We start from the raw sequence: 284659 nt of genomic DNA, 5'->3' as shown, positions 1-284659 counted from the left end.
TGAAGATGATCATTGTGTTTAGAATAGCAAAAGTAAAGCAAACGGGCTGTTTATAAAGAAAGGAAGTGGAACTGTAAAAGCAAAACCGTACAAAAAGAAACTGATAGCCAGAGCAGCTGATAAATGTGTGTGTGGGGCTTTTTAGACTGGTTCTCTGTTTTTTCCCCCTCATATATTTTTTTTTTTTACACATTCACTGAAACGTCTCCACCACTAAAAACAGCCTTGAAATGTACCAGTATAAACGTAACAGTCGATAAAGTTGAACTCTCAAAGTTTGAGAAATATGTTATGCAGCTGTTCTATAAATAAATCTCTTCCTCTTTGTGTAAAATTTCCTCTTTTTATGGTATCTCTTCTGACAATTTGTCTTTTAAATCTGTAAATATTTAACTGAATGAGACTTTAAAGAAATCATGATTAGATGTTTTCCCCAAATCGATGTTCAGCCTTAATAAGAAACTATATGCAGTTCATCCATTTACGTATCCTTCCTCTTTCGGTTTGTGTTTGACAGTAAAGAAATAAAATTATAAAATGTTCCTGAATGTGAAAACAGATTGTGAAGAGATACTGACCTACATAATAGATTTATGATTTAGTGAAATAGAGATTACTCAGTTTGGAATTTTCTGTAAACACTTGTCTCAATACAAGCAGCATGGTTTTAAGTGAGGAGTTTTTGGTGCCTTCTATTAAATTATTACCATGTCTTCCTTCCTTTTGCGTATCCAGGTCAGAGTTCCGTTCACTAAATTAATTATGACATTAGGAATTATTATTATACACTGCTGGGAAATACTGAAAATGTAATGAAATATTAATTAATTCCAGACTGTAATATGTCTGCTGTTTCCACTTCATATTTTAGCTGATATGAGGCACTAAATTCCACTCAGCAGTGTTGATAAAGGTCTTACATTTAACCTACAGAACCTCTGAAGAGTTGTGCTTTATTGTCGTTTCTGCTGTTCTAGTCACCGGTTGTGTAATCGCTCGGCATTCCAGATGTTTAGCCTTCTGTTAATGGTTAGCTCTCCTCTGCATTGTTGAGTGATTTACTTCACCAACTCCACCTTATTGCTGAGCTGTTCTGTCACGTCTTCAACATTAAAAACGCTAGAAAACAAACTGACAGCCTTTTGAATAATTTAGTAAAAGTCACTTGATGGTTCCTGCCTCTGCAATGTTACAATTTACAGCATTTACCTGTCTTTTGTTTCAGTAAACTTAGCTTATTTTGGTTTTGTTACTGTTATCACATGGTGTCTCTGAGGACTTTTCTACTTTTTAAAATCACACTAAATACAACTAAAATGCCAAAAAAATGCAGTCACATCAACCGATAATGATAATATATCAGTTGCAGCTCTCATAATTCACAGTTTTACACTTTTCTGGGGCTCTAGTTAGGTAAATATCTTGATAAATACTCTTGTCTTACAGGCTAACTAAGGTTTATGTCACACCTGCACAGGGTCGCTATGTTCCCTCTGTGCAGTTTAGACGCAACACGTCATTAAGTATTGAGTCATTGTACGTGCTCTCTAGATTCCTCTGAAATCTGCACTTTCTGAAACACACTGGAGTTAAAGCTTGCATTGTATAGATGTTATCTGTCGCTGGGACATTACACCAGAGGCCGTCCCCGTCGACTCAAACGCCTGTTCAGAAAACTTTGGACCCAGCCACCTATCATAATCAGTCACTGAGTGTGATAATGTAGAATCAGGACAGAAGGCAGTAAACAAGACATCTGTAGATAAAAGAATACATAATTCATTGTAGGGCTTAAACATTTTATCAGTAATAAAAATATTTGTAACTTATAAATCTTTTTGCAAAATGCTAAAAAATCACTAAAAAAAGTCAAAAATGTGAACATTTGCTTGATTCATGTGATAGTAAAATGAATGTTTTTGGACTGATTTGACCAAAAATAGTTTGAAAAAGCACCAAGTCTACCAATAAATAAAGGAAACAGTCACATTAATGGATTAGGAAATTACTTTTGGCAGATATTTTTCTTTTTTGTATGTGCTTTCACCTTGACATGAAAGACTTTTTTTTAAGCAAAGGAAATTCAACTGACCATGGTTCAGTGTTGAAAGGCGCAACACTGACAGATAAATGTTGAAAAGTTCTCTTTGAATGAAACATATTTGAAACAAACAATGGAATTTTAACCAAGTTTGGATGGTGTTAGACTTTGTTATTCCAAATTTTGACACCAAGATTTTCTTTTTAATTAAAATGTATGTTAATTTCAAATATATACACTTAACAAAAATATAAATGCAACACTTTTGTTTTTGCTCCCGTTTTTTATGAGATGAACTAAAATATCTAAAACTTTTTCCACATACACAATATCACCATTTCTCTCAAATATTGTTCACAAATCTGTCTAAATCTGTGATAGTGAGCACTTCTCCTTTGCTGAGATAATCCATCCCACCTCACAGGTGTTCCATATCAAGATGCTGATTAGACACCATGATTAGTGCACAGGTGTGCCTTAGACTGCCCGCAATAAAAGGACACTCTGAAAGGTGCAGTTTTGTTTTATTTGGGGGGGGGGGGGGTCACGGGGTCACGACAGTCTAAACCCAGCTCACGTTCCCTATTAGTGGGTGAACAATCCAACGCTTGGTGAATTCTGTTTCACAACGATAGGAAGAGCCGACATCGAAGGAAAAAAGCCAGCCAGTTATCCCTATTGTAACTTTTCTGACACCTCAAACATTTATGAGACATCTTAAGATGTAACTCAGAAACAGGTGACAGTCCTGGCAAACCACAAAACTCCAAGGCAAACAGATAACAGAAACAGCAGCTCCTCTTTATCTATCACCGAGGTAACGGGAGGCTGTGAGGATAAACCTCAGTGACTTTTGCTTAGAGTTGAAACAGCAGAAAACAGAAAGAAGATGTCCAGGGTATGCACAGGTTTCCAAACTGATACAATAGTCACTTGCTAGTCCCTCATAATGGTAACCTCCTTCCCCCTCACACACAATTTACAATCACAATATGTCGAAATGCCATTTGCATATTTTATGGCGATATTCTTTTTGAACAAAAAGAGGGGAGGGGGGAGTCTGGTTACTCAGAAAACCTGTCAGTATCTGGTGTGACCACCATTTGCCTCATGCAGTGCAACACATCTCCTTCGCATAGAGTTGATCAGGTTGTCGATTGTGGCCTGTGGAATGTTTGTCCACTCCTCTTCAATGGCTGTGCGAAGTTGCTGGATATTGGCTGGAACTGGTACACGCTGTCGTATACGCCGATCCAGAGCATCCCAAACATGCTCAATGGGTGACATGTCCGATGAGTATGCTGGCCATGCAAGAACTGGGACGTTTTCAGCTTCCAACAATTGTGTACAGATCCTTGCAACATGGGGCCGTGCATTATCCTGCTGCAACATGAGGTGATGTTCTTGGATGTATGGCACAACAATGGGCTTCAGGATCTCGTCACGGTATCTCTGTGCATTCAAAATGCCATCAATAAAATGCACCTGTGTTCTTGGTCCATAACAGACGTCTGCCCATACCATAACCCCACCGCCACCATGGGCCACTCCATCCACAACATTGACATCAGAAAACTGTTCACCCACACGACGCCACACACGCTGTCTGCCATCCCTGAACAGTGTAAACCGGGATTCATCCGTGAAGAGAACACCTCTCCAATGTGCCAGACGCCATCGTTTGTGAGCATTTGCCCACTCAAGTCGGTTACGACGATGAACTGGAGTCAGGTGGAGACCCCGATGAGGACGACGAGCATGCAGATGAGCTTCCCTGAGACAGTTTCTGATAGTTTGTGCAGAAATTCTTTGGTTATGCAAACCCATTGTTTCAGCAGCTGTCCGAGTGGCTGGTCTCAGACCATCTTGGAGGTGAACATGCTGGATGTGAAGGTCCTGGGCTGGTGTGGTTACATGTGGTCTGCGGTTGTGAGGCTGGCTGGATGTACTGCCAAATTCTCTGAAACGCCTTTGGAGACGACTTATGGTAGAGAAATGAACATTCAATACACCAGCAACAGCTCTGGTTGACATTCCTGCTGTCAGCATGCCAATTGCACACTCCCTCAGATCTTGCCACATCTGTGGCATTGTGCTGTGTGATAAAACTGCATCTTTCAGAGTGTCCTTTATTGTGGGCAGTCTAAGGCACACCTGTGCACTAATCATGGTGTCTAATCAGCATCTTGATATGGCACACCTGTGAGGTGGGATGGATTAGCTCAGCAAAGGAGAAGTGCTCACTATCACAGATTTAGACAGATTTGTGAAGAATATTTGAGAGAAATGGTGATATTGTGTATGTGGAAAAAGTTTTAGATGTTTGAGTTCATCTCATAAAAAATGGGAGCAAAAACAAAAGTGTTGCGTTTATATTTTGTTGAGTGTATATTATCAGTCTCTTTAAATACAAATGATCTTAATCAGTTTTGGACCTAATCTTTGCTTGATTTATGTAACATTAAAATGAATATTTTGGCCAGAGTTTGAACAATAACAGTTTTAAATGTTCTTTGACAGCACCCGTATAGCTCAATGGGTTAAGCGGGTGAACCATGTATAGGTGCTGGTCTCCGACGCAGCATCCTGGGTTCGATTCCCGCTCACGGCCCTACTGCATGTCATCCCCCACTCTTCTCCCCCGTTTCCTGTCACACTCTCATTTAGAATGTTTTTTTTTTTTATGAAAAAAAATGTTTTTTGACTTTTTGTAGAACTACCATTAAATAGAGCAAATAACCATCATGCTAATTGATTGGGAAAATAATTTTTGGACGATATTCAGCATTTTTTCCATTATCTTTGGTGTCTTTTTCCTGATTTGAGCTTCACTTTGACATGAAAGAGCCTTTTTTTGTAAACTGTTAGTGGAGAAAAAAATGCCAAGTTAAATTAACCACGATTCAATGCTTAATAGCAACAAAATAGGGAAACTTCCAAGGGATGTAAAAATATTTTATAGGCACTGTAATATCCTGCTAACACTGAAGGATGAATGCATTTTATTTGAATTACAAAGATATTTAAATTTCAAACTTTTGTGTTGAAATTTGTGTCATTTTAAACTTGACTGACATCTAGATTTTCATTTTTTTTTCAATTTAGTTATTATATTCTTCTTAAATATTTTGATTTCTTGATATCAGCCATAAAAAACATCGACTGACTAATAATTTTAATTATTTAGTGAAATAAGGAGCTCCATCACGTCAAATATAAAGACATTTTTGTTTGAAATTATTTGCAGCAGATTTTCCCATTTTACATGTCGTGCAGTTAAAGAAGCAAAGGTTAAAAAACAGAACAAAATCCAACAATGAAGTTAGTGTTTTCAATTAGTTGCAGATGATGAAAAACATGAAAACAGTCTTATGACCCACAGCTCTGTGAAGTAGAACCAAACCTCAGCTTTTATCAGCTGCCTTCACACATACTTGAACTTTAATCATCTCAGAGTTCTGTCAAGACAAACCGGCGCTGACGGGATAAGTGGTGTTTGTGGTAAATAGATCTGGAAGCGATAAGCACCGATCCATTCGACGCGGTTAACTTCCTGCTATCTGTTCCCCCCCAGCTGGTCGGGCTGCTGCTGATTGGAGTGGCAGCATGGGGGAAGGGCTTCGGCCTGGTGTCGAGCATCCACATCATCGGAGGGGTGATCGCGGTGGGCGTCTTCCTGCTGCTCATCGCCATCGTGGGACTCATCGGAGCGATACACCACCACCAAGTCATGCTCTTCTTCGTATCCTTGGATGCAAATGTTGAAGTCTGTCCTGCAGGTGGTGCTGATGCAGGAAATTATCAGGACTTCAGACTCACTTTTTAAAGCAGGAAATGTATAAATATACAATATAATTACTCCGACAAGGAACAGCAGGGTTATGTGACGATCGGCGTGCGTCTGTCTGTTGGAAACATTACTCAAAAACAGACTTAACGGATTTAGAAGAAAATTTCTGGGAAGGTCAGAAATCACTCAGTGATGAGTTTGGCAGTGATGCAGCTTATAGTCCAGATCCATGGATTTATAAAAGATTTCTGTATCGATGCGAGATAGCAGCACGGCGTCACTGTAACCGTGACAACAAGTGAACACTACATCAGCTGCCTGCTGATGATCACATGATTGTGATCCTACTACAAAGCAACCACTGCAGACTCATCAGGACTTATCCGTCAGAAATGACACAAAGAACAACTGATTAAATTGTGATTAGATTAGAAAAGATTAGAAAGCCTTTCTTGTCCCAATTTGGGCAGTTTGATTTGCAACAGCAGTTGACAGTGAAATTCATCCTATAAAACGGTGCAGCACAACACACAGAAACATAGATATAAATAAATGTCATCAGGTGAGTTATCCTGACCTTATATGTAGGCTACAGTGCAAGGACACAAGCCTTAAGCTGATTTAGAAACCCTACAGCTGAGGGAACAAATCATCTGAGGTTTCTGTCTGATTTGGCCCTCTTAGGGAAGTATGCCTCGTTCCAGACGGCAGCAGTTGAAACTCAGCATCCAGAGAGTGATGTGGGTCGGCTAAGATGACCTTTACCCTCTGAATGGTTCTTTCTTGATAGACGTTGTCAAGCTACCGCAGACTAGTGCTAGTTAAATTTTTGTTTTTGTTTGGCAAAGCTCAACAGCTGATTTTTATTAGTGATACTAAGGTTCCTGTACCAAAAATCAGTGCAAAAGTTAGGATTGACTCAAAGGATTAATAAAACTTTTTTAAAAGCAAAATGTCAACATTACAATCCCTCAGCTTCCTTCAAAAGAACCAGTCTCTGGTTGACTTCTTTGCAGCTTGTCTTAGTTTTACTGACGTTTAGTTGAAAGCATGAATTATTGCACCATTCAATGAAGTTGTCCATCACAGGGCCTTGCCTCTCTTCCTGGTGCTGTAGGACGCTGACAATGCAGTTGTGGGGGTGTTTCTGAGTCCCATCAATTCCCACTGCCCGTTACATGTTTAGGTCATGCAGTTTGGTATTCATATACAAGATACACGTGCACAACATGACTGTGCTCAATGCGAGGTCATTCAGTTTGTGGGAACATCTGTATTAAATGGGCACATTTTATGTTACCGTGATTTCTGCCACAAATTTTTTCAAGATTTCACCGTCTGAAATCATGCAACGACTGAACAGCTTTGGCAGAGTACTGCGCCCTCGGAGTGCTTTTCTTGTTTCCCCATGTTCCCTAAACGCCTCACATTGCAGACTGCTCTAGATGCCATTAGGTGGCTCTCAGACAGGTGTGTGAGCAAAAACTACTTTGAGAAGAGTAAAATAAGGTGTTTACAGTCGGATTTGTGTACAGTTATACCGATTACTGTGGCTGGTATCTGACAATTTTCCAATAATCAATATTTTTATTGACTGATTATTGCTACTTCAGGTCTGATGCAGCCTCGTCTGTCTGTTGTCACTCTGTGGTCTCAGAAATGTCTGAAGAAGCAACACAAACCAGGAAGTTAGCTTCTCTCACAGTAGCTAATGCTACGCTAGCAGCTAGGTTAAAAAGGCAATAGTTTGAGTCGATAGTTTGTTTCATTGTTATTAAAGGACAACAAGAAAGAGCTCATTCTTATTTCCTTGCTCCTTTCTGGTGTTTCGCATGATGATTAGTTTAAATAGAACATAATGGGACATCTTTGCGAGTTGCACAGATTCTCGTAGTAATAAATGTAGTTGCACTGCTTCTAAAAAAATCCCAAAAAAAATCACTAAATGTTCACTGCTTTGTGTCTGCTGTGGTTTCTGTCATGTTGTTGCTTCTTTAACCTCGTCCTTCCAGTACATGGTGATTCTGTTCATTGTGTTCCTGTTCCAGTTTGGCATTTCTTGTTCCTGCTTGGCGATGAACCGCGGGCAGCAGGTGAGCTAACGCTGGGTTTAATTTCAACAGAATGTGTTTATATGTAAGCGTAAATATGTTATTTGCGTGTGTTTTATTTGCCCTGTTTGTTTTTCCAGGAGGTGCTGCTGAAATCTGCCTGGGGGATGCTGGACGACAAGACCAAGACAGACCTGGAGAGTCAGCTGAACTGCTGTGGGCTGCACAACGTCACCAACAGCACAGCCACTGATGTTCCCAAGTTGGATAAGAATCAGCAAAGCTGTTCTGCTGTAAGTTTTAAATATCACACTTTTCATCTTTAGTAAAGGGAAAAAAACACTGCAATAGAAAAAGCAATGCAGCTCTGCTCTTGAATTGTTGCGTAACTGAGCTGTATTTAATATCCGGTTTGTTCACTTTATATATAGCCGGCATCACAGATCAACACTGCAGTTTTTACAGGACGTTTCCAGTTGCACAATATGTCCTGCTGAATAAAACCATTTCTTTTAAGTGCAAAAAAGAGAAAGTAGGCCACTGACTTACAGTTGCTCTCAGAATAGGTTTTGGAAGCTAATACTAGCTTAGCTGACACATTCGTTGACTCACGCTGCTTTTTCTTCCTTTTTTTCCCACTTCTTTCACTCCAGCCGTGCGCAAAGCAAAAGCCGTATGATTGTGTGACCTGCGTCGAAAGGATGTTGAATCATGCGACAGAAGCTCTGAAGATCCTTGGGGGCGTCGGACTCTTCTTCAGCTTCACAGAGGTGAGCGTCCCCATCTCCAGAAACGCTGGATTTATTTGAACACCATCTCGTAAACAGGCTGTCTGCTTCTAAGGCTGAAGAAAGATCTAAGATTTCTAAGTTGTTTGGAGCGTAGGAGATGTGAGGAGAGAGAAAAGCAAAAGGTTTCTAACAAAATGAAACATCAGAGCATCAGTTTAAACAGACGTTAATTAAATGTGACGCAGCTCCATCACCTGTCAGAGAAGTGTTCAAGATGGTATGTAGTTAACGTGTATTTTACCTACATTTCAATCAGAATCAGCTTTAATGGAGAAGTATGTCCACAACATACAAGGAATTTGGTTTTGGCTGCTGGTATCACTCTAGGAAGAAGGAAGAGAGAACAATAAAATAAGTATAGAACTACTTTTTTAATATATAGATATTTACACAGCAAAATGTGACAAGAATATGTTGATGCCATACAGTTGTGGCAAGTGAAATAAATAAAGCATATCAATCATATACACACGTGTCAGTCCAGAGGGCTGCTTTATGAAGTGAGATTAGTGAGTGAACAGGTATGTTGTGTAGGGACAGACCGATTTATCAGCTGGCCAATTCAATCAGTTGATTATAGACTTTTTCAAAATAATTGTGATCGGCCAGAGTTTTGCTGATTAAATACCGATATTTTCTTAATGTCTCATGAAACAGTAAGTGCTGTTGGAGTCATGCAGAATGATGTCCTTGCAGCGTTTCAGTGTAGCTGTCTTTGTGTCGATCATGCTTTTCATTTATGTTACATTGGTAAAGTTGTGCTAACCTAGCTTAAGTTACTCCCTGTCTGTCTGTTAGCAATGACTTCGCTGTGGTCATGTTAGCCTAGCATAGCGTTAGCTTACGGCTTAAAAGCCAGTAGGTAACTGCATTAATAACGTAAATGTACAAAATATTTGAGAATACAGAACGTCCGTTCATCACTCCATCAGCTGTGTGTTGAGGCACATTTAAGGAGAAGTGATGTGAATGCAGAGAGGGTTTATTCAGTTCAAATGATTGACAAGAGCAACCGTCATGATTTCACTCTTAATTTTACTTTGTCAGAAAATACTAGAACATGACCCAGGCTGTAGCAGAAACTCACTGTGTGTGTTGTTATGGAGGACCATTAGTGTCAGACTATTTGTGATCATTTTATATTTAAAATGCAACTGTCAAAGATGACATGTTTTTACATCTGAGAAAGGCGTCTCTGATTTTTATTTTGGTTCATATGAGTCCTGACTTCATGGCAAAGAAAGTAATGGAGTAGAGAAAATGTGATTTAATGTTAAAGGGCATCAGAGGGCTGCAGAAATACTGTTTTGCCAGAAACTTCACTCGTTCTGTTGCTTCTATACCACACACATACAGCACCCTCCATAATTATTGGCACCACTGGTTAAGGTGTGTTGAAAACCTTCAAATAAATTCAGTTTTTATTGCAGAAGCATACTCTCACACTGAAAATTGTTGAAAAATGTATTATAGGAGAAGATTAGGTACTGTTTTGTTGGTAAAAGGGGGTTGTACAAAGTAATAACATCAGAGATGCTAATAATTGTAGCATACATGATTTGTTGTAAAACAATTATTTCTTAATGTGTGATTTTTTTTTTCCCCCACTGACTAAATGCACTTAAATTAAAGGTTGGATTTTCCTCTTTTTTTCAGTGTGGTCCTATATTATTTAGAAAAAAAACTGAATTTATTAGAAGCTGAAGAACGAATGTTAACCAGGGGTGCCAATAATTATGGAGGGCGCTGTAGATGGTGACTGATTCTGTGGAGCTGTATCTCCATGGTGTTCCCACGATTACAGGAGGTATCAATGAAAAATAATACCGAAAAAAGGAGATTTAGCATGTGACTATTTGGAAAAAAAAAAAAACTTTAAGCGCTTTTAATGTCCTTTTCTGACCTGTGTGAACTTTCCCTCAGATACTGGGCGTCTGGCTCGCCGTGCGCTACAGAAACCAGAAGGATCCTCGAGCGAACCCGAGTGCTTTCCTATAGTTGGGTCCCACGCCGTCGGTGCACTGGAAGCAGTTTCAACACACTGGTACACACAGAATCCTGTATAGAGGCCGATTAATACAACAGACCACCACAACAACAACACCGGATGGGCGAGCGCACAAAGCACCTGACAAACACTGAGAAAACGAAACGCACACCTTCACCTTCCGAAACACAACCTGTCCAGACGGCTCAACCCGGAACGCCCGGACACTCGTGCATGAAAGGACGACTCGCTGAAAGCCTCGATTCGAGTTCCGGGCTCTTCCCGGTTGCGGCCCCCGCTATCTCTGCATGACGCCTGCAAAACAGACCGACTCGTTGATCTCATTCCACACCAACCAAATGACTGTGCGGCAAAAAGTAAAACTCGTATGCACCTTGACATGTTTCCTCTTTAATGTAGTGCCACCGCGAATATACTCCTCCGGTCAGCGTGTCAGTGATGTAACTCGATCATGTCCAGCGAGGAACACACAAACTGGGCATGTGGTGTAAAAGTAGATTTCCAATTGTATGTGTGTTGTGTTTTGTTTTTTTCCTTTCTAGATGCCACAAATGCCAGGATTTAGGGTTTAGGATGTAGATTTTTAGCTAGTCGCTAGTCATCCGGGTTCAAATATTTATGAACTGTAACTGAGCCAGCTAACTTTTAACCGCCAACGGACTGCAGCCTCGATGTTGTACATAATCTTTAAACGCTGTAGTTTCACCTCTAGCTTGCAGACTCGCCGGCCTCCAACCTTCCCATATTTAGTATCATTCTGTGACGTCGCTTAGTTTAGACTTCAGGTCCGTTTCGTTACCTCTGATGTAACTGGAAGATATCACAAAACGTTAGTAAAAGTGCTGTTAGGGTTGAAATAATCGAGTGAATTCGGCCAGAACTGCTTCTCGTAAAGTTTGTTTTTATAGTGTTAATTGTGAGAATGAATTTCTTTTTCCTTTTTTTTTTTTTTTTTTGAAAAAAATTGTGATTCCTTTGTGGAGGTATTTCGCCTTTTTTTTCTTTTCTTGGTCATCAGTGTTAATAGCTTTGTAAAAAGAAAAAACACGTGTTAAATATTTTCGGGATTATTTAAGTTCTCTGATGCACATTTAGCAGATGTTATGTTGTAGTTTTAAGGACTTTTGCTTGATATTTGAAGTTGGTAAATAATTGCTCATTAATTGTCTTTTAAGATGTTTTTTCCTCTTTTGAACTGCTTTTAACTTAAAGGACTAACAAACTGTAATTGTCTTACTTGAACTCGTCACCTTTGCTGATATGGATTTTCCTGCTGCTGGTTCTCGTTGGTTTAAACTAAGCAGATCTTAAGCATCATTATGCCATAATATTACACCTCACTTTGAATTTGTGTGCACTTGTTATTCAAATGTACCTTGAATTTTTGAGACTTAATTTTCCAAATAAAAAAACCTCAAACTAGAAACCGTTTTCCATGAGTCACTGTTGGGGTTGAAAATCTGTCGTGTTTTTATGTAAACCTGTAAAAAAAGCAGGAAGTCTGAGGTTTTAGAAACATTTAATAGCTGGATGTTTGAGGTTTTTTTTTTTTTGCTCAGACCTGTTTCTTCAGTCAGTTTAAACACAGATCATCTCAGAAATTAAACTTATAGTCGACTTTCTGTGCTTTAAGCTTATGCTCCACACATCATGAGATAAATTCAGCTTTAAAGTGAAAGTAAACAAAGATTTGCTGCTTATTACACAAACTGAAGAGCTTTAGACTTCATATGGAGATGACCTTGGTTTATTCTGCTACTGGCCTCCATTAATATTCATCTAAAACTGCATTACTGTTCTTATTCTATTGAAGGCAGTTGTGCTCTTTTATGTTGTTGCTATGCCTTTATTGGCACAGCATTTGAACAAAATCAGCAAAAAATATAATTATTTTACAGATATTTTCCATTATCTGAATAAAATAATATTAAGGGATTGGAAAAAAATGTAAAATATTTTTTTTAAAATTTGTTTTACAGATTTCCAAAAATAACAATAAAACTATAATATTATATATTATTCTATTTACTGAGTCAAATCCACTCAACTTCAGTTTGATATTAACGCAAGTAAACAAAAATTCTGAAAATGTATACAAATTGGAGTTATCTGTTTTTGCAAATTAAACTAGTAGGATTATTCATAATGGAAAAAGTAATAAATGTGAAACAAAAATTCAAAATAAAAGCATCTTCAGCCCCATTGTAATGTTAGAAATCCATTTGTCTTACACACGTGGACAAAATTGTTGGTACCCCTCGGTTAAAGAAGGAAAAACCCACAATTCTCACTGAAATCACTTGAAACTCACAAAAGTAACAATAAATAAAAATTTATTGAAAATTGAATAATCAAAAACAGCCATTACTTTTGAATTGTTGATTAACATAATTATTTAAAAAAACAAACTAATGAAACAGGCCTGGACAAAAATGATGGTACCTCTATAAAAGATTGAAAACTATTTGACCAGAGTGACATGATTAACTCAGGTGTGTCATTTAATTGACATCACAGGTGTTTCCAAACTCATAAGCAGTCAGTCTGCCTATTTAAAGGGAGACAAGTAGTCACCCTGCTGTTTGGTGAAAAGGTGTGTACCACACTGAACATGGACAACAGAAAGCGAAGGAGAGAATTGTCCCAGGACATCCGAAAAAAAATGATAGACAAACATCTTAAAGGTAAAGGCTATAAGACCATCTCTAAACAGCTTGAAGTTCCTGTGACAACAGTGGCTCATATTATTCAGAAGTTCAACACCCACGGGACAGTAGCCAACCTCCCTGGACGTGGCCGCAAGAGGAAAATTGATGACAAATTGAAGAGACGGATCGTTGGAATTGTATCCAAAGAGCCCAGAGCAACCTCCAAAGAAATTAAAGGTGAACTCCAAGGCCAAGGTACATCAGTGTCAGATCGCACCATTCGTCGTTGTTTGAGCCAAAGTGGACTTCATGGGAGACGACCAAGGAGGACACCACTGCTGAAAAAAACTCATAAAAAAGCGAGACTGGAATTTGCAAAAATGCATGTTGACAAGCCACAAAGCTTCTGGGAGAATGTCCTTTGGACAGATGAGACCAAACTGGAGCTTTTTGGTAAGGCACATCAACTCTATGTTCATAGACTCAAAAACCAAGCATACGAAGAAAAGAACACTGTCCCTACGGTGAAACATGGAGGAGGCTCAGTAATGTTTTGGGGCTGCTTTGCTGCATCTGGCACAGGGTGTCTTGAAAGTGTGCAAGGTACGATGAAATCTGAAGACTATCAAGGCATTCTGGAGAGAAATGTGCTGCCTAGTGTCAGAAAGCTTGGTCTCAGTCGCAGGTCATGGGTCTTCCAACAGGACAACGATCCAAAACACACAGCCAAAAACACCCAAGAATGGCTGAGAGAAAAGCGTTGGACTATTCTAAAGTGGCCTTCTATGAGCCCAGATCTGAATCCCATTGAACATATGTGGAAGGAGCTGAAACATGCCATTTGGAGAAGACACCCATCAAACCTGAGACAACTGGAGCTGTTTGCTCATGAGGAGTGGGCCAAAATACCTGTTGACAGCTGCAGAACGCTCATTGACAAATACAGAAATCGTTTAATTGCAGTGATTGCCTCAAAAGGTTGTGCAACAAAATATTAAGTTATGGGTACCATCATTTTTGTCCAGCCCTATTTCATTAGTTTGTTTTTTTAAATAATTATGTTAATCAACAATTCAAAAGTGATGGCTGATTTTGATTATTTAATTTTCAATAAATTTTTATTTATTGTTACTTTTGTGAGTTTCAAGTGATTTCAGTGAGAATTGTGGGTTTTTCCTTCTTTAACTGAGGGGTACCAACAATTTTGTCCACGTGTGTATGTCATATAATAATGCATATATATTATATAATGCATGTGTATTATATAATATACATTTTTTCATTATAAAATTACGTATTAACTCTAAAATAAAAAAGTAATAAAAATAAATAAGTAAATCTAGTCAAAATTGTAAATAATGTCCACATCAAAAATCTGTACTATAAAAAGTTTATTTATTCTTTTACAATGTTTAACATTAAAATTGCACTTTTTTAAAAAATTGTGTCTAAATCAGGAATAAATTAAAATGATTTTACAGATATTCGCCACTATAAAGAAAAAGCATGATTTTCCCTGTTAAAGTAGAAATAAAGTCATGGAAAAAATATTTTATTTACATGTATACTTTAAAATCATGATACAAAAAAATCTGTCCAAAATCTTCAGCCATATCAAAAATCCATGTTATTTATAAAATGTAATTAGTTTATTTTTACAATGTGTGAACATAAAATTTCATTGTTTTTTTCTGTATTTAAATCATGATTTATTTCTTTTGTAGATTACCTATTATATGACAGAAAAATTCAAAAAAAAATTATAGTAAAACAGGCCAAAATTGTAACTAATGTTCACATGAAACACACACACACACACACACACACACACACACACACACACACACACACACACACACACACACACTGTGTATTCCTATCCTTGTGGGGACTTACCATTGACTCCCATTCATATCTAACCCCTAACCCTAACCCTAACCCAACCTTAACCCAGACGAAAACGATGCCTAACCCTAAAGAAACTTTTTTGCACTTTTATTTTTTTCAGTAACAACAACATGGCCAAGAAAACACTGTTTAAACTTTTGGGGACCGAAATAAAGTCTCCACAAATGACATTTCTTTTGGTTTTCCTATGGTTGTGGGGACATTAGAGCCTTACAACCCCTATAATTACCCACCCACACCCACACACACACATCTACACACACACACACACACACACACACACAGATAAAATTATCACCATGCATGTAAATATTGTCCATATCAATAATCATTTTCCCCTTGACAGTTTGATCAACATAAGCTTAAAAAATAAAGAAAATAATCATTCTTTTTTAACATTCGAAAATAAAAAGGCGTATTAAAGAGTGAAAAAAGGAAAACATGAAAACCCTTTAAATTGTTCAGGTTTTCCTTCTTTTATTAAAGACAGATCATAACGAGTGAAATCACAAAATAAAAGATTAATTTTATAAATGCCAATTTGTTGTTTTACAATGTTTGACCAGAAAATGCAACTACTTTTTCCAATGTTTAAATCAGCAAAAATGTAATTATTTGGCTTTCTTTTCTTTTATTATTCACTGACATTTGGCGGAAGACTTTTAGTATTTCATATCTCTTAATGGGACTGTGTTTATTGGAGTCACAGCTACTCTCTGTTTAAGATGGCTCCTCTTTTATCCCAAACTATTGACCTTTGACTGTAAGGAGACAAACAGTAGAGAAAATGACACCAAAGCCACAGTGAAAACATGCTGCATTTAGTAAAGTCCCTCCTGACTAAGAAGAAGCAGCGTCTTACTGCTCAGGAACATCCTCCGCCTTCTGGTTGACATGTCCGTGCAGAAGAAGTCATGATGATAAAGCCAAACACGCGATGATTCACCTGATTTCAGCAGAATTTTGGAACGTTGTCACATCATGAACTCGACTTGCTGCTGTTATTAAAGCAAAACGAGGCAAACAGGCTAAGATATTCCAACATTTGTGGTCATTTTTCAAATATTTTCCTCAATTTGTTCAAAAATATATAATAAATGTGAAAAAAAGCAAAATAGAAGCATCTTAAGCCTCATTGTATTACATGGGTCATTCCAGGATCGGAGGACACTTTACATCAAATTTCAAATAATCCATGTACAAAATACTAAAACATGCAGCTGTTGTGTAAGTTTATTTGTTCTGAGACCAAAACTAGAATGAAATCTTTTGCCCTAATGACCAAACTGAATCTCAAATAAAACAGTTAAAATAAAATTTAAACCTCCTTTTTGGTATTATTCTTTTCATTGAGGTATCAAATATTTTTTTAATCAAAATAAGATTTTAAATAATACTTACTACACATGGAACCTGTTAGCAAAACCTTTTTAGCTGGTAGAAGAAGAACAAAACAGTGAATCACATGAAACGCTGGAATTAACATCATCAAAGAGTTTTCCTAAAGAATGGGTAGAGCAAAGCTATGTCCTCTCTTCTGTTTTTCATATTTTTTATAACATTGTCAGCCTTAAATGTCTCACTCTACCTCATATTATCAGGATCAGACTAATTCTTTTTACTGTTTTCCATCAGTAAGTTTGTCCTCTTGGTCAGCGGTAACAGCTAGCTAAATATCTAGCTTCTACTGCTGAGAAAAAGCTAACATTAGCATGGATTAGCAACCCTGTTACTGTGATTAGAGTAGAGTTAGCAAACAACAAATAAAACATGGAATAAAAATGGTACCACTGATGTGTAAGCTGAGCTAATCAAGCCTTTGATAGTTTATTATCTATTATTGATGAATATGGAGCAGAAAATTGTAAAAGGTTTATTTTTCAAAGATTTTGAAGCCCAAATGTCCTCCACATCTGGACTGACCCATATGTATCCATATTTGTATCCATCATGTATTGTACGTCATCTTTATTTTGCTTTTATTATACGTTTATTGTGCTATTGTGTTGTTTTTCCTGCTTCTTTCATGCTTCATCTCTATCCAGCTGCTGTGGATTTCCCTGGTGGGGGAAGAATAAAGCTCATTTGATCTCATCATATCTCTGCTGCTGGATGGTAGTTCAGCGTTTAAACCACATGATGGCAGTACAGAGTGTGTGCAGCTGCCATTTCTTTTCCCACCGTCCTCTGTTATCCAGTCTGACATGGCCAAATACCTCGAGACGAGCGAAGCCTCTCCTGGCCGAGCCGCCTCCTCTGTCTTCCTCTTATCGCTCAGATTGATTGCATCCAGCTGAAGGCGGATAGCATCGACGTGGCGGCTGTAAAATCAATTCACTGTGGTAGCGGGTTCTGATTCCCTGTGATACTCCTTCAGAAGGCCATTAATCCCTTCAGCTGGGCCCGGTCCAGAGATGTGGGGGTGGGCCGAGCAGAAGGAGAGCTCAAGTACACTCTGATAGCAGAACAGAGGCGAGGAAATCATCCCCACACTTTTCATCCAAGGTTGTCCTAAACGAGGATAAACTGCCCCTCTGCCCTCGTCCTAATGGTCCATGGCAGCCTGTCGCCATGACGCTGTGAGGCCCAATCTCTGGCTTCGACCCTCAGAACATTTATGTAAGTGAAATGTGCCTGCTCAGGGTTTTGGGTCTTGAGTGTTTCCGGGGGACCAGCAGCATTTTTGTGTTTTTATTGGAAACTGCACCACATTTTGCATCTTCCTTGTCCTGTCAGCATGCTCTCCTGAGGGCCCGGCGCCAGTCCCCACCCCACCACGCTGGTCCATATGCCGGGTGTATTAGTTTGGAGAAGCTGTGGAGATTCGCACCAACAGGGGCGGCCATCTGTCCTCTTACAGATATAGAATGGGCTGGGCGAGCGCATCAAGACAGGATCTTACAACATTTGGTCCATTATATCACAGCGCTGTGGTGAATGACTTTTTCCAGGGGCTCATCCTATAGACAGCTAATTATATATAGCTCATCAGCATGGGGCCCCATAGGGCTGCATACAGACCAGTGGACACCAACTGTTTCCTGTACAAGAGCATTTCTAGTGGAGGAGGAAGGAAAGCACCGACACTGCAGACAGACAGGAAAATACTGGGAAAAGAAAGGTGAAATACACCTAAATGACAGCTTTTTAATAAAACATTTCCAATCTAGCTGCTTTCTGCAGTGTTTTGTTCATCTCAAAGCTAAATTTGGCCTCAAAAGGTGCAAATTTGACCGTTATCTAAGAAAAATCTAGTCATAAGCAGATGAAATCAACAATTACATCCAAATCCTACATTCAGAAGGGCCTAAAGTAGACCAAAAAAACTTGAAAAAAATTTGACTTCAAGCCCCCCTAGAAGTATTGCAACAAGCGGATGAAATCAATAAATGTGTCTGAGTCTGCCATTTAAAAGCACCTAAATTAACTCTGGTCGTCTGTAAAAAAGTGGGAAAACAAAGGTAAAACAGAAACACAAAAGTGCAATTTTTCAATAAAATGTTGCCAATCCAGTCATTTTCTGCAGTGATATCTGATTATTTTGTGTATGTCAAGCTAAATTTGTTTCCAGAAAGGTGCAGATTTGACTATTACCCAATAAAAATATACTGATAAGCAGATAAAATCAATAAATATGTCCAAATCCTGCTTTCAAAAGCACCTAAAGTAACTCAAGTAGACCAAAAAAAAATGGAAAAACAAAGATGAAAAACACACCAAAGTTCAGTTTTCAGTAAAATGTTGCCAACCCTGTTATTTTCTGCAGAATTTTGTGTAATTCAAAGCTAAATTTGCTTCCAAATGGCACAAATTTGACTTCAAGACCCCCAAATCTTGAAATAAGTGGATGAAATCAACAAATATGTCTGAGTCTTCCATTTGAAAGCATCTCTGATCGGCTTTTAAAAAAAAAAGGGAAAACACAGGTAAAAAAAAAAACTTCAAAGTACAGTTACAGTACAATGTTGCCAGTCCAGTTATTTTCTGCAGTATTTTGTGTAACTCAAAGCTTAAATTTGACTCCAGAAGGTCCAAGTTTGAACTCATGCCAATAAAAATCTTGTAATAAGTGGATAGATCAACAAATTTGTCCAGGATCTGCTTGACAAAGCTAGATTTGCTTCCTAAAAAGTGCAAATTTGACCTCAAGCCAGTAAAAATACAGTGATAAGCAGATGAAATCAATATGTCCGAGTCCTGTGTTCAAAAGCACCTGAAGCAATTTAAGTAGACCAAAAAACTGGGAAAACAAAGATGAAAAATACATCAAAGTACAGTTTTTCAATAAAATGTTGCCAGTCTTGTTATTTTCTGCAGCATTTTGTGTATGTCAAAGCTAAATTTGCCTCCAAAAGGTGCAAATATGTAGCCTAGCCGCGCTAGACAACCCACGGCAACGAATTTAATTCTCTGCCAGGGTGGGTCTAGTTACCCTCCATAAGGCTCGAGGTTGGATGCTCCTAAAACTGGCCGGACGAATCACCATGAAGTGTAGAGTCAGAAGGCGGGCGTAACTAACTGACGACAGAGGCACGACGATTCTGACAGAAACAACCGGAAACAACTAGCCTAGCCGCGCTAGACAACCCACGGCAACGAATTTAATTCTCTGCCAGGGTCGACAACAAAAACGACAACAGTCGTTGAGCTCCATTAGCACCGACTCTGAATAATCTTTCTGTTAACATGTCTGTAATATACTTAAGCTTCACCCATTGACTGTATAAATAAGGCTTCACCGAACTACCGTATCCTCTGATTTCTGGCGCTCTAGGAACTATGTCAGCCTATTCGTTGCGCTGATTGGTTGTATACCTACCCAGTTGCTGCAGAGTGATTTGATAGACAACCTTTTACCCCGCCTCCCTCCCTGTCGAGCGTTCCTAGACCCTTGTGTCTTCAGAGCATGGGTCTAGCGTGGCTAGGCTAGCAAATATGACCTTTATCTATTGAAAATCTAATGAAAAGCAGATGAAATCAACAAATATGTCCAGGACCTGCGTTCAAAGGACCTAAAGGAACTCTGGCAGACTGAAAAACTGTAAAAACAAAGGTGAAATATACACAAATGACAGCTTTTTAAGAAAACATTGCCAGTCTAGCTATTTTCTGCAGTGTTTTATGTATATCAAATTTGCTTCCAAATGGCACAAATTTGACTTCAAGCTCCCCCCAAAAAATGAGCAATAAGCAGATAAATTCAACAAATATATTCAGGCCTGGGCTGCACAGTGGAGTAGTGTTTAGCACTTTTGCCTTGCAGCAAGAAGATCCCTGGTTCAAATCCTGGGGTGGGCCTTTGATGCGGGGGGGCCAGCTGCCCCATACTTTTCGCTAGCTGAGCTGCTAAGCTGCCTGCCTGGCTAAATACTGGAGCTATGTCGAAAATTCATTTCTCCATCACTCACATGTATGAAATTACATATGAAAACAGACCCCAGGTTGAAAAAAAACGAAGTTCTCCTTTAAGGGCTGAACAGTCCACTCCCCCTACGCACTACGCGGTTTGGGACGGCCCTTAATATGGAGGACCCTCTGTGGGAACGCGCAAACGGAGGGGTAGTGTGTAGGGATAGTGTGTAGGAGGCGGTTTGGGATTCAGCCTATCTCAGCTTAGGGTGAAGGCAGACTTCACCTGGACAGGTAACCAGTCCATCACAGGGCCACACAGAGAGACAGACAACCAAATATCAAGCTGTGATGGCCGAGTGGTTAAGGCGTTGGACTTGAAATCCAATGGGGTTTCCCCGCGCAGGTTCGAACCCTGCTCACAGCGCATGAGTTTGACCTTTAAGGTGAAGATACTAAAAATAAAACTGCAGAAGTAACAAGTCATTTACATGTGAGAGCATATACACCCACAATCTGTTCAATCATACAGCAAAAGTTGATCACATTCAGACAGAGAAAGGAACAGTTTGACTGCTGAACTTGAAGCTCATTTCTTTGCTAAACAGCAGAAATCTACAAATCTGCCCTCTTTACAGAACAGAGAGGATTTAGTGATTTGGAGGCTGCAGACAAACAGTTTCACTTCATTTTCACTCTTTCTCTAACTGAATGTTTGTATCAGTGATAGAACAACTACTTCAAACATGATCTGATCTCTCTGATTGGAGTCCCATCCAGAGTCCAGAGGAGCAGAGTGGCGCAGTGGAAGCGTGCTGGGCCCATAACCCAGAGGTCGATGGATCGAAACCATCTTCTGCTAGACCAATATTTCCACTGCAAACTCTACACCAGGAATTTGATTGGAATAATTTCACTGGAGTTGTCTCATAAAACAAGACTCAGGAGATCAGAGCTGAATGTCTACATCATAGGATGTGACACTAAAATAGAATAAAACATGTCGACCCCAATAGAATCCCTGGTTCACGTCCTGACCTGGGGTCTTTCTGCATGGAGTTTGCATGTTCGTCCTGTACATTTACAGGTACTCTGGCTTCCTGCCACAGTCCAAAAATTTGCTGAGGTTAATTGGTTACTCTAAATCGCCCGTAGGTGTGAATGTTTGTCTGTATATGTAGCTTTGTGACAGACTGGTGACCTGTCCAGGGTGTTCCCTGCCTTCGCCCGAGTCAGCTGGGATAGAGTCCAGCCCCCCAGCGACCCTAATCAGGATTAAGCAGTGTATAGATGATGGATGGACCCCAATGGAGGCGTTTTCCACCATCCTCAGTGCCATGCCATGTCACCCTATGATCAGTGACGAGAGTTCAATATTGTAAAGTACTTTGTGTTGCTTTAACTGCATGAAAAGTGCTGTACAAATAAAGTTTGATTGATTACTCCTCTGGCTCAGGCTGGGACTCAAACCAGGGATCTTCTTGTTGCAAAGCGAAAGTGCTAAGCACTACTCCACTGTGCAGCCCCTACATTACATTAGATTTATATTATATTGGAAAAGTTGTATTGAAAGTGTGGGCCCTGGATCATTCTGCATGGAGTTTGCATGTTCTCCCTGTGCATGTGTGGGTTTTCTCCGGACACTTCGGCTTCCTCCCACAGTCCAAAAATATGCTGAGGTTAATTGGTTACTCTAAATTGCCTGTAGGTGTGAGTGTGAGTGTGATTGTTTGTCTGTATATGTAGCTCTGAGACAGACTGGCGACCTGTCCAGGGTGTCCCCTGCCTTCAGCTGGGATAGGCTCCAGCACCCCCGTGACCCTAGTGAGGATAAAGCGGTGTATAGAGAATGGATGGATGTTCAGGCCCTGTATTTTAAAGCATCTAATTTAACTTAAGGAGACTGAAAACTGTCAAACAAAGAAAAAATACACCAAAGTCTGCTACTTTCTTTCTTTCTTTTTTTTTTACAGATATAGAATGGGCTGGGCGAGCGCATCAAGACAGGATCTTACAACATTTGGTCCATTATATCACAGCGCTGTGGTGAATGACTTTTTCCAGGGGCTCGTCCTATAGACAGCTAATTATATATAGCTCATCAGCATGGGGCCCCATAGGGCTGCATACAGACCAGTGGACACCAACTGTTTCCTGTACAAGAGCATTTCTAGTGGAGGAGGAAGGAAAGCACCGACACTGCAGACAGACAGGAAAATACTGGGAAAAGAAACATTTCCAATCTAGCTGCTTTCTGCAGTGTTTTGTGCATCTCAAAGCTAAATTTGGCCTCAAAAGGTGCAAATTTGACCGTTATCCAAGAAAAATCTAGTCATAAGCAGATGAAATCAACAATTACATCCAAATCCTACTTTCAGAAGGGCACCGACACTGCAGGATGTAAAGTAAAAACTGTGAAAACAAAGATGAAAAATACATGAACGTACAGTTTTTAAGCGAAATGTTACCAATCTTGTTATTTTCTGTAGTATTTTGTGCATTTCAAAACTAAATTTACTCCCAAATGGCACAAGTTTGACTTCAAACCCCCCAAAATCTTGAAACAAGTTAATGAAATCAACAGATATGTCTGAGTCCTCCATTTAAAAGCATCCAAAGTAACTCTGGCCAGCTAAAAAATAAAATAAAATAAAATCCTGGGGAAACAAAGGTAAACACCTACCAAAGTCCAGCTTTTCAATAAAATGTTGCCAGTCCTGAAATTTCCTGCAGTGCTTTGTGTACTTCAAAGCTAAATTTGCCTCCAAATGTCTGTTGGTTTGGGACTGACTAGTCATTGATTTCTGGATAAAAAATGAATCATTACATCTGTGAGATCAGTGCAGTCAAGTAGAATTGGATAAATTGGAAACTTAAAATAGAGTGACTGATAAATGAAGTTTTGCGATACAAATTAGCATTTTTTGTTCTGACTTTTTAAAATAAATCTCCAGGTTTCAATGAAATAATGGATATTTTGACCTTTATGGATGTCAAATGCAATATTTTTTTCATATTTTATCTATTTCTGTTGTAAAATGCTAACATTTTACTGTCAGATAAATGCTATGGGGTAACTCGTGTACCCGAAAATACAGTAGTTGAATAAATGCTGATCAGCTGTTGCCATTTAGAAACAACAATTGTGTTTTTTTGCAGCTGCAGTAACACTGGAAGTTTGACTGGATGAACCTGTGTGGTTTTAATGAGTCTATATCTGGATTCTTCTCACAGCTCAGCGAGGACAAACAGGAAGGTAAATCATTCTCATCAGTGAAGAGAGACAAACAGGTCAATATGGCCTATCAATAATGAAACAGAGCAGGGATGCATGTTGTTAGCAGCAGATGGAAGCCGGTACAGGTGATGAAAGGATTTATTCCAGGCAGACGCATCCTAAATTGATATTTCATCTTTGTAAGATATCTATTTTTTTGTGCCTCCTCCTTCATGTGAATAAAAAAATCATAACAGTGTTTGGTTTTGACAGTATTAGATTTTTTTTAATTAATATTACTACTATTGTTACTAGTGGTATACTGTGTATTTACTGTAACAGCATCTAGTTGGCTAAAAAAAATGAGAAAAAAATACAAAATAGGTAAGTACAAACTATGTTAAGAGCTCCAATAGTTAGCTGAATATAGTGGATGTTTGAGAAGAAACTTAAATGAAAGCAATTGTCCATATTGTATGCTAAATTAATGGTTGAACGACTGAAAGACTTGGCTAAAAACAAGTTTGGTCTTAGCTAAAAAAATAATGGCTAATTATTCTAAATTGCACTGGAGAAACAGATTAAATATTTAGCTAAACTTAATGGCTAAACAGCTTAAAGAATTTTTAAAATGTAATATTAGCTCTTAGCAAAAGCAGGGACTGCAAAGAGCCACTGTATGTGTCTTTCTGGTGATTTCATGTCAATTTCTGTTAATTTTGTATGTGTTTATGGTCCTCTTCTATACGATTGAAACAGGCCCAACAGCTTAAATAATGGCTGTAAGAGTTAGCTAAAAGTAAAAAATAAAATGCTCAGTTAGCTCTTAGCTAAAAGCAATGGCTAATTATTTTAATTAGCATTGAAGAAATAGTTGAAGTAGTTAGCTTAGGTTTCAAATACTTAGCTAAAAATGACAGAAAAATACTACCAATAACTAAAATTATTGACTTACCAGCTTTAAGCTTTTCAAACAACAAACAAGCAGTTCAGTTAGCTCTTAGCTAAAGTAATATTGCCTAATTATCTTTAGCAGAATTGGGGAAATAGTCGAAGTGGGCAGTTTAAGCTGTACAGAGCTCAATGCTTAGCTAAAAAGGGCAAATTAACAATAAACATCTTTCAGAGTTAGCTTAAAACAACAAATAAAAAGTTCAGTCAGCTGACCAATCATTTTAAATTGTTAAATGTTTAACAGTTTAATAAGTTCGTTTAGACTGTAAACAATTAAAGTAGTTAAAAAGTAATACATAAACAGTACCAGTACGTAAAATGAATGGGTACAGAACTAAAAGAGTTCGGTAAAGGTAATGAATAAAGAGTCAGCAACTAAACTTAATTGCTAAACAACTAAAAGAGTGAGCGAAAAATAATGACTAAACAACACCAGTAGCTAAATTAATGACTGAACAACTTAAAGGGTTAGCTTAAAGTAGTGCTAAACGGTTAAATTTGCGCTTAGTTGAAGGTAATGACTGGAAAGAGCCATTGGATGTATTTTAGTGGTCATTTTATGTCTCTTGGTAGTTAATTTTTTTATATATATATTTGGGTTTTCTAATCATCAATGAGCCTTTCAGCACCATTAGCTAACACAATGTAGCATTAGAACACAGGAGTGATGGTTGCTGGAAATGTTCCTCTGTACCCCTATGGAGATATTCCATTAAAAATCAGCTGCTTCCTGCTAGATTAGTCATTTATTACATTAACAATGTACAGACTGGATTAATGATTCATTTAATGTTATCTTCATTGAAAAAAAACTGCCTTTCTTTGTAAAATAAAAACATTTCTATGTGACCCCCAACTTTTGAATGGTAGTGTAGATTACAGTAATGGCTTAAAATCTGATATATATATATGTCAGGGTAGAGACTGCGATTTGGTAGAATTGGAGTCTCTACCAGTAGAGATTTGTCAAGGCTAAGGTTAGACTTTTAAGGTTAGGGTCAGGGGTCAGGGCAGAGGTCAGATTTAAAGGTCAGGGTTAGTCAAGGTTAGGGTCAGGGGTCAGATTTAAAGTTCCATCTCTACTGGTAGGATTGGAGTTTCTACTGGTAGAGATTACAATCGCAATCTCTACTGGTAGAAACTCCAATTCTACCACATCGCAGTCTCTACCCTGACATATATACAGTGCCTTGTGAAAGTATTCGGCCCCCTTGAACTTTTCAACCTTTCGCCACATTTCAGGCTTCAAACATAAAGATATAAAATTTTAATTTTTTGTCAAGAATCAACAACAAGTGGGACACAATCGTGAAGTGGAATGAAATTTATTGGATATTTTAAACTTTTTTAACAAATAAAAAACTGAAAAGTGGGGTGTGCAATATTATTCGGCCCCTTTACTTTCAGTGCAGCAAACTCACTCCAGACGTTCAGTGAGGATCTCTGAATGATCCAATGTTGTCCTAAATGACTGATGATGATAAATAGAATCCACCTGTGTGTAATCAAGTCTCCGTATAAATGCACCTGCTCTGTGACAGTCTCAGGGTTCTGTTTAAAGTGCAGAGAGCATCATGAAGACCAAGGAACACACCAGGCAGGTCCCAGATACTGCTGTGGAGAAGTTTAAAGCCGGATTTGGATACAAAAAGATTTCCCAAGCTTTAAACATCTCAAGGAGCACTGTGCAAGCAATCATATTGAAATGGAAGGAGTATCAGACCACTGCAAATCTACCAAGACCCGGCCGTCCCTCTAAACTTTCACCTGGAACAAGGAGAAGACTGATCAGAGATGCAGCCAAGAGGCCCATGATCACTCTGGATGAACTGCAGAGATCTACAGCTGAGGTGGGAGAGTCTGTCCATAGGACAACAATCAGTCGTACACTGCACAAATCTGGCCTTCATGGAAGAGTGGCAAGAAGAAAGCCATTTCTCAAAGATATCCATAAAAAGTCTGGTTTAAAGTTTGCCACAAGCCACCTGGGAGACACACCAAACATGTGGAAGAAGGTGCTCTGGTCAGATGAAATGAAAATAGAACTTTTTGGCCACAATGTAAAACGATATGTTTGGCTAAAAGCAACACAGCTCATCACCCTGAACACACCATCCCCACTGTCAAACATGGTGGTGGCAGCCTCATGGTTTGGGCCTGCTTTTCTTCAGCAGGGACAGGGAAGATGGTTAAAATTGATGGGAAGATGAATGGAGCCAAATACAGGACCATTCTGGAAGAAAACCTGTTGGAGTCTGCAAAAGACCTGAGACTGGGACGGAGATTTATCTTCCAACAGGACAATGATCCAAAACGTAAAGTCAAATCTACAATGGAATGGTTCACAAATAAACGTATCCAGGTGTTAGAATGGCCAAGTCAAAGTCCAGACCTGAATCCAATGGAGAATCTGTGGGCAGAGCTGAAGACTGCTGTTCACAAACGCTCTCCATCCAACCTCACTGAGCTCGAGCTGTTTTGCAATTAAGAATGGGCAAGAATTTCAGTCTCTCGATGTGCAAAACTGATAGAGACATACCCCAAGCGACTTGCAGCTGTAATTGCAGCAAAAGGTGGCGCTACAAAGTATTAATGCAAGGGGGCCGAATAATATTGCACGCCCCACTTTTCAGGTTTTTATTTGTTAAAAAAGTTTAAAATATCCAATAAATTTCGTTCCACTTCACAATTGTGTCCCACTTGTTGTTGATTCTTGACAAAAAATTAAAATTTTATATCTATGTTTGAAGCCTGAAATGTGGCGAAAGGTTGAAAAGTTCAAGGGGGCCGAATACTTTCACAAGGCACTGTATATATATGTGTATGTATACACACACATATGTGTATGTGTATGTGTCAGATAGACTTTAGATCACTGAAATAGATAGCTGACTGTCCTCTAAATAGATAATACTGCTCGCCAAAAGTAATTGACAAATGGCTGAAATCTTCTGCAGTGGTGGTAGAAGCTCACCCAAAACAACCAAAACACCACGTTAACAGCACGATATAAAACAGGGTAAACAACATGCAGTTGACTCAATTTTAATGATCATATTTATAACATGGCAGGTGGTGTTGATGGTTGATGAGCAGGTACATGAGCTCATCAGAAAGGTTGTCGGGTACATCAGGTAAAAAAAAAAAGCATGTTGTGAAGCAGCACTGCAGCTGATGTGTAATACGAAGGAAAAAAGACCGGCCGAGTAAAAATGTTGAAAATGAGTTGAGAAAATCAGGTTTCCAGGCCGTTAACCATAAATGTTAGCACCTTACCCCTCACAGCATCATCATAAAAAGCCCTCCCACACAATGGAACATCACGCACACCCGTAGAATATTTTATTTATTTACGGCGCCTTGTGTTAATTTGTGTTGGAAACGTCATCTGTGTTGTGTCGTTGTTTGTGCTTTGTTTGAGAACAATGTGAACAGACTGAACTTATTACCCTGCTGTTGTGATGGTCAAAAATCAATAACGCAACAACTGGGCTACTCTCATAGCCCTCTGTTTAATAATTTTAAAACACCTGAGTGCATATTATAGCTGTGTATAGATGTATATAGACACTGATCAGGCATTACATTATAACCACTGACAGGTGAATGTTACTTTGACACGTACCACTTACCTAAGCATTGTTGCAGGCCAAGTACAGTGCTGTGAAAAAGTATTTGCCTCCTTGTCAAATTTTAATTTTTTCATATTTTCTATACTTTACTGTTTAAGATAATCAAATAAATGTGATCAGACAAAGATAACCCAAGTAAACACAAAATACAGTTTTTTAATTATTTTATTCGTTAAAGAAAAACGTGATTTGACCAGGGGACAATTACTTTTTCACATAAGGCCAGGTAGGTTTGGATAGAATTTTTCCCTTAGACATTAAATAATTTAAAAATTGCATTTTGTGTTTACTCTGGTTATCTTTGTCTAATATTTAAATTTATTTGATGGTCTTAAATAATTATGTGGGGCAAATATTCAAAAAAATCAGTTGAGAAGGGGGCAAAAACTTTTTCACGACACCCTTTCATAGAAACGGTATTTCCTGATGGCTGTGGCCTTCTTTCAGCAGAAGAATACCACTAAGGAAAAATGGTTCAGGAATGGTTTGAGGAGCACAACAACCAGTTTGAGGTGTTGACCTCAAATTGTCCAGATCTCAATCCACTCCAGCGTCTGTGGGATGTGCTGGACAAACAAGTCCAATCCATGGAGGCAACACCTTGCAACTTCCAGGACCTAAAGGTTCTGCTGCTGACGTCTTGGTGACACACCTTCAGGATCTAGTGGAGTCCATTAGATGGGCCAGCGTCATGTTCCATCCATCCATCCACTGCGTCCTCCATAATTATTGGCACCCCTGGTTAAGATGTGTTGAAAACCTTCAAATAAATTCAATTGGGTTAGGGTTATATATATATATATATATATATATATATATATATATATATATATATATATATATATACAGCTCCAGTTGTCTCAGGTTTGATGGGTGTCTTCTCCAAATGGCATGTTTCAGCTCCTTCCACATATGTTCAATGGGATTCAGATCTGGGCTCATAGAAGGCCACTTTAGAATAGTCCAACGCTTTTCTCTCAGCCATTCTTGGGTGTTTTTGGCTGTGTGTTTTGGATCGTTGTCCTGTTGGAAGACCCATGACCTGCGACTGAGACCAAGCTTTCTGACATTAGGCAGCACATTTCTCTCCAGAATGCCTTGATAGTCTTCAGATTTCATCGTACCTTGCACACTTTCAAGACACCCTGTGCCAGATGCAGCAAAGCAGCCCCAAAACATTACTGAGCCTCCTCCATGTTTCACCGTAGGGACAGTGTTCTTTTCTTCGTATGCTTGGTTTTTGAGTCTATGAACATAGAGTTGATGTGCCTTACCAAAAAGCTCCAGTTTGGTCTCATCTGTCCAAAGGACATTCTCCCAGAAGCTTTGTGGCTTGTCAACATGCATTTTTGCAAATTCCAGTCTCGCTTTTTTATGAGTTTTTTTCAGCAGTGATGTCCTCCTTGGTCGTCTCCCATGAAGTCCACTTTGGCTCAAACAACGACGAATGGTGCGATCTGACACTGATGTACCTTGGCCTTGGAGTTCACCTTTAATTTCTTTGGAGGTTGCTCTGGGCTCTTTGGATACAATTCCAACGATCCGTCTCTTCAATTTGTCATCAATTTTCCTCTTGTGGCCACGTCCAGGGAGGTTGGCTACTGTCCCGTGGGTCTTGAACTTCTGAATAATATGAGCCACTGTTGTCACAGGAACTTCAAGCTGTTTAGAGATGGTCTTATAGCCTTTACCTTTAAGATGTTTGTCTATAATTTTTTTTCAGATGTCCTGGGACAATTTTCTCCTTCGCTTTCTGTTGTCCATGTTCAGTGTGGTACACACCTTTTCACCAAACAGCAGGGTGACTACTTGTCTCCCTTTAAATAGGCAGACTGACTGATTATGAGTTTGGAAACACCTGTGATGTCAATTAAATGACACACCTGAGTTAATCATGTCACTCTGGTCAAATAGTTTTCAATCTTTTATAGAGGTACCATCATTTTTGTCCAGGTCTGTTTCATTAGTTTGTTTTTTTAAATAATTATGTTAATCAACAATTCAAAAGTAATGGCTGTTTTTGATTATTTAATTTTCAATGAATTTTTATTTATTGTTACTTTTGTGAGTTTCAAGTGATTTCAGTGAGAATTGTGGGTTTTTCCTTCTTTAACTGAGGGGTACCAACAATTTTGTCCACGTGTGTGTGTATATATATATATATCAACTTTCATTATATATTATGGCATGCCGTTTAGGAAATTATATATATATAATGAAACTTGATATATATATAATGAAACTTGATATATATATAATGAAAGTCGATATATATATAACGAAACTTGATATATATATAATGAAACTTGATATATATATATAATGAAAGTCGATATATATATAATGAAACTTGATATATATATAATGAAACTTGATATATATATAATGAAACTTGATATATATATATATATATATATATATATATATATATATCGACTTTCATTATATATATATCAACTTTCATTATATATATATCAAGTTTCATTATATATATATCGACTTTCATTATATATATATCGACTTTCATTATATATATATCAACTTTCATTATATATATATCAACTTTCATTATATATATATATCGACTTTCATTGTATATATATATATATCAACTTTCATTATATATATATCAAATCTTTTTTTCCTACCGAGCCCCGGAAGGGACATGTCCGTATGGCGAAGCGACAATGAAGGACACTCACCCGGACGAGAATTTTATTGAGTTTTATTTTGAAATCGGCCTGAAATACACAGACATTCAAGCAGTGCGATGCGCTAAGAGTCTGCCATGCAGACCAGCGATCCTGATAATGGTAAGTTTTATTTCTCCAACATCCTGCTGTTATCCTACTATGAATACGCTCGCTACAACAGTCCCACATCAGTATTATGAACGTTCCGCCAGCTAACGCGGTCCGGACACCGGATCACTGATTAGAGGTTGGCGTTGAACTATTGTTTGCCAGCCAGTTAGCCGCTGGTAAGCTAACAAGCTATGAAACAACTCCTTATAAAACCGGAGGAAAGCAGCAGCAATATTTCAGTCCAAGACCTGTATTCAGAACCTCCCACGCTGTTACACAATGACCCATTAATCATATTACTGAACTATATGGTTATCATTGAAATTTTCCTTGAAGAACCAGTGAACTCTTTGCGAACACATTTTAATTTATGTGTTGATTATGTTTCGTATCAGTAATACAAGTCTAAAAAACTGATTCAAATGATCAAGTTAACACAATGAAGTAAAGAGTACTGGTAATCTGCAGCTATTTTCATAATTTCAAGGTAAAATTCTGATGTGTGATTTTCTAGCTTTGCAGATGTGGAAATCCAATGCACTGATTTCTTATACACAGATGCTTTTGGTGTTTTTTGTTGTAAAATAAAACAAGGCATTTATCACTGTTGGAAATTATTACAGGTATTATTTGTAACACTTTCTAACATTGTATGGACAAAGCAATAAATCAGTTAATGGATAAAATCATTTGTATTACAGATGCTATCAACAGCATGTCTTGTTCATTTTATTTAGTTGTCGGCCTTGGATGATGAGGTCCAGTTACCAGGAGCACTAGTCTGCAGCTTACTGGTTCCGTCCTGCAGCTCCTCCACGCCGTCCTCCTCTCCACAGACCAAATCAAGTAAGATCTGTTTAGACTATGCAGACATCAACATGATCAGTATGTTATCTTTTGACCCATCCTAAAATCACAAAATAGAACATTTACTTTAAGTTAACTGTGTTTATGAAAATAGAAAATAATTACTGACAACTAGTACTTTTTGGTGCTTTTATGCAGGAAAAGGGAACCAGGAAGCTGCTTTGGATCCTCTGCAGTATCTGGAGAGGTCAGAGGAACGGTTCTTGGAACAGATCGGAAGACACCAAGACGTGACCTCTGCCATTCTCCAGAACATCCAGAAGATGAATGAAAACCTTGGTTGCACTGATGGGACGCATGGCGTCGGTGCTGGAGCAACTGTCCCAGAATTAAACTGCATTGTTGACTATTGGCTTTTCTAGAAAATAAATCTTTTTTAGTACTTCACCTGTTTTGTATTTTACTCATGCACTTTGGGTGAATAAACAGAAATTTGTGATGAGAGATGCAAATTTTGTCTATAATCTACAGAGACTTTATTCAGTGTTCAGTGCACACTTTTGTTACACACATTTTGACAGATAAGCAGTTGTGCTTTTCAAGCAGATTTTAGTCAGAAACATCAGTAGCATATGTTTTTTTTTACTGTTACACCAATCTAGGTAGATAAACAGCACTACTGCAGCAGATATATTATTGAAATGTGCTTCTATTATGTGTCTACATACACTGCTCACAAATCGTTATTCAACTTTTGGGTGAAATTGATGGAAAATATAAAAAGTGCATGCTGTAGTGATATATCATAAAAGTAGGGTATTTAACTAGAAACATGCAATAGTGATTTCCTCATCTCAAAAAAATTATTGAATCAAAAGCTAACAACAGTGGAGGGTATGTCACAATAAAAATGTCTCAGTTTGGACAGAACAGCAGCCTTCAGCTGAAATCCAGTGCAATTGTGTCCCACCAGTGGCGTGATCATGGATGTGTCCAGGCAGCAGCTGACCTCTGCCTCGTAATTAGCCTTAAGACCAGCTATAAAGATAAACATAGATATTATCATTATCATCAACATATGGTGCATGTGTTTAACCTTTAAGCTATGTAGGGATGCAAATGTAGTCGAAGCTAAGTAGCTAAGCTAATGCTAACACGTTCAGTGTTCAGAATCAAAACATCTCTAAAAATTACCTGTTTTCTCAAACGTAGTCGCCGTTCCCTGTGACAACCATGAAGACAGATAATCACAGAAGAGCTCATCTGAAGAGCAAATGTCCAATAAGGTTCCTGTTTTTGTTTGCCATGTCCTTCCAGGGCTCAGTAGGAAAAAGTCTGAATATATGGAATGAAACTTTGAATAGATGGAATGAAAATCTGAACATTCTATATTCCGACTTTCATTCCATATATTCCGACTTTCATTATATATATATATATCTCAACTTTCATTATATATATATATATATATATCGACTTACATTATATATATATCAAGTTTCATTATATATATATCAAGTTTCATTATATATATATATCGACTTTCATTATATATATATATATATATATCGACTTTCATTATATATATATATCAAGTTTCATTATATATATATCAAGTTTCATTATATATATATCGACTTTCATTATATATATAATTTCCTAAACGGCATGCCATATATATATATATATATATATATATATATATATATATATATATATATATGTACGCCCTCTGTCAAAAGTTTTGAGACGGGTTCTAATTTATTTGAATGAGAAAGTGTCTCAAACCTTTTAACAGGGGGTGTATATACAATAGGGTGACCATACGTCCTCTTTTGCCCGGACATGTCCTCTTTTGAGAGGCTGTCCGGCCTGTCCGGCCGGCGTTTATAAAGTCCTTCAAATGTCCGGGTTTTTGATCTTGCCTAGCTTGAGCGCGTCACAGACCAGTGGATTTATCATTCACGTTGAATGGTTCCTTTGGAAACACGCTCTGAGAGGTGGAGTTTGAGCCGAACCCTGGAACGCTCCACACTCACTCACTCACTCCTCGCAGGCTGACAGTCAGGTAGGCACACTGCGAGAGAACACTCGAACCGAAAGAAAATGCCGAAACGCAAATTCAATTCAATTCAATTCAATTTTATTTATATAGCGTCAATTACAGTCAACTCGTCTCAAGACGCTTTACAGAACCCAAATGCCTGACCCCCAGAGCAAGCCCAAAGGCGACAGTGGCAAGGAAAAACACCCTTTTAACAGGGAAGAAACCTCGAGCAGAACCCGGCTCTATATAGGGGGGACCCATCTGCCTGCTGGCCGGGCGGGTTGAGAAGGACAGAAGAGGGCAAGGGGGAGGGATGGGAGAAGAGGGAGGGGTGGGAAAGCAAGGAAAACACAACACACATTTGGATACATGCATGACAGGATATGTGACACAGACAAAGTATAAGCTAACATTGAAAACTGACTCATAATTTACTCTTATGATGTACGGCTCTGACATTAAACATACTCCATATATAGCTAGCAGTAAAATTCAAACAGTATGTAAGTTAGCATAACAGTATAGTGAAGGCAATGCAGAGTTGACTGGTGGAAAAAGGGAGTTGGAAGCAGAGGGCTGGAGGAAGGTCAGCAGCAGCATCCCACAGTGGACATGATGGAGACTGGACCAGCTGGTGGAACATCAACCGCAGATCTGACGCATCCAGCTCTGGGACCAGGGACACTCGGAGAAATAGCACAGGGGGAAACAGAGTGAATGTACTGCAATAACGGTATGCATATTAAATGTAAAGGTAGATAGAGAAGGGCTCAGTGCGTCAAGAAAAGTCCCCCAGCAGCCTAGGCCTATAGCAGCATGACTAGAGGCAGAACGAAGGGACGTCCAAGAAGGAGTCAGCTGTGCAAATGAAGACACAAGCCGAACCTCTGTGAAATGTCATTTCACTGATGAAATGTGAGAAAAGTACCCCTGTTTTCGTCCAGGTCGTGTCAAATGGGAGGCAGAATGTACAGTCTGCAAAGCTGGGACTTATGTCTCTGTAGCTAATAAGAAAAGGAAAAAGAAGGAAAAAAAGGGCTGTTGACTTGAGGCATTATTTCTATATTTTTTTCATTTGCCATTAGACACATTATTTTGAAGAATAGGCTAACTGAACATTGAAGAATAGGCTACCTCTCTTTTTTCTTATTGTTTAATATTTTGAGGCATTATTTCTATTTTTACATGATTGATAATTGGGAGGTTATTTTGAAGAATGGTACTCTACCTCACTTTTCCTAACTAAGGTGTAAGTGTCAGACTTAAGAGAGATGATTATTTCTTATTTTGTTAAACATCTGAATACATGTGTTCCTACACAACTTGAGTCAATAACTATTAAAGACGAGAGCATGCCATATTTGTATGTGACTGATTATATTGTTTAGGAGAATTGCTTTAAATTAATAAATATATTAGTGTTTTGGGCTATTTTTCTGTATATCCAGGTAGTGTTCTTTTCTGGGGAATTCAGAATATCTGTTTAACTGAGTTTGAAGCACAGAAAGCCCCCTGACCCACGGAAAACCCCTAAAAATGGGGGGGGGGGGACTGAAAATTTTTCGCTCGCGAGCTGGAAGTGTGTCCTCTTTTCAGAGAAACAGAATATGGTCACCCTAATATACAGTATGTATATATATATATATATATATATATATATGAGGAATGGTGGCATGATAGCTGATGCCTGGCACTGCATTTTAAAACAAGTGTTATGCTTAAAATAAATCCATAACAGTAACAAGCAGAGTGTGAAAAATCAATCAAGATCAATGTGACAGGGGATTTTGTGGGAAGTGTTGCTATGGTGGAGAATGCAGAGTGTGAGAAAGAGAGAGAGGCAATAAGGCAGCGAGCTTCGTCTCTGAAAACTGCAGATTACAGCAACCTCTTGACCTGAGCCTCTGATGTTTCCCTAATTACCTGGTCTCACCATCCTGAGGAACAGCGCTGAGATGGTTTCCTCCTCTTCTGTTTACAGCATCGTTTACAGCCTGAAATCCAAGATGAGGTCCGTGAAGTGCAAGTTTCAGAAGAGGGTTCAGAGCAGGTATTTTTACGATTTTTAGCTGTCTGCATTACAGAGCAGTAGCAGTGTGAGTAATAGCTGAAGGATAAAAGATCGAACTTTCAACCTCATCTCAGATTTTTCTGCTGTTAGCATCGAGCTTCAGTCCAGGAGGAGTACTGGTGGAGGAAGTATTCAGATCTTTTATTTACAGTCCCTATAAAAAACATCCACCCCCTCTACTATAATTGATTCTCAACATTGATTCATTGTCAATTGAATTAGCCTTTTTAGACATGAAATGGCATTTTTTTAAAAAAAGGCTCTTTCTTGCCAGAGTGAAGACAGATTTCTACAAAATAATGTCAATTATTTGAAAATATAAAATAAGTGATTGCATAAGTATTTACCCCACTTCAAAGTGACCCCCTCTAATTCACCACAACTGCAGCTAAATGGAGATTTTCTGAGCTCAGGCAATGCGGTTCAGTGATTGTCGTATAAAAACTCCTGTATCTGGAAGGTCCAGTCCTGGTGGATCAGTAGTCCTGGATATAACTACACCATGAGGAATAAAGGACACTCTAAGAAACTCTGTGAAAAGGTTATCGAAAAGCCTCAGTCAGGAGATAATACAAGAAAATTTCCAAATTACTGAATATCTCTTGGAGTCTAGTTAAATCCATGATGAAGAAATTAAAGGAATATGGAACATGAACAAAACTGACTAGAGCAGGACATCCTCAAAAAGGCATGTGGGAGATTTTGAAGTAGCACGGCAGTGGCAGCATCATAATGTAAATCATGGTGGTGGCAGTATTATGATGTAAAGCATGGCGGTGGCAGCATCATGATGTGAAGCATGGCGGTGGCAGCATCATGACATGAAGCATGGCGGTGGCAGCATCATTACATGAAGCATGGCGGTGGCAGCATCATGACATGAAGCATGGCAGTGGCAGTATCATGATGTAAAGCATGGCGGTGGCAGCATCATGATGTGAAGCATGGCGGTGGCAGCATCATGATGTAAACATGGCGGTGGCAGCATTATGATGTGAAGCATGGCAGTGGCAGTATCATGATGTGAAGCCTGGAGGTGCCAGCATCATGATATGAAACATGGTGGTGGCAGCATCATGATGTAAACATGGCAATGGCACTATTATGATATGAAACATGGCGGTGGCAGCATCATGATGTAAAGCATGGCGGTGGCAGCATTATGATATGTAACATGGCGGTGGCAGCATCATGATATAAAGCATGGCGGTGGCAGCATCATGATGTGAAGCATGGCGGTGGCAGCATCATGATAGGAAGCATGGTGGTGACAGCATCATGATGTAAACATGGCAATGACATCATTATGATATGAAACATGGCGGTGGCAGCATCATGATGTAAAGCATGGTGGTGGCAGCATCATGATGTGAAGCATGGCGGTGGCAGCATCATGATGTAAACATGGCGGTGGCAGCATTATGATGTGAAGCCTGGAGGTGCCAGCATCATGATGTGAAACATGGCGGTAGCAGCATCATGATGTGAAGCATGGCAGTGGGAGCATCATCATGTAAATCATGGCGGTGGCAGCATTATGATAGGAAGCATGGTGGTGGCAGAATCATGACATGAAGCATGGTGGTGGCAGCATCATGATGTAAATCATGGTGGTGGCAGTATTATGATGTAAAGCATGGCGGTGGCAGCATCATGATGTGAAGCATGGCGGTGGCAGCATCATGACATGAAGCATGGCGGTGGCAGCATCATTACATGAAGCATGGCGGTGGCAGCATCATGACATGAAGCATGGCAGTGGCAGTATCATGATGTAAAGCATGGCGGTGGCAGCATCATGATGTGAAGCATGGCGGTGGCAGCATCATGATGTAAACATGGCGGTGGCAGCATTATGATGTGAAGCATGGCAGTGGCAGTATCATGATGTGAAGCCTGGAGGTGCCAGCATCATGATATGAAACATGGTGGTGGCAGCATCATGATGTAAACATGGCAATGGCACTATTATGATATGAAACATGGCGGTGGCAGCATCATGATGTAAAGCATGGCGGTGGCAGCATTATGATATGTAACATGGCGGTGGCAGCATCATGATATAAAGCATGGCGGTGGCAGCATCATGATGTGAAGCATGGCGGTGGCAGCATCATGATAGGAAGCATGGTGGTGACAGCATCATGATGTAAACATGGCAATGACATCATTATGATATGAAACATGGCGGTGGCAGCATCATGATGTAAAGCATGGTGGTGGCAGCATCATGATGTGAAGCATGGCGGTGGCAGCATCATGATGTAAACATGGCGGTGGCAGCATTATGATGTGAAGCCTGGAGGTGCCAGCATCATGATGTGAAACATGGCGGTAGCAGCATCATGATGTGAAGCATGGCAGTGGGAGCATCATCATGTAAATCATGGCGGTGGCAGCATTATGATAGGAAGCATGGTGGTGGCAGAATCATGACATGAAGCATGGTGGTGGCAGCATCATGATGTAAAGCATGGTGGTGGCAGCATCATGATGTGAAGCATGGCGGTGGCAGCATCATGATGTGAAGCATGGCGGTGGCAGCATCATGATGTGAAACATGGCGGTGGCAGCATCATGATGTGAAGCATGGCGGTGGCAGCATCATGATGTAAAGCATGGCGGTGGCAGCATCATGATGTGAAGCATGGCGGTGGCAGCATCATGATGTAAAGCATGGCGGTGGCAGCATCATGATGTGAAGCATGGCGGTGGCAGCATCATGATGTAAAGCATGGCGGTGGCAGCATCATGATGTGAAGCATGGCGGTGGGAGCATCATCATGTAAATCATGGCGGTGGCAGCATCATGATGTGAAGCATGGCGGTGGCAGCATCATGATGTAAAGCATGGCGGTGGCAGCATTATGATGTGAAGCATGGCGGTGGCAGCATCATGATGTGAAGCATGGCGGTGGCAGCATCATGATGTGAAGCATGGCGGTGGCAGCATCATGATGTGAAGCATGGCGGTGACAGCATCATGATGTGAAGCATGGTGGTGGGAGCATCATCATGTAAATCATGGCGGTGGCAGTATTATGTTCTAAAGCATGGCGGTGGCAGCATCATGATGTAAACATGGCAATGGCACTATTATGATATGAAACATGGCGGTGGCAGCATCATGATATAAATCATGGCGGTGGCAGTATTATGTTCTAAAGCATGGCGGTGGCAGCATCATGATGTAAACATGGCAATGGCACTATTATGATATGAAACATGGCGGTGGCAGCATCATGATGTAAAGCATGGCGGTGGCAGCATTATGATGTGAAGCATGGCAGTGGCAGCATTATGATGTGAAGCATGGCGGTGGCAGCATTATGAAGTGAAGCATGGCGGTGGCAGCAAGATGTTGCCCCCACCACCACCTGTACTAAATTAAAATCTACTAAAGAAGTACCTTGAAATTGTACTTAGAGTTTTAAGTAGTTATTTTTATGGTAGCTTTGCAGAGTCCCTCTATTAACATAACTGACAGTAGAAACACTCAACAGGAAACAGTTTTTAATATAAATTCTATACATTTATGACTAATCTGGCTTCTAGCTCACAGATTTGTGCTCATCCAGGTGTCACGCTACGGTGCCCTTGAGCAAAACCCCACAGCTTTCAATCTCCGAATGTACTTTGGAAAAGGGTAAGAGACATTTAAAAAAAAAAGTTTGACATGATGGAAAATTCTTGCCTTCTTGCTGAGAGTTCGATGAGAAGACTGATAGCGCTGCCATGTTTGCACAGTCAACTGGGCTTCCCGCCAACAACCAGTCCTGCACATACATGACCCCCAGAAAACCACAAATTCCCATTTTCACACTTTTTTGGTGTTTTGCTGGAGCTAAATATTCATCAGACACCAGAGAAGCAGCAAAGACATTCAAGAGACTCAGAGCTAGGATGAATTATTAGAAAATGAGAGATTGTGGTTGTTTGGTCCCATTTCTGGTCATTTTCGTCTTTCTGTGGTTGTATTGTGTTCATATTACGCTACCCCTTGTGTATCTTTGTGGTCATTTTTGCGTCTCTTGTTTTAAATGCTTGTTTTTTATTTTTGGCAACCACTGAATGTCTCTTTATTGTCGTTTTGTTTGTCTTTTCTTTGTGTCTCTTGTGCTATTTCATGGTAATTCTGAATCTCCCTGAAGTCTTATGTCTTTGGTAATCATTTTAGTTTGGTCTTTGTGTTCATTGTGTATCTCTTTCTGAATGTTTTGTAGCAATTTTATATGTAAATCTTGGCATTTTGTGTTCATGTGTGTTATTTTTTGTGTAATTTTGGTAATTTTGTGTCTCTTTCTGGTCATCTTATGTCATTTTTTATTCATTTAGTGTTTCTATGTGGCCTCTTTGTGGTCGCTTTATGTACATCTTTCGTCCTTTTGTGTCTCTTTGTAGTCATCTCATGTTTTTTGTGATAATTTTGCATCTTTGTTTAGCCATTTTATGTAATTTTCACATCAGTTTGTCATCATTTGTGCTTGTATTATGGTATTTTGTAGCTATTTCTTGTGTTTTTGTTGTCATGTTGTGTCTTTTTGACCTCAATATACGTCTATTTGTATTCATTTTGTGTTTCTATGTGCTCATTTTGTGTCTCTTTTTGAACATTTTGTATCTCATTGTTTTCATTTTGTTCGTCCTTCTTGTCATTTTGTGTCTCTTTGTCGTCATCTCTTGTTTTTTATGATCATTATGTATCTTTTGATGTGGACACCATTTTACGTAATTTTGTCATCATTTTGTGTCCTTTTATGGTTGTATTGTGGAAATTTGTAGCCATTTTGTGTCCTTTTGTGGCCATTTTGTGTGTTTTTGACATCATTTTACATCTAATTGTATTCATTTTGTGTTTCTATGTGCTCATTTTGTGTCCATTTTTGAACATTTTGTGTCTCGTTGTGTTAAGTTTGTTCATCTCTCTCGTCCTTTTGTGTCTTTTTGTTGTCATCTCTTGTTTTATGTGATAATTTGGCATCTCTTTGTACTTGATAATGATTTTACTCCTTCCATGTTGTCATTTTGTGTCTTGCTGTGGTTGCATTGTGACATTTTAGCTATTTTGTGTCCCTTTGTGGTCATTTAATGTCTATTTGAATTCATTTTGTGTTTCTATGTGGTCATTTTGTGTCTCCTTGTAGTCTGTTTTTCATGATAATTTTGTATCTCTTTTGACGTGGTAGCCATTATACTTCTTTTTGTCATCATTTTGTGTCTTTTTGTGGTTGTAAAGTTCATTTGACTCAATGCAAAAAATAAATAAATCAATAAAAAATGGCATCAGTGTAAAATTTCACTAAAAAATAGTCTCTTTTGTGTAGTTTTGGGTCCCCAGTAACCAAAAAAGTATCAGAAATGACACAGACTGACCCTAATATTAAAATCTAGCCTATCATGTTTTCAGACCTTGAAATATTTAGATTTTCATCCTTAAACAACTTTTTGCTCTTCAAAATAAAATGTTTGGTCCAACAGTTCTCTTTATTTGTGTAGTTTTGGGCTCCAAATAACAAAAAGCAAACAACAAAAAAAACAAAAAACACACATATTTTAGACCACCACCACCATCTGAAATGACACAAGCTGGTTCTGATGTTTAAACCAGCCATATTTTGTGGTTTGCAGTGGCTTTAGGGGGCATCTTATCCTGGTTCACGCAAATTTTGGGGCAACAATTATGGAGCAGCGTAAGTTTCGTGAAGTATTTGGCATGATTTAAGGGATTTTTTTCTTTTGTTTTTACACATGCTTTTGTATTTTCTCCATATAAAGAGTTACAATTTTAACAGTGAAAAAAGTAAAATAAGTAAAATAAGTATAAAATTTGGTTCAAAATTTGCGCTAAGTAACCAAAAAAAGTACATTTTGGAGAAACACTGCCATCTGAAAAGACAAAACTGACCCTGAAATTAAAACTCAGTGTATCAGTTTAAAATTTGGTCCAATATTTCTTTTCCTTCAAGTTAGTTTTTCGGCCCCAAATAACCAAATTTTCACTTTGAAACAAGTTTGTACTCATCACTTAATGTAAAAAAACAAATGTTTGGTTCAACTACACTAGTTTTTATGTCCCAAATAACAAAAAAAGTACATTTTAGAGCAACAGCACCATCAGGAATGACAAAAACTGACCCTGAAATTAGAATTAGCCACATCCAGTGATCTATTAGGGCTTTCTTCGAATTCTAACACAGGAATGTCAGACATGTGGTTTTGGCCACCACCGGATGATTTTGTAAAAATTACAGAAAAAACACAACCTGCAAATTGTAAATTTGTAAAACTATAAATTTCAAATAATTTCTAGACCATGACAAGTTGTTTTGATCATAAAGTAAAAATACTATATGGCTCATTGCTCTTTGGTCATTTTATGTCTCATTTTTCTCATATTTTGTCAAGTTTTTGCTGTTTTTTGTCCGACTTTTGTGCATTTCCTTTTTGTCTCGCTTGTGTTTTTCTCTTATTTTTGTCTTCTGTATTTTGCTTTATTTGATGTTTTGTTGCTCATTTTTGCTGTTTTGAGACACGCTTTGGTCATTTTTTGTCTTGCTTGTGTCGTTGGTCCATTTTTTTTATTGCTTTGTAGCTTTATTGTCTAATTTTTGTCTCTTTTTGTTTGGTTTCATGTCATTTGTTTCATTTTTTAAAATCATTTTGTTTCTCAGTTTTGTCGTTTTTTTGTCTTTTTTCTAATATTTTGAAAAAAGTAACAAAGTAAAATACTATATCATTCAGTTCCAGATGCCTGTGACTAAATGTTTTGTGTCTTTGTAGACACTCTGTGATCTGGAAGTTGTAATGTGTAAATGATAAACTGAGGCTGAATGTTGTTGAAATGCAACAATTTTTTCCTAAATTTCAGGTTGTTCAAGATGTTTTGTGAAAAGACGACTCCTCATATGTGGACATGTTCACAATGCACTTTTTTGTAATAAAACAAAGACAAAATTATTTTTTTTATATGTTTCCTCAACATAGCAAACCTATAGGTTGTTATGCTCTGATTTTACAACACAACAACTTTATTAACTGCATTTATTTATTGATTTTTCTGATCACTTGACATCAGATTGGGCTGAATGTGGCCCCTGAACTAAAATGAGTTCAGCACCTCTGTTCTAACAGCCTCTCTCTGTACAAACTGGATCTGCGGGTCCGGTTCGTACTTGGCGCGCTCCCGCTGCATGTGGCCGCGGCTGCTACGTCAGCAGCGGATCAGCACCGCGGACAGCGCCGGAGCCGCTGGGAGAAACCGGGAGAGGCGCTTCTTCACCGGAGGGAGGAGGAGGAGGAGGACCGGAGGAAATAAGAATAATTTTGGAAAAACAAAACAAAGCAACAACAGCGGCTTGTTTACGCGATGACAGCCACGGAGGGTGCTTTATTTATTTATTTTTTCACCTCCCTGTTCCGGAAGTAGCTGCTGCGTCGGTTCAATCTCCACAAACCGACCATTTCGAGGAGGAGAGAGAAAAAAAAGCAGCAGGAGCAGCAGCTTCTATCTGATAATCAATGGCAGCGCTGCAGAGACGTTTGTGTTTTTCTTCTGGCTCTGACTGAAAATAAAAACGCTCCTGAGACGTTTCCGCTGATGGACATCGAGGCGCGGATCCGGAGCCTCTGTGGGGGTTTTGTGCCGCCGCCGTGTTTCCAGCCAGGCTTGTGAAAATGCAAATGATGAAGAGGATTGTGTTTTTCCGGATTCATCGTGGAGGCTTCACACAGCAGAGGAGATGAAACACACCAACATGATGATCTGACGCTCGGGACGCTCCACTGAGGGACAATAAACCAGAAAAAATAATCAGAATTAAAGCCAAACTCCGATCTTTTCGTGCTTTTTTTGGATTATGATTCTTGACAGGAGCCCCAGATGTGAATGTGCTGTGGATGGCATGTCGTTGTGCTCTTTTCTTCCCCAGCAGCAGCTCCTGGTTCGTGGCTCGGCGCTGCGCTCTCTTCCACTCGTCCACTCTCTGGCAGGCTTCGGGTAGCAGAGAAAAAAACACGAGAAGAAAAAAAACATGTAGGCTGCTCTCTGCTGCATGTGAGATTAAAAGAACAAAAAAGAAAAGGAAAACAGAAGAAGAGGAGGAAGGTGAATGTGAAATCCGGAGATGATCTGCGATGGGGTGCGGTGGTGGAAAGATGCATAGAGTTGTTTGAGTGATGAATATTGAAAGAGTCCAGCTGAAAGGGAAAATCTTTCATCCGCATTGGCTTAGACACACATGCCATCAGTGTGGCGAGAGGCGCTCATTTCTGTGGATTTCCTTTTAATAAATGTGGCAAATACGACATTAAACATGAACATATCGGGTGTATGAGGAGGGATAATCATATTTATTATAATAACAAAAACAATAAGGGGGAGAAAAGTGGACAAAAAACGTTCATTCATTTGGATTCTTTATGTAGCCAAACATGTTCAAGTATCGGATCCGCATGTTTTTCAATGAACTGAAAGTCCTGGTGTTTATGCGATCCGATTCGAGACAGTCCGGCTCAGACGCAGAGAGATCCAGGTCCGGCGGAACCATGCGCGGTCTGGGGATGGGCGGCTGCGGTTGGCCGCCTTTCGTCGACTGCCATTCCCGGGACGACGAGGAGGAGTACTACGGCAGCGACCCGCGGCCCCGGAGCCTGGCGTTCGAGGACAAGGAGCCCAAGCTGCAAGTGGGCCTGGACGCCGTGTCCCTGGCCAGCACCGCCAGCAGCCTGCGGACCCCCCAGTGCCGGATCTGCTTCCAAGGCCCCGAGCAGGTAAAAACCACGCAGCAGAACCGGAAAAGGGGCTACTAATGCTGATTGGGGATGTTGTTTGTGTCACATTTTCTTGTGCGTAAAAAGACGAGCGCTGTATGCGTAAAAATCAAACTCTTCTCCTCTTATCTGCCATTTTGATTTTTTTTGTTATACAGCAAATCACAAAGGCTCTCTGTGATTCAGTGGAGCTACTACAACCATCCTGTCCTACATTCTCTCTCTCTCTACCACCCACCTTCCCCTCCAATACCTCCTTTTGGAGAAAAACAATGTAGGATGAGGCCAAATCAGGCGGATTCTTTACATCTTTACAATCACAGCCTTAAAAAAAATCACCCAAATTGGCCTCCAGTGTGCAGCAAAGCCTCCCAGCATCACATCAGAGGCAACTATTGTCCTTTTTCCTTTCTTGTGTGTGTGTGTGAGGATGACTGCTCAGTGATCTGGTTATCTAAATAACACTGTTTTCATAACTAAAGCTAATCAGTGGTGGAAAAAAAGGCAGCAGTTCCCACACATCTGAAATCTGGCCAGCATAGCAACAAAGAAAGTTAGCCAATTAGGTCTGCAGGATGACAAACAGAGTGAGAGAGTGCCTGAATATGCATGAGTCACAATCATTTTGTACAATGTAAATCGACTGTCCTCGTGTGTCAGAACAGGATGATCAAACTATTGATCCTGAGATGATGAGCATCGCCGGGTTCGTCACGTATTTTCATTCCTGCTCTGCTGCTCCAGTCCAAACAAAACAATAAGTAGCTGCTGCTGCTGCTGCTGCTGCTGCTCGGCTTTGGTCTGCAGCCAAATGTTGGTCTCACCAGATGTGCAAGAAAACCTGCGCCGCCTGGATCAGCAGGTAGCCCTGAAGCCCGAGATAATTAGAAACACTGTAAATCCTGTAGGAGCACAGATGGATATTACCATTTAGTCACTTCTCTGAGATCGGCGTATAGTGTTATTGCAGCCCATGTGCTAATTTATGACATCTGCCTGGGAGTTTGCATTGTGAGACATAGTAAACTGGAGAGTATAAATCAGTCGGGGCGTGCTGTGGATGCTGCTAGACAGGGATCAACCCCAGGTAGCCGTCTTTGCCCACTCAGACATGTTGCCGTGATGAAAAGGTTCATGTTTTGGTGCTTTTAGGTTCTCCGGCAAGGTGACTCATCGTGGCTCTGAGCTGCCTCTTTTAGCTACAGACAAAGAGCAAAGCAAACAAAGCACCGAGGGAAAACCCTGAACTACACTTTTTACTACATCAGCAGCAGCTCCGCACGCCTTTTTCTAACATTTCTTTGCTTCCACATGCACAGAAGAGGTAACGCTTACGGTTTTGGATAAATTCTGAGGATTTTACACGTTTTCAAACCTCAGAATTTTCATATTCTCATCCTCAAAGCGTTCCATTTTTACATCTTTTGTTTTTCACATTGAGTTAAATGATAGTTCTTTGCTTTCTAACACAGCTTTAATAGAATTATTCGACTTAGTTAAATAGCAGCAGGTTGAACCCATTAAGGTAAACCAGGATAAGATGTCCTCCGACTATAATCCTCCTTCTGACCACCAGATGTGGTCAATTTGAATTTCAGGGTCATTTTGTGTTGTTTCAGATGGTGGTGTGGATCAAAATAGTGCTTTTTTGTTATTTACAACCCAAACTTTTACTAAAAAACAAGAAGTGCTGGACTAAACGTGGTACTGCTGCCCTACGACAGGCCATTTTAAACATTTTTTGTTTGTTTGTTTGTTTTTTTACATAAAATTGAGAATCGAAACTAATTTGAAGGAGAACATTCAAAAATTTCCAAGTATAAAAACGTTACATTTTTAAAATTCTGCCAAAATACTTCACAGAGGTCATGAGTGTTGGTTCAAAATAACTTCTTTTTTGGTTATTTAGGACCCAAAACTGCACTGAAAAAAGCACATTTTTGGAAACATTTCATATCAATGCCCTGAAACGGGACATTTTTGATTTTATTAAACATTGAATTAAATGATATTTAAATTAAATGATATTTCTTGGGTGTCAAACATATTTAATAGAATACAGTCTTATTCCACTTACACTTAATCCATTTTAAGACCACTAGGTATGATTTGTTCAGATTTTTGTTATTTGGGATCCAGAACTACACTGAAAAAAGCCAAATAATGGATCAGATTTTCCTGTGATGCTCTGAGACAGGACACTTTTTGTTTGTTTTTTAACATTATTTTTCTCTGGTTTCTAACAGGTTTCATAGACTATAGTCTTATTCCCACCACTTAATGAAAAGGCAGCAGGTTGAGACTATTAAAGTGTCCAGGTTAAGATGCTCCAACACCTTTATCTCCCCTCGTTTTTATTTCAGAGTCAGTTTGTATCTTTTCTGATGGTGGTTTTGCTGCAAAATTTACATTTTTTATTATTTGGGATCCAAAACTGCACTGAATGAAGAGAACCGTTGGATCACATGTACGTTTTTACAGTAAGTGAAGAGTGTAAACTCATCTAAGGGTGAAAACATGAAAATTTCAACGTCTGAAAACATGAAATTCTCCAAAATCAGCCCAAATACTTCACAGACCTTATGTCCCTCCAAGATTTTGTTCTAATAGCTCTGTCTCAGAAACAAGGAAAGACCAGTGTAGTTTTGGGTCCTAAATAACAAATATTTTTGTCTGAATTTTAAGAATTTCATGTTTTCAGACCTGAAAATGTTCAGGTTCAGGTTTAAAAACACACATTTGATCCAACAGTTCTCTTTTTTCAGTGCAATTGTGGGTCCCAAATAACAAAAATAAATAAATGGTGCAGCAGCATCACCATCAGAAATGACACAAATTTACCCTGAGGTTAAAACTAGTCGTACCTAGTGATGAGGAGGAGGATTGTAGTGTTGGAGCATCTCATCCTGCCTCAGTCTTCTGTTATTTAATTAAGTGGTGGGAATAAGAAAAGATGATGTACGAACAAAAGAAAATGCAAAAATGTCCTCTCTTTGGGCAACAGAGTAAAGTTTGGTCCAACAAATCTTGTTTTTCATTGTAGTTTTGGGTTGCAAATAACAAAAAAAAAAAAAAAAAGATTTTGGAGCAACACCAGCATCTGAACAGACAAATGTTGAACTGTGTGTGAGGAATAAGACGACAGTCTATCAGGTCTACTTTAGAAACCAAGATAAGGCTACTGCATGTAAAAATAAGAAAACAACAGCAAAGAAACCCCACAATAAATGTAAAAAACTGGATCCGTGTAAAGTTTGTCCCAATATTTCTCTTTTTTAGTGTAATTTTGGGTCCCATGTGAACAGACAGACATTGAACTAAGTGTTGGGAAGAAGAATATAGTCTATTAAATCTACTTTAGCAACCAATAAAAAGAAGGGTACTTAATGTAAAAATGAGAAAACACAAAACAAAACACCCTCAGTGAATGTAAAAATGTTCTGTCCCAGGGTGTCCATGTGAAGGTTGGTCCAACAATGCTCGTTTTTCAGAGCAGGTTGGGTGCCAAATAACAATAAAAATGAATTTTTAGAGCAACACTGCCATCTGAACAAACAGATATAAGACTGTAGTCTACTGAATTGATTACTATTATAAATTTAATTATACTACATCACATAAACACAATAAATGTAGAAATGTTCCCTCTTAGGTCTCAGCTTTGGGTCTGAAATAACAAAAAAAATTACATTTTGGAGCCAAATCACCTTCTGGAAATCCCAAATATTTTTTAAAAATGTAAATTTTGGAGCAACACCATTTGAACAGATAGATGTTTACTAAAAGATGGGAATAAGATGATAGTCTTGAAAAAACAATGTTACTTAACCTAAAAAACAACACCAAAAAAAACACAATAAAAGAATAAAGTGGCCGGTCTCAGGTAGGAGTTTTAGGTTCCAGATGACAAAACAAATAAACAAAATTCAGAGGAACAGGATCGTGAAAGGTAACTCAAATGAAGCGTATGTAGTGATCAGAAGGGGGGATCATAGTGTTGGAGCATCTTATCCCGGTTTACCTTAATGGTCTCAGCCTGCTGCTACTTAAATAAAATCAGGTATACGACTAGAATCTAATAAATCTGAATCTAATAAATCTGCTTTCAGAACCAAAGAAAAATAATGTAAAAAAAGAAAACATATGAAGAGTTCATTTGCAAAAAACAGGTAACTCCGTTTTTAGAAAACTCATTTTTTATTGTTTACTTGAGATAATAATAATAATAATAATAATAATAATAATAATAATAATAATACCACTAATAATTTATTTTTTCTCTATTTTGTCATGTATTTTTCTACTGAGTCAAATCCACTCAACTTCAGTTTGATTGATATTATCTTAAGTAAACAATAAAAAAAGTTTTCTGAAAATGTATCAAAATGGAGTTATCTGTTTTTGCAAATGAACTCTTCATATGTAGATAAAAGGAAGGTAAAGCGCCTCCTGCGTCCTCGGGTGCGACGTCGGAGGAAGCTCACGTTTGCCATTTTATTGTTATTTCATTATTCAAGCAGGTCACAACGGGGGCCGGAGATCATGTCGCTGTCAGCGGGCCAATTACCTGCAGACATAATCACCTGCTCTGTGGGCCGCATGCCGTATGAGGCCTTATTAACTGTCTGTCACAGCTACAGCAGCCCGCTTCCACTGAACGCCGTCTGCATCCACAGAAGTCGCTGCAAAGCTCTGATGGGGAATCACAGAAGAAGAGGAGGCTGGATGAGGTGATGAACCCCCCGCTCGATCTTTTCTTCTTTCAGCCAGCCTCCAAACCAGCTTCCACACTGAGTTCTTGCGTAAAGGTTGCGGCTGAGGAGGAAGACCATCTTCTTAGTCATGAAGTGACACACTAAATTAACACCTTCATGCTCGGCCAAGTGGCCTTGAGGGACAAACCCACGCCAGATCATTCGAGCGGGAGGACAGTGTGTTAGTGTGCAGCTGGCAGCCTTTGTATTTGTCGGATAAATCTGGTGATGCTGTAGATTTATCTCACTGAGCCCCAGCAATGAACTGAACCCCCAACAAGTGTCGTCTGTGTTTCCTAAGCCTTGTTTATCTAGTTTCTCTCTGTGGAGCCAAAGTGTTGGTCGTAAAAAGCACAAAATCCTCTGAATTCATTGGCAAATACATCACAAAATGCCCCAAAAACCAACTTATTCCAACAAAAATTATATTCCTATACAACTAAACTGTATTTCTGACTTAAAATAAATTTATTCTTGACCAAAAAAGATATAATATGACAATTCCAGTGTGAAAGAGACACAAAATCCATATTAAAATGTTAGAGTCAGAGCGAGGCATGACTTCATAACTCCAACTCTGTCCCACAAAAGTGATGGAGTAACACCACCATCTGAACAGACTATAATCCTTTTTCCAATACTTAGAAATAGCAGCAGGCTGAGACTATTAAGGTAAACTGGGACAAGATGCCCCAACACCACAGTCAACCTTCTGACCACTGGTTACGGTTCATTTAAATTTCAGTGTCAGAGCTCCAATGTTGGAACACAAATCCAACAAATTAATTTACAAATACATCAAAAAATACTTTAATAAAGTAACTTTAATTCTATACCATTGATTTTATGTCCCACATAAAACTATTATATGTCTAAAAGTTAGACATGAAAAAAAGCCCTCTTAACCAAATTTGTCCCACAAAAATTGCATTTCGACACAACTAAACTGCGTTTCTGGCAAAAAAAAAATCAAGAAAATTCCCTCCTAACCAATTTTGTCCTACAAAAATTACATCCCTACACAATTAAAATGAAAATCCCAACACTTAAACGAATAGCAGCAGGTTGCATAGGAACATAGAAGTATAACCTGAATCAAAACCTTCCTCCCAGGATTTCATATTCCACATGGAACCATTGTTCTTGTCTACACGGAGCTCCAATGTTGCATATAAAAAACACAAATCCTCCAAATTAGGAGCAAATGCTTCCCCTAATTTGGAAAATTGTGAAAAAAAAATGCCACTAAAACCAACTTTGCCCCACAAAAATTACATTTCTAGACAACTAAACTGCTCTTACATCTCAAAAGGAACTTATTTTTTGACCTAAAAGGTTAGAATATGACATAACAGGTGACAGTTTCAAAGAGCCAAAAAGTCCATGTTAAAATGTTTGAGGGAAACCAAATCAATTTGCAAATACGTCAAAAGAAATCCCTTTTTTTAACCCACAAAAATTACATTCCTACACAACTAAAGTGCATTTACATCTTGAAAGAAACTAATTTTTGACCTGAAAGGAAGAGCTATGACATAACAGGTGACAATTCCAGTTTGAACGAGCCACAAAGCCCATTTTGAAAGGTTGGATGGAAGGTGGGCATAATTTGCATCCTTTGCTGTTGACATTATGTCCCACATGAAACCATTGTATGCGCCAAAAAAACGTGAAAAAAATGCCGTCCTAATCAATTGTGTAACACAAAAATTACGTCCCTACACAACTAAACCAAACAAAAAAAAACTTATTTTTGACCCAAACGGTTAATAATATGACATACAGGCAATGCTTCAGGTTTGACAAAACCCCAAAGTTAAATGTCGGCGTGAAGGGAGAGACATAACTTGGATCCTTTACCGTTGATTTTATGTCCCACATGAAACCATTATTTTTCTTTACAAGAAGCTCCAATTCTGTTAAATATTATCACTACTCCATATACTATAAGGTTTAGAAGGTCCCTTCTGGCCCATACGTGTGGTAATTATCTGTAAAAATTCAATGGGCATAATTGGTTGACACAACTTCGTAGCTCTACTTGATTGCTCTACAGCCCTATCACTTGACTTTCTTGTTCGTTAGTTTTTAAAATTTTTTTATCCCTTATTAATCCCACGAGGGGAAATTCCGATTTTCGCATATCCCCCCATCTGGGGGATCAGAGCGCAGAGTCAGCCGCGGTACAGCGCCCCTGGAGCAGGAAGGGTTAAGGGCCTTGCTCAAGGGCCCGTCACATTCACACATTCACACACTGATGGCGGGAGCTGCCATGCAAGGCGCTAACCACGACCCATCAATTAGGGGTATTAGGGGTATTAGCAATTAGGGGTTAGGTGTCTTGCTCAGGGACACCTCGACATGAGCACGACGGGCCGAGGAACGAACCCACTGATCTATGCCGCCCTGTAGAACATAATAGTCTGAGTGCACCTCACTATCATTCTCTGGCTTTGGGCTGGTGTTCCCTCAAAACAGTGGCAATGGAACTATTGTGGTGAAATAATTACATGCAGGAAGACAAAAAAAACAAACAGGGTCGCCTTACTGCACAATCCAAATCCATTGGTGTGGTTGGTGGGTAGTTCAGATGCAATTGTTTACCGTAGCAAATAAACTAACCTGATGATAACAAAAAGGAAGTACATAATGGGCTGAACTGAGTGGCCAAATCTTACATCCGGTCAGTCAGACTATTCAAATGTGAAAATATGCTGTTTTTGGACACTTGGTAAAATGCCTGATGCTGTTGTTTTGCTCATGAGGATCATAAGTCTCTCAGGTTGTAGTCACTGAAATTTGGGAACTTGCATTTTTTAGGATCACCCTTTAATTGCATACCATTCCCCACCTCCTTTAGTAAAAAAGGAGTAAAAGCTTGGAAGTATTTTCTTATTGGGACTAATGGTACTAGTCCCCAAGTATCCACAATCCCATCATCAGATGCTTGATGGATGAGTTTGCTGGGTGGTATCCCAACGGAAATACAGTGGCCTCCCTTTACCACCATGGTCTCATTCAGCTACAGGGGCGTCAAATGCTCAGGTTTGTTTATATTTCTTTAAAACAATCAGAGTTGTCGTAGGCGGGGCTAAAGTGAATGATGCCACTTTGGTGTTCCTTCAAAATAGTGATGGTGGAACTGTACCACAAAAAATGCAGCAAGGCCGCCTTACTGCACGACCCAAAGCTTCTGCTAAATCTGAAGTTTCCAGTGTGGTCAGTGGCTAGTTTGGATTCTGTTGTTGTTTCCCGTAGCAAATAAACTAACACAAAGATAACAAAAGGGAAGGACATAATGACCTGAACTGAGTGACCAATGGTAGGTTTATACTTGAACCTTACATTGGATGAGTCAGATTAGTCAAAATTGATGGTTCTGGACACTTGCCTTAATTGAAACATGGGAGCTTGTATAACATTCACCATCACTTTTGCTCAGAAATACTAAAAGCTTTGAAGAATTTTGTTTGTTGCTCGTAATTTTACGTGTCCACAGAGGGGTTGAACCTCTTCCCACCATCGTATGCTTGACGTACTGGGTAGTATTACAATGGATGTACAGTAGTCTTTCTTTGCCAGACCATTCTGTAAAGAATCATGGTCTGACTGCACCACATTATTACGATGCTATCGGGGCAGGAAATGCTCAGGTTTGTTTATATTTCTTTAAACCAATCAGAGTCGTTGTAGACGGAGCGAAGTGAAGGAAGCAGGTTTGGTTTTTCATCAAAATAGTGACGAATGGAACTGTAACACAAAAAGACTAAAAACTGCCTTACTGCATGATCCAATACCTTTGCAAAACTGTACGTTTTCAGTGTGGCAGGTTGCTAGTTCAGAGGTTGTTATTATTTCAGTAGCGAAGAAAAAGGCTAACACACAGGTAGGAAAAGAAACGACAAAGCCGACTAAAATGACACTGAGCCATGCTCACATCCTACATCTGGCGAGTTGAAGTACAATATATGGTTTATATTTGCACTCCTTTCCTGAAAGAGGACCTAAGTACTCAATTTCATGTCTTTATTTTAAACATTACACTAGAGTAATGATGTATGAATACAGAATTGTTTGCAGAACTTGCCGTCATTTGCCATTAACAGAACAAGGCAACGAATCTTCATCGTTGCCCATCTATAAAACACTCATCTCCTGCAACAAGCACTTCCTGGCTATACCTGCTAGAATGAACACTTTAGAAACTTTCTCTTATAAATTGTTAACTGAAATTGGTACTGAAGCAAGAAATACTCCATGTAGTTGTTGAATCTGGCTACATTTCAGATTGACAACAACTAGCTTCAAGGATTTTAGGAATTCTCTAATGGTGGCCATGGACCATAGTGTTTGAGGTCGAGGAATGGAAGGGTCAGCTCCTTCATTTTGATTCGGAAAGTTGTATCTTTAGCTGGTTTTTTCCATCTAGTATCTTTTATTGTGATAGATGAAGCTGCCGCTAATAATATAATAGGACAAATTCTACATGTCCTTATTGGAGCGGCATATCCTATTTATTGTTCATGATATGCATAAAGTAGTAGAGGCCTGAATATAATGCAAAGGATTACCAGCTAATGTGACACCGTGTCTTCTAAAACACAACACGGCACTACCAGAATGCATTGCACAGTTGCTTTTATTGACAATAAACGGGAAATGATGGACTCTGCAGAAACGTACCACTACAGTGATGTTTTGTATCTCAGTGCTGTAGAATGGTCCGACTGCACCTCCTTATTACTCTGCTGTACGGGGGAAAGCACACTATGGCTTGTTCATATGCCTTTTAAACAGTCACAGTAGTTTTAGTTTTTGGTGCAGCTGCAAAATGGTGACGAGGAATTATTTAGCATGCAGGGACATGGGCATCGTGATTAAAATAGCTAACACTCTGAAAGAGCCAGCATGGCTGCCGTTCTACGTGAACGAAATCTTCGACAAAAATAGAAATTTTCAGTATGTACGTTGCTGTTTGGAGGTTGTTGTTTCCCGTAGTGAAGATGATTTTAAAACTGAGTTGAGTGAAATGTGCAAAAGAAATGTCAGGCTCTACATTTCTACATTTGGTGAGTGACAGGGATTCTACACATACCTACAGACAACAGAAAACATCAGAAACTACTTTTCTGCTGTGTTCGCACTCTTATTACTCCGCCAAACAATGTGGCAGAGTTATGTTATGATCGGCGTACGTTTGTCTGTCTGTCTGTCTGTCTGTCTGTCTGTCTGTCACCAGCATTACTCAAAAACGGACTACCGGATTTGGATGAAATTTTCAGGGACGGTCAGAAATGACACAAGGACCAAGTGATTAGATTTCAGCAGTGATACAGCTTATAGTCTGGATCCACAGATTTGTTCAAAATTTCTGTTTCATTGTGAGATAGCGGCACAGCATTACTGTTACTATGACAAGTGAACACTATGCCAGCTGCCTGCTGACGATCACGATTTCGATTCTACTACAAATCTACTGCTGTGGAATTATCGGGACTTATCTGTCAGAAATGATCCAAAGAACAATTGATTAAATTTTGGGGGAGTTTCCGAGTTCATTCAAATCCCGCCGCCTGCTACATACTTAGATCATGCAATTCGGTGTCTGTACATAAGGTACACATACATAACACATGCCTGTGCTCAGCGCAAGGTCATTTTTTATTAAAGATTTCATCTGTTGGAAATGGTGCAACGACTGAGCAGTCTTGGTGCAGTACTGAGCTCTCTGAGTGCTTTTCTAGTTACAAAGTGAAGAATTGCTGTTTCCGTGATGTTGGTGTCTTAAAATGGTTCTTACCATTTTGAACCATGAAATTCAGAGCTTTTAAAGGGCATATAGTTACTAGAATTACAGCTTTGAAAAACACAGTGCATTAAGGGGTTAATGAGTCACACCGTTGTACTGGGTGTGCAATGAACATTCAGTTTATTGTGAAACCGAGCCAGACACACCATCCTGCTGTCCTAAATACTTACTATAGCACCAAATGTGTATTAATCCGCTGCTGAAAGTAGTCCCTAACAAATGCCGTGTTTGTACCTTTTGATGAAACGTTTGCAGAAAACTACAATGCCCAGCTGTTTAAGGAAAACACAAAAGCATATTTTTAAAAGGAAACGACATGTTTAGAGCCCATTTATGTCACGTCTCAGTGCCACAAATGGGCATGTAACCATGAAAAATCACAGACTAGCCCTTAAAATCTGGCTAAATTTAAGCATGACGTTGCTTTAGAGCCGACTTCTTTGTTGCTCAAACCCAGGCTCTCGCTGCATGTTCTGTTTTTTTAGTGTGGTTCATCCTGCTGGTCCAGATGTGACCTTTTATGTCTCATTCTGTATTTTTTACTCTGTGTTTTGCCTTCAGGTACATGGATCAACTCTCAAAAGAGGAAACTGTGAATGCAAAACAAGAATTTTCAGCTCTTTCGTGCCAAAACTATTATTTTAAAAAGCTGATTAAACACCTTTAACAGCTTATTAGCGGTGTTCTTATCTGAGATAACCTTGCAGCTCTAACTGTGGTGAATTTGTATTTAATGGTTTCTGTTTGTTCTGCTGCATCCAGTTTGTTTTGTCTCACTTGTTCAGTCATTATTGTACTTCTGTACATCAAAAACCTCTTTCACAGATTCCCTTTGGTTTCCCACAACTAAATTCACCCGTGATGTTCGGCAGGATGATCAATATGTGCAAACATCAAACGTTCACTCGCAGATTTACAGTCTTGAAGCAGATTTTGGGATAAATTCTGTAGACGCTTTGAAGAATCTGCAAACAACACACGCTTTTACATTTTACAACAATATGTTCTTTTATTCCCCATTAACGGAGGGGAAAAATGCTTCATTTGACGTCTGCTGGAGTGAAACTGAGATCATTGATGTATCACATTTTCTCCTCCCATTCGAGGTTTAAAATGATAATCACAGCGTCTAAAGGTCTTTGTTTTTGTTTTGTTCTTGCTGATTGTGGCATTAACTTCCCTGGAAACGTTTTCTTGTAACGCAGAAGCACCTCTCAGACGACGGCGGCGTGACATTTCAGAAATGTTTGCATCCGTATTGTTTTTATTTAGTCCCTCATATGCTCCTGACCTTCTCCCAGTTATCTTTATAATGTCAGCAGCCAAGTTATTTTAAAGTTTATGAGTGGCATGTGGCTCATCTGCCAAACCCGCTGCTTTTTATGCACTGGGACACCTAAAGTCTTTTATTATAAGTGGGAAGGTCAAACCAGCCAGATGGGGGAACGACAGAATGCAGACGGACAGAAAAAAAAACATGAAGCGTTATTTGTGTCAGCGCTGTTCTCTGCTGCATAAAACCTGCACTGATTAAGCAGTTAATACTCTGTGAACAGACTCTGGTTCACATTTCTGAGTCACCATTTGTAAACTAGAGATTTAGGGAACATTTTTTACACAAACACAAGCAAACAGTAATCTGCCTCTGACTAATTAGGCTCATTTTCCACCATCTTTGCAGTCAATGCACAGAAAAAAACACAGACTTCACACTGAATTCCTTGAATCTTTAAGGTAATAAACCAGCTGCAATGGCTGTAGTTCATTATTCATTGATAATATTTCCAATAATTCAGTCATCTTGGTTTAAAAGAATATCTTATATGTTGATCACGAAGCAACGTGACTCAGAAGAAGCTGCTAGTACCTGGTGTTTGGCAGTAATGTGATTACTTTTTTCAATAATGAGTAGTTACAGTTGAAAATTCAGTACAATTTTTAAACACAGTAACATTTCGAAGCATTATTAAAAATGGATTTAATACGCTTAAGTGAAAGTTTAATACACTTTCTCTTTCTTATTTCCATTTCACGCTACTTTATGCTCCCATTGCATTACAGTTTATTGCACATAAATGTTCATTTTAAGATTCTACATTAACAAAACAATACTACAAGCATATAAAATCTAGTTTTATTTTATTATTATATTGTATTTAAGGACTGAATTTGTGGTTTCAACCCGTGTAGCCTTTGAGACTTGCGTCTACTTGGACTCTTTGCAAGTCCAGTGAAAAGATAATTCTCCTCTAAACTTCTCACACGGTTTCATTTAGCAACTGTTGAGACTCTTAAAAAAGCAAATACTGAAAAAAACATTTATCCAATTTATCATCTCATGGCCCTTCAAATTAATCTTGGGAGTCTAATTTCAGAAAAAACAGCAGTACATTAGTTAAAGGTCTGTGCACAGACAGACCAGAACCTTCCTTAATGTTGGCAGCAACACCTGTGTGCTCTTCATGTTAAAATGGCTGCCGTGAAACAGACCTTTAGTTGGTTTCCTGGAGAGCTGTGAGCAGAACCTGAGGCTAAACTAACTGCAGGATGGTCAGTAAATCCCTCCAGATTGTATTCTGGCTGCTTGTAAAACAAAATCTTTTTTTTGATCCTGCAAATGTTAAAGACAAAGTGTTTTAATGATACCTTTTGCTGCTGAGTAGTGGGTAAAGTATTCTAGTCTCAATGTGTAGTGAGTAATTTATCACAGTTTATAAGTAACTTGTCAACGCTTTTAATAGAGTAATAGTTTATGTTTGGGACCACTCTGATATCTGTTGGTTAAATAAGGCGCTGCAATACCAAGAGGTGGTTAGCTTAGCTTAAGGTTGAAAGCAGAGGGAACCTTTCTTCAAATTTAAATAATAAAAAAAAGACGCAGTTGGTTAAAATTTGACAGAGTAGAACTCAATTTTATTCTAGAGATAGAGGCAGAAATCACACAGGATTTGTGAAGAATTTAGATTAGGAAGTTCAAAATTTTCTAGATATCCTGTGCTCTGTCTACCTACTGTGCTTACCACGTCTCATAAAATAAAGAATAAAACAGAGACAAAATATAACATTTAAAAACTAAACCACTCTGACATTTGTCAGTTAATGAGGCACTGCAATGCCAAGAGGTGGTTAGTGTAGCTTAGCATAAAGGCTGAAATCAGGGGGAAACTTTCTTCAAAAAGAAATATACAAGCTTGGTGCAGTTTTTTAGGGGTTGACAGAGTTAAAATGTATTTTAATCAAGAGGTAGAAGCAGGAATGGCGCAGGATTTCTGAAGAATTTAGATTAGGAAGTGGTAAATGGTTCAGAAACCCTGTGTTATGTCTACCTACTGTGCTTATCACACCTCGGGAATAAAACAGAGACAAAACATACTATTTACAAACTAAAACCACTCTGACATTTGTCGGTTAAATGTGACACTGTATTGCCAAGAGGTGGTTAGCGTAGCTTAGCATAAAGACTGAAAGCAGGGGGAAACTCGCCTTAAAATAAAATTCAATAAACCAAGATGCAGTTTGAGGTTGATGGAGTTAAATTGAGTTTTTGTGAATCAGCGTTGAGCTTCAGACCTTCTTTTCCCTTCACCTGGCTGCCCTTGAAGCCTTTTCCTTCCCTGCTGTTGCTGCAGAACGCTAGCATGCCCCTTCGCCAACTGGGCCCTGCATCAAGCTGTGCTCATTCATTGATTCACTAATGATTCACACTGATATCCGTCCCTCAACGCCACCGTTTCAGAAAGCTCTCATTCAGCTGGTTTCAGGAAAAGAAGAGAAGTGCAAACGTGCCATCAGATGCTAAGCTGTCTGACAAAATGGATGTTTGATGCTGAGCGCCGGCGACAGGCTGAATGCGGTCATCCCTAATGTGGCGGATCTGCCAACAGGCTTCAGGTGCTGCCGTGGTGCCGAAGAGACAGTCCCAACGCCGCCTCATCCTCGTCTTATTCTGATTTCTATTTCTGCTGAATGGACAGTAGTCTGATGTCCTTTTTCATTCCTACCCAGAATTTAATTTTACTTCAGTGTTAAAAATACACCGAGGCTTTTAGGGGGAATCTGCTTTTGCTCTCCAGGAGGCTTCATTTCATCTACTGCCCCGCTGAAATACAACATTTAATTTGCATAGAGTCACATCAGACTTCCATTTTTAGAGCCGAAGAGATTAAACTCTGCTTCTAATGCCAAATATTAAGAGGGGAAAGAAAAAGCTCAGCGCTCAGTGAGTTTCTAACTTAATATGTAAAGTCCTGTTTACGTGGTTGAACCTGCTTCCAAGATGTGTGATCAGTCAAATAAATTCCTGCACTGTAAATATAACAGCATACTGACTTTACAAATGAGGATATTTAAAGAGCTTTTATAATATTATGTTTTTGTCTTGTGTATTAGAATAAACTACAAAAGAGTAAACACAATTAAGGCTGAAACAAACAGTCATCTAAAAAGAGAAAGGCTTCTCCAGTTGGGCATTTCAACCGTTTTAATTATCTGTTTGTTATTGTTTACTCATTTTTAGGGCTGTTTGGGTAAAACAAGCGTTGTAAAAGTGTCACTTAGGATTATTTTAGCATTTTTATAAGCCAAAATTTACATTAATTTGAGAAATTACAAAGAAGATTTTTTAAAAAAAAAAATTGTCTCTTAATAATACAAACAGTCACATGGGCACATTTCTACATTCAGTACGATCACTTTTAATGGGTTAATTGCATTTCCCTCCTTTTACTGTAGTAATATTGTACATGCAGAACTTCTATATGTAATTGTATATTTTTACAGAGTAGTATTTGAAGTACTTCATCCACTACAGCAGAAGGGAAAACTTTAAACCCTAATACATTTAAACCAGGTGACTTACATAAATATTTATCGCTTGTATAGTTATTACGAATGATGACGCTAGCTATAGAGACCAAAATCTTTTTTTGTACTGGGAGGTGAATGGGTTGATTTCTGTTTTAAAGTGGCTCATTTTAACATGGAGGTCTATGGGGACGGACTTGCTTTGGGAGGCTGCCACTAGTGGCCATCGGAGGAACTGCTTTTCACTAAAGATCACCTATAATTGAAACACAGAGCCTTCTAATATGAGATTTGTCACTTAAAGCGAGAGAACCATCACTTTGATGAGTGGAGAGTAAAGAAAATACAACTTTTTCTGACTCAGTGTCCCTTTCAGAAGTGTCAGAGGGTATAAACTGATTTTATGAATAAAATCTTAACTTGATGCAGAAAAGGAGCAAATTTGTGCATAAAACTTCACCAGAATGCAGGAAATTGAACAATTCATTCCACATTTAACAACTATAGCAGCTAATGATACTACAAATTAATATTATAGAATAATAAAAAAACCTATGAAAAGCTTACAAAATACAACTTTGATAACTGATCATTTCTGATGCAGTTATTGTCATCTTCATTGAAAAAAACCCTGCTTTTCTTCAAAAAATAAGGACATTTGTAAGTGGCCCCAAACTTGTGAATGGTAATGTATATCAACATATTTGTGTTTAGGAGGAAAATACATTCATGCAGGATTCTTTTACATTGATTTTCGTTATAAATTGATGCAAAAAGGTGCACATTTGTACATAAAACTTCACCAGAATGCTGGAAATTGTCTTTGTTGTTGATGTTTTCCAGCAGAAAGACGCCCAAACCTCCTTTCCCACAGCTCTCTGGATAAACTACATCCACATATTTCAGCTGGGAGTAGATTTGTTTTGTGATATTTGTTTCCTGTGCGTCCTGCAGGGCGAGCTGCTGAGCCCCTGCCGTTGTGACGGATCAGTGCGCTGCACCCACCAGCCCTGCCTCATCCGCTGGATCAGTGAACGGGGATCCTGGAGCTGCGAACTCTGCTACTTCAAGTACCAGGTTCTGGCCATCAGCACCAAGAACCCGCTGCAGGTAACACGGCAGAGAGTCGCTCACATCACACAAAAACCCGCCGATTCTGACTCACACGGTTCAGCCTGACTGATGTAAAAACTCAAAACACTCAACTCAACGAAGCCGGATGGTTTCATTCTGTGACAGGAAGAGCCAGCCTTTCACAATAAAACACACGACATGCAAATGGAGTCTTTTCTGGAACGTAGCTCTCCGTGTGAGGACGGTTGGGCATATTGTGTTGACACATTTTCCCTCTGCGTCACCGTCCGTCTGCCCTCAGAGGCAGCCAAACTCTAAAAACTACTGAAAAGAAGCCATCACCGTGTTGGTGTGTGTGTGTGTGTGTGTGTGTGTGTGTGTGTGTGTGTGTGTGTGTGTGTGTGTGTGTGTGTGTGTGTGTGTGTGTGTGTGTTGGTCGTGTGTGGATTTTTGTCTCGAATTCAGTTTTGACAGACTTACACCTAAACACAGCATCTCCATTTGATGCTTAATTACACTTTTTGCACATTTTAGACAAAACTATTCAAAATTTTCCTTCACATTTACCAACCAAAGCTACAAATTACTCTACATATTTAAAAAAAAAAACACGTAATAAGCTTGAAAAGATCCCCTCATTGTGCTTTTTAGTGTTCAAATTAAAAACAAGCTTGAATCTGATCTCAACAGACTTATTGCAGGTTAATTTCTTACATTTTCTTGCAGCGTTTACGTGTAAATAGTGACTGGTGCAGTTTTGACAGACTATACTTAAAAACAGAACCTCCATTTGATGCTGCGTTAGACTTTATGCACTCTTTCTACAGTTTCCTCCATTTACCAACTATGGTTTCTAATGAAACTACAGTGATTAAAAACAGAAACAAAAAATTTAAAAACTAAAAAAAATATTAAGATAGAATAAATAATAAAATAAAATATCTATCAATAAAATAGATAAAAATAAAATATCTGGTTTTAAATTAGAGATAGGTGAACAAAATAATAACAAAAATAAAATCAATGAAATAAGATAAAACAAATAGATCATCAACAATTACAATAAGGACAGGTGAATAAAAAATGAAAACAAAATACCTATTAAAGTAGATAGGTGAATAAAATAAAAATGAAATGAAATAAGATTTAAAAAAATATATAACATCGATAGGTCAGTAAAATAAAGATAAAAATGAAATACCTATAAAATAAAATAAAAATGAAATAAAATAGCATAGCTATTATTAAAATAGAGATAGGTGAATAAAAAAATAAGATAAAAAATAAATCATGTTATTAAATTAGAGATTGTTGAAAATTAAAAAAAAGATTAAATGAAATAAAATAAAAATCAAACATCTATTATTACAATAAGGATAGGTGAATAATACTAGAATAGAAAAGTAAAATGACCTTAGGTTGTAAAGTAATACGGTACAAAATGATGAGACACAATAAAATAGATGATTCTTTCTGGTCGTGTGAATGAAAAATTGAGATTCGTAACTAAACTTGTGCTGCAAAAAATGTTTTAAAGGCAATAAAGAAAAAATTGGTACAAAAAAAATGACTCAAAAGGAGTGAGGATGCCCTGCTCCCCATCGATGAGTGTTTATACAGGGTGACACAAAACAACGGGAACTTTTTAACAATCCAATAAAACCAAGAGTGATGGAAGAAAAATATTTTATTTATAGTAACTGAAACCTTAAAACATGCAATTTAAGGAACAATGATGGAATTTTCATTTTTTTAAAATTACTTCCTGTAGATGGCGTCCTCCTGTACGAATGCATTCTTGAAATCTGCTGCTGAGATTCCTCATTGACCGCTGCAACATCTCAGCTGGGATACTGTGAATTTCATCCTGAATTCTCTGTTCTAACTCATCCAGAGTTCTTGGTCGAGTCGTGTACACTTTACTCTTTAGATAGCCCCAGGTAGATTTCAAGAATGCATTTGTACAAGAGGACGCCATCTACAGGAAGTCATTTTTTAAAAATGGAAATTCCATCATTGTTTCTTAAATGGCATGTTTTAGGGTTTCAATTACTATGAATAAAATATTTTTCTTCCATCACTCTTGGTTTTATTGGATCGTTAAAAAGTTCTCGTGTTTTTTGTGTCACCCTGTATCATCTCTCTGCTACTTTTACTGAAATAATCCACATTAGTACGTCTAATTTAAACTGTCCTTTGCCTCCCAGTGGCAGGCCATCTCACTGACGGTGATCGAGAAGGTCCAGATCGCCGCCATCATCCTGGGCTCGCTGTTTCTCATCGCCAGCATCTCCTGGCTCATCTGGTCGTCGCTCAGCCCCTCGGCCAAGTGGCAGCGTCAGGACCTGCTCTTCCAGATCTGCTACGGCATGTACGGCTTCATGGACATCGTGTGCATAGGTAACATGCAAAACACACGCAAACACAAAGTCACATGGCTGCAGTTTAAACCCACAAGACGTGAAAACATGTAGAGGCTTTGATGACAGACGCAGAAATTAGGATTTTATGAGCAGATATCCAAAAATCTGATTGTATTCTAAATAGACTCTATTATAGTTTTATTTCTGACATTTTTGCAGTATTTGTGTGTAAATATTGACTGGTGCAATGTTAAGACACTTAAAAACAGGATTTCCAATATTTACATGTTAAACATAAATATTGTGCAGTTTACTCCACATTTACCAACTATAGTTACTAATTACTCTACATATTAAGATTATTCAATAAAAACACATAATAAATTTGAAAAAATCCTGTTATTGTGTTATTTTTCAGTGTTTAAATTAAAAACAAGCTTGAGTCTAATTTAAATAAACTCTACTGCAAGTTCATTTCTTGCATTTTCTTGCAGTGTTTATGTGTCAATAGCGACTGGTGCAGTAGTTTTGACAGACTAAAATAGCATCTCCATTTGATGCTAAATTACACATTTTAGACAAAAATATTCAACATTTTCCTTCACATTTACCAACTATAGTTACTAATTGTTTTACATATTAAGATCATATTTTTAAAAAATTGATAAGCTATATATTTTTGCAGTATTTGTGTGTAAATAGTGACTGGCGCAATGTTAAGAACAGGATTTTCCAATATTTACATACTTCATATACACATTTTAGACATAAATATCATGCAGTTTATTCTATATTTACCAACTATAGTTGCTAAATACTCTTCATATTAAGATTATTGTTTTAAAAGCTATAGAAAGCAACTCATTGTACTTTTATGACTCAATTATTTTAATTTCAGACTTGCTAGATGGTCGAAATTGTGATTGTAGGACTAATATATCCACATATTTGTGTTCAGGAGGAGAATAAACATCCAAACAGGATTATAGAATAGTGTAGAGATGATATTTATCTATATTAGTATCATAATAACCTGTAAACTACATTTTATTGACATTACAAACCTATTTAACAAGCTAGCACAGGAGTCACACGTGACAAGTCGTCGTGTCCACGGGTTAAAGTTGGCAAAAAGTGACGCAAACGTCAAACAGAAAGTCTCAAAGCTTCAACTTTAAACCCAGAAGATGTGAAAAGATGCAGATTTGAGGCTTCGATGATGAATGTTATGCAACGAGAGGAGCAGCAAACAGAACAGGACGCACTCTGAGACGACAAAAATATTAATAAACACCGGCGGCATTATGCAAGGACAAACTAAAAAACATGTATTCGGTGTTTGGCTCTTAAGGTCGCGGAGAAAGGAGAGAACGGAGCCGGCAGATGGTGCATAGGTAGGAGATAACAGCTCCGCTAAAAGCCAAACAAATTGTGATGATGTTGCAGACTAAGAAGAGTGTTTTTAGGAGGTTCACTGTTCTTATGTAATTGTGAGTGTAAGACAACACGGAGAACAGATGGCAGCAGATTTCTGCGCCGCCATTACTGCCAACTGTCTATTCTCATCCGCAGGAGAAAAAGTTCTACCTGAAGAATGTTTGATGGAAAACAGTCTGCATGTATTTATAGATAAACCTGTCACACAAAGAGCTGCACAGATAAAAGGAATAAAAAGGCAACAAAACACAATACAAATAGGCCCCAAAATAAAGTTATACATGAAGGACGCAGGGACTGAAGCACTAAATAACAGACGCAGTGAGGAAACATGAAATAAAACAAGACGAAATAAGACAAATACATAAATAAGATCAAATAAAATAAAAATGAAATATCTATTATCAAAATAGAAATAGGTGAAAAAATAACATAAAATTGTTATTAAATAGAATATATATTATTAAAATGAAGATATGTGACTGAATAAAATAAAAAAATGAAATGAAACAAAATAAGATCAATATAAAATAAAATATCTATCATTAAAATAGAGATAGGTAAATTAAATAAAGTAAAAATGAAATGAAATAAGCTAGAAAACAAAATACTTATTGTTAAAATAGGCAGGTGAATAAAATAAAAGACACAAACAAAACAATATTTCTATTATTAAATTAGAAATTAGTGAATAAAATAAAATGAAAATAAGATCAAAACAAAAAATAAAACAACATCTATATTTAAAATAGAGATAGGTGAATGAATAAAAAATAAAAAACAAAGTGAAATAAAAATAAAACATCTATTATGAAAGCAGAGAATATATTTTTTGGAGAAAAAAAATGCAGTTAACCTTGTCTCCTTCTCACAGTTTCTCCTCCACATAAACAATTCATACATAAAAACGTACGTATTTGTGTCCTCTTCCACCCAGTGTGAGTCTCATTGCTGTAGGATTTACGGTGTTTTCATAAATCACCTCCGAGCTCAGAGTATGTCGACCAAAACTCTCTTTGACTCCCATTTTATCTGAGCTCTAAAATCAGAATCTGTGAGTCTCTCTAACCTGCCACCAAATCTGTAGAAAACACAGAACGGACACAAAAATTCATCAGAATGTTCACAGCAAGATTGTATATCACACGGTGAAAGAATTTTTTCAGTGCCACTTAGTTTATGAGCTGTGACTCTTTGTTCGGGGGTCAAATCCTTAGTCTGTCTGCTCTGCTTACTGCAACCAGTGACTCACAGCTGATTGGCTGATTGAGACTTTTTCAAAGTAAAAGCTCAAAGGTATGGCTTTTCAAAATAAAATGATACCATATATATATACACACACATCTATAACAAGAAAAACACTTAGAGCGCAGTACTCTGCCAGGCTGCTCAGTCACTGTATCATTTCCAACGGCTGAAAATTTGTGGCATAAAACACGGCGCTATAGAATGTGGCCATTTAATACAGATGTACCCACAAAGAAAATGATCTGGCACTAAGCACAGGAGTGTGTTATGCATGTGTATGTTATGTACGGATACCGATTCACGTGACCTAAATATGTAGCATTCAGCAGGAATTGATTAGCCTCGGAAACACCCCGACAATTTAATCAGTTGTTCCTTGTATCATTTCCGATACAAGGAACAACTGAGGACGGAGACGGCCCGAATATTCGGATCCATTCGTCTGGTCTCCTGGACGCAAATTTTGCACACTGCCTTCGTTTTGTGTTCAGTTAAACTGAAGAATTCCCAAACAGCGGAGGTCTTCAGCATCATGTCTTGTGTTTATGCAACGAAGTGAAGCGTGACGTCAGAGTCAGCAGCCACCCGGCCATTCGGGTGGTGGTAAAAAAACGAATGGATGAGCTGAGCTGAGCCGAACACGACGGGATGAACTGAAGTGAGCCGAAGTGGGCCTAAGGCGAAGGGAAAAGACGAGCTCCGAATATTCCTATTTTCGTCTGGGGGGAGGGGGTGATCACATAGATATATGTGTATATGTTATAGACATGTGTATATGTTTATGTGATCACACGACGGGATGAGCCAATATGAGCCGATGTGGGCCAAAGGCGGAGGAAAGACAGTAACGCCGAATATTCTTTCCGCCCGGTAACTTCCAAGGGGGGGGGGGGATATTCTGATACCAAAATTAATATCCGGATACTGCCGCAGCGAACGAATATTCAGGATATTCGGGTCCAGCCCTAAATGATACAGAAATCTTTAACAAAACCGTGTATCCAGACTATAAGCTGCATCACTGCCAAAATCTATTCACTTGGTCCTTGTGTCATTTCTGACCTTCTCTGAAAATTTCATCCAAATGCCTTAGTCTGTTTTTGAGGAATGTTGCTAACAGACAGACAGACAAACCAAGGCCGATCGTCACATAAGTCCGCCATGTTCCTTGGCGGAGTAATTACAAACCAGACATAAAAACAGGTAAAAGCTGCAATGACACACTTCCAGTTTTCTCTGAAAAGTTTCATGCTTCTTCTTCTTCTTCCAGGCCTCATCATCCACGAGGGCTCGTCGGTGTATCGGATCTTCAAGCGATGGCAGGCTGTCAACCAGCAGTGGAAAGTTCTGAACTATGAGAAATCGAAGGACTTGGGAGACCCGGTGAGTTCGGGTGGCAAGGCGGGCGCTCGTGGCTCTCGTGGGAATCCTCACGGCCTGGCGAGCAGCGGCGGTGGACGGCCCAGCAGGAGGCTAAGAACTATTCTGAACCACCACTGTGGATACACCATCCTGCACATCCTGAGCCAGCTGAGGCCCAACGACCCACGGATCAGCGCCGCCGCCAACCGCGAGGTGGTGATGAGGGTCACCACTGTATGAGGCGGCGCCGGATGCATCCGGATGTTGAACGGCTGGAGGGACTCGCCGATATTAAAAACTAAAAGACTCGGAGGCCTCGACGCCCGGAGCATCAACAGACAGCACACACTCGAGGATTTCTCCTTCTTGTTTCGTACGACAAAAAGGAAGCCAGATGCTCCTTTTCAATAATTAAAGACTTGATTAAAATAAGGACAAAAGAAAAAAAACATTAAAAGACATCAAACATGGCGGGAAAAAGTGTAAACAGGTTTCAGAACCTGATCCAAGCCGATGACAAGACCTTTTTTTTCCAGTTCGATATCAGGACACACATTTTCTTTTTAATCCTCTCGGTTTGATTTGTATCTGTTCTTTTTGTTTTTTTCTTAGTTTTTTTTTTTTTTTTTACTCACTTTGATTTTGTACGGACATATGATTTTAGAGGAAATCATGTAACTCCATACATGCCAAGCATTTCCAGACAACTATGTATAATGATCTTTAAAATTTCTACAAGCTAAACCTAATGCTGGTAAATAGACCGAAAACTGAAACAAACACGAGAGGCGACGACAGAAACAATAAGTCATTACGAGTAAAAGAAAAAAAGAGAAAAAAAACAAAAAAAGAAATCAAAAAGATTTCAGTTACACTTTAACCTTTCTGCAATAAAGATACGTATGTACATTTCACAGGGAATTTTGCATGGGTATATAATTTTATTCTTCATCACATAACATAAGCACATGACAAATTTGCTCTATTTCGAATGGTGCTTGCCAAAATAAACACTTTAAAAACGTCTGATTTCATTGCACCAACTTTTTGTCGACATGACAAATGGCAGTGTGTTACGGCTATTTCAGCTAAAATACAGATTGTTGCTGCTGTGTGCTGATTCAGATTTGATAATAAGTAAACTATTGGATTAAAAATGGGGATCCGATGATCTCTGACTTCTCAGTCTCACTCCGTCTCTTCTTTACCCAGCTTGTGTGTTTTCTGGTGTGAAAATGTGGTGAAGTTATAATGTTTTATGGCAATAAAACAGGAAATTTTATTTAAACTTTTACAGGGAAATGGGATGGATCTGGTATTACAATGTCATTTTTGGATGGTGGTTTGTTTCTGCTGTGACCAAAATGGACTCAGGATTGTTGTGCTTCATTTGTGTTGCATCAAATTTGGCCGAATTTCAGTTCAGTCAGTCAGTCGATTGCATTCAACAGAACCAGTGACATGAATAAAGTTCTTCCTCCAGTTCCCTCTGTCCAACATCGCAGTCAAAAGTTCTTTGCCTTCCAGACTGGTGTCTTCTTCTAGCACCTCCCTTAATGTTGTGCTAGGGTTCCATAATAACGACCAGCTCACAACATGTCCAGCCAGGGCTAGTCTAAGTTGCCTAATGATGTGAGCCATACAGCGACTTGTTGGTGAGGTGTGATTTCCAGGAGATGTTTTGTACCATCCATAACATTCTGATATAAGTCCCATCAGATCTTTTTGAGAGTGTCTTGATTAGTGACGAGGAGTCAGATCCATAAAGCAAGATGGATTCCACTGACGCCTTAAATCAATCAGTCAGTTACTCAGTTGCATCCGAAGGACTCAGTGACATGAATAAAGTTCTTCCTCCAGCTCCCTCTGTCCAACATTGCAGTCAAAAATTCTTTGTCTTCCAGACCAGTGTCTTCTTCTAGTACTTCCTTTAATGTTGTGCTTGGCCTGCCAGCCTTTCTGATAGTACCAGGTTACCATAACAGTACTCGACCAACTGCTTTGTTGTGTTTCACCACATGTCCAGCAAGGGATAGTCAGGGTTAACCAGCGTGGATGTGAGCCACATACCGACTTGTCGGTGAGGTGGGAATTCCAGGAGATGTTTTGTACCATCCAAAACATTCTGGTATAAGTCCCATCAATTCTTTTTCAGAGCATCTTTGTTAGTGACCAGGAGCCATATCCAAAAAGCAAGATGGATTCCATTGACACCTTGAATCAATCAATCAATCGCATCCGCCAGAGTCTGTGACATGAACAAAGTTCTTCCTCCAGCTCCCTCTGTATAACATTGCAGTCAAAAGTTCTTTGTCTTCTTCTAACACCTTCCTTAATGTTGTGCGAGGCCTGCCAGTCCTTCTGATAGTATCAGGTTTCCATAAATACGACCAGCTGCTTTGTTGTGTCTCACCACATGTCCAGCTAGGGCTAGTCTACGTTGCCTAATGATGGTTGAAAACCATGGATGTGAGCCATACAGCAACTTGTTGGTGAGGTGTGATTTCCAGGAGATGTTTTGTACCATCCATAACATTCTGATATAAGTCCCATCAGTTGTTTTTGAGAGTGTCTTGATTAGTGATCAGGAGTCAGATCCATAAAGCAAGATGTATTCCTTTGACACCTTGAATACTCTCATTCTAGTCGCCATCTTAATTGGAAATACCCCTATTTTTGACAGGGAGTGCAATGCTTCCCAAGCTTTATCAGTTTTGGTTTCTATATCATGTACTGTGTTGGTGTAGCCTCCAAGATACAGGAAATCATCAATTTTTCTGATTTCTGACTCATCTAGTCTGTGCAATGTCTCTTCAGATGTTGGGTTAAAGTGCATGAACTTTGTTTTTTCAGCATTCAGGGAGAGTCCGATCTGTCTTGTTTCTACCCGATGCAGAAGGTCTTCTGCTTCAGTCAGAGTGTTTTCCAGGATTGCAAAGTCATCAGCGAATGCAAGTTCTAGGAGGACTTCTTCAGGGTGTCTTCTACTTTGACGACACTTTGGGGTCAGAACATCGGAGGGCAAGGTTGTATTCGTCATTGCTAAGTCTAAGCAGATGATGAAGAGTTCAGTTAAGAGTTAGAAAAACAAGTTCAGTGACATCAGAGTTTCATGAGTCACTTGTCAGGCTGTTTTTTACTCGCTAGTTTATAGTTTTTAACAGGTGCAAGTAGAAATGACTATTTTTTGAACAGACAAAGAGTCACTGAATTTCAAAATTCTCCCAAACATCTCTTTGCAACAACTATGGACTAAATTTATGGATGTTTTTTCAGGTTTTGAAAAAATGCATGTAGCTTAAGGGGTTACACCGACTGAAACGTCCTTCATCTGATCAGAGATGCCAGAAATAGTCTTTTAACTTGACAAGAAATGAAAACAATTGATTAAAAAAATAATCTAATCTGAAGCTGCTTTTCTTTGTTTTCTTCCGCAGAAAACGGAATGTCTTGGTATGTTTTTGTACAAAATGAGTCAAGTTGTTCTCATGGAAACTGTGTTAGTCACTAAAACATTAACCTTGAAAAGTTGAACTAAGATTATGAGTAATTTAGAAAAACCTGCATATTTTTAAACTGAGGGAAAGTTTAGCCTTTTGTGTTGTGAGGAACCTTTAAAGTCTCTCCACTCATTGATTGATCACTTAAAACCTCATCTCTGATTGTTACAGTCACATATTTAGAATTTTTTTTTCCATTATAACAACTCTTTCCTGTCTTAGAGTAGTTCAGACGTACACTACTATTCAAAAGTTTGGGGTCACTTAAAAATGTCCTTATTTTTAGAAAGAAAAACTATTTCTTCAACGACAATAACATTAAATTGATCAGAAATCCAGTCTAGACATTGTTAATGTGGTAAATGACTATTTTAGCTGATAACAGCTGATTTTTAATGGAATATCTCCATAGGGGTACAGAGGAACGTTTCCAGCAACCATCACTCCTGTGTTCTAATGCTACATTGTGTTAGCTAATGGTGTTGACAAAAAAAATTGATGATCAGCCTCATCCAAAATGTCTTTAAAAAGTCCAAAATTACAACAAAAAATTCCAATATGACACAAAAAAGACTCATAAATTATCCAGTGTTTAATGTCATGTGTCTATTTGCTGTACTTATGAAGTTGTGAGGGTGAGAAATGATGGAAAAAGTAAATTATAAAGTGTGAAGTTTGGACCCAACTGTTCATGAGCTGCTTGTGAGGCAAATCAAACATCATCACACAGGAGCGAACAAGAGTTTCTACTTTAGGATGTATAATTAGTGTCTTAATACACACCAGAGAGAACACAAATACAGTAACTGATGATAAAATAATTAGTAATGAATGAGTGTTTCAGGAAGAACGCATTCAATTTCACAGATAATGGTGAACTAATCATCACCTTGTATCTTCCAGTTTTCTGCTAGTCAGAGTTACTCTGCCGATTCTCATTAACACACCATTAATTATCAGCTCGTTACTGATTCATCCCTCACATTTTTTGTTCCGATTTGTCAAGTGTGACCATCATCACAAAGCACAAAGTACAAAAGATAATTGGTATTTTTGTAGGTTTTGGTCATTATAAAAAGACCTTCACATCAATCAACTCATAAGAAAGTCTCTATGTTTTGCAGATATTTGGTTATAAATCTAAATATTAGGCAAATTAAACACTTGACCTGATGGTGGCGCCACATGCAAAGTTACTGATAGATAGATAGATAGATAGATAGATAGATAGATAGATAGATAGATAGATAGATAGATAGATAGATAGATACTTTATTAATCCCGAGGGACATTTAAATGTTCAGCAGCTTCCATACAACATAAAATAACAAAAATAAGGCAGGTTAGTAACATTGACAGCAAAGGTTAGGATATAAACTATTCTAATTAAGGATCAATAGGGTGCTAAGTGAAATTAGAAATTCAACATGCAGTATATACACATTTCAAGGCACAGAAGTCTAAAATTAAAGTGAATTATTTTTTAGATTATTATCAGGAAACTGAACAGAGTTACAGTTATTGTAATTATCAATGATATTTATTTCTGTTATGATGATGAGTCAGAATACACGAACTGATAAAACAGGAAGTACAATCTGTTACTGGAGCAACAGGACTCCATTTACAAACACCGACAGAACTAAAGTGTATTTTACTGAAACTCAAGTGTCAGTACTAAAACGAGTCAGTACTGTGAAGTATCAGTACTGTGAAGTATCAGTACTGTGAAGTATCAGTACTGTGTCGCCTCTTGAGTGTAAATCAATCAGAGTTTGTCGCCCCCCAGTGGAAGCTGCGGTTATTGTCTCTGACTCCAGAATGATTCATTCCTTTGTAGGATAAATAAAAAATAAATCTCATCTTGTGCTGCTAGAGGGCGTAAAAACACTTTCAATACATCCATCCATTCTCTATACACCGCTTTATCCTCACTAGGGTCGCGGGGGGTGCTGGAGCCTATCCCAGCTGACTCGGGCGAAGGCAGAGGACACCCTGGACAGGTCACCAGTCTGTCGCAGGGCTACATATACAGACACACAATCACACTCACATTCACACCTACGGGCAATTTAGAGTAATCAATTAACCTCAGCATATTTTTGGACTGTGGGAGGAAGCCGGAGTACCCGGAGAAAACCCACGCATGCACAGGGAGAACATGCAAACTCCATGCAGAATGATCCAGGGCCCACACTTTCAATACAACTTTTCCAATATAATATAAATCTAATGTAACGTAAGAGCTGCACAGTGGAGTAGTTATTTGTACAGCACTTTTCATGCAGTTAAAGCAACACAAAGTACTTTACAACATTGAAAAACCATTATAAACAAGAAAGCCCATTCTTCCCTTCATTTATACATAGATACACACACACTCGTCACTGATCATAGGGTGACATGGCATGGCACTGAGGATGGTGGAAAACGCCTTCATTGGGGTCCATCCATCATCTATACACCGCTTAATCCTGATTAGGGTCGCTGGGGGGCTGGACTCTATCCCAGCTGACTCAGGCGAAGGCAGGGGACACCCTGGACAGGTCACCAGTCTGTCACAAAGCCACATATACAGACAACCAATCACACTCACACCTACGGGCAATTTAGAGTAATCAATTAACCTCAGCAAATTTTTGGACTGTGGCAGGAAGCCAGAGTACCTGTAAATGTACAGGAAGAACATGCAAACTCCATGCAGAAAGACCCCAGGTCAGGATGCAAATCAGGGATTCGATTGGGGTCGACATGTTTCATTCTATTTTAGTGTCACATCCCATGATGTAGACATTCAGCTCTGACCTCCTGAGTCTTGTTTTATGAGACAACTCTAATCAAATTCCTGGTGTAGAGTTTGTAGTGGAAATATTGGTCTAGCAGAGGATGGTTTCGATCCATCGACCTCTGGGTTATGGGCCCAGCACGCTTCCACTGCGCCACTCTGCTCCTCTGGACTCTGGATGGGACTCCAATCAAAGAGATCAGATCATGTTTGAAGTAGTTGTTCTACCACTGATACCAACATTCAGTTAGAGAAAGAGTGAAAATGAAGTGAAACTGTTTGTCTGCAGCCTCCAAATCACTAAATCCTCTCTGTTCTGTAAAGAGGGCAGATTTGTAGATTTCTGCTGTTTAGCAAAGAAATGAGCTTCAAGTTCAGCAGTCAAACTGTTCCTTTCTCTGTCTGAATGTGATCAACTTTTGCTGTATGATTGAACAGATTGTGGGTGTATATGCTCTCACATGTAAATGACTTGTTACTTCTGCAGTTTTATTTTTAGTATCTTCACCTTGAAGGTCAAACTCATGCGCTGTGAGCAGGGTTCGAACCTGCGCGGGGAAACCCCATTGGATTTCAAGTCCAACGCCTTAACCACTCGGCCATCACAGCTTGATATTTGGTTGTCTGTCTCTCTGTGTGGCCCTGTGATGGACTGGTTACCTGTCCAGGTGAAGTCTGCCTTCACCCTAAGCTGAGATAGGCTGAATCCCAAACCGCCCCCTACACACTATCCCTCCGTTTGCGCGTTCCCGCGGAGGGTCCTCCATATTAAGGGCCGTCCCAAACCGCGTAGTGCGGAGGGGGAGTGGACTGTTCAGCCCTTAAATAGCGAGTCTGCATCGATGCTCACTCTGGACAACTTTTTCAGGAAGGGGCGGTTTGGGATTCAGCCTATCTCAGCTTAGGGTGAAGGCAGACTTCACCTGGACAGGTAACCAGTCCATCACAGGGCCACACAGAGAGACAGACAACTAAATATCAAGCTGTGATGGCCGAGTGGTTAAGGCGTTGGACTTGAAATCCAATGGGGTTTCCCCGCGCAGGTTCGAACCCTGCTCACAGCGCATGAGTTTGACCTTCAAGGTGAAGATACTAAAAATAAAACTGCAGAAGTAACAAGTCATTTACATGTGAGAGCATATACACCCACAATCTGTTCAATCATACAGCAAAAGTTGATCACATTCAGACAGAGAAAGGAACAGTTTGACTGCTGAACTTGGAGCTCATTTCTTTGCTAAACAGCAGAAATCTACAAATCTGCCCTCTTTACAGAACAGAGAGGATTTAGTGATTTGGAGGCTGCAGACAAACAGTTTCACTTCATTTTCACTCTTTCTCTAACTGAATGTTGGTATCAGTGATAGAACAACTACTTCAAACATGATCTGATCTCTTTGATTGGAGTCCCATCCACAGTCCAGAGGAGCAGAGTGGCGCAGTGGAAGCGTGCTGGGCCCATAACCCAGAGGTCGATGGATCGAAACCATCCTCTGCTAGACCAATATTTCCACTACAAACTCTACACCAGGAATTTGATTAGAGTTGTCTCATAAAACAAGACTCAGGAGGTCAGAGCTGAATGTCTACATCATGGGATGTGACACTAAAATAGAATGAAACATGTCGACCCCAATAGAATCCCTGGTTCACGTCCTGACCTGGGGTCTTTCTGCATGGAGTTTGTATGTTCTTCCTGTACATTTGTGGGCACTCTGGCTTCCTGCCACAGTCCAAAAATTTGCTGAGGTTAATTGATTACTCTAAATTGTCCGTAGGTGTGATTGTGTGTCTGTATATGTAGCCCTGTGACAGACTGGCGACCTGTCCAGGGTGTCCTCTGCCTTCAGCTGGGATAGGCTCCGTGACCCTAGTGAGGATAAAGCGGTGTATAGAGGATGGATGGATGTAATGTAAAATGACTTATTATCATATAACATAACAAAATATAGAATAATATAAGTTTGGATATTTAAACTACAAATAACTCCAGTTTCAAAACAAAAACAAACACTGACTCACTATATTCTTATCACTGGCTTTTAGTATTTTTAGGTTTAATGTTTTACATTTTTACTATTTTATGGCCGACAAAATCAATAAAAATAATAAGAAACAGATAAAGAAAACACAGGAGTGAGTACTTTCACACCTGAATTAGATTTTTCCTGCCAGAGTGGAGAACATTCTAAATTGGTGACTTTATTATTATTATCACCACATCGGAGCTACATGCGTCTAAAAATGTAGATAAATATGACTAAACAGTTAACTGAATAAATATAGTTACAGAAATGAAACTGCAATTAGATGTTTACCTATTATTGATTAATTCACTGACTCTACTGTGAAATAATAAATTAACATTAGTTCAGTTGTTGGAGCCATTTCAGTTGGGAACCAGCAAGTGGTGCTGTGACCTGGATACATGTGTATTTAAAGGCCACACTAAATGCCACAGGTGTGTGCAAATCAAGAGGTAAATTGTTTTTGACCGTGGTTTATCATGGTGGACTGTTGGAAAGACTTTTGCTCTTTGTTAATTTTGATGAACTCCTGAAGGTAAATTGATGATACATTTGTGCATAATTGCAAGTTTGGACTATTACTTTTTGAAGTATAGACTCTCCTGGTATTACTTTTTGTCATTTTTGGACCATGACGGAGTACTAGAGTATGTCTGAGAAGCCAGAAGTCACGCGTTCTTAACGGAATCGAGTTTGCGTCAACATTAGTTCTGGATCAGAACTCTTGGTGATTTTAATCTTAAAACAATTCATGATCCATTCATTCTAATGAACTAACTCAGGAAGGTTTCAGTTTATTTTAGATTAGATTTGATGAACTTTATTGTCCCACTAGGGAAATTTGTCTTGGGCAAAGTGCAACAGTCCACATCAACATTAAAAAAGACAAGGCATAAAACAACAGTCGCAGGAAAGTACAGCATTTTAGAAGAACACTGGCATGTAGGATACACATTCCTGTTAAGCAACACAAGAAAAGCACTAAGTGCAGGTATATCAGTCCTGCAGTAGCAGGTACCCTAGTTAGAGCTGTGCACTATATGCCGGCTGTTCAGTTGTACAATAGAAACGGGGATGAAGGAGAATTTAAAACGGTTACTCTTAGCATGACACACTCTGTAGCATCTACCAGAAGGTAACAACTCATACTCTGAAAAAAAGAGTGTGAGAAAGATCAGACAGTACTCTGTTTGCCAGACTGAGCACTGTCTTCTCAAAGATCGTCTGAAGGGATGGGGAGTCCTTCTTGCCAATTACCTTCATGGCTGTTTTTTCCATTTTAGCTATTCTGGCTTTAAGCTGGAGAGAGAGAATCCCAGACCAAGCTGCCATACCATATCTAATGATACTGCATCATAGAAGGTTGACATGACTTCCATACTCACACCAAAAAGTCTGAGCCTACGTAAGAAATGTATTCTTTGGGCCAATTTAGCACACAAATAATCAACATGTACATTCCATTTGAGCTGGTTGTCCATTTGGATACCAAGATATTTAGTGATATTTTAGTGATTATTGTGCAGTAGCTCACATTAGAAGCACTAAAACAAAAAGTTGTGTGAATAATATAATAAGCAAAACCTTTTTACAGAGTCTTTCAGCAACCACGTCTCATTTTACTGGTTTTATCCCAGAGACTGAAGTATTTTAACACAGTAACTGACAAGAATGCACATTTTAACAGATTACTTCCTGGTTCTCAACAGAACATTTACAAAACACACACACACACACACACACACACACACACACACACACACACACACACACACACACACACACACACACACACACACAACCTGGACTCAGATCAGATGTAAACATGATCCTGGTCACTGGGTTGCTTTTAGAAAACTCAGCGCTGCTGATTTTAATTCAGAATACGTCAGAGCTGCTGGTTTATCTCAAAGGAACACTGAGATCCTGTTTCATATGAAGCTGCTCCACTTCTCACACATGTTAAACTCATGAATTTAAGCCTTCAGTTTGATTTTTAACCCTTTAGTTTTAACAGGATCATTCCAAGAGGCTGATTCTGTCACTTTTTAACATAAAGTTGGTGAAACATCCAACGTGAACAACTACAACTACTGACCTCTAAATGATCACTTTCAGGATATTTATTTTAAATTGCTTTCAATTAAAAATAAATATCCTAAATATGATCATGTACAGATCATATTGAGGATGTTCATATTAAATGACAGTGATTTAAAAATAAATATTAACATTAATATTTATTTAAAATTATAGTGATTTGAAAAAAAAATATTATATTTAGGATATCAATTTTAAATGATAGTGATTTTTTTAATAAAAAAACTAAATATGATCTCTGCATAATATTTTTTAGGATATTTATTTTAAATGATAATGATTGTGTATCTCTGTTAAGCGCAATATGGAGTTTATATTGAAAAGTACAAGTGGAAACAATCCCGAGACTTTTATTTTGAAAGGAACCAACTAAAAACAGGATATTTGCACAGAAATGTAACTTTACGCCGAAAAACAAATACATAAAGTAAGTTTTGGATTTTAAAATGAAGTTTATAAAACAATTAACGAGTATTAACCTTCATCCGGTTTAAACTTTTCAAACCAAAAGTCTCGTGCTCTCGTGAGCGGCAGGTCACGTGGCGTCCGCAGCCAACAATAGCCTCACCTGTCTGTCCTCTGTCTCCTCCTACTCACCTGTCTGACCAACGGTAGTCGGTCATGTCCAGTCCACCGCTGCTGCTCTCCAGTAACTCCGCTGGAAACCTCCGGGAAGCGACGAACCGACAAACTCTTCCCCGGAATGTAGCTGAGACCTTCGCCCGCCCACAAGCCTGAATACACTGAACACCGGCGACATGTTCTCCTTCCTGCGTCCAGGTGAGTTCAGGTCCGGCAGCTTCCTGCAGCTCGGTGGCTCGACCGGATCAGAATTTTATTTACAAGTTCTGAACTTTATTTAAATGCATGTTCTTCTTCTTGCTTTTAATTTGTTGTTATGGTTATTCTTATTGTGATTAATTGATATTTTATAATAATATAGTTATTGTTATTATGAATTTTAAAAAGCAAGCTAAAGATCTCCCTAATTAATCTGGTATTTCATTGATTTTGTTAATATTTTTTAAAATTTATATGTTCTTTTAAACCGTTTTTACAGCTGATTTTACTTACTTATTTCTCCATTTTTTAAAAATATATATTTTTGCTTATTTTTATTACCTCACCTTTTTTATTGTAAATTTACTTTGCTTTTATGAATTTACTTTGCTTTTTAGTTTATTCTCATTGCTCTTTTGTTGCTTTACTTTTTATTGTTTTCTAATTTGTCTAAATGAATGTTGCCCCACTTTTTGGTCTAATGAATTGACCTCCACCATATTTTTAGTATTATTTGTTTGCTTTGATGAATTCTGACCTGTGTGTTAGTCTGTTGTTTTCCTTTAAACTTTACTTTTAAAAGTTGTCTTTCTTATTTGCTTTTATGACTTTTGACTTTTTTTCTCTTATTTTTCTCTTACTACTTTATTTTTGAGCATTTTCTTTGGATTATTCTGACCTTCTTTTAAGTCCATTATATTTATCTTTCAGTAGCTACTTTGCTTTTTATTGCTGTCTTATCTGTTTTTCCAGTCTCTGTTACACTGAGTCCTTCGTTTAAAGCACAGTCTTTAATAATTTAGTTTTCTTTTATTGCTTTTTTACTCCATTTGTCCTGTATAGCGTTTTGTGTTACATTTAATTTGTGTGAAAAAATACTTTACAAATGAGCTCTGATTGACTGATAATTACTGACTAGTGTAGTCATTTAATCAAACCTTCTTTTAAATTCAAAATCCATAGGTGTATAAAGGCCTAGAAATAGAAAATAAATAAGAAAATAAGACAATGTTAGTGGAATAATAAAAGCATCAGTCAGAGGATTTAAAAACAAACTATTCGGCTAAAACAGGAGTAGCTGGAAGACAAATAAGCTGAAGCTAAAAACCTGCTTCAGTTTGTTCTGCAGGTTCTTCCTGTTGCTGCAGAACAAAACTTAAGAAAACCTGCAGAGTGATTGAGTGTGTTTGGTTTAGGATTAGTTTAAAAGGCAGTAAAGAGGAGATTTAGGAGGTAAACAACCAGAAAGATCCTCGTAAGCAAATACAACCCAGAGCGGAGATAAACACCAAATCTAATACCTTATAATAAACACCAAGTCATTTGTCCACTTTTTTTGTTGCTTTGTAACTTTTTTGTCTCATTTTTGATCTTTTTGTGTCTCATTTTTGTCACTTTCCCTCTCATTTTTGTAATATTTTGTCTCGTTTTTGTTTTTTTGTGTCCTTTGTCTTGTTTTTGTCACTTTGCCTCTCATTTTTGTAATATTTTTGTCTTGTTTTTGTTGTGTTTTGTGTTTTTGAAAATAAAATAATATATTGGTTAGTTTCAGATACCTGTGACTAAATGTTTTATGTCGTCTTATATTCTCTGTGATCTGTAAGCTGTAATGTGTAAATGATAAACAGAAGCTGAATGTGGTTGAAATTTAACTTATTTTTCTTAAGAAATTTAATGAAAAAATGTAAAAAGATAATTCTGTAAATGTGAACATCTTCAGAATGTACTTTCTTTGCACTAACACTAATTAAATATTTGGAGTTGTTGTTGTTTGTAGGCTCTCATGCTCTGATTTTACAGTCTTTTGGGATCAAACTGGGCTGAATGTTAGAAAGCAAATCTCGTTCCGAAATCGGGCGAGAGCTCGCGCCAAAACCGGTGTTTTGGCGCGAGCTCTCGCCCGATTTCGCGAGCTCTCGCGCGATTTCGGAACAAGATTTGCTTTCTAGTCCTGAGATTTGGACACAGACCACAACAAAGAGCGATCGCCAAGTAATGTGGAGGTTTTCATTCACTTCTCATCTCTAGTATGTTGTGGGACACTCGTTGAGACTATCCGAGCCGGTCAGTGTGTGGGGGGGGCAAGTTGCCCCATACTTTTCGCTAGCTGAGCTGCTAGCTGAGCTGCTAAGCTTCCTGCCTGGCTAAATACTGGAGCTATGTCAAAAATTCATTTCTCCATCACTCACATGTATGAAATGACATATGAAAACAGACCCCAGGTTGAAAAAAACCGAAGTTCCCCTTTAAATGTGTTTTTCATTCCTGAACTGATGAAGTTCTGAGGCCCAAAGATGATGGAGAAATAGCAAAAATGCACAATTTCAGCCCACCTCTGTGTGCTTCAAAGCACTGTACCTCTGAAAATATCCACAGTATGAAGTTCAAACTTTGCATGACGTCATTAAATGAAGTTACTGCAGATACAGAATCAGCTGATAGTGAGGAGGGACTTCCTTCAGATCCGGTCGGTTTTCTGAGAAATGAGGCAAGAGATTAAAGTTCATGACGATTTATCATTTCCTGTGGTAACATCCCATAAAGTTCAGACAGGAACTGACAGAGTTGCTGTCGTATGCAAACCAGGATTATTACAGTCACACTTTCACCAGTAGGATATGACTTTACCTGATCACCAAAACAATAATCCACTGCAATTTAAATCAATCATTATTGATCTGAGATCTAAATATTCTGAACATGCAGCTTAATTTATTTGTCTTGCAAGATTTCAAACAGAAAATTTCTTGAGTTTTAGTTCTGTTTCAGTTTTAATTTGGCACCAGGGGCTGCAACTAAAGATTGTTAGGTAGATCCTTGGTGGAATTATGTGACGATTGCCGTCTGTCTGTCTGTCTGTCTGTCTGTCTGTCTGTCTGTCTGTCTGTTAGCAACTTTTTTCAAAAACGCAACAACAGATTTGGATGAAATTTTCAGTGAAGGTCAGAAATGACTCAAGGACCAAGTGATTAGATTTTGTCAGTGATGCGGTTTATAGTCTGGATCCATGGATTTATTAAAGATTTCTGTATCAATGCCAGATAGCAGCACGGTGTCACTGTAACCATGACAACAAGTGAACACTACATCAGCTGCCTGCTGATTATCACATGATTGTGATCCTACTACAAATTGACCGCTGCAGACTTACAGGGACTTGTCTGTTGGAAATGATACACAGTAAAAAATAGTGGGATAAATGTTTCACAAATGTCTTGTTTTGTCCACAACCTAAAGATATTCAGTTTATTGTCATAGACGAGCAAAATTTTCGCAAAATTTCAGCCGTTTTTCTTATAAAAATTAACCCATAGAGCAATTATTCGATGATCAAGACAAGGTGATAATTTGATAGTTATCAGCTAATTGATGAATGGCTTCAGATCTATTAGTACCACAGTCTGACCATAATTATCAAACCACAAGTGTGTTTTTACAGGGTTTGTTTTTACATTTTACAAACTAATTATGAACATGTATACACTACCGTTGAAAAGTTTGGGGTCATCCAGGTAATTTCATGTTTTCCATGAAAACTCCCACTTTTATCCATGTGCTAACATAACTGCACAAGGGTTTTCTAATCATCAATGAGCCTTTCAACACCATTAGCTAACACAATGTAGCATTAGAACACAGGAGTGATGGTTGCTGGAAATGTCCCTCTGTACCCCTATGGAGATATTCCATTAAAAATCAAACGTTTCCAGCTAGAATAGTCATTTACCACATTAACAATGTCTAGACTGGATTTCTGATTAATTTAATGTTGTCTTCATTGAAAAAATTGCTTTTCTTTCAAAAATAAGGACATTTCTAAGTGACCCCAAACTTTTGAACGGTTGTGTATATATTTAGTATTTCAAAAGATATAAACAAAAAAATGCAGAAATCATGAAATCAGTAGTGAAAATAGTGGTTGTAGTTATGGATGTGTTGCTGCAGCTATATGACATAAAAATGTGTGAGGAAAGTTGTAAAATCTGTGTCTCAGTTTGCAAGAAAAGCAATAAATCTGCACACAAGTCTGTAAATGTGTACTGAGGCTGGCAAATGTACAAATGCAAGTAAGCTTTAGACGTGTGTAAGAGAACCTTTCAGAATATTTAAAAGAGCTCAATGTAAATGTCCCGTTTTTCATGAGTTAAAACAGTAAATATTCAGCTTGATGACCGGGGAGACTTAGTTCTTCAGTTAAAGCCATGAAGTGATGGTTTTATACAGTCATGAACAAGAGTTTACATCACTTGTGAAGACGATTTACACGACTGTCCTGAGTTAACAATGAATCTGAAAACTCTAAATTTATTATATCATAAATGTAAATATGACCAAACCTGCTGGCTCTAAAGTATACATGCAGTAATGCTGATATTTGGTGAAAACAACACGTACTTCTTAGTTACTTAAAGCACTATAAATCTGTCAGACAACACACTTTAAGTGTTCATTTAATAATTACATTTTTTATATTGTAAACTGGAGCTGCAGCAAGTGTTTTGATTATTGATTAATCTGCTGATTGTTTTGCTGATTCATCGTTCCGTCGAGAAAAAGGTAGCAAGTGGCAAAATATATTGTGTTGTGTCTGACCAACAGTTAAAAACACAACCAATTCTAGTATTATCTATTTAGAAAAATATGACATCACTGATTTAACCAATAACCTTCTAAACAGTGTGAAGTTTTTGGATTATTTTTTGCTTTTGTCACATTTTTACTCTCTCATTTTAGAAGTAATGATGAGTTCAGGTTCAGTTATTCCAAGTTTAACCAAACAAAACTCACCTCACATCAAACTGCATGTATGTTTCTCTAATTTAAGTTTTGTTTTATTAAATTTATTCCATGTCACCGGGATGCAGACGCCCTGATATAACTGTGTGGTGATGTCGTTCAGGCCAAGAAACTTTTACTTCCCAGTAGCTTTAATCCGTCCTAACTCTGAATGAGCAGATAACAGACGTACATGTTTCTCAGGATTTCCTGTGTGAAGTGTTTTGTGTACATGTCGATGATATAAGTGGCTTTAATCTCAGTATAACGACCTGTTTGCTTCCAGCCAGAAACCCTCCTCCTGAGAACATCCACATCTCCTCACTGCCTCCCAGTTTTCCCACAGACCAGGAACCAGAACCGACCGTAGAACGAGGTTAGGATGTTTGTTTTATACACAGTTTTTTAATTTGTTTCTTTGTTGGGACTCAGTTTCATTAAACACCTTTCAGACAGAAACTCTGCTACAAAAAGCATCACAGTCAGAAACAACAAAACACAAATCCTCAGTGTGTGGAGAGAAGTTAACGTTTAGTTCCTCCGTGTCCCTTAAACCAGAATTTGAAGCTGCTCGGCCATGAAAAGCCATTCCATGAAGCTCTCTGCTGATGCACTGTTCTTGAGCTAATCTGAAGGCCACATGCAGTTTGAAGGTCTGCAGTGATTGACTCTGCAGAAAGTTGCCGACCTCTTGGCACTACACGCCTCAGCATCCACTGACCCCGCTCCGTCAGTTTATGTGGCCTACCACTTGGTGGCTGAGTTGCTGTCGTTTCCACACACTTCCACTTTCTTATAATACAGCTGACAGTTGACTGTGGAATATTTAGGAGCGAGGAAATGTCATGACTGGATTTGTTGCACAGCTGGCATCCTGTCACAGTTCCACGCTGGAATTCACTGAGCTCCTGAGAGCGAGCCATTCTTTCACAAATGTTTGTAAAAGCAGTCTGCATGCCTAGGTGCTTGATTTTATACACCTGTGGCCATGGAAGTGATTGGAACACCTGATTCTGATTATTTGGATGGGTGAGCCAATACTTTTGGTAGTATAGTGTACCTAACTTGACCTACCCATGTGCTTACCGAACTGACAAATCTACCTTCAGACCAACTGACTTATTAACTGACCAATCTATCAATCTACAGTTTCATTTTCACTTCTACATTTGTTTTTGTCCAAAGTGATATACATCTGAAACACAAGGTAGGTAGGCGGCGCAGCTCTAAGGACCTTGCCTAAAGGTCCTCAAGGTCCTCACTGGACATCTACACCCTAACCGTGATTTGAGCCACCGATCTCCCGTGCCAAAGTCAGAAGTGTTAGCTATCCAGCTAGTTCATCAGCTACTTATTGACCAACTTACTGGCCCACCTCCTACCATCTGAACTACTAACTGATCTACCCTCCTACTGACAGATCTACTGACCTACCCACAGATCTGTCTTTTGACTGACCTACCTTCCTACCAATCTATCTGTCGGCCTGCTCACTTACTTTTTAACACCTCTGTTGATGTTTCAGCGGAGGATGTGGTGGATGAAAAACCAGTGATCCAGACCACCTACACTCACAGAGGACAGTCGGTTTTCCTCCAGAACAATAATGAACCTGTTGCCAGCACTTACTTTGATCAGAGGGTTCCTGTTCCAGATGAGGACACTGAGGTAACCTACACTCTAAACCTGTGTAAAAAAAATGATGCTAATTTTCATTATAACCCCCAGGTTTGGTGCTGTCAGTGTCACAGATGGTGTTATTTCCTCCTGTAGAAGGGGATTAGTCTCCGGAAGCTGTGGGCCTTCACGGGGCCGGGCTTCCTGATGAGCATCGCCTACCTGGACCCAGGAAACATCGAGTCTGACCTGCAGTCGGGGGCTAAAGCTGGCTTCAAGGTAATTAGGAATTATCTGCTGCCTATGTTACAAAGCAACTTCAGCATATTCAGGATAGCTTTTCATGATCTGCCTTCACTGAACCCAGCAACCACAATAAGTGGTCTTAGTCAGTAAATCAACCAGTTTCTTGACATGAATATGACTCCATTCAAATGAAAGGGGCGGAGTTTGGAACAGATGACCAATCACAGACATGGACAGGTCTACTGACACCAAAGTGACATATTTTACAAATGAAAACTAAACTATCATATTAGAGCAATACAAAAATTTTAAACACATAATGCAGACTTATCAGTATTGCTACTGAATCAGTAGGGCCCATATACACACGTGGACAAAATTGTTGGTACCCCTCAGTTAAAGAAGGAAAAACCCACAATTCTCACTGAAATCACTTGAAACTCACAAAAGTAACAATAAATAAAAATTTATTGAAAATTAAATAATCAAAATCAGCCATCACTTTTGAATTGTTGATTAACATAATTATTTAAAAAAACAAACTAATGAAATAGGGCTGGACAAAAATGATGGTACCCATAACTTAATATTTTGTTGCACAACCTTTTGAGGCAATCACTGCAATTAAACGATTTCTGTATTTGTCAATGAGCGTTCTGCAGCTGTCAACAGGTATTTTGGCCCACTCCTCATGAGCAAACAGCTCCAGTTGTCTCAGGTTTGATGGGTGTCTTCTCCAAATGGCATGTTTCAGCTCCTTCCACATATGTTCAATGGGATTCAGATCTGGGCTCATAGAAGGCCACTTTAGAATAGTCCAACGCTTTTCTCTCAGCCATTCTTGGGTGTTTTTGGCTGTGTGTTTTGGATCGTTGTCCTGTTGGAAGACCCATGACCTGCGACTGAGACCAAGCTTTCTGACACTAGGCAGCACATTTCTCTCCAGAATGCCTTGATAGTCTTCAGATTTCATCCTACCTTGCACACTTTCAAGACACCCTGTGCCAGATGCAGCAAAGCAGCCCCAAAACATTACTGAGCCTCCTCCATGTTTCACCGTAGGGACAGTGTTCTTTTCTTCGTATGCTTGGTTTTTGAGTCTATGAACATAGAGTTGATGTGCCTTACCAAAAAGCTCCAGTTTGGTCTCATCTGTCCAAAGGACATTCTCCCAGAAGCTTTGTGGCTTGTCAACATGCATTTTTGCAAATTCCAGTCTGGCTTTTTTATGAGTTTTTTTCAGCAGTGGTGTCCTCCTTGGTCGTCTCCCATGAAGTCCACTTTGGCTCAAACAACGACGAATGGTGCGATCTGACACTGATGTACCTTGGCCTTGGAGTTCACCTTTAATTTCTTTGGAGGTTGCTCTGGGCTCTTTGGATACAATTCCAACGATCCGTCTCTTCAATTTGTCATCAATTTTCCTCTTGCGGCCACGTCCAGGGAGGTTGGCTACTGTCCCGTGGGTCTTGAACTTCTGAATAATATGAGCCACTGTTGTCACAGGAACTTCAAGCTGTTTAGAGATGGTCTTATAGCCTTTACCTTTAAGATGTTTGTCTATAATTTTTTTTCGGATGTCCTGGGACAATTCTCTCCTTCGCTTTCTGTTGTCCATGTTCAGTGTGGTACACACCTTTTCACCAAACAGCAGGGTGACTACTTGTCTCCCTTTAAATAGGCAGACTGACTGATTATGAGTTTGGAAACACCTGTGATGTCAATTAAATGACACACCTGAGTTAATCATGTCACTCTGGTCAAATAGTTTTCAATCTTTTATAGAGGTACCATCATTTTTGTCCAGGCCTGTTTCATTAGTTTGTTTTTTTAAATAATTATGTTAATCAACAATTCAAAAGTAATGGCTGTTTTTGATTATTTAATTTTCAATAAATTTTTATTTATTGTTACTTTTGTGAGTTTCAAGTGATTTCAGTGAGAATTGTGGGTTTTTCCTTCTTTAACTGAGGGGTACCAACAATTTTGTCCACGTGTGTAGATCTCACAATTATTAAAACTGTATATTCTATCAGATTAATGTGTTCCTGGAATGTATTCTTTCAGTTTTATTCTTTCAGCCGCTTGGTGGTGTTAAATGTTCTTGTTAGTAAGTTAAAAATGAGCATAAAAGTTAGGGATCAACTGCTTTGAGTAGACGGCACCAATACCGATACGGCCCAGGAAAGGCCGATAACCAATATATGGGACCGATATATATTAAATGTAATGTTTTGTTTAATGTTTTGTAAGCTAAAAACAGCGCAACTACTGCAGCTAGATTCAGGAAGAAATGCTGCAGAAAAAAATGCAAGCTGTGTAGCTAACATGCTAATCAATACCTGTGGAATGTGCTGGAAAAACCAGTCAGATCCATGAAAAGCTCACCTCACAATTATGAGGATTTAAAGCAGGTGTGTCAAACTCATTCTGGTTCAGGGGCCACATTCAGAGCAATTTGATCTGAAGTGGACTGGATCAGTAAAACCAGAGCATAATGACAGATAAATATCAACAACTCCAAATGTTTCCTTTGTTTTATTACAAAAAAGTTCATTCTGAAAATGTTCACATGTAAGGAATTAGCTTTTTGCTAAACATTATGAACAGCCTGAAATTCAGCAACATTGTGCCTCAGTTTATCATTTACACATTACAACTTCCAGATCACAGAATGTCTACAAAAGAACAGAACATTAAGTCACAGCCATCTGGAACTGAACAATGTGATATTTTACTTCATGATCAAAACAACAAAAGTCAGACAAAGCAAAAGCCAAAAAACAAAACATTGCAAAAATGAGACACAAAATGACAAAAAGGACAAACAAAATGACAAAACATGAGACAAACGACATGAAACCAAACAAAAAGAGACAAAAAAATTAGACAAAAAAGTTTCAAAGCAAGAGAAAATGGACAACACCAGTGAGGAAAAACACAAAACAACAATCAAAACGGTAAATAAAGCAGAACACAAAGACACAAATAACAAGCAAGACAAAAAGGAAGCACAAAACGACAAAAACAAGAAACAAAAAACATGAGACAAACTACAAAAGTCAGATGATAAACAACAAAAACAAGACAAAATATTAGAAAAGAGACACAAAACAACAATGAGCCATCTAGTATTATACTTCATGATCAAAAAAACTTTTCATGGTCTAGAAATAATTTTAAATGTGTAGTTTTACAAATTTACAATTTGCAGTTAATGTTTTATTTGTAATTTTTACACTTTACAAAGTCGTCCCGTTGGCCTGATTGGACCCTCTGGAGGGCTGGTTTTGGTCCGCAGGCTGCATGTTTGACACCCCTGACTTAAAGGATCTGATGTCTTCATGCCTGAAACTACAGATCAGCTTCAGAGATCTGTGGAGTTTATGTCTCGACAGCTATTTGGCAGCTGGTTTTAATGCTGTGGCTGATCTCAGTAAAAAAAGAAACACTCTTTAGCAAACATTTAAAAGCCTTTTCCACGTGTCTGTGTCTTCAGTTGCAGCTGAGTCAGTTTCCTGTTATTGTGCTGCATCACCAACTTCTTACTGTATAAACTCTTCAGAACTGATTCAAACTGGCTGAACTCACTCTGAGCATTACTGAGTCCTTTGTTGCTGCAGCTCAAAGTCTAACAACCGTGAACTTTGCACTGCAGAAGCTGGAAACATTCCAGAATTTATTAGCAGCGTCATTCAAATGAGTGAATATTCACAGAAGCTGGCTCTGGGTTCAGGGTTTGCAGAAAATCTCATGATTGATTGAGGTAAAGCAATCAAATAAAAAAAATCTTTGTGTGTTTAAGATGAGAAATAACAGCAAAAAACTGTACAAGACGATATTTAGTCTTCTATCGGGCAATAAATATTATATTGATCCACAGATAGTTAAAGATTGAAAGCGAATTTTTTTTTTAAAGGGAAGCAGATAATAAAGCATCAGTACAGGATGCAGAAGGATCATATCTAGACTTTTTATTGTTTGTGGTGCATGAAGCCAAAATTTAAGTCTGTTACCTTTTTTTCATTTAAAAATGCCTATGTGTTGATTACAAAGTAAAGGTGGCTCTTAAGAAACTTCTTAAATTCTTAAGAATCAACTTATTTGATGTGCAGGAGTGGGTTTTAAGTGAGTTTATTGATAATCACATTTAAAAGTAACAGATGTTGACCAAAGTGTTGCGCAAATGAAAGAACAACAATAATAATCAGTGAAACAAATTCCCAAAAAAGTTCACTTTGGTTTAAAAACTGAAGAATTGTGGACTGAAACCTTTCCAATGGGATCAACAGAAACCCACTTTTAGATTTAAAAATATGAAATGGACCAATTAGTGAAATAAAAATGCATATGAAGTGTGTATAAATGTATAAATGTGGTGTCTGTTGACGTCCTGGAAGGTTCTGCTGAGACACAAATTCAACACAACCAGACTTTTCTTTGTGTCGACTAAACCTGAACCCTCGGTTAGAGAGGATGTTTATCATCAGCTTTCTTTGCTAACCTGCCTTACTTGTCATTTGACTCGTCTTCTGCACAAAATAAAATTGTGTGAGGACCAGCTTGTTATAATGGAGAAATATGAGGAATATGCACATTTATTAGGGTGAAAATCAACACTGTTACTGCAAATGATGCAAGAGAGCAAGAAGAAAACTGTTAATCATGTCATTTAATACACTGCAAAAACTCCAAATCTTACCCAGTTTATTTGTTTTATTTTTGGTCAAAATGTCTCATCCCACTCGATTTAAGATAAATTCACTTAACAAGAGATATTACAGCAAGATGGAGTGACTTGTTTTAAGACAGTGCATCTTAAATATCTTGTAAAGTCAAACAAACTTGAAATTAGCTTGTTTTAACCTTCGTGTCATCCTGTGGGTCAAATTAACCCGTTTTAAAGTTTAAAAATGTGGGGAAAATATATATATATACATATATATATATATATATATATATATATATATATATATATATATATATATATATTTTCACAGTAAAAACATCGGCATTTTCAACATTTTTGGAGAATTTTTTGAACATTTTTTGGTGGGGGAAAAAAAAGAAATGTTCAAGAAAATGTTTCTTTACGAACATTCACAAAAAATCAACCAAAATCCAGCAAATTTCGCTGGATTTTGGTTGATTTTTTTCTAAATGTTCTTAAAGTAAATATTAGAACTTTTACTGATATATATGGAATCACTTTAGATATTTTTAGAATTTTTTTTGGAAGACTTTTATTCATTTTTTGAAAATATTTACTTTTTTAAAGTTTTATTTCTTGCCAAATTTGGGGATTTTTTAAATGAAACTTTTAAGAGAAACTTTTAAGGAATTTTCTTGAATATTTTACATTTTTGTTTATAAATTTGGGGAATTTTTGTAGATTTTTTTTCAGACAAGGCAACAATCTTTTTTGGTGCCTTAAATAAAAACAACAGGAGGGTTAAGACACCTAAGCTTGACAATCCTGGTAAAATATAGCTTAAAATAAGTTTTCCCAGCTAATTTTAAGATCTCAATGTTCTAACTATCATATCTTATTTCAAGAAGTCTTGCCAAGCCATTTTTCACTTGTTCTATTGGCAGATTTTTTCACTTATTCCTTGCTTTTAGAGAGGCATTTTTTCCATACCAGGAGATTAAATTTATGTTGAGTATAAATGTTAAATATCATCAGCTTAAACTGTTTTCTTTCAAACATCACTAGAACTTGTAGGTAATGTTATTTAATGTTGTGGGAATGTTCTCTGCTGGTTGGGTTCCTGTTTAACTCAGAAGTTTGTTGTTATGAAAACGTTCTACGAATGTTCTGCAAAGTTCCAGTAATGTTTTCAGTGGGGTGTTTTCTTTCAGTTCCCAAAATGTGAGTAGAAATCTGTCTAAAGATGTTACGGAAAAGTTCTTAAAATGTTTTCTAAATATGGGAACATTGTGGGAACGTTTTGTAGCAGAACGTTCTCAACAGCAACGTCCCCTAAACATCCTCAGAACATCACAGGTAAAATGTTCCACCTTTGTGAATATTTTTAATTACAGGAACGTTTTATAAAAACTCATTCTGTCTTCTGAGAGCTTGATAACATCTGGAGAACGTTTTCTGAATGTTGGTTTGAGAACGTTCTTCTGTTATCATGGAAAATAATCTGACAACATCCTCCAAACATCCTCTGAATGTTATAATGCTCTGTCTTCGTTCACTTTTAACCTCACAGGAACATTATTTAAAACAACAAAAATCCTTAAAACGTTCCTTGAACATCAGATTAAAATGTTTGCTTTATAGTATTATTAGAACTTGTACACTGGGAAAGATGCCCCTCTCAAAACAAGAAAAAAAAACTTATTTCAAAGAACTTCTACATTGAATTAACTGAAAAAATCTGCTATTAGAACGAGTGAAAATGGCTTGGTAAGATTTCTTAAAATAAGATATAATATTTAGAATACTGAGATCTTAAAATTAGCTGGAAAACTTACTTTAACCCTCGTGTCATCCCAAGGGTCAAATTGACCTGTTTTAAAATTTGAAAATGTGAAAAAAAAAAAAATGTTTTCATAGTGAAACTTCCACATTTTCAACATTTCTGGGGAAATTTTTGAACATTTTTTTTGGCAGAAAAGAAAGAAATTTAAAAAAAAAATTGTTTCTTTAACCCTCCTGTTGTCCTCATTTACGGGCACCAAAAAATATAGTTTACTTTTCTGAAAAAAGCCAAAATTTCAGCAAAAAATATCCCTAAATTTCTGAAAATTTGCAAAACCTTCAGGAAGGAAATTCCAATAATTCCTTACTAGTGTCCTTGAAAATTTTATTTTAAAAAAAAATTTGGCAAGAAAATTGTTGGAAATGCTTTCAGAAAATTAGTAAAAATCTTCTAAAAAATCCTAAAAATATCTAAAGTGATTCCATATATATCAGTAAAACTTATAGTATTTTCTTTAAGAACAGTCACAAAAAAGCATCCAAAATCCAACAAAATTCGCTGGATTTTTGTTGATTTCTTTTGTGAATGTTCTTAACAAACGTTTTTTTTTAACATTTTTTTTCCGCTAAAAAATGTTCAAAAATTTCCAAAAAATGTAGAAAATGTGGACATCAGAAGTTTCACTTTGAAAATATATATTTTTTCCACATTTTCAAACCTAAAAACGGGTCAATTTTGACCCGCAGGACAACATGAGGGTTAAACTTAATTTGAGTTTTCTTGTAAAATTCAACTCAAAACACGATAATTTCAAGATTGTTTGACTTAACAAGTTATTTAAGATGTATTGTCTTAAAACAAGTCCCTCCATCTTACTGAAATGTCTCTTTTTAAATGAATTTATCTTAAATCAAGTGGGATGAGACATTTTACTAAAAAAAAGACAAATAGACTTGGTAAGATTTTGAGATTTTGCAGTGTAGGTAAGATTGTGGGAACGTTTCCTGCTTGCTGGTGGCCATCTTTGCCAAAATATAAATAAAAAAGTCTGCAAAACAAACCAATGAGTAAAGAAATATTTTACACAAATGATATCGGCAGTTTTTATTCATTCAGAGTTTTCTGAACCTCAGATCACATCTTTGAAATCTTCACACAGATTTAGATTTCCAGAGTTTGTTTTACGGCTGCAGGTTTGTTCTAAATGTGATTTTTCTCGTCTTTCCAGCTGCTCTGGGTTCTGCTGGGAGCCACAGTCATCGGTCTGCTGCTGCAGCGGCTGGCGGCTCGACTTGGCGTCGTCACCGGGATGCATCTGGCCGAAGTCTGCAACCGGCAATATCGCACGGTGAGAAACCTGCTGCGAGGACTTCACATGTTCATCTGCTGCACTGATTCACCTGCAGGGTTTTATCAGATGGAAACAGAACCTGCCTCTATGCATCGATAATCAAACCATTAAATTATAACAAAGCGTGAGTCTATCACTGTTACAAAACCTTCATGAGTGGCAGCAGGAGTCATTCTTGTGCTTTTCTTCCTCTGTACCTGCAGATTGATGGGACTCAGAAACACCCCCACAAATTTATCAATTGTTTCTTGTATCATTTCTGATGGATAAGTCCTGATAAGTCCTCAGTGGTGGATTTGTAGTAGAATCACAATCATGTCATGTAGTGTTCAATTGTTGTCATGGTTACAGTGATGCTGTGTTGTTATCTGGCAATGAAGCAGAAATCTACAAAAAATCCGTGGATCCAGACTATAAGCTGGATCTCTGCCAAAATCTAATCATTTGGTCCTTGTGTCATTTCTGACCTTCCCTGAAAATTTCGTATAAATCCGAAAATAAATCTGGTTTTCATTAGTTCATTTTCAGTACATTTTTATTTATTGTTACTTTTGGCAGTTTCAGGTTATTTCAGTGACCATTGTGGGTTTTTTCTTTCTTTAATGGAAGGACACCAACAGTTTTGTTCACGTGTTCGTCATCTGTCTTTGAGCTAAAGTTGGTTTAGACTCGTACCAGACTCCGTGTCGTTTGTGACGTATCTTCCTCTCGTCCATCCAGGTTCCTCGTATCATCCTGTGGCTGATGGTTGAACTGGCCATCATCGGCTCAGACATGCAGGAGGTCATCGGCTGTGCCATCGCCTTCAACCTGCTCTCCTCTGGCAGGTGACATAGCAACAACAGATGCTGAAGCAAAATCACAGTTGGATCATTTTGCCTCAATTCAACACTGAGTTTTTTTGTTGTTTTCTTTGTGACAATCTGTGGATCAATGATTAGAAAGTTGGGCAATTTTTGAAACGTTTTGGACAAGTTTCAAAGCATTCAGATAGTTTTCAGCTCGGTTTGGACAGGTCTCAAGTAATCTGGGGCAATCTTGGGTCCCTTCTTCCAATTTTTCAGCAATTTTAGACCCGTTTGAAAGCATTATAGACAGTTTCTGACTCAGATAATGTAGCTAGTCCCGAAATGTTATAGGCTAATTGATATGTGAATGTGGTCTACAGTGGTACATCCCAGCTTTGATAGAACAATGCAAACCAGTTATATGAAAATCCACCTCTTAGAGTGAACAATGAAATAATGAACAACGAACGTCTTTTTTTTTTTTGCCAAATTTGCACCCTCATGTACCTGATTTGTATTATTCTGTCAAAGGAGGATTGTACGATGCTTCTGTAGGGATTTTTAATTAATAAACTAACGTTACCTGCGATACCAGATTTTACTCGTTTTACTGAAAAACGTTTACACAGAAAGAAAATCAGACAAATATGAGATGGTCAGGTGTGACTTTTTTTTATTTGGTGAGTTGAGGTGAGACGATCCATTTCACAAGTGCTTTAAAAAGATTGTTTCTGTGTTTGACCTCAGGATTCCTCTGTACGGAGGCGTCCTCATCACCATCATCGACACCTTTGTCTTCCTCTTCTTGGACAAATATGGTAGGTTGAGGTTTCCATTCATTTTGTTGCATTTTCACACACTTTGCAGCAGGTTTTAAACAACAAATCAAACACAATCATATCTTTCCCTGCAGGTTTGAGGAAGCTGGAGGCCTTTTTTGGTGTGCTCATCACCATCATGGCTGTCACATTTGGATATGAGGTACAAACATGTTTTGTGTCTCAAACTAAACAGAGAAATTCTGCAAACTTTCTTGAAATACTTTGTTTTTGGTGATAATTGGTCTGAAAATGTTTCTGGACCAACATGAAGGGCTTCAATTATTAGCATAGAAAATATTTCTGTTTTTACATGTCTTGGTAGAAGAGCTCAAGGCTGAATGTCCAACTAGACAAAGTGGAAACCTGCCGCTTGGGTTTTGGTGATTTGATTAAGATCTTGAACAACAAAAGTAAAGGTTGGCGCAATGGGAAGATCTGCAACTCGAGATAAATTAGTCAAAATCCAGCTACAGCAATAATCAGAAGGGGCAGATCGAAACAAAGTCCCTGCAGGAAAAGTTTAACTACTTTATAATTATCTTGGTAAGGCCACCAGACAGTTATTTCAAGCTAACAAGACCAGAGAGAGAGAGCCATAGCTCTAGTTTTAATGCTACTGTGGACATTAAAATCATATTTATTGTATCACTTATTAAATCTGATTTAAAATGTTAAACGTTTTGTGATTTTCCCCAATATATAAGGTTTCGAACGAGTCTTTTCCCATCTGTTTTACACTTCTACAGGACAATGTCTTTATATCAGTGCAACAACTTTGGTGGGATTTTTCCCAGATGTCCAAATACTGTTACTTTAGTTCTGTCTGAAGTTAAAAGAAAAAAATTGCAACTCATCAAGACCTTTATGTTGTTAACATTTGCAGTTTGAGTAACTGCATCACAAATGTCTGCAGCAAATTTAACATCAATTTATGTTTTAGTTGTTGAGATGTTTTCCTGTAGATCCACCTTTTACACCTGATCTCCTCTGAGCAGGTGATAAAACTCACCAGGTGACTTTGTGCATCCAGATTTTTAGTGTGTTTACTATAAATGTGCATCGATGCTTCAGAGTCAAAAGCGGTTCTGTTCCTCCAGTATGTGACGGTGGCTCCAGACCAGGCCCAGCTGCTGAAGGGGATGTTTGTCCCCTACTGTGAAGGCTGCGGTCCGGTCCAGCTGACTCAGGCTGTCGGCATCGTGGGCGCCGTCATCATGCCTCATAACATCTACCTGCACTCGGCTCTGGTCAAGGTTCGGACTCCAATCCAACTTCCTGTTTATTCAGCTTCATTAAAACTTATTCCAGCTCATCGGTGAAATGTTCCCTTAGTCTCGAGAAGTGGACCAGTCTAACAAGAAGGAGGTCAAAGAGGCCAATAAATATTTCTTCATGGAGTCGACCATTGCGCTGTTCGTCTCCTTCCTCATCAACGTGTTTGTGGTGGCCGTTTTCGCCGAAGCTTTTTACCAGAAAACCAACGCCGAGGTGGTCAGTATCTCTGCAGTCGTCCTTATAATCACAAGAATTCAGTGTTTTCTGGAGGTTTAACGTATTGTTTTCTTTCTGGACTTCAGCACAGCGTCTGCAATGAGTCGAGAAGTCCTCATTCACACCTGTTTCCTCTGGACAACGGAACTCTGGAGGTCGACATCTACAAAGGGGTTCGTCTTCACTTGTTTCAATCGTTTTGCTGTTATTGCACAGAAAGTACAAACAAAACCGCAAGTCCAATCACCTGTTAACACTAATAAATAAAGAAAATAGGTAAAAATGATAAAATAAGAAAAAAGTAATGTATAATATATAATGTAAGTAAAGATGCTTTTTGTTATCCACAATACTGATTTAAACTCCACAGCAGACAACCTTAGTGAGATTCAAAATTGAATACGGAGAGTTTACGCCGTCCTTGACCTACGGCGTTTCGACGTTACTACGAAAGTGGTTACGTGGAGCTAGTTGGTGAGCAGAGTGGACGAATACGTCGTCATGCGTTGCTATAAGACAGCTTTGTTTACATTCGCCGGTTGTACTCCACCTTGGATGTGCTACATTTGCTAACTTTTTGCCCATCATTATGGCTCTCAAGCATAAGTCAGATTTTCCTGATGGCAGTGCTTCGAAGAAAAGAAAAGCCATCTCTGTCTAAATGAAATTAGATACAATAAAATGTTCAGAACATGACTTCTCCGAAGAACTGATTGATATCGTGATGCACGTAACGGCTTTGTTTACATTTTCCACTGAGTTCTGACTTAAGCCGCGGGTCCACTCGATGCGTTTTTACCGTATGTAAATGCCCCACATCTGAAAATTGAATGCATGGTGGGCAGTCACTAGCGGGTCACTACATTGTCACATGACAGCGCTTGACCTTCAGCGGGTCACTACATGGTCACATGACAGTGCTTTCAGTTTGACAGTCTGGTAGATGCATTGGACCAACATGACGGCTCAGCCGCAAACTTTCTCTTTTTTATTCCGAAAACTCTTCAGCAAAAAATATTTCTGAAAGCATTTGCAGAAAGAAAAAACCTGTGCAGTTGCTGAATCTGTCTAGGTTTTAGTTCAACAACGGCTACTTTAGAAGTTTGACGAAAGTTTCGCGATGCATTGGATCTCCGCACGCTGTGTCGAATTTACTTAAAGCAGAAGTGGAGTCTACTTTATGCAAATGAGCTGCAGCCTGCTCCAGGGAAACACACCAGATCGCAGCTGGAAACGCACCGCAACCAGACCACCATGCAGCATGGTGGTCAGCGTGGTCTGGTGCAGGAACTGATGGGATTGATGATTGATGGGAAACACCCCCACAATTTAATCAATTGTTCCTTATATCATTTCTGACAGATAAGTCCCAATAAGTCTGCAGCGGTCAATTTGTAGTAGGATCACAGTCATGTGATCGTCAGCAGGCAGCTGATGTAGTGTTCATTTGTTGTCATGGTTACAGTGATGCTGTGCCACTATCTCACAATGATAAGGAAATCTTTACAAGTCTGTGAATCCAGACTATAAGCTGCATCACTGCCAAAATCTAATCACTTGGTCCTTGTTTCATTTCTGACCTTCCCTGAAAATTTCATCCAAATCCGTTTTTGAGTAATCTTGCGAACAGACAGACAGACAAACCGACATCGATCGTTACATAGCTCTGCCGTGTTCCTTGGTGGAGTAACAATATTAACAGTAATAATAACAACAACATTAAAAAGTCCACAATTTTCAGCTTTCACAGAATTAACAAGCCAACAAACAAGAGAAACAAAGAACCAAGGCTCTTATCAGGACTGATATTTGGATTTGTGTGTAACTGAACATCATGATTTCTGATTCTGAGCTGTGTTGTTTTTGTCATTTCCTGTCCTCTCTATATTATTTCTTTAGGGGGTGGTTCTGGGCTGTTTCTTCGGCCCAGCGGCACTCTACATCTGGGCTGTTGGGATCCTGGCGGCTGGTCAGAGCTCCACCATGACTGGAACCTACTCTGGACAGTTTGTCATGGAGGTCAGTGGATCAGGGAGGAGCGTTTGTACAGTATGTAGGGTGAACAGTGGAAATATCAGTCTTGGATCTTCACATTTATCACAGACATCCCCTCCTTCATTGAATTTTTACTTTACTTGCACTGCGTTTAGGTGTCCACCTCATGGGTGGAGTTTATTTATTTTATGTCTCAGACTGGTGTGTTTTCTTGCCTTCAGGGCTTCCTGAACCTGCGCTGGTCACGTTTCGCCCGGGTCTTGTTGACCCGATCCATTGCCATCACTCCCACCCTGTTGGTCGCCGTCTTCCAGGACGTCCATCACCTGACTGGGATGAACGACTTCCTCAATGTGCTGCAGAGCATGCAGGTCTGACAGAACATTAAGCTGCAACTCATCATCCATTCCTTGTGTTTCTTTGTCCAAGTTCTTCTTTTTCTTCTTCTTATTCTCCTTCTTCTCCTCCCTCTTCTTCTTCTTCTTCTACTTCTTCTTCTCCTCTTTTATCTTTTATCTATATTGTGCTACATTGTTCAGTTTCAGATACCTATGATTAAGTGTTTTGTGCCTTTTATAGACACACTGTGATCTGTAACTTGAATTATAGAAATGATAAACAGGCCATTATGTTGCTGAAATTTAACTCATTTTTCTGGTTGTTCATGATGTTTTGTTCTGTAAAATGTCTTTAGACAATTTGAACTGTAATTGGCACTACTATATAAATAAAATTGAATTGAACTGAGTTTTAAAAAATAATTCCTTAAATGTGAACATTTTAAAAACATACCCTTTTGCACTAAAACAAATAAAAAAATTTAGAAGTTGTTATTTATAGATTAATATACTCTGATTTTATTGGTCACTTGAGATCAAATTGGGCTGAATCTGCCTCCTGAGCTAAAATGATTTTGGCACCCCTGGTTTAAAGCAAAGGAGTGTGCTGAAAAATTACACTTTAGCGCCTCCCAGTGGACGAAGCAGCGTCATCTTAATAACACAGGTTCTCACTTTTCTTCTTCTTCCAGCTGCCGTTTGCTCTCATCCCCATCCTCACTTTCACCAGTTTACCGTCTCTCATGAACGAGTTCGCCAACGGACTGTAAGTTCTCCTCAGATCCACAAACAAAAGGCTGATATTTACAGTTTTCTCCTTTGAAGGCGTCTGTTTACTGTCTTCCCACAGCATCTATAAGATCGGAGGAGGCCTGGTGGTCCTGGTCGTCTGTGCCATCAACATGTACTTTGTCGTCGTCTACGTCACGATGTTGAATGCTGTTTGGCTTTATGTGCTGGCAGCATTTCTCTCCATAGCGTACCTGACGTTTGTAGGATACCTGGTAGGTAACAGCAGCAGGTAGAGGAGATAAAACTACAGTAATTCAACCTAAAACTTGTTTCAGCAATGTATACCTCAACTTTTAAGAGCCCCTAACTCTATCAGAATTGTAAATCTCTGCTTTTTGTCTCTTAAAAAGTACAAAAAACTGTAAATTGTAGACATTTTAGAGACACTTTTGCAAATATCCTGTTGGTTTGTCGTTCCTCTTGCTCTTCTAATTTGGGAAAATTGAAAACCAACATCACAAGTCAAGCGGTTGAAAGATGGCATGAAATCAAACATGCTAAAAGAGCTTTTATTTCCTATTTTTCATAGTGACTGGGATGAAAAAAATTATTTGCTATGATTCGTCGATCTGCAGAAAATTAGCCAATTGTAACACAAAAACCAGAGTTGAAGAGGGATTTTACTGACAGAAGTTTAGTTTGTTCATTTATTTTTGCAGGGGCAGCACACAATAAAAAGTAAATGCACAAGAGTTAGCTAGCTGCAAGTCCAGAAAAAAGAGCAATAAATACACTCCATAAAACAATGCAAGCTTAAAGTCCATCAGTGTGAGATAATTAATAAAATCTGAAAACTTTCTGGAACAACTTTGAAAAGAAAACACTTTTTAGTGAATCTGTGTGTGTGCTGCAGGCCTGGTTGTGTCTCATCGCTCTGGGAGTTTCTTTTCTGGATCCGTCCAGCAGGAGAGGAAACGATACGACGATCCTGATCGAGCAGCAGCCGGAGTTTGACTCCTGACAGGTTTAAACGGACACTGAAGGTGCAGAAACATTCCGCTGATTTATTTATACGAGAAGCCGTGAAACTTTCAGATGAAATTTGATGTTTGAATGGTGCTCCTGACGTCTTTGTCTCGTAATCAATGAACTGTTGTATTCAGAATTGTCTGTATTCTTATCCTAATATGTGTTTTTCCCAGACTGACAGATTCACAGATGTAAATGAAGCTTTTATAGTGAATTTTAACAGGAAGCCAAACAGAACAAACATGTTATGTAAATATAATTAAAACTTTTGAGGTTTTTGGAGTAATAAACACAATCTGAAACTCACACTGTCCTGATGAAGCCATTTTTGATTAGGTTTACAAATGACACCCAAACTTCTAACTTAAATTCTTGCACATTTATAGAGAGTATTAAATGTTTCAGAGACATATGTGTAACTCTATTAGTGGCGCCAGTTTCGTTTTTACATACCAGTGTGTCAAGAAGCTGTAAAATGTTTGCAGGATAAATGGTTTCGGAAAAAATTGACTACTATGGAGGGTTTTTTTTCTTTGAGAAAGTTGTGTGTGCTGGAAAGCAACAAAACAAATTAGCTTCATAAGTAATATACAGTACCGGTCAAAAGTCTCAATCAGTGGTATTTATTTAGTTTTATTATTTTCTACATGGAAGACATCAAAACTATTAAAGAACACATTTGGAATTATGTAGTAAACAAAGCTGCCATCAAGGAAGAGGATGCTACTTTAAAGAATCTAAAATAGAAAAAACATTCTGGTTTGTTGAAGGGCTGTTTGTGGTCTGCAGGGATGTTTAGATGTCAAAGTAACATCCACATGAATGCAGGACTCAAGACTTCCCAACAAAACTTTATCCAGAGCATCAAACTACTTCTGCTGACCGACCGACCAATCCATCCACCTACCTCCCTCCATCCCTCATTCTAAAGTTTGGGGTCACCCTGACAATTTCATGTTTTCCATGAAAACTCACATTTATTCATGTGCTAGCATAACTGAACAAGGGTTTTCTAATCATCAGTTACCCTTTCAACACCATTAGCTAACACAATGTAGCATTAGAACACAGGAGTGATGGTTGCTGGAAATGTTCCTCTGTACCCCTATGGAGATATTCCATTAAAAATCAAACGTTTCCAGCTAGAATAGTCATTTACCACATTAACAATGTATTCACTGGATTTCTGATTAATTTAATATTATTTTCAATTTAAAAACTGCTCTTCTTTCACAAAATAAGGATATTTCTAATTGACCCCGAACTTTTGAACAATAGTTTATATTTTTTATTTTATTTATTTATTTTATTTTTACATTTTTGATTTGTTGCTCTTCTTCTTTGTACAGTTATCATTCTCTTTCTTTATTCCTAGGGTAACACCATCGACCTAATCTGTATTCCTTGTATGTTGTGTGGCCATTACAGGTGATTCTGATTCTGAAATATCTCCCTGCTGTTATGCACTTCCTGTTCCATCCACAGGGAGGCGCTGCAGGCTGCAGCAGAGACTCAAGATACAGTAAACATCAGCTTACAACACATTACAGGGTTACATCATGTGTGTTGTTACAGCAGCTGCTTCACTGAACAGAACAACCATGAATGTGTGCTTAAAGCCTGCAGAGCTCAAACTGGAGCTGCTGGTTCCTTCCAGGTCCTGAGGAATCTTCTCAGGCGGATGGACAGGTTTTTCTGTGCATTGTGGCGGGGAACTTTTTTTCTGTCCCCCTCCTCTCTCTCTCTCTCTCTCTCTCTCTCTCTCTGCCTGTCATGGAGGCCGAGTTATGTAAGAGGGGAGAGTCGTACCGCCGCCCCTCTCTGTTTTTGTTTTTCTCAATGAGCCAATGTCTCCCTGTCGAGGCCTCACAGCCTGTCCAGTAGGCCCCTTTCCTGGAAACAGAGCCTAGCAGAGGCCACTGAGGGGCAGGCCTGCAGGCTGGAGGAGGAGGAGGTGGAGGGGCTCTTCCAGCAAATCACATGACGGTGGACCCTCCAGTCAGAACTCCATCAGGCTCAGAGGCTCGGTTCAGCAGCCAGTCTGTCAGCAGCATGACTGGATGCAGCTAAAGCATGAGGCTGGAAGGAGACGCTCCCTGGTGTGAAATGTAGAAGAAGAACCACAAACCTGATGGACAGAGAGAGAGAGAGTGGGTGTGTGTTAACATATGACTTAATGAATGGTTTTCTGTGGGATTCTGTCACATGTTGATACCTGATCAGTGGAATAGAAAAAGCTGCTTGGCCTCTCTGTCCTTGGCATATTTTAAAAATAGCTTCACAACAAGCTGATACAGGCTTTTATTTTGCATTTTTACAACATACTCGTACCGTTATGTTTTTTAATTAAAGGTTTAAAGCTGCTGATTTGATCTCTTTTTTTGGCAAAATATCTTCTTGTCACTTCAGAAATCATTCTGTTTCACCACTGTGGCTCACCAGAACTAGTCCAAGCTTTTATTTTGTATTCTAACAATGCATTTGTGCTTTATATTTGCTATGAAGTTATAATTAGAGGTTAAAAATTGCTGACTTACTTGTATGTTTTTTTTTCAAAATATCTTGTTACAGCAGATATCATTGTTGTGTTTTACTGCTGTGGCTCACTAGAACTAATCCAAGCTTTTATTTTGTATTTTGACATTGTACTTTATATTTGGTATTAAATTATAATTAGAGGTTGAAATTAGCATTTTATTTTGATCTTTTTGCAATGTTTTACTGCTGTGGCTCATTAGAACTGATCTAAACTTTTATTTTGTATTTCAGCAATGCATTTGTACTGTACATTTGCTATTATTTTTAAATTAAAGATTCAAAGTTGCTGATTTATTTATATTTTCTTGCAAAAGATCTTGCTACAGCAAAAATCAGTGAGGTGTTTTACTGCTGTAGCTCATTAGAACTAATCCAAGCTTTTATTTTGTATTTTGATGTTATATTTGTACTTTCTATTTGGTATTAAGTTAAAATTAGAAGTTATAATAAGAATTTCATTTTCATTTTTTTGCAATTTTTTTGTTAGAAGCAAAAATCATTGCTGTGTTTCACCACTGTGGCTCACCAGAACTGATCCAAGCTTTTATTTTGTATTTCACCAATGCATTTGTACTGTATATTTGCTGTTGTTTATAAATTAAAGGTTCAAAGTTGCTGATTTATTTTTATTTTCTTGTAAAAGGTCTTGCTGCAGCAGAAACCACTGTTGTGTTTTGCTGCTGTATTTTAATAGTACCTTTGTATATTTGCTATGAAGTCTTAATTAGAGGTTGCAATTAGCATTTTGTTTTATTTTTTATTTTTTGAAAAAAATCTTCTGGTTACAGCAGAAACCACTGTAGTGTTTTGTTGCTGGGGTTCACTAGAACCGTTCCAAGCTTTTATTTTGTATTTTAGCAGAGCATTTGCTCTCTATATTGACTATCAAGTTATAATTAGCAGTTAAAAAATTGCTAATTTATTTTATTTTCTTACAAAAGATCCCATTACAGTAAAAAGCATTGTAATGTTTTACTGCTGTGGTTTAGAGGTTAAAAATTGCAGATTTTTTGCTTCTTTTTTTTTTTTTTCAAAAAATCTTGTAACAACAGAAATCCCTGTTGTCTTTTATTTCTGTTGCTCCACAGCAAACTGATCCAAGTTTTTTTATTTTAACAGTGCAACTGTATATTTGCCATTATCTAATAATTAGTTGCTGATTTATTTTCTACAAAAGATGTTCTCCTTACAGCAGAAATCACTGCAGTTCTTTCAAGCTTTTATTTTGAATTTTAACATTATTTTTGTGCTGTATGTTTGTTGTTATCTTTTAATTAGGGGTTAAAAGTTGCTGATTTATTTTCTGCACAGCATCTCTGTTGTTTTATTACTGTGGCTCACCAGAACAGACTTGCAGTTATTAAAAAAAATCATTAAATGCATTATTGAATTGTAGACAAACAGCTCCTCTGAACCACAACATGTGATTACAAGCTCTGAATGTCAGGATTATTTAAAATAATCATGATGGTTTGTTTTCATGTCTTTTATTGTGATTTTGTGATTTATTTCCTGTTTGTACATGAGCGTGCCTCAGCTCTGTGGACTGATGGATGATGGATGCAGTTTTAATGTTTGGAGTCTTGTGTTTTTGTGCAGATTTTGGCGGGTACAAAGGCAGAAACCCCCCTGAGCCAAGCCAGGGCCTCCTTAACAGCAGCTGACCCCTCTGCTCCTTCTTCTGTCTCCTCAGAGGAATGCGACGCTGCCAGAAGACGAAGGGGGCACCAGAAAGCAGGCAGAGATAATGAATTTCTGGATGATTTAGTAAACAGTGGCAGTAAACCGCGTGACATTTTCCAGCTGTGCGACCCATACACTCTCCCTGTATATATTTTTACACTGATCTGTCAGCGCCGCCTTAAAATGTCCGACAGCAGGAATGCAAACAGCCAGGCCACTCTTGTTTATGTCTTGCATTGTGGCCACTGTGGGCAAAGCCTGAACTTGTGGACCCACATGTGTTCAGGAATGGTAGTTATTCTGTCATTAACAAGTTTATTTTTGTGGTTTAATTCACTTTTCTGCACTTTTATCAGTCACGTATTGTGATCTACAGGATTTACATGTGCAGTTAAATACTACAAATATCTACTGTTGCTTAACTTCACACCTTGGGATCACTTTAATTTAACAAAGGAGGCTCTGCAGAACCTGTAAATGTAAATATGTGGTTATGACCGGGCTGCCTAACATCGTGTTGAAGCTGCCTTTGTTCATTTGAACAAATGTTGCAGCTTTAATTCACCTAAAACAGCATCAACTGCAGCTGTTTGTGAGGTTTTCTTGTAGGTAAAAACTGCATTTGGTTGCAAATGGTTGTATTAAAAATGTTGTGTCTTCATTTTTCTATGATGCAACCATCATGTAATGTTTATGACCGGCAGCCTCTGTTGGAGCTCAGCAGAGGCTGGTTGTTGCACAAATGTTCTGCGATTGCCATAACGCTGAAGCCTCCCTCATCCTCCACCCAGGCAGCAGCTTTTTCCTTTTTTTTTCCTTCCCAACATGCAAAACAAGTTACAGATTCATTTTTACTATTGTGTCAATAAAAGGAAGCAAAACTGGAGAGAAAATGAAAGGAGCCTGGGTCACTGGTTTCAGTCTGCCCTCAGTTACCTCCTTACATGAAGCTCTGCTATCTAAATGAAGTGAAATCTACCAGTGAAGGCAGTGAGATGAAAGAAAATTGGACATCTCCTTCTATTACAGGCGTTGTATGTGAGATATTTTTAAAGATATAGGTATAGATACCTAGGAGATGCAGTGAATGCATCCATCACAATATGTAGAACATGATATTAGGCTGTAAATAAGAACATTTCCATCATAAGTTGATGCTGAAAAGAAACTAATTTGCAAGAAATGAAGAGTGGAGGGTCAACAAACAGAGCTAAATACACCTCTGGCTTAAGCTATTTACAATTACATAAATAGACACACGTATCTGTTTACACCTCGCCTGTTATAAACAACTTATCGAATGTTTACATGGCTTATATACAGAGACATAGATTTCTGGTGGGGGATGCAGAGGACAAGAGAAGCACAAGACTTTTATTTTGAAAAAGAAACAACAGCAAATCTTTATGTGTACTGCCTCAGCAGGGAAAACATTAACAGAACATCGATGTCATAAACATCTGTAAAAAAAAAATTCCGAACCAACAAGAGCCTCGCTGCATTATACTACATTATATTTGAATTGTCTTAAGTTGGTGCTTTCTTTAAATTAAATACAGACATTTGTGCATAAAGTGAGGCAGAAAAGGCAGAAATTGGTGCATAAAAACTCAACAGAGTGCAAGAAATTGAAGGTTTGATGCTCAAAATGTTGAAGGTGGGGACCCCCTCTAATGTTCAAATGAAAGCTATACCCATATTTAACCTATTTATTACCAATAAAGTAATTTAAAGCTACATTTGAATACCGGTGCAAACATGGGTGGCACATGAGGAATGTGAGGTATGTTTGTCTGCTCAAGCTTGTTCTTTGTTCTTATTCTTTGGTTTCCAAAAAAATGGTGCAAAAAAATTGCAGTATTTTTTCGAGGAGGACCCCCAGTGTCCCTCTGATGTTTAAATGAAAGCTACTCCCATGTTTAGCCTGCATATATTCAATAAAGTCACTTAAATCCATTTTAAGTAGTACTAGAAACACTGGTGATAGTTGAAGAATGCATTTTATGTTTGGTTGCACAAGCTTGATCTTAGATTTGTTGGTTTCCAAAAACTGGTGGATAAAAATTCCCTAAAATGCAGTATTTTGTAAGGGAGGAAACCCAGTTTTCCCTCTAATGTTTCAATAAAAGGAACTCCCATGTTTAGCCTGTGTATAGTCAATAAAGTAACTTAAAGCTACTTTTGAGTGCTGATGTAAACCGTGGTAGCAGTTGAAGAATGTATTGTATGTTTGGTTGTTCAAGCCTGTTCTTAAATCCTTTGGTTTCCAAAAATTGATGCAAAAAAGGAAATGCGGTATTTTGTAGGCGAGGACCCCCAGTGTCCCCTGATGTTTAAATGAAAACTACTTGTGTATAATCAATAAAGTAATTTAAAGCCATTTTGAGTTGTAGTAGAAACACTGGTAGCACTTGAGGAACACGTTGTACGTTTGGTTGCACAAGCTTGATCTTAAATTCTTTGTTTTCCAGATAACTGGGGCATAAAAATTCACCACAATGCAAGAAAATGAAGTGATTCCTGCCTACAAAACTTTCTAGGCAGGAATCCTGAGTGTCCCCCAAATGTCCAAATACAACCAACACCCATGTCCAGCCTGCATATAATCAATAAAGTAATTTAAAGCCATTTCTAACTACTAGTGGAAGGACTTGTGGCAGTTGAGGAATGCACTGTATGTTCGGTTGCTCAATCATGTTCTTACAATCTGTGTTTTCCCCAGAGGTTAAAATATCGCGATATTACTGACTCCAGTGTAAAAGTTGGAACAAAATTTGAATTACAAAACAGTAAAGCTGATAATAAAGTAGCATTTTAGTGATCAAGGATTATTATTTTTCATTGTAATTATCAATTTTACTTGTAATAATAATATTAATTAGAGGTCGCCTCGTTAGACAGATTTTTTTTTAAATTAATACTAAAAATCACGTGACAAACTCCAAAAACAGTTCTCGAAATACAAAAACAAACAAACAAAGCGCCTGCGCAAAGAGAGGACACAATACACGTCGGTTGTTGTCTCGGTTTGTTTGTCGACCGAGTGGTGTTTTTTATTATTTGTTATTGTTGTGTTGTAATAATAAATAAATGTATAAACCACCGACAATAATTTACAAACAACGTGAGCTCGAGCAGCGCTGGAATGTGTTCGGCGCGACGCGTGCAGGACAGGGAGGAATGCCTCGGCCCCGCCCACCGCCTCCCCGGCAGCCAATCGCAGCGAGGTGCCGGTTTCCAGGCGCCCGCGGAGTCCCAGCCGTAGAAAAACAAAACCCCTGAGAGCGACAAAACTCACATTTTACTGCCAACTACCGACCGCAATCCTGTTTTCCGAGCGCAATTCTCCATTTCCGATCGTCTCCCGGTGTTTTTCGCCGCTCTCCGCCGCCTCCCGGCCGATGTTGTTTATCTGTAGTAAGGGGGGGCTTGAAACCGGCCTCCGTTGCCCCATTTCCTCGGTTGTTTTCCTTCTCTCGCCTGGATTCTCCATGTTGTTGCTGCAAAAGTGAGGACTTCGCGGCGGTCGGGAAGAAAAAGGGGGGCAACTCGGACGTATTAGCCGCGATAGTGAAGCGGTAACACCCGGGAGAAGCGATTTAGCCTCCGAAAAACACATATCCAAGTGCCTTGCCCCTTCACGGGCGGACCTCCGACACACGAAGAAGAAGAAGAAGGAGAACCAGGAGCGCGGCGGCGGAATAAAGAGAACCTGGAACGAGCTAAATCTGACCGAGGATAGCTGCTTCCAGGCGGATGACAAGTGAGCTCGGTGAATATCGGAGCTGCAGAGTCCATTAAAGCCAATGAGGGATGCCCATCAGTGCTCGGGGACAGGATTTGAGGATTTTGAGGGCTCCGTGATTGTCAGATGGAAAGTTCTGTTATCACCCAAGTGCAGAAAGAAGACGTTCAAGTGTCACCGAAAACAGGTGAGGCTGCTTCAAAAATACCACCCAAATCCTCCTTATGTGGGGTTATTTCCTGATTAATGAGAGGTGTTTTCCCAAAAAACAAAACAAAAATAAAAAAACACCCTGTTGTGCGCCCGTTTGTATGACAGTTGCGCGTTTTTTCGTATTTACCAAACAGATCTGATATTTAAACCACATAGCTGCTAAAAATGACTCAATTTGTGTAAATGTTGGAGATGTTTTTGCCTTAATCCTGCAATATAGTTGTTTCTTTCAGCTTCATCAGTCTAAAATGCACCAAAATTCCAATTATAGCACTAGTTTCCTGTTAGAATCCATGGATCCTGATTTATTATTCTATGCTGAGGTGTAAGTTCTCCATTACGCGCCGCCATCCACAGCTCAGCTTATTGTTGATCCTGTTTCTGTCTCTTTTGTTTTTTTTGAAATTGCAGTGGCTGCTCTTTACTGTGCAAATCTGTTCTTTACATGTGATTATCACTGTTTTTCTCCCTGCTGCTGGTTGATCACATCACAGCTCCTCCCGCAAAAAGAGAAAAAAAAATGGAAAAACGAGCTGTATTTATGTCTATCAGGTTCCAGCTTGTTTGGCACCATCCCATATCCTACTACTACCAGGTACAGCGTGAGCAGCTGCAACAAAAAAAAGGAAAAACGAGCTGCAAACTGCTGCTGTTCACATATTTTGTGTGTTTTTTGAGTCCATCCACAGATCCGTCAGAGGCATCAAACCGCTGCACAGTTTAATTAGACAAACAAACAGATCCGTGTTACATCACAGTGTATATTCCAGGCTTGTGTAGGTGTAAAAAAAACGAAAGGGGGGCTCTGTGGTGGCTGCTGATTATACAGTGTATAGAAACACCAGGTGCCGCGGTATTGACAGCGGAATGCACAAACACACCCCTCTGCACACGCCCATTGTAGCGCCGTTTCAAAGATCTCGCTGTTTGCACACTTTTTCTTGAGGCTTTGCTCACTGATTGCACTAATATTTTGCACATTATGGCATACAATCCAGTGGCTGCAATCTGTTGAAATTTGCACCGTGTGCTTTGATTAATAAAGAATATTCACTTGCATTTTTGGAGTCACTTCTTTTACATGCAGGAGACATTTCAATGTATGTGTTACGCCATTTCTAGAGATCAATACTCTGATTTACATGATATGGGTGGCAGATATTGTATTCTTGAGATCTGTAGAATTTTCAGATCAATATCCAGCATCCTTTGTGTCTTAAACATGTAGTTGTGTAACATGCTTGTTGTCGTCTCTGCATTATGCCTTCAGTTCGGTGTAAAAAAACCAACAACAAAACATTAAATTGCACGCATCTGCTGTGAGTTTATGGATCATATCCGCACGTCTTCAGGATCTGTGCAGCAGTCTGGGTCACTTTAAACAGTGTTTATGATGACATGGAATCGATGAATTATACATTCAGTAGCTGCTCGCATGTCCTCACAGGAAACAGGGCTCGCAGAGAATGTTTTCCTGCCTTCCCCCCTGTGAGTGTGGCCCAGGTTTTGGTACCGGGTCTCAGACTCTGGTGGTCACGGTGACTGATCAAAGCCCAGCACAGAGTGCCAAGGTGTGACCGGCTGTCCAGCTCGCTGCCTGACCCAACGCCCGTCTGGTTGGGTTCTGGCGAGCTTCAGGCAGCCCCTAAAAAGGTCCTGGAGTTTAAAATGGTTGGAATGTTTTCTGTCTGTGTTTTGCTGTCGAAGGTACTGCTGAAAAGTGTGGGTTTTCCCGCCCTCTGTGATTATATAACGTGTACCAGCCATTTCCAGCAGCAGCAGCAGCAGCAGAGGCAGCAGGCGCATTAAAAACAGATTCATGTGCAGGCCGTGCCATCCCTGTAGACAGATGGAAGGGGGAAGCTCGTTCTATACGTTACACGCAGCGCCGTAGCTCAAATTTATTCAGTTTCTGTGCATTTGTAACCAGATTTGTTTTGGGGTGAGAAAAAAAACAAAACAAAAACCATCAGATTTCATGTGTCTGCTGTGAGTTTGTGGATCACATTGAAGCCTCCACTTTCAGTTTTCTCATGACAGTGTCTCTTTCTGGAACAGGCCAGGTGAGGCCGCTCTGCCCTGAAACAGCCTCGGAGTTGTAACATCTTCAAAGCACTCTTCTGTTGCCTCCAAGCTCAGGATGGCCCCAAACCACCAGCGCCGCTGCCGCCACCTTCCCAGCAGACCTTGCTGGAGTCACAGGAAAATGGGACGGTTGTCAAGGTAACACTACTCTCATTTTCAGCGATATTTCACACAGCTGAAACAATTCCTCAAGACCTCGGCTCAGCCTGCCTTTATTTTTGTTTGTTTAAGATTGACTTTCCTCGTCACGCCCACGCCTGCCATAAAGGAGGAGGTGTTTGAGTAGTTTTGGCAGTCTGCAGGAACAAACTTAACACACTGTTGTAAAAATGTGCTCTTTATTATCTTCAAGTGTTGTTTTTCTTCACAACTGCCGCACTAAAACCACACTGCACCTGCTAAGAGCATCTTGAAAGCGAACCGCAAACTGTCTGCGGATATGGAATCGCTTTGATGTTCGCAACTTGATCCCAGAGGAAGATAAGAACGATGGAGTGAGTGTCGGTCCGTTTTGGCGAGAGAGAGCAGAGAATGGTGTATGTGCGCCTCGTTATTGCTGAGGTAGTGAAAAATAAAGCTCCGCCGGCCACGCTGGTGAACGCTGTCAGCCTGATTAGGGCCTCGGTGCCGTGTTCAGGGCGTTTTAATGAGATGCCAGGTTTACTCTGGTTGAGGAGTGTCCTCGAGCATCAGCAGCATCTGTAGTGCTTGATCATTGTCCGACAGGCGCCCGCTCACATGAAACCAAATCAAACATGGCTCTGATGCAGCTGCTTGACTGTTTTGCATTTGTCTCGCTCTTAATTTGCCTTTTTTAATAGTTAAGCCTTTTTCTGTTATGTAATTATTAATAATTAATTCCACTTTGGCAGAACTGTGCGGAGAATGACATGAAATTAGCAGAAAATAAGATATATCAAGGTCATTGTCTGACAGGAAATATAATGAAAACATAGTAAGTTGCCAACGTGGTGGTGGCTGCAGTAAATAATTAAACTCAGCCTCATACATGCCTCCCTAAAGCATAGGCTAATCTTAATTTCCCAGAGGTGAAATCACACAAGCAGGGTTTGATCTTCATATAAATTACTGCACTGTAGGGACTAATCAGGTGCAAATACAGCACAGATGACACAAATGTCATGGGTGTGTGTTGGATGGCGACATAAAGGAGGTTTTTGTGTTTTTCTTCTGAGCAGTCTGAAACGAGCCTTCTGCCCTGAGATGGAGGCCCAGGACCAAGGGGAAGATCTGCGTGTCATAGACCTGGACGAGACGCTGGTGCACAGTTCATTCAAGGTACTTTATATCCTTCTATATGTCAGCGCTGGTCTCTTTTAAATACGCTGCTGACTGTGATGCTATTTCTGTTCTAGTAAAAGCATTTTCCAGCGCAACAGAAATAGCAAACACAGTTGGGTAACATCCAAGCGACGTGTTTATGGAGTTTATATATACATAAAGTCAGCTGTGATTCTATATCAATCCAGTTTTCTCCAGCAAGCGTGTTCAGAGGAACATCAAGTGAATGATATCCCGTTTGCTGTGTGCTGGTGATTAATGGCAGCGTCGAGGGGCCTGCTTCGGTTGTTTATGTAATGCCATGCGAACGTACACAGCGTGGCCTCATGATGAACGTTCATGCCAACCGTCTCCCTCCTGTGTTTCCCCTCCAGCCAATTAGCAACGCAGACTTCATCGTGCCCGTGGAGATAGAGGGACCACACACCAGGTAAAACTACTGTTTGCTGTGGAGGGCAGGGGAGGCTGTGTTTGTATGATATGTTGATGTGTTTGCAGTGGTTGCTGAGCTAAAAAAAAACAAAAAAAAAAACAGGGATGGGTCCTGGAGCTGATCAGGGTGTTTTAAAGGCTGGTGCACGGAGCCCTCTGCTGGCCAGATGTTGAAACTGGAGTTGGAAGTGGATGCATCAGCAAGAAAATGAGTCATTTCAGCTAAAATGTCATTAATAAGTGATACAGAGCCTCCTTGAAGAAGATGTTGGGGGTGGAATGCTCAAGTAGCATCATGTTCTGGACTTTTATCAGTGTGTAGCTCCTCTTTCTCTGTTGGACATGTGGAAATGTAATTAACTGAGAAATGTGATTCCTGGGACCCCATGTTCCGGTAAGGAATCCTCTGTGGGGCCTCTGCCTGGTTCAAGTAATCCAGGATAGGCTGGTTAACACTGGCACGGCCTATTCTTGATTACTTGTTTCAGGAACTGGCCACGTGCAGCTAACGGACGAGTTAACGGTAACGAATGCAAAGAAATGAAGTGAGATGACAGTTTAACAGCTCCGCGGGCCGATCTATGCACTGACGGCCGGTTTGTTTCGCAGGTGTACGTCCTGAAGAGGCCGTACGTGGATGAGTTCCTGCAGAGAATGGGGGAACTGTTTGAATGTGTGCTGTTTACAGCCAGTCTCGCTAAGGTACTTCACATCAGATATACGGAAACAGCTCCTGAAATAGATCTTCATGTTTTATTCAGCACCAAGTGTCTTTTGTTTGATGACTGATGTGATGTCTGATCTATCAGATGTTGTTCTGCTTTCTCTCGCCTTTTAGTTCCCTTTTTTACTGTGAGAGCAGCTGCTGTTAGTCACCTCCACAGACATCCTCCTCATGTTTAATTAAAGCCATAGATAGCTGCCTGCCTGATATCAAACTTAGTTATAACGTAGCATAACTGAGTGGAGATTTAAGCTGATTTAAAATGTGTTACTTATACACTACCGTTCAAAGGTTTAGGGTCACTTAGAAATGTCCTTATTTTTTAAATAAAAGCTTTTTTTAATGAAGATAAAATTAAATTAATGAGAAATACAGTCTAGACATTGTTAATGTGGTAAATGACTATTCTAGCTGGAAACAGCTGATTTTTAATGGAATATCTCCATAGGGGTACAGAGGAACATTTCCACCAACCATCACTCCTGTGTTCTAATGCTACATTGTGTTAGCTAATGGTGTTGAAAGGTTAATTGATGATTAGAAAACCCTTGTGCAGTTATGTTAGTACATGCATAAAACTGTGAGTTTTCATGGAAAACATGAAATTTCCTTGGTGACCCCAAACTTTTGAATGATAGTGTAGTTTTTACTAAATGTTTGCACAAGTTTACAGCCCCTGGAAATTAGTTATTTTGGCACTTATGTTCCAGCTTGTGATGCTGCAGTGGCTTTCCTTATTTTAAGTAAATCCTAAGTTGGACTTAACTAGTATTTATAACCTCTGAACCCCAAAACATACATTAGGTTTTAAAAATTGCCCAAGTTACACCATTTGTCACAGCAAGAAACTTTACAAACTCTAACAATTATTAGATTTATAACTTTCCGATGGTCCTCAAACTAATCATGTGGTTTCATTGGAAAGCTTGAGCAAATTGAAGCTTACAATCATGATATTTCATCAAAGTCTCTTTATTCTACATGCTCATTACCCGTTCGCACCAAATTTAAAAAACATTAAAAACTCTGTACTCCTCGGCGCAACTGAGAAACCATCAGTTACTCACCTGCGACCAACAGTCACATAACAGAAATTCTGTGTACACAGATAAGCAAATTAACAGCAGAACACATTCAGCATGGTGAAACTGCAGAGTTTGAAGAGGTTGCAAGTATGCTGTTATTTACATGGCAGTCGTATGTAAAGTCACCATTTCTGTCAGTATTTATAAGACTTGAAAAATGTAGTACACACTGAAGTTTTTTTTTTTTGATTTTTGTATACCCATTTTTCAAAGAAATTTAACTTGAACTTTGCAAATGTTTAAGGCAGGGACCACATTCAGCCCAGTTTGATTGACCAGTAAAATCAGAGCATAATAACCTATAAATAACCACAGCTACAAATTTTCCCTTTATTTTAGTGCAGAAACGTTCACATTTACGGAATTGTCTATTTACAAAACATTATGAGCAACCTGAAATTTCTTCAAAAAAGTAAATTCAATTTCAAAAACATTATACCTCAGTTTTTCATTTATGCATTATAACTTACAGATCACAGTGTTTCTACAAAGGCACAAAACATTTAGTCTCAGGTATCTATATAGTATTTTACTTCATGATCAAAACAACAAAAATCATACAAAAATAACAAAAGTGAGAAACAAAACACAAAAGAGGCAAAAAGTTGACAAGAAAGTAACAATGCGACAAAAAATGGACGAATGACAAAAATGAGACAAAAAATGACAAAAGCAACAAAAAATAGACTAACAACACAAGTGAGACAAAAAAAACAAAACGACAAAAATGATACACAAAACACAAAATGACAAAAATAAGACAGAAAACACTGGCAAGACAAAAAGGAAGCTCAAAATGGCAAAAGCATGAGAAATGACAAAACAAGACAAAATATTACAAAATGGAGACACAAAATAGCAGAAGAACGAGCAATCTGGTATTTTACTTTATGATCAGAACAACTTGTCATGGTCTAGAAGTTCTTTACATTTAAGTTTAGTTAATTTTTACACTTTGTAAAGTCATCCCGTGGGCCAGATTAAACCCTCTGGCGGGCCTGTTTTGGCCCGCAGGCCACACGTTTGACACCCCTGATTTAAGGCATTTTAACTGTCATACTGCACAGAAAGCATTTTGTGGCTTTCTCTACTTGTAGTCATGGTTGTGCTGTTTTCATAGAGGGCGCAGGATTTCATATTGCAGTGAAAAATGAGTACAAAAAAATGTGACAAAACTGCATAAATGTCCCATAAACTGCTTGGTGTGCAGAGGATTAAGAACTTTACAACACAGACTTCAGGAATATTTAGTGCAAGCTAATCCGGATGACTAGCTTTTCTATATGTGATGCTATTTCTTAGCAGCTTGCTGTAAAATGTGTAGAAAGTGCTTCATTATCCCTCCCTGCTCCTCCCCTCCCCGACCCTCCCTCAGTATGCTGACCCAGTGACGGACCTGCTGGACCACAGTGGTGTGTTCAGGGCCCGGTTGTTCCGGGAATCCTGCGTGTTCCCCAGGGCTGCTATGTCAAGATCTGAAGCCGCCTGGGCCGAGACCTCCACAAAACCCTCATCCTGGATAACTCTCCTGCCTCCTACATCTTCCACCCTAATAATGCTGTGAGTTTACCTGTTATCTGTGATGTACCTCCTGGTTTGAAAAAGTTTTGTAGATAATGGTGCAAAAACATTGTGCTATCAATCATTGGAATGATGTGACAGCTGCTTTTGGACCTCCATCTGGTCGGGATCACAGAAGCTTAGAAGAATTGGTTTAAAAAATAGAAGAGAAAAAATAAGTCGTAAAATAGAACAAAGTAACACAGAAAAGAATCTGTCTCTTATTTTGGTCCAGACCTGAATGTAAAAGCATGAGAATGGGAGATCAACTCCAAATGAAGCTACGATATTTTAAAGAGTTAAGGTAGTTGGTAGATTGATAAAATTCACTAACTTGGTCTTTCTATGATCCGTTTTTTTGTGTTAATTTGGCACAAAACAGTGAAAATTACACTGAACTGTGTTGTCACTTTTAAATATGTTGTTTTGTCAGAGCAATGGTACAAAAACAGAAAACTGACAAAAAATCAGCACAATTTAGAAGCTGAAACCTTAAAACTTTTGGTTTATTTTGTCTGTCAGTTATAATAATCATTGACTATTGATTTTCTGTCATTTGATGGATTCTTTCAGCTCCAATCCTGACTTAGTGAATCTACACCGTACTCAAACTAAATATTTATTAGATCTTGTTCTTTAATAAAAGTACGTGTATCACAGTGTAGAAATACTTCTTGGAAAAATTTGTGCGATCAAAATTATGAGCATAAAAATATACTTAAAGTACCAAAAGCAAAAGGGCTCAGTATGCAGAATGAAATATTCCATAACAATATATATTACTGGCTAATAGTTATTAATGCGTTCATCCCTCTAATGTCGAGGTTGTAAAGGAATGTAAACAATTTTACATAGTTAATTTGCAGAGTAGATTGTTAATTTCTGCTCACGTATCAATAAAATTTTATCTTAATCTACAATATTGCATCATAATTTATTAGTTGAATCTATTTGGAACAATACATGAAACTTAAGTAGCACTTTTTTAAGATGCTTTGCAAAGTAATGCTTTACAAACAATAAATATCACAGAAAAATTAACATAGATTTCTTGAATATTATAGATCGAGGATGATTCTTTGATGCTTCTTGGGGATTATTAAACTTAAATTCTAATGTAACTACTCAAAGGTTTCAGATAGATACAATGGAGTAAAAAGTGCAATATTTGCTTCTGAACTGTGCCCAGGTAGAAATGTAAAGGAGCAGAAAATGGAAATATTAAAGTGCAGTGCACAGTACTTTCCACCGCTACACACGAGAACCATTTACTACTGATTTGTTGAGCGCCACTGTGGTTCAGGACTGAATGCGCACAATTTCCATTAACACTTCCGTTTTTATGACTTTTTAAACGAGAAAATCACTCAGAGAGTGCAGAACTCCGCCAAGGCTGCTCAGTCATGTCATTTGTGACGGATAAGTCCACAACGGTCAATTGTAGTAGGATCATAATCATGTGATCATCAGCAGGCAGCTGATGTAGTGTTCACTTGTTGTCATGGTTACAGTGATGCCGTGCTGCCATCTTGCAATGATACAGAAATCTTTAAGAAATCCGTGGATCCAGACTATAAGCCGCATCACTGCCAAAGTCTAACCACTTGATGTTTGAGTCATTTCTGACCTTCCCAGAAAATTTAATCCAAATCCGTTAGTCCGTTTTGAGTAACGGTGCGAACAGACAGACTAACAGACGGACAAATGTACACCGATCGCCACATAACTTCAGCACGTTCCTTGGTGGAGTTATTAAATCCAAGGTGCATTAACAAACGCGCCTCCTCTCAGGTTCCTGTGGTGTCGTGGTTCGATGACGTGGACGACGCCGAGCTGCTCAACCTTCTGCCCGTGTTCGAAGAGCTCAGTCAAGCCGACAACATCTACACCCGGCTGGACCAGCTGCGAGGACACTAGAACCTCGATGGACCTGCTTCAGCTCTTCAGCTACGATGGAACCACGTAGAACAGACCGGGGTTCTACCAGCCTCTGCACAGCCTCCTGAGAAATTGTATCGGCACGAGGTCAGAGAGAAACACAGCGTCTTTGGCTCAACTTCAACTAACGATCACAACCCGATATTCACGACCACTATTTGAAAGCACTACAAGAAAAGAGCGGGAAACGCAACCAAAGCAGTCCCACCACAATCACTCCAGTAGTCTGAATATATAAAGTGGTTCTTTGCCAAAGCAGAAGCCTGCCTGCCCTGACTTGACTTTTTGGACATTGTTTTTTTTATTATTGTGCCTTTATGGAACAAAACAACAACAAAAATCATCAGCTCTTTAAGAAAAAAAACACCAGATTTTATACATTTATTGATTTCTTTTTATAGGTTGTTTTATAAGGAATCTATTTTTAAACGGTGAACATGGTTCCTCTATGCAACCCCAGTTTCTGTAATTACATGGACAGTACCTCAAAGTAGCCAGTCAAGATTGCATTCAGCAGATGTAAACGTTACTGTAGCCTTATGTACCTGTAAATGAACAACAAAGCAAAAAGTGTACTTTACTTATTTGTACTATAAACAGAATTTCTACAAAACATGCAATATACGTCAGTAGTTGTCAGATTGATATTAAAGGTAAACGGGGCGGGCCCGTTGGAAACAGACACACTGGAAATATGTTGGCACATAGGACGACCATAATCGCCACAATTTTTCAGTCAAGGTTTTATTAGATCATTTGTTTCTATGTTTTTTCTTTTTATTATGAAATGACATACAACTTGCACTTGTTTTATATTGACAGTGCTGAAAGTAAAAACTGTGCCTTTTGAAATTCGGACAGAGAATGGTGTTCTGCCTGAACAGAGATTTGTAGGCCTACACACTTCTGATGTGTCATGCTGAGCGTGAGAAAACACTGTCAAGAGCAAGTGTAATGCCTGTGGCAGTGGTACTTGCAGTGCAACACTTGAAAAATATCAAAATTTGATTCTTTTTAACGTGTGGAGTGTCTTTTTTCTATATTTATTGGCCAAAAGACTTGCAATTGTCCAGTAGTTCTAATGCTCAACATTTTTGTATTGTAATCCGTTTGCCCTACTTTGAGGCTGGCCTTGTGTTTGACTGTTTTATCTGTGCCTAAGTAACACACCTTTTGCTGTCAAAGTTCACGAGTAATTCAACAAACATACAAATCAACAAACAGAATCAATCATGCAAGAAACACCTTTTTTTTTTTTGTTTTTTCCATTTGGAATTCAGTGCAACAGATATTATGTGGGGTTTTGTTTCCTTGGTAGTATGTCCTTTTTTTTTCTACTATGTTTTTAATGTCTGATGCAATTACTGCCTGCATGTTATCTAGTAAAATACGACAATGAAAATGTACCAGTTGTGATGACCAAAAGTATTTGATGAAAGTCACAATTTGTCTTTATGTATGAGAATAAATCTTTTTGTCTACCTGATCTGACAAAACTCTAAAAGACAAGGTGCTTGCCAATTTTTATTTTCAAATAAAAATTGGTTATATTTTACAGTCTTTGTGTGTGTGTTTTACCTCCTGTGACACTTGTAGTCTGACTTATCACTTTAATCCTCTCATTTTAGTATCTTATATCATAAAATCAAGGCTACAAACGGGAGTAAGTGTTGTTTTTATGTTTGAGGTGTCAGTGCTCAGAAATTTACTCAAAAGCAATTTCAAAACTCTTACTCCTATCTCACATTAAATGGTAAATATAGTTCCATTGAGTATGCAAAAAAAATAGAGCATAATGGTGATTTTACAATATAAAAATTGTAATAATTTTACAAAACCTACAATAATAAATCATTAGTTTTTGCTGTGATGAAAATTTGTAAAGAAAAAAAAAGATTAACGCATTTTATCAAAAATACTTGAGCACTTGCATTTATATTTATTCTACCTCTTAGAATTTAATTTGTGTTTATTGTAATTTTTACTCAACTAAAGCTGATACATATGAAGAAAACCTGATTTTTTTTATTTTTTTTTAAATGGTCCATTGCTCAAGGTTTATATTGGTATTAATTGTAATTTCCATGATCAACAGCAAAAACAACAGTATTACTCTTAGAAACATTTTATTTTTAATTATACCTGAGATGGTGCAATGTGTTTAATATTCACTTTCATTTTGGTTGCATTTTATTGCAAATTTTGCTGTAATTTTATTTTATTTCTAATGGAGTCTAGATACTGTGCGGTTTTTACCACTTTTCATAAATAGAATGTCAATATTTATAGAATAATGAATCTAAAATATAAATTATGTATCATTAATTGTACATGTTGCCTGCAGTTGCACCAGTTTTACATTTACACCCCTCCGTGTAAATTTGTATCAGCTCTTCTTTAGTATCTGTTTGACCGAAGGCAGCCACTGAGCTGATAACAGAAATGGTGCAGCTATATTTACGAGTCGGCCATTTTAAGTGCACCGGGGACATTACTCGGTGGCACACCCGGAAGTGCATTTTAATACAAGGTACCTCGACAGTATGCCTATATTGTAATAAATAATAAATTAGTTTTGGCGTTCACCAAACAGAAACAGACGACGTATTTGTTTGTTTCCGTCAGCAGCGAGGAAACTGCTGCATTTCCCATTTTAAACCGTCGGGTTCTTCTCCGGTCGCTAATCGGGACTACAATCTTCTGGGCGTTCCATGGTGACATCAGCAGGCTGCCGTGTGCTGACTGACACGTACTGTTTTGTTAAAAGAAATAGAGCAACAAAGCAGGACGGAGACAGGCCAGTGAAACCACCCCGGAGCAGAGAGGTAGGTGAGCGGTCCGTACTCGTGGAGACACACCAAGCTAACGCTGGTGTGTCGCAGTAACGGCAGCTGTAACATTTGCACCGTTATCGGTTCAAGAATGACGAAGCCGTCGAGTTGTGCTGGCAGACGCTAGGCTAGCTAGCTGCTGGTTATTTAAACGCCTACTGGCTAGCAGCGTTAGCTATTAATAACATAAGTGTCGGGCGGTTCTAGTGGTGTGTTGCTCGACACTCCGTTTCAGTTTTACATATTTCTGATTTATCAATTAGTCCTTTCGATTCTGTCGCCAGCTAACAATTGCAACGGATCGATGGCATGCTGTCGGTTAGCTTGTTTGGTTACTACGCGTGATTGTGTGCCAGTTGTGGTACTCAAAACCTGACATCTAAAACCTGTTGTGTAACTTAGTGTTGCAGACCCTCGTCCAACTAAACTACGCACTTCTGACCTGCGACATGTGTCTGTATCATTAGTGGTGGAAATAATCAGAACGTTAGCTTAAGTTTAGGTAGCGATAGCAGATTTTGAAATGACGACAACTGAAAGCACTGCGAATTAAACTGATTGTGGTACATATTAGCTGCAAATTGAAATGTAAATATTTACGTGAATGATCGCAAACTGTCTTTAAATAGAGTAAATGTACTTATTCCTGATCATTAACAAAAAGTGACACCTGTGCTACCTGCTTTAAGCTAACAGCTATAGCCTTGTTTATGACCCTTATAGTGGAGTAAAGGTCTAATTTATTTGTTCTTCTGTTCAGAGGAGACATTGTCCAATTGAAAATCTCTTCAGAGTTCACTTCCTGATTTCACCATGAACGTGTTTGACCGCAACATCAACATTGACGCGCTCCTGAAGTTCTCCCAAATGTATGTAAGCATGCAGTACATTTCTGTGTAGTGTAAGACTGTCTGCTTTAACTCCAGTTTCGATCTCATGACTTGTTCTTTCTCATCTCTTCTGCAGATCTCATTCCACCCAGGTGCACTTGAAGAATGTGTACTCCAGCTTGGCAATGTGTATGTTTGTGGCAGCAGCGGGCTTCCTATGTCCATGTTGTCACACGTCTCTTCCAGGTAACACTAACAAGACACAGCAGAATCTACTGCACAGCCATTACATGAGGGCAAATGGTTCACATACTTTATGCTACCTAATGTAACCATGTTTGCATAATAACATTACTCAAACTGTCAGCTGTAGAGTATGATCGCAAATTATGTAAGTTTTGCTGTTATGCACTCTAAGTAGCTCAGAAAATCTGTGTATTTTGTGGAATTTAATTATCTAGTCGTCCACTGAAAACATACTTTGCAGCTTAGTCACTGCCGTCTATGTTTAATGTGACAGCACCAGCTTCTAGAAGAAACTGGGCTAAATGCGGCTCATGTGTAGGATATTCTGCAGGCCTCATACTGGCCACCCCATTTGTTATTTTGGGGTTTAGAAGAATCAGAGTCAGCTTTAATGGCCAAGTACGTAAACAACATACAAGGAATTTGGTTTCTGCTGTTGGTGTCACCTGAGGAAGAAGGAAAGAGAAGAATAATTTCAAAATATAAGCTATAGAAAGAAGAAGAGGGGAAAAAGTAGTAATAATAAAAATAAATATATCACAATATATACAGATATTTGCAAGGTAGAAGGGAAATATATAAACATAGTAGTGCAAAGTGATAATTGCTAGATGATACAGTGCAATGAAGCAGAGAATGCTGTTCTTAGTGAAAAAGTACTGTACGTATCCATTGGTTTATTGTCCAGGTGTGGAGGAAAGGCTCAGCTGTTTATTAGGGTGATGGCGTGGAGTGGGAAGCTGTTCTTGTCTCTGATGGTTTTTGTGAACATGGCTCTGTAACGGCTGCCAGAGTGGAGGGGGGAAAACAGTTTATATCCAGGGTGAATGGGGTCTCTGATGATGTTCCCTGCCCTCTTCCTGGTTCTAATGGAGTACAGTTCCTGGATGCAGAGCAGGAGGCCTCCAGTAACGTTCTCTGCAGTCTGTACTGTGTGCTGTAGTCTGTTTCTGAAGAAGATACTCAATACAATATTGATTAAACAGAGAATCTGGCAGAACATGTTCTGAACCAGTGAACATCAAAAAATGCAAAGCATGTAGACGTGACATGACAAAGAAATACCATAAGAAACAAGTATCCATCAGAGGAGCGTTTGTTGTGTATGCTCACGTTTATCAGGCCTCAGCAGGTTGAAGGAGGAAGATGTTTCTGAAGATCTAATTGTAATTCTGTTGCCTCAGTTAAATCAAACCCGCTGCTGTGGGGAACTGGTGTGGCATTTTTAAAAGAATGAGTATTACCTCTTTAAAGTAGCAGTTTTGTTCCCAAGATTGTGACAACATTTAGGCATTACATTGTTCAGGACAGTAACTGAGTGTGCAGTGTTTTGCTGCGGTATCCATGCCCTGTCGTTACGTCGTTCTCAGGGCGGTGTGCTGTCTGTGCTTGGCTCCCTGGGGATGATGTTCTGGCTCGCCATGACACCCCACAACCCCGAGACAGAGAAGAAGAGGCTGGCCATACTCGCAGGATTCGCCTTCCTCACAGGTAAACTGACGGTGTGGTTAGATATGTTTCTGATTTTAAATGTGCCACTTTATTTGTGCCGAGAGTTGAACTGTTAGTCTGTGATTATACAAGAGTTTAAAGCAGTGTTTGCTGTTCCTCCCCAGGAGTCGGCCTTGGACCCACACTGGACTTTGTCATCGCTATCAATCCGAGGTATGCGCAGTAATGTTCTAGCTGAAGGAAAGTTAAACATTGTAACTGTGAAACTTGTAACATGCATTCATTATAAGTCGCAGGTCTTTGAATCACTCAACACAATTGTTACTTATTCACTAAAGTTGATTCTGGTTCGTTTCTCCTCAGCATCATTGTGACGGCCTTCATGGGAACCTCTGTCATTTTCATCTGCTTCACTCTCAGCGCCCTCTATGCCAAACGCCGGAGCTACCTGTTCCTCGGAGGTAGAGGAAGTTTATAAATGCTTCAGCTCATCTTTATAACACTGCAGTCTGTACATTCCTTCCATTGTCGTCTGTAAGAGAAATTTCCTTTTGCATAAGCAGCGGCAGAAGGTTTAACAGAATTATGCAGAGAAAGTGAAGTCAAATGAACGTTTGCTCAACTTCTCCTGTTTCCCTCTCAGGCACACTGATGTCTGGTCTTTCCATCTTGTTCCTGATGTCTCTGATGAACATGTTCTTTGGATCTGTGATGCTGTTTAAGGTAACCAAGCCAAGTGGCACCAATCCTGTCTGTTTGATCAGGCCTGTAACACATTATTGTCTATTGGTATTCTACTTCTTGTTACCTGTGATTTCATCTCACAGCTGTTAAAATAACCTGTTTAATGTTTGTGTTGCTGTATCAGCTCACATACAGCAGTAAGCTAATCAAGATTAGCTAGCTAAGATTGGCTGGTCACCACGTCTATTTTTATGTACAGTCATATTTTACAAGCATGTTTGAAAATGCTTTGAAAGGAAGTCTTTGGTTTAAAAAAAAAAGAAGAGATGCTTACTATTGTTCAAAAGTTTGGGGTCACTTAGAAATGTCCTTATTTTTGAAAGAAAGCAGGTTTTTTTTTTCAATGAAGATAAAATTATATGAATCAGAAACACAGTCTAGACATAGTTAATGTGGTAAATGACTATTCTAGCTGGAAACAGCTGATTTCTAATGGAATATCTCCGTAGGGGTACAGAGGAACATTTCCAGCAACCATCACTCCTGTGTTCTAATGCTACATTGTGTTAGCTAATGGTGTTGAAAGGCTAACTGATGATTAGGAAACCCTTGTGCAGTTATGTTAGCACATGGATAAAGGTGTGAGTTTTCATGGAAAACATGAAATTGTCTGAGTGACCCCAAACCTTTGAACAGTAGTTCACGTTTAGCCTACATTTTTCAGTCACAATAGGCTATTTGGCTCCCAAGCAGACTTAATTGCATGGAATCAGTTGATTACAAAACATTATGAATGCACACTTCCCAGTTTAATGACAGAATAAGGTCTGTGCAAAATTAATTCTAAGAGCTCGCTGCAAGGGAGAAATGAAATGTGAAGAATATAATTTTGACTGCATTCTGATACAGAATGATCATATTAAAAGTAAAAAGACCTTTTCCTGTCCCCCTGAGATCTGAAGTAATGCTAATGAGATTTAAACACTCGTTAATGATGCAGATAAACAACCTGGGTCTGATTATGTTGTAGTTACTGCTTTTATTTTATTTTAGAAGAAGTAGAGACACCTTTCCCCAGAATATTCCTCATATTTCTACAATTCTACAATTCTACAATTTCATTTAACAGACGCTTTTGTCCAAAGCGACGTACAACACAAGCAAGAATTCAGACATAAGGAAAAACCTGTAGTAAGTGCAAAAAGTGCTTCAAGTGCGATTGGTCAAAGGTGTTGCCATCAAGTTGCAGAAGAAATTGCCAACTGCACCCCCCCCCCCCCCCTTTTTTTTGGTAATACTTTGTCAGCGCTAAATAAGTGCTGGGTTTTGGACCACCTGACTTATTTGTCCTGAAAGTTGCTAATAGACTACATTAGGCTACCTTTCCATGTCTGACTCATGTTTTTCTAGAAAAGAAGCTTCTAAAAATTGCAGAAGTACATATATGAAATAATTTTCATCACTTTATTTTTGCTTCAGGACCTCAGTTATAGTCTTGCCTGTTTGAACTAAGTTTTCTAATTTAGTTTTTTAACTTTCCGCCCTAACAGGCTCACATGTACCTCGGGCTGCTCATCATGTGTGGCTTCGTGCTGTTTGACACTCAGCTCATCATTGAGAAAGCAGAGAACGGAGACAAAGATTACGTCTGGTGAGGACTCACATTTTTTACTCGTAAACTGAACCCAAAGCCTTCATCTGTTCTCTTCTTATAACCAAATTCAATGCAAATACATCGTCCTAGAGCAAGCCCTTCATGTAAGAACGCCATGCAAATCAGCAGGACTTTTTCTAAAGGGCTACAGAAGTGAAGCCTTTAGATGATGAACTGTTGCAGCCTTTTATTTTACACAAGACCAGTGACTTATGGTCGTGTTAGTACGTTTCACAATCCTGAAATTCACTTTGTAAATGTGTTTTTTTGAAGGCACTGTGTGGACTTGTTCCTGGATTTCATCACCATCTTCAGGAAACTGATGGTCATCCTGGCCATGAATGACAAGGTACTGACATTATTAATTTAATTTGTTTTTTATGTATTTAATATGTTTATATTTAATTGTGTTATTGTTGTATATTATTATTTTATTTCATTTAGTTTTATGTTAACAAATATCTAGTGATTTGAGATATTTTTCTTATTCGCCTCAAACGCCATCAAAAGAGACGAAATGAATGCATTTAATAATCTATAAAACTATAAAAACACCTAGTTAATAGTACTTTATTTTGTTTCCTTCCCACATAAACAATCCTGCTGCTGTCAGAACTCACTACATCAACAAAAATATAGTAGTGTGGAATGAAAAGAGCCTCAACACATTTATTATTGTCTCCTTTTTCCCCCAACAATATGTTTATTTGTATTTTATAATTTGAAATGACGTATACAGTTTTTAACAACAACAGACACAAAACATACTTATACTTAGCAAAACATAACAGCAATACCTCCTAATACAAGTATACAGAGACTATTTTTGGTTCATAAAGCAGATCGTCCATTAAGCAGTTCTTAATTGTCATCTTCCTCTTGATCATCAGTTCAGTCAGAAGCTTCTGCGTAGGTTATAAAGGGTCTCCAGATACTTTCAAACAGGTCCTTTTTTCCTCAGCAGGTAAGTGATGCGTTCCAGTGGAGGTGTAGCCAGCATCTGTTTAAGCCGCTGTCCAACACTTGGTCTGCTTATGTTTTTCCAATGCGATGCAGTCAGTCTTTTTGCTTGTAGTGAAGAAATATCAATAAAAAGTCGCTCACTTTTTGTAAATCTGGAGTTCTTGGGATATCAACCTAAAATAATAAAGGAAGGTTCCAGTGGTAAGTCTTTGGAAATAATAGATTTCACAGTTTGCTTTATTAAAACCCAAAATGTCATAATTTCCCTACATTCCTAATACAGTGTAAAAGAGTTCCCTTTTCTTCTCCACACTTTGTACATATGTCTGTAATATCTGGATTGTATTGGTTTAATTTTACAGGAGTAACATAAACACGCATAAGCCACTTGTATTGTAGTAACCGCTAGCAGAGAATTCACAGTTTGCTTATGGGCTTTTTTACAGACTAATTCCCATTCCTCTAATGACAAAGTTAGTTCTAAATCTTTCTTCTGTGATTGTAATTTTGAGGCTGAATTATTATTATCTCCTTTTTTAGTGATCCGTAGTAAGAACAAAAAGATTTGGGGCCACAGATATTAGAAGTCAGGTTAGAAAGTATTGAGGTAGAAGTAAAGTATAAGAAAGATTCATTTTTGGTGTTTTCATGAGACAGACATATAAAATATTGTCAGCCTTTAACCTTTACATTTTTTATGTTGTAACACTGACAGGAAACACATATTTGAATTTCTACTTTTAGAGACAGATACAACTATAATCTCCACCTGCTGTTAAAATACATATGTTTACATGCAGTAAAGTGAAAGTTTTTCTTATGAATGTTTTCATTTTGTGTGACAAAACTAACAATTTGTCTCCTGTCTTTCAGGAAAAGAAGAAGGAAAAGAAGTAAAGAACATTCAGCAGCAGAAAAAAACCCCAATCAGTTGGAAAAAAGGCACAATTTGCAACGCACTTGGTGCTTTTCACTTTGTCTTCATTTTTCAAATTAACTCCTACGTGGTCTTATATTATTGAAATTTCTTTGATTTCTTTTTCTGAAACTTACAGCGAGGGTTGAATGTAAGTTTATGGTTCCAGTAATGCTAGTCCCATGTTTGGCTGTGAATGGAGAATACTAACGCTGCAGTGATCGTGCTTGGCCTGTAGAGGGCGGCGTCGCCCCGCCGAGCTAACGAAGACTCATATTACTGTTAATTAGTGCCATAAATTAACGACATGATAGGCTCCTTTTTTAGTGGGTCACGTGAGCTTCTGAAACTGATTATCGTTTTATGTAATTTTTTTTTCTTTTTTCGTTGATTTGCTAATTTATAGTTTTCCTCAGTTCCTCTTTAGTAGAGTGTCACGAGCTAAAATGTCCCCTGATTTTGGCAACAGATTTCCCCTCTCAGATGATTTTCCCCTTTAATTGTTTTGAGTGAGAGTTGTGCAGCCTGTCAGCCTCCCGATGATCTGCTCCAATCACTCGCTGCTTTGGGTTTGTGGACGGCTGGAGGAGGAAGAGTCGAGGCCATCTGTTCCCTTCAGATTTGGAGAGCAGAGACAGGCAAGTGATTCAGACCAACTCCCCATGTAAATTTCTCCAAATATCTGTTGTCTAGAAATTAGTTTGCCAAATGATGTGATATTAACCCTCCGAATTTGGCATCAGTGCTATTTTGTTTCTTTTTGAAAGTGTATACTGTGAAGAATTTATTTTATTGATGTAAAACTGAAACTAATAATTTGATACATTTGCTCAAATAAATGTGTTGAACGTATTCAAGAAAAGTTTCAAGCGGTTTTATTCACATTAATGGAAAGTCCTCTGCTAAACCCTTTCTTTTGTTTTAATCAGATCTTCACACCACCTCTCATGCTCCAATATGTTCATTTAATGTTCAATTGGATCTTATTCAGTGTTTAATCAGAAGTCACACCTTTTTTTTCATCCAGATCAACTGTTAGTGTACATTTCTGTTTTGTGTGAGCTTTTATTCGTTAATTTATGCTGCATATTTTGCTATGCTAACACGTTTAGCTAATTTTAGTTTTAGTTTGGAAGATAAAATGTATTTTAATACAGCATTTCAGTCATTGTACAAATTAAAATGCGAAAAATTAGCTGGTTTAGCTTCTCGGAAGTGGAGTGAAGCAAGTCTAAAACAGTAAAATAATCCTGAATGCTATTTATTAATTTAAGCTGCATATTTTACTATACTAGCACTTTTAGCTAACTTTTGCTTTTGTTTTGAAGTTAAGATATATTTTACTCCAACGTTTCAGTCATTTTACAAACTAAAATTGGAAAAATTTGCTGGTTTAACTTCTCAGAAGTGGAGTGAAGCAAGTCTGAAACAGTAAAATGATCTTTAATGCTTTTTATTTACTAGTTTAAGCTGCATATTTTACTATGCTAACACTTTTAGCTAACTTTAGCTTTAGTTTTGAAGCTGAAGTGTTTTTTAATTCAATGTTTGTCATTTTACAAATTAAAATGTGAAAAATTTCTTGGTTTAACTTCTGAGACGTGAAGTGAAGCAAGTCTGAAATAGTAAAATAACACTTAACGGCATTTATTTATTAGTTTAAGCTGCATATTTTACTTTTCTAACACTTTCAGCTAACAGTAGCTTTAGTTTTTAAAGTTGAAATGTATTTTAATTCAATGTTTCAGTGATTTTACAAACTAAAACAAACATTTGTTGGTGTAGCTTCTTCAGTGTGCTGCTGTTTTGTTTTTTGTCCTAAATAGTTTCCTCCACTATTTATATTTCATTGCCATAACACTCTAAAACAAAATCCTGAAGGTTAATATCGTTAGATGTAAATGCAATGGAAGCTAATAGCAAATTGTTTTCTGTGGTATTGTATTATTGATAAATTAATGCAGTTCTCGCTGGTTGAGATTGATCTAATTTTTTTAATGCATTATGTAACAGGATTATTATGGGATGTACACTCACCAGCCACTTTATTAGGAACATCTGAAACATCTCTGCTTTTGTGAACCTTCTATTTTAGTTGTTGATTGTGGGAAAAAAAATTCTCCCTTCATTTTGTGTATTTTGTTTATGTGAATGAAGTGGACAAAATATCAGGTACACTTTTAAATGCAGTTTAGTACATCGTGATCACCCATTAATAATTAAAAAATGATCATTTAGAAGCTTTGTAATAGAATTTATATCCAATCTGCAACCCTAATGTAACAAAGTGATCGATTGGTGTATTTTGCAGCTAAAATCTTAATTTGTAGATTACCTTAAAGGCTAAAGCAGTAAAAAGTCCAGTAGGTTCCTCTGATATGCAAACTGTAGTGCTGTAAAAGTACTTAACATAGTCTACAAAACGCACACAACAAACTAAATCAAAACATTTTAATTAGAAAGTCTGAAAAACGGCAGTAGGTACATAGGACCTCTATTTGCTAGGGAACAAACAGCAATAGAGATGTTGAAACACAAGATATGAGCATAACTCTACTAAGCGAGGAGACTGCAATTTTCACAGAAAGATTACAAAAAAGATGACCGCAAATGATGTACATTTAAAATAAATAAATAATAGAAATACATATTCATTGAATAGTGTAGCCATTTCTCTTTTCTATGTTATTATTGCTGGTATATATTACCTTTAAATGTATTATGATTTAAAAACAGACATTTTCTGACAACCTTCCTCGGCTGCAAAACAAAAAAAACCAAACAAATATCAACATGATCAATAAAATCGTTTGTACATTTAAAATGCATGAGTTGAGCAATTAAGAATCACAGACATGAACATTCGTTTTTTTTTCTTTTTTTAGGCGCTCCATGTTTTTATTTTTGTCATTTTTTCCCCCAATACATGATGTGGTGAAATGAATGGATGTATCGATACAGTACTATCGGACTGATCGCCGCCTCCTCCACACACAAATCCGTCTACCAGGATGAGAAAAAACAAAAAACAGGTCGACAACTTGTGCTGATCATTAGCTTGGCCATGCGTTTTTGTAAGTCCTGTATACATCGAGTGTCCACAGTCTGGTTGTGGGAGGAAAAGTGAACAACCTATATTATTTGGGTTGCTTTTGGCTTCATGTTCGGTGGAAATCCTGAGGAGATCGATCCAGCTTTCCAGTCGCAGCAGCTGATGAGGCGTCACCAGTTTGTTTTCCTCAGCACCAGCGTCACAGTAGATCCAGGAGGAGGCGTCGGAACTCATCCTCCCTCCTCCATCATTCATCCTTGGCTGCCGCAGGAGGACAAACTGTCGTACAGGGAGTCACTCAGAGATTCGGGCGTCTCCAGGACCTGAGGGCGACTCGGGGACAGGGCTTCCTCCGGACGCTCCCTGAGCAGCTCCAGTCCGGCCTCCCTGCTCATCTCGGGTACGCTGGGAGTCCTCGTTTTCCCCCGGCGGCTCATCCCCGACTGGGCGGGGACGGGCAGGCTGCCGGGGTCCACCACCCGGCTGGAGGACGGAGCGCCGGCCTTCATGCCCTGAGAGAAGACAGGGTTTAGATCAGGGAAGGACTGATTATTAGGGCTGAAATCTAACATTTTTCTAACGATCTGTGGTTTAATTGATCCATTATTGATAAATTAAAAGCACTATGAAGCAAATTAGATCTATATGTTAATTTTTGACCAACACTTTTTCACCAAAACACCAAAATCAAATTCATCATATGTGTAAACCTCCTCTTGGCACTTTATGATTCTGATTCTTTACAATATATAATATTTTTTCTCATGTTAGCAGGCTAAAGATCAAGTATAACGCTGAACTTAGTGATAAATATCACAATATATAACATTTCTTGTATGCTCACATGCTAAAGATGACATCAAATACTGCATTAATTGAAATATAATAGATTAGATAATATTTTTGTTATGATCAGAGATCGACAGATTATCATGGCTGATATTTAACAATTTTTCAATGATATGTATTTTTGTTGACCCATTATTGATAAATGTACTATGAAGCAAATTATGCTAGCAAGCTAAAGATGAAGTGAAATACTGAATTTAGTGATAAATAATACACTGCATAATATTTCTTGGTATGTAGCATGCTAAAGGTAAAGTAAAATACAGAATTCAGTGGTAAATGTTATAATATATAATACTTCTTGTATGTTAGCATGCTAAAGATAAAGTATACTGAATTTAGTGATAGATATTACACTACATTATTGCAGTCAGTGTCGGATTTTGATCTCAAATTAAAAATCTAAAGTAGCAGAAACATCAGTTTGACAACATGACCTGAAAACATTCAGTTTTTTCTTTAACAGCAAAGCATTTTCAAATAATTAAAGCTTTGGGCCTCCGTGGGCTAATAAAAGTGATAAACAGAGAAAGAAAATAGTAAAGAATAGCAGCTGCAAGGGTGATATTTGTAGTTTTAAAAAGAGACTGAGGACGATATTTAACTTTTTGTCAGTTACTGCGATCTAAGCCCAGATGAAGGCTATCGCTAACAGGTTTCCTGTTGCTCTTAGTCTGTTTGAAGCATTGTCACATCTCCTAAAATCAGATTTACTTTAACAATCTGCTCTAACTGACAGACACGTCTCTTTAGTGGAGGCACAAAACAGGAAATTAGCTTCTCTCACAGTGGCTAAAGCTACGCTAGCGGCTGGCTAAATTGGAATTCAGCCACAGATTAACCTGAAGCAGAGTCTGGAAAACAATAATTTAACCTCTGAACCTTATTGGACAATAAAAGTGACAGAACGGTGAAAAATCAAGACAACAGACGTAACTGCAGGACATCAAACACAAAAAGAAGAGATACTTTAATGACTCCTCTTTCTATTTAAATATTCAGATATAGTCACCCTTATTAATGAAGAAGTCAAGTTCTGAATGACAGGTTCTCTGATATCACATGCTCTTAAAAAATTACATTTAATGGATATTGGTTCCAAATATCGGCATCAGTATCGGTCGATCCCTATTTTAGAGCACGTGTTTCTTCTTATGTAACGCCTGCAGGTGCAAACACAAAAACTGTGCTTCAGAATTCATCCAAATGTGAATATTTAATATGTAGCTGATTAATAATTTCTAAAGGGAGAATGTGCTTCTGTGGGTTTTTTTACATTATGTAACATGTGAGTGCAGGTTTAAAAATGCATCTTGACTTTGCTGCCTGCAAGTATTTTAGTTTGGAAGTGACCCAGATAGTTTCTTATGCAATACAAAAAGCTAATTAATTAGGTAAAACAAAAAACTTTATTAACGTACAAAGATTTCTGTTAGTTTCCTAACCTTTCATCGTGAGTTTCTTAACCGATTTCAGCAAACAGGCTGTTTTATGTTCTGCAGATTCTTTGCAGTCTCTCGAGGCAAAGATGTGATTTGTGATATCTGGCTGCATAAAAACAACTGAATCCACTTGAAAGAAAGTTTACAAGCAGGAGAACATAACCCTCCTGCAAATTTGAGCACCAAAACTGCAGAATAAACCCATTAATTTAGCTCCATTAGAAGTATCTGTTTGGCTCTACCTACCCCTCTGAATGGAGATCCAAAGGACACGGCCTCCTCCTCCTCCTCCTCCACCGCCAGGTAAACCTCTGCAGGGCCGGCCGGAGTCTTCAGGTTGGGGAAAGTCCAAGTTTTGGAGCGAGGAGAGAACATGTTTGCTCCGTGGGCTTCTTTATCTGCACATGGAAGGATTAAAAAGGCCAGTTATTTATTCCTGCTGCCCACATCTGAGGGATTTTCTCTGAATGTAGCAGCACAAGCACCGGTTAAAGTGAGGAAATGTCAGTCTCAGGTGGCTGCTAGAAAGAGAATAAATGTGTTTTGTGAAGAAGCAATCAAACTGAAACATCTCAACAAGTATTGATCGAACTGCTATAACAATTTGCACAAATGTTCAAGGAAAGCATCTGCAATTTACGGCAGACATTCTCAGCTTCCAGCACCAAAACAGATATAATTCTTAAATCTTAAAAGAAACTTGCATGAACTGCACTTATGTCTTCACTGCTATGATTCTTGTTATGTACGTCAAATACTGAATTGTATTGATAAAAATTGCAATACATTTCTTGTCTGCTAGCATGCTAAAGATCAAGTAAAATACTGCATTTGGTGATAAATATCACACTATATAATATTTCTTCAATGCTAGCATGCTAAAGATTAAGTAAAATATTGAATTTAGTGATAAATATTACGCTGTATATTTCCTGTATGCTAGCATGCTAAAGAGAAAGTGAAATACTGAATTTAGCAATGAATACTACACTACATATTTCTTGTTATGCTAGCATGTTAAAGATGAAGTCAAATATGCATTTTGTGAAAAATACGACGATGCGTAATATTTCTTGCATGGTAAAGATATACTACAATATTGAATTTAGTGACACAAATTACTGTCATTGCTGTGTTTTGATCTCAAATTAAATATCTAAAATAGCAGAAGCATCAGTTTAACCAGACCTGAAAACATTCAGTTTTTTCTGTAACAGCAAAGCATTTTCAAATTATTTTGGACAGAAGTGACCTGATGATACCTTCTAAGATGTTTTTTTTTTTTTTTTAAGGAAACTGGATTCAGTATTTTCTAAGGTCCTCCTCAAAGCCTGCAGGTGTTTCATTAAGATCTTTACATCAGCGTTTCACCAGCCTGACCTCCAGCTGTTATGTCTGACCGCTACAGATGTTTCTACCTTCTCGGATGACGCCGGTGGAGCTTCGTCCCTCCAGCACTGAGCCGTACTGGATGGTGGGAATCAGCTGCTTGTGAGGGACGTAGCACTCGTTCTGGGACGTCGGCTCTCGGTCCAGGGTCCGGGCCCGACGTCCGGCACGTCCAGGCGACCCGGCGGAGTGGTGCTCGGCGCCGGCCCTCGTCTTGGACAAACCCCGACCGGCTGCACCGCTGCTGCAGTCGGGCAGCGGGAACGTACCGATGCCGCTGTCCAGAGTGTACGTGGAAGCACCAGAACCTTCAGCAGGAACAAATAGAGGAGAGTAAATAAAACAACACAAAGAATTTCCTACGGTTTCCGACTTCTAAGTATTTACTGCAGAACTTTGAGAAACATCACACTGTAATTTGGACAACTTTCATGTCCAAAAAATGCTATAAATGACTTTTTTTTAAGGATTAAAAACAAACAATACTTGACCACAATGCAACTTGCAGCAGTGAAATAAATGTAAAAGTGCAACACCAGCCAAAGCAGAACTTTAAAGTGGACTAAAATAGAAACATTAAAGTATTTTTAAATTAAATTGAACTACAGTAAAATTGCTCTGCATTTCCATTTGCAGGTATAGAAAGCTTTTTCTCAGTCATTTCACTACATACTTCTTGTTCCATCAGTACATTTCTATGTTTCTCTGCCAGGAGTTATGTGATGATCGCATACGTTTGTCTGTCTGTCTGTTCACAACATTACTCAAAAATGCACTAACGGATTTGGATTAAATTTTCAGGAAAGGTTATAAATGACACAAGGACCAAGTGACAAGGTTTTGGCAGTGATTCAATTTATAGTCTGGATCCACGGATTTGTTAAAGATTTCTGTATCATGGCAAGATAGCGTCACGGTGTCACTGTAACCATGACAACAAGTGAACACTACATCAGCTGCCTGCTGATGATTACATGATTGTGATCCTACTACAAATCCACCACTCTGGATTTATCAGAACTTATCCAACAGAAATGATACAAGGAACAATTGATTAAATTGTTGGCGCATTTCTGAGTCCAATCAATTCCTCCCGCTGCCTGTTACATATTTCAGGGATGGGATCAGCAAGTTCTGATTCTAGCGGAAAGTTGTTGACGGGGGGGCGCAGCGACTTCCAATCGCTGGGCCGTTTACAATCGTCGTTAACAAGCTATCGTTAACGTCATTACCATTATCAAGCTATCGTTAATGTTGTTACCATTATCAAGCTATCGTTAATGTTGTTACCATCGCACAGGAGTATCAGCGACAATAAAGTGTTCAAATTTGAAATGAAATCGGCGGAAATCCGCGGTAAATTCCCATCCCTGAAAAAAAGCGGAATTCCGCGAATTCGCGGAAAAATCACATCCCTGATATTTAGGTTGCGTGATTCGGATTCCATACATAACGTACACATGTAAAACACACGCCTGTTTTGGGCGGCATGGATCAGTGGGTAGAGTGGCCGTCTTGTAACTGGAAGGTTGCCGGTTCGACCCTCGGTTCGTCGAGCTCACGTTGAGGTGTCCCTGAGCAAGACACTGAACCCCTAACTGCTCCTGGTGGGTCGTGGTTAGCCTTGCATGGCAGCTTCCGCCATCAGTGTGTGAATGTGTGTGTGAATGGGTGAATGTGATGTATCATGCAAAGCGCTTTGGATAAAAGCGCTATATAAATACAACCATTTGCCTGTGCTCAGCGCAAGGTCATTTTGTTTGTGGGTACATCTATATTAAATGGACACATTCTGTGGTGCCTTGATTTCTGGCACAATTTTTTTTTGAAGATTTCATCTGTCAGAAATGATACAAGCAGCCTTTTCTTGTATAGTTCATTTATTTATATCCACACAGGTCAGGTTTGAAGCTTCTAAAATGTCCCCAGACTCCCAGCAGACTCTTCTTACCTGCAAAGTGCTGAGAGTGAACTGAATCTGCGAGGTTTTCATCTGATGTGATCTTTCCGATTCTGTCTGATCCCTGCATGGAAGAACCACAAAGAGGCAGAAAGAAGCGTAAAAGTTCTGAAGTCCTGGAAATTCTGTCTGCATTTCTTAAATCTCCCTCTAAACCGCAGATAAAAACTGAGGATGTACCTTCTCCATGTCGTCGTGGCCGATGACGTCGCTCTGCTGACTGAACATCGGTTTGGACGTCTTGCAGTCGAAGGACAGTCGGCGCTGAGGGACGCTGATCACGTCCTTCCCGTCCACTCTGCATTGATCAGACACACAACTTTAGGTACAGGCAAAGCAAGATTCTTGGTGAAATTCTGCTTTACACAGAGAAAATGCTGAAAACCCTCCTGCAATCTGCAGATCTTAAAAACACGAATATAATGTCATTCCCCACTGAGCAGTGAGTACATGCACTAATTAGTCCTCACTGAAACAAACAAGCCGGTTCCTGCTCAGATGGATTGTTGGTGAAACAGGGAGGTGGTGAGCTAGGCTAACTAGCTGCTGGCTGTTGCTTCAGATTACGGTACAGGCAAGTGTGGTACCATTCTATTCATCTACAGCCTTTTACTGTAGCTGGTAAAGTCTCACTAGATGTTGAGTTCACTCTGAGTCTCTTTGGACAGAAGTGACTAACAAAACAAACTGATTAATAAGTTTTAAGACGTATTTTTTAGGAACCAGCGTTCACTGTTGTTTTCTGGCTCTTCCAGACCTGCAGACTGTTTCTTTAAGTATCAGACCTTTAAGTAACAGTGATCTCAACAACCTGATCTCCTCCAGCTGTTATTATGTCTAAGTCGGGGAGTTTGTTGGAACCTTTGCGGTAACGCCGGCTGAGCTTCCTCCCTCCAGCAACAACAGCCTCTTTAGTGGGACTTTAAAGAACTTTTAATTCAAGAGCAGCATACATGTGATAGGAAAGTTTCATGATATAATAGAAGAAGGCTGTTACTTATTACAGGCTGCGTCACTGATGGGTTCATGAGCTTGTTTTGCTGTTGCAGTCGTAATTTATAACTATCATGAGATCTGCTCAGTTTCATCTTTTATTAGAGAGAAAACTGTGTAAGCATAGAGTGGAATAGTTTTATTCTTATCAGCTCAGAAGTTGTTTGTGAAGGATTTTGCTGGATTAAACACAAAGTCAACTGTCTGGTTTATTATGTGTCTAAACTATTAAGATAAAAAAAGAAATTTATCGACCACAAAGGAAATTCTGTAGGAAAAAAGTGAAATGGAATAAGAAAATGCAATGCTGGCGAGAAAAATGATTTATTTTTGTTGACTAATCTGATCTGAGAAATGTCCTCACAACATAAAAATGGTCTTATTTATCTCTTGACAGATGTCTTAACCAAAAAAACAAGACATGCACATATATTCCAGTTTAATAATTAATAAATTACACATCAAAAATGAAAACAATGCTATTGGCGAACCATGAAAGCTGCAACTTAGCATAGACAGGTTGCATTATGCCTGATTAAGGGTTTAAACTGTTGCATCAGTACTTTTGATATAATCTTGTGGTAATGCTTCATCACGTTTTTTTCTGTTACAGGGAATAGCGATCACAAAATCTGCTCACAATAATGCAATAATGTATTTTCCCCAAGTCATGCAGCCCTAATATGTTTTTTTGTGCAAGTTGGAGGGAACACAGTGTGAAATAAAAATGCTACTTGACTCAACATCTAAGATTTTATGCGTTGCAGGGGTTTTATGTCTCTGCGAGAACAGTACATGCTCCTTCAAAGCCACAGTCAGTTACAGACCAGCCTTCCTCACCTGTTTAGCAGCTGCTGCATGAAGTTGTCGGATCGTGCTCCCCTGTACATGACCGCCAGTTGTCCCTGAGCTTGGTCCATCACCACCTCACAGGAGTGACCCCTGCCCGACCTCTCCACATAAGCCCTCTCCTCCTCCAGCGCCCTCCTCAAACCTTCAGCCTTCTCCATCAGAGTTGAGATGTTCAGACCCTCCACGCCTTCTTTACACCTGCTGGCCATCTTCACCGAGTCCCTGCCCACCGACGGGATGTTGATCTTCCACTCCTTCTTCTCGTCCTTCGCCTTGGTGGCGTCGGTCTTCCGGCTCAGCGCTGGCAGTTTGCTCTTCTTCAGGCCGAACCAGCTCGCGATGCCGTTGGAGGCCTTCTGCTTGACCTCGCCGCCCTGCCCTCCTCTGTCCTGCTCCTGCAGCTTCAGCACATTCTCCTCGATGCCCTTCATCACCTTCTGCTCGATGGCGGACTGCAGGGTGGACACCGGTTGCAGCTGCTTCTCCCCCTCGGATGTCGGCGGTCTGGGAGGCGGGGGCGGGAGGCTGTCTCCGTACATCGGGTTCTTCTTCCCTTTACCGCTGATCTTGGTCCTTTCTTCTGATTTGGATGAGTAACGAGGGGTCTCTGAGGGCTTCCCCCCTCTGTGGACGGACGGACCCTGGCAGGGTTTGGACGGCGATTTCGGGGGGATTTTGTTGGGGCTGCTGCTACTGTGAGGACCAACGCCGGCTTTGACATTATAGCCCAGATTCAGGGATCCGGGACACTTGATGTTGTTGCGTAGTACCTGTGGAGCGTCTGCATTGGGGGATGGCAAACCTATTTTGCTCTTGGATCCTTCTGGTTTGGTCACACACAGTTCTTGTTTGACCACAGAAGATTTTGCTGCCTGTTCATAAACCTGAGACGATGCTTGATACTTCAAACCAACGCCGCTACTTTTAGGCTTACCATCCAAAGAGTCTGTGTATTTTGAATGTCTCTGCTCCTCTTTATGGAACTCCATGGGCCTCTCCGCTGTCTTGCTTCTTCCTTCTTCATAGGTACCTTCATTAACGGTGTCGACCGGCCTGAGTCCGACCTGTAAATCCTCAGAGCTCCTCAGCTTTCCCAGCGCTGCCAGTCTGTCTTTGAAAGCGTGGTGGCTGGAGTCGGCCTGGGATCTCGCCGCTGCAGCCCCAGCCATGGGCCTTTTGGGGATAGACGAGGAGTCGGTCCTCCTGGTTGGAGGCGGAGGAGGCTGGGCAACCTCAGAGCTCGGCATGTCCGCCTCCTTCTCTCTGGTTCGTGAGTAGTTAGTTCTGCTCTGAGTTTTGCTGAGGGCGGAGGAGTTGGGCAGACTGTGGTGATTGACCCACATCGGACTGTCTGAATCCTCCTCCTCGTCTGATGTGGACTCTGACGTCGACGAGGATGACTCCTTCTGTTGAGGAGGTGGGTGAAGGACGCTTTCTGGTAGCGACTTAACAAGCTTCCTCTCGCCGCCGTTCGCCTTTGTTTGAGATGGAAGAGTGGTTCTTTTCTCGTGGCTCTGGGTTGGTTCCTCCTCTCTTGAGGCCATGGACACATCAGAGACATTTTCATAATGAGGGATCCTCTGTGAAACTTTGGGCGAGGACGTGGATGCCCCAACCTTGGAGCCGGCGCAGGCTTTGGGTGCCGAGAGGCTGCTGTAGCTTATTTCCTTAGCGGGTGGCAAGCTGGCGTCTTCAATCTGCGGAGGGGAAGTCGGTGCAGAGTGAGTGGCTGGGTAGGACTCAGACCTGGAGGGTGGAGGTGGAGGCTGCCGGCACCGCTCGGTGGTGGTGGCTCGGCGGGTGGGAACAGGAGAGTGGTAGACCTCATAGTTGTTGGTGCGACAGGGGATCCTGGAGTTGCGGGTAAGCTGGGGGCTCAGACGGACAGCGGAGGTCGAAGCCTGGGACTTCTCGCCTATCGAAGGAATCTTCAGGAACTTGAGCAGCTTGGATGGCGAGTTAATGGCGGCGGCTTTGACATCGCTGAGACAGGAGGGGCTGGGGCTGACAGAGGCGCCGGCTCTCACAGATGAAGCCTCCTGGTCGATGTCGTCTTTCTCGGGGACGGCTGAGGAGTCGTTCAGAGCAGAGAGGCCATTATGGGCACCGCTGCCTGAATCTGTGTCACAGTGGGACATCGGCTGGTTCTCCCTAACAGAACTGGCACAGAAACCAGTGAGCTCCTCGGAGGCAGTAGCGTTCAGACTGCTCTCAGAGTTTTCCTGTCCTGCTGCCATCACCTCAGCTTCTGTGATTGATGAGTGGCCGGCGGCGCCTGTTGGTTGCTGGTGGGCTTCATTCTTGGTGCATTGTTTCGACGGGGCTACAGACTCTCCTGTTCTGGTCTTACTGTGACATTCGCTCATAGCAGCTGCAGGAACTACGTGGCTCTGGGTGGCTTTCGAGGGACTACAGACATGGTTGCATGGCTTTGGAGGGCTGTCCGGGCTCCTCTTGCAGTGTAAACAGCAGGTGTTCCCTCCTTCACACTTCACCGCCCCGTCACCGTTGACGTGCTGGTGTGTGTCGGCGTCCGAGCAGGAGCAGTGACAGTGTGTGTGGTGGGATTTGCACTGTAGCGGTAGGGGGTCGGCGGTGGCCAGAACAGCCTCCGTGGACATGAGCACCTGGCTGTAGTCGCAGAAAGACAAGCTCGTGGTGGATGGGTGGAACTTGAGGGGGTCAGTCTCCTCCATCTTCCGTAGGACCTCCAGGATGTGTGCTTTCTTCTTGAAGAAGGGGGACAGGGCCTCCATGGAGGTGGCGGGGCCTCGAGGGCCCGGGGAGGCGTGCTGTGTGCGGTAGCCATTTCCCTGTGGACGAGAAAGAGCAACATCAACAAACTATTCAGTGCCGAACAAACAATTCACTTCATCAAGACCTTTGAGTGCATGCATGCAGGAAATGAGTGCTGGGGAGATTAGCAGCAAGGTTATTTTTAAAAGCACAATAGCTGAAAACACAGTAAATGTCAGAGCAGCGCTGACGTCACACACAAGAGGAGATTGTTCATTCACAGGCTATGATACAATAGCTCTGTTTCTACTTACAGTTTGATAAGGCCCAGCTCACACTACAGATTTTGAAATCAGGTGACATTGTGCAAATGGGGAGAAACTTCATATTTTGGTTAGACTGGTGCAATTTTCTATCTTTTCTTCGATCTTAGTGACCTTACAAATCTTTAAATAGTATTAAAATCATTGCACTAGTCCTATAAAGTCAAAAGAAGTGGTTTCAGGTCAGGTGATTTCCATATGACTGCACAAGCCTTAACATGCCTGTGTTCTTTAATTTTATAAGAAAATGCATAAACAAACTTTTATTTACTAGAATGACAGTCATGTGGAGGTTAGTCTAATAATATCAATAATAAATAAAAACTTTTTTTTTAGCAATACATATGTGTAAAAATAGGAAAGCCACCCCCCATAATCATAAAATATTTTCAAAACTGTTGTCTTGTAATGTTAGCTGTATATACTTACTGTTTTTCATGCACATTTTACATTTATGTTTATAGTGTTTAATTTTTAGGACATGTTTTTCTACTTAGGTTTAACGATATATTTTGTACTGTTCACTGTAACCTAAATAATTCCCCCTCAGGGATTAATGAAGCATTTCTGATTCTGAAATACCAAACATGTTTGATATTATCAGGGAGGCTTCAGACTGGATGTGTAAACTCCTAAACCCAGATCCCAGACCAGATTCCTGAGGTGAAACTGAGGTGACTCAGTCTGAAACTCCGACTTAAAGCGACATAAACCTCACCTTGGCTTGTGCTTCGGTCTGTGCAGGCTCCACCTGTTTGGCCGAGTCATTGTGCAGCTGTGCATTGTATTCTGGGAGGGGTCCCGCCTGGACCTGTAACAGGAGATTCATGAGGCAATTATCAGGCCGCCGTACACACTGCAGACTATTGTACAGACAGACAACCAGGAGCTGCATTGTCCTGGCATCTGCAGCAACAATGTACAGCAGAGAGGGATCCATTACTGAGTGAAAGAATGAGGTTGAGATGAAAAATAAATTAGCAGCGTCATGTTTTCTTTAGAATCAGAGCTCTGCACTCACACAGTATTTACAGTGACAGATTGAATTACCCAGCAGGTAAAGTAGTTTAAATAGAACCCAACATGATCAGCTTTAACTGTATCTATACCAAATAATACAAAAATTTTCTTCTCCTTCTACGTCTACTCCTCGTTCTTATTCTCCTTCTTTACCTTCTTCTTGTCCTCCTTCTCGTATTCCTCCTCCTTTCCTCCTTGTTCATCATCTTCTTCTTCATTTTCTGCTTCTACTCCTCATAATTCTTCTCTTTCACCTTCTTCTACTCCTCGTTCTTCTTCTCCTTCTTTTCTTTCTTCTTGTACTCCTTCTCATCCTCTTTTTCTTCTCATACTCCTTCTCCTTCTACTCCTTTTCATCATCATCATCTTCTCCTTTTTCAACTTCTCCTTCTATTATTCCTCTTTTTTCTTCTCCTCCTTCTTGTACTCCTCCTCCTCCTTTTCACCTTCTTCTTCTACTCCTCCTCCTCCTCCTCCTCCTTCTTGCTATTCTGACACTGCTGCACAGCTACCTCTCTTCAGTCTGACTTTTCCTCCCCTCTCTGAGCTGAATATCTAAAAACATGCAGGACTGCAGTCTTACCTGGTAGTGAGCGGTCGGATGGTTTGGCAGCTTCTGCTGAAAAAGCTCACAAAGCGCTCGGTTCTGTCTCTCCAGGTCGAACACCAACATCTTCAGCTTGATGCACTCCTCCCTCAGATCCTGTTCAGAGACCAACACATAGATCTAATGAAGCACTTCCATCTACGATGTCAAATCAAAGGAAATCCAAACACAGATGCAGCTTCATGCTACCTTCTGATTGAGCAGAGCTTGGACCACGTGGTTTGCCACCTGAGGACACAAGAGGACATTTAATGGGTGGTAAACGGGATTATTATCAAACTTCTGCACATTTCATCACATAGTATGTAATCTTGTACATTCAAAGGCGATTATTTGCATATCCCAGCATAATCTAAGTATTTTTTAGCACTTCTTGGATCTTACAATCCCTTGATTTCACTTTCTGCAACTTTGGAGTGCGCGTTTACTTTTGGGTCATTCCAGGATTGGAGGACATTTTACGTCCCCCCATCAAACGTCAAATAATCCACGTACAAAACACTAACACATGCAGTTGTTGTGCAAATGTACTTCTCCAAATCTTAAAAAACTAGGAGAAAAGATTGTCTGGATTTCCCCTTAAAATGTCATTTTTCTCGTCCCACCCCCGATGACCAAATTGAATCTCAAATAAAAAGGTTAAAATTTTATTTAAATTGTAAAGGAGAGGGTTTATTTTTTAAAAAGTTTGACGCCCAAATGTCCTCCAGTTTTGGAAAAACCCTTTCATACACCAAATCAGCACTCCTCAACCTTTTATGCACCACAAATTGGTTTCAAGCAAGACGGTCATCTCACACATAACAAATAATAACAGTTTTTTATATTTAAAAAATGCATTCTAAACTAACAAAATTATTTTTTATTGCCGAATGTGTATTTAATTTTTCTTCTGTTTTCAAAGAAGCTCTCCAGAGAAGTTTATTTTTATGTATTTTGGAGGCAGTGACATTGGCAAAGTCCGGGAAACAAGCACAGACGGAAGTGACAGGAAAATTCAATGAAAAACAAAATGTTTTTGTTCCTTCTGTGAGGCCCGGTTGTTGGGGACTGCTGCGCTAAATTAAGCGATATTTGTCGTATGTAAATTCTTATTTACATGAGTTTCTGTCTCTACAACGAGTTCACAGAGCAGATTGACATGAACTCACCTCATCCAAGCATCTCTCATAAGCTTCCCTCTGACTCTCATTAGCCAACATCAGAGCCGAATTCTCTGCCTGCAAAATGAAGAAATGAAACATTAAAATCACATGAAATATTAATATAATCGTAGCATTTATTGGGCACATATGACTACTCGATAGCCAGCTGCAGCGGTGAACATCTGTCAGACATGAGCTCCAGTTTTCTCGGGGGTTCTTGCAGCTTCCTGACCTCCAGCTCTCGGAGTCGGTCCATCAGCTCGCTGCTGTTGTCCTCCAGGTATGACTCCACGTCGGCCTCCTCGCCCTCCTCGTCCGAGCCGAACTCCTCGTCACACATTCTCTGTTCTGTCTCATCAGACATTGTTCTCATCTGCAACACAGACGGCCACAAAATGAACATCAGCAGATTTACAGCGACATGCAACAACAGTTTCTATACACATATATATTAGAATATTAGTGGAGATATCTGCTCTCCTTCATGCTGGCCACAACAAGTCTGACAGAGCCAAGCAGCTGAACATCAGCCGGATGACCGTCCACAGAGTCGTGGAGAGGCTCAAGAATGGTGAAGATCTTTCAGTGATCTTTCAAGAATGGTGAAGACCTGAAAGATCTTCACCATTCTTTAGCCTCTCCGCAACTCTGTGGACGGTCATCCGGCTGATGTTCAGCACAAAGGAGAGCAGATATCTCAACTCTTTTGACTTCCATCTTGATACAACTTCACCGGAGAAAAAATTTGCATTAAGGACACCTGCCTATAAGGTAGAACTTTCAGTTTATTTAATGGAATTTTTCACTCCGACATGTAAACGTCTCTAAAGATCACGAAACCGAGTGTAACAAAACTTTTGCAAAGCCCGGTATATATACATAACTGTCCGGATATACAATTAAAATACTACTACTAATAATAATAATAACAAAAATAATAAACTAATTTAATTCATTAATGACTCAGCTAATCATCTAAACTGCTGAGAAATACATTTTATTATTGGAAATGATTTAAGTTCTGGCTGACTGTAGGGCTCTTTAACCAAAAGACTTTCTATTGTTATTTAATAACCTGCTGGTAATTTTTCAGCCTGAAACATGTCTGGTTTTGTTTCGTTTGCGGAAAAAATGCTCTCAAAAAACACCTAAAATCATGGAAATTTTAAATTTGCCTCCAGCTAAGGCGGGTCTTTTGTTGTTGTTTTTCTACTCCACCAGGTGTAAATATGAACTCTGAGCTCATATAACTGCTCAATCTATTGTGGAAAATTGACTTATATTCATCACTTATATTCTGGACTTTTGGATTTTTCCTTGGCATGAATAGACATTTTCACTGTAACATAAAGGAATAAATTGAGAGGAGAGGAGAAAAAGCGTTTGATGCTCCGAATTTTCCCTCAAACCCTGAATTAATGAGCCCAACCCCCATATTCAAATGAAATATTCAGTTTAGCATCATGCATATTAAAGAAAGCGCGTGCGATCCCTCCACGTATCAATTAGCATCGCTGATTAAAGCCATGATCTGAATGTTTCTGCTCCTGCTGACTGTCTGAATTCCACCCGTCTTCAAAACCAACAGATCTGCTTCCCATCACAGTTAACTTTATTAGCACGTTCTCGCTCCGTTTATCAGACAGCAGCAGCATCTCGATTCAACACCACGTCACAGTTTAGTCGCCTGAATGCAAAACAAATAAAATTCTGCCACTGAGCCCTTTGCTGTTACATCCCAGTATATGTTGAGGATTACTGTGCAAACGTGTTAATCCATCCATCCTGCATTGTTTCAGACACACCGACTGTGTACAGAGATAAGCCTTTGTGTCCATATTCCTGTGCTCCAATAAACCCACGGATCAAACTGCAGCCCCACGCTGAGCGCCGGCTGCCCGATCTGTGAGCTCGGAGCTCTGCGGGGCTTAAGGCCGGCAGCGGGCTCAGGTCCAGGTGAGTCTCTGTAGACGGGAAGTAAACGTGTCAACATGGACCCAGATCCAAGCGTCACATCTTAAGGAGTCATTAGAGCGGATGAGACGAGGCTGATTCTGTGGCTGGAGGCCAATCAGGGGAACTGGATCACACTGAGGCGTTTCTTGACTTGGACATGAGACACAAACAAACCGCCATGTTCGCTTAACGCATGAAGGAAACGTGCAGAAATGTAGTACCTCAGAGTCTGAAAAATGACTCCAATTGCAGTTCCTGAAATGACCTCTTGAGGCTGATTCTAAAATGAGTCAATCTCCATCCGCCTCCATGTTAAAATATTTAAATTTAAAGCAAAAATAAACACATTTACAGCCTGATATAAATAACAGTTTTGGTCTCCAAAGCCAATGTCGACTAGCCTAGCCATGCTACGCCCACGTTTCTGACGGCACAAGGGTCTAGGGAAGCTCGACAGGGAGGGAGGCGGGCTAAAAGGTTGTCTATCAAATCCCTCTGCAGCAATTGGGTAAGTATACAACCAATCAACGCAATGAATAGGCTGACGTAGTTCCGAGAGCACCGGCGGATTGTGGCTAAGTCCCATTAGCTTCCCAACCAGCAGAGCCAACTGGTATATTAAGGATTTGCCATATCCCGTTGGCATAAGTCCAAATACGTCTTTCTTCTCAATGAAACACTTCAGTGCCGTCCTTTGTTTATCTTTCAAGTTGAATTTTAGCTTCAAATCTTTAAGGGCTGTGGCCAAAGCCGAGTCGAAAGATAACTGTTTATTGTGCGCTGGTTGTTTCTGTCAGAATCGTCACGCCTCTGACGTCACTTCGTTACGCCCGCCTTCTGACTCAACACTTCATGGTGATTGGTCCGGCCAGTTTTAGGAGAATCCAGCCTCGAGCTTTATGGAGGGTAACTAGACCCACCCTGGCAGAGAATAAAATTCGTTGCCGTGGGTTGTCTAGCGCGGCTAGGCTAAATGTCGACTGCATGAGTTATAATTTGAATATAACTCATGAGTTTAGATTCTGCAGGTGACATAGCAAACAGAGAGCAGATGTTTATTTTACGAGTGAATATATGAAACACCTTAAGATGCAGCTTTTTTAAAAAAAAATCCTGCATGAAAAGTGCAACAAAAAAACAACTGCGTTCATTAAACGCATGAAGAACACGAGCAGAAATTTACCCAAAGTCTTGCTGTAGGGGGTGTTTATTAGTATCGAGTTACCACAACAGAGCGTGAGTCGACCAAAGCATGTTCAGAGTAAAACATCTTATACAGTAGAGCTGCAGCTATCGATTAATGCAGCAATCGGGTATTCTATTGATTATTCTGGAGACTAATTGGGTAACTGGATTCTGCGCTTGGGATTACAGCATCAAAAAAGGAAGTGAGCGTGCTGTGCAACAGAAATAACCGTCCTGGTGGAACACGAGTGGACATCTGCGGTGTTTTGTACATTTACAGTGTAGTACAGGTGTATTTAACTAAAACTAAAGCCATGGGAACCTCACATGTATTCAGTTGGTGATGCAGAAATCACATAAATATGTTTTTATGTTTGGTTTGTTTAAACTGCTGCTACTGCAGCTGATAGAACACAAATAAGAAAACTGATCAGTTTATTAGTATTGATTACAGAGAATATTCAATCAGTAACTTTAGTTTGACTTTGATTTGGCCACAAATTAAAGTGATTTCCTTCATTATGAGAAGAAAGTAGAAAACCACCTTCATAGCTGTTAACTCTGAGGTTTTAGTTTTTGTCGACTCACACAAAGAAAGTCTGACTTTGTTAAACTGTCTTCATAGTTCAGCCTCTGATCTGATAAACGACGTAAACACTAGAAAAGCTTCACTGGTTAAAATGGAAGCTTTGAAATCCCCTCCTAATTTCCTGATTATAGGTCAGAGTCCGTGTAGGATGAAGTCTGGGTCCGGAACACTTTAGTGACCTGGGGTCTACTATGTAGTGGATTAAACAGAGTCTCGATTCAGAGAATTCTGCCTCCAAGAATTTTAGTGATTAAATTAATAGAATAACTCGATGAATCATTTCAGCCCTAGAGGGGACAGCATGGAAATACAGAAAAGAATAGTGCTTAGTTTGCATATAGTTGCTAATCAGTGACAAATGGTGACTGAACCAGGAGGTCTGGTAGACAACAGATGTTAGGGAGTAATCAATGACAAGGTAATGGATAAAGACTGACTCTACGGGTGTCTATAGCAACAGGATGCGCTATTTTCTTCATCAACATTCAGGGCAGGAAGTCAGCAGAATATATCTAAGTGCTAAAACTGGCATCAAAAGCTTTGTGATATTTTAAGATTTTTTTTACATTTCATTTGAAATTCAGTGTTCTTATCATCATCAGATCCAATGAAAGGAAACGCTGAAGCCAGCAGGAACTCCAGGGCCACAAAATGATTAAAACCGCCTCAGTGAGTCACACTTCCACCGCTCCTTCTCTGCCATTCAAACACACTCTGGCTTATTTTAACTCAGTCCCACATACACGGTGCTGCTGCTACAAATTCCCACAAATCTGGATTAATCCACGGCTCAGAATAGTCCCCAAGAAACGCAGCGTTCACTCCCATTGATTAATGTCGGCTGAAAGCTGCGGCAGCCAGCTGGAGTAAATCTAACCTTTTTTAAACATTGGAGTGTTTAGACCTGGACTCAATCCAGCGTTCATTCTCTATTTAGCCGTTTTAGTTGTTGGCTAATTACTCTACCGTGTTCACCTGCTAGTCTTTAGCTTCGTCTCCAAGACCAAAGCTAAATGCATGAGCTAAAGGATGCTAACACAGAGGTGCAGAGTCTGTCAGTCATTTTACATGCAAGTTTTCATCAAGCAGCAACTTTCAGGGCTAAGAAACCAAAAATTACAGTTCCTTAAAAGACCACTAGAGGCTGGTTCTGAAGCAAGTTAATCTCTATAGACCTCCATGTTAAAATGTGAAACTTTACAGCAGAAAGAAACATATTTACAGCTGGATATTAAAACAGTTTTGGTCTCTTTAGTTAACGTCCCTGTTTATAACAACTACACAAGGTGAAAATGTGAATATAAGTCATCAATTTAGATTAAAATAAAGCTTAAAGTTATGCACAAATGCAGAAATGGCTGCTGTCTCGGCCTCAGATCAGATTTATAGGCTTTGTGATTGACTGTAAATTGGAATCAGATAATCAGATGGTGCGAGCAGACAGAGAACAGATGTTTGTATGACGAGAGACTACGAAAAAACACCTTAAAATGCAGCTTTTGTAAAAATCACGTGATGTTACACATGAAAATAAGGAAGAAAAGAAGTGGTTGTTGGATGTTGCACGTTAGAGAAACTACTATTTGTCGTCTAAAAAAATGTGGTATCTAATAAAACATGACAAGCACAGAAATCACCAGTAATCAGCTGAACACATTATTTATAGGGCTGGCCCAAATAGTGGTTTCTGGTTCGAATATTCGTATCCATTCGTCTGGTCTCCCGGACCGGAGAAGACCCGCCTGAGTATTCGGATCCATTCGTCTGGTCTCCTGGACGCAAATTTTGCAACCTGCCTTCGTTTTGTGTTCAGTTAAACTGAAGAATTCCCAAACAGCGGTCTTCAGCATCTTGTCTTGTGTTTATGCAACGAATTGAAGCATGACGTCAGAGTCGGCAGCAACCTGGCCATTCGGGTGGTGTTTACAAACACGAATGGAGGAGCCGAGATGAGCCGAACACGACGGGATGAACTGAAGTGAGCCGAAGTGGGCCGAAGGCAAAGGGAAGAGACGAGCTCCGAATATTCCTATTTTCGTCTGGGGGGAGGAGGGGGTGAGCACATAGACATATGCGTATATGTTTATGTGATCACACGACGGGATGAGCCGATATGAGCCGATGTGGGCCGAAGGCGGAGGGAAGGCAGTATTTGGATATTCGGGTCCAGCCCTAATTATTTATTAGCTTCATCTCCAAATCCAAAGCCAAATGGATGAGCTAAAGAATGCTAACACAAAATAGAAAGCTGCACAGTCTGTCAGTCATTTTACATGTAATTCGTCATCAAGCAGCAACCTTCAGAGCTAAGAAATCAAAAACCGCAGTTCCTTTAATGACCACTAGAGGTTGATTCTAAAGTATGGCAATTTCCAGAGACCACCACGCTTAAATGTCCAACTTCACGGCAGAAATAAACATATTTACAGTCGGATATTACAACAGTTTTGGTTTCTAAAGCTAATTTCTCCATTCATGTCAACTACACAAAGGGATCATTTGCATGCAACACATCAATTTAGATTAAAATAAGGTTGAAAGTTATGCTAAATTGTGGAAATGGCAACTCAGATCAGCATTCAGATTGGAATCAGATAATCAGATGGTGCGAGCAGACAGAAAACAGACGTTTGTTTGACGAGAAACTTCGGAAAAAACACCTTAAAATGCATCTTTTTTTAAAGTGGTTGTCGGATGCTGCATGTTATAGTAACTCTAAGAAATCTGGAATCAATCATTACAATACAGAAAAGCACCAGTAATCTGAATGAAAGCAGTTTGTTAAGTCCTCAGTGTTGGCTTTATGTTATTGGTAGCAGCATTAGCAAAGCAAACAGTGCCGAGCCTTGAAGCTGAACACAACAAACACGCTGAGAGTAAAACGCATTGATGGGAAACACTCGGCCAGGCCTCGTGTAACCGGAGCTGTTTGCAGAGCGTTTACAGGAAGATTATTGAACATCAGCGTCCCGCGAGCTGCGAACCTGAGCAGCAGCAGCAGCGTCCAAAGTGAAGCTGCTTTATTGACCTGACGTATAATGGAGGCCTGATCAATGCGGCCCATCGAGGATCGGAAGCAGACATGAGGCTGAAGCTGAGTGTTTTATAAATACCAGCTTCCCTCCTCGCTAATGCATGTCGGAGCTCCGGGCAGAAACGTCTCCTCTGTGTTTGAGAACGTTCGCGGAGGAAATTACAGCAACAAAAGTGATGCTAAATATAACAGGAGAACGAGGTCCAGTCTTCCTTTTGAAGCCTCGATGAAGAAAGAAGCTCCTCTGAAACAAATGTGAAACTAGCAGCGGATTTAAGAGTCCGATCAGAGAGCGTTCAGTCATTATTCATCAGCTCCTCCTTTAAAACAGGACTGCAGCTAATGATTATTTAATTAACCGGACCAACAGACCGGTTCCTGCAGCAGATACTTCAATCTTCAGTCAGAAACAGAAGATATTCAGTTTACTGGCATAGAAAACAACATTTATTCAAAGTAAAGGATCTGCAGTCTATTAAATATTCAATCAATAGCAAAGAAACAGTTTTAATGATTGAGTCACTTCTGAAGCAAAAAACCCACTAATTTGACATCTTCACCTGTGAGAACATCAAGATTTACTGGCTCTGTACGTCACATGTGACAATTAATCACATTATCTTTATGTTTAAGATACAACAAGCAACCTGAAATCTTCTAGTTTATTAACTAGAGAATCTTTAAAGCAAAAAAAGTTAGAAATTGACAACTCAAGCCTCTGAAATGTGATGAGTTACTGCTTTAATACTTCATATAGAAAAAGAAATCAAATATTATCAGGTATTGGATGCAACAATTAAATAATTTTCACGACTGATTGACTGTGTCTCAGCTGTGAAGATCTGCTCAATTATTTGGATTATCTTGTGTGTTGAACCTTTTAAGTCATTTTTACAGCAAAAAAGTCACAAATTTGACAAATCAACAGTCTTAAATATGATGATTTTCTGTTTTTATAGGCCAAAAATAACAATAAATTATATATCTTAACTTTTATTCGAAATTTTGTGGCATTTTGTGAAGTAAATAATTTGCAACTTGTTCTGAAATTAACTAAAAAAATGCAAGTGAATGAAACAATTATCAGGATTGATTGATAGTTTTGTCTAAACTGTGAAGATCTGCTCAATTATTTTGATTATATTGTGTTGTGAATTTTCCTTTAAGTCATTTTACAGCAAAAAAAGTCACAAATCTGTTGAGTCAAGCCACTAAAATGTGAGGACTCGCTGTTTTTATAGCTCACAAACAACAAATCAACATTTGTCCAATTCGCCACATATTCTGTAAATAACTAAAAAAACACAGCAGTGAATGAAACATTGACTGATCATTTTGACTCAACTGTGAAGATCTGCCATCAGTCTGCTCAACTATTTTCAGAATTCTGTTTTGAAGACTCATTTAAGTTATTTTTACAGCAGAAAAGTCACAAATTTGATGAGTCAAGACTCTAAAATGTGACGATTCACAAATTGTATAGGTAAAAAATAACAATAAGTCAAATATTTTTACATTTATTCACAATTTTGTGGCATTGCATGAAGTAGAAAAATCTCCAACTTGTCACATATTCTGTAAATAACTAAAAAACACGGCAGTGAATAAAGCAATTTCCACAATTGACTGATTGAGTTTCTCAACTGTGAAGATCTGCCATCAGTCTACTCAATTATTTGGATTATACTGAGTACTGAAGAACCTTTTAAGTCATTTTACAGCAAAAAAGTCACAGATTTGACAAATCAAGACTCTAAAATGTGACGATTCATCATTTTTATAGGTAAAAATAACAATAAATCACTTATCTTAAAAGTCAATATACTGTCCTTTAAAACAGCAAATCTTTACATTTTAGGAAATGATTCTACTAAAATTAACAATAGATTATTGAAATGTGTCTATTTCTGTATTTCCTCGGATAAAACCCGTGGTTCTTTAAGTTGGTATAAACACAGATGACCTGGATGAACTTCCTGGTTTTACATAATAAACGGCCTTCCACGAGCTGTAAAGACTGAATATTTCCAGCAAATGGACCATGTGAGTTTATCAGGCTTCAATGGCAGCTTTTGAGTCATTCTTTCTGATCCTTTGAGCTCATCCAGCCATTGTTGGGTATATTGTAGCTGCAGATATTTCACAATAAAAGCCCCGTTAACAATTGAAGCCGTACTGTCCACCTGAAATGCTGTAGGGCTTTTTAAACTTCAAAAGAGCGAACAATAGTCGATCGAAACTGACCTTTGTACAAAAATACGACCAGTTTCACTTATTAGACAGGGAGAATTAGAAGGTAGCACAGTCAACATCACGTTTATTAACCACATTGTCATTAATCGAACAATTGCTGGTGCTATTTTCATGAGAAAATCAGCAACTTCCCAAGAAGAATGCATTATTTTTGGACAGACTTGTGAAAACCATCACGTTGTCACACCTTTAACCGAATAGAAACTGCTTATTTAACATATACTGAATGTTTCCTGGAGATTATTGATTAATTTCGGTGCAGAGCTGCAATGACAACAAAAAGAAGTGTAAACCAAGGCTACGTTGACACTGCAGGGCTTAATGCTCAATTTCGATTTTTTTGTGAAATCCAATTTTTTTGCAAGTTCGTTCACATTTCCAATTAAATGCGACTTGTATGTGATCTCCTGTGTGAACCTCACACGACCCAAAAGTTTCCGCATGCACAGAAGAGGACACAACAACAACACGCAAAGAGCCTGTTCAGTGTTTATGGAAGTAAACATGGACGCTAACAGTAGAGCATCTCTGGCCATTTTAAAGTTGTTGTCCAGCCGGAGCCAGCATATTTATAACTTAATCGTTTTAAGGAGAAGGTCAAGAAGGAAGGGAGCCAGGATTTTGGCCCTGGCGTTTTGTGGGGCAGTGGCAGCAACGTCTGTCCAGACAACTGTGTGGGTGCGGAGTCGTAGCCAGGAGTGGTGGGATAGTGATGTGAGAGGCTTCACAGATGCAGACTTCATTCAGAATTTTCAAATGACAAGGGCGACGTTTACGTACATATGTGAGCGCCTCTTTTTAACTCTCACGGCAAGACACACGTCTTCGGAAGCCCGAAGACGTGTTTTGCTTGAACGTAGAATAGTGACGTTTGTCGTGTACCAATGACGTATAGGTCGGATAAATGTGACCTGGCCGTTCAGACTGAAGTCACATGGCAAAAGATCCGATACGTATCGGAAGTAGGACCACATATCCAAGTGGCTTGGGTCGCATTTGAAAAAAATCAGATTTGTGTCGTTCAGACTGTCATGAAAAGATCAGATACAGGTCGCACAGGGGCAAAAAAAAAAAATCGGATTTGGGTTACTTTATCCTGCAGTGTGAACCTAAGTGACACCAAGCTAAAGGAGTTGTCACTGTGGCTGCATTTTGTTCAAAAAGTCACATTTTAACTTCAAAAACAGTTCAACAACCAACATGTCAGAGCACCTACAAACAGCAGCAAATATATTTTGAGAAATTTTATGAATACATGCAGCTTGTTGCTCATTTCAGTAGAAAATAAGCAGGTTACTGTAATGTGCTGTTTTCATAGGTCAAAAACAATAAGAAATCAAACATCTTACACAACAAGCAAATAGTTTCACCATGAGCATAATTTCTTCATAATTTTGACATTTTATGAAGTAAAAAAAATCTCCAACTCGTCATCTATTCTGTAAATATGTCAAAAATGCTAAATGTCGTCTAGTTTCAGCTTCTCTGTTACAAAAATCTGCATTTTTCTGTAAATTTAAAGACTTTTTCAGATGCAGGTTCGTGTTTCTAGGCAAAAAAAATCAAGTAACTGCAGAAATATTGTCAGATTCATTGACAGCAGAGGTTTCATAATGAGATAACATCGTGGTGTTGCTAACATTTGCTTTGACTGAACAATAAAATGATGCTTTTCCTGTCTTTTCTGACATAAATCTAAAGAAATGCAGCAGAGATAGGATGGAGCTAAAACAAGGACACTGCAGGTCGTCATTGAAAATAAAATTTGTCACTGAAAATGTCTGCTTTCACAGACAAATTTTCTTACTAAGTTTTTTTTTCAGACAAATTTATTTTTTAACGATGTTTCAAAGTTGTTTATTCGAAGACAACTTTCTGTCCCTCTTTAGGCGTCTGAAATATTTGTCTCTGAAACAGACGCAAAGAAAAGCTCTGAACATTTTAATGGCATTTTCACTTCCATTTTTTTCAACGACAACCTAAACTGTCTCTGTTTCAGCTCCATAAGATCAAAGCAGACCGACTGTAAGTCACGATAAAAATGAAGAAAGTGAAAAAAGAAGCAAACAAACAGACGGCTGAACATCAGAAGCTTCTTGTTGAGGCTCTTTAAAGCAGCTTCTCTATTAGAAACGTCAACACAGAGCAGCTTTGAGCTCCAAACAGGAAACAAACGGCTCAATCATGTGTTCTCCTGGAAGTAAACAGCCGAAGCGTCCTCCTAAAAAACTGCAGCAACTTTAACTTTTCACACAGAAGCAGAAACCTGATGACTGACGGGAAACTGAAAGCAGAAGTTGAGAAGCTTCGTGAACCAGAACCACAAAAAGCTGCAGCTTCTTTCACACATTTTACCACCAAAAAAAACACACAGAAGCTTCTCTGTGTGCAACTTCTCACATGTTTTTATAGAAATTAGGAAATCAAAAGTCCTGTGTTGCTCTGATGCAAGAAAGCAGCTGAAGTCATCAGCAGCTCCACTGGAAACAACATTTATTCACCATTATGTCACGTTTTATGGAAGAAAATCAGCAACCTGTCACATATTTTCTGTCAATAACCAACAAACATTAATGAGTAATTAGTTTTTAAGTTATTTTAAAGGCAAAAAGCCACAAATTTCACATTTTCACATGTTTTTATGTCACATCCAACAATAAATCAAGTTGTTTCAGGTTTCTGAAACAGAGTAAACTGAAGTTGTATAATTGTGTTAATTGAAGAATCTTTAAGTCCTTTTAAGAGCAAAAACCTACAAACGTGTAGTTTTTACTCAGAAAATTTACATTTTTTTCTGTCACATTTAACAATAATAAAATATCTTGAATTTTGGACCCAATACAAATGAAAATCTTGTAATTTTTGTAAATTAAAGAATCTTTTCACTTATTTTTTGAGCAAAAGAAGCCACCAATTAGATGAGTAAAACCTCTGAAATGTGATGATTTACTGCTTACGTGGTTCATATGTCAGAATAAATCAAATATCTAAGTTTTGATGCAGCAAGTAAACTGAAATCTTGAAATTTTGTTAATCAAAGAGTCATTTTTAAAGCAAAGAAAGCTTCAAATTTCGTGTTTTCAGCTTTCAAATGTGAAGATTTGCTTGTGATAAATTTGAAATTTGGAGGTTTTAGGTTCTTCTTTGGGCAAAACAAACAACTTTACTCAAGTCTCTGTGGACTGATGACTGGAAATCTTCACGAGTTTACGACATTTTATGGACTAATTAAGTCGATAATAAACCACAGGACAGAAAACAATAGACAGATAATTGAATAATGAATAAAATTAGTGGTTTAGGGAGCAGTTTTCACTGTTTTCTGTCAATTTCTGAAGCAAATAATGATGCTGTTTAATGTAACAGAGCAACCTGTAGATCACTACTGTAAATAAGACGTTTCTAGTGAATTTATCTCCACATCTCAGTGTTTTCTCCACAATATAACACCTTCATGGACTCACCTGTGGGTTCAGCTCTCGTATTGATCCTTGAAGAGGCTCCTCTGACTCCCAGCAGCGAAACCACGGAGCTGAGGAGGAAACACCAGACACATTTCAGTAAATAAATCTGTGACGGTAATAATCCTAGAAGACCTGGAGGAGTTTCAGCCAAAGTGACCTCTGAAGGAAAGCAGAGGATCCACCGTCTCCCGTTTCATCTCCAGCCAGAGTGACTGTAATCAAAGAAAGACGCATGAATAATTCAGCAGACGGCGTTTAGGAACTTCCTCTGACCGTTTACACCAGGGGTGTCAAACATGCAGCCCGACTTTGTGAAGAGAAAATTACAGAGAAGACATTAACTGCAAATTGTAAATTTGTAAAACTATACATTTCAAAAAATAATTTCTCGTCCATGACAAGTTGCTTTGAATATAAAGAAAAATTATTCACAGCTCATTGTTGTTTTGTGTCTCACTTTGTTATGCCTCATCTTGTTTTTGTTGATTTTTGTCGTTTTTTTTGTCAGACTGTTTTTGTTGTTTTGCTTCTCGTTTTTGTCGTGTTTCCTTTTTGTCTCATTTGTGTTTTCTGTCTTATTTTCGTCATTTTGTGTTTTGCTTTATTCATTGTTTTTGTCGCTTTGTGTTTTTGTCACGCTTATGTTGTCTACTTTTTGTCATTTTGTTTCTCACCTTTGTATTTTTTGTCTCGTTTGTGTCATTCGTGTTATTTCTTGTCTCATTTTTGTTGTTTGTCTCATTTTTGGTGACTTTCTAACTCTGTTGTCTAATTTTTTGTCTCTTTGTTTCGTGTCGTTTGTCTCTTTTTTTGCCGTTTTGCTTCTCGCTTTGGCCGTTTTGTGTCTCATTTTTGTAATATTTTGTCTTGTTTTTGTTGTTTTTTTGTCTTTTTTTGCCTGACTTCTGTCGTTTGTCTCATATTTGGTCGCTTTGTGTTTCTTTTTCTCTCACATTTGTTTTTTGTCTTGTTTTTGTCATTTTGTATTTTGCTTTATTCATTGTTTTCTTTCTCATTTTTGTCGTGTTGTGTTTTTTTGTCCTGCTTGCATTTTTGTCTTATTCTTCTCATTTTGTGTTTCGCTTTATTCACAGTTTTGTGCATCATTTTTGTCGTTTTGTCTTTCTTTTGTCTCGCTTGTGTTGTTAGTCTATTTTTTTGTCACTTTTTTTAATGGAGCTTTTTAGGATCATTTTTAGAGCAAAAAAGCCACAAATCTGATGAGTCAAGCCTCCAAAAATTTGGAAATTTTATTGTTTTTATCCGTCATATGTGACAATAAATCAATCAGTCGGGTGTAGTTTTTACTAATTCAGCTTTTAAGAACTCCCCTTTATGTCTTTCTGCTAATTCAGGACACTTTAAACTCTGACTCCAATGGGTTTTCTTTATGTAGTTTGAGTGTGATGCAGGATTAAAGCTGTTAATTCTGTTCACTTTCTATTGGAGCTTTAGTTTGCAGCCTCCCGGCCTCCTCGGCAGATCTGCAGCTTTAACTCGGAGGCTAACGGGCTCTGATCCTTTCAGATCTTGTCAAACTGAAATGGGATTAGAGGTGTTGAGCATCTGTCTGTTCAATCTGGGCTTTAATAAAGCAACAGCAGATCATCTGTTCTGGGACACCTTGCCTGAAAAACTAGAGAAAACCTGCCGTGACCAGTGATCTGGAGACCAAAGAGCAGCGAGGACAGACATAAAAACAGCAGTAAAGCTGCAATTTATTGGTTTTGAGGGACAGAAATTGTCAAAATTGTCAGATTCAAGCTTCTTAAATGTGAATATTTTCTGGTTTCTTTCCTCTTCCATGACAGTAACCTGAATATCTGCCATTCTGGGGCTTTTTTGGAAATAAAAAATGCTTTGTTTGGCTTTTATAGACCAAAAATCAACAGAGAAAATGATGAAATTAATCTTCAGCTGCTGTCTCCATCACCAGTATTCATTCACTGAGGAAACGCTGCAACGTTTGACAACCAGATACTGAAACACTATTCATGCATTTGGTATCTAAATGTGGAAATTCTCTCATTTCAGCTTCTTAAATGTGATGTTTTCTGGTTTCTTTCCTCCTTTGTGACAATAAACTCAATATATTTGGCTAAAACAAGAAACAGTCCATTTTGGTGTTTTTTGGAAACAGCGATGTACATTTTTCACATTTTTTGGCTTTTCGAGACCAAAGAAACAACTGAGAAAATGAATACCAGATGAAACAACAATAAAAAGATTCATTAGTTGCCACCAGTATGCATTTATCAAGAAAACACTGAAAATTTTGACAGCTAGATGCTGAGAAAATATTCAAATATTCAGTAAATCCTATTTGGAAAGAGGTTTGGTGAGAAACAAAACAATTAATCGATCCATTCTAGAACAATAAAAGTGTAAATTCTCTGATTGAAGCTTCTTAAATGAGAATATTTTCCGGTTTCTTTGCTTCTATGCGACACTAAACTGATTATATTTGGATAAAACAAGAAATGTGCCATTTTGGAAACAGCAATCAACATTTTTCACCATTTTTTGGCTTTTATAGACGAGAGAACCAACTGAGAAAATGATTTACAGATGAAACAACAATAAAAATATCCATTAGTTACCACCAGAATTCATTCTTTAAGGAAACGCTGCAGTTTTCAACAAACGGTTGTTGAGACATCAGTTAAATGAACCAAATTTGGAAAGAGGTTTGGTGAGACGTAACGGTCAATAAAGTCATTAGATGAAACCAATTCATTGGCTTTAAAGGCGAAAAGAGTAAAATTCTCTCATTCCAGCTTCTTAAATGTGAATATTTTCTGTTTTTTTCCTCCTTTTTTTTTTTTACAATAAACTGAATATCTTTGGGTAAAACAAGAAATAGTCAATTTTTGGAAACAGCCATCAGCATTTTTCACCATTTTTTTTGGCTTTTATAGATCAAAGAAACAACCGAGAAATTGATTAAATGAATTATTCATTGCTGTCGTAATCCACAGGAACCAAATATTTTCTGAATTCCAGCGACTTAAATGTGAATATTCCCACAACAAACTGAATATCTTTAAATTGTAGCCAAAACATGATGTTTGAGGACATTCTGGGGCTTTAAAAAGATCAAACAACCAACGGAGAAAATGATTTACAGACTAAACAACAATTAAAATATTCATTAGCTGCCACCAGAATTCATTCACAAAAGAAACACAAACAAGAGAAAACAATAAAATTCACAAAGACGCAACCATTAATAGATTAAATCAAATGGATTCTTTGGTTTCTGTCCTCCTCAGTGAGAGCAAACGGAATAATTTTGGACAAAATAAAACATTTGAGGACATTTTTTGGGCTTTTATGGACGAAACAACCTCCAGCATTCATACGTGGCGAAAATGCTGCATTTTTTAACGACTGGATGCTGGAAAAAAAAACTCAAATATTAAATGAAATTTGGAAGCAGTTCTGGTGAGATGCTGCAGATGAGATTCATGGAATGGGGGCAAAAAAAAAAAAAAAAGCCGAAAAATTCAAAGGAAGCAGATAGAAGAAGAAATGCACAAAAGCTCCTTAAATCATGTCAGTCTCACTCTTGGGGATTTGGCAGCGGCAGTCTGAGGATCTGTCAAACTGCAGCCTTTAAATCTGCCAATCCGGAGCCAGAAACTCTGGAGGAGGCAGCGAGTGTGGAGGCGGCGGATGTAAACAAAAAAAAACACCTAAACCCTAAAAAAACAGGAATCTGCAGTCAAAAAAACAACAAATATAGGTCAGTTTTCTGCAGACGCACCATCGGCAGGCGCTTTGGTTTCATTATTACACATGTGGGTGAAAAGAGGAAGACGTGGCGGAGACAGAATCAGGACTCCCTCGGCGCCGCTTCCTGTCTGATGTTTGCATATATGAACCGAGACCAATCGGGAGGACGAGGAGGTTGCTGTGGGGGAGGACGGGGGATGTTGGGGGAGGGGAGGGATGGAGGATGGGAGCTCCCAAAAAAAAAAAAAAAAAAAAAAAGGGGAAGAAGAAGAGGCTTGGATGTGCAGAAACAAAACGCCTAGTGAAGTCGGTGCCAGTCGACCTCCACACCCAGAGAGGAAACACAGCGGCGGCATTCAGCCAGTTTACCACACTTTGTTCACCGACACCAAAACACCACGACGGAAACACCCACAACGACGCACAGAAGGAGCAAATTAAGCCCAACCTGCCGTCAAACCGCTTTATTCAAACACAAAAAAACACAATAAAAACCCCAAACTGACCAACATAATGGCAAATAAAAACAACTATCATGATTGATGAAAAGGGCTGCACAGTGGTATGGTGGTTACCACTTTCGCCTTGCAGCAAGAAGATCCCTGGTTCAAATCCCAGCCTGGGATCTTTCTGCATGGAGTTTGCTTGTTCTCCCTGTGCATGTGTGGGTTTTATCCGGGTACTTCGGCTTCCTCCCACAATCCAAAAATATGCTGAGGTTAATTGGTTACTCTAAATTGTCCGTAGGTGTGAATGTGAGTGTGATTGTGTGTCTGTAAATGTAGCCCTGTGACAGACTGGTGACCTGTCCAGGGTGTCCCCTGCCTTCACCCGAGTCAGCTGGGATAGACTCCAGCACCCCCCGCAACCCTAGTGAGGATAAAGTGGTGTATAGAGAATGGATAGATGTTTGATTAAAGCCGAAAAAGTCACATATGGGACATTTATTACAGTTTTATTCCATCAAGTGACAATAAATCAAATATCTTGAGGTTTTGGATGCCAAAATAAACCATCTCTACAGTAAGACATCATTTCTTCACCATTTTAAACTGTAAATTCATAGCATCAAGCAACTTGTCACGAACCAAACCTTTGGTCTGTAATGAGTTTCAGCAACTGCTTTGATTATTTTTAGTTATTTTTAGAGGAAAAAAGGCACAAATCTGACAAGTCAAGGCTCTAAACGTGAGGATTTACTGTTTTCATACATCACATGACAATAAACCAGACTATCATAACGGTTTGGACACCAAAACCAACCATCTCTACGATAAAATGCGATTATTTCACCATTTTATATCATCAGAAGCTAACAAACTTATCATGAACCAAGGCTTTGTTTTGTAATCAGTTTCATCGACTGCTTTGATCGTTTTGACTCATTTTCAGGGGAAAAAAAAGGCACAAATCTGATGTTCACTTTGTTCACCGAGACCAAAACACCACGACAGATAAGCCCACCTCGACGCACAGAAGAGCAAATAAGACAACCAGAAAAGCAGCAAGCCAAACCCAACCTGTCATCAAACTGCTGTACTCCAACACAAATGCCTCAACTATTATGACTGATCAAAGCCAAAAAAGCGTCACATTGGACATTTATTCCTGTTTTTATACATCATGTGACAATAAACCAAACATCTTGAGATGTTGGACACCAAAAGCAAACATATCTACAATGAACTGTCATTACTACATTTTATACAGTATATTTATATCACCAATAGCTAACAAACTAATCATGAGCCAAACCATTGTTCTGTAGTCAGTTTCATCATCTATTTCGATCATTTTGACTCATTTTTAGAGCAAAAAAGCCACAAATTTGATCAGTTAAGGCTCTAAAACATGAAGACTTACTGTTTTTATACGTCACATGTGACAACAAACCGAACATCTTGAGGTTCTGGATGCCAAAAACCAACCATCTCTACAGTAAAGCATCCATTACTTCATCATTTTATACAGCAAATTTACAAAATCAACAGCCAACAAACCTTTCATGAACCAAACCTTTGCTCACTAATCAGTTTCATCGACTGTTTGGATTATTTTTAGAGTAAAACAGGCAAAAATCTGATGTTCACTTTGTTCACCGAGACCAAAACACCACGACAGAAACATCCACCTCGACGCACAGAAAGAGTAAATTAAACCTCCAGAAAACTAGAAAACCAAACCCAACCTGCCATCAAACCGCTTCATTCCAACACAAACACTTTGGACACAAACGCTCCAAAAAAACACAATAAAACCCCAAACTCACCAATGTAACGACAAATAAAAGCAACTATCATGATTGATTAAAGCCGAAAAAGCCATATATTGGACATTTATTACCGTTTCTATTTGTCATGTGACAATAAATCAAATAATCATGAGGTTTTGGACACCAAAAACCAACCATCTCTACAGTAAGACATCCATTACTTCATCATTTTATACAGTAAATTTATAGCATCAGTAGCTAACAAACTTATCCTGAACCAAACTTTTGTCCTGTAGTCAGTTTTATCGGCCACTTTGATCATTCTGACTAATTTTTAGCGCAAAAAAGCCACAAGTTTGACAAGTTACTGTTTTTATACGTCATTTGACAACAAATCAAAGGTTTTGGACACAACAAGCCACCATTCCTACAGTAAAATCCAAATTCTTCACCATTTTATAGCTAGTGAAGTTATTATGAACACAACCTATGGTTTGTAATCAGTTTCATAGACTCTTTTGATAATTTTAACTCATTTTTAGAGCAAAATAGCTGCAAATCTGATGAGTCATGCCTCCAAAATGTGAGGATTTACTGTTTTTATACGTTACATGTGGCAACAAACCAAATATCTTGAGATTTTGGATCTCTTCACCATTTTATACAGTAATTTTATAGCATCAAGCATGAACAAACTTATAATGAACCAAACCTTTGGTCTGTGATCAGTTTAAACTGTTTTAGTTTTAGTCATTATCAGAGTTGTTTGAAAATGTGAGTATTTACTGTTTTTATGAGTCACGTGTGACAATAAACCAAATATCCAAACAACTCGACCGTAAAACGTCATTTCTTCACCATTTTATAGAGTCATTTACTGTCAGTAGTTAGCAAACATACTATGAAGAAAACCTTTTGTCTACAAACTTAACTGCTTTGATTATTTTCAGTCATTTTCAGAGCAGAAAGCCATAAATGTGATGAGTCAAGCTTCTAAAAATGTGAGGATTTTGTATTTTTATGTGTCACATGTAACTACAAACCAAATTATTATGAGGTTCAGGATGCCAAAACCAACCATCTCTACAGCGAAACATCCATTATTTCACCATTTTATAGCATCAATAGTTAGCAAACGATCATGAACCAAACCTTTGGTCTGTAATCAGTTTCATCGACAATTTTCATCATTTTAACAAATTTTTAGAGCAAAAAAAAAGCGGCAAATCTGATGAGTCAAGTCTCTAAAATGTGAGGATTTACCATTTTTATATGTCACATGTGAAAATACATCAAATATCTTGAGGTATCGGATGCCAAAACCAACCATGTCTATCTGTCTAATCAGTTTCATTGACTGTTTTGATCATTTTACCTCATTTTAGAGCAAAGAAGCTGTAAATCTGATGAGTTAAACATCTCCAAAGTGGGATTCACTGTTTCATATGTTACATGTGACAATAGAGCAAACATTTTAGGATTTTAAACATTACAGCCAAACATCTCTACAGTAAAACACCGTGATTTACTGTTTTTATACGTTGCATGGAAGAACAAACCAAGCATCTTAACACAACAAGCCACCAGCTCTATAGTAAAATACTATTTCTTCACCATTTTATGCAGTAAATTTACTGTGCCAGTAGCTAACAACCTTATCACAAACCAAACCTTTGGTCTGTAATCACTTTCATCGACTGTTTTGATAATTTTAAGTCATTTATAGAACAAATAGCCACAAATATTATGAGTCAAACCTTTTAAATGTGAGGATTTACTGTTTTTATGCATCACGTGCGACAAATCAAACATCTTGAGGTTGTAAACGCCACAAACGAACATCTGTACCATAAAAGCTTATTTCTTCACCATTTTTCATCATTTTAAACAGTACATTTATATCATCAATAGCTAACAAACTTACTAAGAAACCAAACCTTTGTTCTGTGATCATTTTCATCGACTGTTTTGGTCGTTCTGACTAATTTTTAGAGCAAAAAATGCAAAAATCCATTGATTCAAGCCTCTAAAATGTGAGTATTTACTGTTTTTATACGTCACATGTGACAATAAATCAAATATATTGGCATTTCAAACACAACAACCAACCATCTCTACGGTAAAACGCCTTTTTTCCAGCTCTGGAAGCAGCATGTCAGCTCTGAGAGCCACATCACACATCTCCAGTGTCAGGAGGTAATTTCTGGGTCAGCTCACCTTCATTCAGTCCTCTCAGATCTCCTCCCAGCAGAATAAGGCACCAGAAGGAAGGAAAAAGAAGAGAGAGGCCACGGCGGCTTTACATTTCTGCTTCTCCGGCTGTGGAGGAGGATTATCTGTCCTCCCGTCGGCCCAGAAGGTGGAAGAAGCCGGTTTCCTTTGGGCTGCAGCTACAGCGGGCCTGTCCTTGGGCTGCTGGGCTGGAAGTGTGAGTCTGCAGAGGCTGCCATGTCTCCCATTGTTCAGGGCGACTGAGGCTGGCTTCCTCTCCGGTAGACCCTCCTACTACAACAGCTGTGGACCGGCCCCCTCCTCCCCGCTGCTGCTGCTGCTCGACATTAACCCTGCAGCTGCCGGCTCGGCCCCCAAACAGCGACAGGGGGAGGTCGGAGGAGAGCCGGACAAAGAGACGCAACAGTCAGAGGATATCCGCCAGTCGGCTGGACCCGCCGTGGCCTAGAAAGAAAAGAGCTCGGAGCTAAGAGGATTGTCTTCCTGAGGAATCAGAGCAGGAGGCTGCAGCCGATCAGCAGCATCGATGGTTTGGATTGGGGAAAAAAAACACAACAAAAAACAAAGATATCGAATCCGGTATTGATCGTGACCCGACGCAGCAACCGAACCGTGAATGTTGTGTTTCTGTTTCACCCCCAATATGACAAATACACCCAGAAATGTGTGCAGTGAGACTGTTGGTGCAGCCACAGAGCCTGATTCTGACTGATTTAATGTGTGTTTTTGCTTTTTAATCAGTTTTTTAAATTATTTTTTAGTCACACCTGTTTTGTGATTCTTTACACCATGTTAAAAAGATTTAATTTACAGAAAATAAGAGCTTTTTGTGTTTATTTACACTTCATTTAGGCTAATAAGGTGACTGTGTAGGATACAGACATTAGTTCATTTAAAGAGTATCTATAATCTCGTATCAGCATCACTCAGTCATCATCTTTATGTCTGTGCAGTGAGACTGTTGGTGCTGTCCAACATGTAACAGACTCACTGTTCAGCATGTAAGAGTAAAAAAATCCACCGATTTTTTTACTCTTACATGGTTTGCAGTGTCTTTTGCTGCTTTCAAATTGAATTCTGCTTTGCATCGTGTCCATCTTGAAAGACAAAAAGTGATTCTTCATTTTACCTCTTTTGCTGCAGCACAGAAATGAAGTTTCAGGTAAAGGTTTTGGAATGTTTTTATGCTAAAAATGTTAAAAAATGAATCTTAAGCATGAAAACTGAGGATTGGTTTTTGTATATATGTAGGGCTGGCTGACTTTTTGTTAGATTATCGGATGAAATTTGTATCAATCAGACAATTTCAAGTGTTATTATTTAGCTTTTTATTTTATTTTCATTCTATTTTTTTTCTGGCTTTGTGCTCTTTTGCTGTTGCTTCTAACCCAAGGAGCTGCTGAACTGCCTTTCGTTATCGTTTGACAATAAAGATCTATTCTGTACTAGTTTCATCAGGAAAATTTAATTTATGTATAAAACTAATGCATTTAACACTTGATGGGCATTTATTAGGATTCAAATCCAAACAGATGAACTAAAAGTCTGCTTTCATCATTTCAGTGATGAACTAGAAAAGCACTCGGAGAGCGCAGACCTCCGCCAGGCCATCTGTCTGTCTGTCTGTCTGTCTGTCTGTTTACAGCATAACTCAAAAAGTTATGGACGGATTTTCACCAAATTTTTACAGAATGCCCGGAAGAGCAAAAGTAATTAGATTTTGGAGGTGATCCGGATCACCGTCTGGATCCAGGATTTTTTTGAAGGACTCTGTACAATTGAGAGATGACCGCTCTTCCGGGCATTCTGTAAAAATTTGGTGAAAATCCGTCCATAACTTTTTGAGTTATGCTGTAAACAGACAAACAAACTCCGATGATTACATAACCTCCTGGCAGAGGTAATAAGCAGGTTGAACTGATTTAACATGCTTATTATTTATACTTCATTCAGGCTAATAAGGCTAGCGAGTAGAACGCACACATTAGTTCATCCAGAAAACAATCAGCTGAAGAAAAGTTACGATTTGAGTCTCTAATATCAACATCAGAAATCTGGAAAATGAGTGAGGAGCTTTTTGGCCTAAAAATGACTTCAATGATCATTGGATTATTAAAACTGCTGATTATAATCATCAAGTTTCACAAAAATGCCTTTTTTAATCCCTGAGAGTTTTTTTGGCTAACACTCAAAAAATATTCAATTTGCTACGAGCCAAAACAAAGAAAAACAGCAAATTTTCATAACTGAGAATCCAGAAAGTGTAAATAATCGCTTCTTTGTGGCCTGAAAACACCTTTAATGTTAATTCATCTATCAGAATCACTGTCAATGAAACACAGAGAAAAATCTATTTTATAATTTGCTGTTAAAATGCCTCATTTTGCCCCAACAAGGAAAAGGAACAAAACTTTACAACTGAGAATCTAGAAAGTGTGAAAAAAAATATCTTGAATGACTGTTAGATTATCAAAACTGCTGCTTATAACCATCAAGCTCTAGAAAAACACCTTCTAATATTCCAGTGTAATTCATTTAAGTCTGTTTTTCTTTTACTATCAGTGCCAGACCCAGAATATTCAACTTGCTATGAGACAAAACAAAGAAAAGCAGCAAATTTTCACAACTGAGAACACAGAAAGTTTTAAGAAATCGCTTCTTTTTGGCCTGAAAACATCTTTAATGATACTTTATTTATCAGAATCGCTGCTAATAATCAACAAATCTGAGAGAAACACCATCTATAAGCTCAGTGTGACTCATGTAAAGGTCTTGTTTTGTCTGCCTAACTGTTCCAAACCCAGAATATTCAATTTGCTGTCAAACAAAACAAAGAAACGCAGCAAATCTTCACAATCAACATCCTGGAAAATAAGAAAAATGTAGCTTGTCTAACAGTCTTAAACTCAGAATATTCAGCTTCACATCAAGCAAAATGTAGAAAAGCAACTGAGAACGTGGAAAGTGGCCTCAATGATAGCCTGATTATCAGAACTGCTGCTTATAATCATCAAGTTTAAGAAAAATGCTGTCTAACATTTCAATGCAACTTCTTTAAAAGTCTGTTTTTTCTATATCCATCCAGAATATTCAACTTCCTGTCAGGCACAACAGAGAAAAGCAGCAAATGCTCACAATTCACAACCTGGAATCAGAAAATGTTCTCTGGTTTTGTTTGGTAAAAGCTGTGAAATGATCTCCAGAGTGCTGCAGTGATGTCTGAGTCTGAACCGTCAGCAGAGTCAAGAGTTTCTCTGCAGCTTTTCACCCCACAGTGACTCATCAGCTGCTAATGAAGCCACGTCTGAGACAGAACCGAGTCTGATGACACGACGACCGGGAGCCACGGCAACAACAGCAACAACAACAATGTGGGCGGATAACGAGATGAAGCGCTAATAGGAGGCAGCACAGCCTCACCAACTGATGGGAAAGTTGACTTTTTAACCTCCTGACCCTAATTGAGTCGACAAGAGACCTGAATCGACCAAACCGGACTCCAGAATCCGTCGCCTCGGGGCATCACATGTTCACATCTCAGAGCGGTTTGCTGAGTTTGTCCCACATTCACGTCAAAATACCAGAAATCAGAGGAGCTTTGTTCTAAATCACCGGCTCTAAACTGCAGGTCAGCATTCAGAATTAACCACAACAAAAGAAAAAAGAAGAAGAAAACACACGACAGAAGCTTTACATCAAAAATCAGCCAGATCACAAGCACTGAGAGTTTATCCTCTTATGACCGACACATCTGCTGCCCAGCCGGCCGCTAATCCACCTAGTGGCTGAAAACTCTGTTCAAAGGATGAGTTTGGCTTGTTTCAGACAATAATCTGCTGCCAGAGAGAAGTTTCAGGACAGTTGTTGCTCAGAAACATCATAAAGATGCAGGAAAAAGTCATCTGTAACTGCAAAAATCCAAAATTTCTCTGGTTATGCGTCTTAAATTCTGAGATTTGTGCAGGAAAAACATACATTTTGCAAAAGTTTTGATCCTTTTTCAATCAGAAAATCCTAACTTTCCCTGGTTACAGCGTCTCAAACCCGAGTTTTGATGTAATAATTGTCCAAATTGACTCTGTGTGGATTGTTGACTCAACAAAAGGTGACTTTTGAGGACTTTTCTGAGAGTTATGGTTTATTATTAGTCAAAATTGAACCATCATAAAGCTGCAGGAAAATGCTTTTTGCAACAGTTTTGATCCTTTTTAATCAGAAAATCCAAACTTTCTCTGGTTGCAGCTCTAAAATTCTGAGATTTGCTGTCTATTATTAGACAAAGTTTGGATTTTCTGATTAAAAAAGGATCAAAACTTTTGCAAAATGTGTTTTTCCTACATCTTTTGTAATGTTTCTTGCAAAAAAAATCTGTCAGTTTTGACTTGCTACAGCTTCTCAAACCTGAGATTTGCTATTTTAGTATGAGTTAAACCTGAATATTTGTGGATTGTTCATGATATTTGAGAATACTGTGCAAACATTTACAACCTGAGTGAGTTCAGCTTGTTCTTGTCAATAATCTGCTTCCAGAGTGAAGTTTTAGGACAGCTGTTGCTCAGAAACGTCATAAAGATGCAGGAAAAATCATCTGGAACTGATAAAATCCAAACTTTCTCTGGTTACGGGTCGTAAATTCTGAGATTTTTGGTTTATTTTTCATCAAAACTGACTCTTTGTGGATTATTGTTGAACAAAAGATGACTGAGGATATTATGGAAATATTTACACTCTGAACATTACGATGTGGCTGAAAACTCAGTTTAGAGGTTCAGTTCAGTTTTGGACAATAATCAGCTGCCAGTATCAACTTTTACAACAGTTTTTATAAGAAATTTAATAAAGCTGCAGAAAAAAATTGCAAAAAGTGAAGAGAGTGAAATCTAAAGAGGAAATGTGGGATGTAGCTGCTTCTTAACCACCATCAGGCTGCTGTGTTGCCCCTTTATTTGTCTTTTTAAATTAATATTCCCTTGGAACTTCAGATAAGCTCAACCAGGCTTCTTTTTTAGCCAGTTTTTGTAGACGTTCCACCTCCTATTCAAACAACTTTTTCAGTTCTGACTGGTGGAGAGTTTTACTGAGGATTTGAGGACCGTCATGATTTGAGTGACTGAGAATCTACACAAACGTAGATTATTTGTACTCTGCCAAGGAACAGCGGAGTTATGTGATGATCGGCGCACCTTTGTCCATCCATCTGTCTGTCTAGATTTTGGCAGTGATGCCGCTTATAGTCTGGAACCATGGATGTATTCAAAGATGTCTGTATCATTGCCAGATAGCGTCACGGTGTCACTGTAACCATGACAACAAGTGAACGCTATGTCAGCTGATTGCTGATGATCACATGACTGTGATCCTACTACAAATCCACCACTGAGGACTAGGGCTGGGCGATATGACAAAAAAATAAAAACTCGATTTTTTCAGTCATCTTGGACGATTACGATTTTAATCGATTTTTGTTGTTTCTTTGTGGTCTATTTGCTATGGCTAGTGCTAGCCATGCTGCACTCCCGTAGCTGCCAGCACTCTTCCCATTCTTTAGGATGTCTCTGCCGGAGGTGCTGCAAGAGGTTAGTTGTGCTGCTACTCGTCGTTTTCACAGTACTTTTGCAAACCTTGCATATGACTGTAGTTTTGTCAAAGCCGAACCACCTCCATATAATCGGTGTAACATGAGGCCCTTTTCTTGCGACCAACTCTTCGTCTGCTGTTCTGTCCGCCATGACAGGGGTGTGAGTGTTTTGGCGGAAGTAGATGAGAGGCGGAAGCAAACGCCAGTGCACAAGTCGTGAAAAGCAGAAGAAGAATCTGTATTGTTATATATTGAAGCTCGGCTGGATTTTACGATTTGGCAAATTTTCAAATCGTCAGGTTTTAAAAAGGCGAAATAATCGAATTAATTCATCGTCCAGCCCTACTGTGGACTTGTCGGGACTTCAGACATCAGAAATGATACAAGGAACAATTGATTAAATTGTGGAGGTGTTTCTGAGTCCCATCAATTTCCGCCACCCACTACATATTTAGGTGAAGTGATTCGGTATCCGTACATAACGTACACACTTCAAGGTAATTTTTTATTAAAGATTTCATCTGTCGTCAATGATATGAACACTGATCAGCCTTGGAGGAGTTCTGCTATGAGTGCTTTTCTTGTTAAACAGATTGTGAAGAAAGAAAAAGAGGAAATGCATGGAAGGAATCAAACATTTTTGTATTTTTGTACATTTAGTTGCATCTTAACCTCCATAACTGTTCTGTTGTTTCTTTTTTCTCATTTTATCTTCTTCTTAAAAGATTTTTTTGCACAGAAGCAGCACTTGAAGACCATCACAGGTTTTGTTATCAGTCACACAAAAACAGTTTCTGAGTGTAAAGAGCCAAAAGACAAGCCCAGCAAGTCAAACGGCAGCTTTTCTGCTCGTGTCACCTGAAACACGTGAATAAAAAGTCTCTCAGGGCTTCATCACACATTAAAGCTCACAGACGTTTCTTCTAAGAGGGTCAGGAGCCTGAATGAGTTGGTCACATGTTTCCCTGCAGCAACACAAGAGAACGAGCAGAACTCTGCACATAAAAGGCCTATTGTCGTCCTCCAACATCCATTTTCTCCCTCGACTGAGGATCTGAACCGGCCGCTCGGTGTGGAGGACACAAAAAAACAACACGAAGCTCCTCATGTTCTCATTACGTGAGATGACAAACAGCAAAACAAAAGGACAAAAAAATAAAAGAAAACCTCAACAAACCAGACTGTAGCCGACTAATCCATCGGCTGATCCACAGACACGTTTAGGACGGCAGGTACTAACCAGCTAATCGCTTATTTTCTCTGTTAGCTGCCTGAATTTGTTATAATTGAAGTTCCAACACACAGCATGATACTGATTCACTGCACACAGTTTACGGCTGTTTTACAAACACAGAATATGCTAAATATATTGTTATAAATTTAAAAAAGAAAACTCCTTTGTTGGTGCAACATCAGAAAATTGCCCAAAATGTCTTCAAATGTCTTATGTTGTCCAAATAAAATCCTAATTAATCATAAAAGATAAGCAGCAAATCTGCAAATCTGAGAAGCTTTAGGGTCATTTCATCTCATTTTTAAAACCATTTCTGCTCAAGCAGCTCTCATTTGCCTGATTTATAAAATTTTTTTAGAATAAACTATGGATATTTATACAAGTGTTTGTGGAATTTTATCTTCATATAGTAAATACTTGCCCATATAAATATATTTTTAGAAATTACCCGTCAACCTGCTTTTAGCACATTGTTTTATAGATGGAATCTGAAGCTGTTAAACTACAACATATCAAAATGAGACAATGATTAATATTTTTGCTTCAAATGGGGAAAAAATGCAAGAAGTCTCCCTTTCAATGACGAATCCATTATAATGGGTCAAATAGGGCAAAGAAAAGCTTTATACTGACAGAATGTTTGGCATTTTTTGGGATCTTGTGAAGAAAAATCAGCAGATCTTCACATTAAAGAGGCAGTAAGTAGCTAAATATCGGCTGTTTCTAGGTGTTCATAAGGAGTGATGGACATTTTTTTTTACCAAAAAGATACAAAACCCCCACATATAAACACAAAACAAGCACAGAGACACAAAACTACTGCAAAGAGAGACAAAACAACCACAAAGAGACACAAAACAACCACAAATAAACACAACAAGACACAAAATGACCATAAAAACATAAAACAACCATAAAGAGACACAAGAGTACCACATATAAATTCACACAACTATCACAAAACACACACAATGACCATGAAGCAACACAAAACAAACACAAAAAGATACAGAACAACTGCAAAGAGACACAAAACAACCACAAACAAACATGAAACTAACACAGAAAGACACAAAATGACCACAAACAGCACAAAAAAAGCACAAAATGGCCACAAAGACACACAAAGCAACCATAAAGAGACACCAAATGACTGAAAAATGACACAAAACTAACACAAGAGATGCAAAACAGCCACAAAAAGGGCACAGATACGCAAAAATAACCACAAACAAACCCAAAACTACCACACAAAGACACAAATGACCACAAGAGACACAAAAAGACTGAAAAAAGGGCCCAAAACAACTGCGAAACGACACACAGATCTGCAAAACAACCACAAAGAGACCACAAAGAGACACAAAAGCACCACAAATAAACACAGAACTACAACAAAAAGACACAAAAATGACCATACAGTGACACAAATCCATCACAAATAAAGTAGAAACTATCACAAAATAACCACAAAGAGATGCAAACCGACTACTAACAGACACAAACCCACCACCAGCATGTCTCGGCTTCTCAGATGTGGGAATTTGAAGGTTTTTTTCCTCGTCATATGTGACACTAAATTCAAGATCTTTTGTTTTTGGACTCTAACAAACAGATTTTCCTCCATTAGCTTCCACTTTACAGATGTGCTGATTCATTGATAAAGTGACCAAAAGGCTGATCGATAACTGAAACAGCCGTTATTTCAGACTGGAGGAGCAGCGGTGTGTCAGCAGATGGTCTGTCGCTGCTGTTGGAGCAGGAAGCATCTGAATTAAAGTCGTAAATCTGCCTCATGGGGCACAAACGTCCATTCAGGTCCGGACAGTTTAATGTTCGCAGCTCCAAGTGACGATGGAGGGCTAATCCACCTCGGAGCAGTGCAAGGCTGGGATGTGCAGGTCCACAGCTGGGGCCATAAAAACCTCTAGAGGTCCTCCAGGAGCCTCGTGGTGATTTGCATGAAGCCTCATTAGGAGGTTAAAGCCTGAGGTCTGCTTCACTGATGGGATCTATTTAAAGCTGGGAGAAATTAGCCGGCAGCTAAAAGTTTTTACAAGCAAAAACGTCAAACATGGTCTGCAAAGAGACACAAAACAACTATAAGGGACGTAAAGCAACAACAAATAGAGACGAAACAACTGCAAAGAGACACCAACCATGAGAAATGGACATAATATAAGTACAAAGAGATGCAAATTATGATTTAAAAAAAACACACAAAACAACCGTAGATACACAAAATCATCACAAATAAACAAAAAATACGAGTAAAAACTGTTAGGAGTGTGAAACAACCACAAAAAGACATAAAACAACTACAAAGAGTCACAGAACTGCAGCAATAACAGACAAAACAACTGCAAAGCAACGACAAAGAGACACAAACCATCAGAAACAGACACAAAACAACCACGAAGAGACAGAAAATAACCACAGACACAAAACAACTGCAAAGAGGCACTAAACCACTTCAAATATGACTTAAATCGCCACAAATGGACACAAAATAATTGCAAATAGACAAAACAACCACAAAGACCAGAGTGACACAAAACAATCACAGACACAAAACAACTGGACAGAGACAGAAACTGACCACAAAGACACAGAAAACAACTGCAAAAAGACACTAAAGGACCCTGAAGAGACACAAAACAACCTTATAGAGGCACAAAACAACTGCAAAATAACAACAAGCATACACAAAATGACAGCAAATAGACAAAACAACTAAAGACACACATAAAAACTACAAATAGACACAAAACGACCATGAAGGGACACAAAAACATCACACAAAACGACAACCACAAATGGACACAAAACTAGAGATAGAAAGTGACTACAAAGAGACACCAAAGCTCCCTGAAGAGACACAAAACAACCTCATAGAGAAACAAAACACCACAATGCGACACAAAATTACCACAGAGGCACAAATCAATCACAAAAACACATGAACATCACAAACTGACACAAAACAACCACCAAAAGGCCCAAAACACCACAAAGACACATAAAAGAGCCACAAATGTCAGAATTTCATTGTTTTCTTGTCATATGCGACACTGATGTAGGAATCTTTAAAAATTTATCAGACAAAACTGGAGACTTCATAGTCGGTCTGAGTGACTGTAAATGTTTTTTTTTCACAATTATTTAAGACAAAAATTGTTGGCCGATGCTCTGCAGATAGAAATGTATTCATTTTAGGTTTATTTGACTTTTTTTTAAAGCAGCTGATGTGCACTAAAACATCTGGCAAGTCATTCAGGTGTTTAAAAGAGCAGAAACTCTTAGCGAGGACTGAAAAAAGCCCATTTTAACATCAGAAAATGAGTGAAATGACTTATTAGACTCTGAATATGACAACAAACATGAAATTTCCTCAAATAAACGGTGAAAATAAACCAATAACCACCATTTCCAGCTTCAAAAACTTTTTTTTTTGCCATCTACGACAAGATTTCAGACATTTCAGCTTCAAGAAAATCTGGTTTCGTTTCTCAGATCAAACAGCTAACGGGGTTAGTCATAATCATCTGTGCGATAATGAAAATGTTCAGGTGTACAGCTGTGTGCTGCTTTTCTTTTGTTCCTAGCTTCGTTCCAGACCTACGGTGACCTTAACAAATCCCTCACATGTGAAAAAATTCAAAGTGTTCGCTCCGTTTCATTTCTGCCATCATAAAAGCTCTGCAATGAAAACCCAGAGAGGTTGTGTCCCCTCCAGCCGAGACTCAAACCAGAAGCTCCCGCCAGACGAACGGCTGCATCTCGTTTCCATGTGTGTCAGCAAAGAGTGGAGCTGCAGATCCACGGTGACTCATTTTCACATCAAACTGCTGAACCCTGACAAGTCTGGAAAAAATGTGGAGCTGAACAAGACACGAGGCGAGTCGAACAGAGAAACAGGTGAGACACGGTTCTGAGGTTAAACAGATAACTTTGGGCTTAAGTCAGGATTTCTGGCTCAGGTTTAACCGTGGTCGGTCACATAGAGACACATGAAGGAACTTTCAGCATACTTTTTAGGAATTCTTTTTAGAAAATTAAGTTTTCAATCAGAAATGCCAAATATTGTCTGCACAAAGACACAAAGCACCCACAAAACAACTTAAAAACCATAAAGACACAAAATGACGACAAGGAGAAACAAATTGAGCACAAATGGTCACAAAACGACCACAAAAAGACACAAAATGACCACAAGAGACAAAAAATGACCATTAAAAAGTTACAAAATGACCACGAAAAGTTACAAAATGACCACAAATAGAAACAAAATGACCACAAACAGACACAAAATTATAAAATGACCAAACAACAAATTGTCACAAAATGACCACAGAGACACAAAATGAATGCAAAATGAACAGAAACGGTCACAAAACTACCACAATAAACACAAAACTACCACAATAAACACAAAAGTACCACAAAATGACCACAAATAGATGCAAAACAATGACAGAAACAGAACTACCACAAAAAGACATTAAAAAAAACTGCAGAGACACAGAAAAATACAACACCAAAAACTACAAAAAACAACAAAACACAGACAAAACTGCAAAGAAATGTAAAACAACAAGGATAAAGTAAATCTGTAATAAGAACCATGAATATCTTCAACATGTGCAGGTATGAAGGCTGACGTACTCAACAGTAGGAAGAATTACCGTTAATATTCATTCAGAGTAACCGCAGAACATTTCTGATCACAAGAGAGGGAACGAGAAGAAATTAGAAGAATGTAAGAACCGTATGACTACAACTACCCCAAAAGTCAGCAGCAGGTCTCAAACATAGATTTCTGAAGAATCGCTAAAATAAAACCAATCATCATGACAAGAAAGTCCATAAACGGTAAGAACGGTGGGATTTTCAGCTTTCTGACGGTCCTTGAACTAATCATACGTGACTTAAAAGTGTCAGTTTAAACCAAATTAAAGCTAAAAACCAAGATATTAAATCAAAATCACTTCATTCCATGTGTCTCATTTGATGATTTGCCAAAAATGAACTATTTGCAGCAAAAAGATTCCACTTCCAGCTCCCCTTTTCCACCAGTCAACTCTGCATCGCCTTCACTATACTTGTTATGCTAATCTACATACTGTTTGAATTTTACTGCTAGCTATATATGGAGTATGTTTTATGTCAGAGCCGTACATCATAAGAATAAACTATGAGTCAGTTTTCAATGTTAGCTTATACTTTGTTTGTGTCACATATCTTGTCATACATGTATCCAAATGTGTGTTGTGTTTTCCTTGCTTTCCCACCCCTCCCTCTTCTCCCATCCCTCCCCCTTGCCCTCCTCTGTCCTTCTCAACCCGCCCGGCCAGCAGGCAGATGGGTCCCCCCTATATAGAGCCGGGTTCTGCTCGAGGTTTCTTCCCTGTTAAAAGGGTGTTTTCCTTGCCACTGTCGCCTTTGGGCTTGCTCTGGGGGTCAGGCATATGGGTTCTGTAAAGTGTCTTGAGACAATTTGACTGTAATTGACGCTATATAAATAAAATTGAATTGAATTGAATTAAAAGACAACAAGCTTGAAGACAATTAAAAAAGCTAACATTACCAAACATACACTACCATTCGATGAAGATAACTTTAAATTCATCAGAAATACAGTCTAGACATAGTTAATGTGGTAAATGACTATTCTAGCTGCAAACAGCTGATTTTTAATGAAATATCTCCATAGGGGTACAGAGGAACATTTCCAGCAACCATCACTCCTGTGTTCTAATGCTACATTGTGTTAGCTAATGGTGTTGAAAGGCTCATTGATGATTAGAAAACCCTTGTGCAGTTATGTTAGCACATGAATAAAAGAGTCAAAACAGAATTGCCTGGGTGACCCCGAGCTGCCTAGTGACTAAACTTTTTCAACGAGATGCTTATATATTTTAATTTTCCTCTTATTTCTTCACACACTGAGGCTTCCCTTGAATTATTCACATCTTTTTGTTCTCCCCTGCTTGTCTGTAAATCGCTCTCAGTAACTTTTCTGCTGTGGCAACAACTTTATTTCCACCGTTTCGTCTCCCATCATATTAAATTCTCATGAGTCTCAGGAGGATGTTTGCGATTCATTAACAACTTCACGTGAAGTTCTTCTCTTCATCGCCGACATGAAGCCGGACGGAGATCAACCAGCTCCTCCACATCTGGACACATCTGTTCAGCAGCCCTCCAGGCTCATCGTCCACATCCTTTTCCCGAAGCTGGCCAAGAGGACAAACTATTTCTGACTCTGATAATGTGGAGGTTTATATACGAGATCCGTGTTTAAGCCTCTGAAGGAATCTGCTCAGATCCAAAGGGAGGAGTCGATGTTTTCTGAGGCGCTTCAGAAACAGGAAGTCGGTGAGAAAACACTGAAGTTCACTGAGCACCTTGTGGGAGGCTGCCGGGACGGGGGAGGGCACGTACAGCTCATCAACAACTTGTTTTAAGGAAAGAATGAAAATAAACTGCAGCTCTGTACAAAGGAAACTCTGTTCAACAACCTGAATGACACCGAAACCTCAAACCGATCATCACAGGACGCATTTCTTTGAACTACTCATGTTGAACTTTTGGTTCTATTGGAAAAAACAACTACATTTTAGGTAGTGAGGAAGCAAAAGTCAAAACCTAAAAGTGCATTTAAGACTCAGAAATAAGAATCTGAAACAGAATTACTTAAATAATTTCCGCAAATGTCTTGGTAGACTAAATATGTTCCATTTTAGACATTGGAAGACATTTGAAGATCATTTTCTCAAACATAAAGAAAATTACCATAATTTGTTGTTACATGTTTGAAGGTCAAACTCAAAAGTATATCCATGTCTTTTGCTGTTATTTTGCCAAAATTCAGCCAATTACACCGGCAAGAAATTGTAAAACTGGAAGAATTGTTCCATTTCTAACTTTTTTGAACTAACTTGGAAGTTTCAGGGTTTTTTTTTATGATAATCTAGCTTCCTAAAGCCTCCTAAACCATTAATGAACATTTAAGACTCACAAATAAAAATCTGAATCAGAATCACTTAAATAATTCCTGGAAATGTGTTGGCAGACTAAGTATGTTTGGTCATAGACACTGGAAGACGTTTGAAGATCATTTTCTCACTAATTTTTGATTTTTAATCAAAGCCTCCTAAACCTAAATGTACATTTAAAATTCATTTATTACTCAGAAATGAGAATCTGAATCAGAATTTCTTTAATAATTCCTGCAAATGTCTTTGTAGACTAAATATGCTTGGTTTTAGACATTGGAAGATCATTTTCTCAATATTTTTTGAGACATTTAAGACTTGTTTACATCTCAGAAATAAGAAGTTGAAAAAGAATTACTTTAATAATCCTGCAAACTAAATGATAAATTCTAATATTCTACACATAGACTAGACCCTGAACGCAACAGTCTGCTCCAGCATTATAAACCCAACAAAAACTGTGACCATTTAATCCTTTTTTGGCCAAACAGGACGTGGCAGCGACCCGGTTAGCTTGAATTGATTAAAGCTACATTCCAGGCCATATTTTCTCTGGCGCTGCCTCATGAATTGGATGTTTGTTGCAGCTGTGGCGGCTGAAGCGGTGTGTTTTGCCAGCTTCAGTGTTTGTGCGGCCGCAGATTCCTCGGCTGGGAGGGTTCCTCTGGAGCTGGTGTGAAGATGGAGGCTTCAGACGATCACCAGAAGCTGCCGAGGAGGAAACAAAGAGCTGCAGGGACGGCGCTGCGGAGCGTTCCTTTGATGTGAATCTGCTTTGTGTGCGTGGAAACACCGATGAAGAGGATGAGGAAGGTGATGCTCTCAGCGACTCGCCTCCTGCTGGGAGCTCCGTCGTGTCGACTCCGTGGGGAAACCGCAGAATATGTGGCTGTGCTTATGCGGCTCCGGCGGTGCTTTTGGTGTATAACCATGGAAACTACACCTGCATGCAGCCGACCCCGATAAGAAGGAGTCCTAACGCATCTTCAAAGTGCTGCTGGAGACGATGGAGGGGGTTCTGACCGTCTGAAAACCCCCAGCACACTTCAAACCCGCTGAATTATCGCCCCGTCGCTCTTCCCTCCCTGTAAAAGCTGCGACCTACGACCCAATAAAGTGATATTTCACAGGCAGGCCGACGTTGAGGGCAGGAAAAAAAGTCTTCTGCTCCGTAAAACCACATGTTGCCTCAAGAAACCAAAAGTGGAGTCGATGCAGACAAAAACAGAGAAAAAACAAATCTGTAGCCGTCCTTTAATCTAGTAATTGTTCAATTGAATTTACATCTCTGCAGCTTCTTCAGTGTGAATCTGTTTCGGTTTTCTGTCACTGCAGACTAAGTATCTTTGGTTTTAGGCATTTTAAGATCATTTTCTCACCATTTTCTGACTTTTAATCATGTAAAACATGAGAAAATGATCCAATTTCTGCTGTTCTACTGCTACGTTCTGTCTTAAAGCTGCAGCTAATGAATCTTTTCACTATTCTGTCACCTGTTTGAACCTTTTTCTTGCTTTATTATTTAACTATTAGGTGTGAAAATCAAAGAATGGCTCAAACTATTTTATATTTATTTCATTGTTTAGCCAAAATTGAATCTCTCCAGTGTGAATCACTTCCTGATTTGTGTCACTGCATAGTAAATGTCTTCATTTTTAGACATTTGAAGATCATTTTGTCAACATTTTCTGACTTTTTATCAACTATAACAAATACACCAACTACAAAACATTAGAAAATGAACCCTTATTTGCAGTTCTACTGCTCTGTTCTGTTTTAAAGCTGCAGCTAATGACCTATTTGACCCTTTTTTTTGTTTTACTATTTTCCTATTAACTATTGGGAATCGCAGAATAACTCACAATATTTCATATTTAATTAATTGTTTAGCCAAATTTAAAGCTCTTCATCTTCTCCGGTGTGAATCTTTTCTGTTTTAGTGTCACTGCAGACTAAATATCTTTGGATTTAGACATTTCAGGATATTTTCTCGCCATTTTTTATTTTTTTTACTTTTTATTGACTAAAACACACACAAAAAAAAAAACAAGAAAATGTAATAAAAATAATGTTTGCAGCTCTGTTGCTATATTATGTTTTAAAGACTCATGTAAGGATATTTAAACCATCCTTGAACCTGTTTGACCCTTTTTTGTTCTATTATTTAAGCATGAATCAGTGAAATCTCGTAGAAACTCACAGTATTATCGACATACAGCGATTCTGCTGAACTGAAGGAGGAAAAACATTCCTGAAAAACAAAAAGCAGGAATTATTCTTTCATTCTGTGGCATCATTGTGTGCCTGTATTATTATTTCATTTGAATTACGTGTCAGTTCCACTCTCTGTTATTTCCTCCTGTGAGTTTCCTCTTCTTCTTTCATTTACCTCCAATCGGTCAAACACGATATAATATTACACTTACATTAAGCATTTATTTCACAAAATATCAAAAAATGTCTACATGGTTTATAATGTATTTGGTTGAGTTTCAGAAATAAACTGTCCGAAACGCCCCAAAATAATCACATAAACTTTATTACAGCTTGGAGCTTTGAGAGGTTTTTAGTTTGAATTGAAACTGCAGAACATCCGGTTCATTTCTGAGTAATTTCAGCATTACTGCACTGACAGAATGTGCAGGTTGCAGTTTAAGGACTTAATATTATACTTTACATTCATATGTAGTAAAGGCTACACTTCTGCATTTAACTAACTGGAACTAACTGGAGAAGTTAAAACAATGCAGAGCCCTCCAAACCAAAATTAAACCAACTATCATGGCAAGAATACTGTAAAAACTGAATGAATTGTTGAGTTTTCAACGTTCTTGTCCTTGAACTAATCATTCCAGCTACATAAACCAAATCTGAGCCAAAAATTAAAGATATTTCATTTAAAACACTTTATTCTTAATGCCTTGTTTAATAATTTGCCAAAAATAAACTGCTGGCAGTGACTAGATTCTGTAGAAGACGATAAAACTGGTGTTTGAGGACAGTAATGTTTAATTTTAAAGCAAAATGAGGAAGCACAAATGACAGCAATACAAAACATTGCATGACTACAACCCCAAAACTCATCTGCAGTCTTGTAAAGAATGTTAATATTTATGAGAAACGGCCAAAATTAGACCAACTGTCATCGCAACAAACTGTTAAACTTGGACAAAGTGTTAAGTTCAATAATATGTGTCTGCAGCCGGATGCTGTACGAATACGACCCGCACGAATAATCCCCGCATGAATACGGCTCTACACTTCCGGTAAGTTTAGAGCACTTTTTAAAGAGAGCGCCACTTACCGAAAGCGGCACGAATACGCCCGCACGAATACGGCCCTACCGCAATTTACGTTTTATATTGGCGATTTCATTCAAAATATACTTACAACACAAAAGGATTATTCAAGGAGAATTTCCCGTTCATTTTAACCCCTGTAAGTTTTTCTACAGAGCCGGAGGCTGCTCTTTCTGGACCACACAAAGTACTACATCATGTTCTTATTACAATGTCACAAGTTTTGAAAATATTCTTTTTATTAAGATAAAATATTAATGGAATCATCTGTAATGGCCTTTGTGGAGTCTAGATCTAATAGGAAAGAGACAAAACGCAAGGGCAACTCTTAAGACAGATATATATTTATGTTACATGATAATATGACATAAAAATAAAAGCTGCACACACACACAAAAGTAAGTGAAGTCTATGACTCCCGCTGCAAAACGTCTGATCTCACTTCCTCCTGACAGAGACACAGACATTAATAAGCATAAGTAGATATAGCACTGATTTATCTGATAAACTGTACATATTTCACTTATTTAATAAAATATATTTTATTTGTAACATTTCAAGCCAATATTCTCCTTGAATAATCCTTTTGTGTTGTAAGTATATTTTGAGTGAAATCACTAATTTAAAATGTAAATTGCGGTAGGGCCGTATTCGTGTGGGCGTATTCATGCAGCCTCCGGTAAGTGGCGCTCTATTTAAAAAGTGCTCTAAACTTACCGGAAGTGTAGGGTCGTATTCATGCGGGTCGTATTCATGTGGGTCGTATTCGTGCGGGTCGTATTCGTGCAGCATCCGGCTGCAGACATACACTTCTCGTTAAGTTTTCAACTTTCTGACTGTGCTTGAACTAATCATTTCACCTAAATCAACCAAATGTGAGCAAAAAAAAAAATCAAAATACTGAATTAGAATCATTTCATTCTTCATGTACCATTAAATAATTTGCCCCCAAAAAACACAAAAACTGCTGATTCTCTAAAAGACAATAAAAGTGGTGTGTTTGAAGGCAATTGAAGAACCGCAAGATTTTCAACTTTTTTTGAACTAATGTGGAACCTTTAGTTTTACTGGGACAAACAACTAAATTTAAGATAAAAATAAGACTTGAGGAGTTAGTTTTAGCCAAAATTAAACCAACTATCATTGCAGGAAACTTTAAAAACTGGATGAATTGTTGGGTTTTCAACTTTCTGACTGTCTTTGAACGAAGCATTTTAGCTATATCAACCAAATCTGAGCCAAAAATTTAAGATATTTCATTTAATTTTCTTCATTCTTAATGTTTTATTTAATAACTTGCCACAAAATAAGCTGTTTTCACTGACCAGATTCTGAAAAAGACAATAAATCCGGTTTGTTTGAAGATCGTCATGCTTAATCTCAGCATTTTTTGACTTACTAACCGACAGAACATGTTTTGCAGTAAAATCCTGTGTAACTTTTCTGGTTTGTCGCTTTGTCGTCCAACGAACCAATTAGTCGGCTAATCGCTCCGACTCTGCCGCTCCCTGCTGGACTGCGACCGCTAATAAAGGATTTAATAACCAGAACCAGTTAACAGAACCAATAGCCAAATTAAACACTTACTCTGCGCCACGTTTCCTCCTGGTAATAAAGCCCAAACAGCGTCTGACAGCGGGACACCGAGGCGTTCCCAACATCTGTGAGCGATTAGAGCCGCCTGCACTTACTCTGCCCATTACCCTCCAATAAGTCGCTGGCTCGGCCGCCCGTGATGTAATGCAGCTCGGATACGCTATCTGAAAGTTGCACTGGGACGGAGGGGGAGCTCGCAAAACTTCAATCGAACACGAGACCATAAATGTAACGCAGAGTGGAACCACATTTATCTGAGCTCATTCCTCAGGACGCTCCTCACCGACGCCGGTCCAAACGCGACACATTCAGCTACAGATTCTCCCAGTTCCATGTCTGAACTCTTCCAGCTCCACGAATCGACCAACAAATCCACCAACAATTAGCAAAACTAGGCAACACATTTACAGCAGCTTGGCGACATGTTGGTGTTTAAAATCCACCTCTGCTAGAAACCGGGCTAAAGGTTTGAGCGTCAGTTTGACTCTCGAAGGATGTTTTTATCTTCATCTGCTGAAGGTTGAACGTTCCTCTGAGCTCACTTTAAACCTCAAAACCTGCTGAAGGCTTTGAAAGGCAGATCAAACCGACCAAAATTACACCATTTATCAGAGCCAGAAGCTGGTAAAACACAAAGAATCTTTTGGTCTAAGCCTAAAATACCAATTAAAGACATTTACCCAACATCACTTTATTCTACACGTTTCATTTTTTTTTTTAAATCGCCAAAAATAAATGATTGACACGAACCAGATTCTGTAAAAAACTAAAAATTCTGTGATCTTCTGCACAACCTTTAAGGCATCAGTGACTCAGCTTTGACCATGAGTCATGTGACAAAAATTCCATGAGTTTTCAGCTTAACTGCAGGCGAGTCATTCCATCTCATTTCAACAAATCTGAGGAAATTTTGTTGCATGACCTCCTCTGATCATCTCCAAACTTTTTTTTTTAACTATCCCAACATAAGAATAGATTACTTGCAAAGTTTTAACATCATATGATTGCTATTTGCTAAGTTATAAAATATTTAAATCCCTATTTTTCCACTCGGAAATTGATATGTTAGGTAGAAAGGCTTGATTTAGGAAGATAATACTGGGAACTGACTGATGATATAGACTTACAAGTGATCTGAAGGGTTCAAACACCTTAACAATAGAGCAGGAAAAAAAAATTTGGAATGAATATACCCATTTCTCTGTGGTACAGGGCAATTTAAAAATTTGGCGAAAATGGCATTTTTCAAGAATTTAGGCATTTTTTTCACAAATTTTAATAAGTAACAAGGTTCATATGTTATAAAAATCTCAAAGTACCTTAAAAGTTCTCTCTAACCTAAAAATATCCAAGAGCTAGCTAGTCTCCTTAGACCTCAAAACGATGCCTATTTATGAAACAGACTGAAAAACACCATACATATATTGGCACAGAAACCAATGTGGGACATGGAGTAGAAACATGAAACTTTGTCTGTATAACAATAAACATCCGAATAATTGATATCTGAAGTATCAACATTGTTTCTTGAATCCTTCATGGCCAATTTAACCAAGAAATGCACTATGTTTTATAGGCGTTTTTTTAGGAATTCTAACTAATATATTGCAGTTAAAATGAGTTATATTGCCTTAGGTCCCATGTAAAACATGTAATTTGTCCCCAACTTATCACACCACTATTTCTGTCCTTTGAACTGCTTGAATTTCTCTGAAATCAGGCCATCATCTGCACCAGATATGTGGTACTGTCCACCACGGCGTGTTGAAGGAGCAGTGATTGGACAGAGGATGTGGGCTGTAGGCACCCACACTACGTCATCCTTTCTAGGCCATGTGAACTTCTTGCTGGGACCTTTTGGGTGCATGAATTTCACTTGCAAATCTTCAAATTCAGCTGATAAGTCAAATACGATACCGAGGCTGTCCTGAGAATGCAGTCTGGGAGTGATGCCATTTCTTCTTATTCAGTTACTGTATGAAAGAAAAAACAATGTCTATATAATAATTAACTTCAGATATGCCCTTTGTAACTTATACTACGATGCTGATGCTTCAGATTCATCTTTCATCTTTAGTTGGTCATGTAAATGGTTCCTAAAAACAAAAACGAGGATCAAAATGTATAGTAAATTGATTCAGCAGTTGCTCATCTTTGGCACAAGAAACAAATATGAAAGTAAGTTCACACATACTTCACACATACTAGTTCCTCCAAAAAAAATTTGAACCGCGTACCATGTATCCCACATGCACTTTTTAATGCCTAAAGTTAGGCTATTTTGGGTCTACACCTGAGTTCAACAGCCTATAAATCAATAAATAAGCTTTATTTTAATGTTTTAAAACTTTTACCTTATGCAACTTTCATTAGTAAAGAAGAAAATTCATTCTTTCAATGTCTTTTCACAAGAATAAGTCCTAAAATAGAGGCATGAAAAACCCAAAATAAAGTCGCCCATGAAATAATAAGGATATTTTGGGAAATTCCACAGTCCAGTATTTTTTTATTTTCATTCATTTCTATACTTTTCTCACCAGAAGGGTAAAAGTTTTGGAAGGGGAAAAAATTCTGACCATGTAAAAGGAGTATAAATTGCTTTTTTTAGTAGTTTAAAACCCTAAAATCATAGGCGAGGATTAAGTTTGGACTGACTATGGGTATTAGATTAGATCATTACTGCTTATACTGTATGTTTATAACCATAATACTTTGCATTTGTTCATAAAATTACCCAAATAAAGCCCAAAAAAAATTTTGGGAGGATCTGAGAAAGTGGTGCAACAAGCATTTGTTGAATTGACATGGAATGACTCAGGCAGTGTTTACACAGAGCAATATTTGTCAAAGATTTTGAAGCCAAAGTGTCCTCCAGTTCTGCAATCACCCATATAACAAGACTGGGAAACATTTGGAAGTCTTTGGCTCCCGATGTTGAACAGGACTTTATATTTATCCCAGTTCATATTTTCCACAACTTTCAGTTTAGAATAACTTTTCCTCAGTTCGACTGTTTCTGTTGATGTAACCGTCTGCATCAACAAGAACAAGTTCCACCCAAAGTTTCTGGCAGCTAAAGCTTGCTAGCAGGGTAACACTGCAGAGACGCTGAGCGAATATTATATTTAATTATTTTAATATTACATTTTAATCATCCTTCCTGAAGCCACAACCTCAAACTTGTCTGTTCACACTGACAGTTTCAAAAAGTTAATTCCAACAAGATGTCTGCTCCCTCCATGTTTAAAAAGACAGAAAAGTGCAGCGTTAATTTATGCAAACCTACACGTAAAAGTGTTCTGCTGTCTTAATGGACATTTATTTTATATTTCATCATATTTATGGTGTAAACCAGTCTTTTCTTATTGACCTCATGCAGGTTTTTTAAGCCTTTACTGTTCATAATAATCATGGCCATCTAAAAACCTATGAATGCGTTCATTTTCTGAACATAAATGAAAGAAAAATGTGTCTTTTTTTTGTCTTCTGTTGAAATTAAATCAGGTATGGCTTTTCCTTGTCGATTGCATCTCATAAAAATGTACTTTAAGAAAATCAACCCCAGAATGCAGCTTCTAGTTATTTATGGCCCTTCAAATACACTCATTTGATACATCTGGCTGAATTATGAGTGAAGTTATCAACATAGGTGCAATATTTGTCAAGTTTCTATTCAAATCTAACTAAATTTTTAGCTAAATTTCCAAGAAAAATCTGTAACCGAAAAGGCAAAGTAAAGCATGTCTCCTTTCACTACTTTGATGAAAAGGTCGTGTATGATTAAAAGAACACAAGACATGATGAAAATACCACATTTGTGTTTCCTTAATGTGTTATAGAAGACGTTTAGCTATCACACAGATCAAATGTTTTCTCTTCTGAATTTTGTGTTCAGCTACGACCCGAACAAATATTTCTGTAAGAGACTCCTCAGATTTTACACATTGTTGTGCTTACAAGTGCTACAGAACATTAAATATGTGAAATCTCTGCTTGAGGCTAGCAGGTTACACCTATATTAGCCTCTACCTGTATAAACACCTCAGTCTCCCACCTGAACCATTAGAGATGCATTGTGGGTAAAGTAGTCACCAGTAAAGAATAAATCACAGAATAAATCACACAAAAGCAGCGTCGATCCCATTTGTTTTAAACTGTCTATTGTAAAACTTGACCTCGAATCCTCTCGCTACAAACAGTTTCTGTAGGAAACTAATCAGTGACAGTTTCAGACATGAGCTCATGGTTTCTGGAGGCCTTTGAGAATTTTTACATGATATATGGTGTTTGCATCAAATCTAACTACATTTTTAGCTCAATTTCCAAGAAAAATCTGTAACAGAAGACACAAAACAAAGCATGTCCCCTTTCACTACTTTGATGAAAAGGTCGTGCATGATTAAAAGAACACGACACACGATGAAAATATGACATTTCGGTCTGCTTAATGTGTTTCAGAAGACTTTTATCTGTGAAATCTGCTTGAGGCTAGCAGTTTAAACCTATATTAGCCTCTGACTGTATAAACACCTGAATCTCCCACCTAGACCATTAGTGTTTGAGATGCATTGTGGGTAATGTAGTCACCAATGAAGAATAAAGCATAAATCACACAACAGCCTCGTTGGTCCTGTTTGTTTCAAACTGTGTGTTGTAAAAGTTGAAGTATTTGAAACACATCTTGACCTCGATTCCTCTCGTTGCATCAGTTTCTCAGGAAACTAATCAATGACAGAGTTTCAAACATGAGCTCATGGTTTCTGGAGGCCTTTGTGGACTTTTACATGATATATGGTGTTTGTCTGCAACAGCCAATAACAACAAACTGCAACATGACATCAGCAGACAATCTGGAAGAGGCACGAAGCGAACGTCATTTCTTCTCAAATTAGGAAAGAAAAAAGCCGCATGCAAACACTAAAAGATTCATCGAGCGGATCTTCAGCGAAACCTAAATATTTTACAGCCCGAATTCTGGCCATCGCTGCGAGCCTGTAATTCAGAAACAATCCTTCTATCCTCATTTCTTCTGACCCAGAGCTTGGACTCGGCTCAGAAAGCGATGAGACAATGAAAACAGCATGAGCGGATGTCTGGCCTCCAACCAGCACATCGTTAAACATGCATGTTTTTCTCCAACAACACAAAAAAAGGGACTGTTTAAAAGCGATTTGTTAGACGCTTTTTAATCTCATTTAATCTCCGACCGGGTCGACGACTTACTGAGATTACTGGCACATGTTTTATTGTCAGTAAATTCCTCACAAGGTGAAAACAAACAGGAAACAATCCACTCCTCGTGACCAGGATGCCATTCAGAAAATGTGGAGGGTATCGCACTCACTGAAAAGCAGCGTTGTTAAAGCTGCAGATGAGTTCTGGCTGATGTGGCTTTGACTGGAGAGAAAACCGCAAAGATGTAATCTGCAAATGTTTTGATAACCAAATCACTTTAAAGCAGAAAAAGGGCCAGAAATTCTTTGGTTCCTGCTTTTGTCTTTTGTGAGTGCAAACCTAAAGTTTAGTAACTCAAAACAAGCAATTGAAGAAGAGTTTTTCAGTAATTTATTATGCTTTGCTGACAAAATAAACTGAAACACTGATTAGGATGGTTTGGTGCCACTATAATGAAAATTAGTTTGTTTTTTTAGGCCAACAGTGTTCGAGATTTTTTTTAAAAATCATAGCTATGTAACAAACAATCCACCTTCATAGTGCTTCATATTTGTCACCAAATTACATGTTGGTGCCATCAAAAAGTTCAGAATCTGTGCCTACTAAAGGCAAAAACCACATTTAAATTTAACCACCATGCATGACCTTCTCATCGAAGTAGTAAAACGCTTAATGCATTACTTTGCTGTTTCTGTTACAGATTTGCTGGAAATTTTGCTAAAAACTACTTAGATTGGATTTAAAAACTTGACAAACATAGCACCTATAACATGAAAAATTTAGCAAAAACACTTAACCAAAACTACACCTTTATGTATACTCAACAAATATTAACTTATTACAGTTGTACCAAAACCAAAAATGTCATTATGGGGTTGCTTTTCTTAGTTGATTTTTAAAGAGATGCAGTCAAGAAGCAAAAACCATACCTGAATTAATTTTAGCTGCTGTTCCCTTTAAAGTAGTGTTCTTGTGCAGCGATACTCTGCTCCCAGTGCTCCTGCCACATTTGAAACACTCCCAAGAAGTTCTATTCTGGGTGTTTGAAGATGGATATTTATAATTTCACATTGGAAATTAAACTTGAGCAAACATCAAACTCGGTGTCAAGCTGACCCAGCATGTTCAGGATCATCACTGATGACAAGAGGCGGCTCTACAACTACGACCGAGACACCAAACAGCAGCGAAAAAGCCTCAAGTTTCATCACAACCAAGACCACGACTGTGATTTTGTCGGATGCTCAGTGGGTAGTGTACTGCAAATTCATCCATCAGAGTCGGGCCAATAACGTAGAGTTTTAATGTAGCGTTCTGAAGGGGAACATTTGCCGCAAACAACCTGAACTGTGGAGCTCACCATCTTGCCAAAGAACACCCACACATTGAAAACGCATTTTAATTTGCCCACAGCATCAAAATCGCCGCTCTCCACCCGTCCTGCTCCACAGATTTGACTGGACTTCAATTGTAAGAGTTGCCGCTCTGACTTACTTGAACAGATTCAGCAGATGTTCACATAACAGGACTTCAAGCTGGACTGTTGCAGGAGCACTGGGAGCAGAGTATCACTGCACAAGGAGACGAGTTTGAAGAAGAAGGCATCCGAAACAAGAAAAGCACTCAGAGCGCAGTACTCCAAGGCTGCTCATTCCCCCGGATGGCATTGTCAGAAATGCAGCATGTTTGTTTTGGTTTTTTTTCTTACAAATGCAGCATTTCTTGCCTAATTATTGATGATCAGAAATCACAGCAACATAGAAAGTGTCCATTTAATATAGATGAGCCCACAAACAAAATGACCTTGCACTGAATACAGTCATGTGTTATACATGTGTACATAATGTACGGATACTGAATCACTTCATCTAAATATGTAGCATGCGGCGAGAATTGATGGGACTCAGAAACACCCCCACAATTTAATCAATAGTTTCTTATATAATTTCCAAAGGATAAGTCCTGATAAGTCCACAGCAGTGGATTTGTAGCAGGATCACAATCATCAGCAGACAGCTGATGTAGTGTTCACTTGTTGTCATAGTGACAGTGACACCATGCCATTATCTCACGATACAGAAATATTTAACAAATCTGTGGATCCAGACTATAGGCTGCATCACTGCCAAAATCAAATCACTTGGTCCTTGTGTCATTTCTGACCTTTACTGAAAATTTCATCCAAATCTATTAGTCCGTTTTTGAGTAAGGTTGGTATCAGACAGACAGACAGACAGACAGACAGACAGACCTACACCAATCGTCACATTACTCCACCAAATTCTTGAACTGGTTCGAATAGCAATTTTTTGGGTTCTGGATATTCGGGCCCAATTAATGACGAATGTCCGAATATTGGCATTTTTGAGAACTTTGATCTTTCTTCTCAGGGTGTTCATCGTCGGAGTCCGACATTGTTAGCATTAGCATGGATATCCGTCTTTGGCTTTTGTCCTGTGTCTACTAAGATGGGCGAAGTGAAGCGTGACGTCAGAGTTGGTAGATAGAAATCTGAGTATTCGGATCTCAAAATTACTATTCGGATATCGCTACGACGACTAAATATTTGAATATTCAGGTCCAGCCCTACCGCATTCCTTGACGGAGTAACAAATCTGTTATGGTTTTTGTGTTTGACTGCATGTCGTAGGTCACATGTTTTCTCTTCTGTGTTCAGCTACAACCCAGTGAGATATTTCGGATCTTATCAGACATAAAGTACTTTTATGTGCCAGAAATTCCTCCGATTTCATTACAAAAGTGATTCATTATGACAGAAAAATGCAAATGTGCTGCTTTTAATAAGAATCTTATGTGTCTGACATGCAACAGAAAGTGTTTTTTGTCTCACATCTACTTCTTTCTTGGTGAAAAATCCAGAAACTATTAAGAGATGAATATTTTTACTCTCAAAAACTGCAAAAATCTTCAAGTTCCAAATGGACAATGATTTGTTTATACACTAATTCACAAACGCACATGTTAAATTCAGATTTAAGGCAACAAACTTCAGTTAAATTTCCTTTTTTTCCAGCATCTTTGTGCTGACAGGTGCTGCAGAACATTAAATATGTAAAATCTCTGCTTGCAGCTAGCAGTTTAATCCTATATCAGCCTCTACCTGTAAAAACACCTGAATCTCCCACCTTGACCATTAGAGATGCATTGTGGGCAACGTAGTCACCAATGAAGAATAAACACACAAAAGCAGCACTGACCTGTTGGTTTTTAACTGTCTGTTTGAAACACATCTTGACCTTGATTCCTCTCATCGCAAACAGTTTCTCAGGAAACTAATCAGTGACAGAGTTTCAAACATGAGCTCATGGTTTCTGGAGGCCTTTAAGGACTTTTTACATGATATATACGGTGTTTGTCTGCATCAAATCTAACGACATTTTTAGCTAAATTTCTGAGCAAATCTGTGATAGAAAACGTAAAGTAACACGTCTCCTTTCACTACTTCCATGAAAAGATCGTGCATGATTAAAAGAACACAACACACGATGAAAATACGGCATTTCTGTCCGTTTAATGTGTTTCAGAAGGCGTTTATCCGTTACACAGATCAGATGTTTTCTCTTCTGAATTTTGTTTTCAGATATTTCTGATCTTATCTGACATAAGATACTTTTATGTGTCAGAAACTCCTCAGATTTCATTATGATAGTGATTCATTATGAAAGAAAAATGTAAATATTCTGCATTTAATAAGAATCTTATGTGTCTGACAGGCAACAGAAAGTGTTTTTAGATCACATCTACTTCTTTCTAGGCAAAAAATCCAGAAACTATGAAGATATGGAAATTTTTACTCTGAAAAACTGCCAGAATAATTAAATATCTTTAAGTTACAACCTTAAATTCGCATTTAAAGCAACAAACTTCAGTTAAATTTACCTTTTTTCAGCATCTTTGTGCAAAGTAAGAAGCTATTTTTGTGTGGAAGAAATCATCTGCAGACCAGAAATGCTCTAAACTTCTTCCTTTTCTTAGATAAAACTGGGTGTTTTTCCTGCACTGCATCCTGCTGCAGAAACATCTGAAGCTGCTGCTGCTGGAAGAGCATCAGTCTGGATCTTCTGCAACACAAACTGATGGATCTGCTTCATTTTAGAGGCTCTGGCTTCCTCAGCTGACATGTCTTCAGCTGGTCCGACTGGAGCTGGAAGGATCCGGGAAAATGTCGGGTTTTTCTTGGGGACAGGGCCCGAAAAAAAGCCCCAAACCTGCACCGACACCGGTCCCCTCCGACTCCGCCGCTACGCCCTTTAGGTTCCCCGCAGAAAACGCACCACAACGCGGATGAAAACCCACAATAAAGCGGCACGGACACGTTTTTATCCGCACATCCGCACTCGGCTCCACTTCCCCGATGATGTTAAACAATGAACCAGCGTGCAGTGTCGGTATTCCTGCAGAAAACCAGGCGGCCGAGCGGACATTTCAGCCCCAGAAAAACGCCTTAACCGTCGTTTTGGACTCACCTCATTTGGTGTGGAGCTGCAGCAGTCGTGCCATGGTGGTTAGAGAGCACAATCTGGGAGCTTTTCCGCCTCAAACATCTATGAGAGGCTCATTTCTGCGGCTCCTCGCCTCCCTGCAGCGGATCTCTGTTTGGGTTGGAGGAAAAGTGATGTCATTGCATGAAATTGCATTACCCGCCCCAATTTTTTCCTTTTTTTTTCTACAGAGGCTGTCCCACGCTGCCAAACATAACTTCAACATGTACTTAAAGAGCTGCAGCAACCTTAAATATATCCTCTGCTCCCTGGAAATACTTGTGGAGAGAAAATGCATCAGAAAATAGTTGATTTATTGTGGAAATATGAGTGTCATGTTATTCTGTCACCGGGTGGAGTTTGAAGGCAGTGTAACTCATAAAAATGCAGGAAATTGGAATAAATTCCACTGGAAAGGCCTGAAAATGTCGTTTTTAATTAATCATAATTACGTCGATTGTAGGTGCAACTCTGGATGAATTTCTGTGGAAATGAAACCTGACTTACACATTTCTATGCTATGTACAGACTAGCTTTGTGTTTGGAGAACAGGAGTTTGGAGAAAAAACACATTTTTTTCCACCCCACACTCTAACTGGAGTTCTAAACTGTGTTTATTTTGTAACTTTAGTTTCTGATTTGATAGAAAACTTCCACAGCTGAAAGATTTGTGCCATTTGTCCAAATAGTTGAAACATTTGACCAAAATTACTTGAAATTGATTCAAAATTACACAAACTCTGACCAAAATGGCACAGATATTTGTCTAAAGTGACATAGAAATTGTTCAAACTGAGTAAATTCTCCTGTGGCTCAACGATTTGATGATGGAACTTAAGAAGTTAAGATTACTTGAATTCAGTTCAAAATCATTCCAACATTTTTCAAATTGGCACAAACATGTAATAAATGGCTCAAAAACTCTGAAACAGCCCAAAAACGTCCACAAAGTGACTCACCAAGTGTCCAAACTGACCATATTCACCAGTGGCTCAAAATTTTTGTCCAAAATTACTCGAATTCTGACAATAATGGCTCAAAACTTGTTCCGCAATGGCTCAGAATCCTTTAACAATGGCTCATAAAGTATTTTTTTACAGCGGCTGTCCCATGCTGTCAAACATAACTTCAACACATCCTTGAGAAAAACCTTAAAGATATCCTCTGAGCACTGAAAACACTTCTGGAGAGAAAATGCATCAGAAAAATAGTTGATTTATTGTGGAAATAAGAGTGTCATGATATTCTGGCACCGGGAGGCAGATTTAAGGCAGCTTATCTCATGAAAAAACGCATGAAATTGGAATAAATTCCACTACAAAGGTCTGAAAATGTCCCAAAAAACTTGTTCGAAGTGACTTCCAAAGTGTCCAAACTAACCAAATCCTCCAGTGGAAAAAAGATTTGATTGAAATGATGCAGTTTCTCAAAAATGACTTAAAATTTTTGTCCAAAATTACCTGCATCTTGTCAAAAAAATACTCGAAACTTGTCCAAAATGGCTCAAGATCTTTAAAAAGTGGCTCAAAAAGTATTTTTGTAACCTGAGTTACACTTTTTAACAAGCCGGCTGTTCACGGCGTAGGTTTGTGTCTGGAAAACAGGAGTTTAAGAAGAAAATTTTATTCCAACTTTCCAGATTTGACAGCAAATTCTATCCAGGTTCTACATCTATGTGTTTAATTCTAACATGATTTTAGAATTCCAGTACTGGAAGGTTTGTTCCATTCATCTAAAATGATGGCACAAACCTTTTAAAATATGGCTAAAAATGTGTACAAACTGTTCCAAAAACACATCCAAAGTGATTCTCCAATGGTTCAAAAACTCAATCAAAATGATGCAACTTGTGTAAAATGGCTAAAGATTTAGTCCAAAATTACTTGAAACTGGTTTAAAATGACCCAAATTTCCTTATACCTGGCTGAAAAAATTGTCCAAACCATCCCACAAACCTGACTTAAGCGACTTATAAAGTGTCTAAACTCGACAAATTCCCTAAATTGATTTATTGTAGAAATCTGTCATTTTTGAAATTATTACACAAACTGACACAAAAACTGGTCCCGCCGGAGTTTGTAGTTTAACTTCCAAAAATGCATTAACTGGGAATAAATTCATCCAGAGGAGGGTAACAGATGAATGTGTGAGGCTGAAGAATCCCTGAAAAAGGCCTGAAAATGTCATTTTAATGGAAATTACCTCAATTTTAAGCACTATTCAGTATGAATTTTTGTGGAAATGAAGCATAAATAACTTCTAATGCAGCCGGGTTTTTACAGTGTAGTTTTGTTGGAGTTTGGGGAGAAAACAAACATTTATTCCAACCCAAATATCTTCACTCCAACTAGAGTTTTGAGCTTAAACAGCATCTTTTCGCCACATACTACATCTACATGTTTAATTCTAATATTATTTGGTGATCTTCTGCTTCGACAGCTGCACACTTGTCTTGTTTGCTGCCCTTTTAGCTCCTTGTTTTCCGAAATTAAATTTCTTGACTCGTCTTCATTTCAAAACACAGGAAAGAAAAGAGGAATAAATAAATGAGTGTGGGCGACTCCTACTCATTCAAACAGTGTTTTATTAGGACTGAATTTGCTAATTTATTTACATTTTTGCCTCAAACATCAGTGGTGTTGCTGTTTTATTCCACTGTGCCTACAGTATTTCCACTGGGGCCTCATCTGTACAACAAAACCAAGCTCTGATCACAGGTTTCATTCTAAAGTTTTGCAGTGAAAGTCCTTCGTGGAGTTTGTTCATCTGGGAGCGTCGGCTGCAGCGGAGTCGGTGTCTTGGAGCGAACTATCGGTGGCGTCCTCTTCACCTCCGACCACCTCTGACACCACCTGACAGGAAGAAGCTCAGAGTAAATCCTGCTGCTTTGTTAAAAAGTTTCCGTCTATTTTGACACATCACACATAAAAACAAGAGAAGCACTGAGAGCGCCAAGGCTGCTCAGTCGTATCATTTCTGACGGATAAAATCTTGAAAAAATTTGTGGCAGAAATCACGGCAACATAGGATGTTGTCATTTAATATAGATGTACCCACAAACAAAAGATCAACATGTTGCTAACATGGACTGTGTTGGCCCATCCCACACAGTAAACAGTAAACTAGTCTGAGCTCGTCTGGTTTTCTTAAACAGGCTGAACCGGGTCACTTTGTTCGTTAAAAGTCCTGCTTCTCTGAGCCGCCTTCATCAAACACCTCTCAGGCATCGCTGCTAGAAGACCTACAGTATTTAACTTATACTTGTTTTACAGGACTGTCGTTCCAGTTTTCCTTCTGCTTCTCCTTTTCTGAGGTTTTCAATTGAAAATCATTCGTCCTGTCGCTGACCGTGAAGAGAACAAAATGTATTTAAACGTATCTCAGGTGCTCATATTGTGAGTGAAACATGTCTTTCCTTTCTGTAATTATTGCTCATGTTCATACTGATTCTTTTAAAACGACTCAAATAGAAATGTGAGTGGGGTTAAACAAATAAAGCGGATATCTTTCAAAATAATTTGTTTTTTCACAGTAAAAGTTCCTCTTTACGTTCCCGTAACACAGTTTCTTTTCTGTAGAGCTTTTAACACAAAAAGGGAATTTTTTTTATTTAAATAAAAAGAAACTCAAAGCATCATTTTAATTTTCTAATTTGCATCCAGTCAAATAATGTTGTTCCTCTTCTCTTACAGTGAAATCCTGCCATGAAAGGTTCCATTACTGACCAGGCTGAAGAGGATAAATATTCTATAAACACTTCAACTCAAAATGATGCAACGTTCAGGTTCATCTTTTTCTCCACTGCATAATTAGACAGTTTGATAACTAATATTGTACAGTCTGGCAGGGATTGAAGCAGCTTTTATTAGACCCATGTAGCTTGTTGTATCAGAACCACCAACATGGCGCTTTTCCACTAGCAGCTACTCCACTCGGTGTGTGAGGTTTTCCATTAGGACGTAGTATCAGGTACTACTTTAGTACCTACTCGGCCAGGGTTCCCAGCAAGCTGAGTCGAGATGATAACGTGACGTCTACAGAGTGCAGGCCACTGATTGGACAGGGAGTGACAACACGAGAGCGACTCCTTCACCGGTGAGCGTTTTGTGACTTCAGGAAATTTTAACGTGACTTATCCCATTGGTGGTAAGCTCACTTTAAACAAACAAGTATATTTTGAAAGTAACATCGTCGTCTCCTGTATGCAGACAATAAGCTAGCTAGTTAGCCATCAATGCTAACTCTGTGGCCGAGCCGTCGTGCTGTAATGACTCCACCAACGATGAGGTGGTACTCAATTGTAATGGAAAACGACATAAACCGAGTGGAGTGGAGTAGGTACTAGTGGAAAAGCACCAAACAGAACAAAGTGTTAAATTGTTAACCTGGTCGTCCATGATGGCGTCCACATCCCTCTCTGACAGATCGTGGTCCACCTGGTCTGGATCGTCTCCGGTCAGGATGTCCATCGGAGCTTCTGCGATGGCTCTGATGGTTTGGTCCTCCAGGGCCAGAGCTGTGTCGAACTGTAGGGGGACGGAGGACCCTGCATCCCGTCTCCTTCCACATCCAGGTCCTGTTTAATGAGGATATACAAGAAATCTAAACCAACACATGATGGAGGACACTTTGACTTATGAAAGTTCACATTTACAGGCATTATTTCCTGTAGTTGTATGTAACAGGGCTAGCAGATGGATTTAATAGTAGTTTTGCTTTAATTACTCATAATTAGATCCACTGTGACACATTTCTGTTGGTGCTTTCACCCCACAAACAAACTGAACCACAGGTGTGCTGGTCATCAAACACAGTAAAAGCCTTTTTACCTTACTGTGGCTGTTTGTTTGCACTGTTGCTCCCGGCAATATTTAAAACAGCGCCGACAGCCAGATTCAGCAGAATGAGTCCGTATCTGTTGATTAGGTCTGTTTTGATCGAGGTAATGAGTCTCTGATTACTAAACGGAAAAAATGACCCACCATGTTTTCAATGTGAAGCAGCGACAGTAGAAGGGTGTTGGTTTACATCAGCAGTTATTTATGAACGAAAGCAATCAATAAATGTCAAATAAGGTTGTTTTATCAGTAAAAACAAGAGCAGCAAAGTGAAACTAAACTCCAACCTGCAGAGATTCAAGTAGATGCTACGGAGGTACAAAGAGCTGTTAGTAGGAAATATTATTACTACAAGGTCAGACAACCAGGGGTGACTGAAGTTAAATTTAGAAAATGCTACTTTACACAGAATGCCTTATCTATTAAAGGTTGCACACATAGGAATACTTTACCTATAGCTATCAGAGAAAGCTCCACCTCTGTCAGGTTTAACAGACAGTATAAGACATGACTCACTGACAATCAAACTTGTGAACACTGAGAAAATCAGACACTTTAACTCTAAGGACTTTATGTCAGGCTCTGCCTAGAAAGCACTTTACTAAAATAACAGCACTTTAGGGTAGCTTTAACCCAGCCAGAATTAATGCATCATCATTTTTTACTAAGTCTGTAACCCCGTGTGTTTTTATTTTAATGTGTGGGACAACACATGGAAATTAGCCTTGTGCTAAATCCAGATAATTTACTGCACCGTTGTGTATGAGATTGTACCTTCATTAATATGCACTGTTCGTCAGAAAGAATAGAAAGAATAAAGGAATGAAAGGAGCTAAACAACTCTCCCATTACGTACATTTACAGGTCAATCTATCAATTTTATGGAGCCCTTTACAACAGCCCAAAGGGTGACCAGAGTGCTTCACAGTGACAGGAACAGCACTAAAATACTAAATAAAACAAAAAAATAAACAGCGATAAAACAACATTAAAACAAACATCTAAACGTTAGCACGTATGAATCAAAATGACAGGTCACCACGCCGCTCAGTATTAAATGCCATTTTAAACAGAAAGGTTTTGATTAAACAGATCCAGGTCAGTGGTGGTGCACTTATCGAGCAGGAGCTTGTTCCAGAGTCTGGGTGCTGCTACAAAGAACGCTCTGTCCACTTAGGTTTATTTACAAGTTAGGGGTCACTTAGAAATGTCCTTATTTTTGAAAGAAAAGTTTTTTTTTAATGAAAACATTAAATGAATCAGAAATCCAGTGTAGACATTGTTAATGTGGTAAATGACTATTTTGGCTGCAAACGGCTGATGTTTAATGGAATATCTCCATAGGGGTACAGAGGAACATTTCCAGCAACCATCACTCCTGTGTTCTAATGCTACATTGTGTTAGCTAATGGTGTTGAAAGGCTCATTGATGATTAGAAAACCCTTCTGCAAAAGTGTGAGTTTTCATGGAAAACATGAAATTGCCTGGGTGACCCCAAACTTTTGAACAGTAGTCTATTTTTTTGTAGTTTACTAGAATATACTCTATTTAAATGTATTTTTCCCCTCATACTGTACACTGCTCTCTCATATTCTGAATGAAACCCTACATTTTAGCCCCTGTCTCTTCAAGGCTGCTTTCCTAAAAAGCCAAACTTGCTCTGATTAGTCCAAAGGAAGCGAGGTAACGTTGTTTTTTTTGAGCAAAGGCAGAAAGATGTAACTCCAGCAGATGTGGCCTCAGTGAGGAAGATGTTCGCTGTATGTCTGAGGCCCAAACCAGCTGCTAGTCTGGTGTTATGTAATCGTTTTACATGGTGAAAACAGAGGCCATGTGCAGCCAGACAGCGTAACCAGCATAGCTATCCTCTGCTGTAGTGGAAACTCCACTAAGACTCCTGGAAAAACCCTCTTCAGCTGACAGCTTTTACCTCCGTTCAAACAAACCAGAGGCAAACACACCAGAGTTGGTTACAGCAGCTGTGAAAGCAACTAAACTACCAGCGACTGTGTACAAGATGCTAAGTGAGCAACATGACGTGTTGTACTTTACTACTTCTACTCACATCGCTGAACTCCAGAGGAAGGCTCTCGGTGGGCTGAAGCTCTGCTGCACTCAGGTACATGTCTTTGCTGGCGGGGGTGAACTGCTCCTGTGGCGGAGGCTCCTGCTCCGGCTGGTACATGGGGGGAGGCAGGGTGAGGTGGAGGGGGCAGCGGGGGTCGTCGGACTGGCCCATGTGAACGGTGCGATCACACGGGACGTCCTTCAGGCCCGGACACATTTTGAAAAGCACCTGGTTGCTGTCCTGGTAGATGTCTGAGCATCTGGTTGTCAAGGAGAATTACAGAAGACATTCACACAAACAAACGGAGCTGCAACCACTGATGATTCTGAGTTCTATAAGTTGTTTGGTTTATATAATGTAGGAAAAATGCGCTTCCCAAAGCTCAAAATGACATCCTCGACTGTCCTGTTCTGTCCACAACCCAAAAACATTCAGTTTACTGTTACAGAGGAGTATCGAAAATATGTCTGTGTAGATTCTCAGTCATCCTGTTAACGGTATTCAGAGGAGAGTAACTGGAGTTCTCTTTTAGACCTTTCACCTCTCAACCAGGAACTGAAGAAGCCTCTTGGATGGGAGGTCAAACATCTTCACGAACCTGAAAGAGAAATCCAGCTTTCTTCTGAATCTCCTAGAAAAACAGAAAATACTCAAATTTAAGAGAGCTGGAATCAGAGAAATTAGATTTTCTGGTGGGCAACTAATTTAACCACCAACAAATAATCAGTTAGTCCTTTAATCTACACAAAGTTGTGGGTCATCCAGGTAATTTCATGTTTTCCATGAAAACTCACACTTTTACTCATGTGCTAACATAACTGAACAAGGGTTTTCTAATCATCAGTGAGCCTTTCAACACCATTAGCTAACACAATGTAGCATTAGAACACAGGAGTGATGGTTGCTGGAAATGTTCCTCTGTACCCCTATGGAGATATTCTATTAAAAATCAACTGTTTCCAGCTAGAATAGTCATTTAGCACATTAACAATGTCTAGGCTGGATTTATCATTGTAAAGTTATCTTAATTGAAAAAAAAAAACTGTTATTCTTTCAAAAATAAGGACATTTCTAAGTGACCCCAAACGTTTGAACGGTACTGTATGTTTGGGAATGTTGGCTTTTTTAATCGTCTTCAATCTTGAGATAAGATAAAGATACCTTATTAATCCCCAGAGGAGAAATTCAGGTGTCCAGCAGCCGACAGTGTGCAACATACACTCAGACTCATCCATACACAGTAAAAAAGATAAATAACAGGTTATGATCTTTTACAGAATCTTATTGCTACAAATTATGGAATGAGACACACAGATTAAAGTCATTTTGATGTAACATTTCTAAGTAAGCCCAAACTTTTGAACGGTACTGTATATCAAGCACAACAACAAAACACAAATAGAAACGTGTCCAACCTTAAAACGCTCCTAAATGCTATCATCTGGATATTGTAACAGGAAGCTTTAGCCTCACAGCTTGCCTAGTACAGCAGTCTTACTGTAATTATTACTAAACACAAAGCTGTTCCTGTTATGCCTGAGTGGCTTTGTACAGTGCGTTATTGATTTCTGTCTCAGCACAAATTCTTTGCAGGGTTTGTTCTAAATGCAGCGCTGACGTCTGACCTCAGATTTTATCAGCATCCAGCTGAACTGGCATTTAGAGGAACACAAAATTCTGTACTTGCAATAAAACTATTTTGTTCTTCTCCAATTAAAGGAAAAGTAAACCCTGCTGATTGAAAAATATGTAAAGCTCCTCTGGGTGATTTTGAGTTACAGTGAAAGTAGGTCGTGAACAGATTTTGTACCTTCCAACTGAACTGATTAGCCCCTTTATAACTCTGGGAAAAATCAACAGACCACAGGAAGGAGTTTCTGTAGGCACCCTTTGAAAGTAACAGCTACTGCAAGCTGCTGCTCTTGATTGGGGCCAAAGTGACGAGTTCAAATTAGCAGAGAGCTCCAGCTGAAATTTAACTCAAAAGAAATGTTCTCTAAATCGGGGGTTTTCTTGTACTGGAGCAGATTCCACTCAAACTAAAACTTCAGAGGATACGTGAGACACAGTGCCGGGCCATTGGCAGGCAGGGATTGGTGCATCGGATTCCCTCCACGAAGGAGATGCATTTTTCGGTCACTGTTCTCGTGTGTGGCTGCAAGAAAAAACAGTGAGTGTTAGAAAACATCATGACACTAAACAGTAAAACCTTCACAAACCAGAACCATCTTTAGGAACATTATCATTCCTGCTTTCCACAAAATTGTCAGAGAAACCAGCTGAAGAAAACCAAGTGAAGTTTCTGCCTGTAGAGCTTCATGTGATGAGTTTATAAATCTCAATTATATTCTGCTGCACTCAAAAATTTTAAACACGACGTCCACACCAGAAGTACGTAATATCCCAATTTACTGTAGTAATCAACATACTTGAGGACACATCTGCCCTACAGCAAAACACACAAAATGTTCTCTTATGGAAATAAAAACTTTCTGAGCTTCCACTGTTGCTCAACATCCTTATTGTTGTAGCTCTTTAAAACAAATTCTTCAAACCCATTTTTACAGACTTCAGGGTTTCCTCTACATTCATTTAGGAGTGGCGGTCCACCGCTGCTAAAATCCCAGCCACCGCTTTTTCAAATTTTGTTTTTTTTAATTGGGGCAAATACACCACTGAACATCTCCACCTTCACAGCAATCTTGTATTGTTTCAGGTACTCACGAGCACCAAGGTAAACTACAGATAACTATTTTGATCAGTAGCTACTCTTTGATACGTCGGGTTAACGGAGCGTTAATTACTCGTGAGAGCGCAGCCTTGAAAGAGACATCATGTGAAGCATCCAGGCAGCAGGTCAGAGAGCCTGATGCTGCTGCTGGAAAAAATCCTAGAGGAAACACAGGACTTGGTGTTATGTGATGTTGACTTGTTATTTTGACTGCCTTTTATAGCTTGTGCTTGTATATATTTATCTTGACATTTTCTGTTTTTGTTTTTTACATCATTTGCTTTACCAAGCTGTGTGGCTTTGTGTTTTTATGTTGCCTTTTAGATATTTTGCTTTTGCTTTGTCTGTCAAAGAACTCTGTGAACTTTGTTTCATGTAAATTATACAGGGACCTTGAAATGAGACTGGAGAAAAAAGTAAACAAACAAGGATCCATGGTCAACAACTCCTGTTTATTATTATAATAATGTTTTATTATTATTATTTAGATCTGAGGATCATCCAAAGTGACCAGGATTTTTGTACAACATAGGAGAGAGCGGGGTTAGACGAGCCTGTGGGTTAGTTGAGCTGCCCCTTGTTTCTAGAAAACCATGGAATAAATCGGTCGTGTGATCAAATATCTCTGAAGAGGTATCTGTTATACTCTCCTAGTGAAGAGAAGGAGCACATGGAGAAAGAGGTGAGAACATTTTAGTTAAAAAAACATTTTTTTGGCTGTTCAAAGTTGATTTTTCATGTTTATTGTTTTAAGAACGTTGCGTCTGAATAATTATTGACACGTCTGAAACTATTTCACACATGTTCGTGTGGTAGTGAACAACAATGTGAGGCTAAATGTTAGCATGAAGTTAGCTGTAAGCTGCTTGGATGATGCACTTTTGTGAAAAAACCTAGCAGTGGGGTTAGTAGAGCCACCTATGATTATTGGTAAAATAATTACACTACTGTAATTCTACATCGTATTTTTACATTTTACAACCAAAATGATGTGACATTTTGATTTTGAGACCAGTGGAGGACCGGCAGGACTTCAGAATGACTGTGAAGCCAGTCATGGCCAAAAATTAATGATAAGTAATCAGAACACGGTTCAAGAGAACAGGATCTGCCCACCAGGTCTTGGATGAACAAGTGGAAACAGATCTTGCATTATATGAGGTATAAAATTTTCAATTCTACTTCAACATAACTGATGGCACAATTCACCACAATATATTTTTCCATAGGCTCAATTTACCCCAGAGACAGAATCAGATGTGTTCCTTAGCTCCAAAAAATCTGCTAATCTGCTGCGCTGACGAAGTCCCAAGGCCCAGAAACGATGAAAAAAGGCATCAAAAAGTGAAATTTGGACCCACTTCTACGTACTTCAAGCGCCCAGAACTCCGAAAACACTCATAGCATGAAGACAAATCCTGCCTGGCTTCATGAAACACATGAAAGTAAATGTAGACAAGAAAAAAATCAGCTGATTCTGAGGCAGTAGGGTAAAAATCTCTCAGATTTGGCTGATTTTATGTGGAAAGACCTGATTGAAAAACATCACCTTGAAGATTTTTTAAACAATGATTTTCTTGTTGGTTACCAAACGTCAGTCTCACTGAATTGGGGCAATTTGAGATAAGAAAACACTTTTTTTTGGAAAGTCATATTTTAAAAACTGTTTATGTTAGATCCAAATCAATTATTCCCAGGGATGCTTCACATCCTGAAGTATATGTACATGTTTTGCTTCTACACATCACCGCTGTGCCTCCACTGTAACGACACCTCAAGCAGAAACCAACTCATTTCACCCTAGTCTCCGCTACTGCTCTGAAGTTTAAAGCGATAAACATGATTCCTTGCATCCACTCAGAAGTTCAGACATGGATATCACAAGAACAAGTAAGATAAATATAAAACAAGTGTCTCCGTCAGATGCTAGTACGACAAAGGGAGGTAAACTAACTCTCTGACAGAAGTTTAAAGTCAAATGTTTACTTGCTGTCCTACTTCCTCACCTGCTGGACTCCTTCTGTCACCGCTTGCCTCCTCTCCCTGAGCTGTCGGTGCAGCAGAGCCTCCACACCGTACCGACGACGATACCGGCGCAGAGCTTTGAGCTTCTTCAGATTCTCCCTCTCCTTGGTGGACAAACCTTCAGGTCCAGTCAGCAGGTTGCTCCCTGTCATAAACAAACAGATAATCACTGACAGAGGCAGGAAAATGATTCTGTAAACACATTTAGCCGAGCAATTAGCCGTCTGTTTACCTAAAGTTTCGTGCTCCACTTTGCGGTTGTGCAGGTATCGGCGCTTCTTCTCCTTCAGCAGGTGCTGCAGGCGTTTGAACTGGTCGATGTACAGTGACTGGAGCCTGATGAGTTTTTCTCGAGTGATTAGTGCCACTTCCTCTGCTGTGTACACTCCTGCATGTCTGCAAATACACAGGAGTGGAAAAAAAACTCAGCTCTTCTAAACTCTTCAAACAAGGTCCAACTAGCGTTCCCCCCAAACCATCAAAGTCTTAAATAAAGGTCATATCATGTACAATTACATACAGTGTACGATACACTACCATTCAAAAGTTTGGGTCACTTAGAAATGTCCTTATTTTGAAAAGAAAAACTTTTTTTTTCAATAAAGACAACATTAAATGAATGATAAATCCAGTGTAGACATTATTAATGTGGTAAATGACTATTCTAGCTGGAAACAGCTAATTTTTAATGGAATATCTCCATAGGGGTACAGAGGAACATTTCCAGCAACCATCACTCCTGTGTTCTAATGCTACATTGTGTTAGCTAATGGTGTTGAAAGGTTACCTGATGATTAGAAAACCCTTGTGTAGTGATGTTAGCACATGAATAAAAGTGTGAGTTTTCATGAAAAACATGAAATTACCTGAGTGTCCCTAAACTTTTGAACGATGGTGCAGGCTTAGTGCATGTTGTTTCTGAAATTCGTACAATAAAATCTAAATAACTTGCATTTTTTAGTAACAAAAAATAATTTGCATTGTGTATATGTGGGCTAAATTCAATAAGGCTGTGTAAAAATCACTGAGAAACAAAAATGCTTTCACTAACATGCTAGACTTTTTTTGAAGCACAAAATCTTTCTGCAGCCATTTCATCAACACTGCTGACAGCTGTAGGAAGCTTTTAACGCTCCTCTGTGGACTGTGGGACAATCCTGAATATTAACTTCACACCCAAAAAGCTTGTGATTCTTTTTTATGTATACGGATGTTACCTTATTTGTCACAGTAGTTTCATGAACACACAACATACTTAACCTGCTCAGAATTTTTGCGTGAAATGAAAGGGACACAGCAACAGCTTCACAAGTCTGTGATAAATAAAAAAATCTAGGTGAAGTATAGGTTAATTTCCTCCAGGTTGTCTGTAGTGGGACCTTTAATCCACGCTGTGTTTTAAACTACTACAAACTGTTGTCAAGCCTCTTCAGCAGCAGCATGGGGTGCAGACTTGGAAGTGTAAGATGTAAGTGTAAGTGTAAGCAGGCTGGCTGTTGTAGGTTTGACTTCTCCTACTACACAGCCTTTTATCTCTGTTACTGATAGTCAAAGACAATCAGTTTCACAAACAAACACACCTTTCCGCTACACAGATAGTCTGGTTTTATGACACAGCTTTTGCTCTGGAGGTAAAAATCCACCTCAAAGCAGATAATGAAGGTCTGACTGTTCAGCTAGAAGGTGAATACGGTCATTGACACCACAATATATGTATAATATGAAATGACAATGCGGCTGCCCGATGGCTTGGTGGTTAACACTTACGCCTTGCAGCTAGAAAACCCCCGGCTCATATCCCAGCCTTCCCGGGATCTTTCTGCATGGAGGTTGCATATTCTCCCTGCACATGCGTGGGGTTTCTCTGGGTACTCTGGTTTCCTCCCCCAAAAAGGTTAACTGATGATTCTCAATCGTCCGTAGGTGTGAATGTGAGTGTGATTGTTTGTCTGTATGTGTAGCCCTGCGCTAAACTGGTGACCTGTCCAGGGTGTCCCCTGCCTTCGCCCTAAGTCAGCAGGGATAGACTCCAGCCCTCTGCGACCCTAGTGAGGATTAAGCGGTGTACAGATAATGGGTGGATGGATAAAATGACAATGTAAGTTTAGTAAAGTTGAAAGACGACTGGATAAGTCAGTTTACATCAGCATCACTGACGGATGCTAACATAAACCGGACTTCTATCACATCATTTCAAACCATGGTAAAATCTGCATAACCATTTTTTTCCTGCTTGCATCTTGCACTTTTACAGTTACATTTTTTCCACAAGCAATTTTATGTTGCCCTTATATATAATGTAGTAATACTGCATTTATTAATTTTCATCCTTGTATATATTGCATATATTGTTGTTATGACTATGATTTATTGTTGTTGTTGTTATGCATGTCTTTAGTGCTGTTGTGAAAGATGTTACTGCTGTAAAAAATGGAAATTTCCCCTGACGTGGGGAGCAATAAAGGATTATCTTATCTTACTTTAGAGGGTCTTCGTGATCACTGTCGACGCTGTCGGCCTCACTGTCTGGGTCTCCTCTCCATGTCTGGTCTAGTACCAAAGGTCCCTGTTCCTCCTCACTCAGACTGTCCTCCTCTACAAAGCGGAGCAGTGGTTCAACATTAAAATCACAGTTATACACACATCCTAACATACTGCGCACCCACAATCATGTACCAACACTCCAATACAGAAACCGCCTCAACAGCATCACTGAACATGAGACTAAAAAGCCCAAATTCTACACAGTTACAGACTTATGATCGCATTTTTGGTGGCTGACAGAACATGTTTACATGCTTTAATGTTCAAACACACATTTTTTTTTGCCCTCAAACCGTAAATTACTGCAGCAACTCTTTCTGTTCAAGGTATCTCTCCTGAAATGGCGGGCCTGCTCTGATCCATCAGCTGGCTTGACAACAGCAAAGCAAGGTTGGTTGCATCACATAACCCTGGACCTTTGAGCAAAGAGATGCAGCCCTACAATAAGCAGCACTTGTGAGAAAACAATGGCAGACTGCAAGGAAGCTACTTATTCCTTATTTGTGGGCCAAACTTGCACAAATGTGCCACATGGTAACGTAAACAAATAACAGGAGAAATTAAGAATTTCAGGCCGTTAAGGAAGTCACCTATTTAGGTAACTTTGGGTTTTCTAAATTTGTCTTTTACATGCACAAAAAGCTTCAACTAAAAGAAAAGGAAAAACAACCCAAAAGCATGATATGGGCTCTTTGATTTCACTGAGATGTCCTCAGTTCAGTATTTTTGGGTTAGAACATGGCAATTTACCAAGAACTCGGCTGCCTTCAGAGCGTCCTCCATCCAGGCTGTGTGTCTCTGCACGGTTGTAACCACTGAGCTGAGATAATAGAGTCTCTGGGGACGGACCAGAAGAAGCCTTTCTCATCTGAGCTCTAAGCGCCATGGCATTCCTGCGAGCATGTTCTGCACAGAACGTCACTCTACAGAACAGACAGCAGGAAAAAGATGTCAGAAAGCTGCGATATCTAATATTTGTGCACCTTGTCCTCCTGGGATTGAACTTATATATTGACTCTTACAGTGAACAAGACAGAGGTTTAATAGGTTCATATTTAAACTCAAAGCAGATGAAACTTTGACTTTCCACCCACCCATCTTTCCTCTCGGCCTTTGGTGCAGCATTGGGGCAGCGTTTGCCGTTCTTGGCAGAGACATAGCTGCACTGTTTGTACGGTGCATTCTTGTCTTCCAGAATGTGTTTGATGCAGAACTCCAGACCCTCCAGACGGGGCTGAGAACATGGACGCAGTGTGAAGGAGCAGCCCTGAGGTTCCTGAGGTCGGGCCGTCTGGGTCACCCGGTTCCGGCTCGAGGGCAAAACGTGGATTCTTATCCTGTTCATTTCAAGTCTGGAACAAAATGAACGCAAACAATTTGTCCATTAATCAGTTACTTCTATGATATAAAATCAATCAGCAGCTGTTTTATTTGCTTTCCAGCTTAAAGTTGTAAAAATGGCACCAGTTACACGGTCAAAAGTGATGATCGTAAACGGAATCTCTTAATTTTACTTTCTTAGACAAAAAAGAAATTAAAGTATCATCTTATGCAAAGTGAAAACACAACAGGAATGACTATTTAAAATATCACTTTAAACATGAAATATGAAAGGTAAAGCTAAACTAACTACTAAACATAACCAACAGTTTATTTATCAATTAGATGATTGACACATTAGATTTTTTAGCAGTACCGATTACATCTTTGAGCAAAAAAATCTTGCAGTTTCAGCTTCTTCAAAGTGAGAATTTGTCTCCGAAATTCTTGGAATTTATTATATTAAAACTGAAGAGCTGTTGTGCTGTGGGTCAAAAATATTGGCTTGGGCCAAAAGGAAAGCACAACGAATAATTTTACTATATTTCAGAGATAATAACTGAGGCACAGGATATGGAGATTCCGGCTATACTAGCAATGAGAAAAGAAACCGCTTATCAATTAATGAATTGTCGGAAAATGAAATGTGCAGCCTTTTAGAGAATCAACTAAAGATTTTGGCCAATTTCTTATATTTTGAACACAGAACCCTTAGATTTTTTTTTTACTCCTAGTCATGGAAAATCATTTAAAATCATTATCTGGCATTTTATAAACAAAATGTTTCCGAAAGACATTAAATATGTATGCTATAACCATACTAACAGTCAGACAAGTCAACAAAGAGGAAAATAAAGAATTTGAAAGCAAAACAACACAAAAATCCCTTGTGTAAGCATCTCAAACTACGTATTTCTAAAATCATGCATTTATCATCATGCATTTTCCGAAGCAAAAATGCAAACTTGCCTGTATTTCAGTACAAGTTTATTGTCAAGTTTTAGACATCTGTGATATTAAACTAAAAAAAATACAAACATTTTGTGCAGCTGGTTGAAAAAAGCACTGAAAATATCACCAAAGACTACTATTCTGGGATTTTAGACACGAAAGGATTAATAAATTGATAGACATTTCATATGCCGGTGGATTTACAGCAACTACTAACATATATTACAATAAAAAACATGAATGCAGTTTACACCAGAATAATACAGAACTATATTTCACACAAGCACGTGGCTTATCCACCTATTTAAAAACAAATTCGGTCCAAAGATCAGGGATGTTAATATATACTGATACTATTCACACAACACTGGCCACAATATCAGAATGTAAAGGTAAAAATAAATTTAAAACCATGACTAAAACAGTGGAAGCAATGCAGACTAGATCAATATTATTGTTATTCATCACTAACGTTAAACAAGCAGCAGCAGATCAGGTTGCTTGTCAGTTACAATGTTCATCAACTGTACGACAAGTTTGGACATATTACGTACATCGAGAACAAATTAAATGTCAGAACTAATAAAGACGTATATATTTTAAGGAAAAAGTTTATTTTCATTTTGGATATAAACCTAAAGAGATGTTTCTCCGCCTTGGTAAACTCTAACCGGGCGCCACGCCGAGCTTTAGCCCGCCTCTATTTACTGCGTCACTCTTTCAGTTACGGAGTCGCCATCTTTGTTGAGCCGTTGCTAACTGCAGCTAACCGCTAATTTTCCACAATTTGCAGCTAAGTAAAGAGATTTGCGGCCTCATCAGAATACACAGCCGCTTATCTCGACGTCCGTGAAATACCCCAATGCCTGGTCATGAGCACATCATGGTTTTCTTCTTTAAAACCGCTTACCTTCCTCTAACACGTCCAATCCAGTGCAACCTCACCAAGATAACTACGTCGATTTTCCTGCATCTCTGCTAACTGCCACAACCACTGCGGACGGCAACCTAGTCCCGCCCACCGAGAGCTCTGATTGGTCAGAACTCCAACGTATGCGTTAGCTCATTGGCCGATCCGGCTGCTATTCGGAAAGATTCCAAACCCACATTTTCCTCTTCACCCACAAATGTGCAGCAAAAACTTTACATGCAATGAACGTTTTCTTAAAATATTTATTGACTTTGAGAATAAAGCAACCACATTATATCAAAAAGAACAGTGTTCACATATAACTTTCTTAACTGAAAACAAAAAAGTCCCAAAACGTTTCATTTCCAGACCTGAGTGTCACTAAAAACACCAAGACATGAAAAACCATGAAACTTATTGTAGCTATGTGATTTTTGCATTGTTAGGTTGCATGAGTGTCTTCCGTTTTTCTCACAGATGGGTATTTTATTACAAAATGTGTCCTTGTTTTTTATGACTTTCTCACAGCATAATGTTAATACTTAAATTGGAAGATTTGCCTGGATCAAATAAAACAAGTTTCAAGGATGGCAATGATATATCGGAAATCTACTCTAATAGTCTAACCATTATACATGTAACACTTTGTCAATTGCATTGTAGGCAGACCTACTAAGATAAATATTCAGTGCATTTTTACCGTTTCCCTGTTACAACCAAGAGTTGAATAACTAATAAAACCTCTGCTCCCTGAGCAAGGAGCTTTTCTTTTCCAGCATATTTTCCATAGACCAAGGGAACAAAAAATATCTTACAATTGTATGGCTGATTTGTTGTACTGCATTACCGTGAACTGCCTAAAACAAAGAGAGTTTTTGTTGATTACAAACCGATTAAACAGAGCAGGTTAAGAGCAGTAATACTACACAATCAAACCCATATAAAGCTGAATATGAATCAAATGTACAGGTGATACCCAATCCTCTTGCCAACAAATAGCACCTCTCATTTTTGCTCAAACACAAAATTTAAAACATTAATTCAGATTAATTACTAGACTTCTTCATGCTTGAGACCTTGTGGTGGAGGTATATCGATAACCTGCTTCCCATATTTGATTTTACACAACTATAGAATACATGCAAACATTTTTTAATGAATAATGGCTTGTAGATGGATAATAAAACAATCTGAAGCTGGATATCCACCAATTTAGTTTGACAAAAAGACAACTTTAACATGATTAAAATCAGATCGGCATGAACAGACAGGTATACACAGGGGTTTACATGTTCAAATCATCCCCAAAATGGAACAAAAACAGACAGATGACCTGTGATTAATCTGATATTGTGTCCTCATAATACTCTTCATATACTGTGCTGGAGGTCACCAAACTCTGGCATGATTTTAGGGTGACCTGCCCGGCAGTGCTGATACAAACACAGCTAAAAAATTATGTATATTATATATGCTGCTGAAATCTATCTTTGAGTTTAGCTGGGATCGCTCTAAAAGACCGAACCTCCTGAGGAAAATGGTACATGTGAAACAAAACGGACATTTTTTTTTCCTGCTGGCAAATCCTTCATAGTGACCGTAGCGGGTTGATATGTTTAAACTCTTTGAACAGATGTGTGTCCTCGGTATGACTTTAGTGTATCCATTAGAGAACTGAATATGAATATTTTACAACCATTTAAAACAATGACTGCAACACTCAAAATTTAAAAAGAAAAGCTTTCTTAATTTACATCTCTTTTTTGCAGTTTTTTTCATAACAAAATGTAAAAAATATTTTGTTTGTTTTAAACATTTTGCAATCTTTGTACAACTTAACCAAATAACGCAGCAAATAAACACCAGGGATGGGGCTATTTTTCTTGTTTTTTGAGGTTATGGCTATTTAAAAAAAACAAAAACTTTTTATCTTTTTTTTATAAAAAGGACTAAAATATTGAAAAGATGGCTTTCGAGACATGCACTGTCAAACTAGCCTGTACAGACATGATGAAGAAATGTCCCTCTGGCCAAAAAGAACAGAGGGGAAACCTTAAAAAAGGTAGAAAAGGGGACCGTTTCTTTTTTTTAAACTTTCAATTAATAAATAACACACTATAAAAACATTATAAAAAGACAGTTGGTAAGAAGACCTAACAGGTATGTGATGAAAATCCTCTTGTTTCTTTATGATTCCAAAACACTGACTTTCTCAAATTCAGGTCCCGTCATCACATTTCATTTGAATTGAGGAGAAAAGGAACAAAAAATATTATCTACACTTTCCTGTAAATCTTTTTTTCTCACATTTTTCAAGCTTTTCAAGCCTCATTATTGCCCCACAAGTGCACTGTAAAAAGATAAGTCATTTATCTCACCAGTACATTTCTCTGCTGTCACACCGAAGTCTATAAAAATGCTGGGTGAGTTTAAAAAAAGACAGATTATACAATACTTTATGTAACAAGATGGATGTCTGTGATGTCAAGTACAATGTACACAACGTGGTCTCCTGAACAGGAACTCATTTGGGTAACGGCGGCAGTGGGGGAGGTGGTTCTGAAGGCAGTGGAGGGGGTCTAGGATTGTTCCCTCTGGAGCCGCCAGAGTACCGATAGTCCCCATACTGAGGTCTGTACTCAAACATGGACGGCTGGGACGGCTGCACCCCCTGTGCGCTCAGCAGAGAGTTTAGCATTTCAAAAGTGTCCTGGTACTCATTCGACTGGGCCCCGCCTGCTGCACCGTGCCCATTGGTGTCCGTCTTGTCGCTTTTGGAGTGTGAATAGCTCCCCTGGTGGTGGGGAAGGCCCAGCGCAGGGAGAATGTCGGGACCGTGCCCCAAAGTTTGCCCAGAGGAGGAAGACAGGGACGGCAGCTGGTAGGGATTCCTGGAGGACTTGCTGACTTTAGAGGGCGGGTGAGAGCCTGCTGTGGGATCTTGGGAGTGCGTCCTCTTACGCGAGGTCGAGGAGGACGAGGAGCTCGTTCTCGAGGAGTCGCTCGGGACTTTTTTGCTGCTTCCTAGCGCCCCGCTGGAACTAGACGAATGTTTGTGTGAGGAGGAGAGTGAGGCACTGCTGGAGGAAGAGGAGGAATAATGGTGATGATGGTGGTGGTGGTGATGGTGGTTAGACCGTTCCCTGTGCTTATCCCTGCTCTTGCCCTCCTCCCCTGAACTCCCCCTTTGTTTCTCAGGCACTCGTATTCTCACTTTGATGTCCGGATCCTGACTTCGGGCGCTGCCGCTGTGCCCGCTGCCTCCGCATCCACCAGCCAGTGGGTAGCGAACTTTCAGAGAGCTCCTGTCGTGCCTCTCCTTCTCCAGGGGGATTTTAAGAATAATAGGCGAAGGGTTGGACATGTCGGACGAGGACGAGCTTGACTGCTGGTGATGATGCTGCTGCTTCTCCTTCCTCTGCTGCTGACCAATCAGAGCCTGAGCTGCATTGGCGTATTCCCTCTTCACACTGGCCTCCATGTTCTCCAGCTTCCTCTTCTGGGCGGCCAGAACATCGGCATTCTTGGCTCGGTACTCGCTCAGTGAGACCTTAGCTGGGGCATGGACCTCGTGGTTGGGTTGCTGCTGCTGTTCAGCTCCAGTTTGACCTTTTCCACTCCAGCTCTGAGCACTGCCAGACGCTCCCTTGTCAGAAGAGGATGAGGAGGCGGACGGTGGGGCTGAGAGGCTCATCAGGCCGGCAACAGTGCTCTCTGACGAGGCCATGGAGATCATGCTGATCATGGTGTCCCTTTGGTCACCCTCCTCCTGGACTTTCGGCTTGACTTTTGGCGTCTGACCTCCCGCCTGGAAGCCAGAACAGACAGACAATCCCAGTTAAAGTGAGTCAAGAAAAACTTGCAGGAAACCTCAAAAGAGCAGCAGAATAAAAGTTGTACCTTCCAGTTGCGAATCCGTTTCAACCGACTCGGTGTTTTCTCCAGAATTTGTAGAAACTCATGCGTGAGCTCTGCAGGAAGTTTAAAAAGGTAAAATCAGCTGGAATCCTTCCCATTTATCAGACATATTTTTAACTGATGTTTCACTGTTTTTCACTTTTTCCATTATTAGCATCAACTGAATTGTGAGGTACTTTACAGCACATACCATCCAACAGCTCGAGGGTGACCGTGGGATCGACGTACTCCCACCAGTGTTTGCCGTCTGTGGACACGGGGATCTCCCAGTTGGACCATTTGCAGGCGAGGTGGATGCACACACAAGCCACAACAGGCGGACTGTACTGCAGGCAGAACGTGGTCAAGTGCAGACTACGTGGCAGGATGTGTCCAGGGGGTCAAGAAAAGACAACAAAAAACAACACACAAAAAGGAGAAAAGAGAACAGATATTCAGTATATTGAGTTTTTGAGCGTTACACACAAAATCTTTGACATGTCTCGCTGAATAAATTAATAGCTTTGTACACAACAGTCTGTAATATATAGTGAACTGTGACTATACCTGTTTGTGGCCATAAAGTATGACGTTTGAGCCAGATCCTTACTTGCTGGAACAACAAGAGAACAAAGAAACACACTTAAAACCTGCAAAGTAACGACTAAATCTGCAATCAGCAAAGTAAAGCAGAAATCTCCAAACAAAAATGTGAAAGATTTAAGAATTGATCCTCACCTCTGACAAGCTGAGTGCACTTGACAACATGAGTGTGAGGATGATCGATGGTGATTTCAAAAGCTGCAATAAAAAAGGGACAAAGACGGAGACCAATTAAATACACGAAAAGCCCAATTTAAAACTTGAATACATGAACCATACAGATCTCATTAAATCCAGTTTCCATGCCAATAATTTTAGCAAAGTCCCTGAAAACCAGAAAATGAACACTGTGTGGAGAGTCAGACTAAAGCGGAATATCGCTTTTCATTGGATTACACCCTGGACAATGTGAAAATCTCAACAGTTCAAAATGAAAAACAATAATGGTGTGTTAATTTTAGGTCCTGGCTGTGTTGGTCACCACAAATGTCTTTAAACTATATAAACAAAAAAAGAGGGAATGTGAAAAGTTAGAGACATGACAAACAAAAACAAGAGATGATGGAACAATGGGTTACTGCTTCTATCATGAAGCATGAATGTCAAATTCCGGTTCTGCTAATCGCATATGGGGTTTCTGTGAACAAAAGTAAAACAGGTTAGCTCTATTTTTTTACAATCACATGTGTTTCTGGAGGGAAATCAAGGGACCCAGCTCTTCCTTCCAAACTTACCCAAGGTCTGGAGAATTATGCTCTCAAGAATGACCAGGTCTTGGGCTTGTTGCAGGTAGGCCTGAGGTTGAGAGGACAGGCACGTTACACACTGGGAGGCCTCTAATCGTTGTCAAACAAGAGCAACTGGGCGTACCGTGTGGTTTGAAAATGTTTGACCACTGATCTGAAGGCTTCCTGAGCTCAAAATAAAGGTTTGGTCACTGATGTTCAATTATATGCAGTAGATCTGCACATATTAAACCCACCTCTCTCAGGAGAGCTGAGGAAGCTGCACAGGTAAGTGATGAAATGAATTAAAGCTATATAACAAGTACAAATGCTCTTGTTTTACAACTGCTAGACATCACAATACCCGGATGACTGAAAACCTATACAGACACTGAGATGTATTTTGTCCTTTGCTCTCTCTCAACCCATGCATCAACAGCAGCCTCAAAATCTGATGGAACAGCAGCTCAAAACAAAACTTCATCAAGTAACTGTATCCAGATTACATCCAAACTGAAAACCAGGTGTAAAGAAGAAATTTCAAACATCTGTTATCTTTATTGTAAGTCACATCTAGAAGTATCAGCGTTGAAGTTGACATTACAAAAATCGACCCCTCTAGAAAAAGGAAATGTGAAACATGAAAGCTGTTAACTAAGAAGTTGGTCCGTTCAAAATTCAAGTCAAAGAGCAGCTAGTAATAGTTTAGAGTCAAACTGTTGCTTCTGAATGAACACAAACATTAGCACCAGTCCACACCATCTCTCCCTCGCACACCTACAGGTGAATTTCCCAAATGTCCTGATACTTACATCACTGCGTACATCTGGTGAAGGCTCCTGAGGATTGAGGCATGCATGGGCCACCTTGATGACGTGCTCCAGCTTTCGTGGTTGCTCCTCGACTTTAGCAGCGAGGAAGAGAGCAGCAGGAGCAATAACCTGGTGAGAGGAAACCACAACAACTCATGAGTTGACTGATACTGGTACCAAAACCTGCAACAGGGGCTTAAGGTGAACATGAAGCATGATACTTACATTTCTGTGAAATCTGGTGAAAGACTGGACCATGTAGAATCGATGCATGTACACAATGGCTGTATTAATAGTAAGTTGGGACCTGATACATGGCAGTTAAGGACAAAGTGGTAAACAGTGGAAATACCCCAAAACCCCACTGTGAATGTAAATCGTAACAATACCTGAGGTCATTTGTCTACAGCTGAAATAACACAATCAAAGACGATTAACTTAGCTAGCAATCATGATCACATCTGTGGCAGAACAACAAAGTTGAAGCCGCAGCTAGCTTAACACATCAGAGGTTAGCCGGAAGAGGTTCATTCGTAAATAACACCGGAAAATAAATAACTTACAAACCAAAATATTTCAAACATAGACTCCAAAACACACCGAATGATGATGTTTACAGAGACAACACGTTGATCTACTCTACACCTCTTCTTGGTAGACGTTTACAGTAGAAGGCGAAGCTAATGCTAACGTCCTGAAGGCCCGTCGACCACACAGGCCGCCGTGGCCCCGGTTAGTCAACTACGCCGCTCTCGGATAACGTTAGCGAGCTACCGTAGACGTTTTAAAAAACTCAAATTAAAGCGTAAAACAAACTGGAAACGCAAAACAACAGAGAAGCCGTCGAGTGAAAGACAACAACAAACACCGGCCACGCTCTCTGCCGAGCCGGCTCCAGGAGAAGCTAAACTTCGCTAGCTAGCTGGCTAATGTTGGCTAGCCGAGAGGCCAGTCGACCCACGACAAAAGATACACATTGAGCCGCTGTCCCATGTCCTGGAGCAGGTTGGCGGCCTGTTGCCTGTAGGACAGCTCCTTGTCGGGATCAAGTCCAGCTCGCCGGGATGGGCTGTTGTCGATCTGCTGCCGGGTGTAGTACCATTTGTTATTACAGCTTGCAGGGAGAGAACGAAACGAAGCCGCCATCACTGAGAAGGACGAGAGTTTAAAATTTCTGCGCGTCACAGGAACTACGTCACAGCGGCCGGCGACGTCAGTTTTATTCCTCCGGTGACCAGCAGGCGTCTCCAAGGCGAAAGACTTGTACGTTATGAAGAGAAACCATTTCGATTTTTATTTTCTTTGTTATTTTTTTCTTTTGTTTGTTTTTCTTTCGTCCTATTTTTTGGGAATGACAAGTTATTTATTTAACTCTGAAAATCATTTCATGAAAAGTTAGAGGCATTCGGGACATCACAAAAAGAAAAGCTTTGTTTATATTTTGTAGACAACAAGATTCTGATATAGTATTTCTTCAAGAGACACACTCTGTGGGTAATGACGTTAAATTCTGGAAATCTCAATGGGGCGACCATTGTCTGTTCAGCCATGCATCTACGCAGACAGCAGGGGTCGCTATTCTATTCAGGAAATTTAAAGGCGACATCATAGAATCCAGTACTTCGGATGATGGAAGATGGTTAATTGTTATAGTTAAATTAGATAACGTTACTTTTTTCTTATGTAACATATACGGTTACAATAATTCTGCTCTTTTAAAGAATATGTTTGTTCAATTGTGCATTAAACTGAAAGAACTTCAAGTAAAATATAAAGATGCTCTCCTCATTATGGGAGGTGACTATAATGATGCTCCAGATGACAGTATAGACAGAATCCCCCCTCGACCATCTCAAAATAATAGATTCAAAAGTACAACATTTGTTTCAGATCAGCTTTCTGTGGTAGATGCATGGCGTTATTTAAATCCAATAACAAAAGAGCGAACTTGGACCAATGCAAATAGATCCTTTCAGTCTAGAATTGATCTGTGGTATACGTCTCCAGTATGTATTCAATATGTTACACACATACAGCATAAATATGCCCCTTTAACCGACCACAAACTAATAACCATTCTTTTAAAAGGGACAGATCAAGAGAACAAGAAAATAAGGGGATACTGGAAGTTCAATAACAATTTGTTGAATGACAGTGTGTTTAGTGACACTGTCGTTAGGCTGGCTGCCGATACACTCAGTGGCGATGTTTCTAATCATAAACAAAAGTGGGAATATTTTAAATTTCTAATTAGAGAGCTTGCAATCCGAAGAAGTAAAGAAAATAAAAAACAAAGATTATTAAAAGAGACTGAACTAATGGAAGAACTAAATAATTTGTTATCAAAACCTTCTCTTGTGGAAGAAGATGAAGTTAGGCTGAAATAAATACAAGAGGAAATTGACAAAAGGTATATTGAACAAGCTAAAGGGGTATTTGTTCGTTCAAGAACAAAGTGGCTGGAACACGGCGAAAAAAATTCTCGCTATTTTTTCTCTTTAGAAAAACAGAACTGTAAAGAAAATAGCATAGCTTCTCTGAAAATTAATGAACAAACTACAACAGTGTTTCCCCTCCCATATAACCAGCGAGGTGGCCTGCCTCGTCGGTATAGGCCACCGCCTCATTAAAATTCTGCCGACATTGCCGCCTCACTGGTCCGCAGCAAAAAAAAAAAAAAAAAGTGCAGTGCAAAACCCACCGGACTGATGAGACCGTCCGCGGGGGGTGTGCGGCTGCGGCGGAGACGGTGGAGACGGCCCAATAGTATATATATAATGGAATAAAAGTGAGCTCAGAGTCGAAAATCATGCCCAGATTTTTTACTGATTTTGAGGGTTTAAAATCCTGTAACTTTGGTAAAATTTTCTCTCTCTGGCCTTCAGGACCAATAACTTAAACCTCTGTTTTATCCCGATTGAGCTGCAAGAAGTTTGCTACCATCCATGAGTTGATGTCTAAAATACAGTGAAAAAGGGCATCAATTGGCCCTGTCATCAGGAGACACGGCGATGTACAGTTGCGTATCATCAGCATAACTGTGGAAGCTGACGCCGTGCCTCCTGATGACATCCCCAAGGGGCAGCATGTAAAGATTAAAAAGAGTTGGACCTAAAATTGACCCTTGGGGAACCCCACACTTTATCTTATGGGTTCCTGAGGAACATGTATCCATACTTACAAAGAAACTTTGGTCAGTGAGGTAGGACGATACAGTGGAACATCACTTAATATATAAATCTCTGGAATGTTTTGGTTTCGGCTCTAACTTCATTGCAACGATTAGGATGTTTTACAAAGATATTAACAGCAGTATTATGCTATACCCAAATACTACACCAAGATTTCCAGTACTGCGTTCTGTGCGCCAAGGGTGTCCTTTAGCGCCATTTCTATTCTTGTTAACCGTTGAAATGTTATCTATACATATCCTAAATAGCACCGCCATTGAGGGTATCCGTATCTTTAACAAAGAAATTAGAATTACTCAACTGGCAGATGATACGGCACTATTCTTAAAAGACAAAAATCAGGTTAATGCCGCAATCTCTTTGGTTGAAGAGTTCTCAAAAGCTTCAGGGTTAACCCTAAACAAATCAAAGTGTGAAATTTTATGTCTTTATGACACTGAAGATTTATCTGTTTGCAATATATCTGTCAAAAAATGTGTTAAATATCTGGGTATCCACATATGTAAGAATTTAAATGAGCGTCAAAAACAAAACTTTGAATCTAAAATTAAGAAAACTCAACAGATCTTAAATATGTGGCTACAGAGAGACATATCACTTTTTGGATGGGTTTTGCTAAGTAAAGCGGAGGGCATATCTAGATTGGTTTACCCAGCTCTTTCTCTCTATGTTAAAGATTCCACATCCACAACGATCAACAAATTAATTACAAATTTTACCTGGAAAAATAAGCACCATCACCTGAGAAGGAATGTTCTCACTGGACCCCAGAAGTGAAGGAGGAATAGAAACGCTAGATTTTTTTTATTTAAATTATACATTTAAAGTTAAATGGTTACAAGAGTGTATAATGAAACCCAAGTCATTATGGTATTTTATTCCAAACCGCATTTTTCAACAACTCGGAGGGTTATTGTTCTTAATGAAGTGCAATTACAGTGTCCCAAAACTACCTGTTAAACTACCTAATTTTTATAAACAAGCTCCAAATTTGTGGAAATTATGCTACAGTCACAACTTCTCACCACAAAAATGTATAATTTGGAATAATTGTTGTATTCTTAAAAAAAATCGATCATTAATCATACAATCTTGGATCCAAAGAAAGATTATATATGTTAAAGACCTGGTGGATAATAACGGTGAAATAATAAAATATGAGGCTTTTATCTCAAAACATCAATTTCCCATTACCTACAGAGAATATAAACCTATTGTTCAGTGTATCCCAATAGGTCTTCGTCAATTAATGAAAGGCCATCACCCGATGTCAAACTTAAAAGTAAGTAACAAATTGTTTGTGAATGGAATCGATTTACTCGATAGAAAATGTAATAATAAAATAATAAGAAAATCTATTCAAAAAAATAAAATTACTCAACCGAAATGCAAATCTTGGTGGAACTCTCAATTTGGAAATATTAAATGGAAAAAAACGTGCATGGAGTCATTTCAGTACTGTCTAAATAATAAAATAAGAGAAACACATTTCAAAATACTTCATAGATATTATCTAACAAACAAAGCCATCTCAAAATTTACCGATATAGATCCCAGCTGTTCATTTTGTCAAAGTGGCACTGAAGATATTATCCACCTGTTCTTGTCCTATAACCAATAAATTATGGAAAGACGTAGAATCCCATCTTAGTCAGAAACTTTTAATCACAGTCAAGATAAATATAGAGCCTATTATAACAGTGTATAATCATACAAACAGGAAAATAGAGAAAATCGTGAATATATTTATTCTTTTTGGGAAGTATTACATCCACAAAACAAAATTCTCAAATTTCAAACCACTATCCAAATTATTACTTGCCGAAATAAATCATTACTTTCAGTCATTGAAATACCTAACAAACAAAAAATCAATACAAGTATGGAACATTTACGAAGAACTGTTTTGTTAAAGTGATGCCTCTGTCAAATGCCTTTTGGAATGTCATGTACACGATGTAATTGTCAGAATTTGTTTAGTTTTGTTTTTGTTTTTTGTTTTTTTTCTATGTTATATTGTAACCAAAGAATGGAAAGATCGGAATGAACTGTCTATATAGGATGTAAATATAAAATTCACTGTAAATATGTATAACACAAAATAAAAAAATAAAAGGCGTCTCCAAGGCAACTGAAGTGCATTACTGTAATACATTCCAGAATATCATCATCAATTCTTTTTTAATACATTTGCAAAAAATTCTACATTTCTGTTTTTTTCTGTCAAGATGGGGTGCTGAGTGTACATTAATGAGAAATAAAATGAACTTTTTTGATTTTGGCAAATGGCTGCAATGACACAGAGAGTGAAAAATTTCAAGGGGTCTGAATACTTTCCGTACCCACTGTACAACTTTCTCTTCAAGTACTTAAGTTTTACAGTTCATTTCATCCAAATAGTACTTTCTGTCTTAATGACTAAAGATGAAAAAGTTTGTTACCTCTCAAATGCTTCTTTCTCTCCAAGTATGTCATGGTTTAAAGTTTATTTTACCCAAATAGCACTTTCTGCCTTAATGATTGCGGTTGTAAAGGTACACTGTAAAAACTGTTGCTTAGACCTACTCAAAAAAAATGAGGCAACATTTTATAAACCACTTTTTAGTATTTTAGTGAAGTTCTTGTTTTTTTATTTAGAAAAACTGAAAAATGTGTATTTCATCAAGTTAAAAGTTTTGAGTATAGCCTTGAAGAAAAAAAAGTCATTTGTTGGTGATGTGGGCTGGAGAGGTGGAGGTGAAATGCCGTGTTTTTTTTTTTGCAAGTTTGTTTATTTGTCCCGCTTGCCAGCTAGCTAGCGTCGGATAATGTTAGCTTCCTGTCGGCTATTATCTAAATAATAGCCGGCAGCAAGCTAACATTTATCCGACGGCTATTATCTAAATAATAGCCGGCAGCAAGCTAACATTTATCCGATGCTAGCTAGCTGGCAAGTGGGACAAATAAACTTGCAAAAAAAAAAAAACGGCGTTTCACCTCCACCTCTCCAGCCCACATCACCAACAAATGACTTACCTTTATCCTTTGAACGTTTTTCTTCCTCAGTCTTCTTTTTCTTCCATTTTTCCGCGCCGCTGGGATAATTTCTTTTTGATGCCATTATGGTTTGTTTTGTTAATCCTCTCTCTAATGACGTCAATCATTCCCATCATACCTGTCGGCGGGCCGCTACGTGACGTCACTTGCTGTGTGACAGTGCGGTCCAACAGACTAATAATGCCACAAAAGCACCAGCCGCAGCTTATCATTGCAGTTTATTTTATTTATATCCGTTTATTTTTAAGCATATAAGAGGTGTAATAAACACAAGGGCCCCCAAGCCCCTGGTGGCTTGGGGGCCCTAGGCATTCGCCAAGTTGGCCCATAGGAAGAAACGGCTATGATGCCATCCTCTTCATGCTTCACCGTGTCCTGTCTCATCTGGAGGAACCTGGAGTTTATGTGAGAATCATGTTCTTTGATTTTTCAAATGCATTCAACTCCATCCAACCCACCATCCTCAAAGACAAGCTCACAGAGATGGGAGGGGATCCTTCCTGTGTTTCATGGATTACAGATTACCTGACAGGAAGGCCGCAGTTTGTCCGGCTGGGGAACTGTGTTTCTGGGACATTAATGAGTAGTACTGGGGCTCCACAAGGAACAGTCCTGGCTCCATTCCTGTTCACTCTGTATACATCTGACTTCAAATACAGCACCGAGTCCTGCACATTCAGAAATACTCTGATGACACTGCTATCATGGCATGTGTAAGAAATGGACATGAAGCTGAATACAGGGATCTGATAAGTGCCTTCAGTGACTGGAGTCACAAAAACTGCCCGCAACTCAACGCCTCAAAGACAAAGGAAATGATCATAGATTTCCGCAGATCCAAACCCCCTCTTCAGCCAGTGAACACTTGTGGCGTGGATATCGAGATGGTGACATCATATAAATATTTAGGTGTCCACCTTGATAATAAGTTGGACTGGTCTACAAACATAGACTTCATCTACAAAAAGGGCCAGAGCCGACTTTATTGCCTCAGAAGACTTCAATCACTAGACATCTGCAGTAAGATGCTGCAGATGTTTTATCAGTCTGTGGTAGCAAGTGTCCTGTTTTATGCTGCAGTCTGCTGGGGAGGCAGTATAAAACAGAAGGATGCAAGGCGTCTGAACAAACTGATGAAAAAAGCTGGCTCTGTGGTTAGAATCACATTAAACACACTGGAGGATGAGGTGGAGAGATGGGCACTGAGCAAGATGGAGGCCATTCTGACCAACATGGATCATCCACTTCACATCTGCCTCAATGAACAACGAAACATCAGTGGACGGCTCCTATCCCTGCTGCAAGACCGTAAGATTTAGGAAATCTTTCTTGCCATCAGCAGTCAGGCTATTCAATTCAAAATTAAACAGATAAGAACCCTGATAACCTAATTTCCCTTCGGGGATGAATAAAGTGATTCTGATTCTGATTATCAGGGAAAATGCTCACATTCCTCAGAAATGGTCCTCATTTCAAAATGAATAGTTAGTAGTCAGAGCCATTTCTGCAAGTAAAAAACATGGTAAAATCTGGGATTTCTAGTGTTAAACTTTGAAGTTTTCAGACGACACAACAGTCATCGGCCCGATCCAGGATGGTGACGAGTCTGAATATCTGCAGGAGGTTGAGCGGCTGGTGATCTGGTGCAGCTAGAACAACTTGGAGCTAAACACGGTCCAGACTGTGGAGATGATGGTGGACTTCAGGAGACAGCCCTCATCACTGCTCTATGTCAGCTGTGGAGTCCTTCAAGCTACTGGGGGCTACAGTCCTTCAAGACCTGACGTGAGAGATAAACATCCACTCCATCCTAAAAAAGGCTCAGCAGAGGATGCATTATCTGCAACAGCTGAAGAGTCACGACTGTTAATCCAGTTCTACACTGCAGTCATCCAATCTGTCCTGTGTACGTCTGGATCAGCCACACAGCAGGACAGAAACAAACTTCAGCATCTAGTACAGACTGCAGAGAACGTCATTGGAGCCCTCCTGCCCTCCATCTCGGAACTGCACTCCACTAGGGCAGGGAACATCACCAGAGACCTCACTCACCTCGGATATAAACTGTTTTCCCCCCCTCCCCTCTGGCAGGCGCTACAGAGCCATGTTCACAAAAACCACCAGAGACAAGAACAGCTTCTACCCCTCTGCCATCACCCTAATAAACAGCTGAGCCTTTCCTCCACACCTGCACAATAGACGATGTGCTAATGGACATGTGTATTACTTTTGCACTAAGAACAGCATTCTCTGCTTTTTGCACTGTATTATCACTCTGTAATTATCATTTTTCTACTCTGTTTATATATTCCTTTCTAGCTTTGTAAATATCTGTATATATTGTGTTATATTTATTTTTTTCTCTTCTTCTTTCTGTAGTTTTAATTATTCTCTTTCCTTATTCCTAGAGTGACACAGTCAGCCTAATCTAAATCCCTTGTATGTTGTGTGCATACTTGCCCATTAAAGCTGATTCTGATCATAATAATGTGTAATTATGCATGTTTCTGCTCTGACCGTCATTGTTATTACTGGAGTTTTTCTACTAATATAAAAAATGTGCCAAAATAAAAAAAGATGATTTTATTTTTACACTAGACCACTTACATCAAATTATATTTTGTCTCTGCTCTTAAATTACTTATGAACCTTTTTTTTTGTTCTTCTGGTGAAACTTCTGAAGAATTTAAAATTTGCACAAACCCATTCATGACAGAGCCAAACTATCTTCCCCATCAGAGCTCACAACAACTCAGTATGAAACCGTATTTGAATCTTTTAGGAAAGTCAAATCTGAACCAAACAAAATGCAAATTAGGTATTAAGTTTTCCAGGTCAGTGTATGTAAACCACAGTGTAATCTAAATGTGGATGACTTTGCAAAACGTACCTGTAGTTGACCTACTTCTTTGTAGTCCTGAATTTTACCTAATAAAGAAACTACATTGAAGTGTTTTTCCATCAAGTCTGAATTCTTGAGGAGCAAAACATTCCGGAATCATTTTAAAATCCGCAAAATAAGTCTTTCCTTTTACAGCCACATCAAAACCGCTGTATAATGTCTCATAAATCTACTGCAAGTAACAATATGCAAAACTTCATCCTCATTTCTCAGCCCTGTACATACTGTAAGTATTATTATTACTACTATTTTTATTATTATTTTATTTCCATTACTACGTTTACTGCTACATAAGCTGCTGGAAAAATGTGAATTTCCCTGGCGTGGGGAGAAATAAAGGACTTATTGTAATATACATACAAAAATCACATAAATCCTAAAAAATATGACAGTAAATAGTCAGTAGTTTGCAAATAGTTGACAGTTTAACATAAATATTGCAGCAGCGTGGTGATAACTACACTGCTGTAGCTCCAATCATCTATTTGCTGGTGGAAAACTTGCATTCAAACACGTAAATTCTCTAAAAGGGGACCAATTCCGTCTGAATTCACAGATGGGGGTTGCAGCACCATTTTCAATTTGGCTTTGGAAGATAGTGGTGGGAGATCATGATAAAAAAAAACTTTATGTGCAAAATTACAGGCATCTACTCCCAGTAGTTTTTGAGTCATGGCATTTTCAAATTTTAATAATTTAGGCCAAAATGCCCTCCCCCAATCCTTGCCTGGAATTTTTAGGTTTTAAAATGCTTATATCTCTGCTTCTGGGTATCACAGAGACTTGAATTTTTTTCTCCAAGCTCCCTACATGTTGGTGATGTCCTAGAAACAACACACACACTCAGGAGAAGTCTCTACAGAGCAGGGGGGGCTTGCCCAAAATGTATAAATTATTTGTAAAAACCACTCGCGAGTAGGGTTAAGGGTGTTAAAAATACTAGAAATCTTACAGATTAATGTCTTAGCACTATTTAGTATTGCTCTAGACCAGACTGGCTTATAACTTAATAATGTGCCTCTAGGCACATTATTTAGAGAGATATGGACTGCTGAACATTGTCCCCATGAAAAGTGCCTTATTTTCAAGGACCCTGAAGTCAATGTAGCACAGGTGCTAGAGATCTGCAAATTTGCACAGAAACTCATCTATCCTCTTACTACAGCCATGCAAAGTCCCAAATTCTAGCCATCACTGCATCATGCTCAATTTTACCCTCAAACTAGGCCATTTTTGGTAGTCACCAATCTGAACATTACCTGTTATGCATATATAGTGTGCATATTTATGCTGGTGTGTACAACTGGAGTTGGAAAAATAACTTCCACGTTTTTTAGATAACTTGCAAGGGCTGAATTGTGCCCACTGAACTTCTGAATTTAACTGAATAAGCATACCTACTTTCATTCAAGAAATTATGTTAGGGAAGCACAGAAGAACTACAAATCTACAATTAGTTTGTTCTAATGCTAGTCTACATTCTATTGCCCATCACCACAGACAATTCAAGAATCCAGCATCACGGTCATCACTGGAACATGTACAGTCACCTCCAAAAGGATTGGAACAGCAAGTTCTATTCCTTTGTTTTTGTTGTATACTGAAGACATTTGGGTTTCAGATAAAAAGATGAATATGACACAAAAGTTAAAAATTCCAGCTTTTATTTTGTGGTAATTACATCTAGATGTGTTAAACAACCCAGGAAAGATGACCTTTTCTTTGAACCCACTCACTACTCGCAAAAGTATTGGAACAGAATAGCATTTAATATTTGGTGGCATAACCCTTACTTGCAATAACTGCATCGAGCCTGCGACCCATTGACTTCACCAGGCTGTTGCATTCTTCATTAGAAATGCTGTTCCAGGCCTTTACTGCAGCCTCTTTCAGTTCTTGTGTGTTTCTGGGGGTTTCTCCCTACAGTCTCCTCTTCAGGAGGTAAAATGCATGTTCTATTGGGTTAAGGTCCAGTGATTGACTTGGCCAGTCCAAGACCTTCCACTTTCTCCCCCTGATGAAGTCCTTGTTGTGTTGGCAGTGTGCTTTGGGTCATTGTCTTGTTGCATGATGAAGCTTCTCCCGATTAGTTTGGATGCATTTTTCTGTAAATTGCCAGACAAAATGGTTTTGTAGACATCAGAATTCATTCTGCTGCTCCCATCATGAGTTACATCATCAATAAAGATTAGTGAGCCCGTTCCAGAAGCAACCATGCAAGCCCAAGCCATGACACTACCTCCACCATGTTTCACAGATGAGCTTGTATGTTTTGGATCATAACCAGATCCTTTCTTTCTCCATACTTTGGCCTTTCCATCACTTTGGTAGAGGTTAATCTTGGTCTCATCAGTCCATAAAACTTTGTTCCAAAACTTTTGTGGCTGATCTCTGTACTTCTTTGCAAAATCCAATCTGGCCTTCCAATTCTTTTTGCTGATAAGTGGTTTGCATCTTGTGGTATGGCCTCTATATTCCTTCTCTCCAAGTCTTCTTCGAACAGTGGATTGTGCCACTTTCACCCCTGCCCTGTGGAGGTTGGCAGTGATGTCAGTGACTGTTGTTTTGGGGTTTTTCTTCACAGCTCTCACAATGTTTCTGTCATCAACTGCTGTTGTTACCCTGGGCCGACCTGTTCGATGTTTGTTGCTCAGTACACCAGTAGTTACTTTCTTTTTCAGAACATTCCAAATTGTTGTAGTGGTTATGCCCAATGTTTCTGCAATAGCTCCGATTTTCCCTCTTCTCTCAACTTCAAAATGGTTTGCTTTTCTCCCATAGACAGCTCTCTGGTCTTCATGTTTGCTTAAAAGAAAATGCAGTTTTCACAGGTGAAACCCAAAGCCAAAAACAAGAACTATTTAATGTCTCTGCAATCGATCCAAAAGGCAACACCTGGGCAACTAGAAACACCCATCAGTAGCTGGGTTTCCATTACAGTTTTTTGCAAAATAAAAGCGATATTTCTAAAATTTCGCTTTGAACATGTTTCCATTGAAGGTTGTTCTGGGCAGAAGCATCGTAACTCTCATAAAATACCATCCCACAAGATTTCGATGTCGAACCCTTTCTCCCTCATTTCCGCTTCTATCTCCTTATCCCTTTAAGCTGCAGTCAATTCCAGCCGTTTTCAGTACAAAAAAATCGCTAATATTCTATTTGTAAATAAAAATATGACGAGAAATACAGGGAATACTGGACGTGCATCACGAGGTGCATTTCCTTGAAAACGACCTATTCGTGGATTATATACCGACTTCAAGACATGTTTTGGACAAAATATTTTACTGGCTTGTTTCGTCTGGATGTCCAAGGTTGGATTATGGCCGTTTTTTGTGGAATATTTTCATCCGTGTGTAATAATGAACCCGCAAATGTGAGTCGCGCTGTGTACGTTGAAGCCGTGTATAGAGAACGGATGGATGGATATTCGTTGTTTGTCGGACAAATGTGTTTATATTACCCGCTGTGGTAATCACATCTGAAAGTGGTTTATACCGGCGGATTCGTGAGAATCTAAGCTTTCCATCGGCGTATAGTGTTTGTATAATCGTGTTTGCAGTTTCAGACATTTAGCAAATTGCTTATGCAGATCTCAAAGTGTACCGCGGGCGGGACACTGAAGCGCAACGGGTTAAAACACTCTGCATTCCTCTGCTGTTTGCTATCTAGTATGGCAGTGATGTTTTTCTCATGAATAATGGCAAGAAAAGTCTCGGTCTCCTCTTCTGTTCACACGTACCACGCCATATTTACTCCGAGAGAACTGTCATGTGACCAGGTACGTCACGTCCAATGACGTATAATTGCGGGAAAAGTGTTTGCATTGCGCTTTTGCGATATTCTTCAATATCGAAACGTCTGAAAAACCACCTCATGAGAGCGTAAAAATTTTTTAGTGATATTTTAGTCCTTTTTCGAAATTCAGGTGTTTCCATTACCAGTTTTTTATTGCGCTATTTACATTTTGCGCATATCTAAGGGTAATGGAAACGCAGCTACTCACATGTTGCAATACTTTTGCTCACTTGAAAAGTGGGTGGGTTCAAAGAAAAGGTGCTCTGTCCTGGGTTGTTTAACACATTTTGATGTATAAACCACGAAATAAAAGCTGGAATTCTGAACTTTTGTGTCATATTCATCTTTTTATCTGAAACCCAAATGTCTTCAGAATACAACAAAAACAAAGGAATAGAACTTGCTGTTCCAATACTTTTGGAGGTGAGTGTATATTAATAGTCAGGCATGTCAGTAATATAAACTTTAAGTCCTTGGCACTAAGGTTCAGCCTTCCTCTTGCTTGTGAGCTTGAGCACATACAGATCTGAAAAACTAAAGTCTTTGTAAGACACATACTCTAATGGTAACATTTTGATGTGATTTTCATATCAATCATAAATATTTCATGTGGAATGCCACATGAGAAAACTTTTAGAAATAGATCACATGCCCGGGATCACATGAAAGCTATCTGGAGCAAAATATGGAAAAATGTATGACAGTGTATGATCAATACCCTTTTGTATCATTAGTGGATTGTTATGCACAAAGCCCCAAGTATTTTCCAACATAATTACCACACCAGTGGATACACATGTATTTTCATCTTATTGTACATAGTACCCTAGATAGCGTAGATTAAGATTCGCCAGTAGCCAGTAATGGCCTAGTTTGGGGGTAAAATTGAGCATGATGCAGTGATGGCTAGAATTTGGGACTTTGCATGGCTGTAGTAAGAGGATAGATGAGTTTCTGTGCAAATTTGCAGATCTCTACCACCTGTGCTACATTGACTTCGGGGTCCTTGAAAATTAGGCACTTTTCATGGGGGGCAACGTTCAGCAGTCCATATCTCTCTAAACAATGTGCTTAGAGGGCTCCCCCTGTATAAGTTATAAGCCAGTCTGGTCTAGAGTAATACTAAATAGTGCTAAGACATTAATCTGTAAGATTTCTGGTATATTTAACACCCTTAACCCTACTCGCGAGTGGTTTTTTACAAATAATTTATACATTTTGGGCAAGCCCCCCTGCTCTGTAGAGACTTCTCCTGAGTGTGTGTGTTGTTTCTAGGACATCACCAACATGTAGGGAGCTTGGAGAAAAAAATTCAAGTCTCTGTGATACCCAGAAGCAGAGATATAAGCATTTTAAAACTTAAAAATTCCAGGCGAGGATTGAGGGGAGGGCATTTTGGCCTAAATTATTATTAAAATTTGAAAATGCCATGACTCAAAAATGGGAGTATAAGCCTGTAATTTTGCACACAAAGTTTTTTTTTTTATCATGATCTCCACCAGCAGCACCCACAGTAAAATTTAAGATGGTGCTGCAACCACCTTCCTGAATGTTTGGTGTTTTGGGATGGAATAAGCCAGGGCTGTAATGTGCAGCATGTTGACCCTACTTGTTATATAATGTGGCAAAATGGATTAGATTTGATCATTTAAATGCATAACAACAATCCTCATAGGCTTTTAGAGCGAAACGTGACTAGAAAAAGAGCCTAATTTTAAAAAAAAAAATGCTAAAAAACACACTCTAAAATTCACTTTTTCATAGATTATGTGGCAAAAAGTACAAATATCTGCAATAATTAATTAATAGTCCAGGAATACACACAACTGAGCAAAGTTTACTAATTATCTCTTCGGTGTATGCCAAACTGAAACTTCCGCACTGATTAAACTTCATAAAGAAATGAAGCAGATGTCAAAAAATTGAAAACAATTTATTTTAAATCACAAAATGTTATAAAATGGACAGATAACTGAAGCAGTGTACCAACAGAATCCCCAATTTAGAAAATAAGAAATTAACAGGCTGCTGATTAATCAAAAGTACACTTAAACACACACAGTTAAGTCATAAAAACGGAGTCCTTCTCAGCCAATAAACACAAATACTGTTTATTCACTGTCAGATAGATGTCGTTTAGCTTCACCTGTTCAGGTCTTTAAATGAACGGAGCACACAGAGCATCCACTTTCCCTGGATGTGTGATAAGACGACAGGCCGATGTTAAATCTTCATTAGTTTAAGTTTTCTTATTCTCGCCGTCGACCCAAAGCAAAAAGCCTGAAAACGGCCCAATTTAGGTTTCATTGAGACTTTAGTGGCTGTTTTTTTTGGCTTATGCAAGTGTTTCTGCAGCTGCTTCACAGTTAAACTACTCATTGTCTCATCGTGATCATGGCTGATTTAATCACTTAAAGCTGAGAATGAGATGATTCAACTGTGAACAGATGGAAGCTTTGTGATGGGAAACAGCTGCAGGAAGCGGCTCAACACGACTCACTACTGGATTTGCTTGATAAAGACGTGAAAAAAGGATTTTATTGCAGCTAAACTTAAAACGGCAAGAAATTCTCCACTGAAACTTCCTCTAAAGTCTGTAGAAAGAGTTCAGGAAGTGATAAATGAAGAGCTTTAAGGCCTCTTGGGACCAAACATGTCCGTCTAGATACAAACAAACGTCCTAACTTGAGTTTTGCTGAGAGATTTTTCTGTGTTCTCTGAACGATTTAACATGTATCTCTGCATTTAAATGTACTTTTGCTTCACAGGAGCCACATTAGTTCAGGAATCTCTGGTCATGAAAACACTTTACAAAAAAAACGACCCAGACATTATTTACACGTTTCCAAATCTTTCAGCGCGCTTCATTTTCTTTGCCTGTAGAAAAAAACAGAAAGAAACATTGACATTAATGGAGAAGCGGTCGATTATTTCATTAGTTTTGGTCATTTTTATGTGGATTTGTGATGAAATATAACACAAATAAAACGTTACCTCGATGTCGGCTGCACCAGCTGTACCGACTGAACCTCCGCTTGTTAAGATGCCGAACCTCTCCTTCCTCTTCTTCAGCTTCTCGTCCTCCTCCATCTGGAAAAACATTAATCCTTGATGAATTCAATCCTCTGTTACCTCAGATCATTACATTATTCACTATAAAACAGGGTTTCGACCACACATAACGCCATCTTGAAGAAAAACTATAACAAATGTGTGACAGAAACTATTTAAAAATGCATTTTTCACAACATAAACTGTTAAAAATAATGTTTCAGGACTCTATGACTGCATTTTTGTATATTTCTATATATGAACAAATAAAAAGTAAAAAGTTAAAGATACAAATGGACAGGTTAGTTGAACTCTGCTGCCAACATGAAGATAAAAAGCTTCTGACATTCAGGAAAGTTCTGTGACTGTCAGTAATCACATAATGACATGAATGGTTTTTGAGGGGGAAATTATTTATTAATGAACCCCTTGATGTCTGAATGTATTTACAACTACATAATTTTTTCTATTACACATAGAACAGATATAGAATAATAACAGATATATAATGATTATGCCCCACTCAGAGCGGTCCTACCAGAAACCAGCGCTTGCAAAAGGTTCTGAGGTACGTTTTGAATATGCACAAACCAGCACTGGAGAAATGGATGTGCCGTTTGGGCTGCAGTCTGAATGAAAGTGGTATGATGCAAACATGCGATGATCAGTGTTAAAGGATAAGAGAGGATAAGAAGCAGGTGTCACCAAACAGCTGAGACCACGCGACATAAAATAGAATTGAGACCAGCAAGTTTTATTACCAATAAAGTAACTCAAATGTAACTAAAACTAAAAAAATCTGTTGCTTCTGATCAAAAAGCAACAGATTTGCTTTTGATCAGAAGCAAATCTGTTGCTTCTGAACCAAAAAAACAAAATAATGAACAAGAAAAGCACTCAGAGAGCGCAGGACTTAACCAAGGCTGCTCAGTCGTATCATTTCGGATGAAAGCTTTCATTAAATAATGACCTTGATCTGAGCACAGGCGTGTGTTTTACATGTGTACATTATGCATGGATACCGAATCACATGACCTAAATATGTAACGGGCAGCAGGAATTGATGGGACTCAGAAACACCCCCACAATTTAATCAGTTGTTCCTTGGATCATTTCCAAAGGATAAATCCTGATAAGTCCTCAGCGGTTTACTTGTAGTAGAATCACAGTCATGTGATCATCAGCAAGCAGCTGATGTAGTGTTCACTTGTTGTCATGGTTACAATGACGATGTGCTGCTATCTTGTAATGATACAGAAATCTTTAACAAATCCATGGATCCAGACTATAATAAAATCTAATAACTTGGTTCTTGCAATTGTTTGCTTTCAATGTGCTGCAGGACAGAGTGCTTCAGGCGATCCTTCATCCCCTCAGCCATCAGACTATAGAACTCCTCATAGCTCCCTCACTTTCAACCTGGTTGCCCCTTTAATGTTTTTTTTTAATGTTTTTATGTTTTTACATGTTTTTTGTTTTTCTTAAATCAAATCAAATCAACTTTATTTATATGGCACTTTTCATACAATAGTAACACAAAGTGCCTCACAGAGGATAAAAACAAAAACAACACAATACAAAACACTGTGAAAAACCCGAAACCTTACACCCCCCAACAAATATACACACAGATACACAATCACATATCCATTCACACACATACGTAGACATACGAACAGACATACAGACCCACACACACAAACATACCAACATACACACACCAACATACACCATCTGTCATTAAGGAGATATAGAGGAGACATGGCTGGGCACCGAAATCCGAAGTGAGGAAGAAGCTACCTTTGGGGGCCACGCACACCGAGTGGAGTCATGGACCATGACTGCGGGGGAGCCGACACAAGGACCACCCCAGCCCAGGCAGACAGGAGGCTTCACACGAAGGTGTAAAGCTCTCCAGCCACCCGGGCCAGGGCCATCCACGGGCCGGCACCCCCATCAGTGGACCAGAATCAACTCCAGGTGTGGTAGGCCCCCAGGAGGAAACACTGGAGAAACGAGGGACTAAAACAGTAAAACAAATAAATAAATAAAAAATAGTAAAAAATAAATACATCAATAAATAAATAAAAGGTATGAAAGCTAAGACTGAGATAAGAGAAAAGAATGTATAAGTAAAAATGTATACATAAAATAATAATAAAAATTGTAAGAATAAAAGTCAGATTAAGAAATTATAAAGAATTAAAATCAGTCAGTTAAAAGCCTGATTAAAAAGACGGGTCTTGAGACTCTTTTTAAAAACATCAACGTTCTCTGCGGCCCTGAGGTTCTCTGGGAGGGTGTTCCACAATCGGGGGCCATGATAACTGAATGCCGCCTCCCCGTGTGTTCTAGTTCTAACTTGTGGTATCGTTAAAAAGCCAGCACCAGAGGACCTCAGGGTCCGCGAGGGTTGATAAAATAAAAGTAGTGCAGACAAATAAGAAGGCCCAAGACCGTTAAGACACTTATAAACTAATAAAAGAACCTTAAAATCGATCCTGAAGCGCACGGGGAGCCAATGCAGCGATTTTAAAATAGGTGTAATATGCTCCCGCCCTCCGGTCCTCAACAGCACTCGTGCGGCGGAATTTTGCAATAATTGTAAGTTATGCATTCTCTTTTTAGGAAGACCAGAGAGCAGGGCATTACAGTAATCTAAACGACAGGAAATAAAAGCATGCATCAGCACCTCCGTACTGGCCTGAGAGAGGAACGGGCGGACTCTGGCTATATTCTTGAGATGGTAAAAACCTATCTTTGTTATGTTAATAGGTGATGATGTTTTTATGTGTTTTTGTAGGTGTTTTGTATGAGCTGCCGGATACAACAATTTCCCTATGGGGATAAATAAGGTATCTATCTATCTATCTATCGATCTTGTGTCATTTCTGACCTTCCCTGAAAATTTCATCCAAATCCGTTAGACTGTTTTTGAGTAAAGTTGCTAACAGACAGACAAACGTACGCCGATCGTCGCATAATTCTGCTGCGTTCCTTGGCAGAGTAATGATTTTTTTTTTAAAAAAGATCAATATTATTTCCAGCAAAGTGCATCTGTCCTCAAAAGCAACAGGTTAACATCATCACTGATTTGTTCAGTCACGTTTCACAAACAAATCTGATATATTTTGCACATTTTCTAAAGAAGGAAAAAACTATTTTAAACTGACTAATGTAGCTATTTGTGTTCCTTTTTTTTTTGTATTTTGCTGGTCAGAGGCCTGAAAGTTTAGGAATCCCTGTTTTAACATGTACTTCTGTTTCATTGTGTTGTCATGTGTGAAAATGTGGGAAAAGTAGCTTCAAAAGCATTGCTGAGCAGAAATGTTAGTCTAAATAAAGAGGAGGTTTGAAAGAAAACAGGAGGAGCCTTGACGTCTCTGAACAACCACAGGAGCTCTAAGTCACCTTTAGTGAAATCGATGAAACGTTCATGCCGAATCTTTCTGCTCTCTTCTTCAGCTGATCGACGTTCACCTTCACAAGAAATAAAATGTAAACAAATGAAATCATCTGTTAATGAAGTGGAGCCAAACAGAAAGAAATGATCGACTGGATGAGTTTGTTCAACACTTACAGCAGCTTTACTGTTTGTAACTTGACCTGTTTGGAGTGAAAAGGTGAGAAAATTAGTTAAATTCTGTGTTTTTTTCCATAGAATTATGACAAATGATGTTATGTTCCATCATAGCAGCCTCACACTAGTTTCTACTGCAGGGTTTGATCGTAAGAATCGAGATTTCACCCAATCAGCTTACATTTCCCTCAAAACACCTGATGAAAGCCAGAATGTTCAGCATGTGTACATGAGACAGAGCTCTTATCACATCTAAAACAGTTGTCTCTGGAATTACATTTGGAAATCAGTGGGATAATTTAACTTTAAAGCAGCAGTTGCTGTAGGGCCGAGTTTTAAAAACCTTCTTCACTGAATCTCCAAAGTTAAACACAAGGAAGCAGAAAAACTTCAGTGTTTGAAGACTACAACAACACACCAAGTTTATAACGCAATAAAACACAGGAAATACAATATATAAAGAAATCATGAATATATAAAAGGAAATATCACAGAAATACAAGTGTGTCAGTCACAGGACTTTAAAATCCTGCACATGAGCGGCACAAATAAATCCAAAATAAATCCCATCAATAATTCTTCTGGAAAAAATAATAATAATTTAAAAAGTCAGTATTTTCCTAAAATGCCAGATTTTCCTGGCTTTTTGTTCTACTTTAATATAAATCTCTAACCCACATGGTATTTTGTTAAAAAATACAATAAAAAAGTACAGTGCAATATAAATCCCATAAATAAATCCTTTGGGGAAAAAATAGGATATAAAAAGACTCCATATTTTCTTTAAGTTAAAATTTTTTTTTGCCTTTTTTTTAGTTTTAAATAGCAAATTTCTAAACCAGCCACCATTTATTAATAATAAAATTAAAAAATATATAGTCACTCTTGCATATTCTGTTGATTTTTTTCTATATTTTATTTTCTATATTTTATTTTATCTTAATCTATATAAATACGATAAATAAATTCTTTGGGGGAAAAAATGGGATGTAAAAAGTGTCCAGATTTTCTTTAAGTACATTTTTTTTGCCTTTTTTTTCCAGCTTTAAATAGCAAATTTCTAAACCAGCCACCATTTATTAATAATAAAATGTAAAAAATATATAGTCATTCTTGCATATTCTGTTGATTTTTTTATATTCTATTGTAACTTAATCCATATAAACACGATAAATAAATTCTTTGGGGAAAAAAATAGGATGTAAAAAGTGTCCAGATTTTCTTAAAGCACCAGATTTGTTTTGCTTTTCATCTAGTTTTAAAGAATACATCTGTAAACCACCTGGTATTTTTGCTGATATTTGATACAACAACAGATTTTCCAACTCATTTGGTCGGTTTCTGATGCCTCCAATAACTCAACTGTTATAAATGAACCTATCAAAAGCTTTCAAAGCCATGACATCATAATCTTTGGCTTCCCAAGTAGTTGGAAGGCACAGTAATCTCAGGTTATGTAAACTGGAATAAAAAATTCTCTGTCGTTATTCTGGCACTGAGCCAGTACTAATAATTTTTGTAATCCTAACTGACCTAAAACGGGAAAAGTTTTGTCTGATTTAATGTCAGACGGTGAGAAAAAAAGGTTTTGTGTCTTTTTATAGAGTGTTGGTAAACTTCTGGTTTCAACAGTAAATGCATGTATTTTCCACTAAATTTCAGAGAACATCAAGTCTCTTTTGCAGATTTTTACATATAAGAGCGCCGTATTCACAGCGAAAACCTTTCAAGCTGGTGTTTTTACAGATTCACTCTGAATAAAAACATCAGTGAAGAAAAACAACAGACCTGAAGACGGAGTTGAAGCATCGTTGGATGAACCGAACCTGAACCAAAGGAGACAAAACATTTAGACGTTAACGTTAGATGAAATAAAAATTAGGTTCATCGTCAAACAGAAAGGATCGCCAATGTTTTTACACCATTTTTATTTGTCACAGTAACATTTAATTCATTAAAGCTAGCAATGAGAATCTGTGAATGTCATGAAAAAAGACAACATTAAATCAACAGAACCTCATAGCTTTTATTCACTGATGTAAACAAGAATGAAATGAAATAAACTGTGAATTCATTTGTTCTGTTGACTAAAAGCAGCACCTGGAATTTCAGTGACACTTCTAATTAACAGGGAGGTTTTTCCAAATTGCACTCGACAAGCAGACAGTTGAGCTCACCGTGCTGCACGTAAGGCCTTCTTGCTTTCAGATGTTGCCGGCATGTTGAAACGTTCCGCTCTCTTCTGTAGTCTCTATTCAACAAAACGTAAAATTTTAACTTCTAGAAAATGTTCAGATTTTACATTTTCAATACATCAAAACTAAACTCAATAAAACTAAATTGTCCATCCAAAAATAAAAGTGGATATTCTAACATTTCATTGGACCGCCTTTAGCTCTGAGAACGACACATCCACGCCGTGGCATCGTTTCAATAAGCTTCTGCAATGTCACAGCATTTATTTCTGTGCAGAGGTGAATACATTTTCTACCAAGATCTTATATTGATGATGGGAGAGTCAGACCACTGAGCAAAGTCTTCTCTAGAACATTCCAAAGATTCACAATGGAGCTGACGTCTGGACTCTGTGGAGGTCAATCCATCTCATGCTCCCTGATCCACTCATTCTCAGTGTGAGCCTCATGAATCCTGGCATCTTCATCTTGGAACATGTCATCAGGGAAGAAAAACTCCACTGATGTAAAGACCAGGGGCCTCATTTATAAAGCTTGCGTACGCACAAAACAGGGCTAGAAAGTAGCGTACGCCACTTTCTATGCAAAGGCTGTGATTTCTAAAAACAAACTTGGCATGAGAATGTGCGCACCGGTGCGCCAACTTTGATGCTTGCTTACGCACATTTTAGAGACAGAGGGAACGGCAGTGCCGGAGGGTGAAGTGGTGAATTGAAGCCAGATTGATCTCAAACTTTTATTATCATCACATATTAGACTTGTAGAGCCGGATAATCATAAACCCTCATTGTTGTAGATGTTCATATAGTGCGCCATTCGGCCGACGACTGTATTTGCAGAACTATGTTCATATATCAAACTTCCATCTTCAAATGATATAGAACGGTGAGTGGCACTGATTAATTACTAATTTGGAAAAGGCATGTGACAATCAGTCCAATCGCTGATCAAGCGGATAAATAGCGGGTGACAGCCGTGCGTAATGTGGCACAATGGATGCGCTGGCATTGCTGGAAGATCACGTTAAGAATGGAGAGAGATTTTAGGGATAACGGAGATTTGCCCATGATGATGACTGGCTAATAAGCCGATTCATTTTTTTCAGGTCTTTCACATCCACCAGCAGGTTTTTGGGCTTCAAAGGTTGAAGCAAGCAGTGAATAAAGCAGGACTTCATAATTACTGGGGAAGAAACAGCACATGTGCAACAACTCTGGAGAATTCTCCTGGAAAAATCTCATTGGCCTCTTTATTAAAAAGTCAACAGCTGCACAGATGTCAGACGTGTTGAAGAGAGTTTGAAATGACAGGAAACAGCAGGAAGTAATTTCTTTGAATAAATTGCGATGTGAACACATTTGTACTTGTGTTTGCTTTAATCTTTAGTTTCACTACTTACTTCAGTGGAGGACGATGGAGGAGCGATCTTCACCACCTTCTTCTCAGCAGGTCTGAAAGCAGAAACAGTAAAGACACATAAAGCTATCAGCTACTTTTACACCAAACCTGATGACCGCTGATCCTCTAAACATGAAACACATGATAATATGACCTCTAAAATTCTGCTGGTTGCCTGGCAACCTCATAGGGATGTCAAAACTGAAGGAAATCACAGCCTCACACACAGCGCATATTTAACCCTAGATTCACTGTTTCAGGCCCATTTCGGCCCGATTTTACCTTCTTCAATTTACTGCCAGACACTTTACATTTTTTGCAGATTAAACAACCAACAGATAAAGTGCGAGTCCATAAGCTGTAAGGTAAGATAGAAATAGTTAACTATTAAATTGTGAGTTAGCCCTGATAGTTTCCCCCTTTGTTTTAGCCTTCATGCTAAGCTGCAGCTAATCAGCTCCTGGCTCTAGTTGCTCAGCTAAAACCTTCAGCTCTGCATATTTCCACAATGTTATTTCTCTGTCCTACAACGTTGATTACAATTACATGCAAACTGGGAAATATGCAAATTAGGCGATGACATCATTTAGCGACTTCTAGGAGAGCCAACAGTGACTTTCCTTACTGAGGAGTTGACAACACTGGTCAGAGATAGTGACTGTCCAGTAGATGCTGTAAATGTCACCAATCTCTCTCAAAAACCCATCTTTTTTTTCTTGTGTTGAGTCTTTCTTGCTTTCTACTTAGGTTTCTTGCTAATATATACACTCTGACAGTATGTACGCACGTTTCTAAGTCATTGTTGTTTTATCCACAATCAAAAACTACAGAAGAACAACAGCTTAAACAAACACAAACTCACGGGTCAATCTCAGTAGATTCAGAATCCTTCACGACTTTGACGTTGTTGGAACTCTCAACTTTAGTGAAGTCCTGAAATGAAAAAATTAATATTTCTTTCACAAGAGTCTTAGAAGAAGCACTGAATGAGCACGTAGTGTAAAGAGACAGTCCTATTACCACTGCATCCTCTGCCAGAACATCATCCACGTCCACATCTTCCTCTGTTGTTTGGAACACCAGAAAGAAAAAAGGTAGAGATCCATGAGTTTATGAAAATATCAAGAAAAATGCAGGGATTAATAACCAGGACAGACACTCTGATTACACACCAAGCACTAACAGCATCTTTTATCGGCACTGTACAGAGAAACTAGAAACCTCATCCTGATCAGATGCAGGTCTGATCACCAGTAGAAGTTAATGCATCACTGGTGCAGCCACAACGCAAACACTTATTTCATGTTACTACATCTAAATAAACATCTAAGTGGAGCAAATGCAGCCTCACCGTGTTCCTCCAGATAAGCCTGCAGTCGGGCGATGAGCTCCCCTTTGTTTCCTTTAGTCTCCAGACCTCTGGCCTCACACTCCTGCCTCAGCTCAGCAAGCTACAAGACCACAGACAAAGGCAGGACTTTAATTTAACAAGCAATACACATGAGACTCTAGTAAGAAGCAAAGATAATCTGTGGACTATTCAGACAAACTGGAACAAAGTCTGTGGAAATCAATTTATCGGATGTTACTCTGAGCGAAGAAATCATAACCCTGAAACTGATTTCATAGAGATATCAGTGTTTGTGTCCTGACGAAAGGTTCAGAGCTTAGAAACAGCAGCTAATTACAAAGTCTCACCACACGGTCCTTTTAGTAGCTGATCAGAAGCTTTCAGTCAAGTCACATGATCATCCTGTTCAGTGGTCATTACAGTTTACAGCTGCAGCTAACAGTTAGTTATGATCTTCTAATGTGCTAATTATTCCCTTAAATATTCAGACAACTGTGAATAAAATGTTAGAATAATATTAAAACATACACATTGCAACTGACTAACTGACTTCATTTTTCTTGTAGGCATTTGCTGACTGGGTTCAATTCTACCAGTAGTGTAGAGTGTTAATGTTTGCTCCTGTGTATGAAATGATACAGTTTTGGTTTAATTTCCTTTAATTATGTCAGATATTGAGCAGCACTTACAACAAAGTATGGTGTGGTCTAAAAATTGACTATTTTAGTACTTGATTGTGTATTCCCTTGCTTTCGTTGTATTATATAATAACTTTATTTATATAGCATGCTTAAGAACAGCATTCACAAGGTGCTTTAGTGGTGAAAACATGCAACACAGACAATCAAGCAAGATATAGGCAACAATTCAGAGCAGTCAGTTTAAATAAATAGTAAAAATGATAATAAATTAAATCAATATTTAGCTAGATTAGCACGCAAATTAAACAAGGGAACAAGGAAGTTTAAAAAATTAAAGAATAAGATTGAGGGTTAAAATTAAGAATCAAAAAATTAGAGAATTACAGAATTAGAGACACGACATATTAGAGATGAGATATTTACTTTTTGATTTACAATTACATTTTATATATTAGTTTGCTTTGTTTTTGGCATATGTTTATGTTGTTATCTGTCTCAGAACATGTACAACACCGTGGTCAACTGTGATTGTTTTAAAAATACGCTCCATAAAACAATTTTATTTGATAATTGTTCGATTTGGGTGAACTGACCGTTTACACCTGTAAGATAAGCTCAGAGTTGTACTCGGGAAATTGTGGAGAAGAATTCCTTGCTGACGTGAGGAAAAGCTAGGACTGAAATTTACTGTTGGATGTCATGTCAGGAATAATCTACAATAATTGAAATTATTGAAATTATTACTGTTGTGAATCAGGCGCAAATGAACGGCAATCTCTATGCTGCAGGGTGATTAATAAAATGGGAGAAAAAAAATCTAACAAACAGCTGGAAGCAACAAACTTAACTTAATTTCCTGATAAAGAATAGTCATTACTAGTGAGTCTATTTAATCTAAACAATTAAAAGTCTGCTTTCAACATTAAGACTGCTTGATTCAGAAAAAAGCAGCTGTCTACTCACATAAAACTACACAAAACAGCTTTAAAATGAAGCACGATCACTTTTTGGCACAACCCCGGTCATGTTGCGAGGTTCGATCTGACGGTAAGACGGTCAGAAATGAAGCCGAAACGTTCAGTTGTCGTTAAATTACCGTAAAATAGTTCATCTCCGGGAGCAGCTGTATAGCAACCGAAGCGCGAAACAGTGTATCTTCGAGGCTAACGTTCGGCTAACTCACACTACAAGATCACACAGGCATGCTTGTCGGTACTTATAATTTATTTGACCCAAAAGAAGACGTTTGGGCGCTTTTAATCTAACAGAAGCTACAGTTGTAGTTATCACTACATTTATTTGCAGCTTTTAATTCATCTACTTAAACGTTAGCATGGCATTAGCTCGTTGAACACACGCCGGTTTTTTAGCATCCATGACCGGCGGACACATTTATTTCTTTAATTAAACCGGTTAATTTTCCGTTAACCACACTCTCCGGCGCTGCAACTAGCGGCGGCAACGTTGCATTTCAAGCTAACAAACTGACCTAATGACGGTAATAAAAATCATTATTTCAAATCTCCACCAACCTTCAGCTTCTGCAGCTCTATGACTTCGGCCATCTTTCTTTGTTGATGTATTACTTCCTCCAATCACACGGGAGTTCTTCTCCTTCTCAGCCGTGGATCCGCCCACGCTGCTCACAGCGCCCCTGCTGGACCGGCGACACCCTGCAGGCGGCTGGACGCTACTGCAGGGAAAAATAGACAGCAAAAAAATATATAGATAAATCCTTTCAGCAAACAAATATAAACTTTATCTGAAAGAAAAATATGGAAAAATAAATTACTTACAGCTATCAATTTTGGTATTATTTTTTAATGAATGAATGAGAGAGAAAAACAAAAATGAGACACAAAACAACAAAATCGAAACAGACGACAAAAACAAGACACAAAACAACAGAAATGAGACACAAAACAATAGAAATGAGACACAAAACAACTAAATTGAGACACAATCAACGGAAATGAGACACAACTGACAAAAACGGGACACAATACAAAACAAATTAGAGACAAAACAATAAAAGCAATACAAAACAATAAAAATGAGAGATAAAAAGATCAAAATAAGATAAAACAACAAAAATGAGACACAAATAACAGAAATAAGACACAAAACAACAAAACAAGACACAAAATGCCAAAAACAAGACAGGAAATGACGAAAACGCGACACAAAACAACAAAAGCGAGACACAAAATGAGAAAAACAAGACACAAAATGACAAAAGTGAGACACAAAACAGCAGAAATGAGACACAAAACAACAGAAATGGGACAAAAAACAACAAAAACAATACAAAACAATAAAAATGAGAGACAAAATTACAAAAACAAGACAAAAACAAAAAGGAGACATAATCAACAGAAATGAAACACTAAGCAACAAAAACGAGACACAAAACGACAAAAATGAGACGTAAAATAACAAAAACAAGACACAAAACTATAGAAATTAGACAAAAAAGGACAGAAACAAAACACAAAACAACAGATATGAGACATAAAAACAGAAATGAGACACAAAATGACAAAACTGAGGCTTAAAATGATAAAAACAAGACCCAAAGCAACAAAAATGAGACATAGACAACAAAAACGAGTAACAAAGTGACAAAACAAGGAACAAACAATAGAAATCTTACAACAGTTCTACAAATTCATTTATCAGACGCTTTTATTGAAAGCAATGTGCATCTGAGAGTAGAAACAACACAAGCAATTAATTAAGAAATGAGACACAAACAACAGAAATGAGACACAAAATGTTGCTCTGTTCTGTTGATGGACACACAAAGACTTATTATACTCCAGAATCCTCCAACTATGTTTGCCTCACAGGTGTTACCAAATTAATATTTGTGAGTTTTTTAATTTCTTTTTAAGGCAGAAATTACAGGAAAAACAGCCCATAGTTTGAGGTGATGGAAGTTTTTGTTGAATCAGGAAAAAAAAAACGATTCCAGACAGTAGCTCTGGTTTCTTATCATTACACCATGTGGTGATCTCAGCCTCCATTAGATTCATATTATCATGTTTTCTCTGGTTTTCTGTTTGACTCGTTGGAGGAAAGATGAAGGCGGATGAGAAGATGGTTCACATTCTCGTTGCTAGGCAACATGGTGCTCAGCATGAGTCACTGGGCTTCATGGTGCAATCCAATGAAAGACACAGACGAGGCTGCATCACAACAGAAAATGTTCTTTATCTCGCTAATATTTCCCTGTGTATTTTACATTGTTTTTGTCATTTAATTTGACAACATTTTGTGCAAAAATCCTACATAAGTTTGAATGCATTCATATTTTTCTTTATCTGTCTTCCTCTTCTACACTGCCAGTCAAAAGTGAGGACACACCTTCTCATTTAATGGTTTTTCTACATTTCCATGACTATTTACATTGTAGAATATCAGTGAAGGCATCAAAACTATGAATGAACACATATGGAATTATGTAGTAAACAAACAAATATGAAATAAGTCAAAACAAGTTTTATATTTTACATTTTTGAAAATAGCCACCATTTGCTTTGATTACTACCTTAAGAATAAATCAAGGATTAAAGGACTAGATAGATAGATAGATAGATAGATAGATAGATAGATAGATAGATAGATAGATAGATAGATAGATAGATAGATAGATAGATAGATAGATAGATAGATAGATAGATAGACTCCCTGAAAAGTCTGACTGCAGCTCGTACAGAATGCTCCAGCTCGAGTCCTAACGAGGACCAAAAAAGTCAATCACATCAGTTCTTAGATCTCTACACTGGCTTCCTGTCTGCCAGAGAATAGATTTTAAAATCCTGCTGATAATTTATAAAGCACTGAATGGTTTAGGCCCAAAATACATAGCTGATCTGCCACCACTTTATGAACCATCTCAACCTCTGAGGTCATCTGGTCCTGGTCTGCTTTCAGTCCCTACAGTTAGAACTGAACACGGTGAAGCAGCGTTTACTCATGATGCTCCACATATCTGAAACAAACTCTCTGAAAACTCTCACTGCTTTTAAATCAAAGCTCAAGACTTTTCTGTTTGCCACTGCTTTCCTACACTCAACAAAAATATAAAGGCAACACTTTTGTTTTTGCTCCCATTTTTTATGAAATGAACTCAAAGATCTAAAACTTTTTCCACATACACAGTATCACCATTTCTCTCAAATATTGTTCACAAATCTGTCTAAATCTGTGATAGTGAGCACTTCTCCTTTGCTGAGATAATCCATCCCACCTCACAGGTGTGCCATATCAAGATGCTGATTAGACACCATGATTAGTGCACAGGTGTGCCTTAGACTGCCACAATAAAAGGACACTCTGAAAGGTGCAGTTTTGTTTTTTTTTTTTTGGGGGGGGGGAGGGGCACTCCTCTTCAATGGCTGTGTGTTAAGCATGTTTGGGATGCTCTGGATCGGCGTATACGACAGTGTGTACGAGTTCCTGTCAATATCCAACAACTTTGCACAGCCATTGAAGAGGAGTGCCCCCCCCAATAAAACAAAACAAAAATGCACCTTTCAGAGTGGCCTTTTATTGTGGGCAGTCTAAGGCACACCTGTGCACTAATCATGGTGTCTAATCAGCATCTTGATATGGCACACCTGTGAGGTGGGATGGATTATCTCAGCAAAGGAGAAGTGCTCACTATCACAGATTTAGACAGATTTGTGAAGAATATTTGAGAGAAATGGTGATATGTGGAAAAAGTTTTAGATCTTTGAGTTCATCTCATAAAAAATGGAAGCAAAAACAAAAGTGTTGCGTTTATATTTTTGTTGAGTGTATTATGGGTTATTTTAACTTGTTTGAAATGGAAATGGTAATTTTATTTTTAAATATATTTCCTTTTGTTTGCTGTTTTATTATATTTGTCTTTTTAATTGTTCTCTTTTATGCTTCCAGTGCTTTTAATGTTTTAATATAAAGCACACTGAGTTGCCCTTGTGTATTAAATGTGCTATTCAAAATAAAGCTGCCTTGCCTTGCCTATTGCTTTGTACACTCTTGGAATTCTCTCCATGAGCTTCATGAGGTAGAACCTGAAATGGTTTTCCAACAGTCTTGAAGGAGTTTCCAGAGATGTTGAACACTTTGTCGTTGTCACGTTGTCCCTTTTTCCTTCACTCTGCGTTCCATCTCATCCAAAGCATCTGGATTGGGTTTAGATCAGGTGACTGTGGAGGTCAGATCATCTGACCTAAGCAGCACTCCATCATCTCCTTCTTGGCCAAATAGCCCTTCTGCAGCCTGGAGGTGTGTTTGGAGTCATTATACTGTTGAAAAATAAATGATGGTCCTGCTAAATACAAACTGGATGGAATGACATGTTGCTGCAGGATGCTGTGGAAGCCATGCTGGTTCAATGTGCCTTCAGTTTTGAATAAATCCCCAACAGTGTCACCAGCAAAGCACCCCCACACTATCACACCTCCTCCTCCATGCTTCACTCTCTTAGCTTAGCATGTTTGCATGCTAACATTCGAATCAGAATCAGAATCAGAATGCGGTTTACTGCCAAGTAGGTTTTTACACTTACAAGGAATTTTCTCTGGTGCTCTTGGTGCAAGTACAGATACAATAAAATAAAATAGTAGGTAAAGAGATGTAGGAAATATGGATAAAATAGACAAGGTATGTACAGTTACTATGCAGTAGTAATTAATATAGTCAACAGAGCTGATTTGCAGTGGCACGCGCAGTGTTTATCAGCGATGCAGCAGAGGGGAAGAAGTTGTTCTTGTGGCGAGAGGTTTTAGTCCTGATGGACCGCAGCCTCCTGCCTGAGGGGAGGGGTTCAAGAAGTTTGTGTCCAGGGTGAGAGGGGTCGGCCAAGATCTTGGTTGCATGCCTTAAAAGCCTAGAGAGATGGCAGGTTACATCCGATCACCTTCTCAGCAGAGCGGATGATGCTCTGCAGCCTGCTCTTGTCCCGAGCGGTAGCTGCAGGGTACCAGACAGTGATGGACGAGGAGAGGATGGATTCTATGATGGCCGTGTAGAAGTGCACCATCATAGTCTTTGGCAGGTTGAACTTCTTCAGCTGCCTCAAAAAGTACATTCTCTGCTGTGCCTTTTTGGTTATAGAGGTGATGTTCATCTCCCACTTCAGGGCTTCAAATTCAAGAATAAATCACTAGTCTTGTTATTTTCACCCATACACAAACCATATATCTATCCATGCATGTTATTTTAAATAACTAGGCTCAACTAATTTGTTTGAAATTAGCCATTTTGATCATATTTTAAGATTTTATGAGCTGAAATTCACAATTTTTCTTCTTTTAAACTCAATCCTGCTCATAATGAGAATTTGGGCTTTTAATTTGGCGGGGTATTTTTGCAGCGTGTTTTAATGAGACAACTTTAATGGCCCTTAAGTCCTAAAAGCCCTAATGTTAGCATGCTAGCATGCTAAGTTCAGGCTTGAACATTATTACTTAACTGTCCTCAGATGTTTTCTGTCATGTTTTCAGGGCTTCATGTTCCAGATGAATCAGGTCTGAACTGCATTTACTGCTGAATGCTTAGAAGTACAATCACTGAATCTGAAATGTGGTAGAATTCAAATATAAGGTAGCAGAAAACATAAAAAAGTGCCTCAAAAATGTAATTAGGTATAACACCTGAGTAAATGTCAGCTAGATAAAATTTTTGATTTATGACTAATTTGGACGAAATTACCATAAGCTGTACTTTGTGTTTAGAGCTAATTAGCTAATGTTAGCATGCTAAAATGCTAAGCTAAGACAGTAAACATTACACCCATAGACCTGCAGGACGAGCACACTGCTAGCGTTTAGCTCCTGTTATCACCATGCAGTCTGCAGTGATTATTTGACTGTCCTCAGATGTTTTCTGTGGTGCTTTCTGGTCTTCGTGTCCCAGATGAATCAGGTCTGAGCGAGTTCCAGGGCTCACAGATGAATCAGGTCTGAACTGGATTTGCTGCTGAATGCTGACATTGTTTTAAAAAGAGGTTTAAACAGTGTCACAGTTTTCATATGATACAGAAAAACGTTCAGCAGACTGACTTTAAAGTTGTGGAGGACAAAGCCGGATGAATTTAGGGAGTCACAAGAGCTCCAGTAATCCTCATTAACGCTGCATTCCTCCCAGCCGCTGACTGACCCATTGTTCCAATGACACAGAAATACAAACCTTCATATCAGACTTTATATTTAACTTAAGAGTGGCATCAAAACAGAACTTCACAGCATGCACTCCTGCAGATATACAACATCCATAAAGATTTCCTGATGTGGATTCATTAATCATCAGCATGAATTCAGAGTAAATCCTCACATAATTAATTAACGAAGCCCAAAAAGCATCAGGTGACTTCAGCAGAGATTTGGAGGCACATGTTCTGTTGAACTGAAAACAATGCAAATCCCCTAAAATTAACGGTACCGTAACCCTCATGATCTAAATACGACCCCGATGGGTTGTTTTTTAGCCTCAAGACAATGACAAATAGTTAATTTTAAAAAATATTTATGTTTTTCCCGATTTTCTTAAAAACCTATCTGAAAAATGTTCAATTTTCCAGTTATTTGGGTTTAGAATAATGTAAAACGGCTCCACATTTATGCAGCAGCTGCTATATTTATAATGTTTTTAAGTCTAATGAAAGCTCATTATGAACATACTTTTAAAAACAAATTTGTAATGTTGCTTAATTAGCATAAACCTAAGAGTATTATATTGTAAAAATGAGCAGGTAGCATTTAATATTTCCTCAAGCTGGAGCTTATATTTGGTGTGATATTTGAATAAGCCAGTGTGGAAGAATCAATACTTCTATATATATTTAGTTTATTTTTATTTTCTGCAAGCTTCCTACTATTTTGCACTTGTGTTTGTTACTCTACAAATGTCCCCACTGTGTTTTATTTAGGAATCCCAAACTAAGTTAATACAGTTACAGATGTTTTCATTTCAAAAAACATCCTATAATTTTCTAAAAATAAATTTCCAATAAAATAATAAAATAGCAAACAATAAGAATATGAATCTTCTTTCAGATGCAGTAATTTCTAGATGTTTAAACCAGAAGAGTTAGTTGGTCATTGATCGTGACACCCGAGTTTCTGGCAGGCTTTGTGGGTTTGGAAACCAGACACCAAACAACAGAAATGAGAAATATTACGGCAAGAACAAGACACAAAACGACAGAAATGGGACATAAAATGACAAAAATGAGAAACAAACCAACAGAAATGAGACGCATAATGACAAGAATGGTTTGCAAAACAACAAAAACAAGACACCAACAACTGAAACGAGACCAAAAACAAGGGAAATGAAACACAAAATGACAAAACAGACACAAAACGACAGCAGTTTAATAGTTTTGATTAAAAATGTTTCCTTGGTGGAGTCTCTTCAGTCTCGTGATGCTTTGCTAACAGAAGTTAAAGCTCTGGAGGAATTCAACATTTCTCAGGTGATTATCAGGTTCTTTCTCTACTGTACTGTAATCCAGACAAGCTTCTACTGTAAATACACAAACCAGGGAGGAGGCTCTAAGTCTGAACCTGAGGAGGAGGAGGAGGAAGACGAAGAGGAGGAGGAGGTCTTCAGGACCCTCAGAGAGTTCATAAAGCCTCGTTTCTGCTTCCTGCTGCTCACTAAAGGGACAATGTGGACGTCTGCTGTGCTGCTGCTGCTGCTGGCTGCAGCTTCTACTGATGCCAGTGAGTAGAAAATACTTTATGATGCATATATAGTAATATAATAATATATATACTTTAATCTGCAGCTTCTACTGATGCCAGTGAGTAGAAAATACTTTATAATGCATATATAGTAATATAATAATAGAATATACTTTAATCTGCATTTTCAGACAAGATCAGAATTTGATTTCCAGCATTATGATTGTGAACTTTTATTTCCTGCAGAAGACTTTCAGATTGTTTAATCACTTAAACTGCTAAAATATATTTTAAAAATTATTTAGTTACAAGTGATATGAAGTGAAAATGTCACTTTAAAAAAGTAGTGTGTGTGTATGTTTAAAAAACAAAAGACCAAATAATAAAAATTAAGTATATTTATGCTACCTTTTAAAAAACTTTTTTTATTGCTGCTAATGCATTAATTTGAATCAAAAATCTTGAATTTGTTTTTATTTCTGTATTTAATTATGTTGTAATTAAATTTTATTCTTATTTGATCAGGACTTAAACTGTCAAATGAATGTAGTAAAACATTTTTATGTGAACAGCAGTTTAGAAAAAAATGTGGAAAATGAAAATATCAGTTTTACAAACCAAAGTCATGCTGCAGATATTAAATTGTCTAGATTTATTTACTAAATAATGCACACTTTGAGCTGCATTTCCTGCATGTTATTATCATTATTGTTATCATTATTATTATTATTATTGTTACAGCTAAATTAGCAATATTACTGTATTTAATAATAATAATAAATTACAACTACTAGTCAAATTATTATTAATAATGGTTAAAAATAATATAAATCTATACAGCTAATAATTTGAAATAGTACTGCTACTGTTAGCAATAATAATAATAACAATCATCATCATCATCATCATCATCAATCAGGAAAATCTCATAAAACTTGCTTATTTTAGGACAATATTCGGAATTTGACTCAATGTTTTCGATCTAGCAGAGACTACATATCTAAAGGAGTATAATAGTTTAGATTTACATTTATGTTTTAGCATGAAGGTATTATTTAGTACTTTTAAAGAATAATGCTTTGACTAAATTTAAAAAAAAAAGATCATTTGTCCATTTTCAACCACATACAAGCCTTAAATCTGTCCATGCTTGTTATTTTAATTAACTAGGCTTAACTAGTTTGCTTGAAATGAGTCTTTCTGATCATATTTTAAGATTTTATGAACTCAAATTTACATTTTTCTTTTTTAAAACTCCACCCTGCTCCCAATGAGAGTTTGGGCTTTTAATTTGGCGGGGTATTTTTGCAGCATGTGTTTTAATGAGACAACTTGCACGTTCCTGAATCCCTAAAAGGTCAAAAGCAATGGAACAGAATGGACTCTGATGTCACCTTCAGGATGTTTTATCCTTGCATGGTGTTTTCTGTGAAGGTTTTTCTCCTGACCTCGTTTTTAGATCCAGTTTTTCCCACATCCTCTTTACTCAACCAGGCATGAAGGCAAACGACACAGCATCTGACCTCTGTGGAGCAAAACACTCACTTTTTTCTCTTAATCCTGGTAGAGTCGTGTGTTTTAAAATGATACTTCTGTGCTCAAACAGTACCTGCAGCATTCAGCCGTAACTTATTGATGGTTGAGGTCATTTTCTGAGCAAGCTCTTTCATCTCAGAAAAAATCCACATAAAATCCAACTTTAACTGAGTTAAACAAATCAAGATGGTTTCTTGCAAAATTACAGTTTTTTTTTACACCGACTTGCTTTTTCTCCTCTCATATTTGTTACTGACATTTTGCCCAGAATGAGTATTTTATCAGTTCTTGCCAACATCTCTTCAGCACCTGCAAAAACAGAAGAAAAACAACAGAAATGAGACATAAAATGACAAAAATGAGACACAAAACAACAGAAATTAACAGAAAATGACAAAAACCTGGCACAAAAATGACAAAAATAACAAAAAACAGACATGAAATGACAAAAACAAGACATAAAACAACAGAAATAAGACACTAAACAGCAGAAAAAAAATGTTGTTTCAGAAAATGTCTTACATAAAGGCATACGTTATTTTCAGATCTGGTTAAAAAAATGCCATTATCACACTGGGAAACATAAGCTATACCTGAAAGAGAAGCGGGATAACTTTAAAATAAAATTGTCTGAATTCAAAATCTCATAAAAAACCTCTGTTTTAGCGCCGACTTCTGCTACCTGCAGACCTGTTTAATCCAAATTCAGCCGTGTGACTTCGTTAATCTGTCAAATAATCGTGAACTCAGTCAGCTGAGCATCACATGAGACGGATCAGGACCACAGGTTTGTTCTGGTAATGAAATACCCCCTCATTCAGAGACCCTCAGCTGCATTTAGGGTTAAATAATGGCCTGTAAATACACAAATATGCACATAAATGTATCAAAATCAGCAATGATGCCTGAAGAAAATGAGTCTATCTATAAAAACTGTTGTTTTTGTCATTTATTGGAATTTTTCTACATTTATTTAATTGCTTTTGCATATTTATTTTTACTGATTGCAGGTTTAGAATTAATTGGAATTAATTAATTTCAGAACTTTTTGCTTTTCTTTGTATTGTGTATTTATTTTCTTTTTTCCTTTATGATACCGTGGCATTTCTGAAATAACAAAATAAATAATAGACTAATTTTAATATTTTTCAGTTCAAATATCTTATATTTATTTTCATTTTTTTAACCTAATTTAACAAATTGTCATCCTGCTTTGCTTGTTTTAGTATTTTATGCTATTTTTACTATGTTTTACCGACAAGTTTTATACTGAATATATTATTTTTAATTGTCTGTACATGGTTTTTTGCTGCTTGTCTGTGAACACATGTTGCACTTTAGTCGATTCAGGTTGTTTTCAGATGCTTTATTTAAATAGTTTAAATTTATTTTGACATTTCAGAGCCTAAAAACCGCTTCATTCGTTACCCGTCATGGAACACTAAGATGTATCCAATCTGGAAAGATGGAGACCCTCGATACAGAGACTCCTGGAAAGGTTCGTCTGCTCTGACTGGACATAATATCCTATAAAACTGTCTTTTTAAACACATTCAGATGTGTAAATTCTGTATTTCTGATTCCTGCTGCAGGTGGACGAGTGATTTTTAATGTTGGGAACGATTCACCGACTCTGACCGGAGCCAGAGTGACCTTCACCATCGACCTGGAGTTTCCTCACAACCAGAAGGTGCAGCCGGACGGAGACGTGGTCTGGGCTGAAGACTGCATAGTTAACGGTAAAACAAACATGTTTGACCCTCAGTGACACAAAGCGAACCTTTAAATACATCAAGCTTTCATTATTTTATTGATCCAGTAGCTTTGACTTTCCTCTCAGTCTCTCTAAACCCTTTGAAAGTTCTCCGAAGTAACATAAAACAGTCCAAATTGATCCGAAATGTGTCCAAAGCAATCGAAAGACATGCCTAAACAGACGCAAGATTTGTCCAAAATACCTCAGAAACTGTCCAAAATCACTTTAAACTAGTTCAAAATGACCATTTTTGAGTCATTTTGGACAATTTGAGACATTTTCGACAATATTTTTGCCATTTTTAATAAGTTTAAGCCCAGTTTTGAGTGTTTACTCATCCTATCTAGGATGTTCCCTTGATGATGCAAAATACTTTGTTAAATTCTATGAAAATTACCTGAAAATCTCACACACAAACACACTAAGCTAAGGATTGTCTTTCTAAACATCAGCATGTGCTCATAAAGAAGTCAACATTTACCTCACACTTCAGTTTTTGATTTTCTGGTGCATATTTAAATTCTCTCTGTTGCAGCAACTAAGTACCACCAGTCTGAACCAGTTTACCCAGCACAGAACACAGACTGGGAGGCTGTTTTTCCTGATGGGACACCAGTGAAGAAGGACAAGAAACCGGCGTACGTGTTCGTCTGGAAGACTTGGGGTGAGCGAAGCTGAGGGTTTGAGGGATTAGAAGCAGAGTGGCCGAACCCATAAATAATCCAAACCGAGTTTTGTATCATTTCTGTAAAATTTAATGGTCCAGATTTTCGTGGCAAAGTGGTCTAACCCACAACCCAGATATAGGATTACAGTCAGTGTTAGACCATTATTGAAACACAAAACTTTGAACCCATTTTTCTCAAAATCCACAGAAAGTGGGTCAGAACACTATGCTTCCAAACCCTTTGTTTCTGATGAAAACATGCAACACAACCAGAAACTGGATTATACATGAACCTCATCATATGATCAGATTAAACCACTTTATTCACTCTCACGTGGAACAGCAAACAGCCAGCTCTCTCGGGCCACCCAGATGCAACAAAAAAACAGATGTAATGGCTTTGGGTAAAGCAATTTATTGCTTCCTGAGGAAATTAACACAAAAGATCAGTGATAATGTAAAGAAACAGGGCCGGCAGATACTGCTCAATCAAAGAACCCAATAAAACCAAGCCAAGGCTAACAGCTAACTCGCTAAAGAAAAAGAAAATAATTCCTTGAAAAAACTTACACCCGATAGCAACACCTGTAACCAACGACAGAAACTAACACAAGTGCCTCAAAACACACATTAAGACACAGGACAACAAGGAATCCCTAACCTAAGTTCAACAGCTGGTAGCCAAAGTTCAAGTCTTCAACAAGACTCAGGTAAACGGGTTAGGGTTAGAAAACACTTTTTACAGCTATATCCCCACATAGAGGAAACCACAGAAGCGAGATGGCACACTACCACCAGTGGACATAACAATGTCCCACAACACATCTTAGAGAAGGTTTTGTGACGATATTATCTGAATTAAATTTCCTCATCCTTCAGGTCAGTACTGGCAGGTAGCAGACGGATCTTCATCCTCTCTGACCATCGGGACTGATGACATCCCTCTGGGCTCCTACACCATGGACATCGTCATCTATCACTACCGCAGCAAAGAGAAGTTCATTCCTCTGGGTTACGCCTCCACACAGTTCTCCATCACCGGTTAGTTCCAGAAGGAGCTTAATAGTTGGACCAACCTACCAAGAGTTAATGACACAGCTTTAAAGTATAGCACTCCTTTAAGCATTAATTCAAAAACTAGATGACACAAAACAAGAATTTAGGATGATTTTCCCAGATTTCCTGCTTTAATAAAAAAGCAAGTTAACATTTAATACATAATACAGTCTACAGAATGTTAGTTTTCCACAAGCAAATGTTCCGGTCGCTCCCCGAGCATAAACAAAAAGCTGCTAAACACTAAACTCTGCACACAAAGTGATGAATTTCTCACTTAAAGCCTTTTAACCAGGTCTGGTGCATTCATCCATCCATCCATCCATTCTCTATACACAGCTTTATCCTCACTAGGGTTGCGGGGGGTGCTGGAGTCTATCCCAGCTGACTCAGGCGAAGGCAGGGGACACCCTGGACAGGTCACCAGTCTGTCACAGGGTTACATATACAGACAAACAACCACACTCACATTCATACCTACGGGCAATTTAGAGTAATCAATTAACCTCAGCATATTTTTGGACTGTGGGAGGAAGCCAGAGTACCCGGAGAAAACCCACACATGCACAGGGAGAACATGCAAACTCCATGCAGAAAGATCCTGGGCCCACCCCGGGATTTGAACCTGAGGTCTTCTTTCTGCAAGGCAAAAGTGCTAACCACTACTCCACTGTGCAGCCCTGGTGCATTCATGGAAATGTCTAGTCATGTGAACTGTTAATGCTAAATTATTGCTTCCAGGATTAAATCAGTCATAAAGTCATATTTTGTTGTAGGCAGAGGACAGGAACCATGTTCAGTAGGAGGGAATTATTAATATATTTATAGATGCAACTAACAACTTGTTCAAGTCATTGCAGCAGAAAGCAGATACTAAATGTCTGTTATATTTAATTATATCACAGTTAATTAAACATTTTCAGTAAACACTGAAGTCACAGAGTTAAGCTCTGTTTTTTTCTAAAGGCGAGGTTTAGATGTAGGTCTTTGTTTTTCTTGCAGTGTGTAAATTTGCAGCAAAGTCACATAAAAAATAAAAAACTATACATGAATACTGTTGATAGATCATAGATCTATATAGATATAGATTCCTCCGTGAGCAGAAATACTGATATATCAAGAACAGATAATGCTGCACATTTGCTTGAAATTGGGACAAGGACCTTAAAGCATTAAGGAACACACGGAAGTCATTCTTGAAAATCTGAAGGTTTGGGGAAAAAAAACAAAGATTTAGATGACAAATTATAAACTCAAAAGAATCTATTATTATCGTCTTATCTTGGGGCAGCACAGTGGTTTGGTGGTTAGCACTTTAGCCTTGCAGCTAAAAGATCCCCGGTTCGTGTCCCCGCCTTCCTGAAAACTTTCTGCACGGAGTTTGCATGTTCTCCCTGTGCATGTGTGGGTTTTCTCCGTGTACTCCAGCTTCTTCCCACAGTCCAAAAATATGCTGAGGTTAACTGGTGACTCTAAATTGTCCATAGGGGTGAAAGCGAGTGTGACTGTCTCTGTGTAGCCCTGTGTGACCCGTCCAGAGTATCCCCTACCTTCACCCTAAGTCAGCTGGGATAGACTCCAGCTCCTCCCACGACCCTAATGAGGATAAAGTGCTCTATAGACAATGGATGGATACCTTATCTTACTTTTTTTAATTTTGAAAGATGCTCCCTCTGGGGTTTGCTCACTGCATTTATTTCTAATAGTGTTTCCTCAAATCCCTGTTTTACTGAGCCTTTCATGTGTAACTTGATGTTGTTGGTAGGTATAGATTGTATTGTTTTAGTATATTATTTTTTCCCTACATCTGTAAAGCACTTCCTGCTGTATTTAAAGTCTGATTGATAAACTGAACAATGCCCCATTGACACCATCCTCTCGTGATTCTTGTCTTCAGATCAGATCCCCTTCGCCGTCTCCCTGGACCAGGTGAACGACATCGTGGCCGGAGACATGCGCTTCATCCAGAATCGGGCCATTGCCTTCACCATCACTCTCCACGACCCCAGCGAGTATCTCAGCAACGCCGACATCACCTTCAACTGGGACTTTGGCGATGAGAGCGGAGCCCTGATATCCAGAGAGCTGACCGTCACTCACACCTACATCAGCTCTGGTTCATTCAAGCCCCAGGTGGTGATCCAGGCGGTGATCCCCGACAAGGCCTGTGACCCCCCAACCGACCACCCGACCAAGGCACCCGGTCCTCCCTCTGACCAGGGCACCACAGGTAAGGAACAGGTGTCAGAGGAGTCGTTTGAAATAGGAATGCACTGAAAATGAACAAACAACAATTATTGGCAGGATGATTAAATTTTAACATTTAGCGCTAATTAGCTTAGTATGCTAACATGGAAAAGTAAGATGTTAGCTAATATACCTGCTTAGCTGCACCATGGTTGTCACACCCCCAATTAATGTCAGCACTTACATGGTCCCCTTCCATGCTACATGCTAAGCTAATTTTTCTGTCAAGTTTGCATTAATCCTTCTGTAGTTGTTTGCACTTTTTGTTAACTGAGTTTTAAAAAAAAAACATTTCAATGAGTATTCTAACAGTATTTTTATGTACACAACCGTTCAAAAGTTTGAGGTCACCCAGACAATCTCATGCTTTCCGTGAAAACTCACACTGTTATCCATGTGCTAACATAACTCCACAAGGGTTTTCTAATCATCAATGAGCCTTTCAACACCATTAGCTAACACAATGTAACATTAGAACACAGGAGTGATGGTTGCTGGAAATGTTCCGGAGATATTCCATTAAAAATCCAGTAAAAATCCATTAAAAATCAGCCGTTTTCATCTAGAATAGTCATTTACCACATTGACAATGTCTAGACTGGATTTATTATTCATTTAATGTTATCTTCATTGAAAAAAATGTATTTCTTTCAAAAAAAAAGAATTCTGCTGTTTTTTAAAGTGCCACATGTATTAGTGATGCAGGATACTCTGTTTAATTATAAAATTGAGGTTTTCATGCCAAAATACCTGCCTGAAGGTTGACAAGCTTCAGTGAAGAGGCCACAAAATGGGTGCTGCTTTTGTTCTGATTTATTTTGGTTTCATCTAATCTGATAGAGTTGCAGCTGAGAAGGTTCAATATCATCACTATCACTGACTCACTGCTACAAGGCTGATATTTATCAGTAGAAATTAGGTTTTGCAGTTTTTTCTAGTTTCCCTCTGGCCTGGTGATGGAAACAAAGACACTTATTGTATTTCTGAATGTTCCCATGTTTTTTCTCCATAGAGACAGAGGTTATTGGTTTTGTCCATACAATGACAGAGCTGTTACTGCAGTTTAATATGTTTTATTCATCTAGGAATTAAATAAAAATTGCGAACGTCTTAAGGAGCTAATCAGTGAGCTTTAAACGTGCTGGAAGGTGCTGAATGGCAACTTTTTCTTAATGTTTCCAGTCTTTATGCTAAGCTACGCTAGCTAGCTGTTGGCTGATACTTTATATTGAAGGGAAAGGTAGATATACGAGTGCCATCAGTCTTCTCATCAAAGTTTCACAAAGAAAGCAAAAATTTCAATTATTAAAAAATATTCACCATATTTTGTACCTGCACATGCTAGCTCAGCTCCTCATCTTATTGGAACATTAACTGAACAGTGTTTTCTGTGTGCAGTTAAAGCTCCTGCACTGGTTTCTGCTGTTCCTTTACTGGTTTCCACCAAGTCGATCGGTCTGAACGTCAACATGGTTCCTTCAGACACAGAAGAAGACAACACCGAGGACGAGGCCTCCACCGCCTCCGTGACTCAACCTGCTCAAGAATCAGTCGCCAAAACTCCGTCGCCCGTCAACCAGCTGCCTGCTGACACTCAGCCAGAGAACAAACTGGCAGCAGGTGAGCTACAGAATCTCACCTATTCAGTTCCAGCCAGAGATAAAAAGCGCAAAAACAACAATTAAAGAGCTCACACTAGATATCCGGCGACCTAATGAATCACATATCTGATTTCCCAAAATGTAAATCTCCAGAGGCGTTGTCAAACATGCAGGGCAGGTTGGAAATGAATTGCTTCATTGTGCCTCATTGTTTGAATTTGCATGCTGACAGGGAGCAGTCGGCTGGGTTTTTTTTAATTTCAATTTATCTATTCATTGATCTACAAAACACACTAATCCGTATGAAGAACAATATATATTCACATGACCTAAACTGAACTTCTCAATAGCTTGTCTGTAAAAACAACCTCTAATCCGACCTATAAAAGCTCCTTTTATCTCAAACAACTAGAGTACAGCTTCAGTTTTAAAAAGGAGCTTCGGGCTACGTTATTTACATGAATACATGTAGATTCTTGTCTGCATGATCACTGATCTTTGTGAGATGACAACACAGCTCCTGTTGTTGTCCACATAGCTGCACAGACTAAACTCAAACCAACACGATACATTATGGTGCATTTAGGAAATACAGAAGAAAACTACTTTCTATTGGCTGCATTTTATAAAATTTAGCTATTAAACTACTATACAACACAGAAGAGGTGGCAGCGAAGGATAACACAGGAAACTTTTCAACACTTCTTCCGATCCTGACCATAGTAATGAACCAAGATTTAAATGGCCAACTGAGTGTATGGATAAATAAGGTCTCGCCATGAAGAAACCCCCAGTGTTTCTTATAAAAATGTCCCAAACAATTTCGATAATAGAAAAACACAGCAGCAGCAAGACAAGATAATTTAGATGTTTTTGTCCACTTAAAGAGAAATAAAATGTACTTCAGTTTAAATAACTGCCTCAGGCTTTGTCTGAACACAGCAAAGACACCATGCCACTCTAAATAATGAACAAATTAATTCCTTAAAATATGATCATTGTATTTTATTTCATGAAGGGGTCAAGGTAGCTCGCTAAAACAAACAGCTTTACTTTGCATTTCTTTTACTTCACAGCAGTTATTTTGTCTGTGTCATAATATTCTTGAAGCTTGAGTGGAGACTTTTTCCTTATAAATAAAGGTCGTTCATATTCAAGCCAAGCGAGTTCTATGATGCTGACTATGCCTGTCAGCACCAAGTAAGTGTTTGTGTTTTGCACTGTATCAGTTTTAAATCTGGTCTCTGCACAAAATTCCTGCACTTGTGTTTATGTCAAACAGAAATGATAGGTTTGTCAGAGCTGAAGAGGAGACCAGCGTAGCAATGGAGACCATCGCTACAAAGTTTGGGGTCACTCAGAAATGTCCTTATTTTTAAAAGAAAAACTGCTTTTTTTCAATGAAGATAACATTAAATGAATCAGAAATCCAGTCTAGACATTGTTAATGTGCTAAATGACTATTCTAGCTGGAAACGGCTGATTTTTAATGGAATATCTCATTAGGGGTACAGAGGAACATTTCCAGCAACCATCAGTCCTGTGTTCTAATGCTACATTGTGTTAGCTAATGGTGTTGAAAGGCTGATTGATGATTAGAAAACCCTTGTGCAGTTATGTTAGCACATGAATAAAAGTGTGAGTTTTCATGGAGAACATGAAGCTGCCAGGTGACCCCAAACTTTTGAATGGTAGTACACGTCTCTGATGTGCAAAAAAGAAATTCAGTGTTGAAACAACGGATCTCAAAATGAAAACCATCGATCGTGAGATATTTCTCATAAGCATGTCAGTTTTTGTAAAGGTAGTGTCTACGGATACGGGGCTACGGATACGGCACTTTCCATTTGCCAGACAGATACGGACCCGTACGCGAGTCTCGCGAGTCAAGAAGCTGCTAACCACTGCAAACTGTTGAAAGGTAAGAAAAGGTTAAGGTTAGGGTTAGTGTTAGGGTCAGGTTTAGGGTCCGTACCTGTCGTACCGATGCTACGGGTCCGTACAGCTAGCGTCTACCGGGAGTCACGTGACCAGATCTCGCGTATCTGATTGGCAAATGGCAAGTGCCGTATCCGTAGTCCACAGGCTACGGGTACGGGTCCGTACCTCTAGCAACAACCTTGTGTAAACATGCCACTAAAGATGTTACAAGTCCTGCTTTATAGTACAAGTTCTACAATTTCATTTAGCAGAGTAGTCAAAAAGTAGTAGTTGTCAAAAAATGCAATAAATGTCTCTTAAAATACATTTAAGTGGATGCTGTTTTTGTAAACATGAAAGAAACATGTTGTAGAAGATTGCAATTTTGATATAAATGTAAAAATGCTGGGTAATAATTCCACGTCTGTCCTCACCAGATGCAAAACGAACAGTGACGCTAACAGGCCGAGCTACAGTTGTCGTCGTTGCTAAGAGGGAGGCCGATGACAAACCCGCTGATGATGACTGCGTGATCTATCGATATGGCTCCTTCTGCACCGGCATTGAAGTATTTGGTGAGTTACTTTCCATTAGTGCTTTTTACATCAAAATCGGGAAGTGACAACATTTGAAAACTAATCTTCTATGTGTTTGTTTTCAGAGGCCATTGAAAAAGTAGAGATAGTACAAATGGACAATAATGTGATGGCAACACCTGGAATGGACAAAAATGTTTTGGATATAACTGTTACCTGCCAGGGAAGGTGAATGCTGCTGCACCACAGAACAAATGAGGCTGCACAGATTCTTTTAAACACATTTATCTTTAAACTCACTGGAGTGTTTTCTTTGTGCAGCCTTCCTAAAGAAGTGTGCAGTGTGATTTTGGATGCCGAGTGCTTGAAGCCAATTCATACTGCATGCAACATGGTGGAGCCATCCAAAGAGTGCCAGCTGGTGTTGCGCCACTTCTTCAATGGCTCTGGTGTCTACTGCATCAATGTGTCCATGGCCAATGATGTCAGTTTAGCTGTCACTAGCGCCAAAGTTAGCGTTGACATGGGTATGCAACACAATCACCGTACACCAGTCTGAGAGTGCATGACGCATCTGCTTTGTCCTGCTTGCTGACAGTGTGATCTTTGTTTCAGGCTCCGGGCTGTCCTCCTCTGGCACTATCGCCATGCTGCTGGGTGTCCTGGTACTCATTCTAGCAGTGGCAATAGTGGCATATTCGTACAAGTAAGAACTGCAATTTTAAAAAATATTGACTCACTTTACATGAGAAGTTTGGTGATACCTTATAGTTGCTGTATTGTCAACAAATCTCTTAAATTAACAATAAATGAATGCTGCTAACACGTTTTGCTTGCACAGGGCTCACTCTCCTTTGCCGTAAGCTCCATTGGAAACCCATTAGTTAGTCACTACTGCTACTTCAGTGCTGAACACACTTTTTTTTTTTAGTTTATTTTCCTAAATCCCACATACACTGGTCAGCTGCCAGAAATGCTAAACAAAAGTACAAAATGTATATTAATCTGCAGCCGAAAACAGCCCCTATTAAACTCACATTAGTCCTGCTTGAGCATCCATCCATCCAGTTTTCTTCCACTTATCTGGGGTCAAATCACTGTCTCAGCAGAAGCAGGTTATTCCAGGCATCACTCTCTCCAGCCATGTTTTTCAAATATTCCTAGGAGATTTCAAGGCTTGACTAGGCCAAATGAGCCTATCCTGGGGTCTCCACCCAGCTGGACATGGCGGAAAACCTCCAAAGGAAGTTGTCCTGGAGGCATCCTAATCAGAACCACCTCAATTGCTTCCTTTTGAGGTAAAGGAGCATAATGTCTAAACTCCTCACTCTGTCTCTACGGCTGAGCCCAGCCACCTCTACGGAGGAAACTAATTTTGGCTTACTGTGTACCCACGACCTATTCTTCTGGTCACTACCCAGAGTTCATGACCACAGATGAGGGTTGGACTCTAGATCTCCTGGTAAATTGAGAGCTTTGCCCTCTGGCTCCCCTCCCTCTTCACCACAATGGTACAGTACAACATCCACATTACTGCTGATGTCGCACCAATCTGCTTGTCCATCTCACATACCATTTTCCCATCACTCCCGAACCAGAACTTGAGATACTAAAACTCCTTCGCTTGGGTCAGCAACTCCCCTTCAACCCAGCAGAAGTAATCCACCATGTTTCTGACAGAGAATCATGACCTTGGACTTGGAGATGTTGACTCTCATCCTGACTGCTTCCCACTCAGCTTCAAACTGCTCCAGTGCACGTTGAGATGCAATCCTGAGGTCCCCAATGCAGACACCCACTGCACCTGGTTGTGCTTTGAGATCCTGTCCATGAATGTCAAAAACAGGATCCAAGACAAGGGGCAGCCCTTGCAAAGTGTACCCACTGGAAATGTGTTTGATTTTGTGCATGGAAAGTGAATGCAGCTCTCACTTTGGTTGTACAGATGGCTTGTGCCTTATACTCATCCAATACCTCCCACAGTGCCCACTGGGGGCAAGGTCATAAGCCTTTTCCAAATGGCTGGTCAAACTCCCATGACCCTCTTTGTAGCTCTGCAAGGGTACAGAGCTGATCCACTGTTCAATGACCATTACAAAATCCACATTGCTCCTCCTGAATCCATGGTTCAACCAGTGCTCTTGAGTAAACTTTCCCAGGGCGGCTGAGCATTGTAAGACCACAACAGTCACAAAACATCCCCTGGTTCCCCTGTTTAAAAATGGGAACCACTGTCTCATTCTGCCACTCCACAGGCACTCCTCCTGATGTATGTGGAACACTGAAAAGGTGTGTAGCCAAGACAGCCTAACGATGTCCAGAGCCTGCAGCAATTCAGGACAAATCTCGTCCACACCTGGTGCCATCCCACAGAGGGGTTTCTTGACTACCTCAGCAACCTGTGCCACGGAAAAAGGCAAGGCTCCCCCTGAGTGTTCAAGCTCTGCCTCCCTAGCAGCGGATGTCATAACCAAATTAAGGAGTTCAGCGAAGTGTTCTTCCACCACCTGAAAATATCCCTAGGCCAGGTCAGCAGTCCTCCCCTGTGGCTGTACCCACCCTGGGCCAAACCTTGCCTTCCCTTCCTGAGGTGTCAAATGGTTTGTCATGGCTCAGTGGGTAGAGTGGCCATCTTGCAACTGGAGAGTTGCCGGTTCGATCCTTGGCCCAGAGAGCTCATGTTGAGGTGTTCCTGAGCAAGACACTGAACCCCTAATTGTTCCTGATGGGTCATGGTTAGTGCCTTGCATGGCAGCTTCCGCCATCAGTGTGTGTGAATGGGTGAATGTGATGTATAATGTAAAGCGCTTTGGGTATCTTTCAGGTACAGTATAGTAAAGCGCTATATAAATACAGACTGTTTATCAGAACCTCCTTGATGACAAATGCAGGTCCTTGTCCACAGCTTTTCTTAACTCCCCCCACACAGCAGACAGTCTTTGCTTCAGCCACTGTCTCAGCTGTGGTCATTTTGGCTCCTGTGGCTGCTGCTTCAGGAGATCTTTGAGCCAACCAGGTCACCTTTCTCAGCCTGGTGGTTACTGGTACTCTGAACTGCTGGTTGGTAAATAAGCACAGACAATAGTCATTCTGTACCCGCACCAGCTCAGGGTATTTCATTATCAGTGAGGTCACGTCCCATATCCCCATAACTAGTCTATGCCAACAGGGGTCGGCAAACCTAAGTGTGGCAAGCTCCCCTCCCAAGTTTAGCACATTTTACCAAAACTGCTCTGACCCATCAAGTCATGGACATGGGACCTCTTGGGGTGTCCTGTGGTACCAGAACATTGGCAGCAGATTCTTCAGGTCCACAGGGTTGCCGGGTGAGGTTTCCATGGGTCCAACTCGTTCTAGCGCCTCTCACAGATGCTCACTCAAACTGGGATTAAACTGGGCAGCTTAGAGGTCAACACCCCCAGGTTTAGTGTCATGTTCCTTGACTTGTTTGTAAGCAGTTTTAGTGATGTGGCAGGATGTATTGTCTGTAAATGGAGGCCAGAAGTCATAGGGAAGTGCTATGCTTAGTCTCTAATGAATTTTAGGTAACTGGTACATGTCAAAATAAAAGCCAGGGTCCAAGGTTTCCCAGCAGAACATGATCAGTGTTATACACTTTACCTGACGGTGATTTAATTTTGTAGCGGATCGGAGAATATACAAATGCATTGCAGACAAAATTTCTTTAAATTCTTGTGAAAAAAATGTGTGTATTTAGCTGCTAAGTCTAAGTTTCTAAGTATGAATGACTGCTGTTTGGTGCTGAACAGGAAGCATGTAGTCAGTGCTAATGCTGCCTGCTTCAGCAACAAAAAAAAGATGATTTAACAGTAAAGCTAATCAATGAGCTTAAACTTCCTGTAAAGCTCTGAAGAGTCGAGTTGATCTGCAGATACAGCTGCTAATACTCTGTCAGTTCATTTATCACTTTCACACTCTGTTAATAAATTATAGACGCTATAAACATCTCGTCTGTTTTTGCGCTTTGCTTAACAGGCGCTTTAAGTCTTATCGTCCTCTGAAGGAAGACATCGCTGCATCTGGAGGCCCACAGCTTGGCAGCTCATCCGGAGCTTCAATGTTCTGGAACCTTCTGAACAGACGAGGAGCCGTCGATAACTGCCCTCTGCTGCAGGATCGAGCAGTGTGAACCATCACCGGCCTCAAACATACAAACCAAGTAGCATCTGATTAGCATCTTACAGGCTTCTGGGGTGTCTTTTTATACTCTTTTTTTTACATGTTTTTTGAAATACAAACTTCCCAAATGTGTGTTTTTTAGGATTAAATCATTCAATTATACCATAGACACTCAAATTTTTTTGTACCAGCTTGAAGCATGTTTGCTAAACATGAATGCATTACTTTGGACAAAACTGATTGTGAATTTTTTTCCAATAAACAATGCTGAAAACAGTTACATTGAGTTGTCTTAGTTTGATTCATGTACAGTACAGTTACAAATAAAGCTGCTACTCTGATGTAAGGCTGAGTTTCTTGAGGGATTATTGAAGATTTAAGACAGACTCCCTAATCTCCCCCCAAATAATCTGATGGTACACAGCTTTGCAAAAAAAGTAGATAAACAAACTATCCTCCGTCAGAATAAGTATGTGAAAAATAGAGGAAAATGCCATTTGCTTATCACATACTCATCATACTGGTAGGTTTATGATCTTGTTTGTGCATTGAAATCCAACAGCTCCAGAATTCAGTTACACAATAACTGAAAAATCTTCATGAATGAAACCTATTGATATAATTGGATTTACATGTAAATTCATATTCTGTATAACTTAATTCAGAATTTGAGCATATTTTGGAACAACTCATTCATGACTGACTTTCAGTATATGTTCAGGTTGAATTAATGACACACACGACTTCACATCACAGAGAATTTATTGAGAACATAGCCAAACTTGACATTTTTCAGGAGTTTTAATCTGAACAGCCAAACTGACAGACATTTGTTTGGAATGCATTCAGGGACACATTGTAATCAATTATTCGCTGGTCAATGACTTTATGTCCCTTTTTAATACTCCTCTCCTTCCTCCTCTCCCTCGCCCTCAATGGAGTCGACTCCCACCTCCTCATAATCCTTCTCCAGAGCTGCCATGTCCTCTCTGGCCTCAGAGAACTCTCCCTCCTCCATACCCTCACCTACATACCAGTGAACAAAGGCACGCTTAGCGTACATCAGATCAAACTTGTGGTCCAGCCGAGCCCAGGCCTCTGCAATAGCAGTGGTGTTGCTCAGCATGCACACGGCCCTCTGGACCTTGGCCAGATCTCCACCAGGAACCACAGTGGGTGGCTGGTAGTTGATGCCAACCTTGAAGCCGGTGGGACACCAGTCCACAAACTGGATGGTGCGCTTGGTTTTGATGGTGGCAATGGCAGCATTGACATCTTTGGGCACCACATCACCACGGAACAAAAGGCAGCAAGCCATGTACTTGCCGTGGCGAGGGTCACATTTCACCATCTGATTGGCCGGCTCAAAGCAGGCGTTTGTGATCTCAGCAACTGAGAGCTGCTCGTGGTAAGCCTTCTCAGCGGAGATGACAGGGGCATAGGTGGCCAGAGGGAAGTGGATACGGGGATATGGCACCAAGTTGGTCTGGAACTCTGTCAGATCAACATTCAGGGCACCATCAAAACGAAGAGAAGCGGTGATGGAGGATACAATCTGACTGATCAGCCTGTTCAGGTTGGTGTAAGTGGGACGCTCGATATCGAGGTTCCTACGGCAGATGTCGTAGATGGCCTCGTTGTCTACCATGAAGGCACAGTCAGAGTGCTCCAGGGTGGTGTGGGTGGTCAGGATGGAGTTGTAGGGCTCCACCACAGCAGTGGACACCTGGGGAGCTGGGTAGATGGAGAACTCCAGCTTGGACTTCTTGCCGTAGTCCACAGACAGACGCTCCATCAGCAGGGAGGTGAAACCAGAGCCGGTGCCTCCACCGAAGCTGTGAAACACCAGGAAGCCCTGAAGACCAGTGCACTGGTCAGCCTGAGGACAGAGAGGGAGACAGCAGACAAATATGAGATACAGAGATTATCATTTTATGTGTTGTTATGAAGATGAATGTAAGAATAACTTTACCCACCAGTTTGCGGATCCTGTCCAGAACCAGATCAATGATCTCTTTACCGATGGTGTAGTGTCCACGGGCGTAGTTGTTGGCAGCGTCCTCTTTGCCGGTGATCAGCTGCTCAGGATGGAACAGCTGGCGGTAGGTACCAGTGCGAACCTCATCTAAGGAGAACAAAAACATAAATTCAGTAAGTCATGCTTCAAGACATTTAATTCAATTTGCCTCAATAACAAAAGTGTTCAGACAGAAGTGATGGCTCTTACCGATGACAGTGGGCTCCAGGTCCACAAACACAGCTCTGGGGACGTGTTTTCCAGCTCCAGTCTCGCTGAAGAAGGTGTTGAAGGAATCGTCTCCTCCTCCAAGAGTCTTGTCGCTGGGCATCTGTCCATCCGGCTGGATCCCATGTTCAAGGCAGTAAAGCTCCCAGCAGGCATTGCCGATCTGGACACCGGCCTGACCAACGTGGATGGAGATGCACTCACGCTGTGGACAGAAGAGAACAGAGAGGTCATCTACCTGTGTTATTTATGCTTTAGCTTCACATTCTGCCTCTGCTATTACAGAAATCGGGAACATTCGGTTGCTCCCCCTGTCTGAGATGAACCGGCGGTGCAGCAAGAGGTGCCTCCCTGCACCAAACCCCACAGGGGGGGGGACAGAAAAGCCTGACAGCAGCCTCCACAGAGGCCGGACGCTCTCGTCTTTCCTCAAGTCTTTTTTGTCCTCCTGTCTTTTCATCCTGCTCTCCCCCCCTTCTCTTTTGCAAGCCTAAGCACACATGCAAATTCATTCGCTTGTGCACGGCCGCGTGCACTTAGCCTGGAATATTCCACTTGTGCCCTGAGGATGCACAATCACAGCAGATGCTCACTAGCAAAAAAAAAAAAAAAAAAGGTAAAATTAACCAGTGCAATCACATCTCTGTCATTTATAAAACAGTTAAAATCTGCATTGAATTCAAATTAAATTAAAAGATGGCGTATTTGTTGGATTTAACATCATATTTTATGTGAAAGAAGCAAATTTTGTTGTTTAATCATGGATGAGATTAAAATGTTATCAGGTGCTGTATCCTATAAATAAAAAATGAAAGCTGCAATCTACTGCCTCATCCATCCCCACCCAGTCTGCCCCTCCCTGCCTCCACACAGGGAAGGGCTTTTGTAAGGTGACAGATTTCAGTATCAATCACGCGTTTAATTTGACAAAAAAATAAAAAATACGAGGCTAAATAGCGCTGCTGGTTTACGCAAAAAGGGCATTTATTGGCAGTGAGGTCGGTTCCAAACGCCGTCAGTCAGTGCATTGTTCTCATCTCCACACAATGACAATCACACCGTGTCACTGCTGCAGCAATCTGAGCATCTGCTGCAACAATAAACCGATCACCTCCATCCTTAAACACAGCAACACGAAGGGTTATCAGCGCGTTTCGGCTACACAGACGCTCCTGTGCGCGAAAAAGGAGGTTTTTGTGCGGAGATGGAAACGCGTTGGCGACGTCGCTGTAACAACCGGCTGCTGCTGATTCCATCTAAATTCTACCGCAAATAAACAAATTCAGAAAAAGAGCAGAAAAAACATGCACTTACCATGTTTTCGTTTGAGGTTTAAAGAGGAAGAGAAGGAAGGAAAAAAAGAGGCTTTTCTAAAAAACGGTGGGTTTGCGTCGCGTGTTGTACCCAACGGGGTCGATGCAACAACTGCTGAATGGGAAGGCGGCGCTTCCAGATTTATACAAGCAGCCGATGTGCTCCTGTGCACTGTGGAAAAAAACCCTCTTACTACCACTGTTTGGCAGTGCAGCTCAGAATGTGCTATTCAGGGGGTTTGCATTCAAATATGAACAGAAATATTCACCAAAACCTGCTTTTTATTGCAAAAAAAGTGCATTTTAATAATGTGATTACTGTCCAGATTGATGGATGGTTGGGAGTTTTATTGATTATTTACAGAATAGTTTGTTTTTGAGCATATTTGCAATGCAGATTTTCATGTGGAATCATGTGAGAGCAAACACTTAAGAGAACAATAAATAAATTCCTGCTGTGGGATCAATATAGCTTTAATCTGTCTGTCTTTCTTTCTAAAGGGCTCATTCAGACAAAGCTGATTTATTATGCATACAGAGCTCTGAGCATCTATTATGGAGGTGTGGCAGGCTGCAAATCAATTAAAGCTTGCAATCTTGCATTAAAAATCCAATTCTGTGCACTAATCAGTGTGGATTTGGGTTTTCTATTTGCTTTACAAAGCATGCAAAATGTGCACATCATCAAAGCCCTGCGTACGCTGCAGAGGCCTACCATGGTGTGGACCAGCCTGGCATGCCAGCCCTCCTCCCTCTTTGTCCTAGATTCTCTGCAATGATGTCATGCAGTGGGCCGATCACGTGGCTGCATGTCTGCTGCATGTTCAGCTGCACCGAGGTGGGGCCCAGAGCTTCTGGTTCTGGCCCGTTTGGGGAACTGGAAATGTCTGAATTGCAGTTTTGTGAGCGGAATAAACGGCAGCATTCAGGAAGTCACCTACACCGTGTCAGCTTTAGAGTTCTGCTCTTCAAGCTCCCTTCAGATATTCAAAAATAGGCTGGTTGTGATGTTATCTTTTATGCAGCAAAGCCTCAAAGCAGGGTCCTCATCACTTCCTCTGCAGCGAGGTGTCTGATTTACAGCTTGCTGTACTCGACTCGAGCTGCAGGGGATGGAAGATGAGGCCAGGAAGCAGCCGTGGCATCCAGCCAGGCCTTCTTCACAGAACATTCTCCGCCTCCCTCCTCCTCCTCCTCCTCCTCCTCCTCAGCAGCTGTGAGGCCGGGTGGGTCAGAGCAGCTGAGGGAGGATGGGAATGCTGTAGAGATGGGAGTGGTCCTTCATGGCGTGAATCTGACCGCACTGCATCCAGCGAGGAGAGAACACGACACCCGGCGAAGTGACAGAGCACATTTTCCATCTGCCACAGCAGAGATCCGGTATCGAAGGCTTCAACGCACGAACATTCACATAAAACAGGCCATGAGAAAACAGAAGAGGGCTGGGGGATGCTTATTTTGTCTTAAAATGTCATAAATTAGTGAAACATTTTGAGCTTTTGTTTGTTGCAGGGCGGGGCAGAACGGGAAAACAGGTCAGGAGGAAACAAGATTGAACAGATTAGAATAATAATAAGAGCTAATGACCACTATGTGAATATGAAAACAAAGGATAAACTGTGGATGCTGCTCTGAGTATTCTAGCAAACAACCCAGAATTTAGGCCACAAGAGTGACTTCAGTCCTGTGAAAAAAGAAAACAACTAAACCTGAATGGACATGAACCTGCTTGCCAGTACATTTTAGGAAAATGAGAGAGGGGATATCAATCTTATGTTTGTGTTTCTCATCCTTTATTTCACTTTTTTTATTGCTAACAGAATATGTAATATATCCTTGTTGTTTGGTTGGATTGATGCTGTTTGCGTTTGAGTTTTGCAGACCTTTTGATTGTATTTATCACTTAAAAAGGCACAAATTGAATTTCTTTTCACAGATAACAGCAGCAGAATTTGTATTAATTCACTCATCCACCATCATTTTATATTCTAAAAATACACATATATTTAAATTCACACACAAGTTTACAAACTCAACCCCATCTTCTACCAAATTTATGAACTATAAAGACATCTTTAGAAGAAAACACACAAAACCCCAAAGATTTCTGATATCTATATCTTTTATTTCCGTCTTTTCTGTACTGTACAGTGTTTTTGTGTATATCACATACAGGAATGAAGCTACACACATGCCAGAATTAATAACGGAAGGGATCTGTTGTGATTATCAGTAGTTCTAGACACAAATAACTACAAACAGCTACACAGATACTATTATTGGTCGATGTAAATGCAATATGGGGTTGTGGTTTATTTCAAGATTTAAAATGACCGTTTCAGCAACAAACCAGTCATTTGCAGTTTGAATCAATTTCTCTTTCTGTTCCTGAATGATGGCGGTGGAAAACAGCCAGAAAAGCGTTTTCTGCAGAAAGAAATATGTCATCACTTCCTTTTTTCTATCCCTAGAGACTGTTACAGCCTCAAAGAGGAAAAACATTTGACTCAGCCCAGCGACCAGCCGCGTAGACACAAGACACAACACTCCAGATCCAGCTTAGAAAAGCAAATTATTATAGAGGAACAGTGTAGGAACTATCATAGCAAGGAAAAGCTGTGACAACCAGAACACCATCCTCAGAATAAAACTCAACAGAAGGCATCAAAAAAGGATAAAACAAACAAGCTGGAATACACAGAATTTAGAAGAAGCAAGAAATGGTCTCAACCAGGAGAAGCACCCAACTGCTCACTCAGTAGAAAACAACCTGGAGCAGTAGACACTTCAAATATAAGGTCATTCTTGGTTTGTTTCAGTTTATATCCTTTAAATATCCAAAACCAACCACCGGAAACAGAACAGAAGCACCTGAGAGAAAGAAAAGAGGATTTTCTTTTTAATTAAGCCATAATTCATGTGTTAATTACTCAGTTGTGGTAAAAAAAACAAAACAAAAAAACATGTTTCGTGAAGCTACAGTGACCTCTGACCTTTTACCACCTAAATCTAATCAGTTCGTTGTTGACATTTGCACCACATTTGAAGAAATTCATACAAAGGTTTGGAAGACATATTATGAAAAAGAAGATGCATGACCTCATAGAGCTGTAGCAGGAGCAGAGGTTTTATAAAACTGACCAGCAGATCACAAATGACTGAAAACTCTCTCATGTGGCCTCAATAAATGATCAGATGTGATATTTGGGGGAAAAATTCCTGCTGCTCTCGGTGCAGACGGCTCCTTGGGTGCGTTTCCTCTTCTGGTTCATCTGTGCCCAGCCTTATATTATATTTTAATATTCATTGCATTAGTGTATGGTTGAGGGCGAGGGGGGGGGGGGTCTGGTTATAGTGTGACTGTGTTTTTGTGTTATATCTTTGGGTTTGGGGAAGACGGGTTAGCGGGTAGAGTGGGTGGAGCGGGATTGTTTTTCATCTGTGAAGCACTTTGTGTTGCAACTCTGTTTGTATGAAAAATGCTATATAAATAAAGTTTGATTGATTTATTGATTGATTAATGTTAACTATATAAAGACAGCAAAGCAGGAAACACCTAGAACAAAATGTCAGCCTCGTTTTAATTCCTTGTTTCTCATATTTATTCTCCTAAAAGAGAAAGAGTTGAAACAGAAAAAAATTAGAACCAGGAGTCCATACTTAAGACTTCTAGAAGATTAATTCTTTATCTCGATGAATAGCTCAACTTTTCCTGATTTGAAACTCATATAAACTTTATTTTAAGTAAGTATAATAGAGCAACTGTCTAAATCAGTCAAAATCCAAACTAAAACATGGCTGAAATGCTTACATAAGAATCACAATTTTGATTCCCTCAAATTTTGAGCAGTAAAAGCGCTGCTGATTTGAATTTTGTCTGAGATGATTTAAGAAAATGCAGTAAGATTAGCTGCAGGTGCTGAAAAACCCACATTGCAGCGCTGCATTCTCTGTCTGTCATCATGGAGTTTTATTTGTTGTTAGCAACCCAGGGTGGAGTTCAACTGTCTGTCTGCATGAAAACGCTGCAATATTGCTATAGAAAAGACAACAGAACGGCAAACACTTTGAGGAAAACGTCACTGCTCAAAACTAAATCGTGATTTTCATGTCAGTCTGGTTTTAGTTTCGATTTTGTCTGATATGATTCTCATATTTTTGTCCAAAAATTCACATTCTGTGTCTGAGAAGAAAACTTATTTTGAAAAAATTCTGTTCAAAACTGCAAAACATCTAGAAAAATATTCAACAAATGCTTAACCTTTCACAACATTTAACATGTGAAAATGGGAACATAAAAGAAAAGAAATATTCACATTCTCCCCAACAATGAGAAAAGAACTTTCAATGAAAGAGAAAGAGGTGAGACAGGAGGAAAAATTAGAAACAGGAGTCCATACTTGAAAAAGATTAATAGCTAACCTCGAGTAATGGTTCCATTTGTGATCAGTTGAGCTGAATGTGAGCAAATATTGGTTTTATTTTAAGAAATTATAATACAACAACTGTCAGAATCAGTCAAAATCAAAACTACAGCATGACTGAAATGCTAAAATAAGAACCACAATTTGATCTCCCGAGCTATAAAAGAGCAAATTTTAAGCAGCAAAAGCACTGTTAATTTTAATTTTGTCTGTTATAGTTGAAGAAAAAGCAAGTGCTGAAAAACCCACTTGAGTCTGCAGTGCAAAAATTGTGAGCTGGCTGAAGCAGCGCTGCATTCTCCATCTGTCGTCATGGAGTTTTATTTGTTGTTAGCAACCCAGGATGGAGCTTAACTGTCGAGGAGCAATTTATGGTCCTTTTTTTATTGAAAGTTTACAGCAGACACCCGCAGAGCTGCAGGCTGCAGCACAGTGATGCTTCATGGGAAAGACTGCTGCATGCTGCTGCATCATGTGGACCACACCCTATCGACCTGTAGTTGGCAGCGTTATAAGAGCATAAACACACTCGTAGGTGACAGAATGTCAACTCCAGACACAAGCAGTGAAGGGTTTTGGTAAAGAGGCGTCTCTTTTCCCCCTAACAGAGGCAGCTGCAGTGCGGCCTGCTAATGCTGCTATTTAAGCCGGGTCACGTGACCGCCAGATAAAGGCGGTCTGTGTGTGGATACCAGGCTGTATCCAGGCAACTCCTTTATTCATTTCCTAGCAACCGTTAAATCTTGGGAGGTGGGCTGGGGGGTTGGGCTCTGAGTGGCCTACATGCCCCTCATGTATGACGGGGCAGTTTGACCTCTTTTATCCAAAGAAGGCGGATAGACAAACATATATCCGACTGCCGTTATCCTCTCTAAATCCCCAGGAATCGAGTTAAAAACAATGAGTTTTGCAATAATATGAAGACAAACTGTGTGACGTAGAACAGCTAGCACAAGAGGATATAAAACATACATCAAAAATAGATGTAATTGTACAAATTACTGGGGATTTTTTTGCACCAGTGTCCATTCAGAAACAGGTTTCAAGCAACTTTTTGCATTTCTGCACTTGTATATCTCCAGATATGGGCTTTCATTTGTGATGTCATATGATACAATACAATTTTATTAATCCCACAGCGGGGACATTTGTATTATTACAGCAGCAAATGGTATCGGGAAAACATTTAAGAAATATCAGAGAAAAATAAACCAAAAAACATACAAAAATACTAGTTCAGATTGCACAAAAACAAGATGAAGCAATAACAAGTTATTGGTGTAATGAATTTTTTCTGGGTCTTAGAATGTTTTCATTCAGACATCCTCACACATACTGAGATTTAAAAAAAACAATATACAAGAACAATGTAATACAGAAAAAAATTACATTTATGGCGCAAAGAGTTCACATCTGCCCATATGAACTCATTTAGTTATGATAAATATGCATGGGAAAATGCAAAAAAAGGCAGAAGAAGCAGTGTAATTAAAGTACATGCAGTTATTTTTGGTGCAAAATATATCAGTGGAAGATCTGTATGAATATAAATATAAGCAACATTTGAGTAAAGATGAGTTGAGGCCTGACAAAATGATAAAAAAAAGTGCAACACTCTCAAATGTGGACTTCACTATCATGTTTCTGTCTGTTTTACTCGATTGAAAGCTATCAAAAAAATTTGTATAATTCATTTTAATATTAAGAAGTGCATGCTAGCAGTACAGGCCTGTCTGGCTCCAAATTACGCAGCATTTTCCAGACAATCAGAGGCGCCATGCTTGCAGCAACAATAACGGGAGAGGATGTCGGGTGGGGTCTGAGGGGCGGGCCTTGTAGCCGAGGATGAGGTCTCGTCCAATGGGAGACCACGTACTACTACGAAATGTCAGACGGACAGAAGCTTGACCAATGTGTGGGTGGCAGCGACCGGCGACGGGGATGCGGCCTATAAATGCTCCCGTCCATCCTCGTGTGCGCCATTATCTCTTACATCGACCCCATAACAGTCGAATTGTAAGACGAAGAGCTGCTTCTGCCACCCTCCAGCGAGAATAAAACTGAACAAAAATGGTAAGAACTTTTATAAAACCCTCCTTGAATGGCGATATTTGAGATCCCGACCTAGTGGGAGTAGCGAAAATGAAAACAGAAAGAGTTATCTTCAATTAAATGTATGGATGTAAGCTAAAAGTTTCACAAAATGGTAATTTAACAGGTGAAATAGTGTGTTTTAATTCACAATGGCGGCTATAAAGGGGCAAAAGAGAGGCTCTAGACAGGTTTGGGCGGGTACGTGGCGGACAGACAGAACAAAAGAGGGTTTTCAAGTCAACTGTCGGCGCCGGTCCAACCTGTCGGCTTTGCAGTATTTTATGTGGCTCAAGCCCGGATTCGTGGCTACTTGTGACGGGGCTGTAACGGTCAGCCCGGCCGGAGGAGGGATGGAGGGATGGATGGATGGATGCTGCATTAGCGGGATTAGAAGAAACACTATCCGAGGGGGTTAGAAAATGGATGAAGTATGATGTCAGGGAGGCGCAGCTCATTAAAAATTCATGCCAGTAACGGACACCGCTAAGTTGGACAGTCAACAGGCAGCAGTGTGGTCCGTATTAGTCGCTGCAGAGTTCCGCAGAGCGGCCGTAAATCTGTCAGATCTGCCTCTGGATGTGTGCGGTGATGGTGCGGGTCGGGTCTGATTTGCTGCGGCTCATCCCTCCGCCCTTCTCCGGTTAATGGCGCTGTGAACTCCCGCTAAACGCCCTGCTACTCCGCGCTAATGTGCCCTGCACATTGACTGACGGATGTCCCTGCAGGATGAGACCGGCCCGCCTCAGTTTTTCTGTTTATACCGCATATAGTAGTAGTAGTTATCCCAATTGGTGTATTTTTTTTATTATTAAGCACCACAGTTACTTGCAAAGTTATCTTTTATTGATTTTTAATGCCATTTATGCACTTTGCTGGGGTTTTTAATGTGGTATTAGCACATCTCTTGGAGCACACTTTATGCTGATGCCATGTCTGGGCCACTTTTTGTTCGAGGAGGGGTCAGCAGATTGTTTCATATGGGAGCGGTAAGCCAGCGGTAATCATGAATGCAGTGATGACCAGTCAGTAATGGTGATGGACTGGTCCCCGCTGTGAGCTCCACGCCCATTGTTCCACCACCGGCTCAGCCCATTTGTACCATCCTCCTGTGGGAGAGGAGCTGCAGCAGGCTGCTTATTGCAGGGTAGTTTTGCTTTGTCATTTGCTATTGTCAGAATAAATGGAGATCAGCCCCGAGAGATTATGGTGCGTCATCTTCATAGCAACATAACAGAGGCCCACTTATTATTCTGTGAACAGTTTGAGGTGCAGCTAAATTGTTTAAGAGCTTAGCTTTTGCTTGCTATGACAAGATGGAACTTTTCTCAGAGTTTTTATATGTATGTATACGTATGTCATCGTAGTATTGCACTGAACCAGAAAAATATTTAGTCGACCATTAGCCACGCTGCTGTTGATTGATCGATGCTAATCATAGTGACATTTTAGCATTAAACTACAATTTTTGCTTACCTGTTTAGAATGTGTATAGCTATATGTAAATCTCTTGCTTTTCTTCTGTCCACAGCGTGAGTGCATCTCCATCCACGTTGGTCAGGCCGGTGTCCAGATCGGCAATGCCTGCTGGGAGCTTTACTGCCTTGAACATGGGATCCAGCCGGACGGACAGATGCCCAGTGACAAGACCATCGGAGGAGGAGACGATTCCTTCAACACCTTCTTCAGCGAGACTGGAGCTGGAAAACACGTCCCCAGAGCTGTGTTTGTGGACCTGGAGCCCACTGTCATCGGTAAGAGCCATCACTTCTGTCTGAACACTATTGTTATTGAGGCAAATTGAATTAAATGTCTTGAAGCATAACTTACTGAATTTATGTTTTTGTTCTCCTTAGATGAGGTTCGCACTGGTACCTACCGCCAGCTGTTCCATCCTGAGCAGCTGATCACCGGCAAAGAGGACGCTGCCAACAACTACGCCCGTGGACACTACACCATCGGTAAAGAGATCATTGATCTGGTTCTGGACAGGATCCGCAAACTGGTGGGTAAAATTATTCTTACATTCATCTTCATAACAACACATAAAATGATAATCTCTGTATCTCATATTTGTCTGCTGTGTCTCCCTCTCTGTCCTCAGGCTGACCAGTGCACTGGTCTTCAGGGCTTCCTGGTGTTTCACAGCTTCGGTGGAGGCACCGGCTCTGGTTTCACCTCCCTGCTGATGGAGCGTCTGTCTGTGGACTACGGCAAGAAGTCCAAGCTGGAGTTCTCCATCTACCCAGCTCCCCAGGTGTCCACTGCTGTGGTGGAGCCCTACAACTCCATCCTGACCACCCACACCACCCTGGAGCACTCTGACTGTGCCTTCATGGTAGACAACGAGGCCATCTACGACATCTGCCGTAGGAACCTCGATATCGAGCGTCCCACTTACACCAACCTGAACAGGTTAATTGGTCAGATTGTATCCTCCATCACCGCTTCTCTTCGTTTTGATGGTGCCCTGAATGTTGATCTGACAGAGTTCCAGACCAACTTGGTGCCATATCCCCGTATCCACTTCCCTCTGGCCACCTATGCCCCTGTCATCTCCGCTGAGAAGGCTTACCACGAGCAGCTCTCAGTGTCTGAGATCACAAACGCCTGCTTTGAGCCGGCCAATCAGATGGTGAAATGTGACCCTCGCCACGGCAAGTACATGGCTTGCTGCCTTTTGTACCGTGGTGATGTGGTGCCTAAAGATGTCAATGCTGCCATTGCCACCATCAAAACCAAGCGCACCATCCAGTTTGTGGACTGGTGTCCCACCGGCTTCAAGGTTGGCATCAACTACCAGCCACCCACTGTGGTTCCTGGTGGAGATCTGGCCAAGGTCCAGAGGGCCGTGTGCATGCTGAGCAACACCACTGCTATTGCAGAGGCCTGGGCTCGGCTGGACCACAAGTTTGATCTGATGTACGCTAAGCGTGCCTTTGTTCACTGGTATGTAGGTGAGGGTATGGAGGAGGGAGAGTTCTCTGAGGCCAGAGAGGACATGGCAGCTCTGGAGAAGGATTATGAGGAGGTGGGAGTCGACAGTGTTGAGGGTGAGGGAGAGGATGAAGGAGAGGAGTATTAAGAAGGGACGTGAAGGCTTTATTTAAGAAATAATTGATTACAATGTGTCCCGAAATGCATTCCAAACAAGTGTGTCATTTTGACTGTTCAGATTAAAACTTCTGAAAATGTCAAGTTTCACTATGTTCTCAATAAATTCTCTGTAACAACAACAAGTTGGTTGTCCTTCATTAATTCAGCATAAACCTATTGAATATCTGTCATGAGCGTTCTGGCCTGAAAAATGCTCATATTTTTGAAGTTTGACTATTTGGAGACAAAGGATTTAAAAGGACATGAATCAGCTCCAGATGCCCTTAAAACATTCCATTACTTAATTATTTGGATGCTGAGTTAATAAAACTGACAATTCCGGTTCATGATGAAGACGTGTTTTAAGCGCTCGAGAATTTCACATTTTTTCCTCAATGCATTCCAAAAAGAAAAAAATATTGGTCAGTCAAACATTTGTCAGAAACTGAAAAATGCTGGGCTAAGTTCAAAATAAATTTCCTGTAACATGAATTTTGTCTGTGATCTTTATTTGTTAGTGTAGATTTAGTTTGAGAAATACATCAGCCACACATTTATATTTAACACTACAGCCATTCTCCTGTTTTGTGTAAAAAAAAAAAAAAAGATTTTTTTGATGTGACGTAAATGTATTTTCTGAATTCACAGAAGTCAAACAACCTGAAAGTAAAATGTAGCCCAGGGCTAGGCATTAGGGATCATTTCTAAACTTAGGTTTCTAGCAGTTAGAACCTTCTGGAATTAGAGTAATCTAAATTCAGTTACCAATTCTAACTATTTGGAGACCTCATGGTTGTATTAAGTGACTAAATAATCCAAACTACATCAGTGTGACTACTGTAACTTTTGGCCAGGTAGTGGTTGAATTGACAAAGAAGGCTTCTCGCCTCAAGACATTTTCACAGTTGGAGAACTGGAGGTAAAAATGTCAATTCCGAATAAACAAAATGGCTTCTGCATGCGTCCAGTTTTTTTGAACAACATTTATCAATGAAAGTCAACTAAGCACACATTAACATTCTGATTGAGATAATCCCGTAGAATTAATGTGCATGTAAAGGATTCAAAATTGGTATTTTATTCCAAAAATGGTCCATAGTTTAAAAAAATAAATTAACAAAGGCTTTATAAGCTTTTCAGGGTCTACTGCCATGAACAGTCCCCACAATATGATGCTGCCACCACCATGCTGTACTGTGGGGATGGTATGTTTGCGATGATGTACAGTGTTTGTCTGGTGTCTGATTAACATAGCGTCTAGTCTGATGGCCAAAAAGCTTTAGCCGCATTGAAACTTTACTGGTTGACTTCTTCTTGGAGTGTTCTTTTGTCTTCATAGTGTAGCTAAAGCCAGGGGTACTGATTACAGTATGTAACAGGTCAAAAATATATACTGACAGTCAATAGAAACTTTGAGGTAGAAATGTACGCAGAATTCTACTTGTAGGGGGGTTGTAATTATTCATTGTGGATTTACTGATGATCTAGTGTCCTGGTAGTTGAGATAATGATGAGTTGTCATTTTGTCATGATTCATTGCACATGGGTTGGTCACTTTGCAAAAGTGAACCAAATACACACCAAGCAATACTCAGTGAGTATCTGCACAATTTGAGAATGGGTTTAGAAGGCCTATATAAAGGCCCAAAAAAGGCCACCATTGTTAGTCCAGTGAACAGCATCATGCCGCGTCTATCACATGAACAACGTCTCCGGGCACTGGGTATGGTGGAGGCCGGTTTGAGCTACAGTGATGTAGCCAGGCGTATGGGCTGTTCCCAACCCACAATCAGAAGCCTGGTCCAAAGCATGCGCCGACGGATTGCTGCCTGCATCGAAGCAAATGGAGGCCATACTCGGTATTGACTGTTGTGACTTTGTGTTTGGCAGGTGCCGTTTTCTTTTGTGAGATTCTTTATTTTGAAATCATTCTTGAAACTTTAGATTTTTGTTTCTGTATGCCAATATGCTAAACAAATGATTCATATGAAGAATATCCAGTTTCAGGCTTCAAAATAAAAATTATGTTGAAAAATATGGTCTCAAAGTTTTTAATGACTGTCTGTGTACATACAGCAATACAAAATTTTGGCATGGTCTTTTTCACCTCAGTTAGGTGCTTTTAGCAGCCGTCCACAAGGTTCTAGGTGGATCTTTGACCTCTCCTGTTAACAGAAATGGTGCATTTCCAATAAATGTGTTGGCTTTCTTACACAATTCTCTTTCTTCATCACAATCTACGGGTTCTTGATGGATTTTAAGTCAGGGAAGGTCAGTCTATAACCTAATCCTGTTTGGGGTTATTTTCTTGTTGGAACACCCAGCTGCATCCAAGACCGACCTTCTGCCTGATGATTTTAGGTGTCCTCCTTCTTCATTATTCCATTTACTTTGTATAAAGCACCAGTTCCATTTGCAGCAAAACAGCCCCATAGCATGATACTGTCACCACCATGCTTGATGGTAGGTTTGGCATTCTTGAGGTTCAAGACCTCACCTTCTCTCCTCCAAACATATTTCTGGTCACTGAGTCCAATTAGCTCAAATTTTGTTTAATCTGAAAACAGAAATTTCCTCCAGAAGGCCTTTACTTTGTCCATGTGATCAGCAACAAATTCTAAGGTGCTGCTCGTAGCAGGGCAGCTTCTCCCCCATTGTGATATAAAATACACTCGAATGTGGACAGTAACACCTGTGTTATAGCAGCTTTAAATTCATTGCAGACCTGTTTTTTCTTGATATGGAACATCACCAGACTCTGATATCTGGGAATATGTCTATACTTTGACAAAAAGCAGTTCTTGTTGGTAGACGCACTGCCATGGAACATGCACTACCGTTCAAATGTTTGGGGTCACTCAGACAATTTCATGGTTTCCATGAAAACTCACACTTTTATTCATGTGCTAACATAACTGCACAAGGGTTTTATAATCATCAATTAGCCTTTCAACACCATTAGCTAACACAATGTAGCATTAGAACACAGGAGTGATGGCTGCCGGAAATGTTCCTCTGTACCCCTATGGAGATATTCCATTACAAATCAGCCATTTCCAGCTACAATAGTCATTTACCACATAAGCAATGTCTAGACTGTATTTCTGATTCATTTAATGTTATCTTCATTTTGTTATGAAAATGCTTTTCTTTCAAAAATAAGGACTTTTCTAAGTGATCCAAAAATGTTAACTGGTAGTGTATATAGTATGCATGGTCTTATGCCATCTTATAGGGGACTGCGGGATGCTGGGTAAGTGCCAAACAACAAACAAACAAAAAATCTATTTCATTAAGAGAACAAGACTGTCAGCCCAGAATAAATTGTTCCTTCTGGCACCATATATTTTCAAATTGTATCTGAATCGGCAGAATCAGTTCAAAAATCATTTTCAAAGGGTCATGTCAAATCATGACAAACTAAGTGAATACAGACTCAGTGTGTCATTTAGAAAGACTTAAAAGATGTGAAGGTTAAAGTGAAGTTTTGCAGGCATACTTTCTGGGTCTTAAGAATATGAAGTTCCTGTTTGAGCCACATGGGGGAGCCAGGACTCCACTCATGAGAAAGTTTACTCTCCAAAGCCAGAACTTGGTGAAGTTGTATTGTATTTCAGACCTCTTAGTACTGTGTGGGAGGTACAGATAAGTTGTTGTTGACCGTACTCAAACCTTTATAGAAGACTGATCGTGCCGTTAATTTAGCACTGAAACGTCGACCCTGTTCAGTCTCTTGCCATCCCAGATCTAAAAATGTGTTCCAAGTGAGTGGGGGCATGCCAGTGCACTGGACCCAAAAATATGACAATTCAAGATCTGTGTCTTTAAACTAAACACCCAAACCTTCATCGAGATGATTTTACACCCTTAACCCTTTATTATGGGAAATAATTTGAATGTGAGGGAGTTTTCTGGTAAGAAGTCAAGGGGTAGGCAGAAAACAATCAAGAAAACTTTCAGAAAAATTTACAGGGGTGAAGAAACAAAGAACAACTGGCAATCCAGGGCAAGATAAATACATGTGAGGAAACTAATTTTAACAAAAAAAATGAAGAGAACCGGGCAGGTGAACATCCAGGTAGCAAACAGGAAGTCAAACTGGCAGGTGGATCAGGAGACAGAACAGGTATTCTGACAGGAGAAGCAGGTTTGTAGACAGGAGATTAAACAGGGCAAACTGGCCCAAGACAGTGGTAAGACAAGACTATTCATACTCTGAGAACTAACTGAGTAAATGAGACACAGGTGAAGCTAATGAAGGCAATCAAAAAAGGAGGGAAACAGAGACAAAGGGAAGAGGTAAAACAGCAAGAGATACACAAGGACATTGATCTTTATGAAACAGGAAATAAGTGAAGAAAATACAGTACCATGACGCTGCCATTGTAAAGTGCTACTTACCTAATTTATTAATGTATTTTTCTTGTTAGATCAAACAAACAAAATGTAATTTTGACTGAAATTCCCCCTTTAAGGAAGCCATCAGGAATTGACAGACATGGAGAAAATGTGCAAACTTGGAAAAGTGTATGTTATCATGTACCCTGCTGACTGCCTCAGTCACAGTGTGAGGCCTCCTCACCTTCACATGACTAACTGGTAGAGTCCCAGAAAGACCCTAAAATGGAGTGCTCGGCCCCAATGTCAGAGTTTTCAGAGTGGACACTGCTTTTCCAATAAGCCTCCAAATAAAAAAGGTAAGCAAATACCTTCTGGATAAACACAAAAGTCTCTGAGAAATTACTACATCTGCGCAATCTACTTGGTTTCCACCAGAGTACCAGGTGCACAGAAATCCAGCTTTCCAAAAAGAAACGGCAAAGTCCCATGAAGGCCTGATCGATGAGGCCTTGGAGCACCAGTTATGTCAGAGCTCTTGGCCACAACATCAGCTCAGACAAGTGGACCTGTGGAAATGAAGTATACTACAAAGCAGTGGAAAAAGAAACTAACAAGGATTTTCTCAGTAGCAGTGAGCAAAGGGGTAAGAGCCCAGCGCTGAACCCTTGTCTAGTTGGAAATGTGGCTTATGGAAGATTGCTTGCCCCATGCTGATGAGGGACCCTCTGGCCAAGGCTTAACCCACAAACGATTTAAAGCCTCCTGGGAGTTGTTTAGGAATACAGCACAACATGGGTTTTAAATACAAAAACAAGAGTGATACCTGACAAAGGCTACTTTAAGGAAAGGCGGCTGAGAACAACTTTGTAGAAAGAGAGTTAAATGAAAGGTAAATGTGGGGTGCATGCAGTCTGCCTGGGGGATTCACTTTTCACTTGGTGCTTGAAGGATCACCTCATAGGACCTCACCATTTAGAGACTGACATTTTTTCGGGATTCCCGCGGGTCACGGGATTCCCGTGGGATTCCCGCGGGATGGGAGTCAGCTTTACTATTGATCACGTGATTGGGACGGTACAGGATAAAAAGTTAAGAGGAGCAGACGGGAGCGGGAACCAATCAATAAGACAAAATATAATTTATGACATGCGCCGCCATTTTGTAGTTTTTTGCCAATAAGCCTACACTGTAATGGAAGTGAAAAGAACTACACGGCCCAGAAGCCAGTGCTTCCGGCCGCTGCTCTCCGCCGTAATTCAAAGAAGAAGAACAGCAATGGAGGGAGTTAGCACTGGCGTAGAATCTGATGTGCTAAAACTGATTTGCAACGCAAAGTAAGAAGTAAGGACCTATCTATTAAGCTGACAGAAATGGCAGGGAAGTCGGAAATATTGCTCAGCTTCACGAGAGTCGAGTGTGACGGCGTTAACACGCCGTATGCCGCTTGCAAAACGTGTTTAACCATAGTTAAGTACAGCAGTGAGTCAGGGACGAGTGGTCTATTCATTCATTCAAAGGGAACAATTGCTCAATAAATAAGCAAAACGAAGCTTCATATGTTTGGGTTTATTACACTAAGGTAGGCACTTTTGTTTGGACCGAGGTA

At 39.1% G+C, this 284659-nt stretch overlaps 12 protein-coding genes, 1 long non-coding RNA gene and 5 other non-coding genes across 21 annotated transcripts in view; 11 read left to right on the top strand and 7 right to left on the bottom strand.

The window, feature by feature from the left end:
- Positions 1-12107, top strand: part of tspan31 (tetraspanin 31) — a 14032-nt gene extending 1925 nt beyond the window's left edge. The window contains exons 2-6 of the mRNA XM_022202793.2: positions 5616-5783; positions 7844-7924; positions 8023-8175; positions 8536-8652; positions 10597-12107. Of these exons, the coding sequence (XP_022058485.1) occupies positions 5616-5783; positions 7844-7924; positions 8023-8175; positions 8536-8652; positions 10597-10671 (594 nt within the window). The 3' untranslated portion in view covers positions 10672-12107. The remainder of the gene's footprint in view (positions 1-5615; positions 5784-7843; positions 7925-8022; positions 8176-8535; positions 8653-10596) is intronic.
- Positions 12108-20931: 8824 nt separating this feature from the next.
- trnas-uga (transfer RNA serine (anticodon UGA)) lies at positions 20932-21013 on the top strand. Its single transcript has one exon. It is a non-coding gene; the product is annotated as a tRNA-Ser (tRNA).
- Positions 21014-43333: 22320 nt separating this feature from the next.
- On the top strand, positions 43334-68928 carry marchf9 (membrane-associated ring finger (C3HC4) 9). Its single transcript, XM_022202792.2, has 4 exons — positions 43334-44887; positions 61208-61363; positions 63535-63727; positions 67646-68928. Exons 1-4 carry the CDS (start codon positions 44549-44551, stop codon positions 67975-67977), a joined length of 1020 nt encoding a protein of 339 aa, XP_022058484.1. The 5' UTR covers positions 43334-44548; the 3' UTR covers positions 67978-68928.
- Positions 68929-74114: 5186 nt separating this feature from the next.
- Positions 74115-74186, bottom strand: trnam-cau (transfer RNA methionine (anticodon CAU)). Its single transcript has one exon. It is a non-coding gene; the product is annotated as a tRNA-Met (tRNA).
- A 363-nt stretch (positions 74187-74549) lies between these two features.
- trnas-uga (transfer RNA serine (anticodon UGA)) lies at positions 74550-74631 on the bottom strand. Its single transcript has one exon. It is a non-coding gene; the product is annotated as a tRNA-Ser (tRNA).
- Positions 74632-75004: 373 nt separating this feature from the next.
- On the top strand, positions 75005-75086 carry trnas-uga (transfer RNA serine (anticodon UGA)). The gene has a single exon. It is a non-coding gene; the product is annotated as a tRNA-Ser (tRNA).
- A 363-nt stretch (positions 75087-75449) lies between these two features.
- trnam-cau (transfer RNA methionine (anticodon CAU)) lies at positions 75450-75521 on the top strand. Its single transcript has one exon. It is a non-coding gene; the product is annotated as a tRNA-Met (tRNA).
- A 2967-nt stretch (positions 75522-78488) lies between these two features.
- Positions 78489-100779, top strand: LOC110956979 (natural resistance-associated macrophage protein 2-like). Its single transcript, XM_051949296.1, has 16 exons — positions 78489-78929; positions 83992-84081; positions 85231-85373; positions 85482-85601; positions 93231-93350; positions 94074-94180; positions 94889-94959; positions 95055-95122; positions 96060-96215; positions 96295-96453; positions 96540-96626; positions 98353-98472; positions 98670-98819; positions 99479-99552; positions 99637-99790; positions 100432-100779. The coding sequence occupies exons 1-16, from the start codon at positions 78908-78910 to the stop codon at positions 100537-100539; spliced, it is 1749 nt and encodes a 582-aa protein (XP_051805256.1). The 5' UTR covers positions 78489-78907; the 3' UTR covers positions 100540-100779.
- A 430-nt stretch (positions 100780-101209) lies between these two features.
- Positions 101210-105429, top strand: LOC127534352 (uncharacterized). Its single transcript, XR_007942458.1, has 2 exons — positions 101210-102701; positions 104685-105429. It is a non-coding gene; the product is annotated as an uncharacterized LOC127534352 (long non-coding RNA).
- Positions 105430-107862: 2433 nt separating this feature from the next.
- ctdsp2 (CTD (carboxy-terminal domain, RNA polymerase II, polypeptide A) small phosphatase 2) lies at positions 107863-119407 on the top strand. Its single transcript, XM_051949311.1, is given in 10 exon segments — positions 107863-108700; positions 110795-110949; positions 112008-112028; positions 112030-112110; positions 112488-112524; positions 112527-112543; positions 113155-113247; positions 115730-115805; positions 115808-115914; positions 117706-119407. Coding segments are annotated over 10 exon segments (774 nt in total). The 5' UTR covers positions 107863-108639; the 3' UTR covers positions 117832-119407.
- Positions 119408-120514: 1107 nt separating this feature from the next.
- tegt (testis enhanced gene transcript (BAX inhibitor 1)) lies at positions 120515-128280 on the top strand. Its single transcript, XM_022202789.2, is given in 11 exon segments — positions 120515-120677; positions 121444-121552; positions 121650-121725; positions 121727-121759; positions 123130-123250; positions 123376-123424; positions 123575-123672; positions 123855-123934; positions 125446-125546; positions 125823-125898; positions 127386-128280. Coding segments are annotated over 10 exon segments (714 nt in total). The 5' UTR covers positions 120515-120677; positions 121444-121496; the 3' UTR covers positions 127410-128280.
- Positions 128281-129865: 1585 nt separating this feature from the next.
- nckap5l (NCK-associated protein 5-like) lies at positions 129866-192958 on the bottom strand. 2 transcript variants are annotated; one of them, XM_022202786.2, is made up of 13 exons: positions 192824-192958; positions 156278-156345; positions 144029-144169; positions 143803-143871; positions 142841-142879; positions 142628-142747; positions 141743-141835; positions 137954-140778; positions 136301-136418; positions 136112-136184; positions 134190-134468; positions 133018-133169; positions 129866-130992 (listed from the first exon to the last, which is right to left on the bottom strand). In XM_022202786.2, exons 3-13 carry the CDS (start codon positions 144167-144169, stop codon positions 130732-130734), a joined length of 4170 nt encoding a protein of 1389 aa, XP_022058478.2. In that variant the 5' UTR covers positions 156278-156345; positions 192824-192958; the 3' UTR covers positions 129866-130731. The 2 variants fall into 2 exon arrangements, with proteins under 2 accessions (XP_022058478.2, XP_022058479.2); XM_022202787.2 differs by lacking the exon at positions 192824-192958 and adding an exon at positions 164442-164957.
- Positions 192959-195404: 2446 nt separating this feature from the next.
- On the bottom strand, positions 195405-210340 carry kansl2 (KAT8 regulatory NSL complex subunit 2). The gene is given in 11 exon segments (XM_022202785.2): positions 195405-195690; positions 197224-197366; positions 197369-197414; positions 199743-199996; positions 201804-201900; positions 204483-204646; positions 204734-204897; positions 206982-207096; positions 207796-207968; positions 208140-208397; positions 210227-210340. Coding segments are annotated over 10 exon segments (1497 nt in total). The 5' UTR covers positions 208391-208397; positions 210227-210340; the 3' UTR covers positions 195405-195600.
- A 131-nt stretch (positions 210341-210471) lies between these two features.
- Positions 210472-217451, bottom strand: ccnt1 (cyclin T1). 2 transcript variants are annotated; one of them, XM_051949294.1, is made up of 9 exons: positions 217237-217451; positions 216489-216570; positions 216264-216392; positions 215461-215521; positions 214863-214924; positions 214691-214746; positions 214335-214498; positions 214127-214197; positions 210472-214034 (listed from the first exon to the last, which is right to left on the bottom strand). In XM_051949294.1, the coding sequence occupies exons 1-9, from the start codon at positions 217407-217409 to the stop codon at positions 212751-212753; spliced, it is 2082 nt and encodes a 693-aa protein (XP_051805254.1). In that variant the 5' UTR covers positions 217410-217451; the 3' UTR covers positions 210472-212750. The 2 variants fall into 2 exon arrangements, with proteins under 2 accessions (XP_051805254.1, XP_051805255.1); XM_051949295.1 differs by having other exon boundaries at positions 214691-214743.
- Positions 217452-231104: 13653 nt separating this feature from the next.
- sarnp (SAP domain containing ribonucleoprotein) lies at positions 231105-243039 on the bottom strand. Its single transcript, XM_022202846.2, has 11 exons — positions 242939-243039; positions 240766-240865; positions 240435-240478; positions 240277-240347; positions 239416-239467; positions 237999-238072; positions 237610-237647; positions 235822-235847; positions 235653-235721; positions 232185-232280; positions 231105-232067 (listed from the first exon to the last, which is right to left on the bottom strand). The coding sequence occupies exons 1-11, from the start codon at positions 242969-242971 to the stop codon at positions 232026-232028; spliced, it is 645 nt and encodes a 214-aa protein (XP_022058538.1). The 5' UTR covers positions 242972-243039; the 3' UTR covers positions 231105-232025.
- A 7029-nt stretch (positions 243040-250068) lies between these two features.
- On the top strand, positions 250069-265820 carry pmelb (premelanosome protein b). Its single transcript, XM_022202844.2, has 12 exons — positions 250069-250123; positions 253023-253118; positions 253213-253359; positions 253912-254040; positions 254923-255084; positions 256997-257329; positions 258745-258966; positions 261305-261442; positions 261529-261631; positions 261725-261930; positions 262019-262109; positions 265400-265820. The coding sequence occupies exons 1-12, from the start codon at positions 250069-250071 to the stop codon at positions 265551-265553; spliced, it is 1836 nt and encodes a 611-aa protein (XP_022058536.2). The 3' UTR covers positions 265554-265820.
- A 467-nt stretch (positions 265821-266287) lies between these two features.
- Positions 266288-269260, bottom strand: LOC110957029 (tubulin alpha-1B chain-like). The gene is made up of 4 exons (XM_022202845.2): positions 269103-269260; positions 267771-267993; positions 267520-267668; positions 266288-267422 (listed from the first exon to the last, which is right to left on the bottom strand). Exons 1-4 carry the CDS (start codon positions 269103-269105, stop codon positions 266442-266444), a joined length of 1356 nt encoding a protein of 451 aa, XP_022058537.2. The 5' UTR covers positions 269106-269260; the 3' UTR covers positions 266288-266441.
- Positions 269261-275432: 6172 nt separating this feature from the next.
- LOC110957033 (tubulin alpha-1A chain) lies at positions 275433-279204 on the top strand. Of its 2 annotated transcripts, XM_051949298.1 has the most exons (4): positions 275434-275598; positions 277148-277370; positions 277473-277621; positions 277721-279204. In XM_051949298.1, the coding sequence occupies exons 1-4, from the start codon at positions 275596-275598 to the stop codon at positions 278699-278701; spliced, it is 1356 nt and encodes a 451-aa protein (XP_051805258.1). In that variant the 5' UTR covers positions 275434-275595; the 3' UTR covers positions 278702-279204. The 2 variants fall into 2 exon arrangements, with proteins under 2 accessions (XP_051805257.1, XP_051805258.1); XM_051949297.1 differs by having other exon boundaries at positions 275433-275598; positions 277473-279204.
- Positions 279205-284659: the final 5455 nt, after the last annotated feature.

The sequence above is a fragment of the Acanthochromis polyacanthus genome, chromosome 6, assembly GCF_021347895.1.
Source record: "Acanthochromis polyacanthus isolate Apoly-LR-REF ecotype Palm Island chromosome 6, KAUST_Apoly_ChrSc, whole genome shotgun sequence".
Lineage (NCBI taxonomy): Eukaryota > Metazoa > Chordata > Actinopteri > Pomacentridae > Acanthochromis > Acanthochromis polyacanthus.
This window is presented reverse-complemented; position numbering and strand designations above follow the sequence as displayed.

Excerpts from the sequence above, each read along its gene's own strand:
- marchf9 (XM_022202792.2), top strand. The coding sequence starts at position 44,549 with ATGTTCAAGTATCGGATCCGCATGTTTTTCAATGAACTGAAAGTCCTG. Across the intron at positions 61,364-63,534 it reads GCACCAAGAACCCGCTGCAG|TGGCAGGCCATCTCACTGAC; the intron begins GTAACACGGCAG and ends TTTGCCTCCCAG. Across the intron at positions 63,728-67,645 it reads CATGGACATCGTGTGCATAG|GCCTCATCATCCACGAGGGC; the intron begins GTAACATGCAAA and ends TTCTTCTTCCAG.
- nckap5l (XM_022202786.2), bottom strand. The coding sequence starts at position 144,169 with ATGAGAACAATGTCTGATGAGACAGAACAGAGAATGTGTGACGAGGAG. Across the intron at positions 136,419-137,953 it reads ATGCAGCAGCTGCTAAACAG|AGTGGACGGGAAGGACGTGA; the intron begins GTGAGGAAGGCT and ends TGATCAATGCAG. Across the intron at positions 130,993-133,017 it reads TTGGATCTCCATTCAGAGGG|GGCATGAAGGCCGGCGCTCC; the intron begins GTAGGTAGAGCC and ends GTCTTCTCTCAG.
- LOC110956979 (XM_051949296.1), top strand. The coding sequence starts at position 78,908 with ATGTTCTCCTTCCTGCGTCCAG. Across the intron at positions 94,181-94,888 it reads AACCTGCTCTCCTCTGGCAG|GATTCCTCTGTACGGAGGCG; the intron begins GTGACATAGCAA and ends GTTTGACCTCAG. Across the intron at positions 94,960-95,054 it reads CCTCTTCTTGGACAAATATG|GTTTGAGGAAGCTGGAGGCC; the intron begins GTAGGTTGAGGT and ends CTTTCCCTGCAG.
- pmelb (XM_022202844.2), top strand. The coding sequence starts at position 250,069 with ATGTGGACGTCTGCTGTGCTGCTGCTGCTGCTGGCTGCAGCTTCTACT. Across the intron at positions 255,085-256,996 it reads CACACAGTTCTCCATCACCG|ATCAGATCCCCTTCGCCGTC; the intron begins GTTAGTTCCAGA and ends TCTTGTCTTCAG. Across the intron at positions 257,330-258,744 it reads CTCTGACCAGGGCACCACAG|TTAAAGCTCCTGCACTGGTT; the intron begins GTAAGGAACAGG and ends TTCTGTGTGCAG.
- LOC110957029 (XM_022202845.2), bottom strand. Across the intron at positions 267,669-267,770 it reads CCTGGAGCCCACTGTCATCG|ATGAGGTTCGCACTGGTACC; the intron begins GTAAGAGCCATC and ends TGTTCTCCTTAG. Across the intron at positions 267,423-267,519 it reads TGGACAGGATCCGCAAACTG|GCTGACCAGTGCACTGGTCT; the intron begins GTGGGTAAAGTT and ends CTCTGTCCTCAG.
- sarnp (XM_022202846.2), bottom strand. The coding sequence starts at position 242,971 with ATGGCCGAAGTCATAGAGCTGCAGAAGCTGAAG. Across the intron at positions 240,866-242,938 it reads TAGAGCTGCAGAAGCTGAAG|CTTGCTGAGCTGAGGCAGGA; the intron begins GTTGGTGGAGAT and ends GTGGTCTTGTAG. Across the intron at positions 232,281-235,652 it reads TTTCATCGATTTCACTAAAG|ATGGAGGAGGACGAGAAGCT; the intron begins GTGACTTAGAGC and ends ATGTTTTTCCAG.
- LOC110957033 (XM_051949297.1), top strand. Across the intron at positions 277,371-277,472 it reads CCTGGAGCCCACTGTCATCG|ATGAGGTTCGCACTGGTACC; the intron begins GTAAGAGCCATC and ends TGTTCTCCTTAG.
- ccnt1 (XM_051949294.1), bottom strand. The coding sequence starts at position 217,409 with ATGGCGGCTTCGTTTCGTTCTCTCCCTGCAAGCTGTAATAACAAATGG. Across the intron at positions 216,393-216,488 it reads TCACCAGATTTCACAGAAAT|GTTATTGCTCCTGCTGCTCT; the intron begins GTAAGTATCATG and ends TCCTCTCACCAG. Across the intron at positions 214,747-214,862 it reads AGTGCACTCAGCTTGTCAGA|GTTGTTCCAGCAAGTAAGGA; the intron begins GGTGAGGATCAA and ends CTTTGTTCTCTT.